Here is a 286,618-nt window from a genome sequence, read left to right as displayed (position 1 = left end):
GCCCGGCCCCCTTCTCCCCGCCCGCAACTTTCAGGGTGCTCCTCCGGCACCCATGGCAACGCGCACGTAGCCCTCCCCCACTGCTGGGGGAGCAGAATTAATTGCCGAATTAATTCTTTCCCCCAAACGGCGCGGAAGTACCTGCTCTCGGTGTCGCCTTTGACGGGGAGTGGCGGGTGCTGTGGCGCTTGAGGTGCGGGCCGCGGTGTGTTGGAGCGCTGAGCGGCGCGGAGGGACGGGCCAGGCCGGGTGTCGGTGGCACCTGGGTTCTTCTACCTGCCCTTAGGAGATGGGTGTCAGGTGGACTTCCATGGCGGGGGTGAAACGGTACTGCCCTGGTCTCCGCTATACGGAGCTAACACTGTAACGAGCGTGTGGTGTTTAGAGCGGCAAGCGAATGAGCCCTTTTGGTAAACAGTGGTTAGTTCCAGACTGTGCCAAAACTGCTTTATTTTTATTATTTTTTTATATAAAATTTATATTTATGTTAATTAAGTGATTAGTGTTAGACAATGCGAACAGTTCCAGAGACTTCGCCAACAGCATTGGTTCTGTATTCCTTTCAGGTTTCCAGAAATACCATGTGTGTCAAAGAGCCTGTGTAGAGAAAACAAGTGTAACTCATCTGATTTTTTGATACAGCATTTGATTTACAATGAAAGGCCTTTCAGGCAATTTCCTCTGGATCTCCATCCTTATACTTAAGAGCATACAACACTTTGTACCTGGCATTGTTTCTAAGGGTATCATAATTATAATACAAATATCCCAGCCTACAAAAGCAAATATTCAGAAATAAAATACCACTAATCCTCAGTGTTATCCCATCTTTGCGCAAATATGGGGAGTTTGTTATGTTTCTGAATTATATCTGCTATAGTGACATGTGGCAGCACAGTGCTCAGGGTGCTTTGGTACACACTGCGTGTGGAATTGCTCTAGATTCATGCCGGAGGCTGCTGGACTGTCCCAACTGCAAAAGGGAGTACAAATCTGGAGAACCATAGAGAAGCAGTCATGTTAACCTTGTTGCTTGCTTGCATGCACATAGCTACAGGAATCTGTGTGCCTTAACTGTGCAAGCTGCACCTAGGCTCGGATGGGCCTTTGACATTCTGATTTAAGTTAAAGCAGGAAAATAACTGCGTGTTAGAAGAATGACACTAAGACATGCCCCAGTCTCCTCTCTTATTCGTTTTATAGCTGCTAAGAGAGGAAAAGTAACTATGAAAACTCTTGCCTACTACAGAGAAAAAGGTAGTTGAGAAGATTACAAGTCAGTTTATGTCCCTTTATTTCTCTCCATGGCCATGTAGGAAATCTCACACACAGAATGATGGAAGCCATCCCTGACCAAAAGAACTTACAGGCTGATTAGATGAAGAGGCATGGGAGGCTGGATAAAGGCAGCTGAAGCTCTTTAGGTCAAGACCATTACTTATAGCGGTCTGGGTTTTTTCATTGAAGACCTTTAAGCTCCAATGAAGTGGTTGGTTGGCTATGTCAGTAGAGATGCCACTGCACAGTTAGATGTCATGCATACCATGTCAGCTTTCATAATGCCTGGGAGCTAATTCTTCATGTGGCTTTTTATCACCTCTTCTCTGGGGCTACAGCCTCCCTTCCACTCAGAGTGCCATGTGAACATCCTTGTTCTGTGTTTAACAAGAGTTGTGGTGCTGACATGAGTGTAGTTATCTGTATGAAGAATTTATCTAGCAATTATGACACTAGGAGGGATTGAAGAGATTTGTTGGGTTTTTTTCAGTATTCACTTACCACGTATTTATAATCTTCTTCTGATAAGTCTGATCAGGGCCATGGTTTCAGAGAGTCTTTCCTAGTGGTTGCATCTCTCCTCATAGCTGATGGAGGTTGCTTGTGATTTGTGCATTTACCACGTTTATTCTCTTACTTGCTCTTCATGTTGAAGACATTTTCAAAGCCATGACATTCTTGATCTGAAGAGTTACTGATATTAAGACATGCCATGCAAGTTTGTCTGGAATTGAGGTAAAATTGGGTCCGGAGATGAGGCTGTGATTCACAGATGTTCCATAGTGGTGTCTATAGGTTTTTTGCACAGAGACAGTGGAATTGAAACATAGTTACAGGTCCAGAGTTTCACATATGAGAGATTTTCATTAATTCTTTCAGGTCCTATGAACATCACATGGATCAAACCAAAGCACGTGGTTAGTTGCAGGAATGCAAGTATAATATTGCCTTTTTTGACATGCTTTTTTTGGCTGTTCAAATGTTATCTGTTTTAGACGTAACAGTGACTATAGAAACCCTGGAGCCATCCCTATGAGGAACTGAAAGCCAGAAAATAAAACCAAAAAAGTGAAGAGATCTTTTGTGAATCCCCTACACAGAAGAAGTCTGCTACCCATGAAAGCAGTTCTCAGCAGTTCTCAGATTGTGTCTCTCTTCCTGTGTACACAAATGAGGCAGATCAAAGTTCAAAGAGCACTAATCTCCTAATAATACAAGCTTCTGATTAGCATTTTTAATCATGCTAGTGATCACAGGATAGCCTCAAAATTGTTCTTAAATACTAAATTTCCAGAGCAGAATTCAAAAACACTTTTATTTCGGTATTGCCTGTGAAATGTGTCAGGTAACTGTGTAGGATGCGTCAAAGGGGAGTGGTGGCGCTGCAGAATTCAGCTCCAGTTTCGTCTTCCCCACCAGCTTGCAAGACCTGCATCTGGAGGATCTGTTGGAGTACATGCAAGGCATTTACATGGGGGTCGCTGCTGGGAATTATATCCCAACACTTTCTTCTGATTTGAGACATCCATGCTGTGCATGAAAGGGTGGTGATGCAATGTCAGAGGCAAAAAAAAAAAAAGCAAATTGCTTTCTGCATAAGGCAGCAGCATTACATTAATTTACATTCATTTTTTGAATCTGAAGTTATTGGTATCTCTTACTGCAACCAAAACAACTGTATCTAAATTCAATGGGTCTTTCCTTAACAGTCTTAAAAAAAAAAAAAAGAAAAAAAAAAACAAAAAAAAAAAAAAACAAACAAAAAAAAACAAAAAAAAAAAAAAAAAAACCAAAAAAAAAACATGACACATGGTTTTCTGAGTGATGCCTTCACAGTGAGCGGTCTGGTGACGCTCCACATACTCTGTTTTCATTATCATCATAAAATGTTTTCTGATTTAGTTCTAGGAATCCTCCTGAAAGAATTACATTTTAGAAATTAGAGGTATTTGGGAAATATCAAAACAAGGTGTAGAGGAAGAAAATATTAAACAATACTTGTCTTAAAACCAGACACAAGAAACAAGCCTTCTTTTGTATCACTATGCTTATCATTGTGATAATTTAACTTTTTTGTGTATCCCATGCTAAAATGTCTCACCAGGAGTAGCGACTAATGCTAGCTTCATGTAATTTGCTTGTTTTTCATCTCAAGCACAATTAGAATCTTGAACTGAGTAACAGCCAAAAGGCTTTGAATTAAGGAAGTGTCTCACAGGAGATCCATGAGAGCAGCTCATCTGAGAAGAAAATATTGACACTTCTGAGAGACAAAGGAGAAGTGTAATGTTTGGATTAATTCTCTATGGCAGCTCCTGAAAGGAACAGGAAAAGCAATAGCAGCACAGCAGGATAACTGGAAACTGAGACCCTGTTAGTTGGCCATAAGGACTGTTCCAGCACAGAAGAGCTGAGAGTGCATCAGCTAAGAAGCCCAGAGGATTAAGAGGTGATCCTTTGTGACTGTCACCCAACCAGACCTAGGAGCCTGGTCAAGTCCAGCTTTTCCAATGGATACACCCAGCATCCCAGTATCAGTCCTACTGTCTGCAAAGTCAAGAGATGGTATCAAAGAAAAGCCAACAATGTTGTCTCAGAAAAGACCAGAAAATCTCCCATGAGCCATAAAAGCTCAACTGAAAGGAAAGGGGTTGGCAAGGGAAGAGACTGGGATCCTGCTTGTGCTATTTGGCCAAAGGGGTTCATATGAGGGAGCCAGGGAAAGAGCCTTAGATTGGTGCTGTCCTGCTTGTCAAGAAGGGGGCAATGCTCTGCTTAGTTAGGATCTGGCCCCTGGGAAAGGGGCTGTCATAAATACTACTTGACAATATAAGTTTGCAGAAACCATGTCAATACTTAAGTGTTGAGCTGTAATTCAGGCCACCATATATCCTTAGGTATATACCTGAGTGGCTCTTTACGCATTGATGAAAGGCGCTTTGTGGAACCATACTTGAAATTTAGAAAGCAGATTCACTGTCAGCATCAGCATTGATGTTTTCATCAGAGTCTCTGAGATGTGTAAACTATGAACTTGGAGCAGTAGATTTACAGAGAAACTCCAACTCTAGGACCCATCAAAGGACTTATCCTTGTGCCAAGATCCTCAACGTCTTTCTGCTCATTTTCAGATTTTTATCTCCTATCCATTTGCCAGTTCTAGTGGACAGTTGCCAGCTGTGTTATCATATTGTATTTTTGTATGCTTCAAAGGCAGAAGTTTGCCTTAATACAGAGTTATTTTTGTAGTTTATCTCAGACCTTTGTTTTGCTTCCAACACTATAAATAACCCTGAACAGGAATTTAAATGCTAAGAAGTCAGTCTTGCACTGTAATATGGAACCACATCTTCCTTCAGCTTACCCTGCTCTCCCCTTGTGTTTTATATCTTGCAGTCTTTTTTCTGATTTCTCTTTGACAATCTTGGGTGATGCTGCTTTCTATTTCTGATGAGTATCTGTGATACACACCACATTCAACACCTAGCTAGCAGCCACACACTCGCCCAGACCCTACTTGGGAGTTTAACAATAGTCACTTAACAATAATGCGATTCTCCCACAGTATGCAGGAATGCTACAAGCAAGAGTTTCTCATATTCTCATGCCATAAACAACCTCACATAAGCCCAAGGAGGGGGTCAGCCTGCTACATATTGGGTTTTTGCTATACAGTAAGAATAAAATGTACCAACCAGATCTTGACTCTTGATGTGATCTACTTTAAGCCACAAGAAAATAAGATAATTTGACTCCTGATGTCCCACATGCGCTGTTAACACATTTTAATTTAGGTGCATTGGCTCTATTCGTTCTATAAGTCCACTAAAAGATCTTCTTGATGGACAGAATGGGAGACATCGTGTGTATCAGTAGGATTCAGTGTGTTGTTCTGCCCATAAGGTTTCAATCAATATCTACCTAAAAAAGGGAGTTTGTTAGAAAAACCTCAGTATTTGTTTCCTTGAATCAGTATTGTCTAAGCCCTCCAAATTCATAACAGCATCTATATTTAACACCCACTAGATTTCTCAGGGATATAGGCATCTGTTTAAATGCTTGCCAGATTTGAAGAACTCATGCACATGCATTAAGCCGCACTGAAATGGGGTTAAATTACAGGGTCTCTGTTGCACAGCATATCCTCCCCTACACACGTACCATTTATGTCTTTCTCAGTTTCTCAAGCTTGCTATTTCCACTGAATCCCAGTATCAACTGATTTTTCTGGGTTTACATTTTGCCAGAGATATTCTATTCTGCTCTGCCCTCACTGTCACTTTCTCTTCTGCTTACTTCTCTGCTTCCGCTATTCTTTGCGCTCCACATGACTTTGTTCCCCACTTCTTGATCTTCTAGGCCCAGTGTAAACGTTTCATTTGTTCCACTCTCTGTAAACAGAATTGCTTCCTCCTCTTCAAATCTCCCTTTAAATCTACACATGGGCTTGAGCTTAGTATTGACTCTAAGCCCTATTCCCAGAGGTTTGGGGATATTTGACTGTGCTTACCCATAACAGTGGGGAATGAGGTTAGCTGACATGACTCTGAACATGAGGGGTTCTGGCTGGTCAAGGCTCAGCAGGTTAACTGCAGCACTCTCTTCCATCACCATACAACAACCTTTGTTTGTTCTCCATAATCTTGTTCCTCTCCCAGATGAAGAAACTAAATTCAGTTCTGTAAAATGCTCTCCATCTGTTTTCTTCTGGAAAGTTTTTGTATGTCTGTGAAAGAAGTGAAATTCGAAACAGCTACTGAGGAGACATCTTCACACACCTCAATCAACCTCACTTCTGTTCAGCAGTCATACCTACTGGGATCTTTTTCTAAAACCCTTTGCTAGTCCCTCAGAATGAGAAGGATCATTAACTAAGCAAAAATTAATTCATTACAATGAGAAAGTTTTTCAACAGGCATGTGTTGTTAGCCCAAACCACAGGCTGCTGTGATCTTTTGAATACACAGGAGGAAACTGTAAAGAATTCTCATGCACAAAAAGCCTCAGATGATGTCAGTGCTTGAAAGCCTGAAGGCCAAACAGGTTTAGTGAAAGTCCTGTCGGGGTAGCAGAGGGAGATTCAACAGGGCAGCTCCTTTCCTTCATTAGATTAGTCCATCAAAATCATTAAGAAAAGAACAGGCATTCATCCTTTGTGACTGTGGAAAAAACCAAACTGCAGACTCCAAACACTATATAAACAAGTTCAGGAATGTATGTCCTGGCAACTGATGTCCTTGAAACAACAATATTGAAAAGGTGAGAACTATCTTTATTCAGAGACTTGTAGAACATATGCGTGAGGGAACCCAGAGAGGTCATCCTGTGCACTTCCTTTCTCTGAGGCAGTATTAGCTCTCCCTAATGTTGAGTGGGCTTGCTCTGAAACTTAATAACCATCTTGATGCTGAAATTGCTGTTTGACTGTCTATCAAAGTTTTTAAAATAAAATGATGGTGAATAATGTTAAGAAAATTTACACCTCCTACTTTGGCTGGCATCTTTTTTTAACACCGTCAGTGAGAGGATCTTCGAGAATTCTGGGAATTTTCCCCCTCATCTGACCACAGATTTTTCAAACCAAAAATTTGTTCTACTGAAAACCTATCATATTAAGCTAAAAGGAATCATAGCTATCAATCAGAGATGGGGAAGAATTGTCTTACCATTTATTTCTCTGAAGTTAGTAGAAATCGTGTTCATTTATTGAAAGTAGGAAGAAAGCAACCTTGGCCTAGGAAAATATATTCAGTGTATAAAATCATGTAAAATGATAGTCTAGAGGGAATGGAAATCGAGTGAGCAGGAAAAGTGCTCAATGGAGTGTTTTGTATGAGGAAGTCAGGTCATTTATTTCATTGCTGTTTCATGTTGTCTCCTGTGGAACGAATAAGAAAGGAGGGTTAATTGCTCCCCATTATGATCAGATAAAAGAGGGGAGAACAGATGGCTGTTTCAGAGCCCAGGTTCAGAACAGCAAAGAAAGAAGTGTTTTTCTAAGGAGGCATTTAAGGGAAGGAAGGGAAAGCTTTGGTACACAAGAGCAGGGAGATGGTTCTAAGCAAGTGGGCTAGGCACAGCCACCTCTGGGAGCTGTCAAAAGGTAACCTTAATCAAAGTGGACCAGAAAGGTGAGTGTAACAAGCTAAAATGAGAAAATGAGCACCACTACATCCACTTTGAACACCAGCTCATGTACTACGATTTTGAAAAGGGTCAGTGTAGCAAGAGTGAGAGACATCACTGTAGCTGCAGTACTTTAAGAAGAACATTCTCATAAAAGCTCCCTTTAAGTTTACAAAAACTGCCACTTCCACAGCAAAGCCTCCTCCAAACCCAGATAACTGATGTTCGTTACTGTTAACGAAAGGCCATGGTCAATGCAAACCTTGGTGTATTTTCAGGCACTGGCAGGAACACTTTCTATGGTTATTTCCGTGTTAACTTCCTAACAGACTTCACAGTAAAATACTAAGACAATTAGTAATTATTACCAATTTTAACAAGAAATGTTATCACTGGCAAATAATAAATACAGCACTCCTGCAGATGAACTTCTTTGCTATTCCTAACTCCTTGCAGAGGTTCGCAGCAGGCTACTTCGGCAAACCTTGGTCATAAGTACTCTCAGCTCCCTCTCAGCATCAGAATAGCCTGGGTTCAGCACAGCTCCTCTGAGCCGGCTGCTCTTTTCAGCTTGCAGTTGGAGAACAGCAAAGGTAATGCTACCCCACAGTCAAATTTAATAGCAGCTGTTGTGGGTGTCCCCTACCTGTCATGTCTGACTCACTCCACCATTTTTTGTTGTTTTTATTTAAATATTTAAACACTCAAATATTCCAGCAACTTTACATTTCACCTCCTCAGAAAGAAGTGATGTTTCAAAGGTGTTACCATGGAAACAATGGACTGAGGAGGCAGCTAAACATGAAAGAAAGTTGTCCAACAGTAAATCCAGAGACATGCTTTAGGGTAACTTAAAAAAAATGTATAATTAATTGGGCTGCTGCTGAGCATGTGTTTGTGCTTACTGCTTTCTTATAAGTGACAAGAGGCCACCCTTTTGCCTGTGACAAGAAAATCAGAATTTTCAGTACCTAAAGTCCTTTTTGACACAAAAGGTATGATGACCACCTTTGGAGTAGACCACCAGCATCAGTTATCAACCATGGCAGCCAACCGAAATGGCATTGTTAAGGGTCAGTGACACCAACTTCCTCAAACAAACCAATCCCTACTGACTGCAGTGGGCTGTGAGCCCTGGAGAGTTGTGATCCAAGACATTTGCAAAGTTTAATCAGAGTACAGGAGAAAGATTAGCATGAGTGGAAGTAAAAGTGCTGCTAGATGTGGCAAGCCCCTTCCAATTATGCAAATGAATACACAGAGCCATTCTGCTCAGAAGTGGGTATTAAATTATCCTTTTGGATAAATATAAAAGCATACCTTTGTCAGTCTGTCACCATATATCCTGAAATACCATAATTACCTCTCTCAAGCATCGGAAGGAACAGCTTGTGACTTTTGCCTGTGCTCACATCATAATATGATTTCCTGCAACTTTACATAGCCTTAGCTTTACTGAAGTATGTGTTGTTGTAGTGAAGGTAGCAAAGGAAAATCCAATGCTTCAACTATGTGTCAGGCAAGAAAAGTTCAAAATAAATCCCTTTAATGAAGATCATATTCACTTCATGCATTGTCAAATTGACCACAGAAACAATACATTTAAATATGCCATACCAAATATTCTGTTCAGAAGAGAGTCAGAAACAGAACATTAGAGACTTGAGCTTTAGTTGCTCTTTATAACTCTTTAGATAATGCTTAAAATCATAATACTTTCACCTGTGGGCAAAGGAATGGTCCTGAGTGATGTCTAAAACCTCTCCCTAATGTTGGAAATCATCTCGATTATTAAAAGAAGAATCATTCCTACCATCAGTGGCCACTAGAAAACTTCTGTCATTGTTGAGTGGCAGAGTGGGATACATCTTCAACAAACTGACAGCTCTGGTGTGACTGGTGAGCACCTGGCTTTGGTGCTGAGGGTAGCCGACAGTACCCACTCCACCACTGCCCTCCTCAGGAAGGGTGCCCAACACCTGCTCAAAGGGTCATGCTTGAGAACAACTCAGTTTTTTACTGACTCAGTTTCTCAGGAGTCCTTTTCCTTGGAACAATGTTTTTCTTCTTGGATCCACAAGAAGATGAAAGCGTTACAGGTGGAGCTTCTAGTTCAGAGACTTGACCATCTACTCTGCAGCTAAACAGCTACCACTGCATGTTAGAAGCACCTTGAGGAGACAGAGGGCAAGCCAGATCCTACAAGCCTGAAGCACTGATTTAACCATGCACTATTGAGAGTACCTTCCTCCTGGAGAGATGGGCAGAGAGTCCGATAGTAAATGATATCCATGCAGCATGCAGCTTACTATGAGGGAGCATGAGGGGACTGGTCTACTGAGGCTTGAGACACTGGTGGGTCCTTGCTACCAGCAAACACCAGGGAGCAGATTCTACCCATACCCAGCTGGCTTGGGAGCACATGGAAGAGAACAGCCAGGCCAATTCACAATTCAGCCAGTTCAGCATCGGGGCATCAGACACGTTATAATTGGTCATCACAAAATATAGTTAGTCCACAGCTTTTGATAAAAGATAGTTTATATAATTCTCTACACACACACACAAAAAAATTATATCAAGTCTCTTCGAATTAACATAACAGTACAGCTCAATAAATGTTTATCTGGAGCAAACTGATCTGCTGTCCATTTCACAATCATTTTAAAAAAGTACCAAGTTGCATTTAGCCCTGTGACTGATGAATCTCACAGAATTCATTATGCTGTTGGCATTGACTGTGCAAAGGAGAAGAAGAGATGGGCTGTGGTCTTATGCAATTTGTTTTCCTCACTGTTGGAAATCTATCATACTTTTCCTGCCCAAGTTATCAAGATGGTTGATAAGCTGGAAATAAATCAGATCATTGAGGTGAATGTTACATAGCAAGCTATTGTGTCACTGAACTGTATTTCCTATCTTAGCCTTCCAAACTCTACAAAACAAAGTAAATAAATAAATTAATTAATAAAGAACAAGTATTCTGGAAGATTTAACTAGCCTTAAAATTTGATTTTCAGCTTTAAAATTAACCCTAATTAATTAATTTTTAGTTCATCATTATCATCATAGAATCATAGAATAGTTAGGGTTGGAAAGGACTTTGAGATCATCTAGTTCCAACCCCCCTGCCATGGGCAGGGACACCTCACACTAAACCATGTCACCCAAGGCCTCATCCAACCTGGCCTTGAACACCGTCAAGGATGGAGCATTCACAACCTCCCTGGGCAACCCATTCCAGTGCCTCACCACCCTCACAGTAAAGAATTTCTTCCTTATATCCAACCTAAACTTCCCCTGTTTAAGTTTGAACCCGTTACCCCTTGTCCTGTCACTACAGTCCCTGATGAATAGTCCATCCCCAGCACCCTTGTAGGCCCCCTTCAGATACTGGAAGGCTGCTATGAGGTCTCCACGCAGCCTTCTCTTCTCCAGGCTGAACAGCCCCAACTTTCTCAGCCTGTCTCCATACGGGAGGTGCTCCAGTCCCCTGATCATCCTCGTGGCCCTCCTCTGGACTTGTTCCAACAGTTCCATGTCCTTTTCATGTTGAGGACACCAGAACTGCACACAATACTTCAAGTGAGGTCTCATGAGAGCAGAGTAGAGGGGCAGGATCACCTCCTTTGACCTGCTGGTCACGCTCCTCTTGATGCAGCCCAGGATACGGTTGGCTTTCTGGGCTGCGAGCGCACACTGAAGCCGGCTCATGTTCATTTTTTCATTGATCAACACCCCCAAGTCCTTCTCCGCAGGGCTGCTCTGAATCTCTTCTCTGCCCAACCTGTAGCTGTGCCTGGGATTGCTCTGACCCAGGTGTAGGACCTTGCACTTGGCATGGTTAAACTTCATCAGGTTGGCATCAGCCCACCTCACAAGCGTGTCAAGGTCCCTCTGGATGGCATCCCTTCCCTTCGGTGTATCAACCGAACCACACAGCTTGGTGTCATCGGCAAACTTGCTGAGGGTGCACTCAATCCCACTGTCCATGTCACCGACAAAGATGTTGAACAAGACTGGTCTGAACACCGATCCCTGAGGGACACCACTCGTTACCGGTCTCCAGCCGGACATCGAGCCATTGACCACAATTCTTTGCGTGCGGCCATCCAGCCAGTTCTTTATCCACCGAGTGGTCCACCCATCAAATTGATGTCTCTCCAATTTAGAGGCAAGGATGTTGTGTGGGACAGTGTCAAACGCTTTGCACAAGTCCAGGTAGATGACGTCAACTGCTCTGCCCCTGTCCATCAGTTTCGTAGCCCCATCATAGAAGGCCACCAAATTGGTCAGGCAGGATTTCCCCTTAGTGAAGCCTTGCTGGCTGTCACCAAGCACCTCCTTGTTTTTCATGTGCCTTAGCATGCCTTCCAGGAGAATCTGCTCCAAGAGTTTGCCAGGCACAGAGGTGAGACTGACTGTTCTGTAATTCCCTGGGTCATCCATTTTCCCCTTCTTGAAAATGGGGGTTATATTTCCCTTTTTGCAGTTGTTGGGAACTTCACCTGACTGCCATGAGTTTTCAAATATGATGGCCAGTGGCTTAGCAGCTTCATTTGCCAGCTCCTTCTCGACCCGTGGATGGATTTCGTCAGGTCCCATGGACTTGTGCACGTTCATGTTTTTAAGATGGTCTCGAACCAGATCCTCTCCTACAGTGGGCCTAGGGTCCTCATCCCCACAGTCCCTGCGTTCACATTCCAAGACTTGGGTGGTGTGGTCAGAGCCTTTGCCAGTGAAGACTGAGGCAAAGAAGTCATTAAGAACCTCAGCCTTCTCCAAATCCAGGGTAGCCAGTTCTCTCGATATCTTCCAGAGGGGGCCTACATTGTCCCTAGTCTGTCTTTTATTTGCTACGTACCTATAGAATCCCTTCCTGCTATCCTTAACATCCCTAGCCAAGTTCAATTCTAACTGGGCCTTAGCTTTCCTAACCTGGTCCCTAGCTTCCAGGACAACTTCCCTATATTCTTGCCAGGACACCTGTCCCTGCTTCCACCTTCTATAAGCCTGTTTTTCCTTTGAAGTTTCCTCAGCAGCTCCTTATCCATCCACGGAGGTCTCCTGGCCCTCTTGCTGCACTTCCTTCTAGTTGGGATGCAACACTCCTGAGCTTGGAGCAGGTGATCCTTGAATAACAACCAAGAGTCTTGGGCCCCCCTGCCCTCTAGGGCTGTATCCCATGAAACCTTACTAAGCAGGCTCCTGAAGAGGCCAAAGTCTGCTCTCTTGAAGTCCAGGGCAGGGAGCTTGCTGCACGCTCTTCTCACTGTCCTGAGGATCTTGAATTCGACCATCTCGTGGTTGCTGCAACCAAGGCTGCCCTGGATCGTCACATTTCCAACCAGCCCTTCCCTGTTGGTGAGCACGAGGTCAAGCATGCACCTCTCCTTGTTGGCTCCTCTATTACTTGCAGAAGGAAGTTGTCTTCCACACAATTGAGGAACCTCCTGGATTCCTTGTGCTGGGCCGTACCATCGTTCCAACAGATGTCAGGGTGGTTGAAGTCTCCCATGAGAACAAGGGCCTGTGAGCGTGAGGCTGTTCCTATCTGCCTATAGAGCACTTCATCCACAGATTTCTCTTGATCAGGCGGTCTGTAACAGATCCCCACAATAATGTCCCCCATCGCTGCTCTCCCTTTACCCTTGACCCACAAACTCTCTGTCAACTGCTCACCCGTCCCCAGACAGAGTTCCATACTCTCCAGCCTATCCCTAACATAAATAGCAACTCCCCCTCCCCGCCTGCCAGGCCTGTCTTTTCTATAGAGCCTGTAACCTTCCATTCCAACACTCCAGTCATAGGAGCCATCCCACCATGTTTCTGTGATGCCTACTATATCATACTCCCGCAGTCGTGCACACATCTCTAATTCCTCTTGTTTGTTTCCCATGCTACGGGCCTTTGTATAGAGGCGTCTGAGCCGAGCTCCAAATGAAGTCGGCTCATTGGCTGGAGCGGCTGGAATATCTCTGCATCGCTCCGAGCATTTATTGGTGCTGGCAACTGACTGGGTGTGTTGGGATGAAGCAATGCCCCCCTCCCCCAACACATCTCGTTTAAAGAAACCTTGACCAGCCTGGCAAGCCTCCTACCAAAACCACTCTTCCTCTTCTTTATCAGATCAGCTCTACCAGCCCCCAGTAGACCTGGCCTACCAACTTGGGTCCTGTATTCAAAACACCCAAACCCCTGACTATGGCACCACCCTTTTAACCATTTATTAACCTGGCCAATCCTCCTAGCTATTTTAAGGTCCTCCCCTGTATCCTGGAGAATTGATGAAAAGACAATCTGAGCTCCAGAGCCCCTAACCACCTCTCCCAGGGCTCTGTAGTCCTTCTTTATGTTCTCAAGCCTGCTGCTATCAACATCACTAGCACCCACATGGATCACCAGAAGTGGGTAATAGTCCGTGGGTCTCACTAGAGCAGGCAGCCTCTCTGCAACATCCCTGATCCGTGCCCCAGGTAGGCAACACACCTCCCTCGAGACCGGGTCAGGCCGACAGATGAGTGCCTCTGTCCCTTTCAAAGTAGAGTCCCCTACCACTATGACCCGCCTCTTTTTCCTGGCAGCACCAGTAGTGATCTTCTTTACCGGCGCACCAGCCGGTTGTTTCTGGTGCAAGTACCCTTCCTTCTTAGCCCCCTGCAGGACAGCAAAGAGGTTCTGGGTGGGGACAACAGCTTTAGGAGGAAGCCCCTTGCTTTTAATTGTCCCCTTCCTCTTTTTTTTGTTGTTTTTTGTTGTTACTATTTCCCAGCTTCCTGGGTTGACAGCCTCCTCCATTCCTCCATGAGCTTCAGGGGACGCATCATGGCTTGACTTCGCGAACAAAGATTTGGGAAGGGCTTTAGCCACGCTTACTACAAGTGCGCTAATGACTAAAAAGGCCAATGTGGGATAGGCAAATCTGGTTGCAAAAAGCACAGTGAAAGGTCTCCTTGGGTGGTATAGGCGGGGCACGATTCTTTTAACTAGCCTTAAAATTTGATTTCAGCTTTAAAATTAACCCTAATTAATTAATTTTTAGTTATATGTGAAGCAAAACCACAAAATCTCCACAGGCTTAGCTGTGACTTTGCTGTGAAAATCGAGTGAAAGGGCACAGCTTTGGCTTTGTTGGTTTTGTCCCCCCAGAACAGAAGCTTCCAGAGAGAGGCTGCCTCCTGCTTTCCTTCTGCTCAGTGCTTGGCACAGCTACCCCTTCATGTACTGCGGCTGCGGTAACTACCATGGCAGATGTCCTGTCATGCCACTTGCTTGAGGTGGGAATGCAGCAACCCCCAGTCTTTGGAATTTGCACCACTGTGCAGTTTGTGGCAGATAGGAAGCAAGCAAGCACATACACTGCTACTCTTTCTTGAATGTTTATGTCAAATGCCCTTCCTGAACGAAGACCCATTTCATCTCTTGTCTGAAAAATCTCTTCACCCTTCTCTTTTCTGTGTCTCTCTCTGAGTTGCTGCTCACTGACTCCAGTGGACCCTGGACCATGTCTAAGAGAAGAAAAATCTTTTAGCTCATTGTCAAGCCGATCATCCAGAAAAAAACCACTTAAACTCACTAACAGAATAATAATTATGCCGAGGCTCTGATACTTTTTTTCCCTTGTTTCAACAGGCAGATGAACCAATTAATGTGAATTGACTTATGTGAAACCCAGACTGGGTTTTGCTGTCACTGACACAGTGCTCCTGGCTCAAAGCTTTGTGGAGGGGATTACACCGAGTTACTTGTGACCAACAGACTGAGCATTGGTACGCTCACCAGTGAGTTTCAAATGCCAGCTTACTACAGGTAAATATCCTAGCTCCTATTTTTTCTTACTTACAGGCTGTTAAAAAAGCAGTAAGAAGAAAATCATTACTACATAATCCAAAACACTGAAAAACTTTTCTTTGCCTTGGTAAAATATCTGGCTAGTATGAATGCTTACGACTTTTCTGGTGAACTCAAAGGTGCTAAAGCATCATGAGACTTTTAAAAATCTAGTGCTATTTAGCAAGTAAAACATTTTACAGTCTCAGACTTTACTGAGAAGCAGGCTTAGAGGGCAGGGAGATAAAATGTTTTAGCTCTAGCTCAACTGTACTTTTGAACTTCTCAGTCATATCTGTTTTGCTACCTGAGGAATTTTAAAGAAGTGAAATCAAATGTCTGTCTGATTTTAGGTGATGTGCAATATTTATTCTGAAGGCTCATGCATCTTCTTTCAATCTTGAATTATTTACAACATGCACACACTCTCATGTCTCAAGAGATCACTCTATAACTCCATCAAGTAAAATGAAAGTAATTTGCACATTGTAAATATATATATGTGTGTGTGTGTGCATGTGGAGGCTTAGTAAGAAACAGTATCAATTGACCATCCATCCATGCTAAGGACTGAAAAATGTAGTTTATTAAAAATAGGGAGAGATTTTGCAGGTGGAAACAAATAAAAAATCCAGCTAGTCCACGATGTATTTTGAGCACCAGTTAGTACTGGAGGTTGCAAAAGAAGATTGATGAAATCGATTTTCATCACGAAGGATTGCTCTTAATGCCAGATAGCTGGAGATTAGTTTATGTCCTGAAACTTGGAGGAGTTTGATCCTTCATTACGGTTTTTTTTTGTTCCTTTAGGATAACAAAGGTATGAACATCTTATTTCCAACATCTTATTTCATTTTGCTGGCCTAGGCCAGCTGTACAAAAAAAAAAAAAAAACAACCAAAAAAACAACCAAACAGTAGCCTTAAGCAGATGCATGAGTTTCTGCCTCAGTATCAGTTCTCTGCTTCTCCAAAAGTGACTTTACAGTAGGAATTCCAGTAGGAATTAGAAAAAAAATGTCCTAAAAAAGATACAAAGAGAACAAAAGCTGTATTCTGCAGAATACACATGAGAGTCAGAGTAGCTGACAAGGCTGATACTTTCTGTTGGTCCATATCATCACATACAGAGATCCACATACCATAAAAAGATCTCATAAACCAGCAAAACACTGAAACTCTTAATGGTTCCCAATCCAATATTACAATTTTTTTGAAGAACATAAAAACTGAGAATTCGTCAGTTCATCTACTGTTCCAGCTCTCAGAATCTGAATGCTACTCATGTTGTTCAATGCACCAGTAGTTGTGATCAGGACCCTGACAAGGTTATGAGTAAAATAGGGCACAGAACCTGAACCAGCACCTAGAGAAGTCAATAGGATTTTTTTTTCTTAAAAAGAATCAGATCTTTTCCTTACACCATAGCAAGACATAGCAAAGAGATAATAATGCAGAAAAGAATAAGAGTAATAAATGAATCATGTTCTATCATCATTATTCAATGATTCGTCATAGTAATTCCACGAAGAATAGCTGCTTTGTATCAATTTGGAAACTGCTGTCTGCAGAGAAGCTGAAAGAGATGAAAGGAAAAACTCAGTAAACCACAGTTGATGATAACAACTGTGATGGATCCAGGCTTCTGAAATAACCATCTGATTAGATAAACTTGTACACAGGGCAGCATAAAAAATCAAAGATAATTTGCCTCACCAAGTCTTCCCAGTGCTCTGTTTGAGCATTTTTGAGGCTTGTATAACAAGTCTATTTCAGGGAAGTGGAAATTAAGGAAAACTTTTGTAGAGTCCTGGCAACACATTTCTGGGTAATAATGCAGTATTAAAATTTGATTTTTTATTTGGAGAAAGCCCAGCAAAACCAATAGAGTGTGTGTGTAAAGAAGCTGCAGAGTTTCATTCCCTTTGCATATCTGAGAAATTCCCTAAATAAAGAGGTTTTCCATATCTGCAGAAAAAGATACTGCTTATTTATACAATAGATTTCCCTATGCACAACTGAAATGCTGTTTTGTATTTTATCTAACAAAGCAAAAGTTTAATAAAGGTAATATTTCAGAAATAAAGAAATAGAAATCACATTGAGATAAGCTTAGCTACAAATACAGAGCCCAAAACAGCTGCTACAGAGCTTACATGATTGGGATAGAAAGTCATATAATCCTGGCAAAGTTAGAGGGAAAAATGTTCTTTAAATCTAACAGTGGTATCACTGCAGCCACCATTGAGAATGACTTACAAAATGGATTGCATGTTTTCATGCAAAAAGAGAGTAACAAAGAACTAACTAGGGCACTTACAACACAACTGTGTGTGTTAGAAGAAGCCTCAAAGGAAAGGTAACAATTCCCCTGAAAACTGGACCTCATTTATAGATATGCTGCTAATTAACTTAGCAACTACAATGTATGAGTGGAACACGACTTTCCAAGTCACATCTATATAAACAGTAAGGCAGTAGAAAATCCATTTTGCATGCACATCAGTTTCTGTTACATTTCTCCATTCCAGCAGGAATTATTAAAAGAACAGAAAGAGAAAGATATATTTTAAGACCCCTAGAAAATCATCAGTATGCACCAATGTGCTCAGTAGTGCAGAAAAACATGTAACAATCCTCTAATTACCATGGCACACCACGCAAGTTAACCTTTTGTATTCACATGCTGACTACCAGGCAGTAGGTGATACGTGTTTGTCTACGTAGGTCCATGGAAATGTGAGTTGTATGATTACAAAGTGAGAACAGTGTACCATCTGTCTATCTAATACTATCCATGTGGCAAGCACATCACTATTTTAAGCCTCGAACTCCTCAGTACCAAGAAGGCAGAAGACAAGTGGTGCCATCATATCGTAGTTATATTTATGGTGTGTACATTTTGCCTGGGAGTGAAAATCCAAAACTAGTAGACAAAAATATTCGGAGAGTTATCACCATACTGGTGCTTTGGACTTTTCACTACACCAGATGATACTTCATTATCCCAGAAAGAGCTAAATTGTTACCTAAAACTGGCATATTTGCAAAATGCAAAATGCAGAAGAATTCTTGTCTGTCTCTCTGAAGATTGAGTTAAGGAAGGCACATCAGTAAGAAGACCAGCCCAGTGGCTAAATGTCACATGTATAAGAACCCAGGCAAATACCCAAATCAGCTGGCACCAAACCATATGCTGGGTTGCTAAGAGCAGCCAGTGCCCAGAGGTAGCAAAGGAACATCTCCACGCACTGTAGTCAGGCATGGTAGTTACTAGAATGTAAATGGCAAAACTAAACATGAAGATCATGTCTATGAAACAAGTTATATATGAAAGGAGTTAATAAATTCATGTAGAAATCATTCCATGAATGTGTATCAGGAGGCACATTCTGTATCCACATATATGTGTATCTGATATGAAAAAAGTGATGAGTTAACTAAGCTCTGACTTCCCTTAGCAACAGAGAATATTTTCCTCTCAGTTTAGAGCAGTAGCTCGTTCATGCTTTATTACCATACAGTTTTCCAAAGAAGTTACTTATTGCAAGAGTGCATCTCCAGGAACTGCAGCAGATCCCTTGTGCCTAGCCCTGACTCTGCAGTTCTGATTTGAGTGCTCCCTCCAAGGCTGTTTGGCCTGTGTCTTTTCTAAGAGCTGATATACAAATTTCAAGACAGTTAATATCTCACCACCATGTTGCATCATCATGTTTTTGCCTTGTGTTTGTAGTGACTGTACATATTAATGTCCCCCATGAAATTTAAGTCTGTCCTTTACCCCAAACCAGTTAGATCCTTACATGACCTCACAGTTCACAGAGTGCTTTAGTTTATTAATTGGCAAGTGTCTCTCTCCAGGCTTTGCAAGCTGGACTAGTGCTGGTACTGCAGTCCCAGCTACGGCATCAGCCACTGTGCCAGGTTTCTTTTACCAAGAACTATTCAAAATGCTCCTTATTGCAGCTTATTGCCAATTTTCTTTGCTTTTCGTGGCACTTTTTAAAGATCTGAGCAGTTTTATCTGCCTGTTCAGCTTTGCCGATTCTTGAGTCAACATCATTGCTTTGGAAATGGGGGGTATTTTTGCTGCTTAACCTTTTGCAGTCAAAACCACCTTGATATTTTGCCAGATATCCATACCCTATCTCGTTAGGTGTGTGCTGTCTTTGCTCATCTTGCTCCAGTAAAGTACTTTTCTTATTTTCCAGGTACTATTGTACCAATGTACCTAGAAAATTGATAGCTCGTTTTCCAAGTTTCAATGTTTGAATGATTCAGAGGGATACTTGGAAGAATAATCTGGGTGTGAAGAGTCAGTTGGATTTGTACAGATATTGTATTCACCTCGCTGGCTCACTGGTATTTCACAGGAAAGTGGAGTCTGTATTGTTTGCTGTCGTGGTTTAAGCCCAGCCTGTCACTCAGAAACCACGCAGCTGTTTGCTCACTCTCCCCTCTTCCTCCCCCCCACTCCCGGAGGGATGGCGAGGAGAATCAAAAGAATGGAACTTCCACGGGTTGAGATTAGAACAGTCCAGTAACTAAGGTATAACACAAATCACTGCTGCTGCCACCAATAATAATAATGATAAAGAGAATAACAAGGGAAGAGAATACAACTGCTCACCACCCGCCGACCGATACCCAGCCCGACCCAAGCAGTGATCTACCCCTTCCGGGTAACTGCCCCCAGTTTATATAGTGGGCATGATGTGCTGTGGTATGGAATACCTCTTTGGTTAGTTTGGGTCAGGTGTCCTGTCTCTGCTTCCTCCCGGCTTCCCCTCCTCCCTGGCAGAACATGAGACTCAGAAAGTCCTTGGTCAGAGTAAACATTACTGAGCAGCAACTAAAACCATCGGTGTTATCAGCTCTGTTCCCAGGCTGAAAGTCAAAACCACAGCACTGCACCAGCTACTAAGAAGGAGAAAAAATGACTGCTACTGCTGAACCCAGGACATTTGCATAGTTTATTTTCTGTTACTGTCTTTTCATACAAGAAGGCTGCTTTAGATAAGAAAACAGTTGTCAGTCCGTCCCCCTGTCAATCCCTTTCTTGTAATGTAGAACAACATTGCAGATCCAGTAGCATTCACCATTTTGGGTTCCTTGTGGCAACACTAAAGTGCTTTAAACTGCTCCCTGTCCATAGATTTATGAGTCTAAGTTCTAACATGGAAATACAGGCTATTGTATTTTATTGCAGGATACCCTCCATCATGTCAAGGGTACTTTTGCTCTGTTAGCAATGCCTAACTTGATGTCTACAGCTCCTTGCTGAGTTGAGAAAATTTTTCTGAGCATTCCTAATAGATAGCTTTTACTTGACTTTGGTGTGAAAGCTACCCATCCTCTCTGTGGTCCAATATCTGTCTCACTCTGTTCTCTTCATTACATGACTCATTTTTTCTGGGTGACCATTTCTCCTCTTGATCTTAAAGAAGCTGTTTACTCTCTTTTGATGTTGCACTACTTTTGCTTATGTATCACTGCCTGCCCTTTGCTGTCAAGACTAGTCAGACATTTGAAAAGTATTTACCTTCCATCACCATATACATATCAAATCTCACATTTGGAGTTGCTGGTTTTTTATTGTTCATTTTATTTATTTGGAAACCCTGCAACAGTTACTGCACAAGACCCAATATACAAGATATTTTCCACTAGCATTTGACACTGTCCATCACAGAATCATGTTTTCTTTTATATTCAGATTGTTTTCTCTGCTTTTACATTTGAACAAATATTGGTGTATTTTTCTTGTTTTTTTCATAAGCAAACTAATTACCTCAGTCTCTTCACTGCGTATGTTCTGCATTTGCAGATGAATGTGTTCACATGTAGATGCCTATGGCTCTTAGTAAAGTTAATGTGAACTCCCTGAACAGTCTTAGTCAAGCACATTTCTCTTGTCCCTATCGTTTCTAACACATTCACCTTTTTAGAAGTGATAATCCGGGAGCTGACTGTTTTGTGATATGTTGGTCTTTGTTTCTCCAGATCTTTTCTCACAAAGAAACCTTTTATTTATGCCATCCTTTGAAAGATTAAATGTTTTTTAAAGTCATTTTACAGTTTGTCTTGGTTCAATGCTCCTGCTAACATATGTAGCAGTTTTTGCCAATTGCAGCTGATGGTGTGGCTGAGCTTACTCTGATTTACATTCTATCTACTTACTAGTGCTACTAAACTGATCCTCCCTTAAGTCCAGCCCTACAAGGGTGGAAAATGTACAGTGTTGCTGTAAGCAGGTTTATTTGGTTTGGGGTTTTTTTCCTGCTTTTCCTTTGTGCTGTTCAATATTAAGAAAGACAGACATCCCAGGCCATGCAACAAGCTCATCCTTTCTCCAATTATTCTGTCAATTCATCTCACACTTCATGAAAGTAGGATTCCTGAACTCTGAGGTATAACCATTCAACAGCTTCTCCTATATGGAATATGTTGCTGTCCTATTGACAACCATAGGTCAGTGCACTGCTCAGCTCTATACTTCCTGCATGACCTTTGACGAGTCACTCATCCTGTGTGTATCAAGATGACTAAATATTTAACTGTGGTATTTATGCCTGAAGGGACTGCTTCACAGTGATACAGATGCACAGGGACCATCATGAAATCAAGAAAGTTTGCAGCAAAGGATTCACCAGTATTTTGCCCCTCAAGCTGAATCAGATCTGTTACAGGACAGAAAAAAATCCCATTGCTTCCCTTCTTTCTTCTCAAGGCTATGTAGAGATCAAGCCAGTTTTGCTCTCTATTATGTTAAAGATATTTTCAAAATAGCTTTTAATAAAACTTCCACCAGGCTTAGATGCAGTCCCTGTGGGGAAATATGTAAGAATCCTCCACACAGGTGAGATTCCATGGGCCCATTGTGTGCCCTTACCTGACTGAAGATGCTAACAGAAACATTGCAGTCCTTTCCCTCCTCTTCAGTAAAACCACTTTCTTCTTTAACTGTAACCACTGTGAAGCAATTATATAAAAAGAACCTCTTTGCAAACAAGGAATGGGCGCCCGTCTTAGCCAGATCAATGAAGAATGACCAAGAGACATGTTGCTGCAAAGTTCTGATCCAGAATGCAGGTCTATACCTGAACTGCCCTCCTAAAACACAATGAAGAGGATGCTCATAGGGTCACTTATAGGCTCGAGTACCAGACAGTATTTGTGGGATGAGACTGTTTGCGCTGTAGCAGGCTTATTTTTATGTGAAAGTCTGATTGGCCACATTCAAGGCATTTTCCCTTGCTGCTATGCATTTTCGGGGTTTATCCTTGTGCAACACACAGAGAACTTGAGTAAAACCATGCACTAATTTGCCTTTCTAGTCATTTCAAGTACCAGCAGGGATAAACAATGTACAAGAATTTCCCAAGTAACCAAATGAACAAGGAGCTCACTTTTCCCTGGCAGCTTTACGTATCTTTATGCTAACTTAAATCTAATAATCAAACTTAGAGTTTAGGGACTTTAATGGCAATTATGGCAATCTCAGAAGAATCACAGCCTGATGGGATGAGGAATAGCTCATACCCACTCAGCCAAATAATCCTGACCCATATGGAAAGTCATTTCATCAACCAGCCAAGTATAACTCAGCAGAAATTACAGTTATTTTTTTTTTCTTGGAATGAAAAGCAAGACTGTTTTATATAATATTTTTTCAAATGTGCAAGAGAGGACAAAAGAAACTGAAAGTGTGGTAGCTTTTGGTGATATCTAGCTTGTATGTCACATTTCTTCTAAGCTGTGTAGCAAACACGACCCCATCTGAAAATGATGTCAATGCTGTTAACCAGCCCTTTACTTCTCTATCCTATTACTCTTAATTTTCCTGAATTTAATCAGGATTTGTGCTCTAATTCACACTCCCATCCAATCTGATTTACCATTTAGGAGTTAAAGTACATCCAAGTCCATGTCCAAGGACTTTGGCTCTTATTAGAGAGATAAAGCTACCACCCAAATGGAAGTTCAAGTTAACAACAGAAGTGCCTTGCACAGATGAAGGGCGCATGACACTTGTTTGCTCAGTGACACACAATGACACTAACTGTCGTGGTTTAAGCCCAGCCGGCAACCCAGAACCACACAGCCACTCGCTCACTCTCCCCTCTTCCTCCCCCCCCCCCCCGGAGGGATAGAGAGGAGAGTCAAAAGAATGGAACTCCCACGGGTTGAGATTAGAACAGTCCAGTAACTAAGGTATAACACAAATCACTACTGCTGCCACCAATAATAATAATGATGATAAAGGAAATAACAAGGGAAGAGAATACAACCGCTCACACTCACCGATACCCAGCCCGACCCAAGCAGTGATCTACTCCTTCCGGGTAACTGCCCCCAGTTTATATAGTGGGCATGACATGCTGTGGTATGGAATACCTCTGTGGTTAGTTTGGGTCAGGTGTCCTGTCTCTGCTTCCTCCCGGCTTCCCCTCCTCCCTGGCAGAGCATGAGACTCAGAAAGTCCTTGGTCAGAGTAAACATTACTGAGCAGCAACTAAAACCATCGGTGTTACCAGCACTGTTCCCAGGCTGAAAGTCAAAACCACAGCACTGCACCAGCTACTAAGAAGGAGAAAAATGACCGCTACTGCTGAACCCAGAATATTAACGTTGCTTAAAATGCTGGCATTAAATCTGGGTGTTTGGCTCAAGGATCATATGAGTCATGACACAGTTAAACAGGAGTTTTTAGAAAGAAGAACAAGACTCAGGTGGTAGGTTCACAGGGCTCCACCAGAACTGCAGAATGATGAGACATTGGACTGTACAGATGCCCACCAAGAAGCCAGATGGGTGCACCAGGGAGATACTGCACATGGACCATAAGGCCACTATTAGAACAAGAGCCACAAAACAAAGAGCATGTCACCTTTTGTGAGAGATTTATATTATGTGGCTCTCTGTAATGGTAATTTGCTACTGACGATAGCTTTTTCTTATGTTTCAGACAGTTGTTTCACTGAAACCATCAGCAGTAAAGAATCTTTGTCCTTCATTAACTTCTCATGCAAGCATTAAGTAGCCCACAGATTCTGGTAATAATGGGCTTATGAAAATGATGTCTGAATGTACCAGTAACCTTTGCAGTGAGCTGTGCCATCCATCAACAAATCCAGAAAAGTAGCTGCGGAAGGAATATACTCCTGGATAGTTTCTACCAAGATCCCTTCTTCTCCTTCACAGGACAGTTGGAAAAGGTATTGAGGAGGCCTGTTTTCATCTTTTCCTTCAGTTGCTTTTAATTGCTATGAAATGTAGTTATGTCTCTACAGTCAGACTCTGACTGTATAGTGCATATTGTTATGCAGTTCTTTTGAAACAGTATCAAGTACCAAAAGTGCACTGCCCACTCCTGCTTCTTTCTGTTACTGCTATTGCTCTGTGGTAATACTGTGCTGAAGCCCATGTGTTAGGCAGTATTAAACACTGACCATCAGAGCTTCATGCCCCTAGGAGTTAGTACAAGACATCTGGTGAGATACACCCAGGGAGGGAAGTAGGGGAACCAAGGAATCAGCACTAGTTGGTATGACAGCACAAATTCTAGCAGATGAGCTGTTGCAGCTCCTAGACTCATGATTTATGGCGCTGGTCCTGAAAAGATGCTCTATGTGCCTGGATCACTGCGTCTACAAGGTGACCACTGAAGCTGCTGAAGCTCTGTGCGGGCACTGTGATCTTCTCACAAGAAGAACCTTTCCTTTGAATGCACAAAAATGCAAAAAATCTCCCCAGTCTCCCCATGACCATTAAATGGCATATTGTGTGTCATGTAGCTGAAAGAGATATTTCCTTGGAGTGGGGTGGGGGAGTGCTAAGAGTGTTTATTTTCTGTGACCACACACTTGGATAGGTGTTTTTACTCACAGTGCCTGTTTTCCAGCAGCCCCCAGGCCTCAAGCCATCCCTCCTGTAGTCAGAAAACCTGCCAGCATGCAGGTTCTAGAAAGAGGAGTCCAGCAGAGTGTTCAGCAAACTAATCCTCCCCACCCACGGGTATCATTTATGTTACAGTGGCTGTTAGATGCCATAAACTTGGAAGAATACCACCTTATGCTCTGAACTGTGGATTTACGTGTGATGCTTTATGCCAGCTCCCCTATTTCTAAAACTCTCATCAGATCACAAGTTAAAAATACTTGAAGTACCACAGCCTGTCTAATCATCTGCATGAGAGGCAAATTCTCTGTTAGCACCATGCAACAATGAAATCTGCAGTGTCCTTATTTTAGTGTGCTTCCTGGTTCCCTGTGATACAGACACTAATGAACTGTAACCTGGGAAACCACTGAAAGTCTGTTGGCTTAATGCATATGAGAAGCTTGGCTAAATTAAGTTGTCTTTTGGAAAGGAAACTGAAGAAATCTTCATCCCCCACAACCTCATGGTCTTCAGACTGTTCCTTTGGACTAGCAAAGTTTCTTGAAAATTGTGGAGCTAGTTTTAGTCTTTTTATCTATCTGCAGTGAAACAAGAAGTGTCTGGAAGTGGAAGAATCTCTAGTTCCCAAAAATCTTGTGAAAAATGTGAAGAACGTATTTGCAAGGTTGGGTTAAATAATATTTTGCACCTTGAGAACAGGATCACACAGTGGTTTCTAAGCACTGCACGTGTATCAGTTAAACCTCATACCATCCAGTTAACACTACCCTTACCTTATACAGGTAGCTGAATGACAGGGAGTGCAGAGGAGGGTAGGACTCGCACCATGAACTGAACTTGGACTAAAACCAAAAGCCCCCAACCTTTCCTTCTGGCCTTGTGTCCATTAAAATGCTGACCTCCTTCTGTAGCACTTCAGTAGCAGTTCTCCACAAACACTTCTGCCCACTAAGTCCTCTCCCACCTTGGTCCTACTCAACACAGATGCTTTCTGTGGGCAAACTTGCAAGGAAGCAGCTCTGTTTTGAGCAGACCTTGTCCCTGATCTCTCTCTTTTTCCACTGGCTCATTCCAGCAGTCAGCTGGAGAAGAAAGGGATAACAGGTGCTGGTGGTGACAGAAAAGTGCAAGGGCTTCCCTGTGATAACTCCCACAAAGCATCTGCTGCCTACTGTGGCTGGCCGAGCTCATGCTCTTAGGACAGCGCCTCCTCATGGCATGAAAAAAGGCCTCACCAGCTGCCTGTTCCTGCTAAAATACTCCCAGCAGAACTTGGTGTGCCAGGAAAGATGGACATTTAGACATTTAGATGTCTGCATCCTACTGGATTGTATCTTATTCTTAGATGGAAACTTGGGGTTGGAGGCAGAAATTGCCTTTTTGTTCTGTGTTTGCAGAGTACCGACCACACCGAGAACCGATTCCATCATTTGTCACAAGGGAAGCAAGTGGCAGCACTGACAACAGAGCAGTGGCATCCTGCTTCGCATCTTGCTGTTCATCACTCACTATTCATTTCAGTACCTCTGTGATTCTTCACCTACACGCATGCAGCCAGTGGAACAGTAGGAGTTGTCACCATCAAGAAGTCTCCTTTGACTTTTAAGAGTCTTTCTGCCAGCCAAATAGTTGTAAGCTCTTAATATACAAGAAGGTTTCACTTGAACTTAGCTGCCACAATCCAATTTGCTCGATTTCAGTAAGGTTTAAATTGCTGTTCCTGCTCTTTCTACACTAACAGCCTCGGAACAGTATGTTAAGATGATGTGGACAACGTGTCTGAGAGAGATTTTCAATTGGACGTGTTAAAATCTTCCCTTTTTGCCTCTAAAAATGTCCCAGCAAGGGAAAATTACTAGTTGCAGACACGTGTTTCTGTCATATCTATCAGCAACCAAGCTAAGCTGATTTACAGCCTTGGACACTAACCATCACTCTACTTTCAGGTTGCTGAGGACTTGATATATAAGCATGCCAAAAGCTAGGATGCTCCCAGAATAGAATATGTTTTAGGATTCAGCATAGTTAAAGTGGAACATTAAGGTGAAAAAGCAAAAAGTTGAGCATATTTACAGTGGAGTGCAACAACACACTGCAAAGAAAGTAAGTCACCTAAATGTTACATAAGAGAAGATCTCTTGTATTTATTGAAGATGGGGGGGCAGAGGGAAAGACAGGACTGAGAGTTAAGCAGCTGTGTAGAGGATAGGAAAAAGAAGTGCATTTTTCCCCAGCTTGAAAGCTATGTTACAGGTGTTCAATGGCTGCCCAAACCGTAACAGGCTTTCTGTGTAATGGATGCTTCCCTTTGATGTTTCTTCAGAGCAACTAGTCTAGGGCACTGACCACCATAAACCTCTTAAATTTCAAGTGCTATTTTTATGGCCTCTTTATGATTGGAGTAACCTCAACTTAAGGGATTACAGGGGTTACTTCATGTCTTTGTAGCCAAATGCATTCTGGTAAAGATCAGATTGATCTGAAGTCAACTGTTATCTTTAGCTTTGATTGTTAATCATTCCCAAGACCTTTGTTCTTTGATTGAACACTGGGGAATCTTAAATGCAGGGTATGTTAATTAGTACCTGGCTTATCAGCAAGATGTGCATTATCAAATACAAGAAATATATCCCTGATATTGTTAGGAAAATTACCTGAAAGTAAATTTAAAATAATAGTATTCATCTGATGATTCCCACAATGTTTTCTGGTTTGGCTTTACTGTTTGCAGTTGGTTTATAGTGGAGGTATTTAAAAAGGAAGCAAGTAGGGTGCTCTATTTCAGAAGGGATGAATGTTCTCTAAGTAAAAGAATTCACAGCCTAGATTGAAGCATTTAGACAAACTAAAGTCAAATGAACAGGTTAATAATATATTTGCCAGGTTATTCAGTATCAGTCTATAGTAGAAATGATGCAGACAGATGCTGCTTTCATAGAAAATAGCATGTCACAGCTGATCATTAGCAAACATCAGAAAACACAGTAGTAATTGGTTACTCTTGTACTAAAGCTCTACACAGCTTTGCAATGAAAAATACGATTATGCATTGTACCTTGAAGAGAACTGTCTAAGTGCCATGTCATGAGATCTTTAATAGTGTTATTAACTACTTAGTGCCTGTGTACAGCTCTGCCCAATGTCAGACTGTCTCACAGTACCCTGATGTACCTGGGCCTGCCCAGTTATCAGCTGTCTGAGATTCACCTTTTCCTGAATTGCTTCACCCTTTTACTTCTGAAGAAGAAGGATGCAAGATCCCCATTGCTGTTCGTATGCTGCCCAAGCCCAGCTGTGTGTCCAGAGGAAGTCGTGGGTGGCAAAGGATGAGCATGATTAGGTAACGTCATCTGGTACCCAGAAAAGCTCATATTAGTCTGACATATCTATTTTTAGGTGTTCTTCTTCCTGTGGGTGCTTCCTTCAGTCAAAAAGGTCTCCGGTAATATTTTCCTTTAATACTCTTCTGTTCAAAGTATGCGGTCTGGGAAAAGATCTACACCAAGAAATTGTTCTGATATATTAAGTTACCTAAAGCAAAAATGTTCAATATTAAATTTGAATCATATGATAAGTTCATCCTCTGCCTTCACAGTCTGTTACAGGGAAAGATCACACAATCACAGAATGTTTGAGGTTGAAAAGACTTCTGGAAGTCATCTGGTCCAACCCACTGACCAAGCAGGGCCACCTAGAGCCAGTTGCTCAGGAACGTGTCCGAATGGCTTTTGAGTATCTCCAAGGATAGAGATTCCACAAACTCTCTGGTCACCATCACCATCAAAAAAGTGTTTCCTGATGTTCAGAGAGAACTTCCTGTGTTTTGGTTTGTGCCCATTGCTTCTGGTCCTGTCACTAGACACCACTGAAAAGAGCCTGGCTCCATTCTCTGTAGGTATCTACATACACTGATAAGACCTGCTGTTCCTAAGCCTTTTCTTCTCCAGACTAAACAGTCCCAGCTCTCACAGTCTTTCCTTGTAGGAAATGTGCTCCAATCCGTTAATCACCTTAATGCCCATTGCTGGACTCTCCAGTGTTTCCATATCTCTCTTGTACTGGGGAGCCCAGATCTGGACACAGCACTCCAGGTGTGGCCTTACCAGTACTGAGTAGAGGGGAAGGGTCACCACCCTGGACCTGATGGCAATGCTTTGCCTAATGCAGCACAGGATACCATTCGCTCTTCTTTGCTGGTTCCTGTTCAACTTGGTGTCTACCAGGACCCCCAGATGCTTATCTTCCAAGCTGCTCTTCAGGTAGGTGTCCCCCAGCTAGTGCCTTGGAACTTCGCACTTCCCCTTGTTGAACTTGAGGTTCCTATAAGCCTATTTCTCCAGCCTGTCAAGGTTTCTCTGGATGACAGCATATCAGCCACTCTTCCCAGTTTTGCTGAGAGTATATTCTGCCCCATCAGCCAGATCATTAATGAAGAATTAAATGGGATTGGAGCCAATAGTGACCCCTCGGGTAAATCACTAATTACTGGTGGTTTACCAGTAATTAGTAAATTGCAGAGTACCAACCACACTGGGAACTTAGTCCATCATTTCTGAGTTTTTGGCATTAAGGTGATGAATAACAGTGAAAATTTCAGTAACAGAATTGTCACAGGAGGAGCAAATGGCAGCACTGACGACAGAGCAGTGGCATCCTACCTTCCTGTCTTGCTGTTCGTCACTCACTATAACTTTGTTCCACTGATGACCACTCTCTGGGCCTAGCCATTTAGCCAATTTTCAATCCACTTCACTGTTTCATTCATTTCAACATTCAGCCCATTCTTCATCAGATTTCTATGTGGATCTTCTGGGAGACAGTGCCAACAACTGAAGTCAAAGTAGACAATATCACTGCCTCAACAATCATCTACCAAGACAGTCATTTAATCATAAAGGGTTATCAGGTTGCTCAAACATGACTTCTCTTGGTGAAGCCATGCTGACTGCTCCTGATCACATTCCATCAGCAACTTGTCAAATCTTACCCAAGCTCAATTCAATTTTCTTTCAAAAGCATTGGTAAAACCCCTTCCTTCACTAAGTATAGCTGGATCAGGCCCTTTACTAAAGACATTTAATTTTCTTTCATTCAGTTATGTTGTTAAATCTTCTGTGCCATTGCTCTGTTCCCCACAAGACCCCTGTGAGTTATTCTAGTCTCAATGGCAAATATCCAGTGAGAAAATTTCTAAGCTGCCTTTCATTTACTTAAGAGACTGTATCTTTGGTCAGTAAGTATTTTAGGCAGTTTTATCACCCAAGAGATGGAAGGGTTCTAGCCTTACAGTTAAATATGTAATTAGGCAACTCTTAAAACTTGATTACCTCCAATTCACCTGGGGAGTAATGAATAGTTCTTAACTAAGAAGGGTTTTGAAGTCCATAGCATTAAGACCAAGAGGTTGGAATAGGATCTATACAACCTATACCTTCAATGGGATTGAATTCTGTGGGTTATTTATATACTTTTTTTGAAAGAGGAGCTCTACGTAATGAACAAAAAATCTCATTTTACAAGGCCCTTGTTTCTTGTGTGGGTCTGAGATCTGTGTGATGGAAACATACACAGGTCATGATAAGCTTTTCTGAAATTCCTGCTGGTAACAGAAGCAGATGGGACTTCTACCTCACTGCCAAAGCAATCCGCAGACTGCATTAACATTCACTTTCTGAGAGCTAGCCCTATTGGCAGCTCACCACATGGAGATTATTAGATCAGATAAGTCTAGGTGAGTGTAAACTCTTAACAGTTTACTTCTGATAAATGGACTTAGTCTGTCCTTGACCTAACTACAGCTGTTACCGTGGTAGATACTACTGCCACTCCGCTTTGTGGTTTTATCTTGCTGCTCATCCCTTCAATAATATCTAGATGTCTTACAAAATACGCAAACGCTAACAAAGGCCTGAGTGGATTTAAAACTCCCACTGACAGCATTCAAAATACTTCTCTGACGTTGCAGTTTTGGCTGCTTACTGCTCAAGAACCAAAATCATTTATTGCTTTTGAGTACAAGCTCCATAGATCATTATAATCATTCTCAACTGTCCCAGCAAGACCATGTGAGAATACACAATAAGGACATTTTCTATCAGGTTTTTGTGGGATTTTGTCACTTAAAAACTATTAAAATAGAGCCTTTTAACCAAAGATATCTGAGGCCTGATAGTGTTCTAATTTAAAAGAGGCCAAAATAAAAGTTTTCTTCTTGTCTTTTGACTCATAGCTGAGGTCAGTCCGATTTGAGACCTGAAGAAGTCTTGAGGATGTTTTTCTGTAGGGAATTCTGAGGCCATGCAATAAAAATGCTTATTTTTACATGTTTTTTTAACCTATGTAACCATAATGTATACACTGGTGCAATATTTGCATTGGCTATGGCAAAGAGTGCCCCTCTTTGCAGTGCTGCCAGGGTGTCCTGCATGACTGGCTCATTTGAATTGTGGCTAGAGCAGGTGATGGTTTTCTGATGCTTCAGCCTTTGTTTTGCATTTATTTTGCTCTTCCTTCTTTTTCTACCCTGCTCCTCTTTGCAGGTTTGTGCATATCAAAAATAGGCAATGGGAGAGAAGAGGCAGAACCAGTCAGCAAAGGCTATTTCCCATCTCGAAGCTAATGCTAATGCAAGTGCCAGTCATTGCCTTCTTGCCTGGTATTGCAGATCAGCTGCACAATTTGAACAGTTAATTAACCTGTTGAACTGTGTTCTACCTTGCTACCAGCAGCCTCCTCTGGAGGAGCAATGTCTTGTCCTAACTGGTCTGCAAAAAGGTAAAGTTTGGTGCCTCGAACATAAGTTAAACCAGAATTGGAGATAACTGGAGCTTTCTGTTTTAAAGAATTGGAGGAATTCCAGAAATGTGGCCCTGGTATGTGAAAGCCCCAGGAAGTAAATGACCTGAGGGCATGCACCAACTTACTGCCTGGTTTTGGACTGGGCAGTGGTAAGTAAAAATAAATAAATAAATAAACTGTAATGTTCCACACTGGTTACCAAGAGCTGTGTAAGTTCTGCTAGATTAGAAGTGAATAAAATTCCCCTTGCCTGCTATTTACCCTCACCTCCAGGAAAGTCTCCAAGGTGTAATTATTCAGGCCTTTCTTGTGTGAGCTGAATAGACTAAAGCTGCTCTCACTCCCAGAGTGGGAAAAGCATGCAGATACCTGCAGCGTTGTGAGGTAGGCCCTGTACTGCCCAGAGACCGAACAGGGGCAGGGACAAGTGAAGCTGAGAAACATAGCATAGAGCAATGCCAGCAAGCACGGGCAGAGAGTCACAGAGAGTTGGTTAACAGCTTTTCATTTAGTCAAAGCAATTCCTTTGCTGCTTATTAAATTGATTAGAATTGATTGCTTTTTAACAAAGTTATTGCCTTGATCTTAGGCTCAATACAAAGGAAATAAAATAGGGAAAGTTATTATGAGATAAAATGAAACACTGGAGCTCAATAAAAATGCAAAGGCTTCTTTTCTCCTAGTGCTTGCTTGGTTTACACATAGACAGTTCATTGAGATTCAATGAGATAGCCACTGTGCCTATTTACATAATGAATTTTAATCATCCTAGCTCTTCTCTATCCAGGTCCTCAAGCTGCGTTTACAAGGTGGCACTGAAGAGCAGAGAGTAAGGTTTCCTCTGTTGCAAGCGGTATGAGAACCGATTCCCCACACCTCAATTCAAAACCCTTTAGCTCTACTTGGGTAGATAGGACTCCAGCACAGCCATACGCCCATGTGGACTTCCTCTGCCTCTTATCAACCAAATCCTCCCTATTGCTAGCCATATCAGAGTTCTTCACCACAGGTTCCCCATCTGTGCTTAGGGGTAAAAGCATTTCCTTGTGTGGTGAGAATTAAATCACTTACACCTAAAAGTAGAATTTAAGAGCTCCTGCTTAAATCAGAACAAGATTTAATACAAATGATGTTTTTAACATGGAAATAAAATTAGGGAAAATTTTATGTATACATACATAATTAGGGTTAGAATGTGGACAGCGTTGTCACAGGCTTCAGATTTTAAAAGAAATTCCAATTTCTAAAGGATTCACCCTGCCATTTGATGCACAGAGTCATAGAATCACAGAAAAGTTAGGGTTGGAAAGGACCTTAAGATCATCTAAGGACAGGGATGCTTCACCCTAGACCATGTCACCCAACGCTTTGTCCAGCCTGGCCTTAAACACTGCCAGAGATGGAGCATTTACCACTTCTTTGAGCAACCTGTTCCAGTGCCTTACCACCATAATTACTGTTACAGCCTGAGGAGCAGTAAACATCATCCACAAGCTTCATGTGGATGTGCCAAAGAAATTTTCCATCAACTGACACATGCAGACCAAAAATAGAAGTTCTCAACCAAGCGAGAGATGGAGAAGATGGAAGATAAATATTACTAGCATATGAATCAAATCCGTGTTTCCAATAGGCAGCTGTAATTCTAACTCTGTATCAACCAAAGATGTAGTGGGTCAAAGTTACCTTCAAGCAAGATACAGCCCAACAAACTAGATATAAACAAAGTATTTCAGCTGTGAAGTTTCACCCTCAGCTTACACCTGCCTTTCAAGATAATTCAACTTTAAGGAAAAAAAGTATTTACCAAGTTAATGTCACAGAGATTTTGTGTTTTTCCCAAATTAGAAGAGAACAGAACACAAGTTTGATCAGAGTCAGACAAAAGGGCATGATGACCCCAGAACAGGAACATATGCATCAGGAAAGTTTAGGGTGTAGGAAATACGACTGGATTCTTTGGAAAAAAATAGCTGCATTGCTCAACTGCACATTCCCAGAGAGAGGGACTCAAGCCGTACACAAAACCTGAGAATGAAGATTTTAGTCATAGATTACTGCTGAAAGCAGAGATGGACCAACTGCTTGTGCTCATCTGTCAGTCACCAAGTAATGTTGTTTGCACTGGTTTTCACCCAATCTCTCAGGGTTTTATGTGCAAAGAGCCATTACTGCTGAAAGAACAGAAAACTTGTACTTCATAATATACTTTATGGCTGTTGTTAGTATTTGAGTAATTGATGATTTCTAAAAAGACAACTTCAAAAATTAATCTGAAGAGGCTCTAAGTAGCACCTGGGACTCTGGCTATTAGCTGCTTTACTGTCCAGCTCTTCATGACTGTCCTGGGTTCAGGAGAGGGCTCAGGAGGGAACTCTGAGAATGTTCTTATGTCTCCGCAAAAGTTTGTCTCAAATTTGTTTAGCTCAGAGGCTTGAGTCTCCAAACTGCCCCTGTGTAATGTGCAGACTTAAAGGATACAGCACACTAATGTTTCACCTTTCTAGAGACCTATTTTTAAAAGTAGGATCAATCACAAAGAAGACAAATTTGAGACTTTGACTTGAGGGCTAAATCCAAAGGGGAACTGAACTAAAACCAGAGAGACCTCACAGTCCTGGGCAGGGTGTTTGGGGCTCCCCAGGTAATGTCATGGAGCAGAAGAAAGTGGGACTGGCTTCACCGGAAATGTTCGTACATTTCCTTCAGTGACTTGTCCACATAAAACACTTGGTCAGCACAGTAGCCAGCATCAACCTGCCAAGTTCAGTGCACCACTTTCTCTTCTCTACCATCTCTGGTCCAGCCAACATTTAATCTTTTTTAAAAAATCACAACTTTAATGGGCAAGACAGAAAGCCAGAGTAGTACATAGCCAACAGGGCAGGGTGGTAAGAATTTGACCATTTTTCTGCAGAGGAGGGCTCAACTTAACTCCTCCACTCTGGACTCTTTCCCTCACCCTGAGTGACATGGAGGAGTTCCTCTCTGCTACTTCTTCCTTGTCACACTTTTCCTTTGCTCTGGCTTGGGTCCTCCCTGAGCTGCAGTGGTTGGCATCTGCTATGCCACCATGGAGCACATCCTCCCCACCTTCTCTGACCTTAGTGTCACCTTTGCTGTTTCTAACTTTTTTGCTCCTCCTCTCTGTGGCATTTTCTTCCTTTCTTAAATACACCTTCCCAGAGTGCCACCAGCTTGGCTGACAGGCTCAGCTGCGTCCTGCTGTGAGTCCATTGTGGAGTTGGCTGGCACCAACTGTGTCCAGCATAGGGTAACCCCAGCCTCTGCTCAGAGACCACACCTGCATCCCCACACCACACTCTCTAGTATCAAACCCTTGACATCTACAAACCAAGTGCAGCACCAGAATGAGCCCCTAAGCAGCACCATACAGGCTGCTATGAAGAAAAATAACTCCATTCCAGCCAAACACAGTCTGTCACATAACCAAAACAGTTTTCCTCTTTGGTCCTAACAAAAGAAACTTTTGAAGGTATCTGCAGAACATCTTAGTAACAGCTGCAAATACCTATGGAGGTTAGAAACCCCAAAGGTTAGGAAGGAATTGGCAGGGAGAGGGAGCAGAGATGAACCCCACTCTTGCAGATCCAGAACTGGGCACCAAAATTCAGCTTCAGTCCTTTCTGGATCTTGATCTGACATCACTCTGTAGATGGAGTGCTTAGTCATTAATGGATGTTATATACAATATAACCAATAAAGCGCGAGGCAGTGGTATTTGCCAGCCCTGCAAAGGTTAGGGCAGAGGTTCTTGCAGGTAAGACTCAAAAATGGTGGCAGAACTGAGGGGGGAAAGTGAGTTCTGCTCAGCTTCATCTGGTTGGAAGGGAACCAGAGTACCCACCTAACTCCTCAGGGCCTCTGCACTGGCAGGCTGCACTGCTGGAGTGGGAGGCTTTGGTACGATGTTTGAGCTACCTATGGACTGTGTCTGTGTTAGATGCACAATCCTGATGTCCTATGGAAACTTCTGCTTGTTACAGTCCTTTCTGGCTTCTTTCTGGGAGCTTAGAAAGCTTTGTAGTTATTAGTAAAACAACTTCCCTAGAGAGGAAGGATGAGAATGTGCAAAAGTCTAACTAAAAATGAAATGTAATTCTTCTTTGAAAGTCATTACTTTCTGTGCTCCTGGAGGATGCATTTCTGAAAAGAAGATAATTTTCTAAATTGTCTTAAAGGCTTACAAATAATTTGCTCAGTTTCAGGTTTTATTATAGTCCTGAGGTTCAGTCGGAAGCTGTTAAAATATTTGAGCAATGCTGATTAAACATTTGATTGAATTTAGTGGAATTCAGGTTCTAAATGAAAGTCATGTAAACATTACTCTTACTCAGCTTTCATGAAACAAGCAAAATAAGGACATTGGCTTTTGCTTTCACATTATGAACCGTATTCAAAGGGAATGAACTGCTGTTCTCTAGAGACAACCAAGAGAGTAAGACCCATCCAAAGGGTGATTTGCTGAGTCTATCACTTGCTGTGTGGAAACTCTTCTAGAGCCAACTAACAGGTAATACTCAGCACATAAATGCAGCTGTGATTGAGGCTGCCTTGTATGGCCCTTTCCAACCTGGGTCCCTTTAGAGGATGGCCACATGCCAGGTGAAGGAAAGGACAATTAGGCCATTATAAAACAAGGACAAAGAAAAGGCTTGCTCAGCATGTGGGCAAACAACCATACCCCTAAGTTGTCATTTAGCTCTTCTCATCGGTGGATCTTTTCTGCAATCTTGATCACCCACTCTCCTATTTTGCAGGCAAGGAAGTGGAGTTACAAAGGTTAAATTAGTTGCAGAAGGACCTTCACACTGCACAGTATTGCAATAGCAAAGCCAGGAGAACAGTGTCCCTAATTTCCAGGTGTTAGAGCCTAAGGCTGGTGGCTTACTCCTGAAAATTTCAAACTTATGCCTCATGGTGAGCCTTATGAAATGCAGCCACTGGGTTTTGGTACAGGCTGTGATCTACAGATGTCATGTCTGGTTTATTTGCAAGACCTGTCACCTGAGATTTGCTGTTAGCTCCCCACGTTGGAGACATATACTCCCAACTCCTGCCAGTATTATCAGGTATACCAGAGCTTGGTGCATGAGCCTCTGACTTCAATAGCTGGTTTCAAAATATTGCAAGTCTGATGCACTACATTATTATTTCTCCTCTGCTTTCATATCTAGGTTCTAAAAATAACAACAGAAAACAGTAACCACTTGTTGCTAGTCACTAACCATCAGTGCTAGAGCTCAGGGAAGTGTCAAATGTGCAGAAGTAAGTCCCCATTGGGCACAACCTCTGCTGCATTAAACTCTAGTACCAAGTAGCCCGGGGGGGGGGGGGGGGGGAGGGGCAGGGAGGAAAGACACGACAGATGGGGTTGAAAGCCAAGACAGGCTCTCGGGCTGTCAACTTTCTCAGAAGTCCCAGCATAAAGGGAAGAGTCATTCACCCAAGTGTAATTGTCTACCCGATTTCAGGGTGTGCTTCCCTTCACTAAAGATCTTTCATATACATAGAATAGGACATACTGTGACTTTTGCCCTAAGCTATGAGATGAAGACCTGGACAACTAGCACAGATAAATCCCAACAGGCAGTAGCTGTTTCAACCTTCCCTTCAGGGTTTCCTTTATCACTTTCTGACTGCACCATCAGCTTGCATTCCAAATTCCAAAGCATTACTCTTGGCCTGAAGAAGAGCCCTTTTGGCAGTGCCTCTGTGCTGCAGATGGCTCTTCCATATTTGTTGTAAACACCAGGAGCTCCCTCAAACTCCAGGTCTTACAGTAAGCACCCCCATCTTTCCCCACAGAGGTACTTGGCTCCAAACTTCCAGGCTCTCTGCCTATATCTATACTGCTGAATAATAATAGGACTAAGACTGAGGCCAAGTGACCCACAGTGGGTCACATCCACACTGCATAAACTTGACCCTGCATGTTCTCTGGGGCCATGTAATGCTTTGTGCTCTTAAGACATTACTAGGACAAGGGCATGGTGTTTATATCAAAATGCCTGAAATCATGAGACTTAAACACATGATGTGATTTCAGGACAGTGATAATTTTATAGCAAGTGCATGTGAAATCCATGTCATGCAGCATGGCATAGGGGCATACAGGAGTGTCTGAGGAAGCAAAGCTTGCTGGAGTGTGTCAGCGGACTGAGGAGAGAGTCAGACACTGCACAGTGTCTTCCATCCTGCCTGTGGGGGATGGTATCTGTGTGGCTAAGAGAAGATGTTGCTCCAGACTGCCAACTGGCATAGTCCAGCCACAGCAGGGAGTAACCTGCCAACTGTTATGGTCAGTTACTGTCCAGTGCTTAAGCTCACTACCGGATGTTGTTTTGTTTAGCTATATGGACACAGAGTCCTATACCCAAACCCAGAAAAAAAAGGGCTGTGTCTCAGCAAGAAAGAGACTAGCCCTAGAAGTGCAGATAACCTTGCTACCCCAAGAGCCCAAATCTCGTGGATATTTTTGCCCTTACATTCTCCCTTCCTCAATTTCCTACTAGCAAAAAGTTGATAATAGCAAATCAGGGATGGGGCAATCAATTCACTGCAGTCCACAGAGCCTGTCCAGAAAACACTGGTTCTGCTTTCAGAGGGGACTCAAAGAGCACACAGGAAATACTGCTGCAAACTCCACTGCAAGGGCACATGAGACTGGATCCTGTCTCTGTGATGCTATTATAAACTACAGATGCACAAAGGGCATGAGGCAGTAACCTGGATTCATCCCACCACACTTCAGGCATGTAACTGGAGTCAAACTAGTTACAACTTGAGTCGAACAAGTTCCAAGCATAGTCACCCCCGACTTCTACTGCTAATGGAAAGAAATGAAAGAAGTTAGTAAGATCCACCTAAAACCTCAATTAAGTTAGTTATCTGCAGTGGAGAAGGATGAACCTGGAAGTGAAGTGTTGATTTTGCAATTGAAATTATCTTCTCAGGTTGTTTTTCTAAGAAGGGTGGTAGCTGAATGATGCAGAGCCAGCAGCATGCTGAACACAAATGTGCCAGTGTATATGGCCCTATGAAGGGAACTGGCAGCAGAGAGGCTATTTTAAAAAACTAAAGAAATAGATTAGATTTTTTCCAGGCAAAATGTAAAAGGCAATCAAAGAAAAGCAAGTGAAAGTTTCTTACACAATCCCATTTTCCATAACCTGAAAAACTACTAGGAATTGCAGAAAAGGAAGACATTTACAAAAACCAGAGCTGACCCTGGGAGGAAAAAAAAAGAAAAAAAAGTTACTGAATAACATTGGCAAAAAAAGTCTCAAGCCATCCTGTACTGAAGAAGAGGCCCACCTCAAAGCAGAGCTAAGTAGGTTGCTCTGTTGCAGGTTGTCACAGATTTCTTCACCTGGTGTCACTTATACAAAGACCAAAAGAGAGTATTGGTATTAACAGTGAATAATATATATGGACGTTCCCTGTCATCTTCTTTTTGATACTGTTCTTACAAAAAGGCTTCTGGAAAACAACAGAAATCTTTTCAGAGGCCGTCTCCACTGAAGTGGGGCATCAAGCAGCTACCAGTTGTGAGAACCACCAGTGAGGCAGAGCAGCGTTTTGGGTGCAATGACTTTTTAGGTTTTTCTTTTTCTCCAAATGCTCTAAACAGATTTGTGATGGAATAAAAAACTATTTACAACAAGATGATGAGGGAAGAATAATAAAAAACCTTTAATTATCATAATAATAATTTGTTGGGAAAAATACCAAGTTACTCAGTTTGTTTCAGAATATATGGAAATGTCTTCAGGGTGCCTGTTAAAGGATCTGCTTATCTATTCAAAGATTAGCTGCAGAAAAATATCCTTGTTTGAGATCAGTAGTGCAAGACCTTCATCACCAATGACATCACAACTCAACAAGGGCAGGATTGTGTTTCTAGACACCATAAGCTAAATATGCCCTTTTTGCTGTTAGTCATATATTGGGTGAAAATACAAACATTAATATAAATTCCTCACTAAAGAAAGAAGCTGACCTCATGGCTCTCTTACTGACTAGATCCTGGCTATCAAAACAGTACCTGTGCACAACTCCAGGAGCAAAAAGAAGCCGTAATCCTGTTCCAAGAAGCAGGTACACATTGTCACTGCAAAGAGAAATCTCCAGGTAGTGTTGAAACTGTGTGCTGTTAATGCCATGCGTACATGCCTTATAGGCAGAGAGTGCTTGGAGAAGGGCTCTGGGGAGATCTAACCAGCATAAGAGTGCTGCTGGGAGCGATCATAAGCCAGGCCAAGTCAGAGCAGCACTGAGGCTACTTTCATGCTTGCTAGGAGAACATCAACACCCTGGGAATCATAGAAGCTGTGCTCTTTATGCATGTTAGATTAATCTACTGAGTACAACTCGGCTTGATGCCCGGGCCTTAGGTTTTCATCCTCCTAGGCAGCCTGCTTTCTTACCTTTAGAGACACAGCACTTGCAGTTCTAGCTATATACAGCACAGGAGGGATGCTTTGGTAACGCACAAAGCTGCCACATACCAGGAACTACCAAGACAAAAATACTCGATGACAAACCAGCAACCTTCAGAAATGCTGGAGGAAGGTCATTTGCAGCATGACTGCAGCCTGTGTTCAGTCTGATTCCAGGCCTCAGACCAGCTGCAGTTCTGGGTACAAAGACTGAGGCTGGCCAGAAATTTTATTTCAGAACTATTTTTCAGCAGGCAGTATGCAATTTATATGAAAGATTTGTGTGACCTGAAAGAAAACCAGAGTGTGCTGCGGCAAAATAACTCCTCAGTAAAACTCTTAACAAAAGTAATAATTTTTCTTTGGAAAGCTAAACTATAGATGAACTTGGCTAAGTGAAAAACTGACAGTTTCCTGGAGTTCAGTCACTGTAAAGGAAAAATACCCACTGAATTTTATCAATTTTATTTTCTAGTAGCATTTCCCATGGAGGGAAAAGAAATTCTCACCATATCTTAGTTGGCATTCATGTACCCAGCAGTCTTCTGGTCCTGTTCTCCCCACTGTAGCCCCTCTTTCTCTTCTCTTTTCACATCTAAGATTGCCATGTAGACCTGCAGCAAGAGACTTAAGCGGGGGCTTTCCTCTGAGAAGCCATGTGTGACCAAAAGTAATACTGAAAACAGCAATAAAAATGAAGAAAAGTACTTAATTTGGTCCATATTTGTTACATAGTCCTTCTCTGTTATCAACAGTCACACTGCGAAACTTTCCTAGGCTATGTATCTATTTGCATCTAGAAACATTGCAGTTCCCCAGGTTCCTGCTGCATACATGTAACTGCCATTTCTGGAATTACCATTTTCAGGATCTGTGAAGGCATTCTGGCACAGCTTCATCTCTCAAAAGTGTAAGTACAGGGAACTACAAGTTTTTTTCAAGGATTCAAACAGCAAAAGCTAGTTGAAATAGGAAGGATTTAAAGATCTCCAGCAGTTTAAAATATGCAAAAACTTTAAAAGTGCCAACAGGGCTAAATATTTTTAAGATGACAAAACACACGTAGAGCATCTTAAATAGTTTGGAAAACTACAATGAATTTGGAAGAGCAATGTAATAAAATACATGTCCCTTTTAACAATGTTTCTGTGGATGAACAAGCTTATGAATGAATGATAGCTTATGAAACATCACACAAATCTCATGATTTTTCAAGTGGTCAGTAGCATCTGCAGTATCACATCCTGACTGAGGTCAGGTCCCCAGGGGCATGCCCCTCCTTGCTCTTTCCTCAGTAAAGCATCTACCATCTAATACCAAACTAAAAGAAAAAGTGAATGCTTTCTCAGTGGCAAGGAAAAATATTTTCTCATGCCATGGATCTTGAAAAATCAAACTGAATCAAGCCTACAAAGCCAAGACCCCTCCCTCAGGAGCAGGGTAAGAGACACGCAGGGGTAAAGCCTGTTCTTGCTGCAAGCAGTACGAGTTAGATCTATGGCATTGGAGACTACCCCCTGACAGTGACATTGAGAAGAGATAAAGCTCTAGAACATAGCATCAGAGCAGTAACACTTGGTATCAGTTTCCCCCACAGAATTCCTTATGCAAGGTCCAAGACAAAGCTTAGCCTTTGTGGTGGTTTAAGCCCAGGCCATAAATTTAGAACCACGCAGTCTACTTTCCCCCCCCACCTTTCTTCCTTCCGCTTCTCGAGGGATGGGGAGAAGAATTGAAAGAATGCAACTCCCACGAGTTGAGATAAGAACAGTCCAGTAACTAAGGTATAACACAAATCACTACTGCTACCACCAATAACAGTAATGATAAGACAAATAATAAGGGAAGAGGATACAACACCTCACCGACCAATACCTTGTCCCCACCCAGCAGTGCTCTAGCCCTTCTGGGAACTCTCAGTTCTACATCCTGGGCATGACGTGCGGTGGTATGGAATACCTCTTTGGCTAGTTTGGGTCAGGTGTCCTGTCTCTGCTTCCTTCCGGCTTCCCCTCCTCCCTGGCAGAGCATGAGACTCACAAAGTCCTTGGTCAGAGTAAACATTCTGATCAGCAACTGAAAACATTGGCTTTATCAGTATTATCCCCAGGCCAAAAGTCAAAACACAGCACTGCACCACCAGCTACTAAGAAGGAGAAAAAGTGACTGCTGCTGCTGAACCCAGGACAGCCTTGAACATATTAATAATCCTTTTTTCAAGAAGATTTTATCATCCTGATTTTCCAAATTCTGCTGGTTCTTTTTCAATTGTGTTTTTCTCTATCAAGGAGTGAATGAAGCAAAAAACAAGAAATTAATTTTCTGTTACTTAAGAGAGAACTATGTCTTTAAATGTGCTTTCATTTAATTCTAATACAAAGCACTACTAGAATAATTACCTAGCTTAGTATTGGGAAGGTGCTGCATCAGATAGCAACATGTTAGTAAATCCACACAATAAAATCAGTGGGATGAATCTCAGCAGTTCCCAGTGGCAGAATGTCAAATGGAAACAAGCCAGCAAAGATCAAAGCACATTTAGGGTGATGAGGTTTTAGTTAAAGGATGTTGAGGCTCTGTGATGATGTGCCCTGAAAAGGTTTGTGCAGCCACTCAGAACATACCTGAAAAAGATACATAGCAAGCAGGTACTAGCAGAGGCTTTGGGGCACTAAAGTAAATTTCCTTTAAATGATCATGTGAGAATCAGAAGATCATCCTGTGACTTGTAACTGCACCACCCATCACCGAAAAACAGTGGAAAATAATTCAGAGCAACAAAAATCTGACTGAATCTGTATGTTTGAAAGTAATTGCTCACATGTCAGAGGGGACACACACAGAGGACAGGCTTGGAATAGCAGAGGTGAAAAACCAAAACTGCAAATTACTTTTTAGCCCCTAGACTACGACCTTCTCAGTTACCAACATTATTGATAAATATTTTGACAGCTCTACAGTCTGATAGATTTCAAAGGGGAGATAGCAAGCCCCTATGATTAAATCAGCCAGAGCTCACAAACAAGGCAGCAGTCAGCAAGTCATGCTAAAAGAAGCTTACCAACCAACTTCTGCACTTTGTGACAGCCATGGCAGAGCTGAGAAATTCAAGTGACTGATTTCACAGGCACAAGAGGAGAGGTCCCTGGGGAGGTTTTTATTGGGAACACTGCTCTAACCCTTTTTTCCTTTCTCTCTTTTTCTAGTGGAGGCAAAAGACGGAAAGAAGTAAAAAAAAAAAAACAACTCAAGCAGCTATAACCGACTCCATAGTGGAGGCTGGTGATGAGAACCTGCCGACAGCAAAGTGTTTGAAGACATCTATTGAAACGGAGAGGAGGAGGCTAACAGAAAAGTAAAAGGAAGTTTGAGGTGTGAAAATTTGCATGTCTGTGTATTTATACAGATGATATTAGTGAGATCTAAAAAGAAAGAGCGAAAGCTGGAAATTCCTGCACACTGTTCAGAATATCGCACGTTCCCAAACATCATTCTGTGTGTGAGGTTTTGACACCTTTACCATCTCCAGCAGGCAAGCAGTGTGCCATAAGTATTGGAAACTGCTAAAGACCTTGTCAACTAAGAGCAAATGACAGCTGGTTTTTTTATTAAACATTATGTAAAACACTAACACATAGGCCTGCCATGTTAAATCCTCCCTCGGGGTATTTGGCCTCACATGTGTAAGCTTAAAGCAGCTTTTGCTGGAAGCAAATGAAGCTGCAAATCTATCCTACAACTACGTCCGAAAGCTAAAATACTAATAAGGTTCTAGCAGATGCTGCAAACAGCTATAGCAATCATCTGGCTGCTTGGTCCCTCTTCCATTCAGGATATGTTTTGGATGTTATGAATTTATGCAATTGGGAAAAGGTATCAGGAAAAGCTCAGGGGACTTGCCTGCAGCAGGGCAAGTTTTCTGAAGGAAGAGTACTGCTGCACTAGTGATACAGCAAGAGGGGTGGTATTGGGATGCCTCCCATCACTCACAGGTCTGGAGCTAGCAGAGGGGGAAGAGGAAAAGGGGTAGTGATCTCAGGCACTCAGGTAGTGAAAATGGCACTAGCAGACTCACTGCAGTAGAGGTGAAGAAGGTAGGAGGAATATCATAGCTCATTCCTCAGAGTAGAAGGACATTACAGAGAGGTTAAAGCCAGACATCAAGGGAAGGAACAGCAACAGAGTTCCCACACATTCACAAGGAAACTGTGATCTCAGTCACCTATGGAGGTGTTGGGGGAAAGGGCACAGGCCCCTTCTGGGAAACACCCATGAATGGTCAGGACAACCTGCCCCAGGCAACTTACCAGAAGTCTGCAGGATCTCCAGGCATTTGTTTGATAAGAAAGGGGGGGTCTTACCCCTATTCCTTATTTGCCACAACAGAGTTTATGCAGGGCCACAAACAGCAGCAACAGAGGTAGAACAGAATCTCACTCTCTCCCTTCAAAATCCCCATCTTAAGCCATAACAGTAAGAGTAGTAACATGTATTTTTCATCAACAGCTCTCAAAACATTTTATGGAAGGAAAATAACCACCTATTCTCAGTTCACAGAACCAGGCATGAATTGGTAACAGACTTTCCTAAAGCCAGAGGAGAAATGAGGGAACTGTAGGAGGGCTGTGCTTGGGAACTGCCAGGTCTCCTTCCTCTTCAATCAGTGAAGAGGCTAGGACTCAAGAAAAGACGCCTGCTCTTCCACTTGTTTTCATGCCAGTTTGCTTATCAGAAATGACCAAATGTGGCAAAAGCAAAGCCAAACTAAGTACATATTGGATTTGATATCAAGGATACAACTTTTGCAGAGAACTTATACTACCACTTTGCTGAGAAAATATTTGAATGGAGTGGAACCAATTGGCAATTGTCATGTGTTATTTGCAAGTGAATACACCAGATCTTTTACTGCACTGAGAAAACAAATAATCAGGCCCCCAAATTCATGTACTTTCCCTTTAGAAAGAGCCACATTGTGTTGTTACATCAGCAATTGAAATATGACAGGGTGCTTGTGTTTATACTCAGAGAAGTCATATACAGATTCCATCTGTTCAACATTTGGAGCAAATTTGCAGTGATTATTCAGGCTGAAAATTGCTTTGGAGCTTTGTCTGCTGTTGCTTCATTTGAAATAAATCACCGATGTGGTGCCTCACTTCTGAACACACATGCAAGTCAAAGCGAGAAGACAGCAGCAGAACTTTGGCTGTTCTGACTTGCAAGACATTCAGGTGTTGTTGACAGTTGCAGGGTGGTTTTTGCATAGGCTTTGGAGAAACCCAAGGAGAGCTGAAGCTGCTGCTGAATTAATTTTCTGGAGCTTTGTCTCTGCAAACTAAGACTCATTCCTCTTCAGGCAAAGTCCATCCCATACCATGGGCTCTGAGACAGAACCATCAGTAGCGAATGACACACCACAGAGTTGCAGCTACTTTGCTGTAAGTGGCTTCCCCATAGTCTGATAGAGGTATTAGTTAAATGGAGGCACAAATAATTGCCAGCCATTCCAGCTCACCCACTCCAGACTTACATCCAAGCTCTGAAGTAGCAACCTCTCTCGGAACAGGACACAGCCAAGACTCTAGACTCAACCATAATAAAGAGAATTAAGAAACTTCGGAGTTTGCTCCAGCTTTGCTGATTGGGCTCTAAATCAGAGCAATAGAGAGATGAAATCCAGACTCAGCCCTTGATATGGCCAAAGAGGAAACCACAAAGCAGAAAAATTAATTTCAGTCATTCAAATGCGGTTGAATATACTCAGCTGCAACTTCAGGGAGAAATTAGAGAGGAAGAATTTAGCTGATTGGATTTTGAGCCAGAAACGACTCCTATTAAAGTGCCAGATGTTCAACAGTAGTCACAAATAAGAAGGGTTAAGCCCTACATCACCATTATCCAATCCTTCAAAATCCTTGACTGATGGGAGGCTTTTTATGTGAAGGTAGGCTATTCTTCCAATGTTCTGCCTAGCTTGAGAGATCAAGTGGAGTAAAGCAAGATGACTAGCTACCCCAGCTAACAAATTAGTAGGATGAGAGAGTGAAAGCATGTGTTCCTCTGAGAATGAGGCTAACTATGTGGGTGGCAAAGAGATGGGAATTGGGTTGGAGGGAGTCAGTATGCATTACCAGCCCCTGATCCGCTGCAAAACTTGTTGACAATGGTACTGCAGCCAGGCAGCTTTGGAAGATAAACAGCTTGGCTGGTGGAAAAACCTGTTCTCTGACCACCCACGCTATGGAAACCAGCAAGCAGTTGGCTTTGGATGGATAAAAGGTTATTTCTATGGATAAAACACACTCAACAATTAAGGGTAAAGTGGCACAGTTAGGCATCGACTGAGCCTTAGCTAACACCCAGTGACTGTAGCATGACTTGTGAGACACTGACACCATGACACCATCTGTTTATGATTTATGCTGAACAGACTGCATATAGAAACAGATGGGAGGTGTCAGCTTTGATCAGAATTGTTATGCTGGTGATTCCACAGCACATTATATAGCTGGGTGCCTTGCTTTCCCACATACTTCTATAAAGAGGAAGGTGTTTGTATTCACAGGAGCTCCATATTATTCAGGGAATTATTCTTGCCGAATCCCCACTGGACAGAATCCTAAGGTTATGCATGCAGCTGAGACAGATCTTTATTATTGTAACAGATATGTTCAAGAAAGACACTTTGTCAAGTCCAGTGTTCCTAAAATAAGGTCCCAAAGTGTCTTTTTTTGGCTAGCTCTCAAGATCAAATCGGAAGCTCGCTGAGACTGTTCAAGTTTGTGATGAAGTGAATCTCAGGCAGCACTATCCTTCAGCGCTGCCATGCTTGTTATTTCAAGTCTCAACATTAGAAGGTTTCCCTTATGCTTTCATGACTTAGTGTAATTGTAAAAATTAGTTTTAAGTTTTCATGACTGTGGAAAAAGCTCATAAATATAATTCAGAATAACAGAAATGCCTGTTGGAAGGGGCCCCTGGACAGCTTTTGTCTAATCTCTCACTTGAAGGAGGATCACTTCCAACAGTGGAACAGGTCAGCTTTATCTAGCTGGGGTTTGAAAGCCTCCAAATTTGGAGATTGCACAACCTCCTTAAACAGTATGTTCAAAAGCCAAAATGCAGATTTAAAGAACCCAAACCATGTATTTGCCAAGCCCAGTTTATGATTTTTAACACAAATACCTGGCATGAATACCTTCAATAAGAGAGTTTTCTAGTGTAGATAACAGACCACAAGGCCAATTTTCTGTGTTATCACTGCCTAGGGACTTTCGTTAGGCCACACAGTTATTAGGAGACTCAAGTCAACAAATACTAGATTAAAATTGCCAAACAGAATGCTACGTATGTAGACAAAAAAAAACTAAACTAATTCAAAACTTGAGTATCATTTCTGTAGGAGTACAGAGGCGTTCTAGTATTTACAGTTATTAAACAGGAAAGCCACTGTATCATGGTTTAAACTCAGTCAGCCATAAATCAGCCATGCAGTCTCTCTCTCACTCCCCTCCTCTTCCTCCTCTCCGCTCCCGGAGGGTTGGGGAGGAGAATCGAAAGAATGTAACCCCCACAGGTTGAGATAAGAACAGTCCAGTAACTAAGGTATAACACAAATCACTGCTGCTGCCACCAGTAATAATAATGATGATAAAGGAAATAACAAGGGAAGAGAATAGAACTGCTCACCACCCACCAACTGACACCCAGCTCGACCCGAGCAGTGATCTACCCCTTCCGGGTAACTGCCCCCAGTTTATATAGTGGGCATGACGTGCTGTGGTCTGGAATACCTCTTTGGCTAGTTTGGGTCAGGTGTCCTGTCTCTGCTTCCTCCCGGCTTCCCCTCCTCCCTGGCAGAGCACGAGACTCAGAAAGTCCTTGGTCAGGGTAAACACTACTGAGCAGTAACTAAAACCATCGGTATTATCAGCGCTGTTCCCAGGCTGAAAGTCAAAACCACAGCACTGCAACAGCTACTAAGAAGGAGAAAAAATGACTGCTACTGCTGAACCCAGGACACACTGTTATGAGAGACTTTCAGTCAGTCCTCAGAAAACTAACAGGCTTTTTTTATCTGATTATCCAGAGGTATACTCCAAGCAGCAAGTACATGCAAAACTAATCTCACATAAACAGTTAGTTATGTCCTGAAATGAAAGGGACATAAAACTGCTGAAGAAACCACACCCATGGGCAGTACGGTGCAATGGTCTGCCATTGCTTTCCCAGTTTCTGAGTAGGATTTAAATGGGTGAAAGTAAGGTACAAATGTCGCCAAGTGATGCAGGGCAGAACAGGAGCCCCCATATCTGCTCACACACACTTAGAACCCGGGGGTAGTCCTACCACAACCAGTGGCCCTGAGTTTAGGTAAAACGAGCACAAGAGTGGGATAAGGCTTCTAACTCCCACTGATAACCGAGAAGGTAAAAAGCCTGTGGCTAGCAATGTCTTAAAAGCTACTGACCTTTTTGCCTGTCAGTGTAAATCAGCTTTCATGACTGCTAAGGGACTCAAGCTTGTTTATATCAGCAGGATGCTGGGGCCCACTATATGTTTAAGGATCAACAGATGTGCCATACCCTCACAGTACAGGTTAGTAAAATGACACAGGTATGGATCATGTAGCATGGAAAAATCTGGCCACCTTTCCCAAGAAGCAAGGGAATCCTGTGGTGCTAATCCAGGACACAGGCCTCAGGACCACCAGCATGTAGTTGCAGGTCATTACTGTTACTGAGAAAGCAAGCACCCGTGTTGTTGATCAGCCACGTGGCACCCGCCAGGTTCAAGAATAAAAAGCAGCAGATGGCACAGCAAGAGTCGTTATAGAAACCAAACAAAAAACTTGTCTACTTTTCCCTAAAACTAATAAGGTTTCCTGAAACTCCTGCAGTAACAAAATGGAGCATTGTACCACCCCACATCTTTCCTGGATGCTGCGCCTCAGGGCTGTGCTGCAGGGGTGGCACCTGCACTGCTGGGACCTATAGACACAGAGGCCACATGTCAGCCATTGCACCTACTGGTGCACCAGCAGCTATGGGGACCACTTGGTTTAGATTTAGGGATTGTTTATATTTACTACACAAACAAGAAAGTGTGTATTAAGCAGCCACAAGGTTTAGGCTAAAAGAGTTTTTTCACAAATTTCGCTTGGCCCTAGAGAAAAAAACCAAACAAAACAACACTGTAATTCCCAACACTAATTCCCAACACTACTGCTTCCAGTACTGAGGCAGAATCTGCGCTGCCGCACCTACCTGGTGTTATCAGAACTGATCCTGAAAACTCACCTGCCAGAGCAGTCACATTAACTTGCCAGGGCAAGATCCAATTTTGCACAGTAAAGATGCAGAGCCCAGGCTGGCCTGAAGGGTTGTAGTACAGTAGGGGTACGGGGGCTGGTGGGGAGGACACTTGTTAAAACTGGCTAGGAGCTGCTTCCTCAGTAGTCAGCATAATGAATGGTTTGCAACTAGGGAGAGAGCCATGGAAAGCAGCTGCTGGCAGAGAAAGTTTCCCCATGTGTTTAGGGCAGAGGAGAGAGACTGTGGCCTCTGGGCAGGTGCCTTCCCTTTCTGCTGCTTCTGTGCTTGGTGCTGCTGCCAGATTGCTTCCCCTCTGCTCACCGGGCAGACACAGCACATTCCCCAGACACCTAACAAGGATGGTCAGCATTAGATTGTGAGAACTTTTCCCAGCCTCATCTGCACCTGTCAGCCATCTTGCTGCCAGGTCAGCAGAGCAGGAACCCACCAATGAAGGGTTTCAGACTCGGCCAAATGTCCGAGGAGAGAGGAAATGTTTTTGTATCTTAACTTTCCCTTAAAATAATGTGCACGATCTGTTCTGGGAACACCCACCCAGTGAAAATCCCTCCGGAGGCTGCCTGCCAAAGCCTGTGAAAATCCCTTCTGGGAGCCGTGTCCGCTATTTCAGACACAGCCTGTTCATAGGAACATAAATCTGCTGTCCTCACTGATAAAGATTATTGGAGCTGGATTTAATGTGCCTAGGCACATCTTCCTTACCTTGGCTCAGACAACCACCTGCTACTTCACGTGCATTTGTTGCTCAGTACAGATCTCTTAATAGAGTCACCCATCCTGTTGACAGCAGCTGCAGAGGGCTGCACACTTACCTTTTCCCCACTAGCACAGTCCATGCATGTAACTGATGCTAGGGAACAAGCCATTGCTCTCTGCTCTGCCTGAGTATTTGGGGTTGTCTCCAGTTGCACCATTATTCCAACAGGTATCACATCTAGGACAGAGAATACCTGACGTTTGGGCAAGAAAGTAACAGAGTATGGCTGAACTCCCTAGAAACATAATAGAGATATTACTTATGGAAACTTAACAACATCAGTAGAAAGTTACATGAACATCTGTAAAATTTACAAGAGAGTGGGTTTCTTTTGCTGCAACCCCTGGAAGTCTGTAAGTCTGGAAGTTCATATCAGCGACAGTGTATAGACAGTCCTCTATTTCATTACGGGGTCAAAGCTATTGGAGGAGATTTCTGAATTCTATAGCACAACTCTCTCCATTACTGTAATTCCTATAGTAAAGAAAGGAGGCAGGGGGAGTAGAAATAAAGCCCGTATTTTAGCACTTCGGCTGGCAACTGGTTGAACTGTTTAAAACCAAAGGAATCCCCACATTTTTGGGGATGTCAGAACATTGGCATACACAGATCTCTAAGATTTGGCATAAAGACGACACTGTTTTCATCCATACTCAAAGCATACTGCATACTGCCAGGCACTCCAGCACACTGCCATTCCAGCATCCTGCCATTCCAGCATCTTGCTGGCACCAACTCCACCTGCTGGAAAGAACCTAACGCCCCAGCTGAACCCAAGCTTTCTGGATGCAATTGCTGTATTACAGAGCTTGACTCTGCTAACATCCTCGGTGAGTTCTCCATATTACCCCTCAGAATCAAGGAGTTCCTGGTGCTTCAAGGATTCATATTTCATATTCTCCACAATTAACTGATCAGAAGTCAATCCTTGCTCTAACACAATGGTTTAACTCTGTGTTCTTTATAATTCACCCCTTTATCTGTGTATCAGAATAATAAAATGTATGTCCCAATTAGAAAGTTTATCCTATGCTCTCATTTTTTTTTTTAGATAATTTTAGAAACAGAGTTCATTCACACTGATTTAGTTTATCTAGTTTGATATGAAGTAAATGAAATAATCACAATGAATGATTATTTGTATCTCAGCCAAGGCTCCTGGAACACATTGCAAGCATTAGGCATAATAATTCATGTTCACAATTCTCTACTAAGGGGTGACCAGATACCCACATCATCATGCATACAAGTACTCAGCAGAGAGGATTTCACATGGTTGGTCCAGTTCTGAATTCACTATTTATCAGGTTCAGAGCTCTGAGTTAAGCAAGCCTTCACAAGATATTCAGCTTCAATTTGAAATTCTACCTAGTGGGGAAACTACCCTGTCAACTCCTATTGCACTCAACCGTTAATTATCTTCACTGGTAACAGTTTGCATCTTACCTCTAGTGTGATTTCATTTCCCAGAAATGATGGGTTATTATCATCCTTTGGCTGCCAAGCAAAGCACACTCTATTAGTAGAAGTGTCACAATGTGGATGTTTATCAGCTGAATAAATTATCACTTAACCTTCCCTTTCAGCTGGCCATATTTTTATCACTCTTGTATTCCTATTTTCCAACCGATAAAGAAGAAAAAGGGCTGAATTCTAAACAAAGCAATAGCAGAGTCAAGGATGCCTTGCAGGACCTTGATATCCAAAACCTCTGTGCCTGACGCTACTTTTCTTCTAATAAAAACCTGACATTTCTCTCCCAATACTATTTAATAGAACACAACAACCCCGTACACATGGAAATTCCGAGCACACAAAGTGCAAGGTGGTAGAAGACACAGCTAGGAAACTGCTCACTCAGATGACCCAATACAAAGATATCTCGTGAATCAAAGGGTAAGAAATAGTCATTATTACTTTTACTGCATATTATGGTCAAATCAAAATTACTTATTTGCAGAACCAATTCTTTGATTCATCTAATCTGAGAATCAGCAGTTATATCAGGGTACTTTAAATCACCCAGTGTCCCAAATTCAGAATTTTCTAGATGTCCTAAAACATTTGCTGAAATCAAAGATATTTAGTCAGTGGAAGTATCTGGAAAATACCCAATTTCACTTTTTGTCTGAGCTTTTGAAAATAAACTAAATGAACACTCACTGCTCACACATAAAACCATGCACAGGGAGGTTTGTGTAATATTCAGTTGCTTGGTTCACGAAATTGCTAAATTGCTGGCATTTTTCACAATAATTTGGTGGTTTGATTTTCCCAGTATGCTTTAGTGTAATAGACACATTAAACTCATACTTTCTGAAGATAACATCCAAACACCTTCATCAGCATTCTTTACGATTCAAAGTTTTTCTCATGGCTATATACCACTGCAGTAGCAATAATGGTCTAACATTACCAGAGGCAAGATTTGTCAGTGAAAGGAGAATCTTTTCTTAGAAAAAAAATATGTATTTATGAAAAAAATCTGGATTTTCAGAAGATATCACTTTATCTGGAGTACAGATACTAGAGTATCTGCTGCAGGTCTGCTGCTCAGCATACATGTTTCCATCATGGATTACAAAACTGTTTTTCTCCTTTTATAGCAGCATTTGTTCTGATGCAACTGCTCTGAAAAGTATTTTCTTATTGGCCACTCCAATACTGCCTCGTATGTACGTAAAAATCCTAACATCCTGTGGCACTGATCATTTTTTCCCCTTAACGTTTTTTTACCTCACAATCATTCACCCTCCCTGCAATTCTCACCTAGTGACTTCCTTTTACAACACCAGCACCAGCTCCTCCCTGTGAAAGAGGCCAAGATCTTGAGCACAATGAGCCATACTTCATGCCCGTGGAGATTTTGCCATCTTATTCACACCTTACCTAGTAAAATCAGCCTGCAGCACTGATGTCACACTGTCCACTGTGTGTGAGGACACACAAACAGGAATTCACAGAAAAGACTTTAAAGTACTTATTTTTGCACCAGAATATCAGATCCAATTCTTTCATAAAGATAACTTAAAAAAGGACTACAAAAAGTTATGTTTATCAATGTTACCTGCTAGTTAAGTAGGAAAGGTCTGTGTAATTTGTCCAATAGCTGATTTTTGCCAAGCAATGCGCTCAGTGAGATTTAAGTTAGTTTATTTATGGAACTATCAGGAAATATCCACTCAGTTCAAGAAGTCCTTAAAAATCCCTCAAACAATAAAGAATAGAAAGCAGCAAATCTTCCCCCCCCCCCCCCCCCCCCATTTTTCAGACGTAACCTACGTGATAATAAGCTTCCATTAAACATTAATAAAACAAAGGTTACGTAATTCACTATCCAGCAAGTACTAAGCAGGATAAAACCAGATACTAATGATGGTTTGTTTGGGATTAATGCTAAGCGTTGGATTAGTTGAGGGCTTCTTGCTATCTGTATTTCCCATCTCTGAATAAAACCTCTAACTGCAAAAGAGTAGTGCCACCTTTAGATGAAAAGTAGTAGAAGATCTCTCAAAGGGACCCGTTCCCTACCCACAGTTTTATTATTAGATAATTTATCACGCTTGCTGAAAGCTTAGTAAGATTTAATCAGAAAATACCTTTTCCTTCTCCCTCTCACCTTTTCTCCTTTTGCCTTTTGTTCAATTTTTAAGCAATAAAGGGAGAAAGACTCCTTCCCTCTTCTCAGTGTTTGCATTCAGTGTTTGCATTACTCCATCTCTTCAGAGCTTATCTTCAGATATGTATCAAAAAGTATCTTATTAATCATCATGATATTTGATTAAGGCTCATTTGTGAGCTATTTCCACAAAATTGTTAAGCATTGAGGGGAAAATTAAAAAAAAAAAAAATCTAAAACAAAAAAATGAAGCTTCTAACCTAAGTTTAGGTAAAGGTTTACCTAATTTTTTTGAGTCTTTTTTTGGTACTTTACCCACTATCCTTATTTTACCTTGCTTTAGATAGCAAAAAATGTCAGACCTGCAGCACCTAATTGATCTTACAAGGAAAGACTGCTTCATTTTGAGAGGTGGTATTCAAATGTGGCATGCCAGGTCTGGCTGGAATGGAGTTCACGTTCTTCAGAGTGGAGCATACCCCGTGTTATTTTGGGTATGGCTAAACCAGCACTGGTAACACACCAATGGTTTTGGCTGCTGCTGAACAGTGCTTGCACAGTACCTGCACAGCATCAAATCTTTGGTTTGTCACCCGATGGGCCAGCTGTGAGCAACGATTTTGGGAGGTGACACAGCCAGGACAGCTGACCCAAACCAGCCAAAGGGGTATTCCATACTGTATGACATCATGCTGAGTGATGGCAGGGGATGGAACACCTTCCAAGGAAGCCATTGCTCACAGACTGGCTGGGCGTTGGCCTGACCATGAGAGATGACAAGTGCACCTCTGCAGCACTTCCCTGCCCTACCCTCTTTCCTTCACTTTTAAGCCATCCAGCCTTGATCCAGGCATTTTCTTGCCTTTGTTTTTCCCATTCCTTCCCCACCCCACTGGGGAGGCAGTGAGCAAGCAGCTGTGTGGGTGCTTAACTGATGGCCAGGGTCAACCTACCACACCAGGATGTGCAAAACCAGTCTCCAAACTAGGCACACGGAAGCACGCAGTGTCTTATTTCTTCAGGCAAAGCAGGATAGCATTACTGTCAGTCAATTCTACATTCATGTTTGGTATTAGCAAAGAGTTAAGACTGAAAGCTAAAAATCCCAGAGAGAAACAAATGATACCATTTGCTAATTGGCATTGGTTTTCCATCTCTGTGTGGGTTTTATAATTACAGGGAAGCTTCACTTTATTTCAAGTGCTCTGCTTCTATTTCTAACAGTAGCACTTTCCAGTTTTTATTGGATGATTCCCCAGAGACCTTGCACTAGGGAAAAAAATAAATGTGCTCAACAAAACACTTTGTATGTTCAGGCACACTTCTACAGCAAAACGAAACAGATGCCATTTAATCTACTGCACACAGAGGTGAGAACTTGATAAAGACAGTTTGGAGCTAGTCCAATCGAAAGAAGGGACTTTTCTTGATGATTTCCCAATGCAACCAATTAAGTCCACTCCCTGCACACTGCATGGCCTTGTTTTTTCAAATTTCTATGATTTCTTTTTTCTAACAACTTCCCTTATCCCCTTGGAGGTGAACAGACAAGTGTTCGGTTTCTGCTGAGGAAGTGTTTTGACATCAATGCCCCTGTGTGGCCATCCTAGTTTTAAAGCATCAGAGAAGTTTGGCCAGCTGACTTTTTCTACTCTCTACAAGTATCTCCTAACACTTCAAAGAAAATTCAGGCTCACCTGTAAAAAGATTGTTTCACACATCAACAACTACTTGAATTGGTGTTATTATCCTGCTTTCCACTCTGCTCTTGTGAGACCCCACTTGGAGTATTGTGTGCAGTTCTGGTGTCCTCAACATAAAAAGGACATGGAACTGTTGGAGCAAGTCCAGAGGAGGGCCACAAGGATGATCAGGGGACTGGAGCACCTCCTGTATGAAGAGAGGCTGAGAAAGTTGGGGCTGTTCAGCCTGGAGAAGAGAAGGCTGCGTGGAGACCTCATAGCAGCCTTCCAGTATGTGAAGGGGGCCTATAAGGATGCTGGGGAGGGACTCTACAGGACAAGGGGTAACGGGTTAAAACTTAAACAGGGGAAGTTTAGATTGGCTATAAGGAGGAAGTTTTTTACTGTAAGGGTGATGAGGCACTGGAATGGGTTGCCCAAAGAAGCGATAAATGCCCCATCCCTGGCGGTGTTCAAGGCCAGGTTGGATAGAGCCTTGGGCGACATGGTCTAAGGCGAGGCATCCCTGCCCTTGTCAGGGGGGTTGGAACTAGATGACCTTAAGGTCCTTTTCAACCCAAACCATTCTATGATTAACATATGAGTCGCCACCACCTGATAATTTATTGAGGAAAGGGCTCACATTCCCAGTTTTTACAACTGTTCTTCATCTTGTCTACATGTTTGGCTCTAGCCATAAGTTGCAGTGAGATGTCTGCTTTGTCAGAAGCTGTCCCTTAGAACTTACTTATCAAACCTAATTTTAATTCCCTCCAGTGACAGGAGGAATCGGGTACAACAGTTAATACTCAAACCTCACTGTAACTCATCTACCACTGGGTCCCCAGTGAATGATTTGCTACATAGCCACTGTATTGAGGTTTGATAACTTGCTTCATCAGAATGAATATCTGATTTTAAAGTCTTGTGGAAAGAAAAGTAAGTGAAGAAATAGAGAAAACAGTCCATTTACAATCTAAAAAAAATCCCAGCAAAAATGCTTGTATCCCATTACTGGTAATCAGTTTGGCCAGGCTAATTTTCATCATCTAGTATTTTTTCTGTGAACATTATAAGCAGTTATATTTATGCTGCACGATCAAATCGCTGATTTATGAAGGCCATTTACAAAGGCCATAGCTACACAATTCAACATACCCTAAAAAATTCAGAGTTTCTCTATATGCCCTACCCTAATGTATGAGTGACTGTAACTCATGCTTGGAGTAACATGTAACTCGGAGTCCAAGTCAGGTAAATATTAGGGCAGTGTATGTCAGAAGAGTCCTGGAAGCCCCGATATGCTAGTAAGATTTAAAGAGTAGCTTGGAATCACATCTTGTATAACAGCATCTCTTACTCATGTGAAAGTCAGCCAAAGAAGTAAATTGTATATGCAACTGTTCTAGTAACTTATTTTCCCCATTTCTATCCAAGCAAATTCAGAACATATCCCAGAAGGAACTTTGGAGCTGCAAGCATGTCCATGGACACTTAATAAAATGAAAGAAAACCAAAAATAGATAAAAACCACCAAATCAAACAGAAAATGCTGCTCTTTCCTCAGTCCAGACCCTGTTTCTTGGCCTTTCTGGCACTTAGAGTCACCTTTACACATTCACAAATCCAGGCCATATAAGCCCTGATTATACCCCAAGATAAAAATGAAGTTGAACAGCTCCAGACTGTGAAAGCTAGATTAAACCCTTTGACATGTACTGTCCTGCCAACATAAACTGCAGCAGCAAGCAGGCCCTTTCTGCCAATACAACCTATTTTAATCACAAATCCACTACAAGCCTGCAGCACCTGCCCAGCCTGCTTACATTAAAGCTGACATTCACTCATAGATGTTGCTCATACCCATCTTTAGCGTCATAGTGACACAGATTGCGTGACTGACAGCTGACCACATTCACAGCGTCATGGACCATTACTAGTTGTTAACCTTAATGATTGCAGCCAACTACTCTTAAAAGCAGTTGCCTTGCACCCAAGTCAGAATTTTAATGCAGAACACAACTCAGAGGTTGGAATACAAATCCAAAAAGGTGGATAAACATTGGACTAGAGGATCCAGCCCTGGCCTCCCAAACTGACTAGTTTAAAAAATCAGCTGCAGCAACAGAGAAGAACATTTGCAGATTCTCATCAGGTAATTCATAGGATCATAGAACAGTTTGTGTTGGAAAGGACCTTCAAAGCTCATCTAGTCCAACCCCCTGCAATGAGCTGGGACATCTTCAACTAGACCAGGCTGTCCGGAACCACATCGTGCCTGGCCTTCAGTGTCTCCAGGGATGGCACATCCACCACCTCTCTGGGCAACCTGTGCCAGTATTTTACCACCCTCATTGTTAAGAATTTTTTCCTCTTACCCAGCCCAAATCTCCCCTCCTTTAGTTTAAACCATTACTCCGTATCACAACAGGTCCTGCTAAGAATTCTCTCCCCATCTTTCTTATAGGCCCCTTTTAAGAACTGAAAGGCTGCAGTAAGGTCTCCCCAGTCTTCTCCAGGCTGAACAACCCCAGCTGTGTCTACCATTCCTCATAGCAGAGGTGCTCCATCCCCCTAATAATTTTTGTGGCCCTCCTCTGGACCCTTTCCAACAGGTCTATATCTTAACTCACAACCAATAGGCAATACGCTACTAGACTTACAATACTTCAAGCCTAAGCATACATGGTACCAAAATGATAAGCTTATGATATCACAGTATCTAAATTTGTGTTACTTTGCCCAAGAAGTCTGACAACCTACCCGCTAGCTAAGATGCCAGTACAGGCAGAAATTAGTCACCTGACAGTGGGCCTTATCTCTCTTTTCTCTTCCTGAAGAGGTGGGATTCTTCCCTTTCTTCAGCAAAATGCTAGAATGGATGTGGCTGCTGCGAGAAAAGGTAAAGGAGGAGTTTTGTTCAGACCAGAGATGGGGTAGAAGGAGGGTTTCTGTCACAGCCAGCAGCAGTCTCTCTGGGACAGGCTCTAGCTTTCCAGCAGCCAGATTAACATTTCCCACCCCATGCTGACATACTCTTCTCCCCTATTTACCAACCCAGGAAACCATTAGGCCTTTGTCCAACAGGTTTACTAGCAGCACAACCGAAAGGGTACAATAATACTGAAGAGATGCATCAGTATCACAAAAGATACAAAAGATGCTTAGCTAAATGTATTCCTATGTTTAGCAGTGTGGTAGGCAATGCCATTCTAAAAACTCAGTAGGACATACTATAATACAAATTTAGGCACACAGAGATGCAAGTGGACCCCTTATGCCTGCGGCTAAGTTGAAACAAAAAGGTCTTTTATTTGTAACTATCAGAAATCATTATCTCCCAAAATTTCAGCACTGGCAACCTTCAGTGCCTTGTTCTAACCGCTTACCCCAGCCAGGACCTCTCCATGTGCCTCCTCCAGAGCACGCGATGCACCACAGCACTCAGCTTGACAAGAGCAAAGAGAGAGTCACGACTGATACGGTAAAGATGTTTGTTTCACATATGGCTGCAGCTCACACGTCGTGTGTGTCTGTTCTTAAATGACAGGTTTATCTGCTGCTTTGATGCTAGCTGGCTCATGCCTGCCTAGCCATACTGCAAGCAACATGACTAACCCAAAAGCAGTATGGTTCCAAAAGATTCCACAGCCCATGTGATTTACTTATCTTGTGGAAAAACATACACTACATAAGCCTTTTAAAAGTGTCCATAGCAAATGGGATGTTTGATGAGGTCTGTAGCATTGCTAATCGTCCACTAATGGCTGAGGATTTCCATTAGTTTAAGCATATATACCAAAACTGGACTGCTATTACTATGCAAATTGTTTTATTCAGATGCCTTTATAGCTGCTTTTGTTTCAAAGACCTGCAGAACTCGCTAAGGAACTCATGCTTTAAAAATATACATACTGAAAATAAATTAGCATTTTCTGCGGGAGGTTTCAAGTATCTGCACAAAGGAAAGCTAAAAAAGAAAAAAAAAAAAAAATCCTTTTAAGTGGGGTATCAGAAGTGAGGCTTTTTAAGTTACTTGAAGATTCGAATGGAGGAGTTTGTTCAGACACAGAGTGCTATTTCAAATACAAAAGTATCATCGGTTCCAATTATATACTTTCCCAAAAAGAGACCTTACTTTGGGCACAGAGACACATACATCCTGCTTTTCCAAAGAAGCTTCTTTATGAACACACTGAGCAGCACCATCAAAGCCCTGCTTTGGCCCTCAAAGCTGAAGACTCAGGCCGCTGCTGTAATACAACACAAGCCTCAAGGATGCAAGGACAGGCTTTGCATTAGGATGCTCCAAGTACCCAAAACTGGGAGATGAACAGGGCATGCAAAGACATAACACCCAGCCATGGCATATGTTGGGTTTGTATGACAAAGGTGTCCTGGGTTCAGCAGTAGCCGTCATTTTTCCTCCTTCTTAGTAGCTGTTGCAGTGCTGTGTTTTTGACTTTCAGCCTAGGAACGGAGCTGATAACACCGATGTTTAGACTGATCAAGGACTTTGTGAGTCTCATGCTCTGCCAGGGAGGAGGAGAAGCCGGGAGGAAGCGGGGACAGGACACCTGACCCAAACTAGCCAAAGAGGTATTCCATACCACAGCACGTCATGCCCAGGAGGTAGAACGGAGAGTTCCGGGAAGGGCTGGATCACTGTGGGGTGGGGGTGAGGTACCGGTTGGTGAGCGGTTGTATTCTCTTCCTTGTTATTTCCTTTATCATTATTACTATTAGTGGTAGCAGTAGTGATTTGTGTTATACCTTAGTTATTAAACTGTTCTTATCTCAACCCGTGGGAGTTGCATTCTTTTGATTCTCCTCCCCGTCCCTCCAGGAGTGGAGGGAAGAAAGGTGTGTGGGGGGAAGTAGACTGCGTGGTTCTGATTTATGGCCTGGGCTTACACCACGACAGTTCTTTTTGCGCCCAACGTGGGGCTCGAAGGGTTGAGATAACGACAGAACTGACCGAGGCACAATGCTGATTTATTGGCTCTCAAAGTTGTTTCTCTTGATGTCACAGTTTCAGTATGCTGTAGCTTACTTAGAGCTGGTATTTGCTGTGTTAGTGTTTATTAAGTGTGGGCCTTGGGCTAAGGTTCTTGTTTCATTGTACTTTATGGTAATGGCTTGTAATACGGGGGGGCCCCGGCAGCAGGGTGGGATGGACCTGGCCGTGGACTTGTACCTGGCCGTCCCGCTGCTCTTCACCGTCCTGGCCCTCATCCTCGCGTCTGTCTTTGTGAGGCTGCAGGGAGCTGAGGGGGAGCGGCCCCGGGAGCCGGCGGCGGCCGAAGCAGCCCGGGAGGGCGGCCCCGGGGGCCAAGCGGCGGCGGGAGCGGGGCCGGAGGCCGGGAAGGAGGCGGCTGCCGAGGAGGGGAAGGAGGCGGCTGCCGAGCAGCGGGAGGAGGCGGCGGAGGAGCCGAGCCCCACAGCCGAGCCCCACAGCCGAGCCCAGCCCCGCGGCGGCCGAGAGCATTCCCCAGCAGCCGTCCGCCGAGCCCTGCGAGCCTGATCCCCAGGAGGATGCAGGAGACCCCGCAGCATTTCCCAGCAAGGCAGAGGAGGAAGATCCGGACTCAGAAAAACAGAAGCTGGTGGTGAGAGAGCCGGCAAGCATAGCAGCATCATTTGAGAGTTTTGAAGGTTTTGAATGGCCTTTGGGTACCCTTGGGACCTGCCTGCTGATTGTGATGGGGATCACCATGTTGGCACACACACAAAGTGTGTTTTACCCACGACCATTTTGTCTGATCCCGAGAGTTAAGCAGAGTCAGGTTTGGGTCTTCTCTGGGTTAAGACAATACAGGGGGACCGAGAGGTTTTCCCCAAGGCTGGACAGTCATGAGTGTCACGGTGTGTGGGACAGTATGGGTGAGTATCTAATCCACTGGGCCCCTTCAGTGCTTTGGAAGCGTCGGAGATGGAAGGCAGCTGTGTGGAGTCCCCAACAACAAGTTGCAGAGACTGCTGCAGGGGAGGGTGAATTATTTTGAGCCTGATGGGCCCATGACACTTCCGGCCATCAGGGCAGAGATGCAGCATAGAGATGGACTCATGATCGAGGGGTGGACTTTGCAATGGGCCTCTCCTGCTCTGAAAGACTGTTACAAGAGATGGAGCCCACCATCATGGACTGAATGGACTCAGCAGCTTTATAGGGATTGGTCCGTGCACTAAGATAAGAGTGCACTGAGATGAAAGTGATGGTATATTGAAAATGTGGGATCAGAGCATGACGTGAATGGTATGGAATAAGGGGTGGATACTGTCCTGGGTTCAGCAGTAGCCGTCATTTTTCCTCCTTCTTAGTAGCTGTTGCAGCACTGTGTTTTTGACTTTCGGCCTGGGAACGGAGCTGATAACACAGATGTTTAGACTGACCAAGGACTTTGTGAGTCTCATGCTCTGCCAGGGAGGAGGAGAAGCCGGGAGGAAGCGGGGACAGGACACCTGACCCAAACTAGCCAAAGAGGTATTCCATACCACAGCACGTCATGCCCAGGATGTAGAACGGAGAGTTCCGGGAAGGGCTGGATCACTGCGGGGTGGGGGTGAGGTACCGGTTGGTGAGCGGTTGTATTCTCTTCGCTTGTTATTTCCTTTATCATTATTACTATTAGTGGTAGCAGTAGTGATTTGTGTTATACCTTAGTTATTAAACTGTTCTTATCTCAACCCGTGGGAGTTGCCTTCTTTTGATTCTCCTCCCCGTCCCTCCAGGAGCGGAGGGAAGAAAGGTGTGTGGGGGGAAGTAGACTGCGTGGTTCTGATTTATGGCCTGGGCTTAAACCACGACAAAAGGATTGGTCTTCATTAACACTGGCCACACGAGTTTTCTTCTGGCCAACTGCAGAGTTGGTATTACACCTGCCCCTGCCCGCCCCTTCCTTTGGGTTGTTTTTTAGATCAAGATGACTTGCACTTGCAGTCATTTACAGTGGGATTTCTTTCAAACACAGTGTCCTGGGTTCAGCAGTAGCAGTCAGTTTTTCTCCTTCTTAGTAGCTGTTGCAGCACTGTGTTTTTGACTTTTGGCCTGGGAAGAGCTGATAACACTGATGTTTAGACTGACCAAGGACTTTGTGAGTCTCATGCTCTGCCAGGGAGGAGGAGGGGCCGGGAGGAAGCAGGGACAGGACACCTGACCCAAACTAGCCAAAGAGGTATTCCATACCACAGCACGTCATGCCCGGGGATGTAACTGGGAGCTACCCGGAAGGGCACGTCCTCTTTTCGGTCGGGCTCTTTTCCGGCGAGCGGTATCATATTCTCTTCTCTTGTTATTTCTCTTATCATTATTATTATTGGTGGCAGCAGCAGTGATTTGTGTTATACCTTAGTTACTGGACTGTTTTTATCTCAACCCGTGGGAGTTACATTCTTTCGATTCTCCTCCCCATCCCTCTGGGGAGTGGGGGGGGAAGTAGACTGCGTGGTTCTAATTTACAGCCGGGGCTTAAACCACGACACACAGGAAAAGCACAGAGGAGGTGTTTGCACTCAAATTCTTCAGTTACTTTCATTTGACTGTAGCAAGAGAACGTACAAGAATCTCTGCAGAAATTCAAGTATGCTGCTTTAACATACTTCCTCTACTAAAAAAATAATCCAACAAAGAACCTAAACCCAAAACATTTACACCTACTGTATCCACAAATGAACAGAGAGTCCGAAAGGGAAGAAATGCACAAAACACGGGAGAACTGGTTCGGAAGCCCAGTCAATACCAACGGAAGATCTCAAGTTCTCATGTTCTGAATCACATCCTCCAGTTTCCATATGCAGCATGGGAACTCCAGGCTTCTACTCACCTAAATGACATACCTGGTGTTAGCAGAAGATTAACTGCTTTTCTACCAACACGCTTTAGCAGATCAAAGAGTGGAGTACTTCCACAGATCCAGTTTAGAAATGAGAAAAATTCCCTGTTCTTAAGGAGATAATACTCCACTTTAGTGTAACTACAAACATAAACCACAAATAAGGTGAAGCTGAGGATACAGAAAGTAATTCTTGGGCATATTCTACGGAAGTATAATTGGACAGCCAAGGAGGAATCTGCCTGCCTTCACCACTTCCATCTTTTCTCCCTTGTCTTCCTTGAAGCATATAATTTCATCAGCATAGACAGACATCCAATGAGACTAGACATTAGAAGTGCCTTGCTAGCTAAATCTCAGCTGCTTGCATAGAGCCATTAGGTAGTTGCCAATTCCAGGGCTACAAATCTGCTAGACAATGAAAAAGAGACCTTGGAGTCAAAGCCAAGCAGTGGACTTGAGTTTTCAAAATAACGCTGTACTTCAGCAGTTCTCATCAGTCACATGAGGAAAGTCAAAGCCCTGTGCAACAAAGCAGTGTTCTGCCTTGCTGAAAGAAGAGATTTTATACTTGTGCTTACAGACTTTCAAAGTGCAATACTGTTCAAAAACTTCCACGCATCTGCCCTTTTATAGCCACAATCCATAGAAGCGTGGCAGAGCATCTGCAATAAGATATCAAGGCTTGCAGAAGTACATCTTTAAGAAATTAGTATTGTTTTAAACACGATTTTAGAAAGCTCAAGGAATAAAAAGGTCAATGTCATAATGAAAACACACTGAATACTAGGAAGACCTTGCAACTTTTAGAAGCCCAACTATAAAAACTCCCTTCAATTCTGGATTTCATAGAATTACATTGCATATGACTGAACTATCTTATGAATTATTAAGCATCATAATGATATGATCAACACAATGAAACAAAAACCTTATTCTAGCTTCTCTCACCATGAGACTCAAAACAAATTTAGATTTGTAACTCTGGTGCCCCTAACCCTGTTCTTAGTCATTATCTAAACTATACATCAAGTCATTCAAACCACCCATCAGAAAACATTTCATAAACCACCTGTAGACCTGCATATCCTGCTGAGTGATCCATGAGTAAGTGTAACTCTCTCTGATGCTATTCATAATTCTAACCGAATTTTATCCTGTAGAAAAACATACTGTCCTTCTTGTACAGGCACCAAAAGATCTGCAAGTAAAACTCTCCAGTTCACCTTCCAAATCTTAAACTATACGCTTAATTCTACAGGCAGCAGTTCACAAGACTCTTGAGTAAAGCAGAACACATCTAAAGCTCTTTCTTCACGCATACTTTATTTCCAAACCAAGAATGCCACGGCAGATATCCTTCCCCACTCTCAAGGGGATGATTAGTTTCTTTAGGCAGCTCAACTTCCAAGAAGACATATAACCCCCTCCCCCCCCCAGTTAGAGGGTTCCATTAGAACAATTTCAGAACTGTTAGAGCACATGTTCAGACAAGCAAAAGAAAATTCCACTCACAGATGAAAAAAATAACTCCATAATTTGGAAGCTATTTCTTTCTTACAAAACAATTAGCTCAATAGTCCTTCATATGTATGAGTAAAATTACCAGAAGCATGAAGCACTCAAACTCTGACTCTTAGGTATACAAGCTCATATATACAGCTCATGCAATGCAGCCTCTAGTAGCTGGTTTTGAGATCTTCCACACATACATTAGAAAAAATAAGCTTCAATGTCATATTAAAAAAGTGTAAATCACACATTCCTGTACATCAGCTTAAAGGCACTCATTTGTACATATAAATAGCAGCAAGGCTAGCAGTCAAATATTCAATCTTTCCCACATGTTCCTTGAACACAAAGCCAATGACTTCTTTCACTATATATTTTAATACCTCAATTACCAGTGCAGTCTTAATTTTCATCCAAAGCTGTTTTTTTTTACAGCAAGCTGTCAGCTATGACATAGAACTTGTGAGCATGCGAAATTAAGACCATGCATCTTGACTGACCAAAGGCAATGCACAATATTGCAAGAAATGAAGTCATTAATATATGATGGCACGGCTTTATGGCTTTTTCATAATAATTAAGTTAAAATAGTCAGAACAGGCTACACAGAATGATGATTGCAGGATGATGCCGTCACGCAGGTATCTTAGAGCTGTTCTGTTTGGAAGGTGTGGACACCTCTGGAAGCAAAATCAGAACTATGAAAAGTCACTACTGAATGTATATGATAAACACAATGTTAACTATTCAAGTCATCAGCGCACAGAAACACAAAAGCTGGGCTGAAGAACTGTTGCCATCGACTCCATGAGAAAGCAGATTAGGATCACAGCTTGCAATACCAGTGTGGTTTTTGACTGCAACAGAGAAACTAAATTTAGACCCAGTTACATAAAAAAAAAAAAAAAAAAAAAAAAAAAAATACACTAATAGCCTTAACACTTTTAATCAGCATAAGAGGCTTAGAGATGCACAAATGATTTAGTCTGTTGACTAGTTTTATACTGCTTTTGCAATATTGTGCATTAATAAAATCAGGGAGATTATGAAAGAAATGCTGAAGCATAATAAAATTACATAAAACATGAAAAGCAGAGTGACTTCAAACTTTAACGCTAATAGAAATTTTAGCAGAATACATCCAGAAGGTAGTTCTTCTATAGACTCCTGCAGCATGGGGGCTAACCTACCCAGGAAACGCAGCACAAGTACCTGGTAGATTCAGAAAACAGATTGGACTCTCTATAAATGTAGCGTTAATGCATCTGATCCTACAAAGGGCAAAAAATTAAAACATTTGCTATCTTCATACTGTTACAAATCACTGACCCGTGGCTAGCGCAACAGCACAGAGCAATCTGGCAAGCTTTCAAATGCCAAGTCTGGCGTGCTGATGGGCAATATGCTCTGCCAGCTGTGCAACTCCTTCAGGAGCTGCAAAATGGCAAAAAATAATTCCCTGATGATAGCTCAACATTATGGCCTGCAGAGCACCTGCCACTAATTTATGAAGTATTGGTCACATCATGCTCAAGGGTTTTTCTCCACAGGGGCTAAACAAGTTCCCAGAATACAACAGAAGACACAACAATATTGTCCTAATATATATAATTACTTGGATAAGCTACAACTGCTGCCCCAGGCACGTAAAATTGCACAATAGGTGGCAATATTATCATACACCCATCACTCTTTGCTGTTTAAACTACACCAGGAAAACATTTTCAGGTTCACATTTTGAAGCATAAGCAACAGGCCAGTTAGGAAAAAAAAAAAAAAAGTTACATTTAGCTAACTTGAACTTCATTGCACAATAGCATCACAAAGTATTCCTCAAAAGCATGTTTCTGTCACCATACACTAGCTAATACAGAAATGAAACAGCTGACAGCCCTACTCACTTTTAGCGATGATCAAGCTCTATTTTTTATTGTCAAGGATCTTTCAAAATCCTCAAAATCCCGTACAATTTTTCTATGTAATTTAGAGTGTTGCTACTGATAAAGACCTATTACCTATCCCCTTCAGAACTGTTTCTAAGAAATGCTGGTAGTTAACAGCTAAAAACAAGGGTACCATAAAACTTATCCAGATGGATCTAAAAAGGGAAAAAACCCCAACCAAACCAAAAAACCCAGTTAACTTTGCAGCAATTACTGTAAAATATAAGCTCAGGCAAGTATTACCACTGATACCTGGCCAATCACTGCTGAAGCCAGTTGTTCTTTCTACAAAAACGTAAAAATCTGGGGAGAAAGCAGTAGTTTCTCCATATTAGAATAACTGCAATGATTTTACATAAAACTGCAACCTTAAACAAACCCCAGTACAATGTTAGCTTTCAACTTCTAAGCTATTAATCTTTTTTTCTTTGCAGGAACTAATTCTCAGTGATCTAAGCTGCCTCACTCTAGATTAGAGTTCTTGTTCCAATTTACATAGCTGTAAAGCAGTCTAGAAAATGACTGTGCTTTGTGTCACAACATTATGGTTTACAACTGGCGAGACAACTAAAACAGACTCCTTGCAGAAAAGGCAACAGTTAAATGACAATTCTAAGAATGCACTGATGAAGCCACCAGCTTGAGAAACTGATCACTCCCAAGTATTGCTGCTTAAGAGTTCTGTTCCTAAGAGTTTGTTCTTCATAATTGCCACCTAAATATTCCTATAAACTGATTAAGCATAAACAAAGTAAACCAATCTGGTTTTATCTAAGAAAATCCTGTAACACACTGGAAGTGGAACAGTAGTTACTTAGCTGCAGAATTTCTGACATTGTTACTTGTTATTAATTGTACTTTATTGTCTACACCTTAAATACTAGCAAGGGCACCGCAGTTACTACCACATGACGAACTCTTTCCATTGGATTTCCAAACTTTTCCAAAGTCAATTTTACAAAAGCTGGTATCAACCTTGGGCTGAGATGGATAAAAGGTTTGAGGTTTGTGTTTTTTTCTTTTTAACCAAAATCACCATCATTGTGAATTTCTTTAGAACCATTTGTCAAAAATACTTTCTAGAGAAGTTTTTAGCACTTCAGAAAAGCTAAACTGAAAATAAAAAATATTTACACAACTGAAATTGTGTACTTGCTCGTTATCAAAACTGGAGAATACCAGATTAGAAACTATACTTTTTGGCAGATGCTTAACTCATTATCATTCAGCTGCTGAACCACAGATCCAGCCTGCACCAACTAAGAGGCTTATGCAACAACAGGCAGGTTATTACCGCTTAAAGCTCGTAATACCAAACTTGCTTCTTCATAACATTTTGAGTTTCTATGGATACTTCGTTACCTGAAAAACTGCCACATGCGTTACTAAAGTTCTACAAAAAAAAAAAAAAAAAAAAAAACCACACAAAACCCCAAAAACAAAATAAAAAAAAAACAAACCCAAAACCAAACAAAACAAACAAAAAAAAAAACCACAACAACCAGTCTTTTTTATTTACTTCCTATCACAGTGGTAATATATATCAAGAAGAGTAAAATGTAAGGTGCACTGCGCAGAACAATTTAGTTCTCCCATATTTTAGTATCTCCCATACTTACTCAACCTCCATGCTCTCACTACACATAAGAAAACATACTTGTCAGCTAATACATTTTTAATTACTACTTCTGTATTCCTCTTCTAGAATGGTGAGCAAGAATTAGTGAGCTGAAAGGAGTGATCAGTTCACTTACCAGTGAACTGCAACCACTCCTTAGAATTTCTCTGTCAGAAACAGTAAGACACCTTTTAGGACAAGAAATCAAGAATTTTACTAGTGTAAATAATTTAGAAACCCTAAAACAACGTGCTCTTTCATCCCTGATTAATACTGGTCAAGTAGTAACAGTTCACTAATAGTTCACAATATACACTGCTTATCATGCAGTGAGGATGCAATTTTAGACCATTTAAAATACCCAGTGAAATATTTGTCCTGCTGGCAAACATCCTGGAAGATGATTTTCTGTAAAAGATTGTGTTATTGTAATGAAAGCTTTCAACTCTACAGGAAGAAAAAAAAAAAGTACATTTTTTTTTTTTATGATGGATACCGCTCACATAAACTTTGGCTATCTACTCTATTCTGTACTTGCAGGAAACAAGTCACGCTATGGACTCTCATTTACAAAATAAATCCTAGTGATGCGAATTGTGATCTTTGCGTCATACCCCTGTTCCAATCAGAGTATCAGAGAAGACTTAAGACTATTTAAAGCATTTTTAAAAATAAATTTCACCAGGCAGTTTTAAAGACTGTTTGATCTAGATTCATTAACCCATTTTGAACTACCTCAGTTCCTTATATAGTTTTCAGATCAAGACCTAAAATTGTTTACTAGATACTTCATCAGATTTGAATGCAGTATATTCCCCAGCACCCTTTTTAAAACTATGAAAATATCTGTCAAAGCTATCAAACAGAATATTGTGCCATGTTCAGATCCTGACAGTAAGATTTCTTTTGCTAAAGTCTCAAAAATTTTAGTTGTTTAAGGGTTTTCCCCAGACAACACACTCCCTTCTCCAAACCAAAACATTAATACATGTCATATGCCTTACCAATGAAATATGTACTATATAAGTGTTTTAGGGTACAAACATCCATAACAATTATTGGGGGGTGGGGTGGTGGTGGTGAGTGTCTGTGTTGGTAGGTTATCTTTTTGCTTGTTTATTCCAGATTAATAGTGTCTGACTGCAATTAACAGCAAGTACATACACAGGAGAACTCCTATATTTCCAAGGAAATTCTACCACCAAACATATCTGAAATGCTTTTATGAAACTGCTTCAGTCTCTGACTGAATGCAGGGCATACCACCTTTCCCTTATTTTGAAAAGTGGATCTGGTTAAGTCTAAACACTGCTCAGGGAAGGAGAAGACGACAGATTTTCAGCTCCAGTACATACTGGCAAAGTAAAATGATTAAAAATCAGACTGTTGCCCACAAAGCCATTTACCTTCAGGTTAAAGCTATGTTTAGACAACAGGAACAGCTTAACAATCCTAGAATTTTTTCTTTTATTATTAAAGAGTTCTGCCTCTACATTCCCTTAATCTTTTGGAATACAACTTCAAATTCTACTATATATGCACAGGAAGAAGAAAATACAGAGAGCTAGGATTTACCCACAACTACTTGAAGAAGCCAAGTTTCTGCCTTTCCAGTCTCTTTACATACCTCTGGCTCTTAGTTGTGGAATCCAAATTATCCAAGGCCCTTGGACTGAAATACTTTTGAACAGTCAAAGTAAGTACCAAAACCAGTTTTTTTTTTTAACTTGAAGTTAATATTCTTGGCCTCAAAAGCAATACAGCAGAGAGTAAAAAGTGATACACTGTATCAAATTTTTAGTGCTAGTGAAGAAATGGGAGAAGTCAGAAAATACAGCTTACAGTCCATGGCAGCATTAACATTTTGTGGAGGTAAGGGGAAATGAATCTTTCATTTTAGATACAAACAAGAATCAGATTAGAAACTCTGACAATTACAGAGAAGTTCAATTATTGTTTAAAGTTAATCACAGTTAAGGAAAAAAAAATAAAATAGAACAATAATAATCTGAGAGCTAACAGAGGACTGCAAAATTTATGAGAATGTCCCTCAGTTCCACAAGTAATGAATACATAGCCAAGGAGCACACCTGCCCCACAGTACAGATGGAGCATGTCATGTGTTTACTACAGACATACTGTATTTCCCTTCACCCCTCTCACCACCAGAATTGTCCACAAAAAAAAAAAAAAAAAAAAAAAAAAAAAAAATCAGCTTTCCCTAGTCCCAGTCCTCAGATGACTAAAAACCCTTGAGTATCAGCTTTCTAGGTCTGATTTCAAGCTACGGTTACACTGAATAGCCTGAAAAAGCACAGTTAGCTGGTTTGCTCATACCAAGGCTTGAGCCTCTTCCATAGTGATGGCACTAATTCAGGGTTCTCCTCTAACAGAACACAGGAGTTTAGTGAACAGTAACCTAAACTTTTGTTTAACTGCGCAGAATTTGAATCAATAGGTTAAAAAACCAAAACTGATAGAGAGATTTATGATCAGATTGTCCTTGTCTTCATCCTTTAAGAACAGCACTATTTTCAGTTTGATTTCCTAAGGGATTTTTTTTCTTTATTAGTATATTACATGCAGGCATGTGTGATCTCTGACCACACTAAGCCCTCAAGTCCTAAGGCCAAAATCATCATGTACACAGAAACTCACTTTATGAAAGTTCATTAGTATCAGCAACAATACAACAGTATTAACCAACAAGCGCCCAGTATCATATAAATTTAGATAGCATTGCTACAAACCAGCTACAAACCCAGAGCATTTCTATGAAGTTGTGGCTGTCAATAAAAGAGAAAATAAATAAAAATTAAAAAAAACAAAAAAGCAAAGCAGCACATTGAAGCCATTCAGTCATTCCTAGCCAAGTTTTGCTTTGTGTAACAAAATACATTGTCACTAAGTATTCAATTTTCAAGGTTTCTACATTTTTAGCATATAGTTCTAGCAAGTGCTTGTTTTGTTTTTAACACGGTCTTCAGTTTAAAGTTACTATTTTAAACAAAATAGTCTGTAGATCAGATAGAAAACTATTTCTCAACAATAAATTGAAAAGTAAGTCATCTTTTCACTGACAGCCCACAGGGCTATCTTGCCACTTTTTAAAAAGTGTTTTATTTAAACATACACACAGAAAGTACGTATTACATTGCTGTTGTATGTAAAAACAAACAAGCAACTCCCCGCCGCCAAAGCCAGTGGTTCACATGTGGACAGGGAAAAGAAGTATTAAATAAACTCTCAAGAGGCCATTTGTTTGAGTAAGTTAATTTCTGAGAAATTAAGGCGCCCAAAACTGTGCTCATTTTCACCTAAAAAGGTCAATTCCCAGCATCAGCAGCTACAGTAAGTCCCACTGTTAACTAGAACGAAAAATGGCATAACACATGCAAGTAGAATGAAACATGGCACAAAACCATTAAACACATCACATGAGTCAGATTTCAAGATAAAGGATCTTCCTGAACTTGGCTCACGGCACTCTGAACAAACAGCACTGCATGGATAAAGGCTTTAGGCTTTGGAAGGATTAAAATCAGAACTCAAAAAGATTTTCCAGTTGGCATAATTTTGCAAAAGCTTGAAGTTGCAAATTCTGTACACTTGCACAGAAGTTACACTGAAGCACACAATTATTGGATTCTAAACTGCCTGACAGTATTATCCAGTCATCTTAGAGTACCTTTCCAAAGTAAATTTTTTGATATAGAATATGAAATGCTGTTCTGGAACAAATCAGTAAGACACAGCAGATGCAAGACCAAGATGCAGCCAGATTAACACTGGGGGAAACTTAGACAAGTCTAGCTTTAAATGGCTATTAAAAATGTACTTTAGCTAACCTTCATTTAAACAAACAAAAACCAACCAAACCAAACAAACCACACTTGACTGTCCTGATAAATCAGAGTTATTTATAAAACCAAACCAAACAAAAGAAAACCAAACCAAAACCCCAACTATGTAAGAACCAAAAAGAACAAAAGCAAAGCAACTCATGGTTCCCCATCTAATGTTATTTTAGAATAGAAGCATAACTTTGTTCTATTTTGTATTCTTTGAAAGAGAATCTATGAAACCAAGACATGTTCTGACAATTTGAACCTTTCCTAAGAAGGATAATCAAACTCATTTATAATGTGTTATGTGGGAGACAGCAACAGCTTGAAAGTCGACAACATGAAATGTACCAACAGATTTATGAAGAAGACAAGTAGCAATTATTTACATGTTCAGGGTAGTTAATTATTCTTTAGGAATTAGGTTTCACCTGTATAAATTAGAAAGCTACAAAAAGTCAAAATTGAGAGAAGTCCTCACTGTCTTTAAAAGTTCAAATAAAACCATCTTTGCAGCACTTTCCTTAGACAATAGCGTATTGCTCGTATAAAAGGTCTCTTATCCTATAGAAGTCCTGACAGAGACAGCCTTCCAATCCAATGCGCCCCGTTTCAGTCTGAAACAAAAGATTTTTCAATTTATTACTTTTAAAATTAAGTTTTTCATTAGTGTAATTTAGAATATTATTTACCAAAGAATTTAACACACAGAACACCTACCCTGCGAACAGCCACGAGGTTGTTGCACACAAGCACTCCTCCTACAAATTCAGCTTGAATACCTTCTCGCAAGAGAACTTGCTTGAAGTCAGACAGCCTTGGCTCATTCATAAACACAGACTGATGTCCAAGAACCTTTAAATAACACACACATAATTAATACTTCTGCTACCAAATACCTCCTATTTTTCCCCCAAGATCTCCTTATCATAGTGTTGGCAGCAGCGTGGCCAGGACTATAAATGAGAAGATAGGTTCTGTTTCTGTTCACCTGCAACAAGACATTTCCAGGATAGAAAAGACTCAGAAGTTATCCGTCAAGTAAAAGGAAAAAAAAAAAAAAGTTTATTTCTCTGTTCACATATTGAAGACAAATGGAAAACTGTCACTGAAGATCCCTCTCCCAAGCCATGTTATGCCAGGGACAGAGCTGCATTAAGCTGTACTGTTTATCAGTACACACTTCTATGATAGTTGTCATGAATCTGAACAGACTTTAGAGTTGTCTCCTCATTTATCTAGCTCCTATAACAAACTACACTTTGGACTGTGCAAGAGTATTTTAATAAGCAATTTTGGGATTAGAAGGCATTGTAATCATTAAATGGAAAGCTAAAAATTGTATTTACTCACATGCAAAGTACTTTAAGAGCAAAGATAAATTTATAGAAGTCTCAAATCACTACTAAAAGAGACATATGAATTTCAGAAGATCTGTATCTTAAGTACATGAAGTATTTTCCATAGCATTCACAAAACAATGAAATCTGGGAGTGACTAAACACCAACTAGTTTCCAAATCTGCAAGTACTAACTACAAATATGAAACATGTTAATCAAAAATCTTTATCCTCATAAATAGATGGTACTGGGCAGTGTTACTGGAAGCAAGAGATCATCCTCACCTACAAGCATAAAATATGAACAAAGAACAGTACCAGGTTTAAAGAGAAAACCAAACATGAAAATTCAGTTTTAGTTAGGCTTTCATTTGAATAAGATCACAGCATCAACCTCTAAGCACTAGAAAAAACCAAATACAGAGCTCTTGAAAAAAGAAGCCCAAATCAGAGTAATTTCTGTACCTCATGGGGTGGCAGAGGTTCCAAAGTAGGAATGATCTCGCTCTCCTCACACATCTCCTTGTCATCATCACCAAAGAGGCTTTTCATGGCCTTCTGTTGTGCAATGACACTAGAGTCTGAAGAAGGCATATCCACTTGCATCTCTAACTCTTCATCTTCCCTCAGCTCCCCCTCTTCCAAAATAACTCCAGTATCCACTTTTGAAACCCGCATGTCCAGAACACCATCTATCCAAGCCAACTCGGCATCCTTGGCTTTACAGAACTGAAGAGAGCTGACAAGAGAATCTTTTAACCTGACCTGTTTTGCACAAAATTAGAAGTGCTATTAGTTCGATGGAAAACACAGAATTCTTATTTCAAGCTTTAAAACAAACAAACAAACAAAAAAGGCAGTCTTCCTTCTACTGTCTCTCCACATAGGTTTGACTCACACTCTTTTGGGGCAGGAAAGGAAGGAAGGAAGGAACTGGTATCAGCAAGGCAAGACAGTCTAGACTTGCAGAATATAATTTGTATAACCCTCATGTTGTTACTCAAAAGCAGTGAATATCAGTATCTTTAAAGAACCTATGCAACTGCAAACTTGAGTTAAAGGTAAAGCAAGAGCAATCAATTCCTTTTAAAACATCAGAAACTTTTTTTGTAGCCAAGAAGTTCCTCAGTTGGCTGTAGTAAATTTAAGGAAAGTTTCCATAAATACATTTAAGGTTACTGAACAGCAGTTCCAAATTTCAACCCTCCAAAAAGGCAACTAATACTTTATAGTAAGAAGGGATGTCGTAAATGTCAGATTCTAAAGTGACCAAAACGCTACCTTACCCTGAGTACTGTGGTGCATTCCAGGACTTTAATCCATCAAAGCCCTACTCTGAAAGACTGTTATCCACATGACATTGTGCATGATTCCCATAGCAGAATGAAGCTGTATCCAGGATACTATAACTACCCATTTGCAGCACAGTCCAATCAAAAGACACTGGGATTCTGATGCCCCAACTTGTATCTATTATTTTCTAATTCAACATCTCAAGTGCACTTCATTTGTTTAGAAAGCTTCAAACAGAAAAACAAACTAAAGCTAGTAGTTACAAAACTAACAAATTCCACTACCTTACCTGGTAAATGTGAGTTTCGCTGGTTGCATCTACAGTTTCATGTAGTTTTGGCATATAAACTTTAATATCTTTTCCACCAAAAGCTCTGCAACATTCTGCAAGGTCCTGACTGGCCTCAGGTGGTCCATGGACAATGACAAGTTGTCTTGGTTTCATTTGGTTAATAATTTTTTTAATTGAGTCGCCATCTGAACGTCCTTCATAGTCAATATATGTAACTCTGGCTCTAATTTGAATTAAAAAGCCCAAGAACAACATTTTTTAGTTTAAAAGATTTAACCTTCGAGTGCTCCAAAATGCTTCATTTAAAAATAGAAGATACATTGAAATTATTCTACATCAGCAAAAGCTGCCAGTACAAGGTATATGATCAATCAGTATGTACGTGCATTTAACATTATAAATTCTCAAAATTCACTCACACAGTTATCCAAAAAATGAGATAAGCTTATTTGAGTAAGTTCTTACTTAAAAACAGATAAATGAACATTTGAGTATCTATGCTAACATACTATTCTTCCTCTTTCACTTGTCTCCATCACACAGGGAACAAACTGCATTTCTTAAGAGTGGGGAACCATAAAATCCTGTACCACGCCCCAGGAAAGACTAGTAAAAAACTAATTTAGCTTGGGGGACGAGGGGTGGAGGCACACCAAAACAGAAACAATAAAACAAACCAAAGGGCAAGCCCTTTCCCACTTTCTAAATTCCAAACTAGCCTTTTACCCAATTTGCACCATACCCATACCGCCATTCCAGCAGAACTGACAAGAACAAAACCACTCACTTGATTTCCATTGATTCTGTTGCAGAAATACATTTGGTAGGAACATCTGATAAATCCTGGTCCATAGGCTCTTCTCCATTTGTCAAACCAGATTCTAATTTGCTTTTTTCTTCTTCTGTTGCTTGAAGTTCTGGAACTAGAAAATCTTCAGGTCTAAAGAAAGAAAGGCGTTTTGCTTTTAACAGTCTCACAGCAAAACCAAAGCACTACATGATGTAAAAAACAAATAACGCTGACTGTTACTACTGAGATGTTTTATAATTTTTATAACCAACAACTGCCTTCAGTATTTCTGTATTTGAGCAGAGATCATTTGGAAAATACCACTTTCCTATCTTAAACAACCCTGACATCTTGGGAAATCCTGCAAAACTGAGGTTTTCTAGCAAGTATTCCTTACACAAAAAGAACAAAAATCACTAGATTTTTCTAGGATTAACAATATTCTTTCCCATTATTATAAATCTATCAAAATTATGTGTAATTTAAAGCAGAAAATAGTCAAGTTAAAAAACAAAACAAAACAAAACCTTCTATCTCAAGATTAAAAAAAAACCAAACTAAAAACAGGAGTGGAAACACTTCCAAAGAGGTGTGAATACAGGCCAAGGATCAAGACTCTGCAGCTTCAAACCGATCATGAGCTTCCTGTGAGACTTAGTGCAAACTGTTCTAACTGTGGTTGAAAGAGCATGCAACAGTGGTGGAAAAGAGACAAAACTGTCATTTTTATTACTTTTATTTCTGAAGTATTATGAAGCTGCTACATGTCAGTATGCATTCCCACCACATACTTGATAATCTCGCCATATTCATCCCATTTAATTCTTTCTTCAGGGGCTGGAAACATTGGATAAGACTTCTTTGCCTGCTTGAAGAAGCTTCCTTTACGGCTACCTTCACCTTTCATCATCAAATCATGTTTGGTCTTATGTACAGTTGGCTGATCAATATCCTCTTCAGCATCACTCTCATCACTGGAATCGATATCTGCCCTGAAATGACATTCCAAAAAAGCTGGCATTTTTTTCATTCAGGTTTAATGTTACATAAACACTCAACTGGAAAATAACAGTTGACATAAACACTAACCAAGGACAAGAGCAGTTTCTGTATCTGAAAAAGAGCTCACAGTCAAAGGGAAATGAAACAGGTCTATCATAACACTAGAGATTGAAGATAACTACTCCCAAATCATTTGTGCCTTTAGACAAGTCTATCAAAACTATGTTTTTCATTTATCCCTGTGAACGGTTGAACAGCGGAATGTTCACACAGAAATCTCAGCTCTGACCCTAACAGCAAATACAAGAACAGCCAGCATACTTACTCTTTAGACTGTTCTAACTTCTTAGCTGCTTCTTTCTTTAGTTTCTCCTTTTCTAGGTATTCTTCAAGTTCTTTTCCTTCCAACTTGACACGTTTCCTCAACTGAATAGGATTAAAATTAATATTATTGTGAGGAGCTGACATGACTTTAATACACTTCCTACACACTGCTGACAAGAACATTCATATTTAAGTACCAAGGGCAAGTACAACTTGCATGTTACATACAACACAAGATTATGCAAATGCGTGACACCTTGACATGGCAAAATCATGACAATGTTACCTATTAGTAGATTCTACTTTAACAGAAAAGCATTTCAAAAAGCATTGAAATAAAAAATTTATAAAAATTTTTTAAAACTTACAAAATTTTTTAAAAACATCTTCAGGAAATCTCTCTCCAACAAGGGAATGCAAATACTCCCAGATAAGCAGTGTTTACCTTTTGTGTCACTAACAACATAGAATCATAGGTTGGAAAGGACCTCAAATATCACCTAGTTCCAAACCCCTGCCATGGGCAGGGATACCTTCCACTAGAGCTGGTTGCTCAAAGACCCATCCAACCTGACCTTGAACACTTCCAGGGATGGGGCAGCCACAACTTTTCTGGGCAACCTGTGCCAGGGCACCACAGTAAAAAACTTCTTCCTAGTATCTAATCTAAATCTACCCTCATCAAACCAGAAGAACCTGGCAAAGTCATCCTAGCAGGCAAAATAATAATAAATTTTATTTCTTGCTTTCTGAAAATAAAATTAGAATACAGGCCACTTTGAATAATGCTGAATTCTAGTAACAGTCTAATACTGTAATTCAATGCTTCCAATCCAATCTAAAACTAAACTAAACTGCATCATGAGGATTGAAATTATCATGGTGATCACAAGGGACTCACATTAACAATGTTTACACCAACTGAAGTAGACACAGGTATAAAATTACTGAAAATAATAATTTTAAAGCAAGAATAACAATTAAGTGTGTCCTAACTTATCTTTCCAGTTCAGGAGGATATATTATAATTTGACTTGATTCTTCCCTCATCCAAAACCAGAGTAGGAACTGGAATATAAAAATAGTCAGAGACATTTTTCCCCCCATTATTTATTTTTTTTTTTTCCCCTGGAAAAGTAATAAGCCAGAAATTCTGCTGGACTAAGACATCCCCCATTAAAGTTAATGCTGCTAGCATGATCTAAAGCAAGCTGAGGATCTGACCTCTTTTTTCAACAAGTGGCCAGATCCTGCCAGGGTAGAGGAGCTGGTATATGTGCAACTTCATGGTGCAGTAGCAACCATAGAAAGGCTACAGGTTGCAAATCTGACTATAAAACTGATTCTTATTCTGGAGAGAGCAGCCAGAGAGCTGCAGGCTGGTGATTACATGGGGTGCAGAAGCCCATGTGGGTTTATGGCTGGACTCAGTCTTGGAGGTCTTTTCCAACCTAACTGATCTACGATTTTCTGCCAAGAATAACCCATCGTATATTGTGATCTGTATGTCAATTGCAAGCAGAATTTCATCTATCATAACAAAACCAGAGTGTTTTCTGAAGATAAATATTTAAAAGCAATTTCATGCTCATCTCTATGAAGTATCAGTTTCACCACACCACCAAAAAGCATTTTGCTATTTTTAGTATGAGACCTATTTTTATCCAAGTCTATCCACAATCAGTTAAGCATGCAACATACTGATTTCAGATTTCCCTCTGCTACTATAAGTGTTTTCAGTAGGTCAAAAAGGAAACTAAGTTCAGCTTTACCCAAATTCCCTCAGATGGCCCACAATAAAATTCACTGGGATATACAGATGCCACTTACCTCAATATCAATAACTTTCTCAGAAGGATTATCAATTAGGAATCGTGCTAATGTTCCAGGTGTAGTGCGGTAAGTTAAAATTATAGAGTTTTTGGAGTCCTGGCACCACTGAATGAAAAGATCTCTAGAAAACCCACACTCTAAGTCAGGCTGACTGGCAAGAACAACTTTTGGACTCGGCACTCGTGCCAGATCAGACAGACTATGACATAAGGAGAGATGGCGGAACTGAAAAGGATTGTTTCTCTTGTCTTCAAAGCACCTCATCAACTTGTCACTCATCCATTCAACCTAAAAGAGGTATTAAGATAAAGTTATTTATAAGAATACAAATCCTACAATAAGGTACAAACCTGATAAGAAGTACAGGATGCAATATGCACTTGAAATATGCCTCTCAGCAAGTGTAGAAATAATACTGAGCATAAACAACACAGAAGCAAGTACTTTAAGTCCTCTTCTTAAAGTTATAAACTATGCTAATTATTGTGATAAAACCAAAAATGAGTATCAAGAAACATGCTCATAGCCATGACTGTACTCCCTGTTACTTGATTGAAAGATCTGAGACACAAACATGCACTATAAAAAGAGGATAACATCCAGTATTTATTCATTCTTTACTGTTAAAAAATGTTTTTGCATACATGTTCCATTACCCTCATCATAAATGCATTTTAAAATCAGAACAAACCTGTGATTTAGAAAACTCCACTACATTGTAGCTGACGTTATTCAGAAGTGCTAGGGAGTAGACTCCTAATCCTGCATCCTTCGTTCTCCAGATCTGATCAAGGAGTTGAGCAAGCTCCAGAACCCTGCCTGCTGTATCCACCGCTATTAACACATTTCCATCACCTCGCAATGTCTCCAAAACATTAGCTAAGAAGAATTAAAAAAAAAAAAACCAACAAAAGCCTACTTATACTTTGAACCAAAGTTAGAATGTTTGTAGCTTGTTTTTTGTTTGTTATATCCACCAGCAATCATAATCAAAGCATGACAAACACAGAATTAAATTAATATTCAAAAGAGATGCAAAGCCACATTTCTACCAACATTAAAGGGAACTGGAGTTTTCTTGGTAGCTCTAAAGATCTCACTCTCTTGATGCTACCTTTCATTTTTCACTAAAAAAAAAAAAAATTAAAAAAAAATGGCAAGCAAAAATAACACCACCCCCCAAAACCAAACCAAACAAAAAAAAACCCCAAACAAAACCAAGAGTAAAACAATGTTTAAAATAAGAAAGTGCTGATAAAGGAGATACTGGGTGAAATACACTGTTTTCAAGTATGCTTTGTTGTTTTCAGAAAAATATTTAACCCAAAGGATCAATACAATCAGAAAAGAGCAATTCAGAATTTGTTACATTTTAATAAAGGTTATTAGTTGGATGCTGAAGAATTTCTCATAGAAAAACAACTGACAGTAGCTAACAAATCACATTACTGATGTTTTCAAGCCCAAACAGAATACATACTCAGTAGCTGTTCATCCCTTTGCTTCCTCCTGGGTTGTACATAAGTAGCATTAAATGAATCTGTAATAAGCAATGAAGGCCTGCTCAGCATTTCCAAGGAACATCCATTCAGATGGCTGTGGAAAAAAATGCAAAATCTCACTTTACTGCATTTCTATTTTATAAAGAAAAAAAAAAAAAAAAAAGAGGCAGCTAGCTTCCAGATACCTGCATGTACAGAAATCAAACCCCTCAGGAGCTGAATGTTTCCTGCTTTAATCTTACAAATAAATAATATTGAGTGGAATAAAGAAACCCAGAGTTAATGCTTATTTCAAACTGATTAACCTGAAAACAAGTGAAATTAGTGCTCTCATTAGAGCTGGAAAGGCACTGCTACTTCCATACCTGCTTATTACACACTAAATGATGTATATCTAAAGCAACTTTTAATACATATTGCTGTGTTATACTTACATCTCCCTCTTGTGGTTGAAATCAACTGCATAAACGATTTCTTCCTCTCCATCCTTGACAATCTTCCAGATTGTGCCTCCTATCATGTGTCCAGCTGGCAGTGGCGTGATTGACAAACCATGTCCTTTGCCTACAGAAGTTTTCAATATCTTAGATACATGTATTAACATCTATTACTCTGAGTAAGTGAGTAATTCTGAACAACGGCAGGCCAAAATTATTACTGGTGGAAAAAGTCAAATGAAGTATGAAAAAAAAGCATTAACATCTGTCCTTCCCATCTAGCCAGTAACTTCAAATTTTTTTGCAGTATACTTCTATTCAGCCTCCAGAAAAAGAAACTAAAGTGAAGATCACTTCTTTCCTGCACTAATACTGAGAGGCACTGAGAGCTGCTCTACAGACCTAAACAACAGCAAATTACGTAAAAAAAGTATCACATGAAAGCAGGTACTCTGGTGCAAAACAGACCCCTCTCTAGGGCAACACAAGATGCTTACTGCATCACTGGCTGCCTGAGTACTTACAAAACCACATACATATTACACAAACTGGGAAGTTTTTCAGAATGACAAATACGCAAATCAAATGGGGAAAAGTGTTCAAGTGCTTCAGCCAGGGATAATCAATCTTTTCAGTACCTGATGCCTTTCTCAATGCATTCCTGCTCTTTGATGTTGCTGCTAACCTGTATTGTTGCCAGAGTAGAATGAGACCACTTGTGACAATTACTCACTACCTTCACTGCATGCCACCAACTTGAACAGAAGTGCACAGCTTTAATAATAATTAAAACATACATTATCTTCTTATATGCATCCACCGCGTCTTTTCAAATCATTTACATTAAATATGAAAAAGAAGAGTTTTTAAGAAACACCCTAGAAAAAGTTGTTCACTAAAATTACTTTTAAGATGTGAAAGTTGGCAGCACAAACATAGCCTTGCTACACATATCTTGAAAAGGGTCAGCAGCCTTTCAAGGATGACATCCTGTTTCTGTTTTCCAAACTACAGGGCAAGTATTTTGGCAAGCAGCATTCAGGAACTAGGAGATACTGCACCTGAGACTAGCTGCTGGTGGTTAGCTTGTATGTGTCTGTTCAAGAATAGGGTTTCCAATTCATTCTGATCTTTGACTTAAAGAGTGAGTGAGAAGCTGCTGATCCTCTGGATGTCACAGTTCCCATCAATAAGCTACGCTGAATATCATAGAGAGCCAGTGAAGACCTCCTAAGCCATCCACATGGTGTAACTGAATGTCTGCAAACTATTTATTCTCAAGAAAGCCTTCCTTTGTGATACTAGTTATTGAAGAGTTCCGAGCTGTCTACCACTAGGCATGAGTATACGTTTTTGAGAGACAATAGCAGGAAAAGTTACAAAAACATACAAGTAAAAACATGTCTAAATATGCTTTGGCATGACCTCCTCCTCACTAAGTGGAAATTCTACCCATTTCCACATACAATTATAGAGGAAAATGCTCAGCTGATATAGACTGATATAGGGCTACTGATATCAGTCCTGCAAAATGCACTACATGTCAAAGCTTGCTCCCTTTTTCAATTAAATGTGTATATATATATACACACACACATACTTTAATTCTTAGTGAAAGATAACAGTCATTAAAAGTCATTTAGTGAAACCTGGGCGACAACTTTACCTTTCAAGTTCACAATCTGAGAAAACTTCAGCTGTTGTATCTTATCAAAGGCTGCATCTACATCATCCAATGTAAAGAGTGTGAAATCTTCGGTGTTATGGCGGGACTAAAACAAATAAGTATGGAAAATTCAAGAATCTGAGCACTCTACCATATAGATGTTGTGTACAAAAGTATAAATTTAAACATACCTGGTAGAGATCATACATGAACATTTGTCCCATTTTATATACAGGAATAGTTGCATAAATGGCACAATTCAACCCCATTTTTCCAACTGCATATGGAAGTGCTCCAAGGTGTAGAGGGTCAGGATGAGAAAGAAGAACAGCATCAACCTGGTGTACATGTCTACAAAAAGAGGACAACAGAAGTTGGTGAAAACAGTTCTGTATGGTGTTATATACTCCCTACTACGGCTATTTTGAGAATACATACACAGCCTGAAGGCCAAACAAGAAAACTTAAATCCTTCCAAGTTCAGAATGAAGTTTTTAAAATCACCATTTAAAAGTTACAGATATTTCCAAATGTTCAAGTACTAGAACTGCAAGCGAATACTGAAAACATGATTTCAAGGTCTGGAAGACATACATTTCACATCAAATTCCTGATTAGAAAGACCTTAATATATACTTGGACACCAGAAAGTGCATTAACTGATGGGTCAAAAATATTACCAGTGCAGACATGCTACGAATTGTTTATACACTTAAAACCCGAAACAGACTACAACTTCTTGTCTGATGAGAAAAACCCACGGGACCAAAGACACAACAATACTTAAATTGATAAGGATAAAATCAAAACATATTTCTTTAACAACATACAAGTCAAAAACATAATTTAGGAAAAAGGACACATAAATCTGGGGAGGGAGTATTACTTTAAAAATAGAGTATTTTTTCCTTGAAAAGTGTTGCACAAAATAAAAATCAGGCTAGAAGTTTACTACCTAGCATAATTGAAAATCTTAAGGGCATAAAACAAGTGAAAATACAAGTAGGGCTGAAAGCTTTTCATTCCCTCACATTGTAACTGGGGCACACACATTCTTCTCCATGGCTTTTACTAAAAAAGGGATTTTATCTAATTGTTTCACAGATAAGACCTGAAAAAATGTACAAATTATCCTAAGTACACAATAATTCTTAGTAAGACTTCAAAGACTACAAGTGTGTTAATGCTAGAAAATACATGACTAAGCTTAGCTTCTTTCAGGAATTGCCATGGTTCATGTAATCAATGCTTGCATTAAAGCTCCTTGTTACAAACCTGTAGAAGGCTCAGTATTAAAGCCTAGATAGGTATTTTTCTTTGCAAGGCTGGGATAATTTATAGAAGCTGTTTTACTGACTGACAGTTTATTCAACTTCTTTGAAACAAAAAGAGAGTTGAACCACTTTGTATTGAGCCTATGTATTTTAAGGAGTCTTTCATTTAAAACTTAGTGAACCATTCTAAATTAGTTTAGAGCCAAGGTCAGTCTCCCATAAACTCTGTTCTGTGTCATGTTTAGGGAAAAAAAAACCCAAACAAAACCCCACAAACATCCAAGCCAAATACAGACTCATAAGAAAAAACCAAATATGTTTTTACTGTAAATATTTCAGCAGCATAATTCCCTTCATATAAACCATAACTCTAACAAAGAACAAATCCAAAACAACTTTGGATTTTACACCACCACACACATACCATTGCATGGTATTTCAGACAGAGACCTATCAAAAAAAGAGTGCATTAACTGAACTACTTACTTTTTCAGAGAATCAATAATATCCATAGAAAAGTTTTCATCCCAGCCACAGTCCAAAAGAAAACGAAATTCATCTACTTGCAACAGATAGCAAAGGGCAGATTCCTCTTGCACCCCTGAAAGTGTAGTCAACTTGATAATCGATGTCATCTTCCTCTCCCAAGTGTTTAATCTCCAACAGAACTAATCTGAATGGAGGAAGAAAATGTTTCATTGCCTAAGCCAAAGCAAAAGCCTATTTATACCTAACTTCATTTCTATGAACACTCAGGGTAACACCTACTGGATATGAATTAAGCCTCAGATATTAACTTGATCCTTGTAGGTGTTTGGTTATTACAAAGAGGATATTTTTGCTACTGTAATGAAAAGAATCACTCGGAACAGCGCAGTTAGCAGCAGCAGCAGCTCCCCGCCGAGGGCCGGATAGGAGCGCACGGACACGGCGCATCCAAGGCTGTGTACCCTCAAGCCCAGCGACTGTCGCAGGGGGTGTCCAGCCCGAGGTGGAATCCAGCACGGGGCGTGCCGGGGGCTCCACACGGCGGCTCCAGCGCCCCGCCGCCGAGACAGCGGCCTAACCCTGACGAAGTGAGCCTCGCCGGCCGGGCCCAACATTAAGGAAGCAAGCTCTGCGCCCACTCCGCTCCCCAGAAGAAGAGGAAAAGGAGGACAAGCGCGAGCTCGGTGAGGACAAAGCCGAGCGCTTCACACCTCAGCCCCGAGCAGAGACTGCCTCCCCGTAGTGGGGAGCAGATCGTTTCTCACCGAGCCCCGGGCCCGCCCGCAGCGCTGCCCGCCGAGCAGCCACTCCCGCCGCCGCCACCCGCCGCCCTCCCTCAGGCCCACCGGCACACCCAGCCACCGCTTCCGCCCGACGCAACAGCCTCCATCACCTCGCGGTAGGCGTGGAGAAGGAGGAGGAAAGGTGGAAGGGCAATGGAAGGCACCACCGCGAGGCTTCCCGGGAGGGGTGAGTTCTCCTCCCCCTCTCCCTGCGCAGCCGGTGGGCTGTCCCGGCCTGCTCGCACCGCCTGGTGCCAGTTGCCCTTGGTGTGGCCGCTGCGCGGGGCCTAGCGGCAGCGACGAACGGTAACGGAGGGGCCCGCAGGGGGGCGGGAGCCGCTGATGGGCAGTTTCCGTGGTCCCGGCGTCAGCCTCGCCCTGTGCCGTGTCCCTTCGGCCGGAGCACAGGGCGAGGGGGCCGGGCCGCAGAGACCTTCAGCCCCGTGGTGTTACGGCGTCTTGTCCCTGCGGGCACGGGCGTGCGGAGAACGGTGTGGTCCCCAGGCAGGCTAGGAGCAGCGGAGCTGGGAGGTGGGCAGGGTCCTCTGCTGGGTCACTACCGTGAGCGCCGACCCCAGCCGCCATGGCGACCACCTGCGGTTTGAGATGTGCGAGCAACGGCGTCGGTTCTGTCAGTCCTCTGTAGCTAGTATGTGGCTTTGAGCTCGCCCCTGACTTCCGTGGTGTCTCTTAAAACTTACAAGAAAGGCCGCTAATCTTAGCTTTGCTTAGGTTGTAAAAGCTCGTTGTATTTTAGAAATGCCTTTTCTTCCTTACCTGTCCATTCCCCACTGAACGTACAGCTTAACTGCAGCCTTTTTACAGGTAATAAAGTGTCTGTCTACAGGAGTTTAGGTAGAAAACGCATTTGTTAGAGTTGCTTTAATGGATAAATTACTCTAGAACATTTAAATAGAACTATTTCACCAGGGATATCTTAAAAGACGTTTTGTGTTTCTGTCACATTTTAGGTTAAAACTCTCTTCTCCAGGGCCATAAGTTAGGATTCTTTCTAAGAAAACTAAGGATTTGAGAATAGCATGTGTCTCATAGTAAGTGAGATTAAAGATGCCAGGTATGCAACACTTTCCATGTACAGATTTATCAGTAACCCTCCTCTCTTATGCTTTTCTCTCTAGCAGCCATGGTGAATTTCGCCCAAGCTCTGCGTGATCACTGGGTTCACATTCTTGTTCCCTTAGGATTTGTGGTTGGATGCTATTTGGATAGACTGAATGATGAAAAACTGTCAACCTTCAGAAACAAGAGCTTATTATATAGAAGGTCTGCTTTACGTTATTTGCAAAATGCTTCTCTGCCCTTCTTGAGAGTCTTAAGTATGAGAAAAACCCATCAGTGTCAAAATGTTAAAGGGAAGAAAGCCCTAAAAATTTCAGCAAGCATTCATGAAGGGTTTAAATTACTAATGCCCCCTGAAAATTGGGGCTTTAGGAGCCATCTTAGTAATGAAAGAAAGGATCACTAAGTACTTGTGTAAATCTGTCATTTGAAAATAATAACCAAGTTTTTGAAAATTAACACATTTATGTCATCAGCTGCTGTATCTTCACTGAAGGATGTGATTATAGACACTGATGAGTTTGGGCTTGCTGGCTGACCTCTGGGGAAGAATTTAGATAATTTAATGCATTGCCTCAGCTCTGTCACTTGTAATTCTGTATTAGACTGTAGCATTAACAAAACAACATGAACTAAAAGAATGTTATTATCAGTTTGCGGGTGGATTTTTTTGTTTTTTAACTCTGGTATCATCTAATTTAGCTAGACCAGAGTCATAAAAAAAGTCATAAACTTACTTTCGTAGTTAGTTGAGGAAGTAAGTTTATCACATTATCCACCCCACGGCACTTTTCTTACTGCACTTACTGGTGAAATGAGGCTGGTATTTCAGCTGCTGGCAAAAATCCCCTCTTTCACACCCTAGTTCTCTTCCCACTAAAGTAATGAATTTTTGTATTTAAAAGAAGTAGATTTTTTTCCTTTTGGATCCCATTATATAGAAAGTCTGTTAGCATCTTAGAATTCAGCAGTGTCAAGCTTCCATTTAAATGAATGGGAGTTAAGAGGACTCAGTCCCTTGAAGCTTTGGAAAGAAAAGAGGAAGTGTATCAGTATTGAACAATTTCTAACTGACAACAGTTGCAAGGAAAGTTAAATTCATACATCACTCTCAAAATTGTAGAATAATCACATCTATTAGTAAATGTTCTACAAAAACTATCCTAATTTTAGTCTCTTTCCCTTGTTTTTTTCTTTCCTCACAGAGAGTTGAAGCCTGGTGAAGAAACTACATGGAAATAAAGGCTGCAGATGAAATGGAAAACATTTTTTTTTTTTTATTCATCATCTTATCTTACTCGTTGAAAGCATAGGGTTACGGTTTTTGCCTTGGGAGAATATGTAAAGCTGCGAAAGACAACTGCAGTTCAGCTGTGCTAGCTTAATTTTACATCTGACCTTTGGAAGATGATTTAATTACATGAGTAGTATGTGTCCAGGGGTTCTCTTAGTCCATAAGTGTTGAGAAACATTTATCCTCAGAAGTCGTGTTCTGGAGGGGAAAGGAAGAATTACATAATAAACAAAAACTATGCAAAAATCATTCATGTTGCAGTGTGGTTGGAGAATTTATGTATTTATAGCTCATTTGTGAACTAGCCTTCAGAAAAACACTTAACAGAAACCCAGGATGTGGTCGTCAGTGGTTTGGCGTTTCTTTAGCTGGATCTGAGCAAGTTTGTTTTCAGATTTCCTCGGCAGGCTTGTTTGGAATGCCAGCCAGTGGGATGCGGCGTTGCGAGCGCGTGTCGGCAGAGGGAGATGGAAGGGACGGAAAGGCTAGCTGTTACCGCTGAACTCGGTGGCGGGAGGAGCCCGGGCATTGTGGTGCTCAGGCATTAACGCTTATAACGTGAACTCGACGTACCTGTTTAACACCCCGGAGGCACGGATCAGCCCGCTGGCCTCCTTGCCGACAGGGGGAGCCAGCACGGGCGCGAGCCTCACGCAAGCAGCCTAGCCCAGCAGGGGCCTGCGCGGATTGGCTGCGCGGGTGGGCGAGCAAGAGAAGGTTGGATTGGTTGGGGGAGGCTTCACGTGAGGCGGAGGCTGTGGCCGTTGACAGTAAACATGGAGTCGATCTTCCACGAGAGGGTGAGTGAGGGTTTATGGTAGGGTTGTGCGTCTTGGGGGGGGCCGGGGCACTCGGCCGCTGTAGGGGGTGTTATGCCACCGGTTGGCCTTCCGGGACGGGAGTGTCTTCTCTGAGGAGCTGCTCGGGGCGTCGGCTGGGTCTCCCGTCCCTGCGATAGCCCAGGGGCAGCTCTCGGTCCGACGGCGTACGCCTCGCCTGTGTCGTACCCCTTCCTGGTATTCTTCCGGGAGCAGGATGAGGCAGCGGCTCAGTTTCCTCTGTCTCGGGGAAGAGCCGAGCTCTTCTCGGTGCCTGTGGCCTGGCCCAGCTTGGCTCTACGAGGCCTGCCGTCTCCGCGGGCAAAGGAAGTGCATTTAGTGAAGATCAAAGAGGGTCAGGACTGAGCCCCAGCGCTCCCTCTTGCATGGTGACTGATTTTCTTAGGCTTTTAAAAATAGAAGAATATGGGAAGGTACAGGCTACAGCTGCTTATATTGCTTGTGAGAGAACTCGCTTGACTTAGAAATGAGCATGAGGGTGAGCAGCGGCAGGCAGGGCTGTTTCTGTGCTCTCGGGCACAGCCCTTCACCTATGCTGGCTTGGTTGGGCTTGTGTAACGAGCAGGGAAAGGGAGAGCTGTTAAGGAAGTCCTAATTAATGCACTGTGCTTTTGTGTGCTGAACAGCGTTTCCTGTTTTGGACGACAAATGCTTCTATGAACTGCTGTGATTTATCCAGTTTCCCAAATATGAGCTATTTATGCTTTAATGCTATTCAGTTATAATTGTCTTTTTTTCTACTTTCCCAGTGTCTCTGTACCTTTATTGTCTTAAGGTTAATGTTAGTTTTTATACAGTACTCTCACATATTGCTTGGTTTCCTTAAAGCAAGATACCAGTATAACTTAAAAAAACCCACAAAACTGCTCTGAAATCTGTGGAGCGTGAGAAGTGTTCTTTCAAACTAGGTTTCTATTGCAAAACTTGGCAGTCACTGTGGTGTTAAAGAGCAGCTGCCCATAGGATGAGTGTTGGATTTCAACCATTATGATCTCTGCTACAGTGACCTTGAGTTCTAGTCTAGATTTGAAAATAAGTTCAAAACAAGTGTACCTTTTCCTTACCTGACCTAGCTTATTGCATAATGAAGTGATAACTTGTTTTAATGACTAAGTTGCTTTCTAATTTAATAAGAAAACTGCTGAAATAGAAGTCACAGAGCACAATACATTTGAAGTCACAAGCCGATTGTTGTTTGTAGTTGCTACAGGTTTTGGGATGTGGGAGGGGGGCAGCCTTGCATTGCACCTTGGTAAGTCAGCTACACAGTTAAAAAGTTAAACCTGAATGCCTGTTTTAAATTGGAGTACCAACTACTTTATCTTGTTATCATTATTAGTCTACAAAAAATTTAACTGAAATTCTGTGTCTTTTCTTAAGGGGTATTTCCCCCCATCAAGCGATGTCAAAATATTTAAAGTGCTGTATGTGCACACATATGTCCTTACACTTCAATCTGCACACCTTGGATGTTACAATAAAAAGGCATGAAAAATATGGTATTTATAAAGGAAATTTATTAAAACAAAGACCTAAGCAATGGGGCACTTTTAACAAGGGAATGACAGTTGCAGAAAGCAAGACTTAAGGATGAGGCTTAAGGGACCACTAACTTAGAAGTTGGTCATTTCTTTGATATTAATGTTTGAAAACACTGAAAGTAGCGCAGCAGTTTATATCCAGTTAGAATTAAAGGAGGACATTTCAGATTATGGGAAGATGAAGTATTGTCTGCATTAAAAAAAAAAACAAACCAACCAAACCTGAAGTTAATGTCTGTTAAGAACTAGATCAGTTTTCTCTTCTGCGTTTTGCACTTACTATGTACACATTTTGCATATGAAAATTAATGTTTATTACTGTCATGGTTTAAGCCCCGGCTGTAAATCAGAACCACGCAGTCTACTTCCCCCCCCCCAACTCCACAGAGGGATGGGGAGGAGAATCGAAAGAATGTAACTCCCACGGGTTGAGATAAAAACAGTCCAGTAACTCAGGTATAACACAAATCACTACTGCTGCCACCAATAATAATAATGATAAGAGAAATAACAAGGGAAGAGGATATGATACCGCTCGCCGGAAAAGAGCCCGACCAAAAAGAGGACGTGCCCTTCCGGGTAGCTCCCAGTTACATCCCCGGGCATGACGTGCTGTGGTATGGAATACCTCTTTGGCTAGTTTGGGTCAGGTGTCCTGTCCCTGCTTCCTCCCGGCCCCTCCTCCTCCCTGGCAGAGCATGAGACTCACAAAGTCCTTGGTCAGTCTAAACATCAGTGTTATCAGCTTTGTTTCCAGGCCAAAAGTCAAAAACACAGTGCTGCAACAGCTACTAAGAAGGAGAAAAACTGACTGCTACCGCTGAACCCAGGACAATTACTTTAAGATAAAATTGTACAAACACAGAAAGTAAAAAACACTTTCAGTAAAATTAAGATTGAAGACTGTAATACAACTAATTTTCAAAGGTATTTTAATATCTTTTTGTTTCTGAATGAGTTTCATATAATTCTGGTGGAGAAACCTGTGATTCTTGAACAGGTTCTTCTGTTACAGTTTTATCAAATGACCAGCAGCAGGGATGTGATATCAAGGGGATGGGAGCTGCTGTTAAGTCTTGAGATCCTTGCTGAGGGAAGGACATGAGCTGGAGGACGTATCTGGATTCTGTTGCAGTTGGGCTGTACAGCCTGTCTAGCCTTCATAACTCATTGCTCAATTAAGTGATGAAGTCCTAGAAAGTTTCTATGATCTGCGGTAGAGGGAACTTTCAGTGTTCCTGCTGTAAGGGAAATCACGGGAGGTTTGTACATATGATTTGTATGAGGTAATCATGGAAGTTCGAAGTCTGTTTCTCCAAGCCATGCTTTTGTACTCTTAGTTTCTGTGGGTTTGGTGGGAGGGAGGGGTGTTACTTATTTTAGTTAGAATCATAGAATAGTTAGAGTTGGAAAGGACCTTAAGATCATCTAGTTCCAGCCTCCCTGCCATGGGCAGGGACACCTCACACTAAACCAGGTCACCCAAGGCCTCATCCAACCTGGCCTTGAACACCGCCAAGGATGGAGCATTCACAACCTCCCTGGGCAACCCATTCCCGTGCCTCACCACTCTCTCAGTAAAGAATTTCTTCCTTATATCCAATCTAAACTTCCCCTGTTTAAGTTTGAATCCGTTACCCCTTGTCCTGTCACTACAGTCCCTGATGAATTGCCCCTCCCCAGCATCCTTGTAGGCCCCCTTCAGATACTGGAAGGCTGCTATGAGGTCTCCACGCAGCCTTCTCTTCTCCAGGCTGAACAGCCCCAACTTTCTCAGCCTATCTTCATATGGGAGGGTGCTCCAGTCCCCTGATCATCCTTGTGGCCCTCCTCTGGACTTGTTCCAACAGTTCCATGTCCTTTTTATGTTGAGGACACCAGAACTGCACACAATACTCCAAGTGAGGTTTCCCGAGAGCAGAGTAGAGAGGCAGGATCACCTCCTTCAACCTGCTGGTCACACTCCTTTTGATGCAGCCCAGGATATGGTTGGCTTTCTGGGCTGCAAGCGCACACTGCAGCCGGCTCATGTTCATTTTTTCATTGACCAACACCCCCAAGTCCTTCTCTGCAGGGCTGCTCTGAATCTTTTCTCTGCCCAACCTGTAGCTGTGCCTGGGATTGCTCCGACCCAGGTGTAGGACCTTGCACTTCTCATGGTTAAACTTCATAAGGTTGGCATTAGCCCACCTCACAAGCGTGTCAAGGTCCCTCTGGATGGCATCCCTTCCCTCCAGGGTATCAACTGAACCACACAGCTTGGTGTAATCAGCAAACTTGCTGAGGGTGCACTCAATCCCACTGTCCATGTCACTGACAAAGATGTTGAACAAGACTGGTCCCAACACCGATCCCTGAGGGACACCACTCGTTACCGGTGTCCAGCCGGACATCGAGCCATTGACCACAATTCTTTGCGTGCGGCCATCCAGATGGTTCTTTATCCACCGAGTGGTCCACCCATCAAATTGATGTCTCTCCAATTTAGAGACAAGGATGTCATGTGGGACAGTGTCAAACGCTTTGCACAAATCCAGGTAGATGACGCCAACTGCTCTGCCCCTGTCCATCAGTTTCATAGCCCCATCGTAGAAGGCCACCAAATTGGTCAGGCAGGATTTCCCCTTAGTGAAGCCTTGCTGGCTGTCACCAAGCACCTCCTTGTTTTTCATGTGCCTTAGCATGCCTTCCAGGAGAATGTGCTCCAAGATTTTGCCAGGCACAGAGGTGAGACTGACTGGTCTGTAATTCCCTGGGTCATCCATTTCCCCTTCTTGAAAATGGGGGTTATATTTCCCTTTTTGCAGTTGTCAGGAACTTCACCTGACTGCCATGATTTTTCAACTATGATGGCCAGTGGCTTAGCAACTTCATTCGCCAGCTCCTTCAGGACCCGCGGATGGATTTCATCAGGTCCCATGGACTTGTGTACATTTAGGTTTTTAAGATGGTCTCGAACCAGATCCTCTCCTACAGTGGGCCTAGGGTCTTCATTCTCAAGTTGAGGGGCTTTAGTTTTGTTTTTAATAGTGCATACACACTGGAGTTATTAGTGTAAATAAAAATGAGGACTGATTAAAATGAAAGAGGATTAAAAAACTGATGTTAATCTTGTCTGTTACTTGTAGTTTAGTTACTTTACTATTCTTTTAGTCAACTTACTAATTTTTAATTTGGGTTGACTACTATTATCTTAAATGTGCTGAATATGTAACAAAATATCTGAAGTGTTTTCCATTCAAATGGTTTATCAAGAAAAATATGTCCATGGTTTAATATGCTGAATTTTTATTTTTTTTTCTTGTCACCTCATCATTGTCATCAAGATTTTAGAACCAGTAGTATTAGCCTCTGTTACCTAATTTCTATTCATAAATTTCATGTGGAAAAGGAGCTTTACTGCAACTCCAGCTCCTGATCACTTTCTTGGCAATAAATTGGTTCTAACTTGAACTGGAAATAAATTCTGTAGATATATAATTTTTAATCCATCCAAAGTCCTAAAGGTCTGCTTTTCTTTTCCCACATGTGGAAAGCAGATTGCTAGTAGCCACACTTGGTAGGGAAGAAAAACTTTTAAGAGTGCAAGAGATATTTTTTTTTATAGAGAAGTAAAAATCTAAACTGTTTGATTTTCCTGTGGTTGTGACTTGGAAGAGGACAGAATCCGTTGTACTGATAGTTGCAGTCTTTGTGTGATTTGGTCAGGTGACTGGCAATTTTTAGTGTTTTAAAAAATAACATTTTGACATTTAATTTATTTCCTTTGAGGAAATGAACTAGTATGCATGTTGGTTTGTTCCATCAAATTGATGGGAGGGTTGTATTCTATAGCTTGCAGTGTAATACATCCAAAGAATGTATGGCATTCTGGGTGAGTGGCAAGGTCAGGATGCCTGAATTAAATAGTTGAGTCATTTTACAGAGTGAAACATTAATGTGATTTTTTTGTTGTCTTCGTTTTTTTCTCTTCCAATTTAGCAAGAAGGCTCATTGTGTGCTCAGCACTGTCTGAATAATTTGCTACAAGGGGAATATTTTAGTCCTGTTGAGTTATCCTCTATTGCACAGCAGTTGGATGAGGAAGAAAGAATGAGAATGGCAGAAGGAGGAGTGTCTAGTGAAGAATATAGAACATTTTTACAGGTAAAATAATCTTAATTTGAGGTTACTTGATATTTGCCTGAAATTTAATATTTTGTACCACAGACCCACTATTCTTGCATAGCTAGAAAAGGTTAATTGCCTAGTGCTGAAACTTCTCAATTTTGTAGGTCTTTTCATTCACACATCTTAAATTTGGCATTCTCAAGTGTTACTAGTACAGCTTTACAAAACTTCTCCAAAAAGCTACATTATCTTCATCTTACAGGTAGAGGGATCAAGCATCATGAGGAGGAGGATCAGCAATTTGCCATTTTTGGGGTTATTTTTTTGTAAGCTAGTGTCAGAGGTAGGAGCAGAAGTTTCCCATGCCTGCCTGCCCTTTAAGCATTGAGCATTTCTAATTTAAAAGTTTGGGGATTTAAATTTTTTGGTTACTTAGGTATTGTAATTAGCCTTACATACTAGGGCATACGGAGTTGTTTCTTTAAGTATGTGTAGTTATATTTATTTTCAAAACTTATTTCTGATCTTTTATGCTTACACCATTTTTCCCTTCTCTCCCTCCCAACCTCATACTAAGCAGCAGCCTTCTGTAAATATGGATGATAGCGGATTCTTCTCAATTCAAGTAAGCATGGCTTTATACTGGCAGAATTTTTCTATTTATGCAATGTCTTATGTAATTTAAATAGCATTGAGCTTTTTATCTAGTTTGCAGTTTATAAGCTTAATGGAATTAAGTACTGGACTTCTAAATCTTCAGAGGGTTTTCCACTAAGTGACTTGCAGTTCTTCAGTTCATAGGCCCTTAAACACATGTTAGGAGCATGGACATCCTGAATTGTGAAATGACACCTGCTGGCAATAAGCTTGATTCTAAGTTAATTCTTACAGGTACTTCATGTGTAGATGTAGATCTTGGCTCCCATAGACTGCTGGTGAAAAAGCAGACTTCAGATTGTTTTCTCAAATGTAGACCGTAAAGCCCTTGGCAATGGTTTCAGGGTTATCACAGCAAATGGAAAAAGCTGCAATGTCTACATGTCAGTTTTTATAACACACACAAAACAACAACAAAAGTTATTGAACACCAAATTGGGGATTGTATCTAGATGGAGGTGAGGATGGCGACATGGTTTAGTGTGAGGTATCCCTGCCCATAACAGGGAGGTTGGGACTATATGATGTTGAGGTCCTTTCCAACCCTAACCTAAATGATTCTATGATGCTTTGCTCCTTTGACCACCTCCCGAGCTTGGAGCGGTGATTCTCAGTGTTCCAGAATCCCTCAAGAGCCTCTGTTTGTTTTGGTTGGTTGGTTTGTTTGTTTTGGGGTTTTTTTGGGTTTTTTTTGGTTTTCTTTTTTTAATGGCAGGGCAGTTGTTCTAATCAGTGAAAAGCTATTAATGGTTTGGGATTTCTTGTATTCCTTCATTGTGCTTTGTCAATATTGAAGCTGGAAAAAAAAAGCTTCCTTACACTCTACTTTTTTTTGCCCTGTCACTGCTCTGCTCACTTGCTGCGCAGTTGCCTGGCTGAAAGGACAGTGAATGTTAATTTAAATTTCTTACAGCATCATTTCAGTTAGTGCTGAAGAGTTACTGTAATAGAGATGTGCTAATGCAGCTGGCTGATCCTGTGACAGTCCAGTGGTGAAAAATTTCCAATAGTTACTGTGCAGAAGGACGATACTGTATTGGGGGAATGGGGATGGCAGAGCACATTGAGAGCGGAGAGATAACAACTGTCTGAGAAGTTTACTTTGAGTTACAGCTTTGTCTGGGGGAATAAGCTTGTTAATACAACTCAGTTAAATCCTAGTAGTTTTCTTACTTCCTCTTAGATGTGGCATGCATGTTACATTTGCATGTAGATCCATGACAGTTGTGTTTTGAATAATGTGATTTCTAGGTTTCCTAGCAGTGTTCTGAAATCCTGGGTTTTATGAAACTAGTAAGTTTGTTTATAGCAGTTAAGACGGTTGTATTGCTTAAATTAAGATTTGACTGGTTTGATTCATGAAAAGTGCTGTTTTTTGACAGGTTATAAGCAATGCCTTGAAAGTTTGGGGTTTAGAACTAGTCCTCTTCAACAGCCCAGAGTATCAGAGGCTTGGGATCGACCCTATGTAAGACTTTTTTTTCTTAGCACCCTGCTTTTATTTTACAGAAAAATAATACTCTTAATTTGTGACTTAAATCTTTCTTTAAAATTACTGTTTCAAGCTCTGTTGCATTCTGATGGTTTTCTTATCCCCTGTGTCTTTAAATTTTTCTATTTGGGGGTATATATGAGTATCTGTCCTGTCTGCCTTTATGATGTCTCAGTACCTGTGGCATCATAGATATATGGAGATTTCAGTAATGCTGACAACTTTCTAAATGTTACAAAAGTAGTATGAGTATGGTTGTATTACTGAAATTTTATTATGTAAGTTTAAATTAGTGGTAGCAAAGAACTTGAACATTAATATGCACTCCAATAATAGAGTATTTAATTTTATCTATGCCTTTTGTTTTTCTTTTTACAGAAATGAAAAATCATTTATTTGTAATTATAAGGAACACTGGTTTACAGTTCGAAAGTTAGGAAAACAGGTGACATTGTCTCTTTTTACTTAAAAATTGACTTCAGAATGGGGGTGGAAAAGTGGTTGTAACTAGACCATGTGTTGGCCTTTTGCAAGCTTTGGCTGCAGTTTAATAGTATCCTATATTAAAAAAAAAAAAAAAAAAAAAATAAAAGAGTAAATGTTAAATGTTTGTAATATCACAAAAATACCAGGGAACTTTTTATGAATATTAGCCTGGAGAAATACCCTAGGATCAATTTCTTAGTGAACCTGTCCTCTAGGGAGCTGCAGTTCTTGTAGAGTCTGTGTGACATCTTTAGCTGTTTTCTTTTCTGCATGAAAAGAGAGTGAGAGGACGAAGGTTAGCATCCATATAGAATGCAGACTAATTTTAATGCATAAATTTATTGACATTGTGAAAATAATTTTTCTCATTTAAATGGACAGTAGGCATAAGGAAAAGTTCAAATTTCAAAGGTATTAATATTTATGATTGCTAGTGTTTAAGAGTATCCATCAGGATAAGGTTGGGGAAAGTAGAATCCCAACTTTCTGCTATTTTAGAAAACTTTCAGAAACAGTTGTTTTATAAGCAGGAAGTAGTTACTAAAGGTAAGGGGTGGCCATACAAGTATATGGTACATACATATAATAACTCAAGTCACATCCATATCCATTGTAACACCAATGCAGTTTTTTATTTCAGTAGCCAATCAGTGTTCTGGATCACACTGCATAAGTTTTATATGACATAAGCTGGTTTGGTGTTTTCAGGTTTGTTTTTTTTGGTTTTGGTTTTGTTTTTTCTTTTTTTTTTTCCCCCATAGAAAATGTTCATGAAATTACTTTTATGTTCTACAATAATGGACAGGAGTCTCTTCATGCGTTTGGTTCAGTTTGCATGTGGTGGCTGCCTATCTTGTCATCCAGATTAAAAACCCCAACAAAAACAACAAAAAAAACCCCACCAAGCAAAAACCAAAAAACAACCCAAAACCAAACAAAAACCCAAACAAACAAAAAACAAACAAACAAGAAAAAAACAAACCAGAAAACAACAAACTAAACAAAACCCAACTGTGAGTAAACACATTAAACTCTGCTGTTCTGCTTCAATTTGAAAGTATGGGTAATGTTTGCAGGTCATTTTTGTGTATTTAATATCAAAAAGGCTGAATGGTCTCTTGAAAGTATGGGAATGTTATTTTATTATATATGCAACCATGTTGGGTGGAATTTTGTGTGATAGTATTCTAGCCCAAAATGTTCTAAGTTGGAGGGGTAATGTCTTCTGTTTGTACATGCAGCTTGTAACCACATGAAAACAATGCTAGGTATGTGTTACCTAGAGAGGAATGAAAACAAATAGATTTGATGTCCTTGTCTTCTGTTACAGTTAAAGCAACAGCAGTTTATCAAACCTTCCTCCTCCATGTTTCCTTTTAAAAGTTTGTCTGTAATCTGTCCATCACATTTGTTTATGTAACTTTATTGCCCATTCCTACATTGTTGGTTATGTTACCTTTTTGCAGTGGCAAAGGGTGTTTTTAACAAATTCAGTGACTGAATGACAGACTGGCAGATAGACATTTCTGTTCCAGGTGAACTATAGTATGGGCCCAACTGCAAGTGTGTAACTGCAATATGGAAGTTTGGATAGATAAATGCATTTTTGTGAGAATGGAGATAGGATTCTTCTACTATCTGAAATGATGCTTCCTGATTAAAATGGGTAGTATTGAATGAGTATGGTATAAAAAAGGTTCTTGAGATTAATTGCAATATATATGGGGTTTTAAAGATAGAATATTTTGACATCCATATTGTATATATTTTCTCTGTAGAAGAAGTGTTATTAATGACTACTTGTCATCTTCAGGGAACTATAAATAATCTGTGTATATTTATGTCATATTATAACATTATGCTCTAAATTTTAGTTATTTTTTCTTTTTAAATTAAAAAATTATCTCAGAAGTAAGCAGTAGTTTTCAGCTTCACCAGCTATTAAAGGCAGAATGTTTAATAAAGGTATTTTATGTAAAGAATTCAACTTCTGTTTCCTGTATCTATTAATTTCTTAAGATACAGTGTTAGCTCATGAAGGTTTTCTTCCCTCATTAGTCTCTGAACAGACTTAAAACTCTGATTAAGCAGAATTTTAGATGCTGCCTAAAATAACTCTTCTACAATTATATTTTGACTTGCCTGTTTGCTTGGTACCAGTGTTCGGTAATGGGAGAGAGCATGCAGTAATTTCCTCACTTCATACCTCCTGTTAGCTGAAGAGTATTTGAAGGGTAACCTTTAGCATTAGAGGTATTGTGCTTCAAGACTTTTAATTTGGTAATTTACTAGATTTATTCAGATATTCCATCGTAGGAAATGACCACAATGTACAGAAATGGGTTACCGAGTAATCTTTATGCTAATTTGTTCTCTCAAACCTTTTTTTTCTTAATTACAGTGGTTTAACTTGAACTCTCTCTTGATGGGTCCAGAACTAATATCAGATACATATCTTGCACTTTTCTTGGCTCAATTACAACAGGAAGGTAATAGTAACTTGCAGATGTTAAATCTCATTAATTAAAAGTAGGTAATAATAATTAAGTAATTAGAACTTATGTATTCAGTTAATTATCCTTAGTTTTATGATTGAAATAGTGAAATAACCCAAGTCCTTTATAATGAAAGGTAGAGCCCTACATTGTAATAAATTGCACATTATTGTGTTCCATATAGCGTGCATTTTAGAGTGTTTTTGCATACACCTTAATGCTGTAGACTTACAATTTATTTTCCTCAGGTTATTCCATATTTGTAGTAAAAGGTGACCTGCCAGACTGTGAGGCTGATCAGCTATTGCAGATGATTCGGGTACAGCAGATACAGCGACCAAAACTAATTGGCGAAGAGACAGCACAATCAAGAGATCAGAGGTAAGGTAAACAGAGATTTCATTTTAATAATGTTAAAGTATGATTGATTTCCATGATTAATGTCTCCATGGAGACAACCTCCTTAAGAAGTAATTAGAAGTACTTTTAGTGCAATATGCTTACTACTGTTGCATAAAGTCGGTGAATACAAATGGTGTATTTTTAAGTGGACAAAAATTACCTGAATAAGAATTCGATCTTTCCATGTGTACAAGTGTTATATAGTGCAGATTTTTAACTTAATGATTACAGTATTTTTCCAATTATTGTAAAATGGGTAAGCAAATCTTACCAAACTATGGATAATGGTAATCAATCTATAATTAAGACTGCTTAGTGCATTCTGTCATAAGTAGAAAAGAACAAGAAACACATACCTGAATTTCACATCGTATAAGTCATACAGCATTCCCTTTTGGAATAATTTCACTGTAAATGTTGTAGTGCTGCTCTGTTGTGAAAGGTACTGATAGTATGAAACATCCTTGAAAGCATATAAAGTGCTACTTCTGCAATAATTTTATCACATTTTCATAGTGAATGAATTGCAATAAGCCAGTTGCTTAAGGCTTTTTGGAGGAATGCGTTCATTATGATTTCTTCCACTTCGTAAAGGTAAACTGGTGTTGTAAATTGATGGAATAAAACCAAATGACTTGGCGGTAACATAAAAAGTGTGTATAGTTTAGAGAGGACCTTTTGCTCTAGTGTGGTCATCAGAGCTTCCCGAGAAAGAGACCACATGCACTGTTTTCTTGTTGTATAAGTAGCAATTGTTTTAAATAACATGTATTACTGCTTTTTGTAGGCTTATTGTCTTTGAAGTTTTTCCCATTAAACATGTACATGGGTTTAGATTTTCAGTATTTATTTTTTTACAGCTGCAAGCTCTTCTTGCAGCCCCTTTGTGCTGCTTCACTTTTCATTTAGAAATGAAAATACTTGTTTATAGAACAGGTTTTCACAATAGAAACATTTTTTCCCAAAGTTTAAAAAAAAAAAAAAGTCAAATTAGTAGAAAATACTGACTTTAAATTTCACAGTAAGTTACTATTTCTGCCTGAATTCTGCCATAAATATATCAATTTCACAGGCTACCCAGAAGTGATATGGACCAAGCAATAGATGTTAACCATCCTTTTGATGGAACAGGCATGCTAGATGAAGATGAAGAGAATTTTCAGAAAGCCCTGGCTTTAAGTAGGCAGGAAATGGATATGGAAGATGAAGAGGCTGATCTTCGCAGAGCCATTCAACTCAGCATGCAAGGTGCAGTGCTCATCTAAATTTCTCTTACAGTGTTCATGTTGCTTATGCTTTAGGCAGCTACTGAAATTGGTTTCAGTCAGCCACTTCTTCCAGCATGCATCAAGCTCTCTGAAAAGACTGGCTTTGAGGCATGGAAGGACAGTTCAGAATTCCCTGTAGCTATCTTCTTTCTGCTTTTGAGAAGTTGAAACTTGCATGTTAGCATTGATCATTAGGAAGCAAGAACAAATTGGCAAAGGGTGGCAGGAAGGAAGGGAAGCAGGCCTAATGAGGAGATAATATCAAGTGAAGTTAGCCTAGGCACTTATTTCTCCAATAAGTATATTTCTTCCTCTGAAGTTTGAAGACATTTTCTGAAGCTATATTTCATTTACTAACTCCATTTTACAGTAATTAGTAGGATATTGTATGTTCTGATTTTAGGTAGTCGTCGAAGTGAGAGCTCAGGCTCATCACCACAGAATGTTCTTCAGTTGCCTCACACCAGTCAGACAGACTCCCTTTCTTCAGAAGAACTGCGAAGGAGAAGACAAGCGTATTTTGAAAAGTAAAGTAGTTGATACAAAACTATATCTGGAAGTACATGTCCTATTTTCCAGTGCTTTTGGCGTGTGGATGAGTTTCTCACTGAGACCCAACTTTTCTCTCTTAACGTGTTTTCTTAACAGTACCTGAATTTTGCTGTTCCCAGGTGAAGAAAAGAAACTTGTAAATAATAAGAGTTCTGTTGGTAGTGCAACATCAGTCTTGTGGGGGATGGAAAAAAATATACATGTTGGGTTGGAAAGGACCTCAAGATCATCTAATTCCAGCCTCCCTGCCAAGGGCAGGGATGCCTCACAGTAGACCATGTTGCCCAAGGCTCTGTCCAACCTGGCCTTGAAAACTGCCATGGATGGAGCATTTATCACTTATTTGGGCAATTTGTTCCAGTACCTCACCACCCTCACAGTAAAGAACTTCTTCCCTATATCTAACCTGAACTTCCTCTGTTAAAGTTTAAACCCATTACTTCTTGTCGTGTTGCTACAGTCCCCGATGAAGAGTCCCTCTTCAGCTTCCTTGTAGGCCCTGTTCACATATATTGTACATGAAATCCTGTAAATTTCTGTAATTATTTTTCTGAAGAAAAGCTTGCTTTCTCAAAGACTGCTTCTGGTAATGTTGCCTCTAATGTGCATCACATGAAAGTGTTCTAGATGATATTTTATGTTGCTGTTCTGGAATACCTTCTTAATACATATAATCATCGAATCAGCTAGGTTGGAAAAGACATTTAAGATCATCAATTCCAACCATTACCCCGAGACTGCCAAGTCCGCTACTAAACCATGTCATTGAGGGCCTCATCTACACATTTTTGAACACTTCCACAGATGGTGATCGTGGCACAAGTGCAGGACTGGGTGTTTTGCCTTGTTGAACTTCATACCACTGGCTTCAGTCCGTTGATCCAGCCTGTCCAGATCCCTCTGCAGAGCCTTCCTATCCTTGGTGTTGTCCACAAATTTACTGAGGGTGCACTCAATCCCCTCATCCTCACTGGCCCTAATACTGAGTCCTGACGGACGCCTTTATTGACCAGTCGCCAGCTAGATGTGATACCATTTACCACCACTCTTTGAGCTCTGCCATCCAGCCAGTTTCTAGTCCAGCAAAGAATACACCTATCCAGGCCATAAGCAGCCAGTTTCTCCAGGAGAACACTGTGGGAAGTAGTGTCAAAGGCTTTAGGTCCAAATAGACAATGTCCACAGCCTTTCCCTCATCAACCAGGCAGGCCACCTTATTGCAGAAGGAGATCAGGTTGGTCAGGCAGGACCTGCCCTTCATGAGTCTATGCTGATCCCCCTGTTTTCCTGCACCTGCTTTGTGATTTGACTTAAGATCATCTTCTCCATGACACTGATGACACTCCCTGGCACTGATGTCAGGCTGAGAGGCCTGTAGTTCCCAGTGTCATCCTTCCTGCCCATTTTGTAGAGGGGTGTTGCATTGGCCAACTTCCAATCCTCAGGGACCTGCCCATCTATCAGGACTGCTGACAGATGATGGAGAGTGGTTTAGCAAGCTCCTCTGCCAGTTCCTTCAGTACTCTTGGGTTTAACCAATCCAGCCCCATACACCTGTTTATGTCTAAGCAGAGCAGGAGGTCACTAACCATTTCTTCCTGAATTATGGGGACTTCAGTCAGCTCCCCATCTGTGCCATCCAACTTGGGGAACTGAGTACCCTGAGGATACATCGTTGGGGTATTGTACCTTTTCGTTATCTCTGTCTCCTAGTGATGAAGGAAATAGAAATGCTATGGATGGAAGGAGTTAGACTTTGCATGAGAAGGTAAGAATGCAGAACATTAATATTCTAGGAAAACAGTAATGTGGCTTGGCCACATAATGCTGGGGTGGTATGATGTCTGAGGGGTAGCAGTGTGAAACAATTGAGATACTAGGTGCAGGGCTGTTAATGTACCAAACAGCTTCCACTTCTCACTCTTGGCCTTCTTTACAATGAATTAGACTTGATACAGGTCTCATACTGATGTTAATCTTATTCTGTTATAAATTTATCACACTTTCAGGCAACAGCAGCAAGATCGGGGCCAAAACCTACAGAATAAGCCAACTCTAAGCTCAAGCACTCTGAAAGCTGACCCAGGTATTGTTTTTTAAGCTTATTTTCAACAGTAAAATATTGTCTTCCTGCTTTTGTGCTCTGTTTCTAACTTTCCTTGACTGCCTACTTCCTCACTCTGGCAGCCATTCAGATGATGGATCAGAGCCATTACTCTTTTTGGCAATGAAGGATCACTTTCTTGAAAAGGCTGTTCGGCTTTGAGTGTCAATATCCTGTTTCAGACTGAAGAGCATTACTATTAGACCATCTTAGTTCTGGCTTTTTGTTGTTTGTGTTTAGCTTGAGCATTAAAAATTGTAATCTTTGATGGGATTTATGCCAATAATTTGTTTTCTAAAGTACTTTTAAAGTTGTATGATAATGTAATAAACTTGGAGTAATATCTGACAAAATTACTGGAGCCAGTTTTCAGTAGAATGTAAGTATGTAGGCCTTACTAATGTCAAGTATTGGTGATCCAAAATTAATATGTATTACTTGTTACAAACTGACTGTTGTGGATGGAAAGCGAAGTGAAAAATGTTCAATGATTTTAAAATACAAAGCCAGTTTTGGGGGTGGGGTGGAAACAGGTGGGGTGGACAAAGGGAACAATGGTAGCATTTAACTACAGTTGAGAATCAGCTCTGTGCATTTATTACAACTTACATGCATTTATTTTCTTTAGGAGGTGATATGAGTGAAGAAGACATGCTTCAGGCAGCTATGAATATGTCTCTGGAATCCGTTAGAAACAACTTGAATACAGAAGAGGAGAAATGAATTAACTATTTTTTTCCCTCTTATTGTCAAAACTTAAGTCTCCATTATAATTTTTCTGTGTGGATGTTGCACAAGCAGGGTTCATTTTAGAGTTCTGGAAGCAGGAATGAAAGGCGGACTGGAAGTCAGTGTGGAGGGAATCTGCAATTACAAAAAAGATTGCACTAATTTACAAAACTTTAGCACTCCTACTACAGAACCTTTGTTCACAAGAGTATTAAAATTACTTAAGCGGTTCACATGAACCAAGTTAGACTTGTGTAGCAGAAGGAACTTGCATTTAAAAAGCAAGTTTAAATTGTATTGAAAAATTTTAAAGGAAATAAAGAACGTACTGAAAGTTGGCATCAACTGATTTCCTTCAGTATCAATGGAAGAACAGATACAAGTAATAAATTGTACTCATAAATGACGAATTTCTTTGTAAGGAATCCCTTAAAATGGGAAAAAGAATTCTGTTTATCTTAGATAATTTGTTTTGTGATTGTTTATTGTGAATGACTTAATGTCAACTTTTCGATCCTGCTGTCCACTTTCGAAATGACCCATTTTTTAGGAGAGACATAGAATCATAGAATAGTTTGGGTTGGAAGGGACCTTCAAAAGTCATCTAGTCCAACCCTCCTGCAATGAGCTGGGACATCTTCAACTAGATCAGGATGCCAAGAAGCACATCGTGCCTGGCCTTCAGTGTCTCCAGGGATGGCACATCCACCACCTCTCTGGGCAACCTGTGCCAGTCTTTTACCACCCTCATTGTAAAGAAATTTTCCCTCGTACCGAGTCTGAATCTCCCCTCCTTTAGTTTAAACCATTACTCCTCATTGCAACATGTCCTGCTAAGAATTCTCTCCCCATCTTTCTTATAGGCCCCTTTTAAGTACTGAAAGGCTGCAGTAAGGTCTCCCCAGTCTTCTCCAGGCTGAACAACCCCAATTCTCTTAGCTGTTCCTCGTAGCAAAGATGCTCCATCCCTCTGATCGCTTTTGTGTCCCTTCTCTGGACCCTCTCTAACAGGTCCATGTCTTTCCTGTACTGAGGACTTCAAAGCTGGACACAGCACTCCAGGTGGGATCTCACCAGGGCAGAGTGGAGAGGCAGAATCACCTCCCTTGACCTGCGGGCCATGCTCCTTTGAATGAAGCCCAAGATATGATTGGCCTGGGCTACAAGTGCATATTGCTGTCTCATATAGAATCATAGAATAGTTAGGGTTGGAAAGGACCTTAAGATCATCTAGTTCCAACCCCCCTGCCATGGGCAGGGACACCTCACACTAAACCATGCCACCCAAGGCTTCGTCCAACCTGGCCTTGAACACTGCCAGGGATAGAGCATTCACAAGCTCCCTGGGTAACCCATTCCAGTGCCTCACCACCCTTACAGTAAAGAATTTCTTCCTTATATCCAATCTAATCTTCTTATATCCAATCTTTAATCCACCAGGACCCCTAAGTCCTGGATAACTCCCAGTCCAAGTCCGGGGGTACTCTCAGTCCCTTATCCCCCAGGCTGTACTGATACCAGGGGTTGTCCTGATCTAGGTGTAGGACCCTGCACTTGGCCCCATTGAACCTCATGAGGTTTGCACAGGCCCACCTCTCGAGCCTGTCCAAGTCCCTCTGAATAGCTTCCCCTCCCTCAGGTGTGTCAGCTGTACGTCAGCTGTGTCAGCTTTGTGTCATCTGCAGACTTGATGATGATGCATTAAATCCCACAGTCTGTGTGGCTGATGAAGATTCTAGAGTACTGGTCCCCGTACAGACCCCTGAGAACATGAATTTTGCAATTCAAGAGATAATCATCAGTGTGTTGTTGATAATGATGTTACTCCTGAATCAGTGAGCTCTGACCTTCTAACGCTTTCTGGTTTTACTTTGAATTCCAACTCTAAAATTTTCAGATCCATGATTAAAGTAGAATTTTTGCATTGCCCTATTATCTTTTGGCAGATACACTTGACACCTTTGGTTTGTTGTGGTTTTGGTGTGGTTTTTTTTTTGTTTGTTTGTGTTGGTTTTTTTTTAATTGTTGTTTTTTAATTTGTTTTTGTTTTCTTAGGCTCTTTCCAGTTATGCCACTGTCTTTACTACAAAAGTAGCATATAATCAGTTGGGTTAAACAGGTTTTATTTTCTACCTCTTCTAGAGTCTTTTTTTCCTCTTCAAGTTCAATCTTTCTGGTCTTTCAGTAGGGAAGAGCTGTAACTGAGTCTAGGAGAAAGGAGAAGGGCATTTATGTGCCATGAAGTCAGTGCCACACAAATAAGGTGCATTCTTGCAGTCTGAAATGATCCCTGTGCAAATCACTCATTTAAGAATGAATATTTGTATCTGTGTGGATGTTCTTTCTGAAATGCTTTTCATGAGTGTCTGTCAGAATGTTGCAGCCTTTTCAGGAATGGCCTTTATTTGTGCACCTTACAATTTTTTATCATGCTGTTTCTGATCCTGAGAAAAACTGGGGAGCAAAGTATGTGAGTAGCTTAAGCTATTGGTTGTAAGACAGTTGCTTTGATATCCAGGATGAATGTGTAAGAAGGTGACCAAACTGACTTTCAACTTCAGTGCAACAATTGACATATGTTACGTTTTCCTAAATGGTGCTTGAAACACAAATTCTGTTTACATATAAATTAAATGGAAGTATGCTGTAGATAGAGTATGTAAGCTGTAGTCCACATAATGCATTGTTAGCACAGGCATTCTGAGAATCTTTTGAAGATAACCCTAAATTTCTTTATCAAAATATTCTAAAGTTAGATCATTGCACAATAGTAACATTTAATTAAAATTAGTATGAAATGAATGGTATCTAGATGGAAATACACATTCAGCATCAAGTAGTACTGTACATGAAAGGGCTTTTACCTCTCAGTAAAGATTTGTTTACAACATTGGTTTCTTGATATCTTACGATATTATGTTCTACATAATTGGACCTAATTCTGTTTTTCTTAGCTGTGTGCTGAATTTCCACCAATGTCACCAGAACCACTGTGTGTGTTAGACAGTATGGATTTTGGCATGCAACAGCGCTACTTTTTAAAAGCTTATTTTAAATTTTGTCTTTTTTAAAATAACCCTGTCATGCACATTATAATTAATAGCTGTAATCTCAAATTAATATAGCTAAACAATGGCTTTAAAAGTCCATGTGTGCATATGCCATTTTGAAATGCTGTGTATGTTTTTCAGGATGAAAATTTCTGCTTTCAGTTTAAAATTTATATGAAACTGAAAACACGAAAGAAGTCTGTAAAGCACTGAATTGTTTCCTTGCTTGTCTGTAAATCCACAGCTTTAATTTCCTGTCTTTTGTTGTGCCATGAACTGATTCTGAAATAAGACTCTCAGTTTTATAAATAGGTATAGGCTGGCAATTTGATACCAGTACTTGGAACCTGGACCTTTTATTCCCTATTATATAAAAATATATTATTTCTATAGCTATATAGTGTGGCAGCCCTATATTAAAAATATAAGAAAAAAAAAAGCCCCTTGAATTGCATTAACTGTAACCTGTGACAATTACATGTTTTTTATAATCACTAAAGCATGGAGGTTTGCATTTGAACTTTCATGCGACTTTGTAAATTACTTTATCACCCAAGTGTTTTAATATGCAAGGAATATAAACAGTGCCTGAAAAGCACATCTTTGTCAATCATTACAGGGCTAACCATACTCCTTTCTGTGCAGAAACACTGTCACTCTGCAAATACCAATATAATTTTCAGAGGTATGTCAAGTTTCATGAAGTAGGTGTATCAGCCTACTCAAGTAGCTAGAGGTAGTAATTTAAGCTACGTATGTTAATTGCACCAAAGGAAAAGACTAATACTAATTGGTTACAGTATACATTTTATAACAGATCTAAAGTTCCAAATGTGTGGACCCGCCAAGAAGCTGTCAATAAAAAGCCAGTCTCATTTTTTGGTGTGCATTCTTTTGGTGATAAACAGTTCTGAACATGGCTGAACTATGCTCATAAAGCATTTACTAATATAGAGCCTATTCCTACTGTTATCTGTTCTGTCAAGCTGAAGTGTTTTTCACATGTTGTAGCTTTAGGCCAAAGTCCATTGTAAAGGAGCAGAAACTGATTTTTTTTTTTTTTTTTTTTTTTTATTACAGTATGATATATGAGGGAATTTTAGACTTCTTTCAGCCAACACATTTTTATTGTCTTCCTCACAGTGAGCAGTCTATGTGACTGCTCTGTAATTCATGTTTTCCTGCCTATAGACATTAAAGGGGTAGGCAAAATGAGTGATACTTATATTAAATTTCTTCCAAAATTACTTGTGTAAGTATAAGCTGTAAACTGTTTTCATGGTCTTGTAATGAGGACTGGAGGAAAAAGTGTTGTAGAATCATAGAATAGTTAGGGTTGGAAAGGACCTCAAGATCATCTAGTTCCAACCCCCCTGCCGTGGGCAGGGACACATCACACTAAACCATGTCACCCAAGGCTCTGTCGAACCTGGCCTTGAACACCACTAGGGATGGAGCATAAATGCATTCATTTGTAATGCAGTGATGCTTGAATGCAGTTCTTATTAGGCACAGCAGGTATAAATATGAGTTATTTAAAAGTTCTAGTTTTTCTGGTCTTGAAACTAATCTGATACAATACTGGCGTACTCTCTTAACATTCGGGCTCCTTGTGCCCTTTAAATAACTTCAGAAAGTTTAAATGTAATTTTCAGATAAGGTACTATTTTTCATACTTAATTACTTTGCAGACTATTTAAAAATAACCAATACAAAGTTAAATTTCCAATGTGTTTTAATGTTGGACTATTATTACTATTACAAATCTGTAAAATGGTGGGGAGTTTAAAATGTCTTCTGCACATCTAGTTAAAGAATTATATTTCTCTATCTCAAGACTAATATTATTATTTGCAACCTGCTTTATTACAAAACTGACAATTAGGCTTTTAAAAATTACTAACAACATGTTACAGTTCTAAAATGTCTGTGAAATTTCCTAGAATTTACTGTTTCAAATATTGATAAAACATACAAATTGTGGCCTTTTTATTGGGGAATGGGACTGGAGAACTCTAGTTACTCAGACTTACAAAGGCATATGATTGTACAACTCATTTTACCAGGGCATACTTTTAACAGAATCTAAAAAAAACAATTCAAGGGAAAAAAATTTGAACTGGAAACTTAAAGGGGTTCGATATAAAATTGTGTTTCTCACTGAGTAAGCCATTACTGTCTTGACTAAACCAAACTTAACGCCTGGGAAATCTTCATACTTATTTATAAATAATTTAAAAAAACCCAAACAAACAAACAAAACCCTACATACAGGTAATAGATATAAATGATATAAACTCATTTCCCACATAATTAGTTGTTCAAGTAGGAACAACACTTAATATATACAAACTGGTCCCATTCAAATACTTGATTCTTTACTTCAAATTAGTAACTTCTGTGTGTTGTATCGAGGTTCGCATCTGAAAAGCATGAGCTCTTTTGCGATAAACTCTTTTAACCTGCATACACACATTTTGCCTTATTTGTATTTCGGACAGGGAGGGAATGCTTCAGTATTTAGCCTGCCATAGTCACCTCCTTCCTCAACTGCAGTTCTTCACAATTTTGAAGTACATGTGACTTTTCAAATGCTTTTACCAAGTCAAAATGTTTTTACTTTATTTTCTTGGTCAAGAAAAGCAAATAATTGTTACTACACTTAGAGGATTTTTTTTTTTTCCTCTTAACATCCCCTTCCCCCCATTTATAGCCACTGTGTGAATTCAGGAGAGGAAACTTGTAAAAGGGTTTGGACAGAAAGGGATGTAATACTTAAATGCCACTGAGCAAAAAAAGGATAAAACCCTTGATATTGTCTTCAAAGCATGCAAGCACTGATAAAACTATTTTTTGCTACATGAATTTCTACATGTACAAAACAGTGTAGAGTTACGATTTTGTAAGAGAATATTTTATTTTTCATCTCTTGCCTAACGGCTGTGTACTTTAGAAATCATTTTCAGTAACAAATTTTTCATCTTGAGACTCTGCTTTCAGTATCATGTCTTCAGCTCTGGATTCCTAAACAATTTTTGTCTCTATTTTGTGTATATAAAGCATATAACACTGAGAAGATTAAAAAAGGTAAAGCTGAAATGCTTTGTCATTGTTTTGACTGGAAAATGGCAGTGCTGTCTGATATTTTGAAAATGCTTTCGAAATAGGCATGAATATATATGGTTGTATTTGATATCACTTTTTTAAATAAATATGATTATAGCTTCTAACATTTCTCTCTTGACCCCAGTATTTATGTATGTGCTTTCCCTTATGTGTGAATTGGGCACAGAACCATCAAACATTAAAACTGCATCTTTGCTATCAATGGGGCTTGCACCAGATGTTGTATACACACATGAGCAGTGAGGCAATTTTCTGTTGCTCATAACTGACATCATCTCTGATATCCCTTGATCTGCTGATACTCCAGAATTTATGTAAAGACACTCTTGTGAGGAAGAGAGTTGGTGCCGATTATAGTTATCCTACGTCTTTACAAATTGTATGTTTTCTAGTTTAAAATAAGTTAGCATTTCCTGTTTTGCTACCACAATACACATTCTTTTTGTGACACAACGCACCGATTTTGTAGCTTTGTCAATCCACAGACTAGACTGCATGATCTCTGTGTACCTTTATCAACAGTGATGAAGCCAGTTCGCTAAAAAAGAATTGCAATGCTAAATAGTTGGATTTTAGTTTTTCAAGAGTACTAATTAAAAAAAGTAGGGAAAAAATGCTTTCTGTGCTACTTTATTAACTTCTTGCCTTACTTGACATTATAAAATGAACCACAATATGAGACATTTTTATAATTTCTAAATATTTTCAAAAGGCTGGAGAAGATCCCTGATCTTACTTGAAAACGTTAAGTTTCCCATATAAATGAATTAACCAAACACTATTGGAAAACATGACTTGTCTTTTATCTCCTATGGACCCATACGGTTTTTGTTAAGCCATGGTGTTTGAAGCATTGTAAACCTTTTCTCTCCATTAAACCCAATGTTTGAAATTAACAAAATCATTGAAGATGCACATTTACGTTCTGTGCTATATCACAGCACTAATACTTGCTGTAATTGTGGTGCATGGATTTTTGTTTTGGGTTTTGGAAGGGTTTGATTGGATTGTTTTTTGTTTTGGTTTTGTTGGGGCTTTTTTGGAGCTAGGAATGGATTTGAAGTAGTGTATGATTTTAGCATGGATAATTTTAAGGGCAGTAAATACACTATCTAACATTTGGCAACGTATAAACCTGATGGAAAAACTTTTCACAGAGAAAGCAATCTTATCAAACTTGACAGCTATTTGTTACTTTTAACTTCCAAACTCTTGGTCCACATAATGTACTCAATCTGAGAGCTGCCTCTTGAGTGACAGTTGGCAGTGAAGCTAAAAAGGCAATCCAGTATTGCAGGCCAGCTATGGATCCTTCACTAAAGCTCTGCAAGATGCAGTTCGGGAAGTAACAAGCACTTTTTTCCATAGTGGCCTGATAATGATTGTCAGCTTGTAACTCCTGAGCATGCGGCTTGTACCTACTGCATTCTCAGCTGCTCTCTAGAGACTTCGCCTGTGAAATGGTCTTTCTTCTCAGCTTCATTTTGCCATTGGTGTGGTCTTCCATTATTAATGTTTTAATGTAGTTATTAATTTGAAACTTAGCAATGAGCTAGCTGCCCTGTATCTTCTTTTCAGTATTGGCAAATTTTTGTATCAGTATTGATTTTACTGTTTTAATACTGCATTTTCTGTAACAATGCAGTACTCGTTGTAGTCCCTGTAATTTCAAAGATGTCATATGATCAAAACCAACAGGAATTTTGAATCAAACCAATATTGGGATTGTGGCTGGAAGTCCAACCAAACATCCATTGGCTCTACATGCAAAGTAGCGGAGGCCTGGTATCTCAGGAACTTGCCTAAAACACATATTCAAACATGTCTCTACTCTTGTAGCAGCTGAGTATTGTATTTTGTTGATATACCTGACCCAAGTATGTGTACATTAGGGTTCGTGTTAGTCACAGCGCGCTGAAAGCCGAGCTCCAAGCTCTGCAGACGTGTCCTTCTACAGAACAGACCGGCACAGAGCCCTGCGGTAGCTCCACGTCCCCCCAGCCTCACTTTTACACAGACTAGGATTGACTGATTTACTACGCGCAAGAGTAGCGCCGGCCGTGCTTGTTGGAAGGGTGAGTCCAGCAGCATAAGCTCGAACTCAACCACATGGCTCTGATTTTGACCCTCCGAAAGCAAACACGCTCCAACACCAAGCACCCTCAGCCTCAGCAAAATCATCACAGCTACTCCACCTCTATCCCGGCATCCTCAGCTACCGCGCACGCGTCATTGCCGCCGCGCGGGCGCTCTAGCTGGCTGCGGTCGCTATCGATGGTATTCTGGTGGAGGTGTCATGGCTGCCGCCGAGGTGGCAGAAGCAGGAGCTGCCGGGACGAGCCGCTGAGTCGGCTAGTGTCGGGAGGATGCGTGCGGCGCTGGCGGAGGAGTCACTGAGACCGCTTTGCTGAGTTGGCAGGAGGAGCCTTGACGCTCCCTAGCGAAACGAAGGGAGCAGGAGGAGGTGATCGCCCCTGTACCCGCGGGAGCCAGCTGCCAGCTGTGCGGGCCGCCTGCCCGGCGCGGGGCTAACTCTGAGCGGCGGTGATGGCGTCGTGGCTGGGCGGGCTGGGCTCGGGTCTGGGTCAGTCTCTGGGGCAGGTGGGAGGCAGCCTGTCTTCGCTCACCGGCCAGATCTCCAGCTTCACCAAGGACATTCTGCTGGAGGGCGCGGAGGAGGTGGGCGGTAAGTGTGGCTGAGGCGCTGGTCGGGGAGCAGCGGGGCGGGGGGTATCCGTGTCTGTGTGTGGTTGCCGGGCGGGCCCTGTTAAGTGTGTACTCGCTAGGACAGGCCCGGTTTCGGGAGAGAGCTTTTGCCCCGGCCGCCGGTTTGCCCAGGGGTCGGCAGTGGCGAGGCCTGCACTGCTTGCACCTGCTGGCCGGCCGGGAGCTAACTGAGCTGTCCCGGTACGCGGCTTGGTACCTTTCGGGAGAGCTGCTGGCTTTGCTGGCCTGTTTTCGTTCTTAGTCAGCTCCTGTTGATCTCAGGATCTGGAGAATAGACAAACATATTCCCAGCCTATAATAGCAGAGATTAACCTTGTCTAGGTTTATTATGCGGAAGTTTCTGTCTTGCTTGAAGCCTTATGTTGATCAGTAATGAAAGCACACAATACTCTTAATTCCATTCTGTTTGCTCAGCTTATCTAAACCCCCATCTGATTAGCTTTTGGTGTGGTTTCATAAAACTGCAGAGGAGTTTTTACACTGGTATGACCTAAGCCTGACGTGTCACGTAAGCAAAGGTTCAGCCTTTATGATGTTCTTGTTGTTTGTATTTCAGCTGGGAACAGAGAAACCTGTCAAGTTGTACCATTCTCTTGCAGCCAAGTAGAACATTGCTATGGTTTAATAGGGACAAGAAGCTAGGATGATACATGTTTAAAACAGGAAGCTGAAACAAAATAACTGAGACATTGGAGTAAGATTTGAGTAAAGTAGCAGTAAACTTATTCTAGACTGTAGTTTTCATATTTTTAATAAACCTTTTTTGTTACAAGTTGTTGAATAAAACTTTTGATTTTTATACAAGCAATTGTGTAACATGGTAATAAGTATCAATAGGTTAATGCCACTAGTATTGTTTACCATCTTGAAACTATAACTTACTGAAAAAAAATCACTATTCTTAAAGCAAGTGTTAAGAACAGCAACCGCAAAGAACAGCTAGGATTTCTGAATACTCATCTTAAATGTGAAATTAAACAATTCTATTCTGTTTGCAATTTCGAACAAATTTAGATATAAGGAAGAAGTTCTTTAGTGTGAGGGTGGTGAGGCACTGGAACAGGTTGCCCAAAGAAGTGAATGCTCCATGTCTGGCAGTGTTCAAGGACAGGTTGGATAGAGCCTTGGGTGACATGGTTTAGTGTGAGCTGTCCCTGCCCATGGCAGGGGAGCTGGAACTAGATGATCTTGAGGTTCTTTCCATCCCTAACCATTCTATGATTCACAACTATGAAGCATAGCCTAAGTATTGTATCAGTCTTGTTGGCAAGCTGATGCTACTGGTCTCATTGATGGGGTTTTTTGGTATGCAGGTGAAATGATATGAAGAGAGATATTTGTTTGGATAACTGCAAGGTTATCTTTTTTCCACTTTTCTGAAATACTTGCTTAGAATTGTTTTAAACTTCAAAATCCCATATTAATTTAGTTTGGAACTTATTCTGTGCTGCTGAACTGTTTAGTCATCTAGTGTGTTTGGTTTGCCCTTTTAAAAGAGAAATTGAGATTCTGATTCACACATTTGTGCTTTAGTTTGTGTAAGAGATGTGCTGATGTTCATTAGTTACTTCCAGGTGTACTTGACTGCTAGATACTGCTGTAAATGACTTCTGTTTCCTAAAAATTTCATAGTACATTTTTATGGGTTACTAGCCCTGAGGGTGTAAAAATCTAGTAGCATCTAAGTACTCTTCCTTGAAGATCTTTACATATTGTGTGGCCTAGAGAGCACTTCATGCTGTTCCTTACATTCCTGGTTTTAATTTTCTAATGTTTCCTAATTTTTAATATTATCCCTTACATCCACTGCTCTGACTGCCGTCTGAACTGATGATAGTGTTTGTGGGTTATAGACTTTTAACATCTTCCGTTTATCAGTTTTCATGGGGAGATTGTTGCTTCTGCAGCACTTGAGCTGCATCAGTTTTAAATAGCACATAGGAAATTATGAAATACTGTATTTACTTGAAAATTATATTTATTTCAAATAACTTAAACTTGTTTTATAGTCAATCAAGGATGATTTATGTCTAAGAAAAGGAAATGTGGTATTTCTAGGCATTGAAAGTTGTGCATGGGAGAAGTAAACATAGCCTGTTTGAGGAGGGTTGATCATTAAAGGGAGAGTGTCCCAGGACAGAATTATGTGGTTTTTGAGTTAGATACACTGATATGATAGAAAGTGTCACCTCTATAAATGAAAGTGAGTCCTATGGGGGGTTTGTGCCTTCATGAGGGAGGCAGGGATGGTGTTTTGTTGTATGGGTTATTTTGTGGGTTTTCTTAGGTTTGGGATTGGGTATTGGGGATTTTTTGTTTTTCTTTGTTTTGTTTTGTTTTCTGAAAATTTAGTTACTGTTGTGTCTGCTTTGTGGAACTAATTCTTGTTTTGAAACTTCACGTGAGAATACTGAGAAATACACAACTGTCACATCAGGGGCAAAGTCCTATGTGAAAAACAGTTCAGTGACGTAAAATAGTCTTGGAAGGCGAACGCAGGGACTGTAAGAATGAACACCCTAGGCCCACTGTAGGAGAGGATCTGGTTCAAGACCATCTTAAAAACCTAAACATACACAAGTCCATGGGACCTGATGAAATCCATCCACGGGTCCTGAAGGAGCTGGCGAATGAAGTTGCTAAGCCACTGGCCATCATATTTGAAAACTCATGGCAGTCAGGTGAAGTTCCTGACGACTGCAAAAAGGGAAATATAACCCCCATTTTCAAGAAGGGGAAAATGGATGACCCAGGGAATTACAGACCAGTCAGTCTCACCTCTGTGCCTGGCAAAATCGTGGAGCAGATTCTCCTGGAAGGCATGCTAAGGCACATGAAAAACAAGGAGGTGCTTGGTGACAACCCTTCACTAAGGGGAAATCCTGCCTGACCAATTTGGTGGCCTTCTATGATGGGGCTACGGAACTGATGGACAGGGGTAGAGCAGTTGGCGTCATCTACCTGGATTTGTGCAAAGCGTTTGACACTGTCCCACATGACATCCTTGTCTCTAAATTGGAGAGACATCAATTTGATGGGTGGACCACTCGGTGGATAAAGAACTGGCTGGATGGCCGCACGCACACAATTGTGGTCAATGGCTCGATGTCCGGCTGGAGACTGGTAACGAGTGGTGTCCCTCAGAGATCGGTGTTCAGACCAGTCTTGTTCAACATCTTTGTTGGTGACATGGACAGTGGGATTGAGTGCGCCCTCAGCAAGTTTGCCAATGACACCAAGCTGTGTGGTTCGGTTGATACGCCGGAGGAAAGGGATGCCATCCAGAGGGACCTTGACACGCTTGTGAGGTGGGCTGATGCCAACCTTATGAAGTTTAACCATGAGAAGTGCAAGGTTCTACACCTGGGTCAGAGCAATCCCAGGCACAGCTACAGGTTGTGCAGAGAAGAGATTCAGAGCAGCCCTGCAGAGAAGGACTTGGGGGTGTTGGTCGATGAAAAAATGAACATGAGCCGGCTGCAGTGTGCGCTCGCAGCCCAGAAAGCCAACCGTATCCTGGGCTGCATCAAAAGGAGTGTGGCCAGCAGGTTGAAGGAGGTGATCCTGCCTCTCTACTCTGCTCTCGTGAGATCTCACTTGGAGTATTGTGTACAGTTCTGGTGTCCTCAACATAAAAAGGGCATGGAACTGTTGGAACAAGTCCAGAGGAGGCCCATGAGGATGATCAGGGAACTGGAGCACCCTCCCATATGAAGATAGGCTGAGAAAGTTGGGGCTGTTCAGCCTGGAGAAGAGAAGGCTGTGTGGAGACCTCATAGCAGCCTTTCAGTATCTGAAGGGGGCCTACAAGGATGCTGGGGATGGACTATTCATCAGGGACTGTAGTGACAGCACAAGGGGTAACGGGTTCAAACTGAAACAGGGGAAGTTTAGATTGGATATAAGGAAGAAATTCTTTACTGAGAGGGTGGTGAGGCACGGGAATGGGTTGCCCAGGGAGGTTGTGAATGCTCCATCCTTGGTAGTGTTCAAGGCCAGGTTGGATGAGGCCTTGGGTGGCATGGTTTAGTGTGGGATGTCCCTCCCCATGGCAGGGGGCTTGGAAGTAGATAATCTTAAGGTCCTTTCCAACCCTGACTATTCTATGATTCTATGATAGTCAAGGAAAGACTTTTCATTTCCCTTATTTTAAAGCTTAAATCTATACTTTTCTATTATCTTTGTGATCTGACTTAAAGTCTACATAAGAGAGAACTAAATTACACTCAAAAAGACTCGGGTTTGTGAAAAATAATTCTGACAATGTTCTGATAAGAGCAGCTTTTGATATTTACTTAGGAATGAAAATCAAAGCAGTGTAAAGTAAGACACTTGTTAATAACTGTGGTCTTAATTGATGTCTATTTAACTGACTAAAAGTAGCTTAATAAAAATGAAAATTTTCACTTTCTTTCAGATGCAGCAACAGAACTCCATGTGTCCAATTCTAGACTCAGAGAAATAGAAAGTATTAATGCAGCACAAAAGCTTGAAGTAAGAAATTTTGGAACACTACTGTAATTAAAAACAATAAATAACATTTGTTTCTTGTAAAGTTCAAATATAGCACTGAATGTGCTTGTCTAGGTAAATCTAGAAAAGAAGAGTGTCAGTGTTAGAAAGTGGCTTTTTATTTACTTTTTTGGGGGGAGACATCACAGTTGGGGGCACATTTGTTTATTGGAGTATGTGTGTGGTGCATATTTTCATTTTTCACTAAGTGCTGCATCCTGCAACTGTTCCTCCTTACCACATGGGCTTGGGCTGCAGCAATAGTCTTGGCTCTGAAAAGCTTGTAAATGTGACAGTCTTAAGTTTCCATAAATTTTGGCATTTTGTAGATGATCACATATAAAATCAGATCTTGAATGTCTGGTTATGCTGGACAGCATGTCTCCTGCAGCAGGCAGAAGACAGAGCGTATGTGCTCCCTGATGCAGTTCTATGCCTGTGTTGCCTTACTGTATGTTGGTTTTGACATAACTGTGGATGCATGTGCTCTCCCAAAAGTGCTTAAAAATCCCATGTGCCCTTGAGGAAAGTGACTTAGTGTACTTTTACAAATGACTTGTTGGTTTACAGCCATAAATAAAGTCATAAGACTAACAACTTCCATGTATGTCCTCAGCCCTCAAGAGTATTGAGAAGTTAAGGTAGTATTTTGGAGAAGTAACTGTTCCTGCTTGTCCTTTTTTAGATTCTTGCCATCTGCTCTTGAAGAGTGTCAGGGAGAGGATACTGGATTGTGTGGATATTAGCTCTGATTTGTGTTCTGTGGCTGTTCTTAAATTCTGCTGATGGGTCATGCTAAGATGTAATTCAGCCTTGAATTTTTCTTCTTGCGTTTACTAAAAACCTTTTTCTGAAATGCTGTATGAAAATGGAAAGCTTGGACATGTATGTGATTTTGGACTACACTTGGAAGTTACTGTTGTTTGTGTGGTTTGAGTAAAATAACATAAGAAATGTGTATAATTTGATTTCTTTACTGTCCAGCAGATTTATGCTTTTCTTATTCTGTAAGAACTGTTTCAGAATTTACCAACATTAATTTCTCTTCTTTGCTAGAATGAGAGACTGAAAAAAGTTTGTAGTGATTTAGAAGAAAAGCATGAAGCAGCAGAACTTCAAATAAAGCAGCTGTCTATAGAGTACCGAAATCAGCTTCAACAGAAAGAGGTAGGATACAGAGTGAAATATTTGAGTAAATATGCCAAATAAACTTTCATATTATGCTGTTTTATCTCTTTGTTGTGATATCTGTGCTCTTTCAGTGGAAGTATTGTTCACAGTTTCAGTTTCTTGGTTTGTTAATGTAGACACTGGGAGACTTAAGACATATTATTGACTTATGTAATGTAAGCAGAGCTGCCAGGAGAAAGTTGAGATGAGAATGCTCCAGGAATGTCATGCATATATCAATTTCTGGGTTTTTTTCTGTGAGAAAGAACACTTTAACTGCTTTGTATTTCTGATTCAGTTATCTTTAAGGAAGGCAACACGAGCAAATTCTTACTTGAAGCGGTTATATTGTCTGTAAATACCATAATTATTTATCTTAATGTATACAATTTCATGATCTGATAAGTGTCCCTTTGTGATGGAAACATCAGCTTTATAGTCTATTATGTAACATGAGATTTCATAGCCTTTTAAATGAAGACAGTTGCCAGTATGCCTAGAATTACACAAAAGAAGTTTTATTTCTGCTCTATTTATAAATGCATGTGGGAACTAGAGGAAGAAGAATTTTGAGATGTATAGAATTCTGCATGTTAAATACAGTAGCAGAGTTGTTATGAGAAAATTGCGTGCAGCTAATTTCAGTTTTTTGTAAATAAGTAAATTTTCAATACATTAAGTGTAAAAGAAATCAAATGTAATATAAATGTGGGAGCATCATATATTGCTTAATTTTCATATTTGAATATCCTCGTTAATTTTTTTTTTTTTTCCAGCCTGACTCTTGCTATAGTTACTTAAATACCTTGGCTGCTGGAAAAAAAAATCATCATTTTTACTGAAACGTCACTTAACTGAAAACTATTAAAACTTTTAGTATGTATCCATGTGGGAGATACTTTGTAAGCATCAGCTAAGACTGCTTTTCTCCATTAGCAGAGAGTTTGGGGTTTTTTTTTCCTTTTTGCTTTACTGGAAGCAATCAGTTATTTGTGCTGGGGACAAGTTGTCTGGTTGGTTCACATTTCATAAGATTACAAGAGGCAGAGTGTTTATTGTTGTTCTTCCTGAAACAATACATTTTATTCTGTATTTTCAGGTGGAAATCAGCCATCTAAAAGCTAGACAGAATGCGCTGCAGGACCAGCTGCAGAAAGTACAGACGGCTGCTCAGTCAGCACAGTCAGGAGCTGGTGTTTTACCACCAGCCACTACATCAGCTTCATATGTTCCAGTGGTCAGACATTCCTCAGGTTTTGAAGGATATGACATGGATTTTGGAGATATAATCTGGTCACAGCAAGAAATAAACAGATTGTCCAACGAAGTTTCTAGGCTTGAGTCTGAGGTTGACCACTGGAAGCAGATTGCACTGGTGGGTATTTCCTCTCTGACTCTCCACTCCAAACCAGTGTTTTCATTGAATTTGGTGGTTTTGGAATGGGTCTTCTGAAAGTTCATGCTGTACAATTTCTAGAAGAAACATGATTTGGTGGAAAAGCTGAAATTTAATTATGTTTTCATCATTTTCATGCTGTCACAATGGCTAACATTCAGTTAATCCATTGACTAACTTCCAAATGTTTCATGATGCTTTTATGCATAATTTGTCAAGTTAGGGAAAGGGCTTTATAAACAGTTGTCTGTGCTACTTCAGGGTTTAATTTCTGTGCAGTCTTTCAGAAAATAATTTTCTTCTTCCTGGCTCTGATACTACCTATTTATTGACAGTACAATACTGTGATAGTTAAATATTTGCATACTGGTTTTACTTACTCTTCTCTCAGTCCTTGTTATGTCAGTTGTAATTCATGATCTGCTGAGACAAGAAATAATAGTCTGTCAAGCTATTGTTGATAAGTCATTATTTTTCAAGCTATAGCCTGATTTCAGAGGTATACTTTTTGCACTTAGAAATATGCAAGTAAAATTAAGAAACCCTGTTGTATTATTATGTGCAATAACACCCACTACCACAAACTTTTACATATTTCCATATAATAATAATAATAAAAAAAAATCAGTGGAAAATAAAAGTCTTTCAATTAAAATGTCTCTTTTTAATCAAACTTACTGTAAATTTTAATTTTTCTTCACATTCCCTTTATTTTTCTACTTCGAGTATCAATAGAGGAAACACATGAAAAATACACCTATTTATCACAATTTCACATGGATATGTGATTTTTCTTTTCTCAGTCTTCCAAAGTGCAAGGGACAAATGATGCTGAACAAAGTGAAATATGCAAACTGCAAAATATTGTTAAGGTAATATGACAACTTTGACAAGCTAGTCTTCTCTTACACTTTATTCTTGATGGTTTTGCATATGATCACATGACTTATGAATACAATTAAAATGTTTACAACACGCGCACTTAAATTTTCTCAATTAAAAACGTATGTGGGCTTGTAATATCACAGTAACATTTCTGTCAGCAGTACAATATTTAAAAAGTTATTCTGAGAAAGGGTATTTATGTGAACTTGTTGAATGTAGTACATAAGCTTGAAAGAATTACGTTGGTATTTATGAGGGCAAATCACTTTCGAAAGCTGATGACTGACTTATGAGACTGAATTTTAGATACACAAAATAATTTCTTCTCCTTTCTCAGAAACATCTTACTTTTTCTCATTGAAGATGCAGAATATGCATTTGCCTGTCATCCTTAAAATTTGCTAGAAATGTGTCCTACTGTATCTGCTTCCTGTGAAAAAGTTGTAATGTCTCTAGTTTAGTATTTGCTGTTGTGTGGAGCATGCTGTTGTGTGGAGCATGCTGTTGTGTGGAGCATGCTGTTGTGTGGAGCATGCTGTTGTGTGGAGCATGCTGTTGTGTGGAGCATGCTGTTGTGTGGAGCATGCTGTTGTGTGGAGCATGCTGTTGTGTGGAGCATGCTGTTGTGTGGAGCATGCTGTTGTGTGGAGCATGCTGTTGTGTAAATGTATTTCTAAAAGGAATGTCTTTTGTTGGTTTGGGGTTTTTTTGAACATGTTAAAAGACAAGAAATGTGACTTCTGTGAGGAATCCTTTAATAAATCTTTACTTTTACTAAGGAAAATGTTTTAATTTCTTTTTTTTTTTTTCTTTTTTAAGCTTCTGTTCTGTATTTTACCGTTCTGTTTTTCTAATTATACTTTTAGGAGCTCAAACGGAATTTAAGTCAAGAAATAGATGAACATCAACATGAACTTTCAGTGTTGCAGGATGCACACAAGCAAAAGCTAGTAGAGATAACTCGTCGACACCGAGAAGAGCTGAGTGAATATGAAGAGCGAATTGAAGAACTTGAGAATCAGTTACAGCAAGGTCTTTCTTACCACATGCTTTCTTTTTTAATGTACAGTGAATTTTGGTTAAAGCATAAAATATGTATGTAATGGTGTAATAGATATCAAATACATGATGTTTAGGAATTTGATTTTCAACTTGATTTCATCTTGATGTTTAAGGCGTGTGTCCTAGTATCTTCTATTCACTGTTGCTGGCTTGAACACTGGAATGCTGCCATTTCATCTTCTGATGTATACCAGTTTAGAGGGTCATTTTCTATACATATCAAATTATGTGCTCCAAATCCTACACTTCCTGGTTTGGGTTTTTTTTTTTTAACCTTACACTGAATGTATATGTGGACAAGATAGACAAAATTGAAATAAGAAAATCTTAGCACAGGAGTAATTTTGATGAGAAGTACTATGTGCCAATTCAGTTACTTGACAAAAGTTCAAGATTGACATAAGGACCACACTTCAGTCTGCGGCATGACTAGATTGTAGAAGAAGCTTAGTAGTTCTCACAAGATGCTTTTTGTTGTCTTGTAGGTTATTTCATATTCCATAAAAATAGTTATGTCAGATTTCCTTTAGAGGCTTCCTTGCATAAATATGTAAGATTTGCCTGGAAACAACTGTTTTATTATGTGTTAAAACTTGGACTTCTAAAGAGTATATGTTCTCCTTTTGGAAAGAGAGATCCATTTCCTTCTTGGAAAGAAGGGGAATATTTTCACAGCCTCTTAATGCCTAAAGTAGTACTGATAGAGAATTTATTTCTTAAAATCAGGTGCCTGTTGAGATGTAGTCTGTCTTTTACTGTATGTACATACACCAGCAGGACTAATTTAATGAAGTTAAAGAGAGGAGTCTCGTATCTTTTGCATTACAAGTCATCTGTAAAATAAATACTGCTCACAGCTTTTGAAGATTTAAGAGTATTTAATTTTTTCTTTTTTATTATTTTGTTGGTCTGTTTGACATCATTATACAAACTGGGGCAGGAGGAAATGTTTGAGCTTGCGCTGAAGTGAATTCAAAAGCAGTGTACTTTCATTTAGCTTTTTTTTTCCCGTAATTTCTGATTACGCCTTTTTATACTCCAACGTTTCTAGAAGTTATGTTGTGATAATATGGTAGATGTCTGAAAACATCAATTCTGCAAAATGAGATTTTTTTAAGTAAAAAACTCTGTGCATCATTTAGCAAATGATATACTAATATGTAGCAAATAGTTCTCTATAACAACAATTGAACAAACCTTTGAAATTTAATTAAAATATTAACAGAGATTTTGCATCAGGCTGAATTAGATGGGGTTTAATTAAATTATTCTTAGAAAATTAAAGGATTCCAAATTGCAGTATACTAGATTGTGTCATCTCCCCAGCAGAGGCATGGGGGTGAAGTATATTTTAATTAAATGGCAAAACATACACTGTTCACAACACTTTAAGTTTTAAAATTATTTTAGTAATAAATACTACACAAGGATGTGTAAGTATTTGAAAAGCTGCGTATCAAGCCAGTAGTATGTATAGCCCTGCTTCAAATCTTAATTCTATTTATGTAAGCTTTCTGTTGCTGATGATTATCAAGTCTTTGGTTTAGATATCTCCCTCTGTCAGGAGAAGGGGTAGAAGAAGAGACTCTTAAGCAAAAGATCTGCAGTGCTGCTGCTTTTGGTTAATAGTTAAAATTGCTATCAATCTTCTTTGCTTTTTAGATGATGTGAGCACTGATGCCATGGGTGGCCCTAAAATTAGTGAACAGAAAAAAAATGCTCGGAGTTTAGAAGGAGGGAAAACAGAAGAGTTGGAGGAGGTTGTAAAGGACCAAGAGGATGAAATAAGAAAATTAAATCACAAATTGTCTTCTGCCAAAGAAGAAAACAAAATTCTTCTGAAAGAGCAAGAATTGGCAAAAGTAGAAAAGATCCAAATAATGCAAGAATATGAAAATCTTAAGTCTGAATTTAGCAAGCTTCAAAGTGCTGTTGCAGAGCAAGATGCCCTCCTGAAAGAACAGGACAAGAAGCTCCAATCAAAAACATCGTTACCAGAGGATATTGTCAGACTACAGCAAGCACTGTTAGGTACTAATATGATGATTATTTTATTTTTTAATTTAATTATTTTTAGTAAGCCTTCACAGGTTTTCACTTTTAAAGCTCAGATTTTACTTTAAGAATTTGGAACTTAGTATGAGAATATATATCTTTTGAAAGTTGCTGCTTGAGAAAAGGGTTTTCCATTGAGATAAGGCTAAGCTGAAAAGAAGACATAACTGGAACTAGCATGATTGATTATCATAGGGCTTTCTGATTAGGTAAGTAACAACAAGAAGTTTCTTGCTTAAATTCTAAAAGTACAATTTTGGTAAAGACAATCTTGCTGATATCTTCTCCCTAAAGTAACATGGAAACTTCTCTGTTTAACAAGTGTGCCTGTATGTAGAAAATCTTTTAATATTGCATAATTGATACAATGTAGTGCCTAAGTCCTCCAAATGTGGACTCAGTAGAAAAAGTAATGCTCTGCTTCGTGGTGGTGGTTGATGGTGCATTTCAATCTACAGCACTGATGATTATCATCTCAAAATACTGTGAAACTATTCTCTTCTGAGCAGCAGAGTGTTGCTGGGGCAAGGTGGGAGAATTGTTTTTGTTGTTATTTGGAAAGTGGTAAAATTCTGGTTTGGTTTTTTTTTCCTTTATAGAAGCAGAAAATGAAATATCAAGACTTTCAGTTTTAAATCAGGTAAAGCAATTTCTAAATTAAGCCAACAAAGTTTGTGTAAATAGTAACTGATGGAAAACATGTTCTGGTGCTATACATTTTTTTGGAGCATTTACACTTCTACATTAATAACCTTGTAATCAAGGAATAATTGTAGATTAATTCTGGAATTACATGTGGAATTGATAGAAAAGACACATTTTGACTTGTGAAACTCCATAGTTTCTCTGTTAAAGAAAACTAGATTTCTACCTATCCATTGCTACTTAGGCTGCTGTAATATAAATTTTGAAAGTATTAATAATATATTCTGTAAAATCTGTCACTTTTCACCTGTTTGGCCCATTCCAGTTTTGATACTATCAGCTTTAAAAAGCTGTTGTCAGCTATAAAATACTTCTCTCCTTACATGTAGTACTCTAATAGTAGTACGTTCCATCCTACTGATCAAGTTAAGCAGTGGAACATAAAGTTTCTCTGGAACACACCTTTAGAGTTTGGCAAGGTTGACTTAGTCTTTCATAAACTCAGGCTTGACAGATATGGCTTAGTTTACTTTGTATCCAGTAGTATTTCTCAACTGGGGTCTTCTGTGTTTTGCATCTGTTGAAGAGTTCCCATGGCATTTTTCATAAGCATGTTATTCAGGTGTCCTTTATTAAAACTTCCTGTCTCACTATGCAGCATGCTACATGTTTAGAGTATCTCTTGGATGTATAATAATTTATCCCAGCTGTGGATCCGTGCCTCGGGGGGTGGATATAACTTTGCTTGCCAGATGGTGGCTTTTTGTGCAGAAGCTCGTAAATTACAGCCCTAAACTTAGTGATGAGAAAATAAATGTCTGTGTGTGAATGGTAGAGACAAATACTTCCTGATGAAGAATTTTTAAGTGGCATAATATTAATGTAGGCCTGAAGATTCTAACAAAAAAGGGCGTATTTTAATTGTTGAAGGGGGGAAAATAAACCATTTCAGGTCTGAAGAGGCTGTAAGTTTCACCAAGATAAAGTCTAATATTTAGATTTTTTTTTAACTTAAGGAAGGACTTGAGAAGGAACTGACAAGTTCACAACAGAAAAATAAGAATACTCTTTCTGCATATGCTGAGGATCAGAATTCAGAATTAAGTCAGTTAAGACAAGATTTGGAAAGGAAAGAACATGAATTAAATGAAAGTATTGCTGAAAGAGAAACATTAATAGTGGAGCTGGAAGAACTAGACAAGCAGAATCAAGAAGCTACTCAGGTAATAAACACTGCAACTATTTATTAAACTGCTAAAATATTTAGATTTGTGCACTTGATCTTTCAAGTTGATCTTTGAACGTAGGTAACAGGGAAATAGAAGTTATCCTCTGAGGCTTAAAAAGAATATTGGGACCATCTTAGTGCAAAATTCTAAAATGCAAGAAACCCACTTATAATGGATGAAGAAATAACGTGTGTCAGCCGTGCATAACTGATGTCATTTCCTGAACTCCAGTTAAATATTACTTAATTATTTACTCCACAAGACTTTTGACAGATCTTATCCTGCTAATATTTAGACCTCCATCTTATGACAGTATTCATGAGGTTTTCTTTTTTTTAACTTTTTCTTTGTATTATTTTTAATTATATTGAATAATTAAGTTGCTTTATTACAGGTTCTTTTGAATACGAGCATGTGTGGGGCAGAAAAGGTCACTGACTATAATCAAAATGGAATGATAACCTTTTTTTCACTCTTCTGATATATTGGGCCTGTAAACATCCAGTTGCAAGCCATGTGTTTTCAGTACTGGTTTACTTTATGGAATTAAACATTAAATTTTTTCCTATGAAATGAATCCCAGCAAATGTAAGCATGAATAAGAAATTGAAAATAGAATATACAAATAGGCATTCTCTTCTGTAATTTGTTATTTTAAATTTAGTGCTGCCCTGGTTTTAAGGAATGGGTATATGCTGTGTACCCATTCCAACTGTCCTGGCAAATTCTGATGGTTCTTTTTCTTAGATAACTCTCTTTTTGTTCCTTGATTTAAGTAGTTAGGGTTTTTATTCTCAATGAAGTGTAATCTATTCCTATTTGATTATTTAATATGTGTTTCTAATTAAGTTAGCATTGACTAGTTGATCGTACTTGCCACTTGTCCTTGGCAACTAGGAAACAGTTTTGCTTCCTCTCAGGTGTGGAGTTTTGGTGTGGTTTTTTTTGTTTGTGGTTTGTTGTTTTTTTTTTTTTCTTTTAGTGTTCAGAGAATAAAAATGCATATATGGTTCAGCTGATTCTCCTTTCCTAATAAGTTCTTGTCTATGTACATTTCAGCATGTGATTATACTGAAAGAGCAGCTGTCAAAGCACCAGATGGAAACTGATGGTATCATCAACCACCTTAAATTTGACTTAGAATTTGAAAGAAATAAATTATCAGAATTAGAAATGGAGAAGATGGAAACTATTAAGGAGTTAGATATTCAGAAAGAAAAACTAAGCCAATGTTCATATGCACTTAATGATTTGCATATAAGTAAGCAGCAGCTTCAAGATAATATTAAAGATCTTCAGCAACAATTAAGGAAAGCCCAGGACTGTAATTTTCATCACAAAAAAGAGGTCGGAGAATTGCAGCAGAGACTAAAAGAAAGAGAGGAGGAACTTTCTGTATCCTTGAGCAAGTTAACAGAAAAAAGTAATCAGGAATCTAACTACACTTGTCAAGATCTGATTCTGAAAGAAAGAGAAGTAGAAATTGCAAAACTACAGAATGACATTTCAGAAAATAAACAACTGAATGAAGAATTAAAGAAATCTCTGTCAGATCTCAGAGCAGAAAACGGAAAGCTGATGGCAGACACTGAAGAACTGAAACAGGAGTTAAGTAGTGCCATTTCTGAGAAAAATAAAGTTTATTTGGAAAAAGACACTGTTGTGGAGGCTTTGAAAATGGAAAAAAGACAGTTGGAGAGTGAATTAAACCAGGCAGAGAAGAGGCTTTTGGAACAAGCACGTAAGTATAAGCAGACTATTGAGGAATTATCACAAGCACGGAGTATGGATACCAGTGCCTTGCAGCTTGAACATGAGCGCCTAGTTAAATGCAATCAAAAGAAAGACTTTAAGATCGATGAACTTAAAAGGATCATTGAGCAGATGGAAATTGACCATCAAGAAACAAAAGAAATGTTGACTACTAGCTTAGGAGGACAAAAGCAGTTGACAGAACTCATTAAAGAAAAGGAGATATTTATTGAAAAATTTAAAAATCAAGCCCTACAAATGAAGCAGGAACTTGAGGAATATATGAAAGTTTCAAAAAAGCAGGATGTCTTAAAACACAACTTGGAGGAAAAAGACAGAAGTCTTGCAGTCATGAAGGAGGAAAATAACCATTTGAAAGAAGAACTTGAACGCCTTAAGGATCAGCAAAGCAGATCTGTGCCTGTGGTTGAGCCTAAAACTTTAGATATTATTATTGAACTTGAAAGTGAGGTAACACAGTTAAAAGTAATAAAGAATAATCTTGAAGAAGAAATAGAAGTTCTCAAAAAAACAATAGAAGATCAGAACCAAACAACAGTGCAACTTCAGGAGTCTTTGCAGGAGCAAAGAAAGGAAATAGATGAGTCTAAATTTCAGTGTGAGCAAATGAATGTCACACACGAAAGACTTTCTTTAGAGAAAGATGAGGAAATTAAAAATTTACAGAAAACAATTGAACAAATTAGAACTCAGTTGCACAAAGAGAGACAAATTATTCAGACTGATTCCTCTGATCTGTTTCAGGAAACCAAAGTTCAGACTCTTAATGGAGAAAATGGAAATGAAAAGCATGACTTATCTAAAGCTGAAATTGAAAGACTGGTAAAAGGTATCAAAGAAAGGGAGATGGAGATTAAGCTTCTTAATGAAAAGAATGTTTCTCTAAGTCAACAAATTGATCAGTTGTCTAAGGATGAAGTTGGCAAACTTACTCGTATCATCCAAGAGAAAGATTTAGAAATACAAGCTCTCAATGCTAGAGTTTCCTCATCTTCCTCTAGGCAGGATGTTCTTTGTCTTCAGCAGCAGCTGCAAGCTTATGTTCTGGAAAGAGAACAAGTGCTAGCAGTTCTAAGTGAAAAGACAAGAGAAAACAGCCAGTTAAAAACAGAGTATCGTAATATCATGGATATGGTTGCTGCTAAAGAAGCAGCTTTGGTAAGGTTGCAAGAGGAGAATAAAAAATTATCTGATAGATCTGAAAACAGCAGTCAAGACATGTCTAGAGAAACTATTCAGAATTTATCCCGTATCATTCGAGAAAAAGATATTGAAATAGATGCTCTAAGTCAAAAATGTCAAACCTTATTGACTGTCTTGCAGACATCCAGTACAGGTACTGATAACGGATCAGGAGGTGTTAACAGTAACCAATTTGAGGAACTTCTACAAGAACGTGATAAATTAAAACAGCAAGTAAAGAAGATGGAGGAGTGGAAGCAACAAGTAATAACCACAGTTCAGAACATGCAGCATGAGTCAGCTCATCTCCAAGAAGAGTTACACAAGCTTCAAGCACAAATTTCGGTTGAAAGTGATAGTAATTCGAAGTTGCAGGTGGATTATAATGGCTTGATTCAGAGTTACGAACAGAATGAGAAAAAGCTGAAAAGTTTTAGTCAGGAATTAGCACAAGTTCAGCACAGCATAGGACAGCTTTATAACACCAAGGATCTTCTCCTGAGTAAACTTGATTTGGTAACACCATCTGTGACAGTGGCTTCCCCTGTTTCACAGCTTTCAGGCGTACAGCACAGTGCTCCAAAACTACTCAGTGATGAGGCTAAACTTCTTCAAAATGAGTTGGAACAACTGAAAAAGAAGTTGCAAGAGAAAGATTCAGCTATTAGAACTCTTCAGGAAAACAATCAACGACTATCAGATTCTATGGCTACAGCATCAGAGATCGAAAGAAAGAATCAAGAGGGAACTGAGTCAGAGATGAGGCAGATCAAAGAAAAACATGATGTCTTACAGAAATCACTTAGGGAAAAAGACATATTAATTAAATCTAAAAGTGACCAGTTACTTTCTGTCAGTGAGAATCTTAGTAATAAAGAGAATGAAAATGAGCTTTTGAAGCAAGCTGTGACCAATCTTAAAGAAAGAAATTTGATTTTGGAAATGGATATTAGAAAGCTGAAAGAAGAAAATGAAAAAATAGTTACACGGTCTAGGGAAAAAGAAACAGAATTCCGAGCACTTCAGGAGACTAATATGCAATTTTCAATGATGCTGAAAGAGAAAGAGTTTGAGTCTCACTCAATGAAGGAAAAAGCTCTTGCTTTTGAGAAGCTGCTGAAAGAAAAAGAACAGGTATGTGCATTCATATTTATGAATGTCTTTCAAAATTAGTGACATGGTAATGCATTTTTGTGTATATGTAGTCATCAAGTACTTGCCTGAAATCTGTTTGTGACTCCCTACTGCATTACACTACAACAAAAATCCTACCCCTGCAAAGTTAAGACATTGAAAGTCAGCAGATGAGTGATTTACAATGTTATCTGTTAATTGTGCAGCCATAACCAACTTTTATTTCATTTACTTGGTAATTGCTTATTTACTGAGCAGCTGCTTAATATTATGCTTTGGCCCTGTTCATGAAGTGCCCTATATTATTTTTACTATATGGTGCTCAAACTTCTTCAGAGTTGGCCAGCAGAACTAATTTTCCAATGTGCTTTCCTCTAGTGTTTGTTATTTCAATGTAGTTGCTTCACAACATCCCTTTGAGGTGAATGGACTTCTGTATCTTGCTTTTATGGCTACAGAAACTCCAGTGCAAAAAAAAAAGGTGAAATATCGGATAAGCTAAGTTAGTGGTTTCTTCTATATGATTTGACAAATGGAAATATTGACACTTTTTTCAAAATGTGTATTCAGAGAAAAGTTGTAGTAGCTTGTAAATTACCTTGTACGTAATTTGAAGAAGAATTGCTTTTAAAAGAGGCAAGAATTATGTGGCATCATTGATACACAGGTCAGCAGCATGTTGTATGATTTACTGCTGCTGGAGTTAACAAGTAATTTGTCAATTGCCATTTCTTTTTGAGAAATAGATATTAAGTACAGTGCCAAAGTCTTTCTGTAGTTTAACAAACACTTGACAGCAGAACTCCAGGATGTAGATGCTCTGAGAGTGAGTATGTCTTGGTGGGAGACTTTTCTGGTAATTAATTCCAAACAGATGATTTTTTTTTTTTTTTTTTTTGTTTCCTCTGTACTGCTCAGGTCTCCTTTCTAATCCTCTAGATGATTCTGATTGCTGCTCTTCAGTCTTCTCTTACAGTTGCCCCCCTCCATGCATTCTGTTCTTAGTATCCCTCTGTCTTTTAGCATACCTTCCCATTCTCTGAAGTTACGAGCATTGCCCATTATCAGAGAGTGGTATTTATGCAAACCGTCGCTAAGAAACTTGGCATTAGTTTTCCCCCCACTATGATTAAAAATATAATTACTGCAATTTAAATTATAATTAATATCATTATTGTTATATTTTTAAAATATAATTAAAATTAATAGAATGGTTTTGGCTGAAAGGAACCTTAATGATCATCTAGTTCCAACCCCCCTGCCGTGGGCAGGGACGCCTTCTACTAGACCAGGCTGCTCAAACCCCTGTCCAGCCTGTCCTTGTACACCGCCAGGTATGAGGCAGCCATAATTTCTCTGGGCAAACCTGTTCCAGTGCCTCACCACACTCACATCTCTAAAACCTTTTCAAATTGCCAACTAAATCTGCAGTGTAATGGGTTTGGAAAGCAAAATATGAATTACATTTAACAATACATGTCTTTTCAAATTTGTCATTTTTAAGCCTCAACTTAGACCTAATATGAGTTGAAAACTAGGATTTTATGTTTTTTGTGAGAAGTTTGACTTAGGACAGATGTTTAGCTCTGTTTGCTCATAGTAGGTGTTTTCCTATCCTGTTCTAAAGAAATACTATGGAATTACAATACGAAGTTTATTGTCTCAAAGTACAGTGATGTTGTGACAAGTGGCTTTGAATTACCATTGGGAATTTTAACATTCATCAGTCTTTCCATGTAAAGCATACTAATACTTTACAAATTAACACTCTTACTATTTTGTTGGTTTATTTTTTTGTTTGTATTGGGGGTTTTGTGTGTTTTGTTTGTGGTGTTTGGTTTTTTTTTAGATTCTTACTCCTAGAAATCTGTATTGTCTGGCTAGGTTCTCTGTGTTGCATGTCTTTTGGCCTGCAGAGTTTCACTCAGTGGTGGTTTAGGCTTTCAGTTTCACAAGCATGTTACATTTGTCTGGATGTTTTTCTTGCACAAATCAGAGAAGTTCCTGTTACACACTTTGTGATCACCATGGAGAACTAGAAAATATAGTATTAAAACAGTTTTGTATTTTATGTGTGCGTGTCTGAAGATAACATTAAAAGAGAACGTCTGCCTGCAGGTTTATGGTTCTAGGGCAAAAAGAATTTTACTGTACTCAGCTTGATTAATAAAACAGATAATTGAAGCTAATAAATATTAGTGATGAAAACAAATATCTGTATACTTTTATCCAGCATATTCAATATGCATTCAAAACAACACAAGACAAAAGGTAAAGAGCATGGTGACAAGTTTTCAATAACTGAAAATGTGTTCATGTGTACATGTCAATTCTGTGTAACTGACATACTTCCAGTTCTTTATATGTCTATGTGAAGTTGTAAACTGCATGTGAGAGCATTATTCGTTTAAATTTGACATCAGAAAACATGCTGGACATTGTTGTGGTTCATTGAAAGCTAATCTTTGGGAGTGAGGTAACCCTATAGTTTATTTTTTTAAGATTTCTTTATGTGTTAAGTTGTGTTAAGTACAGTCAAGTTGACCTGCCTAGGCTGATACTTTACATGTGCATGGCCTAATAAATGGGTATCACAACTAACAGATTTCAAACACCAGAGGGAAAAGTGAAGTTTTCAAGTATACAAGTGGCTGAAACACTATGTACATAATACATATCTCATCTAAAGATAGTTAGGTATCTGTTTATTTGCAGCAGTCAATTAAGACAATGCTTCTGTATAGTGTCTTTTAATGAGAACTTTGTCTTGTAATATGTGAGTGAAATAACTTCAAAATAATATTTTCCCGGAATGTTGTTTTGTGTTGTAGGGCCATGGGCGTCTTGTCCTTTTCCTTGTTAGATCAGTATTGTCTTTAAGCTCTTTTGGGCAAAGACTGTATCTCCTTTGGTAAAACTGTTTGCTGTGCTTGAAATGCATGTTTGTGTCTTCAACAGGGCAAGACAGGAGAATTGAATCAACTGTTAAATGAAGTTAAATCAATGCAGGAAAAGGCTGTTACTTTTCAGCAAGAAAGAGACCAAGTCATGGTAGCACTCAAGCAGAAGCAAATGGAGAGCAGTGCCTTGCAGAGTGAGGTACACCACCAAATAATTTGCAGTTACAAGAAAAAAAAGAAAAAATATTTTCTGTATTATTTTTGATAACAATCACTTGTAAAAATAATTTAAAATCTATATACATGCAGTGTGCTTCCATGGACATGTTTTAAGTTTGCTTAAACTACTGTTATGAAAGGTGATAGTACGAACAACTTAAGGTATGTTGTACACAGTTACAGCATTTGCGTGAGAAAGAGCAGCGCCTAAATCAGGAGCTGGAGAGGTTACGCAATCACCTTTTAGAGATGGAAGACTCCTACACGCGAGAAGCTTTAGCTGCGGAAGACAGAGAGGTCAAGCTAAGAAAGAAAGTTTTGACTTTGGAAGAAAAACTTGTGTCCTCATCTACTGCAGTGGAGAATGCCAGGTAGTCTTTTGATTTGTACAGCAGTAGCATTAGCTGTAGATACCACAGTTAGCTAGACTGGTACTTGATGGCTGTATTTTACAGAATAACCATTCTATAGCATGCTAAGTACTTGAGAAAACAAAAAGATAAGAACTTTCATTACTCTAAATCAGAAAGGTGATATGAAATCTACTTGATTGCTGTTGAGAATTTAAGGAAGTACTTGTCCTTTTAGTAGCAACTGTTGAAATCTCACATGTATGACTGTGCTTAGAACTGCAATTTCCTCAACCCATCAATCTAGTCATCTGTTAAAGAAGATGGACTTCTGTTTCAAGTTAAGGCTTCATTCAGTTTGAACTAGTTTTATTTTGTGCATTTCAGTGCGCAGATATGACTGTCATGGTTTGTGAATTGCTTTTGAGACAAGTACACATACTTTATACCTAATACTGTGGAAAGTATATACTGCTGTAAGATTTTTTTCTTTTTAGCCTGTGTAAAGTAAGATGCATTAAAGTTCTCACAGGTAAAACCTGGAAGGCTAGAGCCAGTTGTGATTATGGCAAATAAGTAAAACACCAGAATTTTCAGCCAGAACAATGAAAACCCAAGTATTAAAATTAATGAATGCTTATCTTGACTGTTTTAATACTGTTTTATTTAAAGGAATGTTGGTTACTTCAGGCGCCAGAATGCTTTTTTGATCTTGTCAAAATGAACAGGTTTTTTAATCAAAAAGTAGAAAAAAAAAAGTATGTATGTAGCTAAAGTCTTCATGTACTGAAGATGGATTCCACTCTTAACATTCTCAGTAAAGAGATTCTGAGTTGAGCAGAATTTGTTGTGAAAAAATGTGGAGAAATGGAAGAGTTGGGAGAAGGTTGTGTAAAAACTGTTCATCAGAATGTTTCTTAATTCTTCATCAGACTCGTCAAATAACTTTTAAGAAAAATAGCCTATGTGCCACCTGATAGGTACTCTTTCAAAAGACTGGCATAGGATTAAGTCAGGTTCATAGTACTTTTACATAAGAGGAAGGGAAATGGAGCATTCAGTGGTCAGTATGGAGCAAGATATACTGAGTTCTTGAAGACTGGCTTTAAAAGTAAGAATTGGTAGAAAGACCTATTGATTCACCTGGAAATTGAAGCAGATAATTGGCAAGATATGGAGGGGCTTTTTTGTGTAAGATGAGATAATGTTACAATAATGAATAACAAGGAGCAGATTTTCCTTTTTCTAATGCACTTCAAACAAAAATGGGGGGAGGGGTTATTGTAAAAAATTTTATTATCAGACTTATTTAAAATCTTTTGTTGGTGGGATTTTTTGTTTGGTTGGTTTGATTTTGGGGTGGTTTTTTCATTTTGTTGGTTTTTTTTTTTAAAAAAAGAGGGACTAGCGAACAAAAATTGCCTTCATTTTTATAAATTGAGCTGAAAAATTAAAGGTAGGGTATTTTTGCTGGGATTTAATTTTCTCTGTGATTACTTCTGTTGTCTTAATAAATAATATATTTTATTTTCATGAAGTCATCAAGCTAGTCTGCAAGTTGAATCTTTGCAAGAGCAATTAAACCTGGTTTCCAAGCAGAGAGATGAAACTATGCTACAGCTCACCATCTCACAAGACCAAGTGAAGCAGTATGCATTGTCACTAGCCAACCTGCAGATGGTACTAGAGCAATTCCAACAGGGTGAGTTTTGTCAAGAAATAGCGAAGATTGCAGCAAGTATTTTTTCAACTGGCATAGTTACCATATTGTGGTGCTTTTTAAATATCAGTTACCTGGTTTCCTTTTTGATAGCTTGAATTTCAGAATCTGATGTCTGTTAAAAAAAACTATAAGGAAACAATTCTGGCCCTGTGAAAACTGATGGTCAATGTCCCATTTAAGAAATTTGAATTCCACCTCTACGTCATGAAGGCCAGATTTGATAATTCTGAGGTTTTTGCAGTCATGTCTCTCAGAGTTACATGCTGTGAATTAAGATTTTCTTGTTTGGCTTTGTATTTTTAACTCTTTAGAAGAAAAAGCTATGTATTCAGCAGAGCTGGAGAAACACAAAAAACAGGCTGAAGAATGGAGGAAAAAAGCTGAAAACTTAGAAGAAAAAGTTGTATCACTACAGGTGGGCTGAATAATGAAATTGAACTGTATGAAACTGAATGCTAATTCTTGAATGAATTTTTTAACTGCTGTGTTGAGTGTAACTGTCTAAGAATGCATTAAGTTACGTAATTATTCTCTCTTCCTTGGAAGAGAGGGGGGCACTAAAAGGTTAGCTAAGTAGCATTCCTCTGCTGACTGTCAGTTTTCTGGGGGTATTTACAACCCAGTTATTCTAAAGAACAAATGATGTAAGTCTCTGCATCTGTTATGTTTGATCTATGTTGTATTAGCATAATTGTGGTAATGAACTCCCTTGCTTCTCTTTTTGCCTCTTTCCTGCCCTCTGTTCAGGAAAATTTAGGAGAGGCTAATGCTGCACTGGATGCAGCATCAAGGCTTACTGAGCAGCTTGACATCAAAGAGGAGGAGATTGAAGAACTTAAGAAAGAAGGTAACTACTTCTTTTACATTCCAATCAGCTCGGGAGACAATATAGTATTCCTAGAAACTTACTGAAATTCATCTCCTATGAGGAAAAGAGTAATTCTGTGCCATCTTCAGAGGTTTTCACTGTTTATAAAGCAAAGTTGAAGAAGTACGCTTACCTTCTGTTAGGGACCTTTCTCAAACAAAAGTCCTATATAGCTGTGGGGTTTTTTGTTTCTCTCCTCCACCCCCAGTACCAAGGCTCTTAATATAGCAATTAAAAAAATGTCATTTTAATATGTGTGTGTAGTACCAAATGTTGTCAGACTTTCCCAAGTAACTAACTACCCTATTTGATGTAGACACGGGAATACAATCAGGTAGAGAGAAAGGATGTGCTGTTGGCAAGAGATGTAGAGGGAGCAGTTCTTGCACAGATGTGAGACTGTCTGAAGAGATTGTGTGGAAGATGTTGGACATATCTTTAGATTGTATTTTTAGCTCTCTTTTAAAATAGACTTCCTGATTTCTGATATTTTGAAAGATACCTTCCACATTACTCTCAACTTAAGTACTCTAATATTTGGTGAATGTCATTACTTTGGGTTTGAAAGCAAAACTTGGCTAGATGGTGGAGTTTGCCAGAAGAAAGAGTTTTGAAGAGTATTTATAGTGAGGGTGGTCAAAATGTTGGACTAGGTTACCCAGAGACATGGAGTGTCTGTCCAGAAAGATACTCAAAACCCAACTGGCCATAGTCTAGTACAGGCTGCTGTAGATCATAGAATCATAGAATAGTTAGGGTTGGAAAGGACCTTAAGATCATCTAGTTCCAACCCCCCTGCCATGGGCAGGGACACCCCACACTAAACCAGGTCACCCAAGGCCTCATCCAACCTGGCCTTGAACACCACCAAGGATGGAGCATTCACAACCTCCCTGGGCAACCCATTCCCGTGCCTCACCACTCTCTCAGTAAAGAATTTCTTCCTTATATCCAATCTAAACTTCCCCTGTTTAAGTTTGAATCCGTTACTCCTTGTCCTGTCACTACAGTCCCTGATGAATTGCCCCTCCCCAGCATCCTTGTAGGCCCCCTTCAGATACTGGAAGGCTGCTATGAGGTCTCCACGCAGCCTTCTCTTCTCCAGGCTGAACAGCCCCAACTTTCTCAGTCTGTCTCCATACGGGAGGTGCTCCAGTCCCCTTATCATCCTCGTGGCCCTCCTCTGGACTTGTTCCTTCTTGATCCTTCTTGAGCAGAGGGTTTTGGACTATAGGATCTAGAGGTCCCTTTCAACATAAATTTATTTGATTTTGTGTTTCTGTGAATATTTTGGAGTATGGTTTTGTGTTTGGGTTTTTTCATGTTGAGCATTAAAACTATAGGAAAGCCTAAAAAGACACAATAATCTTTTGCTAAAAAACAGTGCCACTTCAGTGTATTTCTCTTTTATAGCCTTCCACTATTTAGTGTAATCAAATGGTAAAAATGGAGGGTAGCTTCTATACAGCGTATTTGACTATCAAACATCAGTAAGGTTTATAAACTGAGACACTCACTTTGAAGTGACAAAATAGTTATATGAGTAACATAAGGTCAACTTTTTTTCCCACTACGGCATTAATTTTAGTTTTCATGAGAAAAGTGTCATAACATTAGCCAAAGTAGGATTTAGAACTAATAATAGTTCTTCTGGATTTCTGTACTTACATCTTAGCCCTGACATGTAATTTTGTCTGCAGTGTTCCATTAAACCAAGAGGGAAAGTTAACTTCTCTTTGTCTAGTTCTATGACAGTTCTGCTATAGGTGAATTTATTAACAGTACTGACTGCTGAGGGAATATTAGGCTTTTTTTCTTTTTTTGTTATTGCTTTTCATGTACCTTTTCCTTCTCTGTTTTTCCCAAATGAGCTCTACTTTGTCTTTTACCCTGTATTGTGTGGGTCACCATGTTTTGCTATTACTGCAGCATCCTCTGCTATGGTCAGACTTTCACTGAGCACATGGGATAGGTCTAAAACCAGAGGAAAACTTGTGGTTGGTCCCCAAAGCATCTCTAAAAAAGGAGTTTGAACTGCAGAGGTTTGCTTATTCTGTATGGTTACTTAACAGATTTTACCTTCTGGGCTTTTTCCCCCGTGTCTGGGGAATTTTGAGTGGATGACTTTAATTCATGTTTGCTGGGGCAAGACCTGGAACATATCTCTGCTGGATGCAGTGGTAACTCTTGCTTTGAACATACAGAACTAATAATTGCTTTTTATTTTTAAATTATGATTTATCTTACTCTTGAAATAAATAATATTGTTTTAAGCATACTTGCTTATGATCATGTGGTTGGCGTGTAAAGTCATTTGGAAGTCTTCACAATTGGAGCACAAACTATTAAAAAGTTACGACTTCTGTACTATATAGTTGAATAAATAATTTAAGTACTTAAAATTAGTTGTGTCTAAGTACAATTTGGCATCCAAATAGGAATGCTTCCTGAGTTCACATATTAATTTTACAAGCTAAATTAAATTTCAAGCTGCTACATGAATGTACAGCTGAACACATTTGGTTTTAAATTGATGTATCTGTATCTTTCTGCCTTGCCACAGACATTCACAGAAAAAATTTTCAAGCACTGTGGATGGAAATTAACTTTTGCATAGGCAAATCTAACACTCTCAATTGGGAAGCTCTTTATTACTGGTTAATTTTGATTGCAAACCTTTGCGTATGAAAGCAGGAAGGATTTGAACTTTAAGGGGAAATGGAATCTCAGTATTTTATCAAGCTATGTTGTATTGGCAAGCGATTTACTTGTTAAAAAAAATTGACAGGGGATGGTTGCATAAAGGAAACAGCACTTTAATGTTGTAGAATAAATCATAATTTTTATTGAGGAAAAAAAATACCACTCCATTTTCTCTATTTACACAAGAAAACATATAATGGCTTATTGAAAATTGTCCAAACACATTCCCAGACACAGTTTTGTTGGCCAAATCTTTTGAAGGATTTCTTTATGGATTTTTTTGGCAGGAGAAGTTATTTTAATGGAAAAGTATAAGATGTACCAGATGCAGTTTTCTGGATTGCCATAAATGGTTAACAAATTATTGGAGGCTGTTGTAAATGTCTGGTTTACAGCAGTCCATACTGAATTTTGGCTCAGGTCTTTTTTGTTACTCAGTCTTTTCACATACACCAAGTAAGCGTTTGAGTCCTTTTCAACTCTAAGACTCTATTTTAGAAGGAAATATTCCATTTAAAAAATATGTTTAATGATGAAGTTGCATAGCCACTGTGGATGGAATATAGCTATGTAGCTGTCCTTAAAAGTTAGTCCTCTTTGACATGAAATCTTCTTTGCCAGGAAAAAATAGAAAAATAGAAGACAGCAGTGACATTTCATCTAAATTATTGATGTTTGTTCTAAAATTTATCATGTGAATAAAAATTGAAAAGTAAACTTGTGATTGTCTTGCTTTGTAGAGCAGCAATAGCAACAGCATAAGATTTACTTGAAACTTATTTTCAGATTTTGGTTTTTGTATCTGTCTGAGACATTAGTAGTTTAATTTTTTCAAGTCACTTTTACTCTGTGGAGACCCAAAGAAGAACTAAACTTCCATATACGCTCCTACAACTGTTAACATTCCATAATTATATCGCAAATGTTTTTTGTGGTCCTATTTAACCACATTTACAAAGTAGCATAATTTTAAGTAACTTGAAACCTTGAAAACATGGATTAATTCTCCTGTGTCTCACCCTGGTGTTTTGAAAGAGGGGAATGCTGAAGGGCAGTCATATTATTGGAGTGGATTTCAGTGCATATGGATGTAGTTGTTACAATATATGTTGTTGTATAATATATATATTTGTTTGGTTTTTAACTTGTTTTGAATAAGGAGCTTAATCCTTATGTTCCTTGAATAAGAATTTCCCCAGCATGATACTAGTTTATTCTACTCTGTACTCTCTAAAATCTGTATTTGTGAAGTAAAATGTCTGTATAAAGATGTGGAGTACTCCTTTTCACAGCCCAGCTCTTTCATGTAGATACATGAAAACTCTGTGCAAGTTCTAATGGAGTTACTGGTGTTAGTTGAGGACCATGTTGCGTCAGCATAGTTGTGGCATGCATTTATTAAAATAGAAAGTCATGTGGAAGCTAAAGTTTTTCATGTATCCCAGATGATTTGAAGGGTATAGAACTTCATGAAAGTCACTTTTCTTACAAAGATATTGAGGCTTTTTGGAAATTAACTACAAAATATATACAAGAAAAGTGTATCTTTTTGTGGGTTTTGTTTTGTTCTTTAGATGAGGCACTTCTGATTGGCATGAGCTCAAAAAGTGCTCAAATGGTATGGAAATTTGATTGGCACATTTTGACAACTTGCCAGCATACTGAATCATGATTATGCCTTTCTTGCCAGCATACTGAATCATGAAGCACAGCACTGGTTCTAGGATGCATTAGTGCGTCCCAGCATGCTGTTTCAAGAGCTTACATCAGTTATCAGGAGCAGGAAAGGTCCTAACAGAAGAGAACCACAAGTAACTGATGTTGCCCTGCTAGCTGGTAATTCTCCTGGGAGACTGGAGAACTCCTTATTACTTCAAGGTTCTAGCAACTTGATAGGGAAGCATGCAGATTTAGGAAATATTTGAGGTTAAGTACTGAAGTCAGAAGACCTGGTGCAAACATGCAGTTTGGTCAGATGATGAGAAAGGTTGCCAGCACAGCACTATAGACCTTGATCAAGAGTTTCTTTCTGGTTCTGTAGTATCTAGGTGGAATAGAGCAGTTCATCACACTTTCTGCTATTGATCTATTTTCTGTGTATTCCTGTACTTGAACATTGAGTATTGTTCTGAAAATTTTTGCTTATGATTTCAAATAATGATCACTTAAGTTGACATTTTTTTTGAAAAATAAGCTAATTTTGTTGGTTTGGTTTTTGGTTGGTTTTTCAAAGCAGCATCATTATTAGTAAGTTTTGCAACAAAGTTTAAATTTTTGTTTATTTGCTGTGCCATTTTATAGGTGAGATCAGAAGAGAAATGTTAGAAGATGTACAAAATAAACTAATGAATCTTATGAACAGCACAGAAGGAAAAGTAGACAAGTAAGTCTTTAATGAAAGATTTGGTATACACTTTTGGTTTTCATTTCTCACAATGTACAGATATGTTACTAACACAGATGCAAGAACAGTGCAGTGCTGTGCTTCTGTGTCTGACCTTGTAATTACACTTTGATTATTTTGACATTTTTCAATTGCTTGGTGGTTGTAAATAGTAATTTTGATTAGTAAAATAGCAGTGTAAATTTTGGTTACTGATGTGTTCCTTAAGTTGAAGTGCGCTTCAATAGCATGAGCTCTGCAAATGGAAATTAAAGTTCTTGATAAACATCTGTTATAATGTTTAAGGTGTGAACAGCAAGCCCCTTCATGTAGCTAGCAATACCTGGATGTTGTGTAAATCTCTCTTCTTTAGTAATTTTTTTTACCCTTCTCTTTACCAATTAGAACTGAAATGAGGGAACTTGGTTTCCCTGTCCTCTTCATTTACATCTTGATCTGGGACTACACATAAATATCTTTTTAAATGCTCTCCTGAACCAAGATCTTAGAATAAACTCTTTCTCTGTTTGTAGTACTTAACATCGAGATTAGTGCATGTACAATGTAGTTTCATCGTTTTGCATACAGTATTTCTAGTACTGTCCAAATTGACATCTACTATATAAGAAATGTTGCAACTTGTAGGGAAGAGAAGTGAGTTGCCCTTCTGGTTCCTTGTATTAGATTTGTTTATTTGGATTATTGTAAGTTAGGCAAGAGTATGAGAAATAAATGCATCAGTATTACAGTATCAACTGTTATGTAAGAGTAGACTGTATAACAAGCTTCCTTTGTTCTGCAGGCTCCTGATGAGAAATCTCTTTGTTGGACATTTTCATACTCCAAAAAATAAGCGTCCTGAAGTGCTAAGGTTAATGGGCAGTATCTTGGGAATAAAAAGGGAAGAACTTGATCAGGTAATGCTTTGCAGAAAAGTAGACTTCCTTTTTTATGTGCAGTATCTTTACCTGAAAATAGAATGACTTGCTGCTAAACTAAATGCCCCTGCACATCTTGTGGGGAAAGTGTGGGGGTTTTTATGTAGGACATGCTGATTTTAATGGAATCTTATGATAACATTATTTTAGTAGAAGGGATCTGATTTTGCTGACGAATGCAAACGCAGAAGGAAAGGGATTTAACTTTGTGCTGTTGTGTATAATAGCTGGAATATGTCTGTTACGGAAAAGTAAGCCAGTTTTATACGTACCAATAGGTATTGTGAAAAATGTGGGGCTTATATGTATAAATAAAAAGCCATGGTTTTAGATTGTCAGTCTTTGGGAGGCAGAGAAGAAAGTTTTAACAGCAATTAAAGTATTTATCTGTAGGATTCCCGCATAGTCATGGTGAATAAATATAATGAGCACAGTGTTGCAGTTTCCTTTACCTGCTGCTTTATTTTTGGTTTCCAAATTATTATTTTTTATTTTTCTTTTAATACTTTCTAGTTATTATCTGAAGACCAAAGAGGAGTTACAAGATGGGTCACTGGCTGGCTTGGTGGAGGAGCTGGGTCAAAGAGTGTCCCTAGTACACCTTTGAGGCCAACTCATCAAAACATTTTTAATAGTGTAAGAATTAATTGTGCATTCTCTGTGCTTGAGTGGAAAAAATGGGGCAGTTGTATATTAATGTTGATGTTTGGTTCATCAGTCTATTGAGTTACTGATGCTACTGTATCTTGCATTATTTGCTTTGTACAATTGCTTTGGCATAAGGGTTTGGGGTTTTATGTTTTGGGTTTGTTTGGGGTGTTGTTTGGGGTTTTTTTCTCACTAAGTAAATAAATAGGCATAGAATCATAGAATCATAGAATAATTAGGGTTGGAAAGGACCTTAAGATCATGTAGTTCCAACCCCCTGCCATGAGCAGGGACACCTCACACTAAACCATGCCACCCAAGGCCTCATCCAACCTGGCCTTGAACACTACCAAGGATGGAGCACTCACAACCTCCCTGGGCAACCCATTCCAGTGCCTCACCACCCTCACAGTAAAGAATTTCTTCCTTATATCCAATCTAAACTTCCCCTGTTTAAGTTTTAACCCATTACCCCTTGTCCTGTCACTACGGTCCCTGATGAGTAGTCCCTCCCCAGCATCCTTGTAGGCCCCCTTCAGATACTAGAAGGCTGCTATGAGGTCTCCACACAGCCTTCTCTTCTCCAGGCTGAACAACCCCAACTTTCTCAGCCTGTCTTCATATGGGAGGTGCTCCACTCCTCTGATCATCCTCGTGGCCCTCCTCTGGACTTGTTCCAACAGTTCCATGTCTTTTTTTATGTTGAGGACACCAGAACTGCACACAATACTCCAAGTGAGGTCTCCCGAGAGCAGAGTAGAGAGGCAGGATCACCTCCTTCAACCTGCTGGTCACGCTCCTTTTGATGCAGCCCAGGATACGGTTGGCTTTCTGGGCTGCCAGTGCACACTGCCGGCTCATGTTCATTTTTTCATTGACCAACACCCCCAAGTCCTTCTCTGCAGGGCTGCTCTGAATCTCTTCTCTGCCCAACCTGTAGCTATGCCTGGGATTGCTCCAACCCAGGTGTAGGACCTTGCATTTGGCATGGTTAAACTTCATAAGGTTGGCATCAGCCCACCTCACAAGTGTGTCGAGGTCCCTCTGGATGGCATCCCTTCCCTCCGGTGTATCAACCAAACCACACAGCTTGGTGTCATTGGCAAACTTGCTGAGGGCGCACTCAATCCCACTGTCCATGTCACCGACAAAGATGTTGAACAAGACTGGTCCCAACACCTATCTCTGAGGGACACCACTCATTACCGGTCTCCAGCCGGACATTGAGCCATTGACCACAACCCTTTGCATGCGACCATTCAGCCAGTTCTTTATCCACCAAGTGGTCCACCCATCAAATTGATGTCTCTCCAACTTAGAGACAAGGATGTCGTGTGGGACAGTGTCGAATGCTTTGCACAAGTCCAGGTAGATGACGTCAACTGCTCTGCCCCTGTCCATCAGTTTCGTAGCCCCGTCATAGAAGGCCACCAAATTGGTCAGGCAGGATTTCCCCTTAGTGAAGCCATGCTGGCTGTCACCAAGCACCTCCTTGTTTTTCATGTGCCTTAGCATGCCTTCCAGGAGAATGTGCTCCAAGATTTTGCCATGCACAGAGGTGAGACTGACTGGTCTGTAATTCCCTGGGTCATCCATTTTCCCCTTCTTGAAAATGGGGGTTATATTTCCCTTTTTCCAGTTGTCGGGAACTTCACCTGACTGCCATGATTTTTCAAATATGATGGCCAGTGGCTTAGCAACTTCATTCGCCAGCTCCTTCAGGACCCATGGATGGATTTCATCAAGTCCCATGGACTTGTGTACATTTAGGTTTTTAAGATGGTCTTGAACCAGATCCTCTCCTACAGTGGGCCTAGGGTGTTCATTCTCACAGTCCCTGCGTCCGCCTTCCAAGACTTGAGTGGTGCAGGCAGAGCCTTTGCCAGTGAAGACCGAGGCAAAGAAGTCATTAAGAACCTCAGCCTTCTCCAAATCCTGGGTAGCCAGTTCTCCTGATAGCTTCCGGAGGGGGCCTATGTTTTCCCTAGTCTGTCTTTTATTTGCTACGTACCTATAGAATCCCTTCCTGCTATCTTTAACATCCCTAGCCAAGTTCAATCCTAACTGGGCCTTAGCTTTCCTGACCTGGTCCCTAGCTTCCCAGCCAACATCCCTGTATTCTTCCCAGGCCACCTGTCCTTACTTACACCTTTTATAAGCCTCTTTTTATCTTCAAAGTTTCCTCAGCAGCTCCTTATCCATCCAAGGAGGTCTCCTGGCCCTCCTGCTGCACTTCCTTCTAGTTGGGATGCAACACTCCTGAGCTTAGAGCAGGTGATCCTTGAATAACAACCAAGAGTCTTGGGCCCCCCTGCCCTCTAGGGCTGTATCCCATGAACCTTACTAAGCAGGTTCCTGAAGAGGCCAAAGTCTGCTCTCCTGAAGTCCAGGGCAGTGAGCTTGCTGCACGCTCTTCTCACTGTCCCGAGAATCTCAAATTCGACCATCTCATGGTCGCTGCAACCAAGGCTGCTCTGGAGCGTCACATTTCCAACCAGCCCTTCCCTGTTGGTGAGCACAAGGTCAAGCATGGCACCTCTCCTTGTTGGCTCCTCTATTACTTGCAGAAGGAAGTTGTCTTCCACAGTCGAGCATTGATGACAACTGTACAATATTAAGTGTTGGGCTAATACAGAAATCCAGTTACTGTTCCATTGGTTCCTGGGATCACTGACTTCTTACAGTATGGACTTTATCTTGCAAACTGATAGTGCTGGAGGTTAAATATATGTGGGAGTCTGGAATTTTCTAATACTCAGACAGCCATGACATCATATTTTGATGACTCTGTTTCCATGTGTGCTTGAAATTTCATTTGAAAAGTTTTCTTAGCTGCTGCAGCTAGTCCCTCTTACATACCGCTTATAAAGTTGGTATTTTAAGCTTTCAGATACTGTAAAGCAACAGTTCTCATAGCGTGATCTGTGGGAGCAGTTTGTCTTTTGAACTTTCAGTTTTGCAGACTGGTAAATAATGCACTCAAGGATAGAACACTGAGGGACTGGGCTTTTTGGATGAACCTTAGATATTTTTCTTGATGAGCTAGAAAAGCATGTTGAGAATGTAGTCCTGTAAAATATCATAAAAAGTGTAGGGATTGGTTTTCAACCACTAAAATAATATAGGCACTTAAGCCACCAGAAGATTGTGGTCTGATTAACTACAGATGAAAAAGAGGAAAATAAATGCTTTATTAAGCAAAAACTTTTTGTTGTGATGCTACTGATGCCTCAGTCATTTCTTTATTCAAGACTTTTTGCCAAATAAAGAAAATAATGGGTTTTAAGAGAAAAGTTGCAAATTTATGTTTCTGGAGGAGTGATTTGATGAGCATGATCACAGGAAATAAATACCGTGATATCAGTCATTAGCAGCATGGGATGCTTTAAATCCGTAATGAAGCTATGGTGGAAGTATATGTGTTATCTTTAGAATCTTATCAATTTCACAAAAATACTACTTCCTGAGATCACTAAACCCTGTGTATTTTGTAAATAAATTTCATTGTCAATCAGTAAGGACTACTTAGTACCACATACTTAGTACTAAGTACCCACACAAAATTTTTGGGAGGCTGATGCTTTCTTGGTGTGTGTATGTTTGTGGTTTTAACTTACAGACTTTTCAACAGAGCTTCGGTAAAATGTACTAACTGGTAGTCTCTTGTAGTCTTTTTCAGAATTGTTTGTGAAATTCCTCGAAACAGAATCTTGCCCAAGCCTTCCTCCACCAAAGCTCTCTGTTCATGATATGAAACCTTTAGGAGCAGCAGGAACTGGTAAAACTATCAGTACTCCATCCAACATTCAAATGCAAGGTAACATTTGAAGGAAAACTTGATTTCTTGCACAGAACATAAATAACTAAAGGTAGAATTTTCAGGGGCATTTCAGTGATTCTGTGCTTGCTCTTGTGATCTAGGAATTTGATTTCTCCTTTCCCCCCAGCTCCCTGCCTGCAGTTTCATACTTCTATTTTTTTTTTCCTTCCCCCACCCCTTCTTCCCACTGCTTCTGTACCCCACTTCCTGAAATCTCAATACAGAAGATCATAGGGATCAAATTCCCTTTGATATGGAGAGGCTTTAACAGCACCTGTTAGAGCCAAACAGATGCTGTGCAGACAACTCCATATGGTGTATCACTGAACCCACTTCTCATTTTTGGCATCCCTGTTTATCAGCTTGGGTCTTACTGAGTGACGAATGCAAGTAATAGCAACCTGATAATGCCTGTCTGTTAGATAGAATCTGGTTCCTCAGGGAGGATGGACATAAAATCAATTAAGTATATGGCCTGATTTAAAATCTCTGTAAGCTATGTATGAGTGTTAACTTTGACTTTTTCCTATGGCAAAGAAGAATTATTCTTATATTATGCTTGTTGAAATGAATGCATTTTTGTCTAAGAAATGCAAGAACTAAAAAATTTTTTATGTGCATATAAGACTTGACTTTAATGCAGTCCTGCTGATTTGCAGAAACTTGTTTTGATTCAAAGTTTTACCAGTGAATTGAAAAAAACCCCACCAACCCACAACCCCAAACCCCTGTAAGTTATATTACTCTACAGAGAGATAAGCTAAAAAGCCACTTAGAATTTGTATAAAATAACTGTATGTTACAAAGTATTAATATTTAATTCATAATGTGAATTAGATACTTACATTATGAATTATTATTTGCCACACTCAAAGAGTTGTGGTCAATGGCTTGATGTCCAGCTGGACACCAGTAACAAGTGGTGTCCCTCAGAGATAGGTGTTGGGACCAGTCTTGTTCAACATCTTTATCGGTGACATGAACAGTGGGATTGAGTGCGCCCTCAGCAAGTTTGCCAATGACACCAAGCTGTGTGGTTCGGTTGATATGCTGGAGGGAAGGGATGCCATCCAGAGGGACCTTGACACGCTTGTGAGGTGGGCTGATGCCAACCTTATGAAGTTTAACCATGCCAAGTGCAAGGTTCTACACCTGGGTCGGAGCAATCCCAGGCACAGCTACAGGTTGGGCAGAGAGGAGATTCAGAGCAGCCCTGCGGAGAAAGACTTGGGGGTGTTGGTCGATGAAAAAATGAACATGAGCCGGCTTCAGTGTGCGCTCGCAGCCCAGAAAGCCAACCGTATCCTGGGCTGCATCAAAAGGAGTGTGACCAGCAGGTCGAAGGAGGTGATCCTGCCTCTCTACTCTGCTCTCGGGAGACCTCACTTGGAGTATTGTGTGCAGTTCTGGTGTCCTCAACATAAAAAAGACATGGAACTGTTGGAACAAGTCCAGAGGAGGGCCACGAGGATGATAAGGGGACTGGAGCACCTCCCGTGTGAAGATAGGCTGAGAAAGTTGGGGTTGTTCAGCCTGGAGAAGAGAAGGCTGTGTGGAGACCTCATAGCAGCCTTCCAGTATCTGAAGGGGGCCTACAAGGATGCTGGGGAGGGACTACTCATCAGGGACCGTAGTGACAGGACAAGGGGTAATGGGTTAAAACTTAAACAGGGGAAGTTTAGATTGGATATAAGGAAGAAATTCTTTACTGTGAGGGTGGTGAGGCACTGGAATGGGTTGCCCAGGGAGGTTGTGAGTGCTCCATCCCTGGCAGTGTTCAAGGCCAGGTTGGATGAGGCCTTGGGTGGCATGGTTTAGTGTGAGGTGTCCCTGCTCATGGCAGGGGGGTTGGAACTAGATGATCTTAAGGTCCTTTCCAACCCTAACTATTCTATGATTCTGTTCTATGATTCTATTCTATGATTCTATTCTATTTATGAATTAGTATTTCAGTGTGAAATACTAATTCATCTCTGAAAGCAGTATGTATTTATTTTCTTAATAAACCTAAATTAAGTTCAATTTACTTTTTACTCTTTTTTCCTTATACTATATCAGTAATGCAATAGATAAAGTACCTGGTTTACTTTGCGAAAGAAAAAAAAAAAAAAAGAAAAAAGCCAGTTTGCTTGTCTGGAAGAACTAAATTCATGGTTCCTTTTGTCCATACAGGAGCTAAATTCCTGGGTGTTTTAAGCTTTTGTTTCTAGAAATAAACCATATGGTAGCAGTTTTTAAGTGCTGGACACAAATGTCAGTAGAGTATACACACAGAAATGCAGTCAGTCTTGTAACTCGTGGCCTGAAGTGTAGACGTAGGAATTTTTCAGTAGAAGAAGCAGTGGCAGATGAGATCCAAGACAAGAGAGAATAGAGAGAATGAAGGTCCTTGAGAGTGCTTACAGTCTATGGCAAGAAGATAGGATTTTCATGTTGCAAAAGTAATAGGTAGTTTTAGAGCTTGTTTGTGAAGAAATCCTGTAAAAGTGGGTATAGTTATGAATGCTTTCTAACAAAGTGTTTTAATTGTTGGGTTTCATTTTTGTATTTCAGATTCTGCAGTCTCGGTTATGGGCAGAAGACCAGACACAAATCCATTTTTAGCACCTCGATCTGCAGCAGTGCCTCTGATAACACCTGCCAGCAGTTCTGGACATCTGCTTATGAAACCTATTTCTGATGCACTGCCCACTTTCACACCACTGCCAGTGTCCCCTGATGCCAGTGCTGGTGCTGTACTAAAAGACCTTCTGAAACAGTAGATAATCTTGTACCAATATGATGATACTAGCACTTTAAGGAAAATGAGAACACTATGATGTATATAATTTACCACAATGAGGCCTTCTGTAAAAAGTCACATACTTGTTTGCAATTGTACCTATCTTTTTTTTTAAATACAAACTAACCAGTGTTTTGGAAATTCTAATGGTGGCATGAATAGCTGCCTTCTTTATAGCAGGAGTTCATTTAGGGTGAGGGTTAAATGTTAAAATGAGAAAAAAAAATCCATCTTGTTGCTAGATTGTCAGAAGGCAAGTAGAAGGACATTTAAACCTTAATTATACTCTGAGTTGTTTCAGTTATGCATAGACAGCTTTAACTCTTTGGTGTTGAGTTTCGTTTTTCCATTAAAATGATCTGCCACTGGCAGTGGCCTTCAGGACCAGAATTAAAAAAAAAAAAAAAAGTCTTCAGCCAAAATGAATCTTATTTGAAGTGTTCAATTACTGACACAAACTCCAAAGATTAAGTCATTGGGCATATGGGAGTGCGATTATTGAGCAGCTGCAGTCTTCCCCCATGCAACTTATGATATTTATTTAATGTACACTAGGACATGTATTTCTTATTTACAGGATTGGTCACATTTGGGGGCAGTTTGCGACATCTTAATCTCTTTTTGCACAACTATTTCATTTCTCGTCCCCTTTCCCCCACCCTAGACAAATGGCTGCTTTCAGCAGTCAAACCCATCAACACCAAGGAGTTAACTGTGGAAGTGACTGCTTCATTTTCTAGAGGTGTCCATGTGATGAAGAGTGGGTAATGTAGCAAAAGATAGGTTCACATATATAAAGACATTGTACTGTAATAATCTGAGATGTATATTTGAAAGACTTTTTATCTTGCAGGATTTTGTAAATCCAAATATAGGCTTAAAGCTTGAACACATGTATAGAATTTTAAAGGGAAGAAGATGCTTACTTATCTCAAATGTGTAAATAGGTCTTTGTAAGACCAAGACCAAAGTAAATTATTCTGTAAATTTGGTGTGATCACTTGTACACTCTGTTTGGCAATTAAAGAATGAAGTTGCATACTAAAGGATAAAAGTCATCTTCAAAGTGAATCTGAAATACAATATCTTCCATTTAAAATGTGTAATTTCTAAATCTTTTTATATGTCATTCCTTGTTCAGTCAGTGTTAAGGTAACTGTTGTGCACGTTCTATATTAGAACTGTCAAACTTCTCATTTTCACTAAGATTCTGGATTAAATAGGAGTAAGAGTTATATTTAAATAAAACCAATTACTGAAACTTGTACAGAATCAACCAAAATAATGCAGAAAGTCTTTGCATTTATGTAGAGGTCAAGTAGTGATTTTCTTTTGCTGCCTTGAAATCTAGCAGAGATTTTTAATTACTGTTTTTACCTTAAGAACTGCTTGAGTTGCTTTTCTTCTGCATGTCAAGTGTTTCATGGAAGGCTACATGAAACTGGAAGTGGATTGACCATATTGAATTTTTATTTGAAAGTTTTTACTCCATTGTAGACAGTTTGGCAGTTAAATTTCTGAAAGGATAGCAGCTGCACATGGTATACCAAAGTAAGTTCTGAATTATGTAATAAATGTAATGCGGATTTGAAATTACCTTGCCTGAGAACATTCCAGTTTGGTACTTCAGATGTACCTCATCATTTAAACTGGAATGATATAGATACTTTTTTTTTTCCTGTAACAAATACAAAGAAAACTGAAATCTGATGGCTTTTGTGCAGTCTCTCTTGTCTTGTAATCATGTCTATTTAAAGATATATGTATATAACAGCTTCAGAATAAAATCACCTTTTGGTGAGCCAAAGCAGAAGGAAATGTTTAGTTTTTAAGAACTATGTGACATACAGTATGAATTACAAATGGACTCATGTTGCTCACTATCCTCTGAATGTACTTACTGAGCAGATCTTTATTGTGCAAATTTTTTCTTTAGTTGCAGAGGATTCAATATGTACGAGTTTTTCTTCCAGGAAGCTCTAGAAATGCCAATAAATGAAACTTAGACCTTTTTTTTTTTTTTTTTTTTCCTGCTGTACATCAGCTCTGTTGATACAGTAAGCTATGAGTTTGAGGAGGGAAATCTAAAACCAAGAAAGGTACTGAAGAACTTCAGTTACTCATTAAGCTATTTCCTTAAGTCCTAGGAGGTCTGTTGAACTATGGGGAAAATTCCCATGGCTTAAGAGATTTCTGTTCTAGGGATGCTTATGTTACAACTCAATTGCTGGGTCTTGTTGCTTTGTTAGAAATCAAATGTGCTCTGTGTTCCAGGCAGTACTTTTGCATTGAAAAGTATAGAACAACTTCGGTGCCTCATTTGTCCTTAGTCTGTGTCACAGATTATTCTTAACTTTCAAGGTTTGTTTTTATTGAAAGATTAGCAGATGTATTTTTTCCTCTGATTTTTCTTATGTGTTTACTTTGTGCTTGATAACCGTTTCATATGTATTTACCTTGCCAGTTTTCCCACATGTAAGTATGTGACTTATGTAGGCTATCCTGTTAATTGTGTGGGTCTTTCACACAGAGTATGTGTGTGGGGAAATTCTCTCTGGAATTTGAGCAGGTGCAATAGTTGAAAATCTTTGTTCTTCGGTTGACTTAATTTTTCTCTTTCACCTTGCTTTTTGCAGGGGAAAAAGAGTATGGTCCTCCTAGTTTTGGTCTAACAAGCTGTCAGTTATCTTCAGGGATAAGGTAACAGAATTCTAGTAAGGAATTAATTTTGCAAACTTGATATAAAGGGAAAAAATAAGGATTAGGATTTTCTGTACTCCTCTTTAGACTCTTTTGTATATTGCTGTTCTTTGCTCATCCTGCATTCTATCCAAAGAGAAGGAAGTAACTGGTTAATCCTTCCAGTTTTTACTGTAGGAGAATGCACAATTTCTGTGTGTTGTTTCTATTTTTTGAGTGTTTTAACTTAAACTCTCTGCATTAAACCAGTTAGTTACAGCCATATAATTTGCCACATTATAGTGACCAGTGTAGAAAAAGTTTTTTTAACTAAATATTAGTTCCCAGCCTGCATTTTGTCATTGCTTCTTACTCATTTTCCTGACCCATTTTTCATAAGTAGTTACCACTAAAGCAGGCTACCTGGAACATATATAGCAGTGACGATTGATAAAGTGAAAGAGACGGAGTGGAAGATGCTTGCCTCTTAAGAATATAACATTATCACATGCATCATGAAAGCTTCACAATTTTAATCCTTGATGTCATCTTGTTGCCAGTTTTGATTACTGGCATGTAATCTAAAAGATCAAGAATAACTTTCTCAACTTGTTTAATGAGACATGCTTTTAACCTTGATATTGCATCCTCCAGAAAGTTCCGGTTTGGGAGTAGATTTTACCAGAATAAAATTAAATGTTTTTTGAAGAAAAAATATTTATTTAATATGGAGAGACGTTGTTATACCATGGAAATAACAAAAATAACTTTCATGCATTCTTTCAGAGAGGTCTTCAGTTTATCTAGACATCCAAACCAAACTAGTGGTTGTGTTGATATGCTTTTGTCAATGTTTTAAAAGACATCTGGTAGTGGTAGCAGTAGGGCTTAAGGAATTAAAAACATTGCATGCACTTGTTTTATTTTTGCTCTTCGTTTCCCCGTTCCAGTAAATTTAATAGTTTGTTGTCTTCAGTAGGTGTCTTTCAAGTGTAAAGTTTGTAATTAGGTTTCTTAAAAATAATATATAAGAACTACCAGCCTGTGTTTTTTGTTGTGTTGCGCCATCATATACTGCTGAATTCATTCGCAGGCCTGCAAAGCTTTCATGTGGAAACCAGTCTTCAATAAAAAAAATAGAGGACTACACAACTGCTAGCATTCTGTTTAAAGGAAAAAATAATTTGTACACGGCATGTTGTTCACAGCAGTAGCAACACTGACTCTTAGACAGTTGTATTCATGTCAAGCTTACAGAAGCTGAGAAGTACCTGAAAGCATCACCTGTTGTAACTTAAAGGCATTTTGTAGTAAGTAGTCTTAAAGCATATTATCAGCGGGAGTGTGCAAGAAATGTGCCTATTTGCAGGTGGTGATACATCTGTTGAAAGGCCAATTTGGACAAATTTATTCCAAATTGGAGTTCAGCCATGCTGCAAAAAGTCAAACCATTTTGCCAAATGGAAAAAATTGTATCAAGTGATTAAAGGCTTATTTTCTTTGTTGTAGATAACAATTGGAAGATAACTTGGGTTTCTTCGTACATAAAATGGGGCATTTCTCGTGCAGTAAGTGCCTGTATCAAGTAATTTGATGTTGGTTTGTGCCTTCTTACTGAGCTTGCGGCATTGCTGGTTAAAACTAATTTCTTTTAAAATGTTCACAGATGTTGTACATCATCCTTGAGCACTGATAGTGAATTAATCTTTCTCTACTCTTGTGTTAAGATACCAATTAAACAGCTTCTCATAGATCAGATTTTAAAATCAGTATTGCTTGCGCTCAAGTTTCTGTCAATCTGTGACAAACTGCCTTTGAAAAGGTTGACCTTTCTTGGTCTGTGATGAGTCAGCCAATAAATACTACAGTAGCACCAAAAACATTTCACAGGCCCCTTAAGCAGACTGAAAACACCCAATTTTCTCTATTTGTAGCCATTTTGATTTAAGTTCTTTTACACCTTGGATTGTTTTGGAGGGGTTTTTTTTGGATTGTTCTTGTTGAGAACCATACTCAGACATTTTCTGCCTTGAGGAAATGAGATGCAGCCCCTTGCTACTGGTAGGTCCAGCTACATGGAATGTTCCACCCAGAAAGAAAATGCCACTTTTTTTAAAGCCTGCTTCTGCAACTCTGTTTGACTCCTATTACCACAGAAATGTACACTATTGAATGTACACTATCTAAGAGTACCTTCTTGCAAATGTTGTAGTGCCACAGCTGGGATGGCTCTTGTGGCTACAGAAGCTGAGCTTCTGTGTTACTGGATTCCCTAACTAGTGATAAGAATGTAGTTGTGGAGTTCAAAGCTAAACACAGAGTGAAATCTTGAACTGCTAAAAAAGAGATACAGATTCACATGAAAAGTTCAAGGTAATGAAAAAAAAAAAAAAGAGGGATGGGATATGCCAGATGACTCTCTGTTGCCATATTTCTGTCATCATTTATTAGGTGGACTAGAAAAATGCAGCAGTCAAGAAAACCATGAAACTAGTAGCATGGTCCCAGAAGACTTGGTTTTGAGTGAAGTGAGAAAAAATCTGATAAATTTAATACATGTACCTCTTGATCAAATTTAACATTGATTACCTTGACAAATTCAAAACCATTCATTATGCTTATAAGATGAAATAATAATTCCTATTTTAAAGATGCGGTATCTGTTGGTAGGGATTGGAGCTTTGCCACATCTAAAAAAAAGGTCAAACTCAACATCATCTCAAGCTTGAAGGAACTTTGCTGAATGCGCAAATGGGGGAACTTCACAGCTAAGGCTGGTCAGCCACACACCAACTCAGCTGAGACCCAGAAACTGAGAGCAGCCAAGATAATTGCCTTTTCAGCGACAGTTTCTGGTCACCAGTGATAGCAGCTGCAGAAAGCTCTGTAGCAGTGTTCTGTTTTGCTGGAATTTTGCCCTAAATCAATAAACTAGTAGTAGCCATTGCTGTAGCAAAGCCACTTCGTATCTAATGTTTGTTGATGGAATAATTAATAGGGATCAGGGGAAAGAAGCATGTAATACACTCAAAATGGTGCATGTTTTATCTTTTGGCAGCTTTCTGCAAAAGCTATTCTATCAGGCAAACAAAGTTGGATGATTGGTCTTGACCTAGTAAAGGCAGACAGGTGGTAGCTCCTGATTCTCTGGAACAGGAAGCACTGCTAAACATAACCTGCTGAGAACAGGAAGTCAAGAGTTATAATGCTTCAAATTGAAGTTTTGTGAAGTAGGGAGTAGGCAGCTAAGCACATGCTAAGGTTTTGAGAATTTGACCTTTTGATGCTGCCCAGAGAGGCAGAAGCCCATGTTAGGTTTGGCAGAGACAACTGCATTTACACAACTGGAGATAACCTGATTTACACAACTTCGGTACCCTGAATCCATGTGGTTCCTGAGCATAAGTAGAGTATTATCAATAAAAATATATTTAGCCTAAGCAACAAAGTGGCCACTGGATGTAAATAGTGCAACAGTAAGGCGTACTAGCAGTTTTGAGCAAGTAAGGTGAGTTGAATAAATATATTAGTTTCTAGTTGGGAACGTGTAAACAATGAGAGCTGCAAAGTTATTTTGCAGGAGAATAAGTAGTGACCATGGGAGTGATCCTGAGCACTTTCAGGTGTGGGTGTCTGAGATACTGTATTTAGAAAGGGAAATAAAAGATCGAGTGTTCAGCTAGCCATGGGGGGAGCTGAACGAGATGAAATGTTGGTTGTAAAATTAACCTTTATGTACAAATGTTTCACTTGTCTCCTGCAGCAGTTTTCTTTACTGTTATAAGGTATTAAAGTACTTGGGCAATACTTTGGTTGTAATAAAAGTGTGTTTTCAGAATTGCAAGCAAATCACTGAGTTGATTCTGGTTCATTCATATGTTTTGGTTTATCTGCCATACCGTGGATCCAACACTAAATTTTACCAGGAGTAAAAAATATAGTAAAGAAAGTGGCTTGAATGGTGAACTGGAGCAGTGAAAAGTAGTTATCAAAACTGAAACTTTCTCTGGAAATAGAATTGGAAAATATTTACACTGCATTTTGCTCTGTATTCCCAAGTAGTGGATGCCAGTAATAATGAAGGCAAACAGAAGACTGCCTTATTTTTGACAATGGGAGCAGGAACACGTGTTTAACAGTTTTCAGCTAGCTTAGAGGAGGCTTATTATGAAACTACAAAAATTTGAGGAGTACAGGATTCTAAAGAAAACTAATGACTCATAACAAGGTTTGCCAGATCTGTCTGGACCCAAACCCAGACTGAATAGCACATTGTCTGCAGAGTATTCAGGATTGAGGACCTGCAGAGAGGCATCTGCAAGTAAAGGTCTTATAGATAGTACGTCTGTCTTTGCTGGACTCTTGACAGATTGACGGCTATGGTGCGCTGCCCAGAACCTGCATACTTGGACTGGTGATTCAGAGACCCCTCAGCACTCTTGTTGTGATGTTCTTCTGAACTCAGTAAGTGGTTCCAGCTTCCTTGTACTGCTACTTTTAATAGGCAGTCTGAAGCCTGCGCTGCCCTGGTCAAATATGGTTAGTAAATCTAGTTCATGGAAGAAAACATTTTCATTAGAAACTACAATGGAACAGGGAAACATCAGAAGTCATTGCAATTGATCAAAACCTGAAGGGCCTACCTTTCACTGCTGGAGATATAAACAAAACCCTAGTGAGAGGCCAGACTGAAACTGAATTATGCTTGTAACTCACTGGAAGAAGGTTACGTGTACTCTGCCATAGTGATGTGTTGTCTTTGTGCTTGACGCTTGAATGCTCCAGTTGCCCAGGGTTCTGATGCAGCAACAAGAGCTGCCAAAAATAGTGCAGAAGAGAGGAGATGGGCTGAGAAGTTCCATTTCAGTAAGCAGTTGGACTTACCTTCTTGAGTCCTTCCCTTTTTCTCCCCTCTCCCTGGTCTTCTGACGGTATCCCAGCAGACATCCTAACAGTATGTTCCAGTGCCAAGACCTCTTGGGAGTCTTCCACATGTAACTTGGCTTCAGTGCCCATTCCATGGTCCCTTTCTTGGGCTACCAAGGGTGGCTACAAAGCCTGTAGGTTAAATTCTACACTTGGAAAGAAATTACAACTATTTTACCCAAATTCCTAAGTTTTTGCTGGGAAACGTTCATGTTTGCTATTTACAGGTGCCAGTTAGGAGTTGGCTGGGCCCAGTTTCAGTTGCATGGAGTAACAGAGTAAATGTAAAAATAAATCCATATGCCATGAATCAGAGCTAGTTTCCTGAGATACACCGTAGTTAAAGATGTCTCCAAGAAAATCTAGGCTTGGAAGATCGACACTGTCTCCTGTGCTGTGCTACTGATTTGCCTCATATCCTGGATTTATTGTTCTCTGTTTTGTTATACGGAAACCTATTAAATACAGTGTCTTATTTGATACCTTCTGTTCTAGCACGAAGGCGATTTTGTGAGATGTTACACTTAGGATAAATAATGCATCTGTCAAATACCTTCACATTTAATTCAGTTACAACACTTAATTTCTAAATGTCAAGTGAGTTCTGATGAATTATTACTCTTCATTTTCTTGATTTCTTCTACAGCCTGTTCTGCTGGCACTGCAATTTGAGGCAGATCCTCTCAAGTATGAGGTTTTTATTTTTTTACTTTTTTTTTTTTTTATCCTGGTATGAGAACCTGTTGGAGTTTCTTGAGCAAATGCAGATAAAGAAGAAATCATTTAACTTTCTACTGTGATTTTATCTTTTCTAAGCACTATTTTTATACCCTGCTCATCTGTTGGCTTTGCATACTGTTTGGCAGTTTTCCTGCTCTTGGTGTTGTTATTAGCTTTTATGCCTCTTACAATTTGTTTCTCAAATTTTCTTGGCCTGCTTTTCTGTTTTTTACATTTCATCTGTCAGAGTTTTTGTTCCTTTGTATTTTCGTCACCTGGAACAACTTAAGCTTCTTGAATTTTGCTCTGAAACAGTGGACAAAATGGGACTGATTGCTTCATCAGGCTTCAGCTATGGGCTCTGTTAGCAGTACGAGTGCCTTTGTTGGGGGAAGGGTCCAGTTCCACTGTCTTTGCATGGCTGCTTAAGGTTCTGTTCCCCTCCCCAGCACCTGAACTGGAGTCCTGGGAACAGGCAAGCTACTGCTGCAAGGGGAGCCCCTGATACTGCTCAGCTTCTTCAGCTGTGACAAGCAGTGCATGTCAAAGCAAAGGCAAGCTGATTAAATGAAAAGAAAGAAAGAAACCTTTTGCAAGACTTTTGTAAGCACTGCAGTGTGTGTACAGCAAATAGCAAACAGGAGTACATCCCCCGCTCAGTGGCATAGATACCTATAGCATTCTGAATTGCTTCCTTATGGCCGTCCTCATTGCTGCAGAGCAGTGAATGCTGAGTCTGAAAACAAGTAAACAACACACTCTGTTTTTATCACCTGCTTTCATAGCCAATTTATTTCCAAACAGCATGGTTAACTTACAAAACTGCCAAAATAAACAGGTAAATTGTGAAACAGTGTAATCCCTGCTATGGGAATAAGTAAATTAAGTGCAGTAGTTTTTAAATTGAAAAAAAATTTATAAATGTCTTCTAAGGTTAGGAAAACAGTTAAGTACAAAACAGGCAAAATTATCCCTCTCCTCATAAAGAAAACTTCTGTCACTCATATATTTGTCTAACATGTAACTCTAGAAATCATAAAATAAAGAGCCAAAAACGTGGGCATCTGTGCTGATTGTGTCACTGGAGGAAGAAACTGGAAGTCTTTTCTTATATGTGCACCTATACCAGTGAGACATGTTGAAAAAGGGAATGTTTTCCACCACTTGGAAAGAGAGAAGCTCTGGAAGGAGAGGGCTGATGTCAAATATTTTTCTACTCTGGATTTGTCAGCAGGATTCTGGCAGTTGCCCCTAGAAAAATAGCACACACGTTTGTGAACATTCAAACATCCCCACTGAGAGATGGCATTTCCACAGACTTGTTTGGGTTTGCTTGGAACCTGAAGTGTTTTAATGGAAAATGCAGAATGGGCTCGATGCTATGGAGGGTAATCTGCTCTGGATAAAAACAAAGTGAATTGCCTGAGCAGACTAAAGAAATATTTAACAAAAGAGAGAGAGAGGGTGCTCAACTAAATCTGAAGGGGGCACAAAAAACCCCACCCAAAATGTAAATTCCACGTGATGAAAATAAAGCACCTGGGAGAGAAGCAAGCACAGGTGAAGCTACACACATGTCCCAGCAGACACGAAATGCTGCCATGTTAACTTGGAAGGCTGAGCTACTGTCTTCAGTCAGCTGCTGTAATATGTAGCCTGATGGTGTTGTGCATACAGTGTGGTGCAGTGGTGTATGAGATAGTAAAGAACTTGAGAAACTGCAAAAGGCGCTGCATTCTTGAGGCATTTAAACATAAAATAAATTGGTCTTGAGTATTTCTAAGGGAGGCTTTAGTACATACTTCTAACTGTCTGGTCATAATTTGAGACCAGTGGTTTACGTATTCCAGGCACTTGTGAAGATGGTGAAATAAACCTTAGTCTTGGTCCAGAAGTATTAAGAGTTTTAGATCTTTCTTTATGGAAGTTCATTATTAGCTGAAACTGGCCATGAAGGATATATGTTTGTTATTGAAAGGGGCTGGTAAACATCTTGTCATGAGATTAAAGAGCATTGTTTTCAACCACACCGTCTGGATCATTTGACAAAAAATGCAGAGAAGACTTCAGTCTAGCTTATGTACATGTCAATCTTATAAAATAAACAAAAACAAACTAAAGGAGTTTTCTACTTTTAGGCACAATGTGAATTGCAGTTACTAGATCTATGCTCGAGGATGAGATTCAACAGGGAAAAAAGAAGTTAGAAGTATGAACAGTGGCTGGGGCATCATGTTCTTGGATACAACTGCCCAAGGGGAAGGTGTGAGTTCTCGAGATCTTTTGTCTTTAGGTACAGGATGGTGTTCCATATGCTTTTTACAGGAAAACAGGTTTAAAAGCTTAAATGCCAGTCATTTAAGGATCAAAAAATCAAGATGAATGTTGTATACTGATGCAAATTAATAGTAATAGGAAGGGTCTTGCTGAGTTGTTGCGTGCAGCAAAAATGCTGTGAACGATTCTGTATTTTTCATGGAAAACTTACAAAAAGATTTAGTTTGCTTGCTTTCCTTGTTTTTGTTGGGGAAAACCAAAACAAAACCAAGTAAACAAAAAACCAGAACTGAACCATACTGAAGCATTTTTCCAAGAACATTACTCCTTTGTTTTTTGCCTCAGGTGAACTTCCTAGACTCTCCATGAAAATACTACAGCCAAGCCAGGTGATCATGAACATCAAACTTGATCCTTCTGCAGGTAGTACACCTGAACAGTTTTGTCTTACAGCAGATGTAGTTCATTTGGCATAAATTTAAGCTGTTTGGTTTTCACTACTAGCTAGATTCTCCTATTCCTTATGTAATAGGATGATTAATATGTTTTCAAAGCAATAAAGTGATATTAGTCCATTTTTGGTGTTGTTATATTTCAGAATGGATCCAGTAGTGCCTGGCTTTCCACTGATAACTTTTTCCTAAAAGAAATTATGCTGTTAGGAGCCAGTACCAGAGTGAGCACAGACCTGCAAGATAGTAACATCTGTAAGATGTAGAGTTGGATAAAGTGAAATACAAACTTTCAATTATGTGGCTCACCTGACAGGGAACTCTGAGACCATCTGCTACAACATCACAAGGGCTCTCTGCTTATGGTTCTTGGGAAGCAGTGTTATCATCAGCAGTATTGTCATCTCAAAGGAATGCATGCTGCAGGCACATGGGCGACATCCCTGTACAGGAGGTAAGGAAGGGATGCTGTGTTGGCCCTTTTTTCTATGGACATCTCACACAGGTGATGTATGCCTCAACTGTACCATGTTGAGGCAACTGAGCCCCAAGAGACAGTAGCACAGCAGGAACTGTTCACTTTCTCCTCCCTAGAACAGTAGTGTGAGCTGCAGATCAACACACCATCTCAGAGGCTCTGCGTTCCCAGTACATTTTAGTTAGCCCTTGTGATGTTTCTACCATTACGTATTATGTTAATTTTTCCTGTTAATTCTTGCTTGTGTTGTGTTTGGCTAGGAAAGGAAAATATGTGTGGGACTGCGCTTTTGATTTCTGGTCTGAGCCATCTGGAACAGGTTAGTATAGCATTGATATTATCAGATAGCACTTGTAATTCAGACAGTAACTGAAGCAGGCCTCAGCTAATAATGTTATGTAGTCCATCTTTGAAAAAGGAGAGGGAACCCTCTGCAAACCCCAATAGTTTGAAGTTCAGTTTCTTTCCCAGGAGCTGGAAGAAACAAGCCCTACACTTTTTGAGGCAGAATTAGGGTTTGAGACCAAGTTTCCCATGTGCTTAGTGCTATTCATGTGGCGGTAGGGTAAGATGTGTGTTTTGAATTGCTGCGTGTCTCGTGTTATACCAGCATGTGACAATACAAAAGCTTGCTAATTTGTCAGTCTCTAGGATCACTTAGACCGATTTCCACAAGCAAAAGCCAACTTTCTCATGGAGCTTAGGTACTATCAAAATGCAATCATTCCAGTAAATACCCAGCAGTTTTGCTCTAAGTGCTTTGCTCTAAGTCGACCAGTTTTGCTAGTAGAAAATTTGGTTCTATAAGGTTTGATAGGAGCAGAATGGATGTTTTAAGCATCTAAAGTTTGGACATATATGGCCTTAAGTTGTCAGTTATTGCCAAATTCCTTTAATGATTTCAAGTTTGTATGGTTGTGTAAAAGATGCCTAAGACTTGTCACTCAAAAAGACTTTGGGCTTGTACCCCTACTGCCATACAGATCTATGTGATTTCACTCTGCTCCCACAGTTTGACAGTGTCCTTGAGAATGTTCAGAAAGGGTGAACTTTAAAAAATGACAAGAACATCTAAGAAAGTGTTTGACAACGTAGCTCTGGAGAATTATATCAGAATTAAAAAAAAACAGAGATGAAGTGTCGTGGAAGTTAGTATATGAGGACTTGGTTTTGTGATACAGTTGCTTTGTTCAGGAGTGCTGAGTGTCATTAACTCTTACTGAGTCCCCTGACCTATATACAGCTTTTGTTTTAGCATTCAGAAGCCATTGGATTATGTTCTCTGATGCTGAGGGTCCCTTTTAACCCAGCACTGTGCATTATCTGCAGGAGCATGGCGCAATTCATACACTCAGTTCTATCATCCAGGGAGGGTAGAGTTAAGGTTACATGACATAGTTTATGTGCCTGTTATGATTATGTATTGCACAATTTTTTGAAATCCAAGTCTTAAACATAATTAAAGGCATAGTTTCAACCCTAGCTATGCACAAAGCAAATGGTTAAGAACATAGTTTCTTTTACCCCTTTTATACGGGGGACTGTTCCGCACCTCCTCATGAAGACAAAGAAAATGTCAAGGTAATCTAAATGAAGTAATGGATTTTATAAGATGGGGGGTAGGGGGGGGATATTTGAGACCACCAAAGCAAGACTGCTGCTAGATGTGAAGTTTATCCACCATTTTAAGCATAAATGGTGAAGGTGTCAGAACATGGTGCTGAAAGATATATTGAATTGTCCATGTTTATATAGGGTGAACAAAAGGGGGTTTAATGTACTACAAACTTCTTCCTTTATGCAACTCTTCCTGTCAAAGAGAGTTGTGAGAAGGGTGTGGCTGTATCTCATTACTTTGTGGCTGATGGTATTTGCAGAAAGGTGCTGCAGAAAGGTGCTACAGAAATTCGACTTAGCCATAACATCAAATCTTTTTATTTAGGAACAAAACCAGTCACCACACTGTAAACTAGCCCAAGCTGTGGTTTGGTACACTTCTTGTACTCTGTCTTTTTATTCACCCCAGCTGTCAGATGGAGACAGGAAAAATCAAAACATTTGTATAGTATTCTTTCTTAAGGGAGCCCCTTAGGTGGTCAGGTCTGGATTCAGCTCCTGATTCCAGTGCTGGAACACCGCTGCCAGTTGGCTGATGAATCAGAAATCTTTAGTCTGAGGCAATTCTTTGGGAGCAAACTGGTACTGCATTCTTGCAGTGTTTCTGGCATGTGTACAATGATTTTTCTATGCGATGGTGAGAAAAGTTCAATGGATCAACAAGTGAAGTATCAACAAGCATGCACAACAAGCTCTTCATCTACACAAATGGATGCTCAGAGCATGTGTTTTGCTGTAAAGCTCTTTCCTATAGTTTCAGCTGATCTTCACACACCTAATATACAGCAAGCCCTGCTACTTTTCGGCTTGTTAGCTCTCCAGATCGCTGAGTGTATTGAGAAACACTGGAGTTATGGGGTAATGAGAACACTGTCTGTTAGCCTTTTGCCATGATGAAAATTTGCACAGTCTTTGCTATGTATTTCTTGCTTACTTTTCCTCTCACAACATGCCCAGTGAGCTTCTTCAGAAGTCCCTTGTGTGAGTTTTTGTTAAGCTCTGGGGAAGTCTATTTAAAATTGATTTTTATTCATCTGCAAATGTATTGGTTCTCTTTGGATAATTCTAGGAGGGTGTTTAATTTTCCATGCGATATAGGTGATGCAAGGAAGCCACTGAGAGACAAACTTTCAGAAATGGCACTGAGTGTCTGATGTTGTCATTTGGAAAAGTAGTTTGGACAGTTACAAGCAGTTAACGAGATACAGAGCTGTTGCACTTCCCATTAGCACCAATATCACTCAGCAACCCTGGAGCAGCTCAGTCTTTGTATCTTAACCTGGGTATCCATGCTTACAGGCCAATTTTATGAATATCTGTTGTAACAACTCTGTTTCTGAATCTGCTATAGAGAGGGATGACAGATTTTTATCTTGTTAGGCATCTCGCATTCGTTAGGAATAAAGGGTTTCCTCAAATGGAAAACTCAACAGAATTTTGAAGTAGTCATTTAATGACTGTGTCTGTATTCAGTTTCAGTGTTCATCTTTGGATCTAGCATAGACCTTGCAGCATATGATTGCTTATCTCTCACATCTCATAAATGTTCTGCTTGACATGTTAAAGGTCTGCTTGTGGCAACATTGCAAAGCACCTGAAAAAGTACTTTATTTCCTTCCTCTGCAGTTTTAACTGGAGATCTGCAAGGTTTGTCTTTCCTGAGAAATACTTCATTTTACAAGCTGCTCGCTTAAGCATAGGGTCAGCGTTTGCAGACAAACCATTTGTTTTCCTTTGAACTTTTAATTTGTTTATTCCTGTTTTCAGATAATCCCCAAGCAATATAGTTCCTGTAGCTGCAAGTGTCATGAATTCAAGTTATTCACCTCCCAGAGGGTCAGACCTTTCATCAGTATGCCATTGGCACGAAGCAGCGAGTGTTGCATATTCATTGTCCGAGACACCGGCTAGAGGGCCTCCAAAAAGCCTTTTTTTTTTTGTTCTCAAAGCAAGGAAAACAATCCCTTCCCTTCTCCAGTCCCTTGATAAGGGTTTCTGTCCAATAACGGTGCTCTCTGCTCTGAGGCACATTTAACTGTGAAGTTTGCAGCGGGAGAGGCTTTCCTTCAAGCTGTTAGTGTTTTATCCTGGCAGGATTCTCGAGGTTGTTGTGAAGAGTCTAGCCAGTTGGTGAGCTTTGTAATCTAAACCAGCTGTCCCAGGCTGAGGCCCCCATTTGCATTGTTTAACATACTTAGAAAATGAAGTGTTCATTTTTAACATTCCTCCTCCAATTGGTTTAATGCTGAATTACAGAAGAGAACTAAGCAAAACCAGGTGCTTTCTCTGTATTCTCTCCAGTGTCTGAGGAGGTACAGACGGCTCCCGATCTTCTCCATTACTTGCTATTTCATTCTTTGGACTATAAATGACTGACGAACTGAAGTGCTAGCAGAGGGTAATGTTTGGAAAAACTTTTTAGTTATTCATCAGCACAGACTCTGGTTTTTTCCACCTTTCTCTAACGGTTTTGGACATGCAAGGATTAAAAAGGTAAGTGGTATGCATGCAACTTCTTTACTTACTGAAGGGAAACCTACTTGTGAAAAATAGCTGTGGCAGGGATTCGGTATGCCAATCCACTTGCTAAAGCCATTTGCAAAGAGACTGGATCACAGTGGTCAGAGGTGGGGAAAGACGATCTGTCTGTTATTAAATCTGTGCTGTTTCTGACAAGTTTCTTCATAATCTGTGCTTATACCCTGCACTTTAGGAACCCCGGCATCTGTGGGAGTGCTGAATTGCGGCAACAAATGATCCCACTGGCTACAGTGATTGATTTGAAGCTAATTAGTTACTATTGCAGAACTTAATTACTAGTTTAAAATATTTTGCCTGCTGGGCAAGCTACTGCGACCAGCTGCATATAGTGTTGATAGGTTGTGCTGTGCATGTCTTAATAATTCTTGAGGGGATTTGAGATCTAAAGTAATGAGCAAATTGAGATGATGGTTGGAGGCAGAACACATATGAGGCAGTGAGTTCACCCCCCATCAAGAAGAAAGAATATATTATCTTGTAGCAATGGTAAGACTGTCTAGAAATGTATAAGTTTTGTCTGACCAGTTTTATAGGGGATTTTGTTAGTGTGCACTGCTCTGTAATAGTGTAGAGCATAGCTCAGTTGCTAGGTGTTAAGATTCAGCTAAAACCTGTTTTGTTTCCTTTTAGTGCTGTTCTTGCTATATGCAAAGTGAGTACACAGTCTTTGTAATGGTGCATGCTTTAAAATATCTTCAAAAAGATTTGAGGAATCAGTACATGAAGTGCAATCCTAAATGGGTAAAGTTGTACTTCGAATGCTTTCCATCTGACTCCAAGGAAAAGTCTGTGCAGAATTTGCCTTTCCTTGTCACTCAAAAGCTGCCAGCAAGCACAATCTGTCTTCGTAGCACTACAGACAACCATTTTAGGGTTTATGTTTACTTTTCAGAGCTTGTGCCTGTCTTATCATTTAAAACAAATTTGTTCAAATGTGTCGGTCACTGCTTGTGTGTGGTTTTGTCTGATGCATTTATAGGTCTTGTTCAAGAGCTCAGTTTGCACTGGAAATCAGAGACAGCTCTAAAAGAGAAAGTTGGCAGCTTGCTTGGGTAGCAGAACTAAGGCTACCTAAAATATCCCTTGCTTCCTGTGCTGGTTTTGTATTGTTTATATTTGTATGGGAACGTATTGTATACAATTGCCATTCAGAACTAGAATCCAAGATAAGCAAGATGTGAACCTAAAAAGAAGAAGTTTTGTATGAGGCAGTGGCAAAACACTGAAATCCATAGTACGAAGAAAATATAATTTCTTATTATCCTTTCATGGGTTTCAGTCTCTTGGTAAATACTTGGGGGTGAGAGCTTAGTTGACCAGAATTTTTATGCTCCAGGTACAAAGTTCCAAAAATAGCCTCAGAGCTCTGTTAAAAAGAGATCCTCTTCTTTCAGTTGCAGTGAAGAGACCCAGTAGGTCTCACTAGATGCTAAGATGATATAACTGTGGAAGGCTTCCCTGAAGATAGCAACTTCTAGCAGCTGATGACCTGGCACAGTCTGTCTGCTTACAGAGCAATGTATTGCTCAAGATTGAGTAAAGGGACAGAATCTGGCCCTAAGAAAATGGATTAATCTCAGATATAGTCTCCTGGGGATGAAATGCGGTTTAGCGGTTAGAGCAACTGGCTTGGATTCAGGACCTCCTGCATGACATGTCTGCAGCCTTGCCAATGCGTTGCACTGTGAGCTTAGGCAGGACCTGTGCTCTGGTTTACCCATCTGTACAATGTGCATAATGTGCAAGAAAAGCTTTTATATTCTCAAAAGAAAGGTGTCAGAGAGGGGTAAAAATGCTTATTGAATATTGCACACTTGTTCATTGAACAGTTGCTGCATGGGGTGTCATAAAAATATAGGTTAGTTAATAGACATGTACAATCTGATTTTGATCCTAGTTGCACAAAACCATAGTATATTAGTAACTCTGAGATCTGAGTGTGGCCCACAGTTATATTACTCCTCTTTTGAGGCCAAATTTATGTTAGCAAAATGCTGTGGAATATACAGAAATGTCACTAGAAATTAACTCGGCCACGTGTATTTAATTCTATATAATGAGCCTGGATATTAGAAGGTTTTCAGCCTATTTTCTATGCGCATTACAGGATACTGACTGCTTTCACACTGGCCATCTGCCTTTCAAGACCTGGAAAAGCACAGGTGAGAGGTGTACACAGACATCTATGTACTGTTTCGTACTGAAGTGCTGTATGGCATGAGACTTAACTGGCTAGCAGGTGAATAGGAAGCTTTGTGGTCTGGGGTTTACATGAAAAGGAAGCTGTGTGGTCTAAGGGTTTAGAGGGAGAACTTGGAGCCAGCGGTATTCTGGAGTTGAACATGGACTGAGCTTATTGACTCAACATTGCCAGCTCATCAAGATATCCCTGTAGAAACCTGGAACTCACTGAAAACCTGATTCTGCCTCTTACCTGAATGCTTCTGGAAAAGGAAATGAGAAAAGCCATCCCATGAGACCAGGGACAGCTCAGTTCTGTGGTGGGAACATCCACTCTTGGAAAACTTATTCATATGAATAGGCATTTTCAGGATCTTGTTCTAAAACTGTTTACTTTTGGACGGTGATCCTGAGTGACTGTATCCTAGTTTTCATTTTAATTTATGCCTGATACCATTTTTGTTCAAGAGGCAGGGCTTTTGAGGGGGGATGGAAGTAAAGCAGTCCAGTTCCTGAAATAGCAGAAGCATTAGTTCTTTGTGTTCTTGGGTTCCATGTGGACTTTAAATCAGGAAAAAGGGTTCCCAAAGGCATGTTAAGTTTGGATTCCTAGTTGATAATCCAGAAATACTCAGCGTCAAGAGCTGTGTTTCTAAATACCTTTGCCAAAAGTCTCTGAAATGTAGTTGGTTTTTCTTCTATTACATTGAAAATTTCCTGCACATGACATGCTTATTGATACTTTTGTGAACATTGGATCTGTATGGGAAATGCTTTTTATGCCCCTGGAGAATTTTTGAGATGTCTTTAAGGGTTTGTTTTTATAATTTGAAAAACGTTGTTTCCATTGTGATTTTTATAAAAACATCCTGTACCGTAAATTGATTTTTGAAGTCTAAGCAGAAAGCAACTTGAAACCAAAATTACATCAACGACTTCTTTCTGAAGATACTGAAACTGGTCATTTTGACAGTATTGGATTCTTTTCAAGAATAAAGTTCTAGAAAGTTGTTGAAACCAGTTCTACAGCAGTTTCAGTGCTTCTGAATCATTACTTACTGTCCGAGAGAAAACAGTTGTGTTAAAAAGTATCTTAACTTTTCCTGCTAACCTAGGTGTAGTATATGTGCCACAGCACAGAAAAGAGAACAAAAGGTAGATTACGTACATTCTTTCAAACATGAGGCTGATTATACATTCTCCCATCAGAATATCTTGGCTTTCCACAACATGATATCAAAACATTTCAGAATGCCAAAATAAATGAGGACTGAATCCCTTCATACTTGTTTGACACTTCTAACGGTGGGTTTGTGTATTCATATGTGCAAGTGGCAGGTGCACTCCAAGCCAGTACCATGTGTTTCACTTCGTGTTCCCTCCCTAGTTCCTGCAATGGCCTGCTTCCACTGACTTATCCCTCTAACCCCTTGTCTCCCACCTACAACTTTTCCAAACATGAACCAAGTACTTTACTCTTCCACTGATTTCTTCCACAAAGTCTAAAACTAAGTGGTTTTATCATTTAGCAGCTACAGAAAAAGGAAGAATCTTGAACACACTCCATCCCCTGGTCACTTCAGTGGTTCCTGGTTTTTGGATATCTCATGCTTACATTCTTTAATATAATCTATTAACTGTCAGGTTCCTGTGCTTGTGTCAACTGCTTGGCTGGTTGCTGTGTAGCTGGAGACACCGTCAAAACCTAGGGAGAGCAGGGAATCGTTTTAATGGGCTTTGATACAATCTTCACTAGTTCTGATTGGTTTAGAAATGCTGATGGTCATTGATGAGGTGCTGAATACTCAAGGTTTCAGCCCTGATAAAGACCAGTGCCACAGGATAGAAAGGAGCAAAGCTTCCAGTAACCTTGCGTGCCTAGAACACGTGTCATCTAAAGATTCATCCTCTCAAAATCAAAAGGCTTGGTGTAAACGAAAAGCCTTAGTTTTATTTTCTTATTTTGTTAGAACTGTTAAAGGGCTGGCATATGTTCTGAGACCTCAGGTTCATGCCTTGCTGGTTGTCCTTTGGGGAAGGGACTTCATTTTGGTGTACTGTAAAGTGCTGGACAGTTGTGCTAAACGTAATAATCCAGATGAGCATTTGATTCTGCAACTCTTTCGTTTTACAGTCACTGAATATCCTTTGTTTTCTCATTTTAGCAACAATGCACTAATGGGTTTGACCTGGACCGTGCCTCTGGGCAATGCTTAGGTAGGCCTTTAATTAAATCAATACATTTAAACGGAATTCAGAAGTCCTGAATTTACTGAGTTTACATTGTGCTGCTGCTAGTATATTTTAGTTGAAAGTTCTTGCTGTGTGACAAATATGTGTTTGTGTATCTGTATATATAAATATATATATGTATATATAAAAATATGTATGTGTTTACATAGCACAAGTATATAGCAACATTGTTGAGATTCTAATCGGCTGTCAGTGATTCTCAAATAACAGTGCTGCATTTTGGTGAGAGCTCACTCTAGCTGCCCAGTGACAAGGGTCATTCACTCTCTTCTTTCTCCTTCAGATTCAGTATTTCCTGGCTTTGTTGGAAGCCTCCACTTGGTGGCTCAGAGAGTCTACCACTTCTCAGCACTGAAACTCCAAGTAAATTGTTGAGGCAATATAGGGAAACACACACTTTGACCTATAGCATCTTTTTATCAATGGCATTCAGTTTCCAGGGCAGCATCTTCTGCATGCATTGAAGTCACTCATGCAGTAAGGAAAAAAACCAGAAGAAGACTGCTTGCCCTGTCATAGCAGCCTACTGCTTCTGTGCCCCAAGAACCAGGCAAATGCTCAGTTTGGCTAAACCATTTCTATCTTTCTAAATTTAATTCAGCAGTGATCTCAATCATAGCAAGAAAGAGGTCTGAACTGTGTCGCCAGATCTGAACATCCCTAACTTCTCCTGTGGGAGGGAGCTCAGGAGTTCCAAATCAGAATCCAAGTTTCACAGCTGGGCAAACCAAACCACCAGTGTTTGAAATCCTGATCTGCATGTTGTGGTTTGGACAGACCCTTTAGCAGAAACAGGCAGTAGCATGCTGTAGTCATGTGTAAATCAGTGCTTAAACTGAACATATACAGATTAACAAAGCAGGCTTTCCTCTTTCCTTCTCCCCTCTACCAATGAAGTAAAGCAAGTAGAATATAGGCTATGTTGAATATATGGGATGTTTCCTGGTTTGGTATGATCTGACTTCAAACTGAGGCTCCACAAGGAAGGATTAGCTTTTCCATTCAAAGACAGTATCAATTTTTTTAGCAAAGTCTTGAGAAAAATCTTAACTATTTTTTGATAGGTCCTATGAAGAAGCAATCACTCATTTCACTTTTGCAATTTCATTCCAGATATTGATGAATGTCGAACTATTCCTGAGGCCTGCAGAGGAGATATGGTGTGTGTCAACCAGAATGGTGGCTATTTATGTGTACCCCGAACAAACCCAGTGTATCGATCACCATATCTGAACCCTTATTCAAATATTTATCCACCGCCCCCAGCACCAGGCCCTGTTCCTAACTACCCTACTGTTACAAGACCTCTGATCTGTCGATTTGGTTACCAGTTGGATGAAAACAATCAGTGTGCTGGTAAGAAGTGGAAACCTTTGTTCTATACTTTTACTTATATTAAAGCTTGTCTGACATTGAGGAAACAATTGTCCTTTAGTAATTGAATCACTCAAGCCCAGTGTTTTGAAGTTCAGCTATACTTTTTTTAAAGGATGTGAGCTGTACGTTTCATATAGTCATTACTTGATGCAAGCCAAGATAAGATTTTATTATTTAATCAGTCTTATTATTTAATCAGGAAACCAAATTTCATGAGAGAAGTAATGTTTTTATGAGATAAACAGCCAATTGATGGCAGGGGATTTATCAGTGCATCAAAGGCATGTCTTTTATTCTTATGATTCTGTCCTTGAGAGAGAAGGTGGCTGTCCATTTAAAGTGTTAGATGGGGCTGAGTAAACTTTGGTTCAGTTGTTGGCCATATGTGACAGTTCAGATGTCTGGACCTCAGTCTTCCTCCTTTAAATGGCATAAATAAGAGTGGTTTCCTCTCATGCTTTGCGTTCTTTGCTGAGACGATAAGCCCCTTGGAGCACATATGTTTCTTATCTAGAGGGTGGTACACAACCGTTAGCACTACCGTTGCCTTAATGACTGTAGACTTCAGCTGAGACTGGAACTCCCTGTTGGAGGCACTGCATCAAACAACACAAGGGAAACAGATCACTGCCCCAGCGGAGCACTGACTTTGTCTTAGCACGTTCATGTTCCCCATTCTCGAATAAAAAAACCAAACAAGCCTATGAAAAATTTCTTGTGTTGGTAGTTTTTCTACTTTTGCATCTTTTGCTGGATTCTAATTCCACTTACTCCATTTTATACTGTGTTTAACTTAAATATAAGCTACTTCTGTGTTACTCAGATTTAAGGAAGATTTAGATTATATCCCTTTGGTTTGCTTCATTTGATAATGTCATGTTATGAAGGAAAAGAGAGAAATTTTCTTAACCAAACAAAATAAATTCCACTGGCCAAAATGTTTATTTTGATGCCAAATCTGAAATCAAGAGCTCAGGATCAGTGATCACTGATGGCTGCTCAGGGTAAGTGTGAGACATAGCCCACAGATCCACCACAAGGTGAACCTATAACTATAACCACAACTCACTTCTGTGTCTCAGTTGTCCTAATGGTAAAGGTTTTTCATCTGTTATCTCATGTAGCTAATTGTCTGAAGGCTTTTATCAAAATCTGTTTTGAAACAGGACTGGTCTTTGACAATAAAAATAGCCCAAAACACAGAAAATACGAGCTTTCAATAGAGAACGTTGCCCGTCTTTAGACCCAGAATCGCATTTAACTCAGAACACTTCTTTATTGAATGCTGCTGCAGAGCAACACAAGAGCTAAAACTGACTTGTCTTTTGGGCTGATTCTGCCCTATTGTCTGAAATTTCTGGCAGGACTTGGTTTTCAGATGATGTACTTTGTTTGCTTCCTAGTGAGGAGACCATGATTCTTCATGGGAGCTGTAAGAGTCTAGATTTAAATTCACAGACTTCAGGGCACATTTTTCTGTATTTGAATCATTGCCTTCATTACATTTCAAGGCAGGAAAAAAGTATTTTCTAACCAGTAGTAATACCTACTGGAAAAAACAACAAACCAACAAACAAGCTAAAATAAAACAAACAAAAAACCGCAAACCAATCTGTTTGGGGTTTTTTTATGAGGAGTTTTGAAGTCCTATGATAACTGGTGGGTTTGCTGTTAAAATAAGCATGTATACTATTCAGTCATTTGAAAATTTAAGTAGTCCTTCTCATCTTAGCAAATTGGTCAATCTCACTTAAGTATCTACTGGTTTATAGATTTCTAGGAGTGTTTTCATTTTGTTAATTTTGATGTAGATGAAACAGGAAATGAGGCAGTTAGTGGAAAAGAAGTGCTGAAATCAAAGTGGAAATGAAACCCCTCTGTTGTGTCTGGCATGTCGCATGCAAGCCGTGATAATCAAAACAGGTGGATTTTGGGAACTTTGACAGTGGACCTGCCAGCCTGCAAAGGAATATATGTTCCTATGCATGCTGGCAGAAATGTGATGTCTAATGCCTTCTTCAGTCAGGGCTGTTCACTTCTGTCACTTTAACTTTCAAATATGGGAATTTAATTGTAAGGGAAAGTCTGGTGAATAGTTAGCGAGAATAGATGGGAAAAGATAGGCTGCCGTTTGAGAGCTCCAGTTAGCTGGGAGCAGTTTTAGAAAGTCTGCATCAGTTTGAATTTGGGCAGATGATGGATCATATTTGTGTTAAAGAAAGAAAAACAAAACCTAAAGAAAACAAGACCTGTCATTAAGATTAGACTTAATTTTTCATTGAGTGAAATCCTCAAGAGACATGTCTTGGTGCAGGATTTATGTATCTGTGTGCACTAGGATGGAAAGTGTGGACATGAAGGGAGGTATCTCACTGCAGTGGTGATAGAAAGGCCTGATCCCCTGTTTCCAGAGCTTCTGGTGCAGTTAACAGAGTGTTGTGCTCTTTTGTTCTTGAAGTCCTGGAGATAAGACAGCAGGGAACCTTGACAGGATCCTCAGGAGTAACCAAACTTTTGCCCAGGTAGTTCAAGAAAGTCTGAATCACATGAATTATGGGTCTACCCTATCATAAGCTGATTATAAACATTGTTCATGTTAATGATATTTCAGCTGCCCTGTGCTTCCCCGCTTGTCAGAATTCACAAGCTCTTAGGATATGAAGCACTTTGAGGGTTAATTTGTGGTGGAATGGTTGAAAAGTGTGAACTGGAAGCTATTTTGCCAAGTAGCTGAGCCACTATATAACTTACAGGTTTGTTATGTGGTGTTCTGGCACCTGCCTTCCAGCACCTTCTTTCCAAATAAAATCAGTCACAGGTATTTCCATCAGAGATGATGAGACTTTTTGCTATAGACTTCAGGGGAAGCAAAGTTATTCTAATGCCAATGTTTCTGAGAAATCTCCAGTTTTTAACAGAGCACACATTTTTGTCTAGTCAGATATGGGGTTATAGGTCTGGGCTACATCTCCTATTGCTAGGCCAACAGAAATCTTTACTTTTTCTTCGAATTCCAGTCAAAACAGCTTATTAAACACAGGAACCTTCCCTGAGAGATTTGCAGCCTCAGCTCTGAAGAGCTGAGCTTGTTCAAGAGACTTCCAAAGTGAAACAGGATTCAAAGTTAATCTGAAAGCTGTGAGATTTAACAGGCTCTTTTCCTTCTTTTTTTTTTTTTTTTTTTTTTTTGGTGTGTGTGCATGTGTTTTGTTTCTTTTTTTTGTTTTGTTTTCTTTTGTTTTTATCCCCCCTTTGTTAGAGGTAGGAAGGCTGTGAGAGGGTTGCTCTGTCCCAGCCTGTCATCTGCCCTGCCTGCAAAGGCTCCGCATTCCCTGGCTCTTAGAGAAATGCGCATCCCTGGTGGTTCACATAACATTCCCCCTCTTGGGCTGATATTTCCAACATGGCAAAAAAAAAAAAGACATTTAAGGCATTCTTCTCCCTTTCAAGCTTTTTTGCCTCATCCTTTCTGCCCTGGAAGGTTTGCCATCATGTTCACCACCCTTTTAACTCCAGATCTTGTCCCGTGTGAAAACAAAACCTTTCCTGGCACAAGTGACACCTGTCAGTGAGAATTTTGCCCATTCCAGTGTCCTCTGCATGGTGCAGAAGTAGCTGTAGTCATTTGTTGCTAGAGGAATATTTTAATTATTACTTTTTAAATCTTCTGTGGGTTTAATTCCTGCTACAAGCCATTTTTACCTCCGGAGTTGCTGAATGCTTTATATTTTGTATGTATAAATGTATTGTGTTTTCAACAGCATAGGTTGGGAATGATTTATAACACAATTAACACTGGAATAAAAAGACCGTATACAGGAAAAGGCAAAGAACATCTAGCACAAGAGCCCTGCTTGAACTGTTTGTCTTCTAACACTGCGTCTCTATAAATACAGAATGGTTAGTCATAATAATGACTTTTTGTTCAAGGAACTCAGTCTAGTAACTGTTGGCAGGATTAAACTGGAGCGAGGGCCCATGTTCTTGCATTATACATTCGTAAGCTGAGAGCTCTTTCCAATTTCCCTTCACTCCACCTTGCTGTTTCCTGTTTTACAATGATTTTTAAAACATGCCTCAAACACAGATCCTTCTGGGCATTGTGGAAAGAACTGTAATGGGTGGGTTCCTATTTTCACTTTCTCTCCTATTAATGCACGTGCACAACGGGGGGAGTTGATGGAGGTGGGGAGGCATCTAAGAGAGTTGAATGGACGGACTGGAGAAAGCAGGCTGCAGTCTTCCCTCAGACTACTGCAGAGAAGTAGATGTTAGGAAAGATGCAAGCATAAGGCAAGATGAGTATGACCTAGAGACAGAAGGAAGGGAGGAGGCCAGAGGAGTTAATTACAAAAAAAAAAAAGAAAAAAAAGAAAAAGAAAGAAAGAAAAGGCATCATTATTTTTAAAAAAAAAGCTGAAAGGAAGAAGCACGAAACCAGAGGGAAATGGAAAGATGCTTTTTCCAAGAGAGAATTGTTCTTCAAGGCCTCATCTGTGGGGCAGTTGCCTCATCTGTGGAGCAGTCATTGCTTCAGCTTTCCTCACTTCCCGAAGACTGCCAGGACCTCCTACATTCCCCACCTACAGGTCCCCATTCCTACATTCATGGAGCAAAACTCCTTCCTTCAAAATGTTACCTTTGCACAGATGGGTTTTAGATCATTATCATTTATATTGCAAGCATACCTAAAACTCACATCCAAGCGTGCAATTATACTGACCTGCCCTATGCACAACCTCATTAAGAACAGCCTATGCCTAGATGAGTTTTCAAGCAAAATGAAAGAACCAGATGTGTGTTTGTTGGGAGAGGAGAGGGAAATGAAGATACAGGGAACTGAAAGGAGGTGCTCCGGTCCTGTGGCAGGCCCATGGCTGTGCTGGGGGTAGAGCATGGAATTCCTTATCCGATAGCTTAGCTACTAAGCCAGGTTGCCTCCTAACAGTGACTTTTCTAGTGACCTCTCTGGGCACATAGAAACAGGAGAAAGAAAAAGAGTGAAATGCAGCAGGGAGATTATACCCTGGAAGAGGCTGTGTAAAGCAGAAGCAAATGTAATCCATTCCTACTATTGCCTTTTTAAACCAGCTCTGTGTCCTTTTGGTCTGTGTTACAATCTCTTCTGCTATTCCAGAGGGCCAGTTCCTGAAGGCTATGCATAGTCCATGTTAGGGCAGCACTGCCATCATGTCCAAATTAACTAGGAAAAACAAAAAAAGATTGCATGAGAATAGGTTCTGAAAGGGGTTGAGTGCAGTGTCCTGAAAGGATATATAATGGATAACAACTCCTGTTTAAATTAAGGGCCATGACATGTAGCCTTTATTTATAAGATGGTTTTCCTTTCAGGTTTTGTATGGGGAAATATAAATTCAGACCTCATGCTGCCATAGCAACAGGAAAGTTGCTTCTGAAGCATTTCAAGAAGAAGCTGTAGTTGGTGGCTAAGGCTTGGGTTGGAGGATTTTGCAGTCAGCTCTTGACTTTGTAATAGATAGATGTGCTGGGTATTTTGGCTCTTCAGGTCTTTCTGTGTAAACTGAAATAGTAATTAATTCTCAGGATAGTACCAAGTGTAATTTCATGAGTAGGTGATAGGTGCTGAGATAAATCCCTGACAAGAATCATGTAAAAATATATAAACAGGAGAAAAAAGGCCCAGTTTAATAAGCCTACAACAGTGAAGCTTGAAGTGAGGCATGTGGAACTTATTTACTTTCCTAGTGCACTAAACTGATTGGAAAGTACTGGGCACTTTTGTCTGTGGTTCTCCATAGATCAGAGGAGAGGGGTAGTCACAGAATTTAATCAGTATCTCCCATCTACTTCAGGAATACTTGTGTTACAAAAGCTTTAAATGATTATTTGATCCTAAAGTTTTTCAGTCACCATCTACTTATACTGTTCTCATTTCCTGTTTTAGCACAGTTCTAGATGGTTGACCCTTGGTTATCTAACATAATGAGACTAGACAAGTCAGATAAAAGAAATACATGAAAAATACAAACTATGTACATTAAGAGAGAAGACCATATGCCAGGGGACTAATGGAAGAAGGATCATTATCATCATAGGGTACAGACATATTTAACATAGCCCTGTCCCATTGAATAAACCCACATTGTAGAGCTCCAGACAAATATAACTCCTCTGGGTCCAGCCTCAGTGCTTCTGATCTGATGGCCTTATCTATTCACAAGCCTTCATGAAGGTAATCATTAGTTGACCATAAAATATTAATGGGTAAAACCGTACATTTGAAAATATTCAGAGTTCCTTACTCCCTCAGGAAACCATTGCACAGCACGGAGGATGGGCCAGGCCTGAGGAAAGGCAAGATTCAGTCTCTACAGTAGGGTTCATCAGTAGGGTCATTCCTACAGAAATTTGACCATCGATAAACGTATTTCCCCTAGCAGAATTTACCAAGCAAAATGAGGGTGGAAATGCTGCTTTACACTGAAGTGAATCCATTTGTGGAAGGGGAGTTGGCTTGATAGGAAAGGTTGCTGTATGTATCTGTCTGTAGCAAGGTAAACTGAGCCTTCTGTGGCTTGGATTATTCCTTCTTCCATTCCTTGCTAAGTGCACTGTGGGAGGAGTATGGTCTGGTGGTTAAAGCACAGGCAATGCTTTGCTTATTTGTGAAGTTTCTACTGCTCACAAAGGCATGAGTAAAATCGAACCAAGAAATACAACATGCAAGCCAAGAAGGCTGGCATGTTATTAAGAAAACTGGCATATCTGTAGTGGAATGAAAATTAGCAGGCTCCTGGGTATAGCAAAGTGTAAGTTCAAGTCCATCATTCTGCATGTCAGTGCCTTTCAAACATCACTGACTGACTATATTTATGTATGATGATGTGAAATGGGAAAATAAAATGAACAGAACTAGAGTATAGCCAAAACCAAACTTGACTGAAAAACAGTCATCCTGGGTAGTTAGCTACATAGTCAATTGGATACCAGAATCTCTTAGACCTCGCATTATGGACCCCATTGATTTTAGTGAAGATTTTAGGATCGGAGAGCAGAAGTTCTTGCAGTGAATTTATTAGGTTTAAATTAATCTGTCTTGAGCCTAAGGCACTGAGCATAAGTAGCTTATGGCCAGGGAGATTGTTACTGTATTTTCCTCCTGCTCATCTCCTGATACCCTGATAAGAATTTCCTAGACATTGTTAGGGACAAATAGGCAGCTGCTCAGAAGATCCCCTTACAATTAAAACCTGTGGCCACCTGGGGGATGTTTGATTATACTTTCAACTTTAGCTTGAGCTAAACTGATTCTGTCTGGAAATGTCTTCACTTGCTTATTAGTGGTTATTAAAAGTTTTCCGGTTTCTTCTGTATTGAGGCTGGGAGCCAGGAGGGAAGCAGAGTGGAATATGGAGGGGAACAACTGAAAGAGAATATGTCATGTTACAAAGCACAACTGATTTGTATGCAGAGATCGGGCATAATCAAAGAAAAGACAACATCCATGTCTTGCTAGATGTGCAGGCCACCTCCAGACAAAGGAAGGTTAAAATCTGTCTGGACTGTGAACTCTCTATTTCATGATGTGTTTCAGTTTTCCCTCTTTCATGCAGTTGTGTGACACTTTGGTATACAAGGTGGCAAGAAGCCAGGAATCCCATCTCCCTTGTGTTTTGTAGACTGCAGAGGGAAAGGGTATGCAAGTGAAAAATTGATACTCTAGGTTTTGGTTGGTTTAATGACCTCAGTTAAGCTCGGTCTCTGAATTGGAGGTTATTGGGTGCTGGGCTCTGAGCCAGATAATACACAGACTTCAGCTGTCACCAAGAGCTAGCTGTCAGAAGGTTATATCTGACTCACTTCAGAGAAGCAGTAATCATGCCCAGCTTGCCATATCTGCAGGCATGTGCTGGCCAGGACAGGACTCTCACCCCTGCTGTTAATCTTAGAATGATTCCTTAGACTCACTGCTAACAGCAGTTTGACATGTGGGGCTTTGTGGCCGCCTTGCCTTTATTATGTCTTACTTCCAGGGATTTCAGCAGTGCCAGATCAGTTAAAGCCACTATGTACCTATTAGCTCTGTCTGCTCTGGAGCGGATTTTGTGAGCTTTCCTTTGTGGGATAGCTGTCATGCAAGGCAGTCCTGCCAACTAGACAGTTACTGGGCTTGAAAGAAAATTAAGTCACTTAATGGCGCTGGAAGATTGACTGACTTCATGAGCGCCCTTCTCCAACATACTGGCTCTGTGGCTTCTTCTCTCATTTTCCTATGGATGTCTGTTTCTGTTGTGGATGACAGTCCATGTGTAGCTTTCTTCTGGGACCCTCAGGGACTCTGGTTGCACGAGTGACACCTTGTCTACCTCCCTGGGGCATAACGCAGAGTTCAGTATGTGGTAGATAGAGTGTTTCACTTTACCTGAAAGGCTTATTTATTTTCAATGCCCTTCATAGCACCAGAACTCTGCTTGGGCCTGTGTTACCGTTTGCATGTATTTGCAGCACTCAACAGTGCCTAGAGATGGCAGTGTTCTCAATGACTTTAAAGTCACCGGTTTTCTTGGTCTCTCCCTTATATTTTTTGGGTCAGCTTTGTTTCTTTTCACTTGGTTCCAGCCTGAAATTTGCCATGGCTATATGTCACAATCAAGATGCTAAGCCAAAATATATAGAAAATATGAATTGGCTGCTTTGCCAATATAAATCAGCCAGATGGTCCGTAGGTTTTGCCAGACTCTATAGGCAGAGGTAATGTGCTGGCATTGCTCCTTTGTCTTGTCCCTGAGACACTGGATCCATGATGGAGCTGCCACGCAGAAATAGAAGAGCTGCCTGAAGTTGTGTGGTGTTTACCATGCTCTGGTGCCTCCATCTGCCAATTGACTGGCTTCCCATTTTAGTATTTCAATGAAATGAGAGAATTTTTTCAAAGAAAATAAAGCTACCAGAAGATGAATGGGAGTTATACATCACCAGCCCAACTGAACACAGTAAAGCCTTTTATGACAGTGCAGTGTATCAGGTTATACAAGAATACAGTAGGCATGTTGCAGTGGAGGAATAGGAGAAAATATATCATCAGGAGCATTTAAAAACTGCCTGAAACAATTGTTAACAAGAAAGAGCCTTGCACAAGTTTGGGGTGAGATAAATGTTATCAAGATCTTTAAGTTGCTATAGTTTCAAGTCCTTTGATGTATTTCCAGCTTCCACTGTGCACAGAGGCACAAAAGAAAACTGTTTGCTTTATCTAATGCTGCAGAGAAAAGTTCATAGCACGGTTAAGAGCTGCCACCCATTAAATAACAGTTATTGTCACTATGGTGGAGCAATGCAAAGCTGAGATAGCTTAAATGGGTAGCCAGACATCCGCTTTCTGAAAGAGAAATCTCAGAGTAGTGCAGAGTCAGTTTGCCAGACTACCACTTCTTGCTTCTGGAGCAGGAATTGGCCCAGGGGGAGGACATGTGGTCTGAAAACTATAGCATGCTTCTAATTTTCAGCTATTGTAAACCCCTGTGGGGAATCCCAAACTAGGCATAGGCTGAAGCAGCCTTGGATCATACTCATATATTTCAATGGTAGACTATAGCAATGTATACAACACTTGTTGCCAGCAAAGCACTAAGCACTGCATCTGGAGCTTTAATTCAGAAGCAGACTGAAATTATGTTAATCAAAAGTGGAGCTGATGAAATAGCAGGCTGATGGAATAGCCCAGGACTGTGCACTGACAGCTATCATTTGGTTTCATGTAGTCATCCCAAAATCATGTAGCATGCCAGCTTTAAAAATGGAGGTATTCTTCCCCACTAAATCAGTGCTATTTGAAGATACGGTTTTGTAAAACCTGTATTATGTTATTCAGGTAGTGAATTGCATTTTGGGACAAAATTCTCAGTGAAATCAGTTATTTTATCCCTTATTTTTGGTTTGCAACATGACATTTGGTTCATTGACATTTTCAAGGGGTTTCACTAGATATAGTTGAAAAGTGGTGTAAGAGAATAAGACTTTTTTTACAGGGTTTCAAATAAGACTTCCAACACTGCCTATGATCTTCATTGAAAAAAGTGAAAATTTTATCTTCATATTCCACAGGTAATTTTGCAAACCTGAGTGTAGATTTGAGCCCAGAGTGCTGTGGCATAGATGTGTCCTACAAAGACTGGAGGACACCTCTAAATGCAATCAGCAGCTGGCAGTTTGCAGTATATCCATTAATGGCCCAACAGGCTATGGGCATTCTGAAGCTGATAAGGGATGTGTTCTGCTACAAGATACAAAATACCATCTGGAACAAGTCCAGAGGAGGGCCACGAGGATGATCAGGGGACTGGAGCACCTCCCGTATGAAGATAGGCTGAGATAGTTGGGGCTGTTCAGGCTGGAGAAGAGAAGGCTGCGTGGAGACCTCATAGCAGCCTTCCAGTATCTGAAGGAGGCCTACAAGGATGCTGAGGAGGGGCTATTCATCAGGGACTGTAGTGACAGGACAGGGGTAACGGATTCAAACTTAAACAGGGGAAGTTTAGATTGGATATAAGGAAGAAATTCTTTACTGAGAGGGTGGTGAGGCACTGGGATGGGTTGCCAAGGGAGGTTGTGAATGCTCCATCCTTGGCGGTGTTCAAGGCCAGGTTGGATGAGGCCTTGGGTGACCTGGTTTAGTGTGGGGTGTCCCTGCCCATGGCAGGGGGGTTGGAACTAGATGATCTCAAGGTCCTTTCCAACCCTAAATATTCTATGATTCTATGATTCTATGTTCTTCTCCACCCAAATGTTGAGCTGACATCTAGAAGCTTGGGACATGAAACCGTCTCGGAAACACTTGATCCATCTGTGGTTCATTCCCTCTGACCTGGGGAGGACAGGAAATGCAGAATCAATCATTTTCTGCAGTATGTGATTAGAGATGATTAGAAAGACTACAAATGGTAAAATGCTAGTCATGCTAAGGATTTGCAAGGCATGCTTCTGTGCTGGAGATTGTGCCTTCTAAACCATGCCTGCTCTCTTGCTTGACTGAATATGACCAGAGCCCTAGTAATAGAGGCTAATAAAGGAAAGTACTATGATAAAGGAAAAATGTAATTTAGTTTTTCACTACAGCATGCCCACATGATGGAAAATTCACTGGGATGTGCCTTCTGGACATTAAGAGCAGGAGTTTGCTCCAGGAATAGCCACAGACGTGAAATATTCCTGCTGGTTGGGAACATCACCATTTTTGTTTATTTCTCTATGATTTTTTTTTTTTTAATTACCTAAACAGATTTTTTTCCAGGCCAGGCGACTTGGAATTGAACCATTTGTCTTAGGAATGCTCAATGTGAGCATGTGTCTTTCTGAGCTTTCATGGATACTGTGAGAGGTGGTGGAACTGCCTGTGATATTGGTGGTATGACTGGCCACATGTTCAGCCTTTAGTGCTAGTCAGCAATTCCTGAATTCTGGTGCAAAGAAGCTAGACTTAACTTGAAGCTTTGGGGACAAAAACATGCAGACCTACATGTGTGAGTAGGGCAGTCCTGGTTCTAGCTGTGTTTCTACATCATCCTGTGAAATAGTTCTCCCATCTCAAGAGTTTCTAGTAAATTAAGCTGAGATTCACAAAATATTTCCACTGTGATGAACTGCACTTGTACAAGGTTTACAATTAATATCTATGTGCAAGTGTTCTAAATATTTTCTCTTAGCTACCTCCAGGAGGGAGTTCAGTATGCAGCAGATTCCCAGATTCCTGTTGCCTTCACAGGCACTCAATTCTTCCAGTCATACTCGTTTCCTGGTATAGAAAAACATGGGCATCCTGAGGAGGGTATCCAGGACAGGTCAACTATGGTGGTTACAGGGTGGGAGCAGATAACGTACAAGGACAGGTTGAGAGAAGTAGGTTTTCTCTGTCTTAAGAGGTAAGGCTGGTGAGGGAATTGTATTGCTTTCTGTCTTCAGCTCTCTGAGTATGTAGAGAAGTAAAAGCCAGATTCATCTCAGAAGGGCATGTGAACAGGAATGAACTAAAGTTGCAACATGAGAAATTGTTGTTAGATATAAGAAAAAATGCTATCACTGTGAAGGTGGTCAAACACAGAATCATAGACTAGTTAGGGTTGGAAAGGACCTTAAGATCATCCAGTTCCAACCCCCCTGCCATGGGCAGGGACACCTCATACTAAACCATGTCACCCAAGGCTCTGTCCAACCTGGCCTTGAACACAGCCAGGGATGGAGCATTCACAGCTTCCTTGGGCAACCCATTCCAGTGCCTCACCCCCCTCACAGTAAAGAATTTCTTCCTTAGATCCAATCTAAACTTCCCCTGTTTAAGTTCGAATCCGTAAACATTGGAACAGAGGTTCATAAAGATTGTGGCTAAAGGTTGTATCCTTGGAGGAATTCAAACCTCAGCTGGAGAAGGCCCTGAGCAACCTGACTGGATAGCCCTGCTTTGAGCAGAGGCTTGGGCCAGATGACTTCCAGATGTCAGCTCCAACATGCCTTGTGCAATGGTACTGAGACCTCAGTCCCTGAAGTGCAGGAGCCTGTGTCTGACACTGGTTCTAGCCTTTAATTAAACTTTTAATTTATTTAATTTATTTAGACTCCCATAAAATGGAAGTGATATTCTCTTTGTCACAGAAATTTTGAGGTTTAGCATTGATTTTAGTGTTGTAAGATCTTTGGATGGAAGCTGATATAGTGAAGTAGAAACAATGATCAGAAGTGAAGGATTTTATTCCCAGCTTTGCAGTGAAGTGAATCTTGAGTTTCACAGAGTGCAGGTTCAGTCAAGACCATCCAGATCAACACATCTGTTTTACCCCAGGATCAGTACAGGGGAAGAAGATCTGCCCTTATCTTGATTGATTTATTTATTGATGAGCAGGAGCCAGAAGCCCTGCCCAGAAGTTAGGTAACTTGTATTAGAAATTTGTTGTATAAGGCTGAAAGTACCTTGTCCTGCCTGGGAGTTTCATAACCATCAAGAACCTGCCATGGTCCTGCTCAAAACTGGTAGTTCTCGAGGCTAAACAAAATACAACTTTCTGCCCTAAAAGACTCAGCATATCTGCTCTGAGGGCTTGTTATCTCAGGAGTTCACAAATCTTGAAAGTTTCTGTCTTAATTTATGCATAAAAGGTAACTGAATGTGGTTGAAAGCAGAGTGGGGGGGAAGCCCTTTGAGATTAAACACCTCTTTTTCCAGGGAGACATGGACTGAGAGTAGGAAGAACAGGAGAATTGCCAGTAGACATCCACATCACATGCCAATTGGAATAAAGCAAACCTCCCATATCCACACAGTTTTCATTTATCCAGGAAGATTTGCAACCCAGTTGGCCGGCGGCAATTTTTGGAACATTGCAAGCAAATGTGGCTCAGTCATTATAAAACAGTGAATGCCAAATCTGAGTTAAAGCCAGTTATTTGAGCAGCAATTATAGGCATTTTCCAATGATCACCACCACAGAAATAAATAAATAGATGGCTTGCTATGTATACACTCAAAGGGGAATGTTGCCCAACATGCATAGCTCTTTGCTATTAACAGTAATGAGGACACAGCTGTCTGAGCCTGAAAGCCAGTATTTGCAGAGTATAATTCTAGAAGATTTTTCTTCTCCACTGGCTTTGGTCCACTACCCATTCTTTGCTTACAAAAAAGCCCAAAAGGCCCTAACATTTATACAAGAATTACATTGGCTTTGTGGTGCTTTTGAGATTGTTATAAAGCATGCTGACACATGGACTGATTTGAAACTCAGATGACATATGAAAAACAATTCTCTCCCCTGATAAGCTCCCCAATGCCTTTAGTGCCAAGCATAACACTGTCTTCGTATTCAATCACGACAGCTCCTAGAGCAGCTGGCAAGGGCTGGTGCCATGGGCAGAGATCTGAAGTTCTCCCTTCCTAAGGACTTCTAAATCACACTGAGTAAAGAACTTGTGGCTGCACTCGGGCAGACCAGTAATGAGTGTGTTCAGTCATATGTAACTGGTCAACTCTACATAACCCCTAAAGCAAATAGAAAACTGCTCCATTGTCCAGGCATGTCTTGCATGTTGGTGCTGCCAGGGTCTTATCCCTGGTTCTATATCAGCTGGGTTCATGGATTAAGGTCTTAGATTCCTGGAGGAAGACAAAGCACTGTAGCCTCCACTGCATGTGTGTTTGACTCGTGCAGTTCAAGTGACATGAGGCAGTATACAGCCATAGCACCGTCAGTAGAGTAGCCTTCTTGCACGCTCAAGCCAAGCTTTGAAATCCAATGTATTCCTGAATGAGATGCTGATGGTAATTGCTGAAGCTTTGTGAGTGATTAATGGTGAATCACATATTGCTATTCTAGTTCCCCATAATCGAGTTACCTTTTTTCATGCATGGAGTCCTTTCTCTTTCATGTATATTACAGATTTCAAGGTATCCTGTTACAGTGACTAGAGCATCTGCAACGAATACTCTCTAGGGGTATGTACATATGGCACACCTAGGATGTCTCTTGTATTTTCAGGTCTCCAATACTTCACTCCCACATTTGTTTGCACAACATGCTTGAGCAATGGTTAAAGCTTTTGTTATGTCGTATATCCAAAGTGGCATTTTAACAGAAGAAGCAGCCCTTCCAATAACAGTTTCTATTATATCCTGCAGGTGGATATTTGCATCCCTTTATTTTCATTGCGGCTTTAATTTCTGGATCCATTTGGATTGATTTCTTCTGTGTATTAAAAGTAGTGCTGTTCTTCTCTTTACTAGTTATTGTGGTCTATTGAGAGTCTCAGACCTTGTTAGCCTGCCAAAACACTTGGAAAAGGAGCTCTTAATGACTCAGTTAAAATGTACGGTCAAGAAGTTCACTTATTAGAGGAAATGTAAACTGACCACCAATTGGCTAAACCAGCTGGCTGGACTATTTGTGCTAGTGATTTCTCAAAGCTCCCTGGGGAGCGAAAGTGGGAATAGCAGTTCTCTTTTACTTCCCTCATGCTCTGTACCCTAACAGAAAAGACTTTGAAAGAATTTGCTGGAGAAGAAGCCAATAGGATTTCAGAAACATGTTTAAAAGCTTTATAAATAGTGATTTAAACTGCAAAATTTTTAATATATTCCTTCTTACAGGGTCTTTTTAACATAGCCCATAGAATTGCAGAGAAAATATATAATTCAGCCATAGAAAATTCATGTTTTCAATGTTAATAGTTCTACTTTTAATAGTTTCTACTGTGAAATTTTATACACCTTCTCTAGAGACTTCTCTAGAGACTGTTTCATATCATGAAGCAGGGGGAGGACTGTAAGGACCTTTTGCTAGAAGTATGTTTTAATTTCTTAGTGTGCATTTCCTGGCTCTGATTGCACATCTTTTTCATTTACGTTGGCTTACATAACCTCCCAGCATCTGGGAGTATTCTCAGTGCTCACTGGCTGCTCTCACCACCCTGCCAGCAGATCTCAGTGTCACATATGATCACACAGAACTGATAATCTAGAGAAAAGGGTAGTACAACAGTAATTCTCCTTTTATTCAGCTGAAAAATATGTTTCCTGTTGATGCAGATGAAACCATGTTGAGCAGCAACTGCTTGGTACCTTCTAATTCATCAGATTCAGTGTCATCAGTAGAATTCTAACACATCTCTACCCTACTCCACCAGGGTACTTGGGTCACTCTTGTTCTGCTATACCACAGGTACTTGGAATAGCGTCAGTGAGATGGGGAAATAACTGAGATTCCCAAATCACATGCACTGACCATGGATTTCATAAGTTGTGCAACAGCAAATCATGAATCCAGAGTGTACAGTTATGCTCCAGTCCATGGAGTTCCCATGTTTAAGCAAAGCCCTTAACTGAAATCAGTAGTTTGTCGTCTTTCTGATATCAGAATTAACAAGCAGACTGTACGTTTGTGCAAAAGCTTTCATGGGACACCAGGAACAGTCTGCACAGCCACATGTGATCTTGTACCAACAGGAAGGAGCGGGAATTGGTAGGAATGAGGAGCTGTGGTCATGCAGATGATGCCAGGCGTACAAACCATGCACAGGTCTGTTCTGAGCAGAAGAGGAAGAGGCTGCTGTCCGTTTTGTTCCCTTACTACGCACTTACCTGCCTGGCTGTCCTATGAATCTCAATCAAAAAAGCAGGACTAGGACTGTGCTGAAAGAGTAAAGTCCTTTCACAGTTTAGCTGTTGTTTATCATCATCTTTGAGTAATACTCAAAGTGTGCTAGCTAAGGAACAGCTCAGATAGCTGGCAGGAGATCTAGAACCTGTGACACATGTTGAGCAATATTCATACCAGGCAGAAGGAGCAAGATTGATGCCTCACACTATTTAGTATCCACTTCCAGGGTGACCATCTGTATGAAAAAACACTTTAATCCTTATCTAGCCATCAACCAATAACAATGTATATGAGATGCAGATACAAAATGAATTCAGCAACAAACAGCCAGTCCTCAGACACTGAAATATGCAATTAAACAGGTGTTTAGGGAGTTGGTCTTGGATTGTGTCCAAACTCAGCAGGGTCAGTTGTCCTTGGAAAAAAACACTGACCCACACTGCAGTAGTTTGAATTTGGCTTCAGTCTTCACTTTAGGAATGTGGCATTGTTATTTCTCCCCTTTTCTTATCAAATGTAATTATCTTGAGAAAAAAAAAGTTTTGAGAAAACATGTGATTTCACTGAGTAAAAATCTACTACTGAGGAAATTATTTTTCAGTGTCCAAATAAGGAGTGGGGGAGAAGTTTGGAGAAAGTGCTCTGTTCCAAGTAATCTTGGAACTGACACCATGTTACTGAGCTCGGATGTTTAGTCCTGGCCTGCAATTATTCCTATAAAAAATAGACATCCAATCTTTGTATAATTGTAAAGTGGAGCCCTGAGGGTTATAAATGACTGAACGAGCTTCACTGTTTGAGCAGATTTTGGAGCAAGCTTGCAGCCTTGAGCCTCTCTGCAAGAACTTTGCATCTTGAGAGTGGGGTGAGCTCCTGGGGTTGCGATGATATGACAGCAGGACTAAAATACAGACAGGTTAAAATAGAGAAGTAGGGCCCCCAAATCACCCCCACCATCTAGCAGAAGGGGGAAGAAGACTTTCCATGGCAAACGTTTTTTGATCTGCAAGACTCGCGCTGTCACAACTGTCAAATTAATCTTCAGCCTTACTGTGTTGAACCCCGTGGTGCTAATTGCTCTCAAATAATCATGATGGTAAAAATATACCCACTTTTGTCAATGGTTGATCCAAAGAAGGAAATGCAGCCATACCTGCTACTGTGACCCACAGAAATTTGTGGCATGATTATCAGAATTCATTACTTAAGAAAGGAAGTCATGCATACTAAATATGTTCCAAAAAGAACAAAATGTAACAGTCCATCTGCGAAACAGTGCACATTGCCAAAATCATATCGTCTTGGAAATCTGCTGTCCACATTGGCTTTCTCCTTGAATACAGAGTCCAAGCAAAGTTTGTCTTCTAATCACCAAAATCTCCAAGAGTTTGGTTCTAGCTCAGAGATGATAACTCCACATCTTTCCATGATAGCTCTCTGCTAGGGGCATTAGCACCTTCCCAGCCAGCAGGGACAGGAGCTGTCATGAAGGGAGTGGAATGGTCACGGCACCCTAAGCATGGACCACACTTGTGAAAGAATAAGCATAGTCGCAGATCCCACAACTTTCAACACCAGTGGATGGACTTCAGAAGGCAGCAGTCTCCCTTGTTCCTGAAGTGGCAGGTGCAAATCACCTCCTCGAGATGGAGCTTCTTTGGTAATCTTTCCACATGCATTTACTCTGTCATGTGGTATGTAACCATAAATACCAAAATGAAGCTCATCACTATATTTATTTAACTTTTGGTTTTCTTTTGAAAGTAGCTTTTTGTCAAGAAAGTCTCTTCCTTTAGGACTCTGATATTGTCTCTGAACTGATCTTAAGGCCTTGGTTTCCTTCTGTGTTTAATTCAGGAAGTCCTGTTTATGCACAAAGTCCTGTTTTTCTAAGCACAAGAAAGGTAAAGAGTGCCTTTGCTTACAGTATTTGAACCTCACCTTCCAGTGGGCATCTCCTTCCAGTTCCTAAGCACCTCTGCTGCTTCTCCTCTTGTCTGCTGGCTTTCTTCTGTGGCTTTCCACCTCTTAAAGTCACTTAGCTTGCCAAACAATCACCACTTCTCTTAACCTGCAGTTTAGTCCTCTCTGGGCTCTTTAATTCAACAGATTGTCTGTGGATCTTGGATTCTTGAAGATTCTTGAAGAACCTGGATTCTTCATCTTTATCTTGCTTCATGCTTTATGAAGATGCAGTCGTTCTGTGTGTCCTGAAAGAAGGGTGGTTGGCATGCCCAACATCTTTAGGCTGATGACTGAACATATTCTAGCATAACAAAGTTAGCAACATTTTCTAAATTTTCCGCATATTTCTGCAGTTACTGCAAACATTAGAGGTACAATATATCTTTCACTAAAAATCAAATCTGTTGATAAAAGTGCAAACAAGAAAGTGAAAAATTGCACATATGTACATTTACATCTTTACAAAAGAGAAAGCATTTGGCAGAAATTTACAAAATCCTATCCCCATTTTCAGTAGTTTCACTGGCCAAGAGACATCTCCCAGTGGCTTCAAGACACCATTTAGACCCTATAATCCTTATTTTTTATGACAGAGGCCATAGAACCATGCCCAGCAACTGGCGTTTCAAGCACACAGTTTTTTGCTATAGAGTATTTCAAAGAAGAAATACCATTCAGGTATAAGGCCCTAAAGTAGCGGAACATCTACTATGGGCTTTATTACTTGTTTTTCAGATGCTTGATCAGTAGTACTATTAGAGTTTGTGCCTTATTTTAATTTTGAATTTGTTTGAATTTGTCTTCTAAACTCTGAATTTCATCTCATTGTCTTTTGCTAGCTTCAATGACCATCTCCAGCTAAAAACGTTGTTTTCATAAAGATATTTATAGATCACAGGCAAATATACCTTGAACATTTTCTTAGGTAGATTATTAAATGGAGCATTGTCTTGCTCTGAGACAAACTTCTGTGTCTTGGAATTACTTTTTGCAGATTTTCTGATCTCTTTGCAATATCACTTTTTGAAGTGTTGACACCAGAAATGTATTTCAGTGATTATTTTACTAATACAATATACAGTGGTAAGAACAATTTCCAGTGTCTGCTCAGTGTTCTCACATTTATGCTTGTCCTTTCAGCAACATTTTGTCAGGAAAAGTTCATGTTCAAGTGATGATCTTTAATGCCTCCAGAGTTATTTTAATGACCAGCATTTTTTACTTTTGATATCAGACCTTGCATTTGTCTGCCTTGAAATGCACTTTCAAATGTGCCCACCATGCTTAGAAAATTGCTTTCATGTAAGAGTTGTGTTAGCTTTTCACTTCTTGCCTCTACCAGCTTGTGATCCTCTGCATTTTATGACAAATGTGGAAAACAGTGGACCAAAACAAGATCCTCAGGATCCTGTAGGCACTCACAGCATGGTTCCACATTTATGATTCTCTCCTGAGATTTCTGGTCTCCTCATTTTAGCCTCTTTCTTTTGAGCAGTATTGAACATGTCTGGTCTTGATTCAGTGGATTACTATTCTGTTTATGCTGTGTTTTCTTGCAATATTATTGCTACAGATGAAAGTGGCCTCAGTTCTACTGTCTTTGTGAACTTGAGTCAGTATAAATGATCACTAAGTCTTCTGGTAGGAATTAGCCTCCCTGGTGAGATATGCTGTTGAGCTGCAGTTTGGCATCTAGGTTTTCTTTCCGACTATATTAACATGCTGCCCCATTTTTATGTATGCATGGCTCTTAATTTTTCCAATTATTATTACAAATTAAATAAGTTAATTAAATAAATGAATAAATGAAATTAATTAATTAATTAAATTAATAAAATACATGAATTAAAATTTCATTCATTGTTCCATGGTGTGGCTAAATTCTAAAGAATCCATGAAGGTTACTGCTAGCTTTTACAGAGCCAGTAATTTGCTTGCTAAACACAATTAGTTCATTTATTTATTTTGACATTGTAAATGATATCTATCCAGTCACCAGGCATGCTGCCATCCATTAAAAATACAATCTGTACCAATAAAAACAAAGCATCAGCACATCACATCCCACAAAAGGCAGCCAGTCAGCCAGAAACATAAAAACCCCACTTTCTCCACCCTTCCAATCCCCAGATGAAACCTCATTGCCCCAGCCACCTCACCTCTGTCGAAATGTCAAGTAAACAGATCACACCCCAGGGTTGCTACACCAAACCACCACAGCCATAAATTTTTAAGGCAGATGCGCTGAACTAAGAGAGAGGGATGTGGTTAATTTTGGTGTATTCATGCTCAGGCTCTTGCAGCAAGGGCTTCCTGACAAATGTACATGGAAATACCACCTACCTATTCTCTCATTCAGCCAGTAAACCAATGATCTTTAAAACTGATGACTTCAACCATGAGGCTCTGCATTCATTCTAGGTGGCATTTCTTAGGAGGCAGAGAGCAGAGGTCTGGATGCTGTGTGTTGCATCTCAGCATTCCTTTGAGAAGTAACAAAGAGAATTGTTCCCACTTCAGGTAAAGTTTTAATTTCAGGCTGGACTTCTGCTTGAACTTCTGCCCTTGGAACTAGCTGTGGGAGCAGTAATGTGAGTGCAGCAACTGGAAGGAGGGATGACTGAATGTAGATGACTGCTGATTTGACAGCACACAGCATAATCAAGAGCCAAGACATCCAGGGCCAGCACTGGCCATGGACTCTTTGGCAAGAGAAGTTTTAAACAATGATCCATCCTGCCCTGTCTTGATTCTCTAGTGTGGTTTAAGTGCTGAACAGCAGCGCTCTCAAAGTCAGGAACCTCTAAAGAGTCACTCAGAGTCACTTGGGAAAATTTGGACTCGCGCAAAATGATTAGATATGATGATCTTAAACATCCTCTTAGTTTCGTATGTAATTTCACAGCAACAGTCCCAGTTCTGTCTATAGAGGTAAGAAGTGTGGTAGCTAGATAACATTTTCAATTTGCCACTGACAGTGTCAATAATTCTCTTTCTGTTTCAGTAACCTCTGGAAACTAAGATTTGATGCACCATTAAGGTAAACCATTAACATTGGGAGTAGCATGGAGTTTAGCTGAAAGAGCCTTTGATGTCGCTGAGGTCTCCTAGTAGAACAAAATGATTTCAGAATGATCACTAATCTTTACTTTAGATCTCAATAGCCAATGTAGAGGCTGCACAAAATTCCTGAAAAAGGCACATTTTTAAGTGATCATATAATAAGGGCTACATGAAATACTACAAGTCAGAAATAGCTGTGACCTGTTCTTGCTTCTGTATTGTTGAGTGATTTCAGGCTAGTCCTTTAATTCCTTAGCCTTGAATTTCCTTGTTAAAATCCAGGGACACTGACACTTACCAGCAAGTGGGACGTTGCAGGGTTTTGTAGTACAGTTTGATTTGTATGAGGATTGGAAGGCTTCAAATAAAAATTGATTAATTGTGAACTCTCTCTTTATAGAAGAAGACAGGTCCTGCCATAAATAGTTTTAGATGCTAAACAGTGAAGTAGGCTTGACTACCAAAAGAGATTCTGTTATCCTCATTTTTCGAATAGGAAGCAGGGAGGTGGAAGATGAAGAGCAAGTGTGAGTTCCCACAGAGTAAATTCTCAGCACATAAGATAGTGGTCACTGCTGCTGTGCTGGTTCTTTGTCCTGCATAGTAACTACCAGATCCTTCAGTCTGTTTTCACTGAGCACACATCTACTTTATAATTGTGTCCTAGTTGACCTCATGGCTATTCTCCTTGTAGCCACATACTGAGTAATCTAGCCAAATCACAGAAGAGGTATTCAATAAAGCTAGCTGTTAGCAAACTCTAGACTCGCTCTTGGGATGCAGGTAATGTTTTCTAAGGATCTTGGCTATAAAAGGTACTAAAAGCAGGTTCAGTATAATGAACTCATCAGTGATGGATGACATCATGTAACGCTTTCATGGTACTGATGTTAAAATCACCAAATATCACAACCTATTTGCACCCTGAACGGGGAGCAGTGAGGTTTCTAGGTTTTCTTGCTAGCTTGCTTTGGTTTAGTAACTATTCTACTCTCCAGCTTGTTAGACTTTACTTTGGGGGCTGACATCTCGTTGTGGTATCTCTTTCTATGGTGAAGACTCCAACTCCACTTATGCTGGGTCAGAGACACTATTCCATGCTTCAGAAAACTGCATCTCAGGGACTGCTTTGCCACATGTTCTAATCCTTGTATTGAGTAGTCCTTACTTTTTTTTTTTTATTACCTAAATTTTTCTTATCTGCTTTGAACATACAAAACTGATGACAATTTAGTATCAAGTACATTTAGCATCACAGTCTTACACTAGTATTGTGTGTGACCCCTCCATCACAGGGGCAGAGGCAGTACAAATGAACTTTGAAGTGATATTACCAGAGCATTATCACACCTAAGATCAAATGGGACAGAAATAAGCTGTGCAATCACAATAAGAAATTATTTACATATTATTAACTAGCTGTCAGGTTGTTTCCACTTGCAATTTTCCACTCAACCAAAAATGCCCTGACAGTGTTTTGATATAGTTTCTATGCTGGCACTTAAGTATAGTGAATCCATTATAGGCAATCTCTCTAAGTTTTATAGCTAGTTTTCTCCCCAGTGGAAATAATCTGGTTTTTGTTTTTTTCCTTTCCCTGCCAAATATCTAGCTTTGACTCTATCAGCTACACCAGATTTACTGTATTCTGCACTGTGTAAATGAGCTGGGCAATGTTCCCTCTGTCTCCCAGTTCTGATACTCTTCAGGATGATACCTAATGGTTAACCAACTCTTGTACCAATATATTTTCTGGTTGCATTGGCTGAGTCTATCAGAGTTTAATGGGACATCATGGTAAGGGGCAATCTTAGAGAAAGACAGAGACTGGTAATGTAGAACTCAATGTGTGCATTCAGGCCCAAACAAAAAGATTTGATACTACCAGTAAAGCTGTTTGTACCTGTTGGTTGCATTGAGCTTCATTAATGAAGTCAGTGAAGTATTGTTCACTGTAAAGTGTGGGGAGTCAAGGTGTTCTACATAGAGAACTTCAGGTTGATCAGGTTTTCTAGGGACAGCAGAAACCCTTCAGGTAGCCCTATTGTAAGAAATTTTGCATTCAAATTGAAATACAAGGATGCTGGGGAGGGGCTATTCATCAGGGACTGTAGTGACAGGACAAGGGGTAACGGGTTCAAACTTTAGCAGGGGAAGTTTAGATTGGATATAAGGAAGAAATTCTTTACTGTGAGGGTGGTGAGGCACTGGAATGGGTTGCCCAGGGAGGTTGTGAATGCTCCATCCTTGGCGGTGTTCAAGGCCAGGTTGGATGAGGCCTTGGGTGACCTGGTTTAGTGTGGGGTGTCCCTGCCCATGGCAGGGGGGTTGGAACTAGATGATCTTAAGGTCCTTTCCAACCCTAACTATTCTATGATTCTATGATTCTATGATTCTATGATATGTCTCTAATACTACTACAAAAGCTGAAGACTGGGAGTAAGCAGAGAAATCTGATTGGTAGATAGCAAAGGAAAGATGATCTATGTCTTACTTTTCTGGAGTGATTTCACTGCTGCTCATGCAACTGCTACAAAGACAGCTCAGGAACAAAGCTGATCCCATAGCCAGCCATTACTTTTGATGAAGGATGCGTGTTGTACCCCTGTAAGAAAGATACACCACAGAGCAGTAGAGGATCTATAGTCTTCAAACGTCATTGCTACTATATGTGGTGGTAAGACCCTGACCTTCATGCTGTCTCCACTATGCTTCATGTGTTAATATTATTGGAAGCATGGAGCATGAAAAATTAAAACCTCCTTTTTAAGCTTGAAGTAGGTTAGAAACAGCAGAATTGGCCAGATCCCAAGGTCCAACTCCTAAAACAATAAGCAAACATAACAAATAGAAAGGTTTTTCATCTAGGAGAAAGTAATGTCATTTTTATTAAATTTATAGTTAGATAAAATCTGTGTTCAAATACTACCAATTATGTTATATGCTGTGTGAAGGGAGGATATGGAATTTTTAGCCCAGTTGCAGAATAGCTGAACTGAACAACATATCTATATAACTACATAGTCTAGACTTGTTATCTTACCCATTTTCCACTTCCCCCACTGTTTTGCCAACCTTCATCTGGCCAATAAATACATGGGAACCAATTTCTGACAGAGTTAATTACATCTAATTGTCCCAGTCTTGTTATCTTACCAGCTTTGACTCACCATAAATTGTTCTGGTACAGATGTTGGCAAGATAAGAACTCTCTCCATATATATAATATATATGTATTTATTTATATATCTGAACATGTTAGATATGCTGCTGTGGTGGATTGGCTCAGTTATTTTAAGACTGCTGGGAATTTAGAGCTGCCTGGCTGTACTAGGTGCCTCAGGACAGATGCTGAGAGGCAATTCCTGCCCTCTGCTGCCTACTCCAGCCCAGCACGTTTGTGCGATACTTTCAGTTGTGATCCAGCAAAGTCTGGGTTAATAAGAATGGGAGGGAGTGGTGGTGTGTGGTGACAGGGTGGTCAAGGGAGCAGCACAGTACTTCAGCAAAGGCCAGTGCACAGTATGCTGGAATAAAAAATAGTTTAGGTATCAATAAATAAAACATAGAAACCTGAGTTGGCTGGAAAAGCGACAAAATTTATCTTTTGATATTTCCATTTCTGACATCTAGAGGCAAACCTGATGCCAGAAACATCAGGGAAGAGACTGAGCAACGAGGGATTCGAATTGAACTTCTGACTCTGAAAGGCATTTTTAATCAGTCAGGTTCCAGGGTCCTGGCTTATATAAATGTAGGAATGCTATTCACCTCCCCTGCAAAAGAAACAAGAAAAGGAAAGAAAAAAAAAAACAAAAGCCCACAACAAACCACCCTGAGGCATTGTAATAAAACCCAAATACGTTACAAATATTAAAGATGGTTAAAAAAAATTAAAAAGAAAAGAGTTTTATTGTCAGGAAATTGATTCCAGGGAAGTGCGTTTTGTTTTTTTTTTTTTTTTTCTCAGGTGAAGGTTGATTTTGGTTGAACCTTCTGTCAGAAAAATTACAGTGAGATAATCTGCACTGGTAAGGGCAGGAAATAATTGTTTTTATATGTCTGAGTTGTGTTTGTACATCTCTCGAATTCACATTCATATCTAACTCCACAGTGGGGTTATATAGCCCTTTTAGCAGCCTTTCCCTAGGGCTGAACACTGCCATGCAGCATGGAAATCTCAGTCCAGTGACAAAGTTCGGTGTGGAAGTAATAAAAAGCTCAAGGTAATGAGATCCCTCTCTTGAGGAGCTCTGAGAAACACTGAGTCATCTGCAAGAGGGAGAGATCTGGTGAGCAGTCTAAGTTCTCACCTCCCTCAGATATTTATTACTATGAGTTTTATTTCGGGTCATGGTCGTTCTTTCTGCTCCACCACACTTTGGTTCCTTGCATGGAGCCAGTGTACACATTGTGAGTGCAAGCCCTTTTACAGTGTGCACAGTCTTTTGCTGTTGCCATTTCTAACATTTTCTTGCTGTATTTCTTTGTTGCAGATGTGGATGAATGTGCTTCAGACTCTCACCAATGTAACCCCACCCAGATCTGCATAAATACTGAGGGGGGCTATACCTGTTCCTGCACTGAAGGCTACTGGCTGTTAGAAGGCCAGTGTTTAGGTAAAAACCTCATGTGATATGCTATTTGAGCATCTGTGCATGTGTACCTATGAATAGCTGAAATAATGGCACTGAGCATCTTTGTCAAGTACATGGTTAAACCTTCTGCTATGTGGAAACTGTCTTTCATCTTTGTAAGTGCCAATGGTATGCTTGGCAGAGGCTCCCTTGTGGAACAAAAATGTAGATGTAAATGCCATATGACTAGCATCCATGTAACATGCGGGATTTTCATATTCCCAGTCTGAAAGATTCCCTTTCATATAAGATCATTCACAAGCATGTACACAAAAAGATTTATTCTTCAACAGACCTGTCCTTTCCACGTTGTGACAATGCGGACCCGTAGGAATCAGTATCTGATATCAAGAAACAGACCAGTAAATCCCTAGATTCAACCAACCAAATCTTTTGCTTTTGGGTGAGAAATACCTCTGAGCTGGGTGCTGTTTGGTATCTTCCAACCAGTTTTATTTCAATTTTATTATTTTCCTTGCAGCAATGTCCTGTTCATACTTTTAGCTCAGATCTGTTAAAAAAAAGCCATCCCTCAACAGCAGCACAGGAAAACCTTCCAGCTCCCCTTTCCTCCAGCCCGTTCCCCTCCCTTGACGTGCCCATGTGATGATGAAATAGATGTTAATTTTTGGTACACAGATAGGACCTAGGAGATAGGATACGATATTTTTTAGTAATGTTTCCTGATTAATGTATCTTTCCCCATGGCACAGGCTGTTTGCCTGCCAGCTCTGTGGAGCTGGACTGTCCTGCCACAACGCCTCCGCTGGAAGGAGAACGGGCTTTCCCTGCCCATTCATCCCTGGATCCTCTCCAGTTATTTTCCATCTTTCTTCTCCCAAGTACCAATTCCAGTGAAGGACTGACTCACGACTGCTTTCCCAACTACTGCAAACAGCTGCTGTGCTGCATCTGGCAGGAACAGAGCAGAGCCTCATCCAAGCCAGGGTCTGTGCAGCCATAGCCACTTTGGGGAGTCACTGTGTTGTAGTTCTCCTGGGATATGAAATCTCCAAGTCCCTTGCTTCTTAATCTCTGATTATTCTTCTCTTGGGGAAGAAAGGCTTGTTCCAGGAGTTGCGCAGGTGTATGTGATGGGGTGGAAATGAGGGAGGGCAGGGAGCGGGATCCTGCTTTGCATCACCGGTTTTGTTACCCATTTGGTTCTCCCAGTTACAGCCCAAACAAAATTCAGGATTTAGACATGGATTTAAAGTACTTTACTGCTTGATGGATGTACCAGAGAACTGAACTGGCTGTATTGCTGAATTGATTTGGGTATCTGCTTAAGCTATTTAAAATAAGCAATAATATCTTGGTGCTGCCCACTTTAAACAATCATGTGAGATTATTACAAGACAATGCAAAGATCTAAAAGCAAATTGTGTTTACAGTAGCTATGTTTTTCCCTAAGTGTCAGAAAATTCTCAGTTTTCCATGCTTTCCACAGCCTTTGGAGAAGTGACTTTTGCTGGAGTAAAGCAATAGGAGACCATTTACTGTAATCAGAGGTTTTAGAGACAGGCTTTTTTGGTGCACTGTTAGTAAATCACAGTTATGAAAAAATACACTTCTATCAGTTGTAATTATCCTGGAATCTACAGCAGTATCCATACAACCCACCCACAAAAGCAGATGTGTAAAAGTCCTTATCCTCAAAATATAGCATTCTTGAGATAACAATCCTGCAAAAGCCAAAGTATGTATTTAGTGTAATGCATTGTATTAATGAAATGAGATATTAATTTACTTAAAACCCCATGTTACTTTTTTCAGGGTTTAGGCCAAGCTTCTGCTGGTCTACATACCATACCTGACCCTGGCCTTTAGGTTATCTTGCTGTCTGACTGGAGATAATACACTTGTTTTTCTACAGCACAAACTTGACTTCAAAGCTTTGAGAGTAACCATGAAAAAAATCTCCATAAATCAAAAGCCAATTGATACCAAAGGAAATGTAAAGCTTTGGAAAGGTCAGCTACTTCAGGTGTTTCATTCCAATTCTTAGTCCAGAGGCTAAATTCTTCTAGCATTTATGATCATACATATCTTACACCATTTTCTTGTGCTTTTAAGTATTAGTTCCATGTATTGCTAATGCTGCAATTCAGCCCAAACTGCTATTTTGGCATTAAATGTACTGTTTACGTTTTAGAGGCTGTAACTTATCTGTTAAAAATGAATATAAAATATGAATGTGACTATTAAAAAAAAAGCCTAAAAAAATATCCTCTCTAAAAAAAAAGTATTTAGTAACAAGTACTGCTTTCCTAGTGAGTAGCTTTGGTATTTGTAGAGGTAAAAAAGGTTTCTGTCTTGCTTCTGACAAAACTTTGCTGCAATGTTGGCTGTGCTTGTGCTGATAGCCTGTGCCAGCTATCAGGTATGCTTCAAGGTGGCTGCTTAAGGGGACTGATTCTTGGCTTCTGTGTGGTATCTCATTAAGATGAAGATTACAGCAATGACAGTTCATGGGACATACTGATAGATGTAAGCTGTGGATAAAACCACATTACTACATTCTTCTGGGTTGAGACATATTTTAACTGACTCTGGGTCTGAACACCTGAAAGTTTGGCTGTTATATCCCTAACCAGTATGCTGGGTTATTTCTGTGTTATTGGTACTGTTGACTCGGTGTATTTGCTGCTTTGTACCTGCATGTGAAAATGCAGGCAACTCTACTTTTCATCTTTCTCATCTACAGATATAGATGAATGTCGCTACGGCTACTGCCAGCAGCTGTGTGCCAATGTACCCGGTTCTTACTCCTGTACGTGCAACCCGGGCTTTACCCTTAACGATGATGGAAGATCATGCCAAGGTATGGTGAATGACTGAAATCTTTGGTCCCAACCCAGCAGCTCCCTTAAAACTTGCTTATGTTTTAGAATAAAACTAACCTTCCTAACACTGTTTGGAAAATGTTAATGTTTGTTAGCCTGAGATATTTCTGTAGTTTCACAATACCTCAGAGGGGTACAGGTGCAACATGACTAGTATATGGAGAGAAATACACACAGAGACCCAAACCCCCTAAAATCTAGAGTTAGTTGATTCACTGAAGTTACCAAGAGTTTAAGCACTGATTTCATATCTAAAATCTGAGGCTATGTGACCCACCTGAGACAGGGAAAATCTGTCAGATCAGTAAATTAGATCTGAGGCTTCCAAGTTCCAGACTTGGGTCCTGAGCATTGGACCATCTTTTGCTGTGATATGCTACCTCAACTAAAGTCATAGAATCTATCACAGAATCATAGAATCAACTAGGTTGGAAAAGACCTTTTAAGATCATCACGTCCAGCCTCTACCCCAGGACTGACCACTAAACCATGTCACTGAGGGCCTCATCTAAATGGGTTTTGAACACTTCCATGGATGGTGATTCCACCACTTCCATGTTCCAATGCCTGACCACTCTTTTGGTGAAGAAATTTTTCTTAATACCCAATCTAAATCTCCCCTGATGCAGCTTGAGGCTGTTACCTCTTGACCAATCACTCGTTACTTGGGGGAAGAGATTAGCAACTTCCTGGCTCCATCCTCCTGTCAGGTAGTTGTAGAGTGATAGGGCCCTCCCTGAGTCTTCTCTTCACCAGATTAAACAACCTCAGTTCTCTCAGCCACTCCTCATAAGCCATGTCCTCTAGGTCCTTCACCAGTTTCATTTGCCTTCTCTGGAAGTCAACACAACTTCTTCATAAAGCCTGTCCCTAGCTAAGCAAGGGGCATCTTCCCACATGTGGTGGGAAATGGTCTCTGCTAATGATGACCAGAAGCTGCTCATGTCCTAAAATGAGAAAAAAAAGAAAAGGTTTTGTGTTAGTCCTAAGATTCCTTGAGGACCATTCCTTATTGCATTATCTTCCTCAGAAATATCCTGCTGCATTTTTTCTCAGGTCTGTTATGACAAATCAGTTCAATGGCTTTAAAATTGAAGGATGAAGGCAGAAGCGTTTGTAATAAATATTTCATCTGCATCTTCCATGTTTTTTTTTATTGGAGACATTCCCAAAATGCCTCATTTCCACACATGTTGTGTTTCCAACATGCTATTTCCAGGCATCAGCCTGAATTCTAATAAACAATGCTGACTTGGTTGTATTTTTTCAGAACAAATCATGCTGACTGTACAGCTAATCTCTTTGAAGTTTTTACAGTAACGAGTTAAAAATAGAGTTCGAGGTGAAATTAGTGATACATTGGGCATTGGTTTTCCGTAGATGTGAACGAATGTACAAGTGAAAACCCTTGCACTCAGACCTGCGTCAATACCTATGGCTCTTTTCTTTGCCGCTGTGAACCTGGCTACGAACTGGAAGCTGATGGAGTTAACTGCAGTGGTAACTATCTTTAGTTATTTATTGTTTTGGTTTCTTTAATTCTGTTAAGTTTTCTTTTTCCAGTGTACTGTTTTGTGTATGCTTTTTCACCTTGGTCCATGGTTAGCACCAGGACTGCTGCAACTCTTATGATCGTTCTAGTTAAAGCACACATCAAATACCCAGAAAAGCACAACAAAGGAGGGCTGCAAAAGATTTCAAAGAAATAAGCTACATATTAAAAAGCTCCAAGATAACAGCAAGACATAAGAAAATGCTTTGTCATGCTGAACAGGAAAATTTCTTACAGCAAGTAAAGGGACAGTCTTAGAACATTCTTCCATGATTTATATATAAAAAATATATTTTTTTTTTAATAAAAAAATATATTAAATAAATATAAACCACTTTTATATAATAACTTTATATAAACCACTTTTCCATTTGTCTGTTGCATTCCTCTTGCTCTCATGACTGCACACTTCCACCTGAAACCTCCCTCAGAAGTTCTGTATGGCTCTGGCTATGCTTCAGAAACAGTATCTGTTTTCTCAGTACAGCTATTGCTAATCCATTCATCACATAGCAGAAGAAACTGTGCTCATGTCACTGTACTTTTCCTTCCTTGTTTTTGTTTTTAGTGCCTTATTTTAGTTGAAGGCAAAACTTATTTCTTCATTTAATGTTCCCACAGCCTGATAAAATTAGGGAATTCAGCCAATATTTCTTTGGAAGTAAAACACACTGGAAAATACTTGTTTTCTTAATTTACAGTAAACAGATGTAACATGCCATTTCTGAGAGAGAAGGACATGTAATATGCAGTATGTGTGTAGATTAGTGTTTCCAAAGTGGTTTTTCCCTGCAAGCATCCTTATTATAAGGGAAAGAACCAAGAGTTAAACCTCTATAGGGTCTTCTAAATTTAGCATTTAGAGCTGCAACACCTAAGTTTTCTGGTTTCTAATGGAGTTTCTCCTTCTAAGTTAGACTCCTGCATCTTTTTATGTGCTCCTGAGCTAGCTGGGGACCTGAACGAGTGAAGATCAATGCAATGACACATAAACACTGCCAGTGCAAAATGCTAACAGAAGAGGTGATGCTTGAGTCTCATTCATGTCTGAGAGTTAAGATAGAAAAAGGGACTTTCTACCACCCAGATTTAGAGCAGAAAACCTTTTCTTGACAATTCTGTGCAAGAAGACGCTTGTCAAAGAAGGTCAAATTTTTCTGGATGAGCTTCTTTCACTTCACAAGCAATCACTAGACATTGCTGATGTTCACAGAGGGAATGGCTGGTTAGGAGAACACTCCTATGAGGCATCTTGGATCCACATGTACTTCAACAGCAGCTGGATTACTCCACGGCAGCTAGGTTAGCTTGAAGATGGGAGGTGTACCTGCCCAGTTGAAGGGGAGAGGCAGAGATTTCAACCTGGCTTTCCCAACATTGGCATTATTTTCTAGTCACAGGGATCTTGCATGTGCATTAGATGTGCTCTGAAATGCCTACCATCTTGTCCTTTGCAGGTAGTCAGCAGAATGCCAGAAGTGTTTAGGGACAGTAAAGGTGTGTCTGCCCTGTGTGGGCTCAGTAGCAGAAATGTGGGACCCTTGGGGCTTTAAGTCCCTCCAGCACCTCCAGCTGAGCCCAGGTTATATGAATTCAATGTGCTGGAGGTATGGGCTTGAACACCTGGAGGGCGTGGGTGATATCTCTGTCCCTGTATGGAGTCAGCCCTCAGTCCATGTTTTGTTAGGAAGGTGGGTTTTTATCAGCAAATTCGCTGGGCCAAGTCACACAATAACAGGACTATGTAGGTGTAGAATTCCTTTCATCTGTCTTTTGATAATGTGGCTATAGTCATAAAGCCACTTTAACATATTTGGACTTCAAATACTTTCCAATCCATCTGCACAAAACACTGAAAGTGGATAAATGGACTGAGCCTGATTTAGAAGAAAGGGAAATTCATTCTGAAGAGTAAAAGTGATTTGCCTGGGAGAGTCAACATGTCAGAGCTGGGAATAAGAACTTGGGAGTTCCTGGCTGGGGCTTTGGCCTTTGTTTCTTTCTTCCCCTGAACAGGGAAATAAGGAAATGATTAACTGCAGCCTCCCTCAGTCTAGTGCCTTTGCATGTGTTTTCCTCTCAGTCAGCCATGCCTCCGTGTGCAGCTCTGAAGTTCCTATTTCTCACTTAAGCACAGTTCTGCAGACTAAAATGACTGATCAATTAATGAGTGCAAGGGGAAAAGAGCACAATTTCTGCTTTGAATCAGAGATTTGACAGACTGCTTAGCTTCCTGGGTATCTGGGAGATGGCTGGGCCTTCCAGTAGGTCTGGCCCAAGCAGGGATGAGCTCTGTAGTCTTGCTGGAATGCCTTGGAAGTAACTGGCTAGAGGCTAAGAAATATAAAACAGCCGGGGCTGGCTGCAGGACTTCTGCTGGGACCCATATGTGGCCCTGGGAAAGGGAAGTTTGCTCTCCAGAAAAAAAAAGGGGGGAAAGAAAGCAAAGAAAATCATTGCCAAGTCTCTCCTTTCAAATTACAGTTGCAGCTTTGTTGTTGGAGTGGCTCTATCTCTGACGTAAAACAGAACTGAAAACTTGGCCAACTGCTGACAGGTATTCGAAAACAAAAATAAATAAATAAAATGCATTGTGTTCAGCAGCAGTTTTGATTTCCTGAGGCAAAAAGTGTTTAACCATGAACTTGTTGTATAGCATTTTGCTAGGCTGCTCCAAAGCTCTAGGGAGCTGGAGGGTGCCAACCTCCTGCTGGGGTGATGGACACCTAGTCTGGATGGCCCACCTTCCTTTGACTATAAAGCCAAAGACACTAAATTTTGTTTTACCACTGCAGACATGGATGAATGCAGCTTCTCAGAGTTCCTCTGCCAGCACGAATGTGTGAATGGGCCTGGTTCTTACTACTGTATCTGTCCTTCGGGCTATAACTTGCTTGATGATAACAGAAGCTGCCAAGGTAAGAACATTCCTGCACTGATTAAAACCCAAGGGGACCAGAAAATAGTCCTGTGTCTGGAAAGGTTTTCAAGAATTGAGATGCTTTGTCTTGGCACTGCACAGTGAAATACTCGTAGGGGCCAATTATGTAATTCTGGTAAGAATGTCATCACGTGAATAGTGCCGCTGAGGTGAATTGGTGTGTTGGTGTAAGACTTTACTGACTAGGAAACAGCTACATGGGAAAGCCCTCAGATGCATTCCTCTCTGCTGCACGTCTGTCTTTAGTTTTCCCATTCTCTAAGGTCAGAGAGCTTGAGCAGCCAATTTCTTTTCTATTTTTGCAGCGGTCAGCATATGGGAGCACTCCAGCAGCAGAAATGAATGGAGTAAAAACTGATCTTAAAACAGGGGCCAGTTAACAAAAGGCCACTTTTCATGGTGCAAGAGTGTTAGGAATTTTGGGGCAACTCCTTAAGATGGAAACTGGCTTGTAAGAGTGGTGTCTTGCGCGTATTTTGCTGATTTACCCTTTCTCTTGTTTCTGGTGTTTTAGATATCAATGAATGTGAAACCAGAAACTTCACCTGCACTCCGCAGCAGACATGTTTCAATATCCCAGGAGAATACAAATGTTTAGACCCAGTACGATGTGAGGATCCTTATATCCAGATTAATGAGAAGTGAGTAACGTACCCACAGCCACAAAAGCAAATTCTATCTGTGTGAAGTGTATCTAGAGTGAACCAAACAGGCTGCATTTTCATAACACAGCCATGAAATGTGTCTAGAAAACTATGCATACATGCTGTTGCTGCATTTACCATTGCTAAGCTTTGTAAATATAATTGTAGTTCCTTACCAGATCACCAGGTGGGATATGATATGATATGATATGATATGATATGATATGATAGGATATGATACTCAGATGTGTGGGAAGTTAGACTGGAATAATACTTACGAGGGAGTAGAGAAAACAGCAAAGTTTGTAATGTAATAAGAGACATTTACTTATATTACTAACTGACTTCATATATGCTCAAATGCAGCCTGTTTATTAGTATGAATATTTCCTTTAAATACGAACTAGCTTACGTCTGGGAAATAATTTAAAACATTAGTTATAGCAGAATACAGGTAGTTTCCTCGTGCTTAAAGGTTAGAGATGCTGAAAAGTCCAGACTGATTTGCCTTGTGCAGAAATCTAGTATGTCTGGGTAGGCTGTTAGCACTGTTACTGTCTAAATTTGGAATTATTTGAGCAAGCAAAAAATAAACCCCACATTTCTAAAAACTGCCTGTTTCTTTTACATTTTTGTAGATGCTTTTCTGGGGCTCAAAATATTTCAGCTACAGGCAGATGTCCGTATATTGCAGCCCATAGTATTTCGCCCATAGTATTTCACCCATAGTATTTGGGGGTTGGAACTAGATGATCTTAAGGTCCTTTCCAACCCTAACTATTCTATGATTCTATGATTTGAACTGGATTTTTGAACATTTGAAATCTCTGTATACAGGTTGCTGGGTTGGATGGGGCCTTAAGTAACGTGGTCTAGTGGCAGGTGTCCCTGCCTGTGGCAGAGGGGTTGGAACTAGGTGATCTTTAAGGTCCTTCCCAACTAAAAAAACATTCTATATTCTGCGATCTTATGATCTAAATTCCCCAGAGCCCAACTATAGAGTCCTCACAGATCAGCTTGCATTAGAACTCTTGATCTCTGAGCTTTGTATTTCGTGGCTTTGGCTGGTGCCTGGATGTGACAGCATTTAATTTGGGGCATCTGTCTAGAAGTGGTCAGTATAAAAGCCATGTGAATTCCTTGCATCTGTGTTTTCTGTGGAAGAAATTGGGTGTTTGTAATGCCAGGAGCCTTTTTATGGTGGTCATGCCAGATGAACTACCTTAAACTGGTGTCAGTAGTGGAGGTAATAGAAGAAATAAGCAAAAAGACACAACTCTCTTCCAGTAAATTCCCCAGCATGGCCTTTATAAAGTGACATCCTGCCTCACAACGTTACTAGAGTTCTCTGAAGAAATCAGCAACATGTGGCTAGGGCACGTGGGCTGATGCAGTCTCCTTGGTTTCTGAGAACCTCACCTAATCTAATGGAAATTAAGCAGCCATAAGGAAGAGAGAAGTCCCTGGCATAGAAGAATAAGAAGTTGAAAGAGAAAAAGTAAATACAGTGTTAAATTGTCAACTTTCACAGTGAAGTTCTGCAGGGGTTTGAGCTGGACCTACTTTGTGAAACATTCATAAGCAAGGATAAATCATAAGATGGGCAAAGTCTGCAGGACTATCTGAGGACAGTAGAGAAAAGTGGAGGTCAAAAAAGAAATGCAGAAGGAACCTTAATGACTGTGCAATAACAGTAGCAGATGAAATTCAGTGTAGATGAATGTAAAGTAAAAAGACAACCCCAAATTAGATATAAAGTGCTGATCCGATCATAATCCGTCCAAACTGATATTTGAGGGTTGTTATAAATATTTCTATGATCTGCAATACTTACCTAATGATCTGAAAAGCAATCTGAATTTGAGCTGTTAATAGGTAGATAACGTCCTTAGAGCACATGCCATTGTGTACCCATATCTTCAAGACTGTGCAGTTCCTTCCCTTCCTCTCAAAAGAAATATAACTGGACAAAGGTTCATAAAGAGCAGTGAGTGTGATCAGAAGTATGAAATAGCTTCCTTGTTAAGACTCTTCAGCCATGAACAGGGTCAAATATGAAACCCTGAGTTGTGTGAGGAGGATGAGCAGGGGTTGACTGGCTGCCCTCCTTTCAATAGAAGAGCTGGAAGCCTCAAAGCCAGCAAGGGGCAGTGCAGAGGTGAAGGGGGGCTGTGGAGCTCCTGGCTGCAGATGGCAAACATTCGTGTGGGTATAAGCGGAAGCTGGACAAGCTGACGAATAAGAAAGAGAATGTTGTCTCTAAGGAGACAAAGGATGCCAAGATGTTTTGGCCTAGAAGACAAGAAAAAGAAGGCAGGGATATAGGTGGGTCAGAATAGCAACACAGAGAATACAAAAAGTGAGAAAATTCATTACACGTTTCACTGATTCTTGTTTAGCTGCTCAACAACATTATTTGTTTATTTATTTAAGCAGCTGTATTTGCATTAAAGAATCAAATATTACAGCAGTTTGTAACCTCTGATGACAATCCTATCTCTAACAATTAGCCGCTGCATGTGTCCAGCTGAAAACGCCGGTTGCAGAGATCAGCCATTCACCATCTTGTACAGAGTGATGGATATGGTGTCCGGGCGGTCTGTGCCTTCTGACATTTTTCAGATGCAAGCAACAACTCGCTACCCTGGAGCCTATTACATCTTTCAAATCAAATCAGGGAATGAGGGCAGGGAGTTCTACATGCGGGTAAGTCTGGTGCTCACTGAGAAGCTGAGTATCCTGATAGCAGAACTTACTTTTAATGAATATCATTTAAAGATTGAGTATGAAGCATTTTTACATGTAGACATGCAAAGCAGTGAGCTGATCTGCAGAGGCTTCTGGCTCTTCCAGGAACGTAACTGACTCAAAGCAAACACACTTTTTTTATGAGACATTAGGTTCAGGAAAATCCAGGGCTTTACCCATGTCTAAGAATAGCTCAGGGCTCCCATGCTCAAGAGAAACTATGTGCCAAACCTTTTATATTTGATGGACAATCAGTAATTGTTGCTGAGTCAATGTTTCTTGTTTGCTGTATTAAACTCTTCATTGAAATTGGGAAAAAATGAAAATCACAGAGTAAAAAAACAACCAACCAACCAAACGAAGAAACCCAACCAAACAAAAAACCCCCACCAAACCCCAGCCTTTATCTCAGTAACTGATTTTCTGGGTTCTTTTCTTTCATATGTTATGTATTTTTTTTCACTGAGAATATACATTTTATGTATTCATTGTTAGAGGATTGTTACTTTTTTCTTTCATCTGAATTTTCCTCAGAAGACATCTCTGTTCTCCAGTCATTTTTACTGCACCTCTGATGTGTAGGGACGATGGGAAGCATCTGTACAGAATGAGGCAGAAGCACCAGGGATGGTGACATTCAAAAGGTTGATTTTTAACTCTAGGCAAAACCTGGCTTTGGTACTCACATTGAGTAATATTCAGCAGCTATTGATGGTTCCAGTTGCCCACTGAAATCAGTAGTGTGACAGATTCCAATTTCTCACAAGAGCCTCAGATTCTCACTGTAAAAAAAGGAAGATGTTTCAAAATACTGGAATGACAAGTGGTCCCAGAACAATCATTTACATCTCACAAGAGCTTTCCTGTTGCAAAGCCATTACTGATGCTATCAACCTTTCCCCTTCATCTGAGTTGACCCACCAGATGCTAAGGCTCCAGCGATCAGCATCAGTGCTCAAGTTGCTTGTTTTCCTTTCTTTATTTATCACACCGCCGTTTGTCACCTAAGCCGCTCCGTTCGCACAAGCTACCCCTTCCGTGGCAGCAACTTCATTCTCCGATCAGGTCGTAGCCAGCAGGTGGTGCCCAGTCGTTGCTTCGTTACTTCGGAAAGAGGAAAAGGCGGGGCAAGGGCAAAGGCCCGGGGGCTGAGGCATCAGGGGCCGTCCAGCTCCTCACAGCTTTGTTGAGCTTCTTTGATCAGAGATAACACAATCTGCGCAGTTTAGTGATAAAACAGGTACCTCTTTGTGTACATAAGTTTCTGCTAGAAAAATAAAACAAAATGCACTTGGTCTTAACATCAGAAGCTCTGATTCTTAAATGTTCATAATCCACTGTTCTGGCCAAATATTTCAAAGGTCTGCTTCCACTTACTACAGACAGATTTTTCTGAACTGCCTTCACATATTTAAAGCTCTCTTCAGAGGGTAAGGTTTTGTGATGTTAATATATGCAATTATATAGCAAACCCTGATCCTGTTCACATAGGAACATCTGTTCTTTGAGATCTGTTAACATAACCCCTTCTTGGTGTTCACTGCTTCAAAATAATAATGTTCTTTACATCAAACAAAAGAGTATCTTCCCTCCTCCCTCTACCCACCCCCCCCCAAAAAAAAAAAAAAAAAAAAAAAGGTGTCATTACATGTTTATACCCTAAATCCATGTTTTCATCTTTTTCCTTTTGGACAATACCAAATTTCTATGTTCTATAGCTCCTTTTGTGTTCAGGGCTCTCAAAGGCTCTACAAACTGTGGAAGGTGATGGTTCATACAAAACACTGAAATGGAGCCAAGTGTTGAAGTCAAGCTATCTCTCCCCTGAATTGCAGTGGCTTCAAACAATGCAACAGAAACCATTTATTTTGGTTGCTTGAAGACTGTAGTGAGGCAATAGCAAATAATAGGCAATCTTACCTGCTTTCTCTTGTTTTGTGCACAGCAAACGGGACCAATCAGTGCTACTCTGGTGATGACTCGCCCTGTGAAGGGGCCCCGTACTATTGAGTTGGACTTGGAAATGATCACTGTTAACACCGTCATCAACTTCAGAGGAAGCTCTGTCATCCGGCTGAGGATATACGTATCACAATACTCCTTCTAAACCCTGAGTTCGTGCTCTGAAAACATTAAAATGAGAGGCGGTTCTTCCTCTGCAGAGCTCTCCTCAGAAGCCAGTACGTATAGCAGCTCCAAACCAAATCAGTACTTCTGCAGACCCATGACCTATGCCTCTCTGAGGAGTGAGGCCTCTTCATGCACAGCCCCTACCAGGCTGCAGACATCTGAAGATGTATTGTCAGCAGATCCCATATGATTCTCTATTGGTCATACATTTTAAGGAGTCTTTTTTTCACTGTAAACACTTCTAGGATATGAGTCTTATGTTTCAAAGATTGTGAACCTTTGTAGCTCCAAGGCTGCTTGGCAAAAAGCACCAAAGAAACTGAGGAAAAAGATGGCTTTTGCAATCTTGCCTTTTATTATTATTATTATTATTATTATTATTATAAATGGAAAGCAGACAAACAAGCAGAAAAAAGAAACAAAAAGTCACTTATAGAAACAAGGGATCTCAGAAGTGCTAACTTACATTCCCAATTACCGCTGGAATTATCAGGCACTTCGTCACAATTCACCCTGCATTTGTCCTAGTTTCTCCTGTTTTTTCTTTTATTCCATTTTATAATTAAAACTCATTGTAAATTCATTCCCAAATACATGTTTTACTATGTAATCTTCTACTTTCTAGCAAAGTGTCACATGCTTGGGTTCCTTCCTGTATTAAATCTTTCTATATATAACAGAGTTCATAGAAATCTATCACTGGATGGTATGTTTTACAATATTTAGGATGCTATGCTTATTTTCACCCAGGCTCTTTAATACAGGCCTCCACTGCCAGAATAGTGTCCAGAATCTTTAGAGCAGATAAACCCCAGAGCTTTATTTTCCTGTTTTCCTGAGTTTGGTAGTTGCAGACAGTTTGTAATGGTTATAAGGTAGCGATACTAACTCTGTAGTTGAGGTTACAACTAATCTCCTGTTCAAAGACCACTCAGGTCAGGTTGTCCAAATTCCTTCAGAAAAAATTAATTGTTATGTTCATGTGCAGTCTCCCTCCTGCATTCCTAACACTGGGGAGAATAAGCTGAAAAGGACTTGGACCAGTCTTACCGTTCATGTGTCTGCCGCAAAGCAGACCCCACTATACAAGTACCCAGACCTCAAATGAAGGGATCCCACAGTTTCCGTAGGCAATGTCTTCTCAGGTATAACTGCTGTAACCAATAGAAAATTTCTCCTAAAGTCTAATCTGAATCTCTGCTGTTGTAACTTAAATCCATTGCTTTTTAGCCTACTTCCAGTAGAAACAGAGAACAGTTTATCTTCCCCTTCGCCACAGTTTTTAACGTGTCTAAAGGCTGTTGTCATGTCTCCCCTCAGACCATTTCTCTCTAGTCTAAACAAAACCAATTCTTTTGGTCTTTCCTCATACATCACATTTTCTGGACCTTTGATCATTCGTGTTGCTCTCATCTGGATTCTCTCCAGTTGGTTCACATCTTTCTTGAAGCGCAGTGCCCAAAACTGTGAAAAGTATTCCAGCTGAGGCCTCACAGTGCTAAGCTAAATCTATATATATGTTCAGGAGTTTGAAAAAAAACTAAATAAATATTGTATAGTTTGGAGATATAATGCTCATCTTGTTGAAGCCACTGGGAGTTTGGTCTTTTCTTTTAGTAGGGATGAGGGTTCATATGCCTGGTTCTTAAATTTCTCTGAAACAAGCTCTTCTGTTTTTCCCCTTGCTACTTTTCTTCTTATTTGCCCTCTAGCATTGCCATGGCAGGAAAGATAAACTTTGCTTTGTCTTTCTGGGAGCTGGAATTGCATAATGCTACTTGGTAAAAGAAGTTTATGAAGATTATAATGCAAGCAGGCAGGAGCAGAGTGGAAGCATTATGTGAGGTCTTCGTTAAAGTGGAGTATTAAATTGGAGAATACAGGCTCAGAGAGTTATCACAACACAGACTGCATTACACAATCAGAAAACTGACTCTTGTTCCTAATAAACTTTGTGAGTTAGTCTGGAGCTGGTTTTCCCTAGCTTTACCAGATACTCTACTCTTTTGACTTGTACTCAGTTTGAAGGGAGCCCTGATGCAATGGCTGACAACAATGGAACACTGAGTTGAGTGTGCTTTAGCAGCTTCCATTTCTTCATGGTTTAAAATTGTCTCCACGCTGCCACAATGTCTTGGGATCTTACAGAGCTTACAGGTCTGTACGCAGGCTGTCCTTTATTGTAAAAACAAAAGGGCTGGAGATGGACTTCAAGATTTAGCAGGCCAAACTGAGGGCAGCAAGCCAATGAGTTTTGTGAGTAGCCAGCTTGGAGGAGATAAATGTAGAGGAAATGTGGACAGAAATATCAGAAACAAGAATGTGTTTCTTGAGTGTATCATGGCTCATCATATACCACAGTCTTGGAGAGGAAAGTAGAGACGAGCAGGAAAGATGAATGTTAGTTTATAACTGTGAGGCTAACCAAAAGTACTCATGTGTCCCAGATGATGGAAGTGAGACATGGGAAACAAGCAGGCTCTGGTAGCCCAGAGAGGGAGGCAAGGGGCAGGCAGGGTCTCTTACATTAAAGATGTAAAACTCTTAACATGCTGAAAGTTTTCCCAGCACGTAAAAGCCCCATTTTCTCCCTGTTGTGCCCCTATGTTAAGGTTTCTTCGTGCCCAGTTGGGGAGCCCTCTTTTTCCTGGCATCACATCACCGCCTGGAGATGAAGCACACCCTGTTAGGCATCAGACAATTTCTCACTTCTGGGCTGTTCTCCCATGGCCTCCACATACCAGCCTGATTTAACCCTAATTTAGAAACATCAAACCCCAGAGGAATTCCATAACAAAACACTTTGTTAAGAGATTAAAGCTTGAACACTTGGTTTTAGCAGCGTCCAGCAAGTACTCATAAAACTTTACACTTTCTATATAAACATTCTACGCCTTAAAAAAAAAGTGAAAAGTCTGGAAACAAAGGAATTCAGCCACTTCTGAAATGCCATAACATCTTTCATCACTCACTATCACTCCAGACAACTTTAACTTTCCCAAATATATGCCAATCTCAAAATAATAAATTACTAGCAGTTTATAACGTCTAAACTCTCCATTTCCTAGTCTGGGGTCTGTTTCCAATAGACCATCGCAGACTTCTATAGTACAGCAATTCTCACCAAATTAAAAAAAGAAAAGAAAATAGGGATATGCATGTCAGGTTTATACAGCATGAAATCTAAAAATGCAAACTTGCAACTCCTGTATACATTCATGTCCTCATTTGAGGCCAGGCCTCCATAAAAGTAGACAGAATTCCAGGTCCAGAAAATGATTATTTATTCTAACCTATTGCAGAGGATTTTCTGACACAAATGGTTTTAACATATAGTTAATAGACAATATTCTGGCCGGCACAAGATGAGGGCATTGACCGCGATCTGGATACGTGTGGCTTCCCTCCAGCTCTGCTCTTACACGCTCCTCGCTCGGGGTGGCGGAGCCATGCCCTGGCTGAGCTGAGATTGCACAGCTCTGTGCCTCTCCTCCCTGTTGGCTGTCATGTCTGTTTAAACAAAGGTCCTCAGAAGAAAGACTGGCTCTCACTATGTGTGCAGCACCTATTGCCAATGCAATAATTGGAATAAAAGTAAACAAAAGCAGAAATGGCAGTCATTCAGTCATTTTGATACAGATCACAGTGATTGGAAAGGAGAATCTATTCTGATAAATGAACCAAGTGATTCATGCTAGTCAGGTTAGACGCCAGAAGGAGAATAATGGCAAGAGATGAATGATCCAGTGCTGTAGAGCTGAATGGGTCCTATTATCTGGTCTGTTTGACTTCCAGATATTTTTAGGGGTTTAAGATGTTTTGACACAGACAAAAAAATATTGCTTCACCTGGGAGTTTGCTGGATCCCACAGGGTAGCTTGTCAACTTGTGTTTCTCTGACAACAACAACTTTGTTGAGAATAATGAAGCTTCTTTGAATTCCTGGTCACCCACCATTACCAAATGTAGTGGTCATTCAAGTTCTCCAATTTGTCTTAATCAGAGAATATGCTACTGAATCCCTTCCATAGCATGTAGCTGTATTAGATCCAATTAAAATTTCATAGAACAAAGATGTTAAAATAAATAATAAATAAATAAATGTATGTTCAAACCTGACAGGCACTATTGTTAAAATAAATCTCTATCCTGGATGGACAAACCCCTCACCCTTTGCATGACTCTGCTGCTCTTTAACAGAAAGATCAGAAGTATCCTTAGGGTCTTTTCTATGTGTGTGTAAACAACTGTTCATATTATGTGTATGCAATGAGAATTTACATAAGCTAAAACTAGTCATGGTAGTGTGTGTGGCTCTGCATTTGGAAGTCAAAGAGTTGCAAGATAACACAGAACAAGCAAATTCTATTTCCTCATCTGATATGAGTGCAACTGTCACATTTTATTGTTTTAAGTCTTTGAACCGATTCTGAATAGCTCAACCTCAAAGCAGGTGCCAGTCATGAATACTGAGGCTGACGGGTCAGTGCTGTAGGATCCAGAGGTATTTGTGTGGGGATGTCTCTGATCCTGCAGAGGATCTCCTTACCTGTTTCAGTGCAGACTGCATCTGATGTTTATAAGTGTGTGTATCAGAAGTGAAAACCTCACCTACTCCAGCTCTTAGTTCAGACTTCTGAGATCCCCCTAGTGGTTTCCTTTGGCCAAACTGACCCCCCTGTGTAACTCTGCTAATGTTGATGAATTCACAAGAGGGAGAGTTTTGGTGCAAGGCAGATGTACTTTTACACCAGCAGGTGAATAATGATGCAGTAATCTTTATGAAAGAATTGAGGAATGTAGTTCTGTAGCAAAGGGATCTTCAGGAAACACTTCAGCAAACAAAAGTTCCTGAAATGTCCAATCTCTTTCAATTCCCTCCTGTATCCCAGAAGTGACTCATTCTCCCTTTTGAGTTTGTCCCGGACAAGTGATCTCATTATGATCATGCACTGCAAGCACACGCTGAGTGAGCTTCACTTCTCTGGCACTATGTGTAATATTTTTAACTTTTTGGAGACATTTTCACACTTTTTGGAGAGATGGAGGCTATGTGCCTCTTCTAAGCTCTGACTGACCTCAGCTGCTTTTCCTATAGCCAAAGCAGTTCCGTTATCTCCCTGCCAGGTTCCTCTGCACCCATCATCTGTACAACAAGCTCTTCAGATGTTTCACTGGAAACGAAGGCGCTGCTTTTGACCCACTTGCTACTTTTGAAGCCCCCTCCCTCTGCAATGATGGTAGGCACCCTCACAGCAAAGTATTAGGTCTGAATGGCTGAAGGGATTGCCCAGCCTGCTGGCATGGTCTGACTTCATGAAGAGGGTGAAAAACAAACATAACCCCCCAGATCTGAAGGCGATAGATGCTCTTTTAGTTCCTGATGAATCACTTTTCTCCTGAAATTGCATCTGTATCGTGCTGGCTTGATAGTTTCAAGGCTTTTTAAGAAGCCTGACATGGACAAGCTTATGCAATACATCCTTGGGCTCTAGACACCTTGGATGAGGTTTTCCCAGTTTGCAAACAGAGTATTTGGCCCAATCAGAGAGTGCAATGTCACCGCTATGCTGAAGTCAGTGATCGCTTACCACGTTACATTGGGTCTGGATTTAGCCCAGGTTCTTTTTGGTCTTGAATCTCAGTGTCAGTGGTGTAAATGTAAGCAGATATGTATTATTTTTACAGTAGAGCTGAAAGATTGTTTCCAGTAAATAAACAGTAGTACGATTGCTATATCTCTTTCTCTGTGGGCACTGTCTTTGGGTACTTCATGATTTCCTGAGACATCTTTGACACTTCAAACTTTCCTCTGATATTTCAAGCCATTCATTGATGTGCTTCCATGAATGATTCCTCACCCCTGTTCTTCAAAGGCCAACCCAGGCTTTTGCCTCCATATATTGTTAAAACATCAAACTATACCCAAGCCTTTGCAGAGTCATGGCCCATGTAATGTTCATAGGAATTGTTCCTCTCTGTAAGCTGTTAAGGGATTATGTTGACTTCCTTGAGATTCTGAAGTGTTCAAAGTAATGCATGTGTTTTTCAATACTGGGACCTAAGTCTGGAGGTTGCTCATCAACAACTTGCTACAAATGTTCTGTGTTACACATGTGAAATCATAGCTGCAAAGGTTAGTTTTGACAAAATCCTCAAAACATACAGCATTTCTTGGCTGCCTACACAAAATGCAAACACAATTTAGAAGTCCAGCACCAGACTTCTCCTGTATTCATAAGAAATTGCTGGATTTAAGAAATATTTTGGTCAGTAACCTAATTTTGTAGATTATATAAAATCCAAACAAAGATTTGTTATTCAAATCAGTATCTCCAAGGGAATCTGAATCTAGTTCATCATTTAAAAATACTGCTTTAGACTCTGACACCTGATGCCATTCAGGTAGGCGAAGGGTACAGAAAAACTGGCCCCTTCTAAAACAACAGCAGTTACTCTACAGAGACCCCAAGGCTCCTGCAGGGATCAGAAACACCTCTCAGTCCAAGTCTGCACCCCATAGCAGTGAGAAAGGCACTAAACTCGTAAAGACATGTCCTCAGCTGAAGGATAGATATCTTCATTTACTTTTTCATGATGTCAAGTGGAGTTTCACTTCATAAGGCGTATAAAATCTGTCATTGTGTTTATACATTTATGGAAAATTCAAAATTACTGGACTGAGCTGTTGCCTACCACATGCATACTACCTGGAGCAAGATCTAACCTATCCCTCTGCCATTCCCCAGAGTTGTGCTCACTTAGTTACCCAGTCTGATTTGGTGTGAGTCACCATGTGTGACAGCATTTGGCTCACATCACTGTGAAGTCATTCCCATAGATGAAAAAAAGAATCATTGAGGGATAAAATTGCAGTTGAACCAGAAAGTTAATTAAAAAAGAGCTTGCTCATTAGTTAACATTCAGTGCTTTGGTTATGATGTCATTGATAGGGACAAAAATAATCAACTAGAAAACCAAAATATTAAAAAAGATGTTATCTCCTTAGAAAGATAAGTACTCCTATAGCCTGTAAGTAGCTCTGGAATGAAGATATCCCACACAACATCTAGAAAAGGAAGAATTCACTCCTTGGCCTCCAGCATCCCTGTCTCCCATTGGCAGCGTTAAACACAGTTGATCCTTACCAGGATTCAGCCACAAATGGCTGGCTGATGGATGACCTGAGAAGGGACAGAGGCAAGGGAAGCACAAACCAATACAATGTAAAAGTTCCAAGGAAGGCTCTCATTGTACGGGATCTCTGAGCTGTACAAAATGTTTTAGCTTTGCTGAGGCTTTTGAAAGACAGAAAAGTGCTAGCAGTCACTTCAATAAAAAAAAGGAGGGCAGCATTCATGTGTTTGAATGCAGCATTAGCGTTCAATAAAATCACACTGCCCTGCCCAGCCTGTCACCCAATGAGATGCACTGGACACAGGAAGCCTGTAAGTACAATTTAAGGTATAGGACATATACAGCCACCTTATACCAACAGTTTCTTCTGCACTCAGTGTAGATGCAGGGAGAAGAACTTGCTGCCCAGCTCAACAGATGCTCCATAGAACTTCTGCTTTTGCTTAAGCAGTAATTTCCCAAAGTCTCACTTGCAGGCTGTACAGATTAATAAACATGTTGTATTTTGTATCTATCTTCATTCTTTTTGGAAGAGGAATACTGTAATTTAAAATGAATGGTTTCAATGTCCCTCGTCCTGCCCCCTTAACCAATAAGCATTACTTCATTTGTAGCAGAAAATGAGCTTTTAATTCTTGTATTGTTTTACAACTTGTGAACAATTTACATTGAATATGCCAGTAGGGACTATTTTAAAGCTTTTTTTTAAATAAAAAATACATTGCTAACAAAAATCATAATTGAATTCTAGTTTATTTTGATCATTGCCTGGTTTAATGGTAATCATATAGCATCACTACAAGCATTCATGTCAGAATCATATAACCTCTTCGCAAAACAAGCTGAATGAGGATCGGTGATACTAGTATATCTATTGGTCATGAACACTAGTAACATGCATACAGTGGCAGAGAAAACTTAAAAGCAAAATACAATGAATTCCCAGGAAGCTAATTTTCTTTGACAGTTTTTGTTGTAAACTTGCTCATACTTGGAGGTGCGTGTATGTATTTTACCTTCATTTCCTTCTGCGTTTATATATGATAAGGCTCAAATTAACATTTTGTGTAATACTACTTTATCCATATCGGAGCTTGACATACCTGAGGTATTTATTTCCCCTGCAACTCCACTGAAGGTTTGTAGCAGGTCATTGGTTTTGACAGTGGGAATGGCTCCCTTGCCTCATTCCCCCAAGCACCAGCCATGCTTTGCCCAGCATGTGTTCAGACTAGGGTGTATGGGAGGGTTTATAAGCTGCATGCTGCAGCCTTGGAGGCATTCCTGGAGGATCTTAGGAGATGAGCTCTCCTCCCAGCATGATGTGGTGCCACTCTCCTCTCCCAGTTGCCCTGGATCTTAGAGGTACAACATGGACCAGTAAAGGCAGGGGTTTGTACATGGAACATGAGGCTATGGGCAGAATTTGGCTTACTTCTGCAGAATAAACTTGTCTCCTTAACAAGTAGTGTTAATACAAAATAGACTGAACTGGTTTCCTCACGCATAAATCATTAACTAGCAGCTAGTTCTCACTCCCACCTGCACTACATAGCTTGCGATTTTAGTACAAGAAAGGCTTTTCCACCTGTACCATACTCAATGACCCATGCCTAATGGCGTTTGGCTGTTGTTGGTTGGTTCTGTGGCTGAAGGTGGAATGTTCTTATTTCAGTGAACTGCAAGGGCAGCCAAGCCTGGGTGCTGGTTTGCTTTATGGGATTGAATGAACTTAAGTCACACCGTTGCTCTCTCACATTCCATCACTCAAATAACTCACTGCAGAAGTGAGGTAGGTAATACGCCATTCACTGGGTTTGTGATGATTTACAAGCCACTCAGAAAGCCGATAAAGATCTTTATAGCTGTTTCGGACTCAAAGGAACTGCTGCTGCTCATTTACAGTATCACAAAGGCACGTCAGTTCCTTCCACTACACTGCAAATGCATTAATCCTGAATCACACACTCGAGAAAAATGACACTGAAACGGGCACACATGCAAACCAGAGGAGGAGAGGCCACGTGCAGGAATGCTGGGCCTCAAAGTTTCAGGAGAAGCAAACAACTGTCTAGAACTGCTTCAAAAACTGAGAAAACAGGTCTGTGGTCCATGATCAAGGGCTTTTGGTTCTTCAGTCTCCATCGGGGTGCTTTGGTACAACTGGCCTGAAGCCACCAAATGGCTGAGCTTTCCACTCAATTTGGTGGAGAATAAACACTTTAGGAAACAAAATTGCTAGATTTAGCTGTTGGCATACAGCTCAAGTAGCCTCATCTGAGGTTTCCAGACCTGAGCCACTGCATCCTTCTTTCTCTAGCTACTAGCAGTCCACTTTTCAGGTTGCTCTTATTATGCATGCTGTCATGTTTGTCTTAGATGGGGTTGCACATGGGACTGGAGACTGTGACCCTCCTTCCCTTTTGTTGCTCTTTTCACATTGTAAGACCAATCTGCTCTGACAGGATCTTCCCAGCCCAGAGTCCGTGTTCAGCAAGAGCTCTGCAGATAAGGCAACAGTATCTCCAGAGCTGACTCACAAGCGTGGAGGTCGCACTTTCTCTTCTGCCAGTGCTGTCCAGCCAGCTGGTTAAGGTCACTGCTGCTGGAGAGATGGGGTTTGGCTGGGCTGTGAAACTGATATCCTGCAGATATTTAGCCTCCTACTGCACTTCCTTAAGGGTGAGCTATGAATCTTGTTTCCTTGAGAAGTCCCACGGGCTGTATTCTGTGTATCAGAACTCCTGCCTCCCTCTCCGCCCTCTGTTTTTGGTGGCACCAGTTACTCATTGGGCCTGCAGGTGTTGCTGAATGCTCTTAAACTGTCCTCAGTGTCAGCCTGCACATAGCCACATAAGTGATGGAAAAAATGAACCCTTCATGTTTTTTCCAAGAAGTGGGAAATGCTTTCTCACACCAGTGACTTATTAGGACAGCATGCATGAACTTAGCTCTTTCACACTGATGCAAGGCTTCATAGTCTGTGGCACTGATCATAAGGACTGTCCTGAATGGCAGGTAATTGCTGATCTTCAATGGCACTCTGCATTTCCATTTTTTCTCTTTCTAGACAGTTTTATTTCTCCCTTCCTGGGCTTTTGCACAGTTCAAACACCATACCAATACAGAATGATCACCAAGGCCCCCTAAAATCCAGTACAGAAAAACAGTCTCTGTCTGCCTGCTAATGAAAATCCTTGTTAATTATGGGATAGCCACATCAGCAAGGGAGCAGCCACAGCACTGGCTGAGAAATGTTCAGTTAGTTTTTCTAAGATCTTGAAGAACTAGTTCAATAAATCCTTGCTTGCTTGAATGAGTGCACCTTCCATCTCCCACCACATTTTTCATTATGTCACTTGGATACACATGCACGTGGTTTTAACATGAAGTTAATCCCCAAGCTGCAGTGCAATGATTAACCCTTCACCCTTGAATTCCTTGCTACCACATGATCTAGTTCTTACGGACCTAAGAGTTAAAGCAATAATGACAGCTGAAAACACTTGAGGTGAGTGGATATTTGCTCACCATGGAAGGCCAGCTTTCATCATACATATATAAACTTTTCTGGCTTGGGGAGTACAGGTAAATAACATGGCAAAGCTGCTGTGTCATGCAAAAAAATACTTGTACCTACAGTTATTACTGCTGACTCAGGATTCTTGAAAATAATCTGCCAAGAAAATACAGTTGAGAATAAATATCCTGCAGTGTACGGCTTTTAAACTTTCTGTTCAAGTACAGGTTTGTGACACCTGCACCATTCAGCTCGAGTGAATCAAGTTGTACAATCAAGTTGTACCAAGACAGTAACCCACTTCAGTCTGTTCAGCAGAGCAGTCTCCGAAGGGTTGCATGTTCTCTCCTCTCTAGATACTTATGTGTATAACCAAACATGAGTTAAATATGCATAATGCTGCTGGCAGTCCTGCAAAGTGAAGGCTGGGAGGGAGGGCAGCAGGTTGGCATTGCCTTATTTTATGTACCTTGAGAGTGCTGTATATTCGTGTGTTTGCCAGGGAACAGAGCCAACACCATGCAGCTGGGTTAAAGAGTTAAATTTAGGCTAGCAACCTCCGAATCTAGTTTTGCTGTTTTTTAAATGGCTTTAAATACCAAGCCAGACTGGCCTGTTTTTGCCTCCTTGCCTTTCCCCGAGGGATGTGCCCAAAGATCCAGCTGAAGGGTCAGCATGTTCCCTTGTTTTGAACTGAGCAATTTCAGATGGAAAAACAGCATTCCAGCTTCTATCGGCAACAGGTCACTGGGCTGTATAGATGTTCTTCCTGGCTCCCTCATTTTCACAGGGATGGCAGGCCTTAAAGTGTTGTGATTTCTGGGGTGGCTTTCTGCCCTCACCCCCTTTAAGCAAGGTAAATGAAGTTTGCTTTCATCTGAAAATAGAAGAAGAAAAAACAGAGGTTTACAACGGGAAACAATAAACTACTTTTGTGCTTCACAAGTTGGGCCTGTTTCTTGACTTGGTCCCTTTCAGGAAGGACTTTATGTGTGTTGCCCTTGTTCTGTGCATGGTGACACCTGGCTGGCCTCTGTGTCCCAGGGAGAGGAACATCTGCTCATCCTTGGGCAGGCTTGTGTCTTTTGTTGGGAGAGAGTCCAGCTCTAAGGCCATAAGCAGACCCCAGAGAGACAATGGTGTTAAAACACAGGGCAGGGCAGCAGCACCAGATCCTGTGGTCCCATCAAAGCAGGGGTAAGAAAAGGGCTAGGCAGGAATTTGGACATGTCTTGTCCCTGGGTCAGCTGCCTACTCGGCCTGTTGTTTGGGCAGGCAGGCACCCAGGCCCTGGGGAGACTGGGAGGACCTGGAGAGCTGCCCCTCATCATTAATTCCACGTTGAAAGAGGCATTTCTGGGCAATGTCACAAGCAAGTGAGACTGGAACAGTGTTTGGGGAGACACTCAGAGGCATCCCAGGAGGTGGCACCATCCCAGCACAGTGGGAGAGCACCTTCTGGGGTGACTGGGCTTCACAAACAGCGCAGGGAGCATCCCCCAGGTATTGGGAAAGGGCTTCTCCTATGAGATTTTTACTGGCCTGGGCAAGAGAGGGAAGAGAGACATAAACTGTAGGAGTGATGGTCTCCAGCTCCCCACAGCTCTGATGTCCTGCCCATCCCTATCCCATCCCCATACTCACAGAGATCTCTGATGCCTGAGGCTGGGGCTGCCCGGCTGCCCTGCTACCTGGCTGGGGGTGAATGGGGGTGCATAGGGGTGACCTGGCTTCCCCCTCAGGCCTTGGCTTCCCCACCTACCAAGGCTCCCTATCAATTACCTCCTCAATCCCTTCATACAGCAGTGGCATAGTAAAAATACACATGTGCATTTAAGTGCCTACATTTGGACCTGTGTTTCCAGCCCATTTCGAACTGCAGTGCCTAAACCACACAGATTTCCACTGCTAGCTGGTCACAGCTATCATTCTTTCATGTGTTTTTTAATCAGATGAGCTGAAATAATTCTGTGAGATTTACTATGTCTCTGACTTGTAAAATACAATGATTTCTTACTAGGTTACACTAATATTTCATAATTCATTCTTAATACTATTCTTCAATAAAGGCCTGTGCAAACAATCTATCCCACAGGAGGAAATTCTGCTAGATCCCAGCAGCCAAATACATTTGCTTCAAATACAGGAGTTCATGACCTTTGACGTTTGTTAATGTGACACCATGGAAATTATTTATAATAAATATTACTTCAGAGGTGCTCCATGGGGACTTTTTCAGTGATACAACAGCCTTTCCTGAAACAGGTCTTTCCTGTTTTGTTTGGGGGTTTTGGTGGTTTTAGGGGTGGGGTTGTGTGTTTGTTCTTTTTTTTTTGGGGGTGGGGGGTTTGTTGGTTGTGGGGTTTGGTTCCTCCCCCCCCCCCCCCCAATGAAGGTTTGGGAACACTTTGAAATCCAGTTATTGAACTGAGTTCAACTACTGCACTGAGAGGTAGACAGAAACGCAAAGATATCTTAGATTTCAAATCTTTCCTGAAATCAACAACAGGTAACGTTCTTCCTTTCTTTTTTATCCTTTACCCAGAAAATGCAGTTTTCAAACAGCAAACTGTATCCAGACAAACACTAAACATATTGGCTTAAAGCACCAAATCAAACAGGAAAATACTGGAATTGTTTGGATCCAAATGACAGATTCAATATGCCAAGTGATTTTTGCCTGGAGTGTGCTCATTTTAAAGCAAGGATAGCACATCTACCCCCAATTTTGCAGGTATGAAAGCTCTAGAAAATATATGAAGGTGTCAGGATGCTGATAACATTTAATCTTATTATCTTTTTCAGAAGGTGTGACAATGTCCTCACAAACCTTTGCTGGTCATTAAGAGCAGCTGTCTCTTAATGAAGCCAGGCAAGAAGAGGATGCAACTGGAAAACACTTTCAAGGAGCATGTCTTGGCTCTATTTCATCCTTTGTAAACAGTATGTGAAGGTTTATAATGTCTCTGGAGTTTACTGGATTCATCATCTTGGATTCCTAGACAGTAGCAGCAGCAAGAAATGCAGCCTGAGGATGAAGCTGAACCATTTGCTCCTGCATAAATACGCACCCACAGTCACTTCTGTTTGCCAGCCCAGGCTGAAGCTGATGGCCTGAAAAGTCCACTCCCAATTCAGCACAGAACCCATGTGCCTCAGTGGCTGTCTACCCAGGAACCTCAACTTGCCGTGGGCTAGTCTGGGGCTAGCAAACTAGCCAGGTTGAAGCTTGAAGACTGCTGTGTAGTTCAGAAGCAATTGCTGCAGCCCACACAGATACGGGATTGGCTGTGGAGAGACAGAACCAAAGTCTTCTGGTGCATGAAGGATGAGCCTTCCTTGGATTTATTATCAGAATGTATTAATGATGTGTTTCTGCACAAAGAAAATCTGCCTTATAGCATAAGGCGAGGCAACAAGCCAGCAGATATCTTTTCAAATTCACAGTACATCAAATCTAGATGAGGTAAGGAGAGGGTCTAATTTGGACAACAAAGCGTCTCCATGCAATTGCTCCTCTAGGCATTGTAGCAACGTTTCCGAAAGATGTTGTGCAACAAAGTTGTTCTCAGCGCTTTGGGAGGAGGCAACTGGCTGCAGCTGCAGATGGAGGACAGAATTACAGTGGTTATGTCAGGAGAGCATGACGTTAAACATGCATTTGAAAAAAAGGAGAAAACAAAAAATAACAGTCACAGATTGAATTACAGCAGCTTTCTATAATGAAGTGTGTGGACCCCACCCAGCATCTGTGGCAGAAGAGGGAAGGTGTCTGCTTAACTCAAAGGTTATGATGGGAATGGAAAAAGCCAGGCTCCAGCGGAGAGTAGCACAGGAAGGATGAGGAAACAGTTTCATGTTTCTCCCAGTAAAACCTCAGGGGATAAAGATTACTGCTGCAAAAACTTTAATGGTTGTAAAAGCCTCTGGCTGCAGAAGTTGTTTATAACAAAGGTGTATTAACCACTTAGAGACTTCAGCTGAAAAGGACTCTGCTATTTCACTTACATCTAAGTTGCAAATTCCTTTTTTCTCTTGCAAAAAGACCTCTATATCAGAAAACTTAATTTAGTAGCTACACATGGAATTTGGCTGTAAGATGTTGTATGCTGTGTGCTGGACTTGTCCTGATAACGCCCTGCTTTTAGGTCCTAACAGCTGAGCTCATCACTTGGCTATTGCAGTATACACTGGATTTTAGCTCTGACGGTAAGTACATCACTTCATGTTAGTTTCTGAAAACTAAAGTATTTCACAGGTAGTAATGTTAGATGCTTACTTGCTCTGAAGGATTCCAGAGCTGGGGAAGCTATTTGCAAGTGACTGCTTAATTGCAGTTTTGCAAACTAGGCAAGAACTACTAAGCAATGATGTTTTCTACTTTCTTGCTTGAAAGATTTCAGCATGCTCTCTGCAAACATGATTCAGCCTCTCTGAGCTGCTAGATCTTTTAACATCAGGGTTGGCATGACTCAATATAAGTGCATAAGTGCTGGGATCAGGGTTCTGATGCAAATGATTGTGAGGGAGAATTCAGGCTTGATTGATGCAAAGCTGCAGCCTCTGTCAGCATTCCTGCCTAAAACTTTGTTCACTGGAGTATTTGCACAAAGTGAAGAAAAGGGTCTTAGTCCGTTTGAAAGCTTTTGTAGATAAAAAGGATTACTCAAGAACATTTGTATCTATATTTATACATGGGGGGTTTATTGTGTCATTATTTTACTTCCTAAAGCTTTGAGACCCAAGGACAATAACATGCACTCCTGCTTGTAGCTACTTTCTATAGCCTCCTCTTCTGGCTACTCTTCTTTCGCTGAGAAAAACACTGGGAAGTGTAAACATAAATAGCATAAACAACCTCAGCAGCAAGTGAAAAAGTGTGCTGTGCAGAGGTTCAAAACAGATGAGACAAGACCTTGCTGGGGGATACGAGAGGTGAAGCATAGCCCAGACTAATAAATTCTCCTCTATTGGCTCTGCATGGGCCTACTCAAGTGCCTCAGCCCTGCATTTCTGGAGCTCAGTGCTGTGGTTTGGCACAGCCAGCCAAAAACCAGGCCAGTTTATTAGCTTGGTCTTAGTACTGAGGGTGCCCTGGGCGGAGGCAGCATGAGGAGGCAAGAGCAGCTGCAGAGCACCAGAACTAAAGAGGATGAGTGGCTGTAGTGACAGTCTGGTGCGGACACAGAGAGAGGACAAGAGCAGGCATCAGTGAGGCATGGGAACATCACCAGGTTTCTCAAGTGAGATTCAGTTCCAGAAAGATTACAAATGCTAGAGCACAATCTGGGGCACTCTATGCTGCCAAGAGGCTGGCAGGGAAGGAAGATGGTATTTGCAGCTGACAGAGAGGTCTAGGAAGCAAAGAACAGTGGTAAATTAATTTCATTCAGACTAGATTTGCTTGGGACAAAAATCTGCTGGATGGTGGAGGTTTGTTTCTCATCTCAGCTAAAAAAAATCGCAGCACAGTAACAGAATCATAACCATAAGATCATTTAGTTCCAACTTCCCTGCCATAGGCAGGAACTCCTCCCACTAGACCAAGTTGCTCAACCAGGCCTTGTCCAACCTGGCCTTGAACACTGCTAGGGATGGAGCATTCACAGCTTCCTTGGATAACCTGTTCCTGTGCTTCACCACCATCACAGTGAAGAATTTCTCCCTTATGTCTAACCTGAGCTTCTCCTGTTTAAGTTTGATATTTAATGTTCTCCCCCTCCATACCAGATCAAGTTAGTCATACCCCTTACCATGCACAGCTGTATTTTGCCCTTACTGAAACGAACTCCCCAGTTTTCAAGTGGCTGAAAGCAGAATGGAAGGTGTGTTCCAAACCATTAAAAGAGCCTCAGTGATGTGAGAAAAGTCCCCCTCAAATTACAGAAGGCAGTCTTGTCTTGAGAAAGAAGGAAGTTAGCCTTACAAACTGCTTTTTCCTTTAACTGCCTTGTCAAAAATACCATTTTTAATGTCCTTTCCTTCATCGGAGAGGCAACCTGCAGTTCCAAAGGCTGGTTGCTACTGCACTTGCTGGCTCCAGTACCTGGAGAGCCACCCAGGCAGGACTAGAAGTCACTCAAGAGCCTGAAAAACCCTTGAGTGTGAAAATGCCACTGTAACCTGATAGCAGCAAGCTGCATACAGGGACCTTGTTGGCAGTTAAACAACGTACTTCTGTGAACAGTGAAGATAAAGATGTTCAATCACATAAATTAATTCAGTAAGACTCCCTGAAATGCGTGCTTAATGTGCATATCAGGAGGACTCAGATAATTTTGGAAGCATACCAGGTTACTGGCATTTCTTTAGAATAGTGACCACACACAATCTCATGAGCTCCATTAGCAGGAATCAGAGCCACTTTGCTATGTGATACACCAGCACTGTGTGGCTGGCTCTGTGCAGAGATGAACAGAGATGCTTTGTTAGCTCAAATATTACGAGTTGGTGCTTTTGGCAAAGCGTCTCCCCTTACAGTGGCTCTGGAGCTCAAAGTAGCTGTGTTACACTGCATGATGACAACCATGAGATTTTTAGTTAGCAGCAGGTCCATGGTGCTATTACATTTAAAATGAAAAATACTGTAATCGAAAACCTGCAGTCTTGGTGGATGGGGAATCCACCAATATCTCACTCATATTTGCCTCCTGGGGTATTTTAACACTTCTTTATCAGAAACCGGAATCGAGGAGGGGACGGGAAAGGGACCGGAGACCACCTTGAGTCTTACAAAACTTTGCTTCCTGCAAGGAAATTTCTGAGCCAGAATTTCCTGATGAAGTTTCTGAATCAATCCACCACGTATGATCCATAAATTACCCCTACAGAAGATGCACTCTGTGGCAGAGGCTTTCTCTCACCTGTCTATGTAAAACCTAACTTGACAGGGATCCATATTCCAGCTGAACATGCCATTTACTAAGACCATTGTAAAAAATTAAAAATTCACTTTTGCTCTCTAAAATATAGGCCTGGTGTTGCTCCTAGCAAAGCAAGGGGCAGCGTTGGCACTGGCTTTGCCGCTGTAACAGTCTAGCAAGCCACGAGGAAAAGTTACTGGCAGCTATGTGGAAATAAATCTGCCCCTGTATGTAGATTTGGTGAGGTGGGTGAGTCCCAAGTCGACGGGGAAGTTGTCCCTCGGGATAGGGATGGGTGAGTAAACGCTGCGGACCCACACCTAAGGGGCTATGCTGGCAAAGAGCCCGGCAGTGCCCGGGTGCGAGGGGCAGGCGAAGGCCGGCAGCCGGCGGGCGGGAGGAGAGGCCTGGGAGGGAAAGGCGGCGAGTGGACGGGCAGGAGCCGCGGGGCAGGGCGCAGCTCCGGGGCAGGGCAGGGCAGTGCCGTGCCGCGCCGCGCCGCAGGAGCGGCGGGCAGGAGGCGGCAGGCAGCAGCCACAACCGGGCGCAGGAGGGGCTGGGCGCCCTCCCAGCAGGTACCGGGCCCGGGGAGCTGGGCCGGGTGGGAGCGGGGAGTGAGGGCCGGAGCCCCCGCCGGGGCCCGTGGCCGCGCTGCCCGCCGCCGGCTGTCTGAAGGGAAGGGGGCGGTGGAGAACGACGCAGGCAGCGGCGAGGCGGCAGGTGCAGGCAGGGACTGCCGGGGAGGCCGAGCACGGGTCCGAGCCAGCCGGAGAGCTGCCCCAGCGGCCATGGGCAGCCCGAAGCCCCGCGGTGGTGGCTGCCGGCGGAGTCAGGAGCCAGGCGAACCGCCCCGAGGTGTTCCCTGCGTCCGGGCCCTCCTCTGACCACCGCGGCGGGTGGTGGAGATGGCAGCTTGCTTTCCCTGCCTGGTCCTCAATGGAACTGTAAAGTTGGGCTTTATATTTCCAGCAGAACCATAGCCGATCTCCATCAGGCTCTGTAACTCGTGGCACACCCCGATATAGCCGTGTGGGACATCGGTGAGAGTAAATGGGAACACTGCAGCCGGGAAGACTGGCTTGGGCTGTCTTGCTGAAGTTACTCTTCCATATGTATCACCGACATGATTGAACATATCGTAACTGCCTTGTGTATTAATACTTAGGGTATTTAAACATGAGTATACAATGATACTACTGCGATTTGTAAATTATTACTTTCTCATTGTGCTCTTGAGAAACTAAAGACGGCACCTGAAAAACAAAAGTTAATGATCTTTTTACAAAGCCTGATGTATTTCCCCCAAGGCATACTGATAGGTATATTGAATGGGACGGTGTGTTTTTAAAGTCAGAATTCTTTAAGGATGTCAGCGTGTTGATCTACGTGGCTTTCCTAAGTAGGCTAAAACTGGGCAGACAATTCAACTTGCAGAACATGAGTTGCAAAAGGCAGTGTTTGTTATGGGCAGTTTGTGTTACAGGTGATGTGCACACCAGGATACAGTATCAGGGCTTTGGAGTGGAGACCTTTCAGTGCCTGCAGTTAGTTTACTTATGGCTGTATGAGTGTTAATTTTACAGTGTGCTTCTACGATTTGTCTGAGGACTGTTGTTTCTATCAAGTGACAGACCTTGAGAAATGGAGGGAGGTAAAAAAATAGGCACTATATCGAACTACTGCAGAATTAAATCTTCATAGGAATCAGGTCTGAGATTAAATTGTACTTAAAACAGCTTTAAACTGGTATTGCTATAAGAAAATGTCCTTTTAAAATCCTGCTATTCTGTGTGAATTAACAGCTAAGCATTTTCATAGACAAGAAACAACTAATTAGGTTATTTCCTTTCCTATGAACACTTCAGGTAATTAGAGGTGTGGTTTACCAAACCTGAGAAGGAAGTTGTGAATATAGTTAGACAGAGTTTCCCTTCTGTACTGGATGAAATTAGTATCATTAAATACTTTATATTTACTGAAGTTATAGCCTGCTGTATCCAAGAGCACTGTTAAAGCAGCAGTCATGCTCATAAGCAGTTTCAAACTGTCCTGTTCAAAAACCACTGTGTATTTTTTTTAATGCATACCATACAGCTGGATTCCTGGCTAGTTCAGATCACTCTGATTATTAAACAGCATCCTGAAATAAGTATCATCTTAAATTAAGCTGGTCTGGTAACTTTCTTTCAATGTGAAAACATGCCCAATGTCTCATGCGATGCACTTCACTAGATAAGAACAGAAAGGTTGATATGGCCATTCCTATAAGGTACACTTCCAGTCAGTGCCACTTTAATTGTGCAGGAAGAGAAAGATCTCAAGGAATGTATGCTGGGCCACAGCTGTGAAGTGCTTGGGATGATCCTGCGGACACCCTCATCTCCGAGCTATATCCTTGCAGTCCTAAGTCTCTAATCTGTGCAGGCTCAGGGTTTTTCCAGTAATACTCACTAAATGCTTTGAGATCTGCTGCTTGGTGTGCCTTTAGTTTTGACAGTGTTGATTAGTTAGCTGCCCAAGCTGTTCAGGGATCCAGAAGTGAGGTGTTCCTTGACAAGTTGCTCCTGAAGAGCCCAGGTGTCTTCAGATTACATATAGATGATCAGGACCACTTAAAAGACATGCAGGGGGCTATATTGACATGTTCCCTCCTTACCCCTTTCTTATTCTTGCTAGGCTTTGTCTAGAGGTGTTACCCAGATATGAAGAGCCAAGTTCTGAATTTGCATCTTTTATTTCTCAAGAGACTGTTAGAGCCATAAACCTGTGTGTTGTTCTGGGCTGGTGGTCTCTGGCTCCCTACTTATGAAACTTTTTCACCTTGCTTTCAATACAGAAATATTCATTAGGTGAGCTGTGGTCCTACAATTCAGTGGTTAGGGCACAAATCCAGGAGTGGAGAAGTTTGATTTCTGGTCTTTTTTTCCAGCTGTAAATTAAATATTAAAAGTATATTTGCAGACTACCTGTGGTCAAGCAATATTGGATTTCAAGAAAAATATATTTATTATTAAAGTGTCCCTTGATTCATGCAAATACCTATAAAAATCACACCTACTAAGAGCACTGCACTCCACAGAAGTTCCATCAAATCCACTGCCCTTTCATGCACTTAATTTAAGTGGTGGATCCCCTGGTGGTTTAGTTTCCTTATGCTATGGAAAGAGTGAATGTGGGCAGGATTGCTCAGTCAGTTATGTGTCTATAGCCTATTAATTTACCGTGTTGGAGAAAAAACTCAGACTCTGGTCTTTTTTTCTTTGTTCAAATCATTAGGCTCTGTCGTTTTACTTGTTTGGCCTGTCACTTGTGTTCTGTTTCATATCAGCTGGTTTGCTTTTCACTCAGCCTCTGTTTGTCATACTCGTAGGTGTTTTAGATTCAGATGTACATTACTCTAAATGCACTCCCCAGGGTTGTAGGTTGGCTGTGAAAAGGGCAGTCCAGCTCTGCCCCCTCCCCAATTTCCCCACAGCACACTGACCCCACTTTGTGCAGTCAACCACAGGGGGAGTTGGAAAAGTACTTAAAAAAAAAAAAAAGTTCATTTCTTTTGGTGATTTAGTTCTGGATCTAATTGATGAGCTGGGCCAACTCATCATGCAGCTGCATGTCTACTACATCAAACAGGAAGTGCCCCTCTTGGTAGCAGCCAGCCCTTTAGGCAAGTTCAGGACAGGAGGATGCAGCTGCTATTATGTGTGGTGGGCAGCCTTTGCCAGGAAGCCAGAATTTGGCTAGCTTAGGCCTACTGTGCTCCTGTGAATCCTATCCGCGTTGGCTTATGCCCTTTTGCCTTTGGTGGAAATGTTTGTTGAATTGATTTGCTTGATTAAAGTGTTATTTATTTCACTTGGTGAATTTTGTGTGATGCATATACTGACCTATTGCTCCCCTTTTTGGACTCTTATTTCATTTTATAAAAGAACGACTTTGTTTACTCTGAATTTCTGTCTCCCAAAACACCTTAAGTCTGCTAAATATTATCTTTCTAAGCTAAGTAGGACAACAGCCAATCTCTGTCAGCAGAGAACCAAAGATATTGTCCCTTGAAGGGGAAAGGCAAAGGGGGCTTTGACTTTAAGTAAGACAGGCTGAGTTTGGGTTAAGCCGTATTGTCATACTGGTTAGTAATGCTATTCAGGCTCCATCAGAAAGACTGCTTATGCAGAGAAAAATTATGTTAATAGCTTTTTTGTGGCTGGGATGAATCTTCAGACCCAAACTAAGAAACCTCATGTGGGAAGAGGTTCAAATCCTGGATCTGGTTTGAGCTCATCTCTGTTGCATCATATTTGTTACTCATGTTAATACATCAAACTGTGCAGGATTGGTGAGGACACTTCTCTTAAGCTTAGTACTAGTGTTTGTTTGCCTGTCATTGCAGCTAAAGTTTACATTAACTCAGTGCCAAAATAAAAATTATGTCAGCTATCTCATGCCTATCTTTCCTGTAAATTGTACACTGGTGATTTTGTTCTGAAGCCGTTTCTCAGTGGTCTAATATCCACACTTAAACTGGAAACAACAGATAATTAGGCCCTAGATGAAGGCCCTTGGTGTCTGGAGGCTCTTGTGGTCACTGTAAAGAGCTTTGGGTCTAGCCCAAAGAGCCAGTTCTGAAGATGCTGCTTTGGCAATTAAACTAGCTTTCAAGTCCAGAAAAGATACATAGAAGGACTATGATCCAGTGGCCTCAAAACCTATTCAGCATTTAGATTAATTTTGCACCTGTGCTTTGGAGCCTTGAACCTGGACTCTTGCTCAGTGTGCTCCAGCCTGGGCAGAGGGATGCCTGGCTCCCTGCCTAGGTCCCCTGGGCCCTCCAGCCTCATCGACAGAGCGCGCTTGTGTTATGTCAATGCACATGTGTAACACCTTGTCTTTGTCTGGAGCATGGAGAGCTAGAAGACTGCTTGGCTTTTGTGGGACAGCCTCATCACTGGAGCTGCAGGACGGTCCCTTACCCCTGAAGAATGAAACCTCTCGCTCCCACAGAACCCTCATGCCTCCAGTCTGAGGCGGCTGGATGTGGCCCTGTCCACCCTGCTTGTTGGAGCTGGGCCAGCCTGCCCAGCATCAAGTGGTTCATGTGACCAGAAAATAGTCCAGTCCTTGACCAGATCTTGGCAGGGGCTGTAGGGGCATATAAAGGGGGGCTAAGGGTGAGTTCTCTTTACAAAATTAAGGTATCCAGCCCACTGTGTTTGTACATCTTCCGATGAGGAAAGCACCTGCCATAGAGAGAGGGGAGGGTTAGTCAGAGAACGAGATTTAAAAGTAACTTGAGCTAGCAGTGCTGCTGTGGGTAGCAGTGAACTGTACAAAAAGCCAGTTGTGTGTCCTGTTTCCAAGAGATTCATAAAGCATTTAGAACTGATCTTCTAGGTGACAACAAAACAATCCCAAGATCAGTTTCATTTCATAGTAGAGTAAAATTCAAAACATTTTAATATTGTGTTGAGTTTTTGGTGTGGGGTTTCTCCCCCCACATGCCCCCAATTTACTTTTGCAAAATTGCATTGTCAGCTGCTAGATTGGAAACTCTCTGTCAGTCTCCCATTCAGGTTCTCTGTTTGCTCAGCACTGACTGGAGTAGCTAAAAAGTTTCCTTCATGAAACCTTGATTAAACACAGAACATCTCCATGAATCATCCTGGCTTTTGTTCAGTTTAGTGGTATGTGTACTTCCAGATCTTGTTTCACCAATATGAGAAATCTTGGGTCAAAAATCTTGTGTGAAGAGTGTTGATTTAAACTTAACAGGATAAAACCCCCATACAGTCATGGTATAGCTATTGTTTGCTTTGTTGTTAGGCAAATCTGTCCTGAGGGGAAAAAGGGAATGGTAAGTTCATGCTGTCAACTTCTGCTCTCAGGACCTCTGTCTTGTCAGAAGGGAGTGAAGCCTCACCACCATGCCCCATAGCTGTAGCAGCAGTTGGCCAATAATAAATACGATATTTGATGCTCCCATCAAATTGAGACAGGTCTGATTTCTGCTGGTTTCTCCCAATGTTGATGCAAAATTCTTCAAAAATACCTCTTTTCAGCAGTGCATGGTTTCCACTCTGCCTGGGCAACTGCCAACCCCTCCAGCCAGGCAGCTCTCTGAGAGGCACTGCTGGGGCTGTTAAAAGTGGTTGTGGGCCCCTGGTCTGGGTGGATTTAAAGCAAAAAATAATGCATTGTTACACCTTATAAAGATGGGATCCTCCTGGACTTTTAAAATATGTTTGGGCAGCTTCCTGAGCTCAGTGCACATGCTGTGCAGAGCCATACACCCAGTCTATTTTGGATTTGAATTAATTTAGATCAGTTCCCATTTCCATTTCAAGTCGTTTGTTTAATCTGTTTAATCTATTTCATATACAGGATGTCCTGCAGTCACCTGTTTCCTTTCTTAATCTCAGCCATAGTCCTATAGCCTTCATTTATACCAGTTGCTTATTTCCTTCCTCTCACCGCAGTGCTGTAACTGGTTATAGTGACAGTTCAGAGCAGAACTGCTGAACAGGGAATCCTCAGCCTGTGGAAACTCCATAATTTAAAAACTTTTGTTTTCGTCATGAAACAGGATAATAATTATCTGTAAAACAACTATAAATAATTAATGTAAAATAACGAATAAAAAACTGCTTCACCTAAACCAAAGCAGGAGGTGTGTGTGTGCATGTGTGTGTGTGTATATATGTATATATATATAAAAAGAAATATTCCATTTTGACTCTTGCAGGTCAACAGGGTTCCCTTAGAATTGTTTTAATGATAATGAAACTATTTTTCCATGCAAAACATTTGGGTTTTCTTCTTTTCTTCATATATATAGATGGAGCTATTTTTTGTTAGCTGACTGGATACTACATGTGTATCCATGCAATTTTTGTGTGGCTCCGTGGTCATAGCAGAGGTTGAGGAGCCCTAGATGCCATTCAGTGCTCTCTTTAAGTGTTTCATTGAGTTGATTTCCGAGGGCCATCTTTTCAAAGCTAGACACATTTAGCCATGTTAGGGAACTCCACTGCACAGGCAGATGCTCTTGCCTAAAATACCTTCTTTTTGGCTGTCCTGTTGAAAAATACATCCAGATGTTAACAGTTCTCTTTAGTATCGGGGCTTTAGAGGGACTGCTGACAGTTCTATTTTTGTGGCTTCCTGGCATTACTGCTGAAGGAGAGAAAACTGGATTAATACCTGACACAGAATACATAAAGAAAGTCTTAAGTTTTAAGTTAAGTAACCATTGGTGATAGTCATGATTTTTTCCTAATCTGCTTAGAGCAAAGGACTTATCTTATGTTGAATTCTTTCCATGTTCTCATCAAAAGCCAAGTTCTTTTTACAGAGATTTCAGTCTCTTAAATTTTCTTTTCTGGTGTCCTGACTTCAACTTTTGCTTTGCTGTTTTCCATCTGAGTCCAAAATGATCTGTAGTCCAACATAATGGATTTATTCATTTGTGCTTACTGCCCCAATACATACCATATTGTACATCCTTGTCCAAGTCAGTGAATTTATCTACAGCTCACAGGAACAGTGTTGTCAGTTCAGTAATTGGATGAATTGGTTACTTGCCTAATGCAGCATTAGGAAGAAACACTATCAACTTTTCAAGCCCAGAGCATAGGGGATTCAGCATATTAAAATCCCAAGCTTTAAGCTTTATCATGGGATAGATTTATAATGTTCCCTTCTTAATTCAAATATAAATCTTGCATGAGCAAATTGGCTCAGATTTATGAAAAGTGTTCTTTTGGCCCTTGTAAATGATGTTATTAATCTTCTGCATACTGGGGTAAGGTTGGATTAAGTCTGCATCTAAGGGCTGCAGGTGCAAGGCTGTAATGCTGAGCCAGAGTCAGGGTGTCCCTGGGGGCTGTGTCAGAAGGATGGCTTTGGACTGTGTACTTGTGCCAGGGCTTGTTCCCCTTCTCCAAGGGGTGCCTGGAAAGCAGAGGCGATTGTTCCTGTAGCACAATAGCTCAAGCACACACACCTGCTCAGCTTTATTTTTCTTCAGGAAGTAGGCAAAAGCAGTCAGTTGTTCACGATATACTCTGTTTCGTGGTCTGTGCCAGGGCTGCATCTGCAGATGTGCTGAAGGCCATTTGGCCACCTCCAGCCTGAAGCCCTGGGGAGAAACAGCTGCTGAGCTGAGGGAAACCACAGCTAGATTGCACAAGTGCTTTTACTGTAGGGTTCAGCTCAGGGCCTGCGTGAAGAGACACATATATTAGGTCATCTTCGTCTGAGCAGAGAAGCTTTGATCTACTTCGCTTACTGAAGAGAAATATAAGAGAAGTTTAGATCCTAATCTTTTAAGATCTGAATGAAGAAAAGAAATACTACCGGTAATTAACACTCTTAATATAGCAAAGGGACATAAAAACTGGGAAAAAAATCCCAAACAACTGCAAATAGAGTTAAAATATTAACAGTGAAGGTGATTAGCCATTGGAATATTTTCTGACATAAACCCCAAGAGTTTTCCTGCTTATGTTGCTCAGTGTAATGCAGGAGTAACTGGTTGAAATCCAGTGGTGTCAGTATCTGAGTAAGATGGGACAAAGGTGCAATAATGGGCCTTCTGCTCTTCAAAAGGAAGATTCTGCTTTAGCAAACTGTAAAGAATGAGAGGAGTTTGCAGGACAGAACCATGCTGGTTCGGACCAGTTGTCCATTCAGTTCAGTTTCCTGTCTCTGGGATCAGTGAGAGGGATTGGTAAAGCTTTCCCAGATGGGCTGTTGTGCCATCATTTACCAGTGTGAGAAGGTGCTTCCTGTGCCTAGGCAGTTAGTGGTTTGTTTGCATCATGGAGCATGACACTCTTCCCAGCAACTTTTTGCCATCTATTTCTGTTACTAGATTTAATTGTTTAACTACTTAAACAATGCCACTAGGCTCTTTGTGCCAGGAAAGCTGTGCAATGCTCCATCATAAAATACCCATCATCTGAACTAGGTTAATGATGCATAGTCTCCTTCTTTCGGTTTTAAATATGTAATTATATTTTTTCTGCATTTATTTGCTGCACTGGGAGAGCTTTGCATCTTTTCATTATGTTTCTGTCAAACTCTTTGTAAGCTGCCTCTTACAAGAATGCCTTTCTGATTTTGTCCTTCAAAAGCTTTCTCATAACTTGTCTTTTTTCTGTTGTGTTACTTCAGCAACTCTTTTGCAATCCACTACTGTCAGGGTGAAATCCCTTTCACCTTCCAGGCACAAAAAGGAAGGAAAGCCTCACATTTTCCTTCGTTTCCTTAGAAGGCAGAACTGGAATAATCTCTGTACTCAAATTCGAGAGCTTTTATGCTTTTCCATGAGTTACAAGCAGGGAAGGAAGGTGTATGTACACACGCACCCCCACTAGTTACTGCAGATATCACTATTGTGAGGTTCTTCTGGAACAGGCATAGGTAGGAATCTTTTATCATGCATCTGGTAGGCGACTGTTGGTACGACATTTCTTGTTCCCTTTTCTTTTCTACTACTGTCTAGGTTTATAATGAATAGCAACAAAAGCTTATGTCCTGTCTTTTCACATGCTCAGACACACTTGAAACGCCTGTCTTTCCTGTGTGGATGATGCAAGTCAGATCTCCTTACAGTCCACCCCAAAACAGAGCTTTTTTTTAAACCATGGGGTTTATTCCCATACAAAGACAGGCTGAGAAAATTGGGGCTGTTCAGCCTGGAGAAGAGAAGGTTGTGTGGAGGCCTTATAGCAACTCTCCAATATTTGAAGCGGACCTACAAGGATGCCAAAGAGGGACTCTTCATCAGAGACTGTAGTGATACGACAAGGGGCAATGGGTTTAAATTTGAACAGGGGAGATTTAGCTTGGATATAAGAAAGAAATTCTTCATGAGCGTGGTGAGGCACTGGAATAGGCTGCCTGAGGAAGTTGTGAATGTTCCATCCCTGGTAGTGTTCAAGGCCAGGTTGGACAGAGCCTTGAGCAACCTGGTCTACTAGAAGGTGCCCCTGCCCATGGCAAAGGGTTTGGAACTAGATGATCTTAAGATCCTTTCTAACACAAACCATTCTGTGATTTTATGATTCTATGCCTTTGGCAAGTGTATGCCTATGCATGGCACGATGTGTGCAGTTGGGTGCATGTGCTGTCCTTGCTGATATAGTAGCAAAGCACCTGGAGGCAAATTTCTCAAAACCATTGAAGCTGTTTACTCATGTTGACTGGTTCTGAGATGCAGTGGTCCCAGGCACCCCTCTTCAGACAAGGAGCTGTGCTCAGACTAGTGAGCAGCTCCCAGACACTCTCCCCCAGAAAAAAAACTCAAAACAGCTGGCCATGGGAGTTAAACCTTTTGCAGCATCTGCACTGTCAAAAGAGAATCCATCTGACCTGCAGCAGGAGCAGCTTTTCTTGTGCTATGTTCCTGTTAATCTTCTGAGACCTGCAGGGGTACTGTTATGCAATTTGAAGGATTTATATGTCTGGGATTGACTGCGTCTCCTGGATATGAAAGGCAGAAAGGCACAGAGGTAGCATAAATGTGTTGTTTGGCTGAGGTGTGTACTGGCAAGCTTGAGCTCACTTTCTTCACAGGGCAAGATCCTGGGATGCTGCAATGTATTGTGGCTCTGCTGGGGCTACTGTAGCTATGGACACTTATGTCATTCGAGGATCTATCCCAAATGCTGAATAACAACTTTTACACCTCTTGCTTTGCGATGACTTCCTGCTACTAGAAATTTTGCTGTGATGTGTTTCTGGAATGCAGATCTGAGAATATGTTTCATACATTTATTGCTGGCAATAAATCTCATCACGCTTGAAACCTCTGGTTTAGCTAACTTGCCCAGTTTGACATCAGCTATTTCACCTTTGTATCTGTTGCATAGTTTTAAATGTGTTACCTGATCAACTCCGGAGCACTGCTGTGTCTAGGTGCTGTAAAATACGCCAACAGGCTACAAACTTGTTGCAAAACACAGCTTTTTATCATAAGGCAGCAAAGACCTGAATTTTTTTTTCAGACTGCTTTCAGCTTTTAATATTTAATACTGTGATCATCCATTTTCTACCATGTTCCTTTTATTTAATGAGTTGCTGAAAATATTTACTTTCTTCTCCAAACAGCTCTGTCTTGTAATCATCCTGGAGGCGTTTGGAACTGAAGTCTTTGATACTTTGTTTATCTGATTTTAGCTCATTCAAAATTTCTATCTGAGAAATCTGGAAATCATTAAGATAATTTATGTTCTCCATCTAAACCCATTAAAATAGTAGTGATTGTTATTGTCTAGGCTCAGTGTATGTGTGTGGTTGGTTTTTTAATTTTGTTGTTTCCAGGATGTTCTAATAACTTGGCTCTTCTTCTGCCTTGGTGTGGAAGAACTATTGCTGAGTTACATTTGATTATCTTATTTTGGCTTGATACTGGGAAGAGAGAAATAAAAAAGCTTACTGAAATCAGTGGAAAAATACCAAGGAAGCCATAGAGTTTGAGACAGAGTGACAAGATCTGGGTTCAGTTCCCTCTTCCACTGCAAATGTTTTGATTTCTTGATCTCATTTATTTTGTCTGATAATCAGGGATAATTCTCCTTTTCTTCCTATTGTTTTCTCAGTCTAATATCTCCAAAATGGAGAATGTCTTTGATGTATGCATATTGCCTAACAAAAATTGACTTGAAAACTTAGAGATGGGACCAAGTAGTCCTAACTTCTTGTTAAGAAGAATGGTATTGTTGGAAAGTCAGTATTTGAAATTTGGTGATGCACCTAACAAATGTCTCTATAGTTCAGGTTTATTTGGTAAATTTCCAGGCAAATGCATGTTAGTACAACCTTTTAACAACTCTTAAATGATACACTAAGGATTTCTGGGTATCTAACACCCGCGAAAGTTTCTGGCATGTGGGAGAAGTGTAACCTTTGATGGAAATGTCAACCTCTGTCAAGATCATGAAATACTGGTTTAATTTTCTGCAAGATTTTTGTTCATTTTTGGTTAATTAAATGTGCAACAGAACCTGATAAATTTCTCTCTGTCCCACATGATTAAGATGAAACTTTTGCGTGCAGTGAAAGTTGTGTAACTAACCTTAAGTAACTTGGGAAACAAAGATATGAGAAAATAAATGAACTGGATCCAAGCTATCTAATTTATTGCCAGGACGGCTCTTCTGAACTAAACCAAAAAAAGCCCATATATATTTATCTCTGTAGCTTAATGAAGTACAGAGATACTGTATTGAGACCATCCATGTTGATTTCACAAAAAAAGCAAAGTGCTGAAAGTGGAATGAGGGAGCACTGCATGTTGGTGATCTATCCCTCTGCAAATGCAGTCTTTTTTTTGTAATGGGGTTCTGGTAGAAGTCTAGGAACAAAAGCACAAATTTTGTCACTTAAACCATTACATTTTCAAGCTTAAAATATTGTAAGCTTTTTTTTTTTTTTTTTTAAAAAAAAGCCCTTTCTTTCTAGGTAAGGCTCTCAACTCTTGATGGAAAGGCAACTGGTTGTGACAGACTATTTACACTTGTTTATTTGCTTACATTAATGGCTTCAGCTAAATAGTTCTGGGGGAAAAAAAATCACTACCACGAACTGAATCTTCTCTGATGCAGAAAAATTAATTTTTCCACTTTATGTAGGTGGAAAGTGGGGTGGTTACTGACATTTTGGTTTCTTTGCCAGCAGTAGTGAATAAATTCAATCTGGACATTTTGAGATAAAAGACTGTTTTGCCTGTGCAAACTGCCACTGAGGCTTAGATATCATTGTTTCAAAGCTTAGAGCAAATGAAGCAGCTGTTTCAGCCCAGTTTAAACATGGTGAACAAGAGTAAAGCATATTAACACCAGCTGTGTACTGATAACAGCTGGAAAGGAAAATCACTGCAAGGGAACCTTAAAGTAAACTTGTAGTTCTAGCAGGCTTAAGTATCATGAGCATGTCTGTGAGGGAAGAGCAGCAGTGAAAATTTTATCCTTAGAAACATGAAGAATTTAATGAGAAATTTGCTTGCCTCTTTTAGTGCCTCAGTATAGATGCAGAGCAGGTTCTGGAGTTGGTGGCATGGCCTCTGAAGATTTTTTGATGCAGATCTCATACTGTACTTACACGCGTAGGCAATTTTGAGATCAGAGCAAGTACCGAGTGATGGATTCTGTTCAGAGTTATTTTGTCTGGATAGAAACTAAGCTGTAATCTCTTCAGTAGTATTCCCATTTTCCAGAATAACATGTGCTATTCGTATTCGGGCTACTTCTGAGGTTTTTACATTCACTTCGATTTTGTTCATTTTGGTCTATTGAGCAAAAAGACCAGTATAAAACTAGAGGAAATAGTTAATGTCACTTAGTGGTAAAATCAGCAAAAACTATTCAGAGAAATTGTATTAAACCAAATATTCCCGTAGGTCCTTGTTGCAATAGAATAATGGTTTACCCAGGTTTAGGTGTAATGGGAATGCATTTTAAGAATTGCCTTCTAATCAGTCCTTTGTGATAGCTCAGAATTAAGAATAATTCTGAAACAGTTATGTAGTTATAATAATAGACCTTCATTATATTTCACATTAGTATTTTAAAGATACCAAGTTAATTCAAGACTTCCTCATGAAGCCACGTGCTCTCAGTGACTTTGCAAAACTCGTAAGGTAAAACATAACTAGCAGTGTGGAGGTATTGTAGGGTGCGAAAGAGCAGGTCAGTAAGGATACGTTGTGTTTGGTCAGTATTTGCAAAGCGATACATCTGTTGATAACTTTCAGTTGCTCCCTACCCATGGAAATAAATAATGTTAACACAAGAAAGCATGTTTTCAAAGTTAGATTAAGTGTCTGTAGCTTAATATGTCCACTTGGCATCCATCAGAATTTTGAAGGGCTTTTAATGAAAGAAAAGTTTTGGGGATGTTAGTGTTATTTCCACAGTATTTGTGTGGTTCCCTAGCTGTCTTTGAATAAACGTACAAAGAAAATGACGGCACTGTTCAAGCTGCAGGTGGGAATGATTCCTGTGCTGGAGCACAGAAGCTTTCAGCAATTTCTTGCCATTGAGATAACAGTAAATGTGTCCACTTGTCTATAATTGTCATCTTCTCTCTGTGGTTTCCCCCTTTCTCTTCTTGTCTTCTCCATCCCTTCAGCTAATATTCATGTGCTGCTTGGTGTCTTCTGACCTCCATGGAGTTGGAATCAAGTCTTGGGTATGTTCTACAAAGAACCTTGTGTACTTTAGGTACATGGAAAAGAACTAGACTTAGACAGCTGAAGTTTTGGACAGGAGGCAATGCAGCTGTCTGAGTCCCTCTGAAAAGAGAACATAAGGATATGAATAAAGACATTTAAATGAGGCCAGTTAGCATTGTCATAAAGTTCTTTTAATGTTAACCAGCTGTTATAGATTTGTTCTCATTCTTTAGCAGATTACATGTCTCTTATTGTGCTGGAAGTCAGCGCTCTCTATTTCTGTATGCATAGCAGACAATAATACAATAAACCAAGTCTTCAGATTCATGTGTATGCAATTATGAGAAAGCAGTAGTTCCTCAAAGAAGGCAATTTTGGCATAATTCATAACAAGTGTTTTTAAATGTGAAGAATGGAGCATGTTGAGTGAAAAATGTAAACGCGTATGGATGTATGTGCAAATAGTACATAAGTGAAAGAGGATAGGAGAAGCATGAACAAGGGGAATGGAATAAAAAGCACATCTTGCAAATGACTTGACAAGACCACATCCAAACAGTTGTAAAGCTGAATAAACTCCACAGCCCAGTGATACACAGAAATATGAGAAGAATTTTAGTGTTCCCTAAAGACAGGGACCTGAGTGGGTCACTGAAAGTACTTGGATGCTGTATGTTAAAATGATCTCTTTCCTGTGCTTTTACATAAAACATAATTTGTCTCGGTTAAGATCTGAGTAAATCTGATGGCTCTGATCCTTTTAGGACTGAAGTAACTTTCTCATTGACCCTGGGACTGTGTCCAATAAGCAGTCACATATTAAATAACTGGTAATATTGTATTTTGATTTCAATTATTCCCATCTGCCATGGTTTGGTTTATTGTGTTTTTCAGGTTTGATAGCTACACTGGATCTTTGATTGTGATCTCCTCTAAATTGCAACACTGAAAACAATGGCAACAGAATGTATAAAAGACTGCTGTAAATGGTGTTTCTGCATGGAAAAGGAAAAAAATTCTCGTGAGTTCTGACATAATGACATGAACTAAGGGTTTTGCTGTTCTGGCTTCATTAATTATGAGATTTCCCACTAGTAAAATGACTGTGTTACAACTGATAAGCTTGAATTCTTTTACGATATCCAAGATTCTTTCCATACCTCATTGGGAGATTGAACACATGCTTGTTAGCATTATGAACTGGAATTGGAACTGAAAAATAACACTTGTCTGAAGTCTGCTCCTTGCAGCCTAGAATGTTGTCCAAAAAAGCTAGCTTTTTACCCAAGGTTGTAATTGTTTTGTATCTCTCAAACTCTAAGAGTGAATGCTTCTTTTTTTTTTCATTTTTAAACTCTCTGTGGATTTGCAAACATCTTAGATGTTTGAAGAACTCTCCTATGATACAAGTGTAGCTCTTGTGAGAAATAACTTAAGAGCAAGGTAGCTATAAATATAGAAGCTTGGACAACAACGAATTTGGATCAGTGCAGGTGTCATGAGGGTGAGTATCTTTTCCAGGTGCTAGTCCCGAATACTAGTAAAACTGAACACTAGCAGTAAGGTATCAAGCACAGATCCTGTGAAATAAAAGAGTTCTTTTCATAGTATTGCTCAAAACTTAATACACATGTGGACTGTCTGTTTTTCTTGCGTTTTATTTTTAGCAGTTTCCATAGTGAAGGAATCTGAAGCAGCAGCCGCAAGCAAGCCAGCTATTGTAGAGAAGCCTCCATTGTCTTCCGTGTCAGTGAAGCGTCAAGTTGGCTGTTCAGAGGATTATCTGCTTTCTAAACTGCCCCTGGATGGTCAGGAGGTACCATTTGTGGTCCCTCCTTTCAAATTGGCCTATGTACAACCGAAGAACCTTCCTAGTATCTCATATGGAGGGATTCAAGGTAAAATATAAACAGCATTGCTGAAATAGTTGTTTAGCTTATGCTACTCCTTAGAAGTTGTCAAGTATCCCTACTGAAAACATGTTTGCAGAACTTTTCTAGAAGCGTGCTCCTGTTTCTTTTATCTCTGGACACCCAGAGAGGTTTTGGGAAGGATGTCTTCCCACTATGAGTCTCTGTGATTGCATGAATAAAACTGAAAGAGAGAATTGCACAGCAGTGCTCATACTCAAAAGGAAATAGAAGCTTTAACAGAGAGTTTATTGGAAGCAAGGACAGACCTAACACATCCCTAGTATACAGATGATTCAAGTAAAGAAGGAGGGTGGCCTGGCTTTCATATTTAATGAACTGATATGCTTTAACATACAAACTCATCTTCCTTTTCAAATTTTTGCTAATAGACAGCATATGCTACTACATGGCGGAATTTTTTTGCCTCTACTATTTCCTGTTCTATTTGTTGCTCTTTGGAAGGCCAAGGGTCATGGATCTCAGTGGTATAAGTTTGCACATGCTACTGTAATTCTTTGCTTCATGACAATCTTGTGCTTCAACCTCTACCAGTTAGTCCCATGCTCAGACTGCCAAAATTATGTACGTGCAATTTAGGCACAGTGGCATTTTAAAAGATTAGGAGCCTGGCCCAGTAACATGAGTTTCAGGTCATATGCTATTGCTAGGTTGTTGATCCTGCCAGGGGATGCCTAGAATTAGGTAAGGGAAAATTCTGGCACAGGGGCATACCTGAATGGTTGTTTTCTCTAGAGTTGCTTTGCTTCGAGGCTGTGATAAGCTTTCAGTCCCATGTGGTTGTATTTCTTTTCTGAAGGTTACCTTAGTAACTGAAAAAAAGTCAGCCACATGTTGCATAATAACCAGTGCAGTACTACCTAACTGCTTTGTGTTTGTGTGATTTTACTGCCACACTTCTCTGTTCTCTCTAGGTCCTTGCTGTTGCTTCTTTTCTCCTCCTGCAAGCCTATTGCCAAACTGCCTCCTCACCCATCCCTGCTGGTAACAATGGCACCAGAACCAGGCTAATCAATTTAGCAGAGCTTTTTGGTATAGATTGGCCATTCTGTACCTAATCTGGTTAGTGGGTTTTTTTGTGAGGTCTGCCTCACCAGACATGGACAGGCAACCTAATAGCTGGAGGTAGAACATGTGAGGCCTTCCTCATCTCTGAGCCTGACCTCTGTTAGCCTCCCTACTTTCCTGCTATTTCAGTAGCTGGTTCTTAAAAGAACCACCATACTTGGACAAGGTGCAGACATGCAGGACATGGTCCTGGTAATCCCCTTTCTAACTGGGTCTGGGCTCAGGCTCTGCCTTGCTTTGTCCAACCTTATCCTCAAGATAGAGTACAGAGAAGTTTATCAGGACTGGGAATTCTGCTTTATCATCTTTTCTGAAGGACCTGGTGAACAGAGTGGCCCTTAGGCTATAAACCTGGTAGATCTTCTAGCAAGATGACCTGACTGTTCATGATTGTCTCTCTTCAGCAAATATTTTAAATTCTTGAACAAATATTTGAAAAGTGGCTCTTATGTCAAGTAGGCAACTGCCATTCCTCTTTCTGAATATAAATACTTATTTTTTAAGCTTCATTAAAGTTCAGTTTAAAAATGCAAAGTTTACTTTTTAGGGAGTTTTACTAAATACATTGAAGTGTGCTGTCATTCCTTCTTCATATTAGCCAAAGTGTATTAAAAAAAAATTTATTTGGAGTATTTGCCTCTTAGGCCACTGTTAAATACCTGTAAAAGTCTAAGTTCTGCTCTCAGTTCCACTCCATTTTCTGTGCATGTCTGACCATTTTCCTGTAGTGAAACTGAACATGCTCAGTGTTAATTCTTGGAATCCCTTCTGAAAGCAATTAAGCTCTGGCAGCTTTCCTCTTCAGTGCTCACTGCAGCGCGTCTCATGCTGTCACAGAAGTAAGCTAGCAGGAAGAAGTATGCTCCTGGTCTGGAACACTGGCTTTTCTATCATCTGCTATGTAGCAGTTCTTTGTGGCCTCACTTCTAGCATTCATCCTGATTCACATCATACTCAAGCCCATTATACTTGAATTAATGCTTTATCATCTCTCATGTTCCATCTCACTGTTTTAGTTATTCTTTGTTACTTACTTTTACTAGCACTTGGTGGAAAGGATTTTACAGCAATAATAGTTTGCCTCTTATGGTGCCACACACTTCCAGAATTGAAGGCACTTTAGAATGAGGTAAAGAACTTTTTAACAGATGGGTTGAAGTCCAGGAAGGTGAAGTGAAGGAAGCAAATGCCAGAGCTTTGCAGAGTCCAGGTCACCCCATCCCTGTTCTCTACTGTACTGTTTGTTATATGCAGCTAATTTTTGCTCCAGACAGACAAAATGAAGGAGTAGAGCAGTGTTCTTTACTGTTCTGCTGACCAAGACGTGTACATTTTTTCCAAAATGATTATAAATAAAAGAAAGAAAAATAGGGCAGCTGTGCTGTAATGGGCTAAGTAAAGGGCTGTGATTCAAGCAGTCTCATATCTGTCTACTTGTGCCTCAGCCAACAATTCGAGTCATTTTGGACCAGTGATCTTACCACTGACAGACTTCCTATGGAAATTGGATGACAGGGAGACTGTAGTCACAGTTTGCATTATCTTTCCATACAAGTCCCTCCTGAAGGTTTGGGGGTCCGTTAGCTGAGTGGGAATGTACTGAGAGTAGTTAGCCAAATAAGTCAGAGGTTTTCTATACACATGGCCTTACTTTTGCTGTTGATTAGTATCTTGCTGTCTGGTTTTGGAGCCTTCTGTATTTTAACTAGTTAGGCATTTATTGTGGAACTCCAAGACAGGGTATGCATAGCTTTTTATGGCTAATTTAATTCCTGTGTTTGCATGCACGCTGTGGAAATCTGACATAATGTGTATGTGTGTTTTCTTTACTTTTACTTCTTTTTTTCCTTTTCCTGAAGTAGATAATATTGAAATATTTTGTCCTTTGCCCTGAAGGCAATCTGCCTGCTTTTTGAAGCCAGGCAGCATGTGTTATGTCTGGAACTCTTGCATTTGATGTTTACTTGTGCACTGCAGAATCTGCCAGAGCCTCATTTGGTGACCGGAAAGCAGAACTGCACGGCGTGTACCAGTGGCCCCACTATGACGTGTATAACCCATTCTATTTGGAGCAGCGGGTTTCGCCAGATCTGATTAGGCGCTTCCAAGCAAAATCAGATAATAGGAAATTATATGGATCAGGTGAGAAGGATTGCACCCTCATTTTTCTGTCTTTCTCTCCTTCCCAGGGTTTACTGGTAAGAGAAAAAAGCCATTAGTCTACAGAAGACGTGTTTGGTTATAGCAGTTCTCAAACTAGTCTGTATGCTATAGATGCTTCTTCGTTGGCGGATCAGTCTGTAGAGCCAGTTCTGCTTGATTTCCAGCTGTACTGTTATTTTCTGTCTTTTGAGGGCTTAACAAGGCTTGCATGCATCACACGAAGGTAGACAAATTGGCAAGGCAAGCTAGTGTAGCTGCCTGTGATCTCAAACAGGATGCAGTACTGCAGATTCCAGTTACCAATAATAGGACTGAGGGAGATGGAAAAAGGAAGTCAGGCAGTACGTTGAGTGGAGGAGTGCATGAGGAGTGCATATATATGGAGAGAAGAACAAGCACCAAAAAAAACATCCAGGAGTAGATTATAAGAACAGGTGCAAAATGGGGAGCGATGCTATATGCCAGCTTTTCTGTAGTTTGCATTTGAAGGTGCAAAAATGTCCCCACTTCTGATTGCAAGTGTTTAAGAATGGGGGAGGGCTGTGAGAGAGTAAAAGTTCAGCTAGAAAGTGTTTAGCTATCGAGGCAAAAGTTTACTTCTGTGCTATTGATTAGTATATGTATCCTATAATGAATACTGTTTAGATTAAAGTAAATGACTAAGTGTTGCTTGCTGTAAGTGACTGCTAAGGCAAACACATTCACAAAACTCATGCAGTCAAAGAAGTGTACACACCTCTATTGAATCAGAAGCTGGCAACAATGTGCATTTTAAAAGATGTTTTAGTTAGAATGGTACAGCATGCTTCTTTTACAGCTGGGGAAAATATCTCTGTGGCTTGTTTTAAAAATAATTCTGAATCACCATAGAGACTACGTGAGAAGACTACTCCATTTATTTTCTTTTTAAGAGAACAAAACACACATAGCATTTCAGCCTCCTTTAACACATATGGTTTTGCTAGGCTTTGTAAGCACCTGTGGTGGGAGCCAAATGGGTTTTATAAACTGTTTTGAATTTTTCCTTCAGTTCATCATCTCTTTTATGTTTTTCTTCAAGCTAAGTAAACGCTTCACTAGTTTTGTCTTAGTAAGCTTAAGTATAAGAAAGGTTGCTTAAGTGTGTCTAGAGTGCAGTTCTAAAAGGTCTTCTTCCTCCAGAGTTTTTTTAACAACTCCTTCAGAACCTACATGATTCTCTTCATGTGCATCTATAGACTATTTAAGCAAAACTCTAAGCCTGTTTTGTTGCAGCAAGTGCTATGATACTATTCTTGTGGGGTGGCTTAGAACAGAATGTGTTTATTTGGAAGGTGTGAAGTGAAATTCTTGAATTTTCATGTGAAGCCCTCCCCCCATTTCTTTGAAAACATTATAAGCAGCTTTACTAGATGCAGCAGATTGTATCGTCTTTAAAGCATTTTGGTGATATGTAACGTGTAGACTCAAGTGGATGTTTCCCAGTAAGCTGTGAAAGTCATGAGTACTGAATATGGAATGAGCTTCCATCACTGTAATAATTTTCAAGTTAACTAATAAGCTGGACTCTACTACTTGCTCCCATTATATCAAACAACATTTCTAGGCTTCATATGATACTATAGTGGTACTGCACACCAGACTTCATGAACAACTCAGCCCTTTTATGTCATGCACAGGAGAGAATTTGGAGCTTGTGCCAGCCATACAGACCTTCATTAAATTTTCTAAATTATTATGTTACTTTCCTTTTCCTCCTATGAGTTCTCAAAACTATCTTTATCTTCTGTTCTCTTTTTCTTCTTTGGGAAAAGAAAGATTTGTTCTTTATTGTCATATCTTACAAGTAGCATAATTGGTTTTTTTCTTTTGATAGCAATAGAAAGGGAAATAAATTTTCAGTAACAAGTGATGTAATTCTGTTAAGCTGTGATCAGTGAGTTGTAATGGAAGTCTTCTGAAATATTGTAACAATTCTGAAAAAGTAATGCAGCATTGCAAGAAAAAGCCATTCATTGCATCAGATAGTCCCACAAGTTAAACCATACTGCTTTCAGCATGGGTCAGTTTTGAAGCTGGGAGGATTTAAAAACCTCTTGAACATTACCGGAGTCAGCAAAGATTCCTGAAACAGTGGCACTAGTTCAGTTGTCATTTTCTACTGGTGCTACATATTATGCACAGGCAATGTGCTTTAGCTCTGTGTTGCTTCGAGGTCAAAAGAAAACCGATAGGCTCTGTTTAAACACCTCCAACTGCTGAGGAAACTATCCTTCTATAAAATAAAGATCTTGCTTTTTTGCTATAACAAGTACCTGTCATCTTAGAGTGAAGACTTGCTTTGCCTGAGATCTAGGAAGAGTGCAGATTATGGTGCTCTGATACTGCGATCAGTAAAGCCAGGGAGATGAGGACAAGTTTAGCAGGCAGCATGTTTTTGCACTGGGATGTTAACTGTGGAAAAATTTTTAAAAGGAGATGAGGCTAAGCCCCAGTTCTGGCTGACTATATTTAAAGACAAGGCTCTCTGTTTGGCTAAAGCATCTACAAAAACAGCCAGTTCTCTTGAGGAAATAATTTTGAGGCAGGCTTCCCATCCCACCAGTGCTACCAATGTGACCAAGTAAGTTCAAACTATTTCAAAGATGGAATTGATTAAGATATTTTAATGGCTTGTTCTGTCTTGAAAAGGGGAAGCAGGGAAAGGTGCTGACATCCTTCCTTAGATATTGTTTAGCTAGTTTTCAATCCTACCATAGGTCTACTTAAATGTTAAAAAAGCTTCTTAATTTTTTTTCCTAGCAACATTGCTTACATCATTTGTATTGTTCGCTTTGTCTTTTTAGTTAGTGATTTGAGGTCCAGTGCTTTGCCTGGATCATTTGATGTAAGTCGTTCAATGTTTGATCTCAGAAGCCCACCTCATCGCTTCATGAAGGTGAGTTCCCCTTGTAACTTAGGTTATACTGAAAACTCAGCTTACTTGGTGTATCCGTTCCTGTTGCATTGTGTTTTCAAAGTAAACACTGGGGACCATTGAACTATGCACTGGAAAGACTAGGGGAAAAGTTCAGTGTCTTGACCAACTTCAAGAGGCTCTTTCCTGATGTCTCCTCTGACTACTGGTGTTTTGGCCCAAAGGGCTGTTGAGAAACCTGAGTAGTCTGTTAGGCACGCCAAGACAGACAAGAGGTTATGGTTCTGAGCTGGCCGTATGTGTCCTGTCATTGTGTTAAAGTAGTAATTCCATGCTGCTGGATAAAGAGATCAGTAGGGAATGAGACAATTATTTGAAATTGGGTGTTGCTTGCTTTTTATCATGTCTGGTCTGATGGTAGAATCTCTCTGGGTTTTTACATCTGTTACCCTGAATGAAGTGACTTTATTTTGCCTCCAGAGATACGATTCATTATCCAGTGTACCCAGCAGTACTTCTTCCAGGAAGGATTCACAAGGCAGTAACAGGAGTCTGGGTAATGTTTAGTTTGCTTTCTTTGTAATGAAATAGTTCCCTTTGCACTTGAAACATTAAGTTGTCTCTGCTGTTGATGAGAGGGGGTGTTTGTTTTGGGTATGTTTTTTGTTTGAGGTTTGGTTTTTGGGGTTTTGGTGTTTTTTTTTTTTAGATGACTATGATTAGCAAGTCAGTTTGGAGACTACTTCACAATTCAAAATGTAGAGTTTTGGACTTGCACTTTCCTATCATCAGGAGATTGAGCAAATGAGCCTTTGAGGAGTTCTCAAATGCTTTTGAAAAAATCACCCCTGGATTTACTACCTCAGTGAAGTACAAAGCTGCAGATGTTCTGTTGGGATCAAATGCAGCACCTTGGTCACAGTTCTAGTCCTTTTTTATGTATCAGTGGTTTTCCGCGGGAAGTACCTGGAATCCAATTCCCATATTACACTGAGAATTAGGAAAGAATATTGCATGCAAACCTAGTATGCTTATTTATGAAAAAATCCTGAAGTGGAGATACTGCAAAATAAACCCTCAAAAATTAATCAAGTCCCCACGGAACTGACCCTGCTGGGGTCAGTTTTTCTCCTCAAAAAGAGGACTGGAGGGGCAATGACCCAGTTTCAGTTATGCCAGAGAAACACTGGATGTTAAATGGTTCTTCCGACTTCGAGAAAAGCACAATAGTAAAATGTTTATTAAACTGGAACTGAAATCTGAGAAAGATAAAAAGCAGACAAATTTATAACCTTAAGAGTGGAAGTGATTGATCTAAGGGAAGTGATAGATTATAAATGTGTCTCAAGCATATGCTTTTTTTCCCTTCTAAAAGTTTTTCAAGTACAACACAAGTTATAAAATTCAATATTGATAACTGAGGTAAACATGAAGGCTTTTAGCTATGCAGAAGGTCAGGCTACAGGACTTTATGAATATTTTGTCCTTAAAATGTAGGTGTTAAGGTATTTCACACTTATTTTGAGAGAAGTGTTCAAAGATAGGCAGTCCACCTACTAACAAGTTCCCTTATTCTTGGAATGAACTTCTAAAACACTGCATTACTTTCAAAACCACTAATTGGCTTTCTTCCATAGATACTATAACATTATCAGGTGATGAACGAGACTTTGGAAGACTGAATGTGAAGTTGTGTTATGTTTCTTCTGTAGAACAGATCTGGATCACAGTTTCACATGTAAGCAAATATAAATAACTTGATTGTTATTAACTCAAATATCTATTTTACTAAGTGATAATTCTCATTAAATTTGCCTCCCTGTTATATTAAGGAACACTTTTAGGAGAAAAAGGAAATTACTAAGTATTAATATAAAGTTCAGTCTAATGTAATATTGGGCTTCATTCAAAGTATCTTCCTCTCCTTCTCCCACCCACTTCCCCCCCCCCCCCCCCCCGTTGCAATCCCTGTTCTGCTGCAATAAGTAGTAAAAAGTACAAAAAGTTGAATCTAACTCTGTATGTTACTATACATATGTTCTGATTGTGGAGTGAGGAACTGTTCAGCATAGGTAAGAAAGATGAGCTGGTCATAGGCTGGTCCTGCTATGGAAATTTGGAGGCAGCTAATTGGAGCTATTTTGGAGGCAGCATTTAACAGATTTTAACAGTTCCTTCAGGGCAGGACCGTAACAACGTTTTGAGGACATGTAACTTCTTGTGGCTTTTTTGTTAGCTAATGTGATATTGTTTTGCTGGCTGTTTTATAATTTTCCAAGAACTATGAATAATTTTTAGGCAGTAGAAGTTTGAGTAGTCAGAAATCCTCATAACTACATCAAGTGATAAATAATACGTAAGGGATTTCATGATTTATCTGTTGTCAAATTGCCACATAGTGAAATCATTAAAATCTACTGAACAATTTTTTACCCTCTGGTTGTAAAAAATTAATTATTAAAAGATCTGAAGTGACGCAATCATTACATTGGCTCTGATTTACAGTCAGTATTACAGGAATTAAGCATAGTTCTAGAACAGTGTAGAAGACTCTCAGTTGTCTGAAGGCCAGAGTCTTACGTTGTCTAAAATGACTGTCTTTTTTAATATTACAGTGCAAAGACCTAAGCTGGCCTTCTAGCTGTGGGGAACATCCTCGTATCTATGTCAAGGGAATTCTCACACTGCCCAAACCAGTGCATTTCAAATCTTCTGCCAAGGAAGGGTGTATTGTAAGTAGAGGCAGGAAAAACACAATGAAATCTTTTCCCCAAAGAAATAAAAGTGAAATGTAAATGTGTTTGGTTTATGTTTTGTTTTTTTTTGTTTCTTGTTTTTGGGGGTTTTGTTTTGTTTTTTGTTTTTTTTTAATGGACCAAACATTCACTCCTATGCCATATTTGCTGTGGTAGTTGTCTAAGTTTGGATTATTTCTCCCCACCTCTCCCAGCCCCCCTTCTCAAAATCCTATTAAAAGCCTTGTTCCACTTCCTTCCCTTATATATCCTCTCTTGCATTGTACTGTTGCCCTCCTTCTCTCCCAAGTCAGCAGGACAGATATGCTCGTAGGGGACTGAACCATGGGCTGCTTGCCTTGGCAACTCAGTTGTTGGGGACTGGAGGAAGATTGGGCATACCTGTAGGTATTCACCCCAGTGAAGGTAGATGTAGTACTGCCTCTCATTAGGGCAGGAGATGACGTTCATATTTCCTTTCTACAGAAGGTAGTAAGAATTGGTTGCATGGGACAAGACTCCTGCTAGTGTCAGTAAGTGAATATTAAGGGGGTGGAAGGTAAAGCAACATAAAACTCCCATAATGTAAGTCAGAGGTAAAAGAAATAAAATCAGCAGGAGAGAGAGAGAAGCAAAGGGCCACAGAGGAATTTGCTTTGACAATGTGTATATGCTATTGTAAAGCTCCAGAAGAGATGGCCTCAACTCATTAAGGTAGTGAAAAATAATAGAGAGCTTTGTCCCTGCCAGGGTGTGACAGTGAGGTGGTGAGTCTGTGGGGACTTACCACTGCAAAAGCACACTTTCCATAGCAACCTAAAATGGTAGCTGGGAGCAGTGGCTATAGGACCAGGAAGCCTTAGTTTTTAGGGTTTGAGTTGAGTGTGACTCTTACGGTGGTGATGTTATCCCTCTGTTTTTCCTTCTAGGATATGGAATTTATGGAAACTTTTGTATTTGCTATTAAACTGCAAAGCCTGCAGGCTGTCCGATTGGTATTTAAAATCCAGACACAGACTCCCAGGAAAAAAACAATTGGAGAGTGCTCCTTGGCACTGCGGGAGCTCAGCTCGGAGGAATCAAGTCATTGGCTGGATATATCTCCTCCTTCCAAGGCACCTGTAAGTGCCAATGCTGCCAAAGTATGTTGCTGTGTCAACTAGAAAGAGTTGCTGGGAATGAAAGTAATTTAGTAGTAATTTAATGTTAATGCAATGGGGGGGTTGGGTAGTGTCTCTTTTTCTTTTCTTTTTATCCTTTTTTAGTTTTTTTTCTTCCCCTCATCCCTCCTCTCCCCCCGCCCTGTTCTTGGGGAAAGGCATTTTGATGGGGAAAAAATGCAGACTGTAGCTGTTCTGGTCATAAACTGCAGCTGTTTCTGGGAAAAGACTAGAGTAAGCTCTTCCACACCATGGCCTGCAGCTTGAGGGAGCAGTATTCTGGGGAAATGTTCAGCAATGTACATCAGGTAATTGCCTTTTCTGACCAAAAAAGCGTCAGAAGATCCTTAGGATTCACAGCAAGAGCTCAGAGCAAATGGAATCTGTTTTTGTTATGGAAGAAAAGTGCCAAGATCTTCAGTGGCTTGAAACTGTAGAGATAGCTATATATTTAATGTTCAGATTCCATGCTGTGAAGTAATAATTCAGGCAGTTCATTTCCATTAGCGTAATAAGAAGCAGGTGGCTTTCACAGCGGGATTTCCTTTCCCCCTACCCTCACTTTGTTTGTTTCTTCAACAGATTGTGTCTAGACATTTGTATTTGCAACAAATTAAACTTGAATTAGCAATTCAAAAGCAAATTTTATCTGTGTCTGAGTAATATGAATGATACTCTTGATTTCTAACGTTAAGTTACACTTGACATTTTTTAGTTCCAACAAGAATAACCATATTGCTTCAAAAGTCATAAGCTTAAGTGAAAGAGGAAGCTGTTTTAGAAACTGCTTCATCCCAGTGTAAATTCCTATATCACTTCACGGTTTCTCTCTCTCTGTTGGCTTTCTTCACCATTATTTCTAGGAGCCCTCCAGACACTGCTCGAATTCATCCCTGTACTACCCTATCAGGCAGCAAGTACTCTACTTGCCAATAGAGAGCCAAAGCTCAGTTGAGTAAGTGGCTTCCTCTCAGGGTTACACAGAAGTTTTGTGGCTGAGCTGCAAAGAGAATTTGGGTCTCTTCAATGAACTGGAACCTGACTTCACTGTTACTGACCTGTTGCTCTCTTACTTGATACATTTTGCTTCACTGCAGTCCATTAAAACTTGAAGTGAACTAGGACTAGCAAAATCCTTTTAAATGGAGGCTGTCAGAAAACCTGGGTCTCCATTGGCCTTCTGCTGTTCTTAAGTGCTCAGAGTACATGAGCATCTGACAGGAGAGTAATGAGGATGCCTCAAAGCACCTTTGCAACTAGAAAAAATACTATATATTATAAAATACAAAAATTCAGCCTGGAGCTCTCAATACAGTCAGAGCGCAGGGGGTGTGTATGTACCTAGGCATGTAAAGCCTAAGTACTTCCATAACATAGGAAACATCACAGCATGCAGTCACCCTTTTATATTCTTAACATTAAGTGGTGGGGTCTCGTATCTATAGAAAGCATTGCTTATATCTGCATGTTGCAAAATTCAGAAGTTTGGGAAAAGAACTCCAAAGGTTTTTTGCACTAGTGGAGCATAGCGGGTCTCTTACTTCCACACCCAGGTTTAGTAGAGCTACAATGGCATGTTTTGTTTTCCCTGTATGTGTCTGCACTTACCATTGAGGGATCTTTCCCAGGTGACTGTTTATCCAGTGTCTCTGGCTGCAGCCCACTAAGGTCATCTGTGTGCTGCATGTAAGCAGCCCGTCAGTGGAGCACATGTACTGCAGCTATGACAAGTGCAAGATACACTTACTATGCATCTGCAGCTTGTGCATACACCACATACTTTTATTTCTGTCCAGGAAATCCCAGATATAACTGTGGGAGCCCAGCATATGACAGAATTCCTGTGTTTCCTGAGTTTATAAGCAACTTAATCCAGATGTTATAGCAACATTCTTTTGCTTGTAGGTGTGCTGTGCAGAACTTCAAGTAGGAACTTGTTTTCAAGCAGTAAACAGGAGGATACAGTTACAGATTCTGGAAGCACAAAACCTTCCAGTTTCATCTACACCACTGTCTTTAAGTAAGTTACATCAGCTGTCTCATGCCTCCTGTCTAAAAGTATTTGTAACAGGTAAATTGCTGCTCAAATGGGTTGGCAATTCATAACATTCCTTACAAACCTCAGACTAACATACTGTGCAGTAGATTTCCATTGCCAAGGCTTGTTTCCACAGATGTCTTAGTTGATTACTTTTTGTTTAGTTTGAAGTTACGTGTTTATGTATTTTGGAAGGTTTGTATCCCAGTATTAATCCTGACATATAACAGCATTAGCTTGCACTTGCTGTTTGCATACTGTGTTAATCAATTCAATATTATTGAACATACTCTGTATGACTAATCAAGAAAGCTATTGCACAGCCCTTTTGGCCAGACTTTTGGGAATTTATTGCAATCTGAACCATACATGTATATCTTGTCATTTCCTTTTTGGGTGTGTTTGTGAGTAACCCTTTGTGTGCTATGCCTTTTTCCCCTCCCTTTTGTGCTAGATTTCTTTGTGAAAGTTGGAATGTTTACTACAGAAGGGATGATCTATAAGAAGAAGACTCGTCTTCTGAAGTCCACTAATGGCCAAGTGAAGTGGGGAGAAATGATGATTTTTCCAGTTAGCCAAGCTGAACAAGGAATTGGCTTTCTCATCAAGCTCTACAGCAGAAGCTCAGTGAGAAGAAAACACTTCCTAGGACAGGTTGGTTTCTGCTAACTGGCATGATATCCTTTAATTAAAATCCAGTTCCACAGGTTTCTTGGTATGAGTTTTAAAATACTTTAAATAAGGTGGCATATAGCAAAATAGTAAATGCTAATTCACTCCTGGATGTAACCCAAGAAATAATAGTACTGGGCTCTTAAACATGCCCTAACATCAGAATGGGAGTTGACACCTGATTTTTCTTTTAAGAAGAAATCCTTGAGTCATTTTTGTGTGGAGTACTACTATGTGGAAGATTCCTTCATACACACATACAATCTCCTCCTTGCCTCTAGGCTTTCTAAAGAAAACAAACCACACTATCAGGAGTTCCACAACCTATACTGTACTATTTTGGCTTACCATACCAATACACTTACAAACAGGTGTGTGTGAAAGGAATTATCAACAGCTACAATCAGATTGCCTTCCTGGGTAGAACAGTTCTGAAATCAGCACAATATTCTAAATGCATATGATCAAGTGATAGCATATGTGACCAAACATAAAACTATGTTTTAGTTGAGTGCTCTCTCTCCTCATCGCCTCTTTTAAACAGCTGGAACTTCAGTACTGTCTCTTTTGAAAGCATTTGTGTGGTTATATTTATTTAACCACCATAAAACTTGGTAGTCTGGTGTCTTCATTCTCTGTTCTCTTCCCCTTGTCGTTCTGTCGTGGTTTAAGCCCCGGCTGTAAATTAGAACCACGCAGTCTACTTCCCCCCCCACCCCCCAGAGGGATGGAGAGGAGAATCGAAAGAATGTAACTCCCACGGGTTGAGATAAAAACAGTCCAGTAACTAAGGTATAACACAAATCACTGCTGCTGCCACCAATAATAATAATGATAAGAGAAATAACAAGGGAAGAGAATACGATACCGCCCGCCGGAAAAGAGCCCTACCAAAAAGAGGACGTGCCCTTCCGGGTAGCTCCCAGTTACATCCCCCGGTATGACGTGCTGTGGTATGGAATACCTCTTTGGCTAGTTTGGGTCAGGTGTGCTGTCCCTGCTTCCTCCCAGCTTCTCCTCCTCCCTGGCAGAGCATGAGACTCACAAAGTCCTTGGTCAGTCTAAACATCGGTGTTATCAGCTCTGTTCCCAGGCCGAAAGTAAAAAACACAGTGCTGCAACAGCTACTAAGAAGGACTAAAAATGACTGCTACTGCTGAACCCAGGACACGTTCTAATTTACAATCATCTTGCCCCTTCGTTCTCTCCCACCCTACTCACTGCTTGTCAGGTCACACCTGGAATACTGTGTTCAGTTTTTATCTCCGCTGTACAAAAAAGATGTGGACAGGCTGGTGGGGGTCCAGAGAAGGGCCACAGGGATGATCAAAGGACTGGGAAGCTTGCTGTATGGGTAAAGAACTGCATTCATTCAGCCGAGAGACAAGAAGGCTCAGGGGAGCCTTATCACCATGTTCCAGTATTTAAATGGTGGCTGCAAAGAAGATGGAGACTCCCGTTTTACAAGGAGTCACATGGAAAAGACAAGGGGTAATGGGCACAAATTACTGCTGGGGAGATTCTGACTGGACACAAGAGGAAAATTTTTCACAGTAAAAACAATGAGCCACTGGAATAATCTCCCCAGGGAACTGGTGGATTCCCCAATGTTGGACACCTCTAAGATTTGGCTCGACAGGGTGCTGGGATATCTAGTCAATGTTGTGCTCTGCCTAGAAAGATTGGACCAGATGATCCCTGAGGTCCTTTCCAACCTGGTATTCCATGATTCTTTTTCTTCTTGGTATAGCAAGACATAGCTTTTCTTAATGCTCTGTGCTTTCCCTGACTCAGCTAGGTTTAGTAGCAGAATTTTAATGCATGGTTAAATGAATAATGTAGAATTGATTTTGAGACACCAACTATAATGTCCCTTGTCAGATGAAGGGCTGTGCTATCCTTAGGTACAGAAAGTGGTACTGTCCCATTCTGATGATGTTTCTTGTGCCTGTTGAAGACAATGCAGTTATAGGAGATGCTGATATGCTACAGAAGTGATGTGCCAGCAAGAGTTATGTGCAGTTCCACCATTTTATGAAGCCTCATGTCACATATGTTCCATCTTTTTGTGATTCCTGTTGGTGGAATTGGATTCGGAATAGGAAAAAAAAAAAAAAATAGAATTGTTCATCTTAGTTGTGCTACCTTGGAGCAAAAATAACCGGGTATGATTTTGCAGTCACTTAGCAATATATGAGGTCATCTCAATCTAATGAGTTACGTTTAATCACAGTTCTTATTTTTAGGGGGAGGAAATGAGCTACTTCTGCTCCTCAGAGGTTATTTGGAAAGGTTGTTTCAGCTCATGCAGGCAGACATTGCCACATAACACATGAAGACATAAAATATGGCTCAGGGAAAAATGTACTTTCAGCAATTGGCTGGATAGCTGGAAAAAGATGAATATAGCTGGATCTATTAATTTTGTTCTTCAGAGGGTGATGTTTAATTGGATGCTGTTCTAAGCAGACAATACTTAGATTAGCCTGCTTTTACAGGCATGTCTTAAATCATGAGCAAAATGTATATTGAATCTCTGTGGACATGTCTGTGGTATTCTGGAAGACATTATTCTCACTTCTTGAGGACACCATGCCTCAGCAGTGTAGGCTAAATGTGCTCCATAGTGAAGGTTTCTGAGAAGTCTTAAAAGGATTCATTCTTGGAAGACTTAAGGAAATAGAGTCCTGTAAATAATGATACCTACTTACATAAGCAGAATTCTTTTTGGCAATGAGACTGGTGATAATGTTCAGAGGAAAACGTCCTCCTTGTACCTCATTTCCTCATTTAATGGCCACTATCCATTAACTGAATACTGAGAAGGAATGGACTCTTATGCGTGACTATGTATGGTATGGGCATGCTAGTAACCTCTGTGGAATGCAGGTTTGGCCTTGTCTTTTGGAGTGTGCAATTTTAAATGCATATGAAAATGCTGGACAGCTAGCTGAGGATGCCAGATGGCTTGCAGCCAACTGGAGTTTGAAAGCATAGAGCCATCACTGGCCCGCATGAGCCCTTGACCCTAGCACGTGCATTTGTGTGGAGCAAGGAATGCTTGACTTAAAATATCTTATTAAGTACAGAAACATTAGTATGTAATGAGTTCTCTAAACTATTTTAGAGACTAAATTTAAACCCAGACTCCCTGTGTTCCCAGATGACAGCCAAAATATGTTAGTCGTAAGAGAACTGCATTTGTTGCTCTTACTCTTTGGTCGTAGTCTACATGTTGTATCTCATTCTACACTTCCATGGTATTTATTTGGAGCCAATGAATTCTGGGCCTCTATGTTATATCAGGTAAATTCAATTTTATTTTTCTTTTTGTTTCTTTCTGCAGATCTGGATAAGTTCTGATAGCAGTAACAGTGAAGCAGTAAAACAGTGGAGAGATACTATTGCTAACCCTGAAAAGGTTGTTGTTAAGTGGTACAGCATTAGTCCGTCTTGAAGACTGCAAATGAAACTCAGGACTGATTTTTCTACAAAGATATTTCTACAGTGTTTAAAATAGTATAAATAAAAAGAAAAAATATTGTCTATACAAGTTCTTTGGAAGTTCTCCGGAAGTTCTCCAATACATCAAACCTCCATGGTAACAGGAAAAATTCAGTTTCACCAAGAGGAATACTGGCTAAATATTATTAAGAGGAAAACTTAGGAACTGGAAAAGTGCTCATTCGATTTTAACAAACCCACATTGAAAAATATATTTTTGTCCCTTTCAGGCCCCATAAGAGCACAGGAATCCAGTCTTGGAAAGAAGCAGGTTGAATCAGCATCTTCTTCACTAGTCGCTGGTTCTAACCTCATCTGCAGTCTTGTCTTGGGCACACTCCAAAGTTTACAGGAATTGGTCCAGTCAGTGGCTTGATCCTATGTACCTCTAAGCCTCTCGGGCTGCACTCGTGCTGACACCTTTTGATCAGAGTAGTGTGTGCCTGAGCAAGTGGGAAGGCTGTGGCAGTAAAAGGCATAAAGGGAACTTTGCAATAAGACTTTTCGAGTCTCCATCTTTGATGAAGGGTTGTTCAGTTCCCTGACATGCCTGCAGCTTGTGTTTTCCCTCATCCTTCTCTCTAAACAGAGTGATTGAAAGAAAAGAGTTTCTCTGACTGTGATCTTTGCAAGTAGGGCCCTCTAAACTTGCTGTGTTTGGGTGAATTCTGGTTGGAATCAATGGAATAATACAAACAGGCAACCACCCTCCCTTGGATCAGGGCTAGTATTTTTAGATATGTTTCTTGTATAGAATTCTTACGTGTAAACCACTTCCTATCTAATCAACAATGTTCTAGCATTTGCTTACATTGCTAAAACCCAGACTACCATGTACCGAAGGAGTAAGCAAATATTTACTTACATAAGTGCTTTTTGATATTAATGAAAGTGAAGCACAGTATGGAACATAGACTTTGTTTAAAAGATGGGCTACCATGCAGAAATATTTGTTACATGTCTAGGATGGTGAAAAATTATGTGTGGGAGTATTTTTGTTACTTGTTTGTAGCAAGAAAAAATTACCATATTTTTATTGCAAATTATATTTTTACTGCAAGATCCTATGATTATTTTTTCTGTCAGTCCCCATATTTTCAGGGGCTTGTTCACAGTTATTTTTAAGGTGGGAAAATGCCATGTATATGATTGATCTATATACATCTAAAATCACAGACCTCTGCCCTACTTGAACTACAGGATTTGAAAAATATAGTCTATTAAATCTGCTGCTTACAGATTTACTGTTTGCTGTCTGGACTGTACAAATGCATACGTTTGTACAGACACTGAGTAATTTTAGCTTTTTTTATAACTTGAATCCCATTCAAGCATTTGACATGGACTACAGTGGCAGTAAGAGCACTTGCTGCTTGAAGGCAAAGAAACAGCGGGGAGCAGAGAAAATGCTGTAACAGGAAAGCACGTTGTATTTAAGTGAAGAGCTCAGAGCATCTTTATATTAACTTTATTGACTTTGAGTAAGGGTAAAGAAAAAATGGAATTTCTTTGATATTTCTCTTTTATCAGCTGATAATTAAAGCTTTTAAAACTTCAAGCATTTTTTGTTTTTAAATTTAATATTTTGGGCAAATGAAACCATTTTCCCAGGTTCTTACATATTCTGCTTTTGACCAGTTTTATAAACGAACTGGAAAAGTTCTGCATGTTACTCAGAGAGCAAACATCAGTTCTAGCTCTTACTGACACTCTTTGCAGAGTTGCCAGTAGGCCTAGAGGATCTTGACTGACAGCATTAACTTCTAGACAGTTTCAACACTTGGGATGAGCCTGGCCTGTTGGGTAAAATGAAAAAAAAGAAACTGGACTTGGCGGATATTCTTGGAGTATCTTTACTTGAATATGACAATCTTTTATTCATTGTGGCTGAAATGCAGTAAACAGAAGTGCAAACTGTTTCCTTATGCAGAATGCTGCTCTACTTGAAAGAGAAGACAGAGAATATCCCAGGACTTTGGAGGCTCTGATTCTACAGGGTGGTTCTACAGAAACTGCCAACTCAGTGGATACTATGTAAAATGGGCTTTTTGGGCTGCTTAAGGACGCCCAGCCCTTTAAAGGCCTAACTAGTAACATCTCACTTTTCCTATGTTAACATTTAATCTATGTGTTTATAATAAAAATTATGAAAAAATTTCCATCTTTTTTTCGCCAAAATTTTTTATATCCATGTTTACCAGCATCTCAAACTGAAGTTCAAGTCCTACATTTTTCCCTGAGAAAATCATAGAATCATAGAATAGTTAGGGCTGGAAAGGACCTTAAGATCATCTAGTTCCAGCCCCCCTGCCATGGGCAGGGACACCTCACACTAAACCACCAAACCCAAGGCTGTGTCCAACTGGGCCTTGAACACTGCCAGGGATGGAGCATTCACAACTTCTCCAGGCTGAACAGCCCCAGCTTTCTCAGCCTATCTTCATTTGGGAGGTGCTCCACTCCCCTGATCATCCTCGTGGCCCTCCTCTGGACTTGTTCCAACAGTTCCATGTCCTTTTTATGTTGAGGACACCAGAACTGCACACAATACTTCAAGTGAGGTCTCACGAGAGCAGAGTAGAGGGGCAGGATCACCTCCTTCGACCTGCTGGTCACGCTCCTTTTGATGCAGCCCAGGATACGGTTGGCTTTCTGGGCTGTGAGCTCACACTGCCGGCTCATGTTCATTTTCTCATCAACCAGCACCCCCAAGTCCTTCTCTGCAGGGCTGCTCTGAATCTCTTTCTCTGCCCAACCTGTAGCTGTGCTGGGATTGCCATGATCCAGGTGTAGGACCTTGCAGTTGGCATGGTTAAACTTCATAAGGTTGGCATCAGCCCACCTCACAAGCGTGTTGAGGTCCCTCTGGATGGCATCCCTTCCCTCCGGTGTATCAACCGAACCACACAGCTTGGTGTCATCAGCAAACTTGCTCAGGGTGCACTCAATCCCACTCTTCATGTCACCGACAAAGATTTTGAACAAGACTGGTCCTAACACCGATCCCTGAGGGACACCACTCATTACTGGTCTCCAGCCGGACATGGAACCATTGACCACAACTCTTTGCGTGCGGCCATCCAGCCAGTTCTTTATCCACCCAGTGGTCCACCCATCAAATTGATGTCTCTCCAATTTAGAGACAAGGATGTCGTGTGGGACCGTGTCAAACGCTTTGCACAAGTCCAGGTAGATGACATCAACTGCTCTGCCCCTGTCCATCAGTTCTGTAGCCCCATCATAGGCGGCCACCAAATTGGTCAGGCAGGATTTCCCCTTAGTGAAGCCATGCTGGCTGTCACCAAACACCTCCTTGTTTTTCATGTGCTTTAGCATGCCTTCCAGGAGAATCTGCTCCAAGAGTTTGCCAGGCACAGAAGTGAGACTGACTGGTCTGTAATTCCCCGGGTCATCCATTTTCCCCTTCTTGAAAATGGGGGTTATATTTCCCTTTTTGCAGTTGTCAGGAACTTCACCTGACTGCCATGATTTTTCAAATATGATGGCCAGTGGCTTAGCAACTTCATTTGCCAGCTCCTTCAGGACCCGTGGATGGATTTCATTAGGTCCCATGGACCTGCGATCCTTCAGATTTTTAAGATGGTCTCGAACCAGATCCTCTCCTACAGTGGGCTTAGGGTCTTCATTCTCACAGTCCCTGCATCTGCCTTCCAAGACTTGGGTGGTGCAGTCAGAGACTTTGCCAGTGAAGACCGAGGCAAAGAAGTCATTAAGAACCTCAGCCTTCTCCAAATCCTGGGTAGCCAGTTCTCCCGATATCTTCCGAAGGGGGCCTACGTTGTCTCTAGTCTGTCTTTTTTTTGCTACGTACCTACAGAATCCCTTCCTGTTATCCTTAACATCCCTAGCCAAGTTTAGCTCTAACTGGGCCTTAGCTTTCCTAACCTGGTCCCTAGCTTCCCAGACAACATCCCTGTATTCTTCCCAGGCCACCTGTCCTTACTTACACCTTTTATAAGCCTCTTTTTTACTTTGAATTTTCCTCAGCAGCTCCTTATCCATCCAAGGAGGTCTCCTGGCCCTCCTGCTGCACTTCCTTCTAGTTGGGATGCGACACTCCTGAGCTTGTAGTAGGTGATCCTTGAGTATCAACTAACAGTCTTGGGCCCCCCTGCCCTCTAGGGCTGTATCCCATGGAACCTTACTAAGCAGGTTCCTGAAGAGGCCAAAGTCTGCTCTCCTGAAGTCCAGGGCAGTGAGCTTGCTGCACGCTCTTCTCACTGTCCTGAGGATCTCAAATTCGACCATCTCATGGTCGCTGCAACCAAGGCTGCCCTGGATCGTCACATTTCTAACCAGCCCTTCCCTGTTGGTGAGCACAATGTTAAGCATGGCACCTCTCCTTGTCAGCTCCTCTATTACTTGCAGAAGGAAGTTGTCTTCCGAGGAACCTCCTGGATTGCTTCTGCCAAGTAAGGAACTGTAGCTCCTGTAGTGTTGCGTGCAGGGGAGTTGACTGCTAACACACTGAGGATATTTGTAAGGCCTTTCTTTGAAAGACACATATGGGTACCAGAGCACTCTGAAGAGAACAGTCTGAGGCACTGCTTCAGCCTGTGCTCATTCCAAGGCTTTGGAGTTTTCTGCATTTTTGTATGCATTCTTGTAAGAATTTAATGAATTCTTAATAGAATATTTGGCTAAAGACACTATGCTTTTTTTCCTACAAAATAGGAGCATGTAAGCTGCTTGTTCTTCAGACTTGTTCCTTAATTTGTCCAGAGCACTACACTGTTCTTGACAAAACTGACTACATTTCAAGTATAGAAAACAGAAAATGCTTAATTTGTCCCACCACACAAAATACGGCTCCGCTTGTTACTAGTCTCAGCTGACTCAACATACACTGCATTACTGAGAGCATGGCAGCAGAGCATTGGGATGTCTGTCTCTGTTCACTCTCCAGCCCTGTTTTACTTAGTGGGGTAGAGAGGGAAACAGGCAAGATGATGAAGAAAAGACACTTACATTGCAATGTTTTGGCTTTAACTGCTGTGTCCTACTTGTGTCCTAATTACTGCCTCCCAAGATCCTGGGAGGAAGCCAGTAATTCTCTTTCCTTTCACTATTGACGAACATCATCCAGGAATGGAGAGAGTCCTGTCCAGGCCAAGAACCAAAAGGTGCCCACTCATCACATCAGCATTTACCTTGCAAGTAAACCAAAGCTGTGCTTTGAACAATGCATCTTTGCCCAAAATAATAGCCTCATGGTAATGCCTTATTTGGTGCTTTGGAGGATACCTGCCAGGTAAAGGACTTGTCCAGAGGACTGCTTACAGTGGACTGGAAAACAAAACTATCTTGGAGGATAGGGGCTGCCATCACTGAATGTTAATCCAGTTAATCCCATTAATTATGTGGTTATTTGTATTGGAGGTGTTGCAGAGGATGTACAGGAGTGGAAGATGTCTGGAAGGAAACACTGGGGTGCATACACACCGACTCTTGAACAGAACTGTGAAAGATGGAAGATAATTTGTGGTGTAGTAGAATAAACCAGTTAGACAAACTTACTAGCTGTCACATAAAGCATTTTTCATTCATGCTTCACCAGGTCTAGAGCTTATCAGTGCGGTTGTTATGTCAGAGAACAGTCCTGAAGAAAAAATATGAGACAAGATACGTGCATGTTCCTACCAGCAGTCTGGGGGTACAGCTGACTTTACAATAGGATGTTTCAGCTGGTGTTTTAAGACATTCAAATTGAAACACCTTTCAATTTGAATGTCTTAAAACACCAGCTGAAAATCACCTGTGATGTCTTGCCTTTTAATTGCAGAATATTTTGCTTTACTGCTTAGCATCTACTTCGCTATAAATACACATGAGACTTTGGCTCCTCCAAATCAGCTCCTAGCTTATTTGAAGCTAAGGCAGTTCTCCAACAAAGGAAAATGATGCATCACTCGAAGACCAAGCCACAGTATAAATTAGCAAAGAACTTTATGTACTCCAGGATACATGCAAGAGGAAGGAAAAAAGTGTCTCAGAGCACTCTTCTAATGGTGACAGCTGTATGCTGTCCTTTTGGTGCATGTTCAGCCACTATTTTGATTGTTATATCTAAGTTTACTGTTACTGGAAATACTGTTATAAAAGCTGGTTTTGTCAGTTCACTTAATCTGTAGATGTAAGGCACACATGGTTTATAGTTGGATTTGCTGTTGCTTCTAGTTAATGACTCACTAAGCTTCCCAGCTTGTAACAGTTTTGATGAAAGCAGCAAAGGTTCAGAAGCTGCATGAGTTTTATTTCAATCAACTCCAAAATGAATGTAGGTGAACTGGAAGACCAGTTATGATCTTATATTAAATGTTATCCGTACAGAGGTCTGTGCCTGCCATAGACTAAACTTGATGAGATTTTCCAGAATGTGTGTATATAACTTCACTGGTAAATCAAACAATTCTATTTTATTTATTTTTGACTAATAGCATTCCATATGTAAACAAGGCCAACAAATTTATTTTTCAAGTCTTTACATCTCAATGGCACAGCATGGCATCTCTTTTAAGGAAGAAAAAAGTAAGATTCTACTTCAAAAGATGAGTGGATGTAAAAGTTTGTAAACCACATTATCATAGAACATTTCTTGGAAAATAATTGTATTAGAGTATCCAATCTTTTGTGATCACAACATAAATAGTGGCATATTGCTAAATCCATTAGACACCCCTAGTTTGTTCCTTTGTTGGCAGGACATTTGTTTAAAACAAAAGGTAATTTTAAGCATTCAATTAAGCACATATGCTCTTTGATTTAAAAACTGCTCGTTGCTTTTTGAGTTATGAGTTGATTTCACAGCTAAGACATAAAGGTGTCTAGAAATTGGGGGCAGGGTTGTCCCAGTTTTTACTTTCATTCTGCCAACATATGTATGACATGGGCGGGAGGCTGCATAGTTGTGGAAAGCTTGGCATAAATCATGCTGGATATGGTATACCCTCCTTGTTTTTCCAGCTTCCTTTGTAAAATTACATCACCATGTAAATACAGCCCTGTACATGATCTCATGCCTGGTGCATGGAGAAAGCCATCATTAAAATCAGCACCATGTTCCACAAACACTGCCCCAGCAGATTTAGATTTTTTCCCTAGTTGCATTGAGGGACAGGCGATCATCTCTCACAATCTACGGCAAAACTCCCTTTGTGTTCAACAGAAGCAACTTGTCTTCAAAGCTGTTTTAGTTATTTCAGCACTGTGATGGTACAGTTTTTCTAACAAAAGGTTACACACAGCTTATTTTTTAACATATATTTTTAAATACATAAAAATCTCTTCACAGTGATGTTTTTGTAGGAATTGAATTTCATTAAAAGTAGTTCTGCATGTCTTAAACGTAATGCAATTTTGCACATAGATTTCAGTGGCTTTGAAACAAATCCTCTGTGCTGATTTTCCCCTATATTTCTGACTGTGTAATTTTCTCTTTCCTTTTATTCTCCTGTAGACTGCTGCTCTTCTTCCCCAGCACAGGCAAGTCTAAATGATGTCTGCATTTTGCAATTAACTTTCTGCTTTTCTAGTAATGTTTCCCTTCTTTTTCGTCTAAAGTTGGGACCAGCATTATACATGTCCTCATTCTGGCGATTAAAGAACTAGCTACAAGCAGAATGCTTTCAGTCCTAGGGCTTGGATCACATCCGATGCTCTGCATTTTTACACACTACTTTTGCTCACAGCTTTGATGGTGCGGTTCTTTTGGAGCTCCCTTAGTTTCTGTGTTGTCTACCACCACTGAATACAACAATGGGGTGAATCTTAGGTATATCTGGTATCTTCACTTGCCTTTCTCCTCCTCCAAAAATTACTTTAGGGAATCATTTTGAGTGGTGAGAAGGAGCAAGCTGCTTGTGCTTCTGACCTTCGAGGACAAAGTGGTTGGTTGACTGCTGTTACCTGTGCTGTGAGACAAAGGAAGGCTTGAGGAAGAACTGTGAAAAGCTGCACCTCCAGGTGAGGGAGGCTTGTACCTCCTAAGGTACAATAAGATTAGGGAAATGCTTATTAGCCCAGGGACTGGAATCTCTGCCAGGTGCCCAAAGGGAGGGGTTGTCATATTGTACTTTTTATCCTTATCTTGCAAAATTCTGGAGCTATGCAGCAGCTAAAAAGGGAAATTTTCCATAGGAGAAATGGTATGGTTCACATATGAAGCAGAGCACTGACTGAAAGATCTTGGGAGTATTTGAAAAAAAACAAACAACCAAACAATAAACCAACCAGTCATGAGAATGTACTGTTAGTTTTAAATATAGCCAAGCTTTGTCACTTGTCATAGAAGTGAAGTGACTTCTTCGTCTCTGAAATATAGCAGAAGAAGAAAATGGAATGTACACCCAAAGGAGGGTGGAGTCTCCTCTGCATTGGTATTCGTTAGTCCTTTAAACACTGAGGTGGACCTAGACATGCTTATCAGCCCCTTTTCCTGCAGTAAGGACAGGTCAGGAGGGCAGTTGTTAAGGGCAGGTAGTGAGGGGGGTAAAATGAAAGCAGCACTTTTGTTTTGAAAAACATTGTTTTTCAAAGCAATGTAATGTGCCTGTAACTATTGACAAAGCTTTTATTTGATGTGACTTTAGGTAGATGATGACGCATTTAGGTATTTGCTTAGGTTCTTTCAGTACTTCCTTGACATGAGATTGAATTCATCCTCTTTGTATTTACATAATGCTTCATTCTGCTGTGTTCACTGACCTTTGATCTGTTGACCTAATTATGCCTGATTTCCTACGGATTCGTCCTTCACGGTTGCTTGACTTTGGTGGGCAAATAGAGATAGACCTTGAATCATTTTGCTGCACATCAGGTCATGATAAGAGTTTCTCTCCCAGATAGATTCTCTGATTTCTAATAAGCGGCAAGCTCATGACAGTTATTTCTTCACCTGGGAAACTGGGAGCTGGCTCTCCTCTGTCTACCTGTCTGTTGTTCGGTTTTATTGAAACCTTTGGAAACAGAACTATCTGTGACATCTCTATCATCAGTCAAGTTTGGCTGCAATGACTAATGGGCTCAAAAATTATTGTGGGCCTTGGAGAGGAGAGAAACTATGCTGCTTCTGGAGCCTAGGGCTCAGCTCTGTTTTCCTCTGTGCTGCCACAGGCCAGAGAAGCTTTCTAGATCATTGCTGATCACAATTCCAGCAATACCAGTTCCCAAGGCGCTGAGGTTGAAAAGCTCCATGTTCCACTGGCACAGCACTGACTCTGGCAGCTACAAACAGTCCTGAACCTTGGCATCAGGATCTGAGATTTCTAACCATTGCTTTTGGGTCTACCCTGTGACTTGTGCAGAGCATCAAAAACAAATTCACCAATGGAATCAGCTTAGTTTCAGGTAGTCTGACTTGCTTTTGGAGCACATAACTTCCAGTTGTGAGTCTGTGGATCTAGAATTACTGTACAAACATCCCCAAAGAACTGGATGTTTTCATGATGACTCAAATCAAAAGTTTTTGAGGTGTTTTATTTTTTGTAAAGCAGGACAGATAAACTCAAGGAATTCTGGAGGCAACTGTGACAATCAAATGTGCATTTGTGATTAACATAACTGGCTCAAACTGATAAGCCTGTGGGGGGGGAAAAAGTGGGTCAGAATACCCATAAAATAAAAGTAGGGAAAATTAGATAAAGGGCTGCAAAAATAAGGATTAATACACTCCCCTATTTTCAAAGGCAAGGAAGTAGAGTCTTAGTGATGTTAGGGGCACTTTAACTACGCTCTTGTGCTAAGGTGAAGTAGATCTTGGGAGCTGAAGAGGATCTCTGAGGCTCTACTCCTTTGCTGTGAGTTGTTAAGACTTCACTGTCTTTCCACATTATGCATTTTGAAGACCAACTGCAACCCTGCTGGTTACCATTCTCCAGTGCAGAAAAACTGCATAGTGTGTATAAATTGAAGCCTTAAGTGTGATGGATTCAGAAGTATACCACAATGGGATTTTTAGTATGAACTATGCACGTAATGCCAAAATTCAGAGAGAAGGAAATATAACATCAGTGTGTATTCAATATTCTCTGTCTAGCAGCACTGTTCCTTGCTGTGGGAGTAAAAATTCATACAACTACCCTTTTTGAAAAGTACAGCAGGTTCTATTTGAACTGAGTGGTATTTATGGCATACACTTGTTCTCAGCTACTTTAGTTCATCTGCACTTTGTTCCCTTTTCCTGCCTGCATTTCTCTTAGCTGCCTAAGTGACAAAGCATAATCAAACACTGTTTTGCTTCCTTTCATCAGCCCCTGGAAGGTCATCGGAATGACAAGGTTCTCCAGTGCTTCAGAAATGTACGTCAAATCTGTTTGCAAGTGTCCCTCTGTCTGAACAGATCAAAGCACTAGCCTGGTCTACAAAAGCAATGAGCATGTCAGCCATGCCAACTGCATCAACACTGCAGCAGAAATTTTTGCAGAACAAGCCATGAATCTGCTGTTCAGGTGCACATTCTCAGCTGGTGCAATGTAAACTGGACTGTGCATTGGAAAACCTGAGCCAGCTCATCTCAGCTGGGGTGTGGACACGCAAGCCACAAAAACTACAGTCTGCTAAATGGGAAGAAGATTGTGACTGTTGCTGTTCACCCCCCAGAAAGCTTCAGTAGAATGCACTGGGGTCTCGGAAGCAACTGTTCAGGACTGAAAATACACTTTCAGCAGCTCAGGTGAAAATGGGAAAGAAGAACCTTCATCTATAGTCTGGAGTGATGCAGAGTTAATCTCTGGCCTTCCATACGCTTGGAAGGCCATTATTTACTTTCTCAGTTTTAGTGTTTCCTGATTAAAGTACAGCTTCATTATCATAGAATCATAGAATATTAGGAATTGGAAGGGACCTCAAAAGATCATCTAGTCTAATCCCCCTGCCGGAGCAGGAACACCTAGATGAGGTTACGCAGGAAGGCGTCCAGGCGAGTTTTGAATGTCTCCAGAGAAGGAGACTCCACAACCCCCCTGGGCAGCCTGTTCCAGTGTTCCGTCACCCTCACTGAGAAGAAGTTTCTTCTCAAGTTTAAGTGGAACCTCTTGTGTTCCAGTTTGAGCCCACTACGCCTTGTCTTACCATTCATTGTTACCGAGAAGAGCCTGGCTCCATCCTCATGACACTCACCCTTTATATATTTATAAACGTTAATGAGGTCACCCCTCAGTCTCCTCTTCTCCAAACTATAGAGACCCAGCTCCCTCAGCCTTTCCTCATAAGGGAGATGGTCCACTCCCTTAATCATCTTTGTCGCCCTACGTTGGACTCTCTCCAGCAGTTCCCTGTCTTTCTTGAACTGAGGGGCCCAGAACTGGACACAATATTCCAGATGTGGCCTCACCAAGGCAGAGTAGAGGGGAAGGAGAACCTCTCTTGACCTCCTGACCACCCCCCTTCTAATACACCCCAGGATGCCATTGGCCTTCTTGGCCACAAGGGCACAGTGCTGGCTCATGGTCATCCTGCTGTCGACCAGGAGCCCCAGGTCCCTTTCCCCTACACTGCTCTCTAATAGGTTATTCCCCAACCTGTACTGGAACCTGAGGTTGTTCCTACCCAGATGTAACACTCTACACTTCCAGTTGTTATATTTCATCACATTTTTCACAGCCCAACTCTCCAGCCAGTCCAGGTCTCTCTGGATGGCAGCACAGCCTCCTGGCATGTCAACCACTCCTCCCAGCTTAGTGTCATCAGCAAACTTGTTGATAGTACACTCAATTCCCTCATCCAGGTCATTGATGAAGATATTGAATAATACTGGCCCCAGCACTGACCCTTGAGGCACTCCACTAGATACCGGCCTCCAACTAGACTCTGCCCCATTGACCACAACTCTCTGGCCTCTGTCCTTCAGCCAGTTTTCAGTCCACCTCACCACCCGGCCGTCCAGTCCACACTTCCTCAGTTTAGCTATGAGGATGCTGTGGGAGACTGTGTCAAATGCTTTACTGAAGTCAAGGTAGACCACATCCACTGCTCTGCCATAATCCAACCACCTTGTTATGTCTTCATAAAAGGCTATGAGGTTGGTCAAGCATGACTTCCCCTTGGTAAAGCCATGCTGACTGCCCCTAATGACCCTCGTATCCTTGATATGCCTTAAGATGGCACCAAGGATAAGGTGTTCCATCACTTTCCCCAGGGATGGAGGTGAGGCTGACCTGTCTATAGTTACCTGGGTCCTCCTTCTTGCCCTTTCTGAAGATTGGAGTGACATTTGCTTTCCTCCAGTCCTCAGGCACCTCTCCCGTTTCCCAAGACTTGGCAAAGATGATGGAGAGTGGTCTAGCAATGACTTCAGCCAGCTCCCTCAGTACCCGGGAGTACATCCCATCTGGACCCATGGATTTATGGATGTCCAGATTGCCTAATTGCTCCCTAACCCAGTCCTCATCAACTAAGGCAAACTCCTCCAATTTCCCAACTTCCTCTGGGTCCTCAGGGGTGTGGGGCTCCTCAGGACAGCCTCCAGCAGAGTAGACAGAGTCAAAGAAGGCATTCAGCAACTCTGCCTTCTCTGTATCTTCTGTCACCATGGCACCCACCCCATTCACCAGTGAGCCTACATTACCTCTGGTGTTCGTTTTATCTGCCATATATTTGAAAAAGCTCTTTCTGTTGTCCTTGACCCCTCTTGCCAGGTTTAATTCTAAGGAGGCCTTAGCTTTCCTAGTTGCCTCCCTACATCCTCTGACAACAGCCTTAAATTCAACTTATTATCAACATATATTCAACGTATTATCAACTAATAAGCCTTATCCATTTGTATCTGTTTTACTAAATAGGATTTCTCAATGTGACACCACAAACTCTACAGTTAATTTCTGATAAAACCACTGGACTTTGCAAAGTGGTGGCAGTCATCTAGTTCATAAAATCTCCTACAGAATTACTAAAACTATGACAGAATATATGTAATAGGTGATCCAAAATGCAAGCAGAGACAGTTAAAGAATAAATGCATGCAACACTAATGGAGAGGTCATAGGAAAAAAAACATGGCAATTCCCCATGCTGCAGCAAACAGCACAAGCTCAGCATTTTCATGAAGATACAAAACCTGCAGTCAATTGGGCAGCCACACAGGAGTTTGCTCATGCCAGTACCGCATGCGCAGATGAATACAGCCACATTGCTGCTACATGTAAATACTTCATGGGGAAAGGATCAGGGGGCCATGTTGTGACAGGTAAAGCACATGGTCCTCATAGAATCATAGAATAGTTAGGGCTGGAAAGGACCTTAAGATCATCTAGTTCCACCCCCCGTGCCATGGGCAGGGACACCTCACACTAAACCATGTCACCCAAGGCCTCATCCAACCTGGCCTTGAACACTGCCAGGGATGGAGCATTCACAACTTCCTTGGGCAACCCATTCCAGTGCCTCACCACCCTCTCAGTAAAGAATTTCTTCCTTATATCCAATCTAAACTTTCCCTGTTTAAGTTTCAACCCATTACCCCTTGTCCTATCACTACAGTCCCTAGTGAAGAGTCCCTCTCCAGCATCCTTGTAGGCCCCCTTCAAATACTGGAAGGCTGCTATGAGGTCTCCACGCAGCCTTCTCTTCTCCAGGCTGAACAGCCCCAACTTTCTCAGCCTATCTTCATACGGGAGGTGCTCCACTCCCCTGATCATCCTTGTGGCCCTCCTCTGGACTTGTTCCAACAGTTCCATGTCCTTTTTATGTTGAGGACACCAGAACTGCACACAATACTCCAAGTGAGGTCTCACGAGAGCAGAGCAGAGGGGCAGGATCACCTCCTTCGACCTGCTGGTCACGCTCCTCTTGATGCAGCCCAGGATATGGTTGGCTTTCTGGGCTGCGAGAGCACACACTGCTGGCTCATGTTCATTTTCTCATCAACCAGCACCCCCAAGTCCTTCTCTGCAGGGCTGCTCTGAATCTCTTTCTCTGCCCAACCTGTAGCTGTGCCTGGGATTGCCATGATCCAGGTGTAGGACCTTGCAGTTGGCATGGTTAAACTTCATAAGGTTGGCATCAGCCCACCTCACAAGTGTGTTGAGGTCCCTCTGGATGGCATCCCTTCCCTCCGGCATATCAACTGAACCACACAGCTTGGTGTCATCAGCAAACTTGCTGAGGGCTCACTCAATCCCACTGTTCATGTCACCGACAAAGATGTTGAACAAGACCGGTCCTAACACCGATCCCTGAGGGACACCACTCGTTACCGGTCTCCAGCCGGACATTGAGCCATTGACCACAATTCTGTGCGTGCGGCCATCCAGCCAGTTCTTTATCCACCCAGTGGTCCACCCATCAAATTGATGTCTCTCCAATTTAGAGACAAGGATGTCGTGTGGGACAGTGTCAAACGCTTTGCACAAGTCCAGGTAGATGACATCAACTGCTCTACCCCTGTCCATCAGTTCCGTAGCCCCATCATAGGCGGCCACCAAATTGGTCAGGCAGGATTTCCCCTTAGTGAAGCCATGCTGGCTGTCACCAAACACCTCCTTGTTTTTCATGTGCCTTAGCATGCCTTCCAGGAGAATCTGCTCCAAGAGTTTGCCAGGCACAGAGGTGAGACTGACCAGTCTGTAATTCCCTGGGTCATCCATTTTCCCCTTCTTGAAAATGGGGGTTATATTTCCCTTTTTCCAGTTGTCAGGAACTTCACCTGACTGACATGAGTTTTCAAATATTATGGCCAGTGGCTTAGCAACTTCATTTGCCAGCTCCTTCAGGACCCATGAATGGATTTCATCAGTTCCCATGGACTTCTGTACGTTCAGGTTCTTAAGATGGTCTTGAACCAGATCTCCTACAGTGGGCCCAAGGTCTTCATTCTCATGAAAGCACACGGGCTACTGACCGCTATTAAACCGTCACATAGTGAAAGCTGAGAAACTAACGGACTCTGTTTGTGTTGGAAAATGGCATAGAACTGCCTGGACGCATCAGTCAGAGACAGAGATGGCAAAGATTAAAAACCCTGATATTCTGGAGTTCTGCAACTTGTCGCTTGACATCATACGTGCATTTACATGCACACATACACACCGAGACACACACGCATACAGACTGGGAGGCAAAATGTCTTGGCAACAGCACTGTAAGAGGTGGTCCTGGTTTTGAGTGAGCTTGTTACTGTGAGTAGACATAAACCAGCCAAAAACGAAGGTGGCACTTTCTTCAGATCCCACATGGCTAAACTGCACATTCTGCCCAGGGAGCCAGATTTCATATCATCTCCCTTCTTTCTCTATAAGTATCAATCTGGCAGTCATTCAGTTCCATACACATAGTCCCTATGAACCTTTACAGAGTATTTCCATAGAACAGGCTGTCCACTGCTTTGACAGCACATCTTTTTGTTATATTTGTTGTATATGTAGAAAGAAGGTGCAAAATAACATGAACTGCAAAAGAGGCACAGCTCAGTATCATGTTTCTAAGGTCAGGTATGAAGACACTATAGACTCAGCCAACTATCAGACAAAAAGAAAGGCACATCTTGGTACCACCATCCCAGACACTGGGGTATGGTATAATAGCATTGATTCTTCATATTCCGTTCAATTTTGAGTGTTCATTCATGTCAGAGATAATATTCCAGGGTACTGAGGTTAATTGCTTAATTGCTGTTTATCCAAGCTGATTGCAGGCCTCCCAAATTACATTTACTTTAAAAACACTGAAACATTTCCTGATGTCTGTAATAAATTAGTCTGTTGTTGGAATTTACGGGAAGGAGGTAGTAAAGGCAAAACTGTAACACAGTAATTTCTGGAGGTTCATACTGAAAGCAGAAATTGGCACAGTACACATTTTCAGAGCTTGAAACTTGTATTTTGTGCTTCAGAATAAAGATATTTGAATTTCCAATACAGTGCTGTTGCAAGAACAGGAAATACCATCCTGAGAGTTTTGCACAGATGACACAGAGATATGCATTACTTCACTTGGTGCTGGGAAAGCCCCAGTTGGAAGATGGTGTTGTGCTGTTGTAACCATATTTCAAGACAGATACAGACAAAATGGAGAGAGTTCAGAGGAAATTATGAGATTAAGAACAAGAAAATCTGACCTGTAAGTAAGGAGCAAAGGTACTGAGTAGTTTAAGCTGGAAAAGAGAAAGCATGGAAATAAAATTATAATATACTAATAGGCAAAAGTCTGTTGAAAAGGAGGACAAAGAATGACTGTTCTCAATGCCTGCTAGAGATAAACTAAATGCTCACATCACCACAAATGAAAAGGAAGTTTCAGCTACAAAATATCTGCTTCAATCTTTTAGACTATGCAGCAAGTAGAATGTGCTCAAATACAACCCTTGTATCTTAAAAGTTTGATTATTGCTATAATGAACAAAAAGGTGTTTTTTCTTTAATTCTTTAATTTTTCTTTAATTCAAACTTTTCTTTAGTTTGCTGGCCTGCAGAAGAGTCTTTTAAAAACAGTTCATATCAGCAGTCCAAAAACTCTCTATGAGAAACTTTTAGTGAAATTAAAATAATACCTCTTTTCATCTGTTTTTTTAATCCTTTCATGAAAGTTTGGCAGTTCTCAGAATTAAAACTGACAAAAAGTTAATTTTGCAAAGGGAATGTGAAGTACTCACATCACTGATGACAAGGAAATAACCTTAAATAATTCACTCATTGGATAGATCTGTATTTCTGGTACAGTAATGGTTTACATGGTAAATATAAGGTTAGTATTACCATAAAACACAACTCTTAGCAAACATGACATCTCTACCTTTTTTTTAATGCATTAATTCCTTATTGTGTCTTCTATCCCATAAACATTGTTTTGTAAAAGCTTTCCATTACATCAGGTATAAGGAAAAAGCTAAAACAAAGGTTCATTGACTTCCTCATTCAGGGGCCTCATCACACATTCCTTGGGTGCCTTTCATTGCAAGGGGTGTGTTCAGTACACACAGGGTTCCTGGTTAGGCCACCAGCCAGAAATATGGGGCTAGAAAGTACTATTGAAAAGATCTAGCAAGTGCTGGGTTTTGATATCATTTTGGAAGCTCCCTTAGTGATTTTCATTGTCCAAGCCCACTTTCATCAGTTTAGTTGTTAACAATGACATTTAATGGAACTGGGTGAAGATACCTGCAATAAAATCATAGTGGTGTACAATTGGAGTGGAATTTGTTCCAGTTCTCTCTCCTGGAAACAAGCAGGACCATACTGAAATCTGTGAAAACGCTTTTTAATTTGTTTCTTTTCAAGTCTCATCCCATGGTACCATCCATTTCTTTTTGGTTTAGGAGTTGGAATGTGATATGTCTGTCTAAGGGAACAACAAGGGTTTAGTCAAAGTGAAGAGCTATGCTAATAACGTGGAACAAAACACTGGCAGCAAGAAAATATATTCTGTTCTTAGCTTAAAGCTGAATTTGCCTTAACTTGGTGAACTGGTGGCTGCTTTGAACTTGAATGTGTTTTGACTTATTAACATGTAAAAGGTAATAATTTAAAAAAAAACAAAAAAAAAACCAAAAAAACGAAACCAAGCCACATCCTATATTAATGGGATACATGCATGAAGTAAAGTTTAAGAAGGTAGCTTTTGCTTGGTCTTCTCTAATGTTACTGTAATGCACAGTTGGAAACTCAAGCAGCACTGCTGGAGACTTTTAAAATTGATTTGTTTACATTTCAGTCTCAGCCTATTCTCATTTATAGTATATACTGTATTTCCAGATGAAACTGATTAAGCACATTTGGAATTTCAAAGCCCTTCTGTGTTCACTCATATTTGTTAAGAGTTTGACGCACAAGCAGCTCTTTGCAGATTCCCGAACAAATCCAGGTATAACAGGACCGGGCCTACTATGACTTATGTTGATTTTCTGATTATGGTATTTTATTAAACTTAATTTACACACTGAAACCATTTTTTTTTCCTTTTACAGAATGTAAATGTGACATTGTGTGAATGGCATATAATCTTGACTCCTTTTGTAATATTGTGTGGTCTAATGCCAAGTTTTTGTTTAAAAAGGGTGTGAAAGGATTTTACCTACGAGAAAATGATGCTAAACATTAACTGTGACATCATTTGAGCACCTGCCTCATGAATACCCCAGACACTCTCACAGATGCAAAGCAGAACATAAATTAAATTTTTAAAAACCGGTTTCAGCAAGAATTCTGCCAAAAAATCCGTGCATCCTTTCTGTCTTTAGTTTCTAATTTAGTAAAAGTTTTGTTCTTTTTTCATGAACAAGGAATTTTTGGCTGATACTGAATACCTAACTACTATAAACTGTATGCTCTGGATAAAGGCCACATATGACAACCATAATTTGCCTTAATAAGCTTCTAATTAATTTCGTAAGCTTCATGCAGTTATCAATTTCCCATCTCCACTTGTTGTGCAGCGTTGCTAGGTGCTCTTACAACACCCTGTGATTCAACTCCGCTCAGCTGATCTTGTGAGTTTCCCTCTGGGCACAGAAACCTTTTTAAATGCGTAGGTTGTGTTACAGCAATAAAAACATCAGAACAGACATCATCAATGGAGACTTTCACGGATGAAAAGGAATATGCAGAAGATCTTGTTTATTTTCTAATTACTTAAAACTTCTGCCTTGGAATGAGTGTTTAAACAAAACACACAATAGCCATGAGTGGTTCGAAGAGAAGCACTGCAAGAAAAATGGTACAGAATTAAGTGACTTGAGTACTTACTGTCATGTTCTCTTCAGAAGCTGTTTTCTTTTGGAATAGAAAAAGCAAATTATTATTCTTCAGCTCCAGTGTTATTTGGTTGTTTTTTTTTTGGTTTTTTTTTTTTTTTGTAAAAGGCTTAGGTCTCAAGGAAAGGTCCAAGTGTGAAAAGCTCTGCCTTTCCATCCAGTCATTATTGCACAGATTTCCTCTAAGTGCTTCTTTGTGTATAGCAGAGAGAAAGAAGTTTTTTTTTAAACTGCACCCAAGCCTGTAAGTCTTTGGTTTTAAAATATTACATCCCATTCAAACAAAACAAAATAAAGAAGATTTTTAACGATGAAACTGATGGAACTGCAAATATACTATAGTGAGTGGGGTAGAAAGGACTTACTACATCTTGCCAAATTCAATTACAGGAGACATGGCTGAAGAGGTCAAAATACAGGACAAAACCACACTGTAACTGAATGTTTTTTGCATTTCACAGTAAATGAAAACTCCTGTAGTAGAACTGCCCCATTTGAAAACCTCCAGTGATTCTGGACCAAATGGTGGTCAAAATTACCTTTCAGCTGAGTAACTGCTGTAGGGAGGTGTTTGTCCTACTCTGCCAATGAGACTGAGGAAGGTGGTCCTTACACTCCATTCAAATTTTAAGAGCCATTTTAAGAGAGCACCTTTTCTATGGGCATAATGGCCCTTTGAGACCAGTGGAGTTACTTCTGAAAAGTAACTTTTAATGCTTTGCTATTCCTAAGGAAAATATATTTTCTATTATGAAATTACAGAATCATCATTAGTTTTATGTATTTTCTTGATGAAGTATTCGCTGCACCAGATACATTCCAAAAAGACAGAATATGAAAGAAGCAGAAGACCTGAGACTAAGCCATGCCCAAGTGAATATGCCGTAGTAGAAAGCTCATGTGTGCTTCTCTTCCTGTGTGAGTTTACACATTTGGTTTATGTGTATCTGTATCTATATAGAGGTACCCATAGAACGAACTGTAGAAGGACCACAAGACAGTTGTGTGCAGAGCAAGGCCCAGGGAAGAATAGAGAAGCCCAAAAGGTAGCAGGCAGCTGACACATGAGCAATACAGCTGAGCTTGGCTAGACGCTTGCGCTGCTTGGCAATACCAAGTATTTAATTATTCAGCATGCTCTGGCTGCTTTGAAACGCTCTGGAGTAAATCAAACCAAATACAACTTCTTTTCATAACTATCAAGTTAAAGCATGAGATGGCAGAGACCAAAGCATTTTTCATACTCAAAAAATATATTTTTGTGTCTTTAATGTGCTAGATTTTCATTAACCTTAATTGCTAGTTTCCTAGGTTTATCATGTTTAGTTTAGGAGTAGTAACAACATCACTCTAAAGTCATCTGGAAAAAATTGTCTGGATTTGGCTTTACATTATGAAATCCATTTTCAAGTAGTTTTGTCAGGGAATATAATTCCCAGCATTGGCTGAAACAGTTTTGGCGGAAAATTAGATCTTTATTAAATGCACATTTTGAAACAAAAAGCTTGCTTTCTGGGGAAAACCTTGTTTTCTTTTAAATTAACTGATTAAATATTCAGAACTGGTCTTTTCACCAAAATCTGAAAAGCTTCACTTTGGAAATACTCTCATCTCTTCCCATGGGAGTTGTAGCTCAAATGCCTCAATGCTCTCTCTAAGGAGACTGCAACTCCAAGGAAAGCACTTCAGGCAGTTGACATGACAGGAAACTGACAGACACACTCAGAAGCCAAACATGCACCCTCAGTTACAGCTTCAAGAACCCAGCAGGATGACATATTCTAAACTCAAGCTTTTGGAATTCTTGGGGAATAACTGGAAATGTGACTTCCTCTTGTGTTCCAAGATCCAACAGCTTTTCTGCAACATAAAATTTCGAAGAGCAGTGGAAAAAAATTACTATCAGCTTGTCTTCCTCCTTGCTTCTTAGAAGCCAGCATTATTCATGCATCTGAACATGTGAACTATACAAGGTTAGATGCTGCAGGTGTTTGGCACCTGGTAGTACTGGTCCCACTATCCTCCAGAACTGTCATCTGACAGTTAACTCATGTTATAACCAGTGTCTGTAAATTTGTTTGCATATACCAATTAGAATTTATATAACTCTTAATAATATTGTAAAAGAAAGTTCACCCACAAAATATCCATCACCATAGCTTAATAAACAGTCTTATCTTACATTAGGCTTCTACTCTTTCCCATTCAACATATGGTTTCACTTTGAAAGAGCAGACTTACAGTAAACTGTATCATCAGTAGGCTGATAAATGCTGTAATTCATAACAATACGTCTGTTTGAGGAAGATTTCCCATGCCTAGTGAGTGCTTAATGGCTTTCTAAAATACTTTATATACTTCGATGCCGAGTACTGTATACAGGAAAAGAAATTATGGTTCTTGCCCATCTCCCCAAGAATTTTAGCTTTTATTTTACACATATATGGTGGTGTTTAGGTCGTTAACAAAGATGCTAACTTCAAGATCCTTTGTACTTCTGAGGCAAACGGGATCTTAATTCTACTCACTGCCCTGGGGTTTGCTGCTCTCTTTTATGTTAGAAGCTCTCAGTAGCGTAACTTACATTTCACAGTGCAAGTGTGGTGGGATCACCAGGTCCCACACTGTGTGTCAGAAGATTTCTGAAAACCTGCTGGCGCAGATGAAGACTTGGTACTGCCTGTATGAAACATTTTGCTTGGAGGTCAGCTGAGGTGCAGAGATGACAGAAGTCCTTGAGGTTTTTGAAGAGTATTTCTTTTTACTCCCTCCAGTATATTTTATAGTAGTTCACAGATTATGTGCCAAATTCTACAGAATAAAAATTTGGAGATAGCTGAATAACTAAGTCTGTTTGGTACAGACTGATGACTGTTTATTTAAACTGCTTCTCTGTTTTTCACTTTGTAGTGCACAACGAAAAACCAGTCTCAAAGGATTGGGAATTTAATGAGACCCTGTAAAAAGATCACATGAATGAACAGGTTTCTGTGATCTCAGTAAATTCGAGTAACTTCGGGGGGATTTCTTACTCTAGGATCTTTTGTTTGTTTGATTTGGCCTTTTATGACTCCTTTGGCCACTGACAGATGGATTCCGGTTCCTCATTCCATATACACCCAAAATTCTCTCTTGAAGTTTAGCCAGAGGATCAGTCTTGTAACAGTAATTTCTTGCAGCAACAGTGTCTTCAGTTGACCAATACTTAAGTTTTCTCACAGTTCTTCTTTCCAGTTTAGTTGCAAACCTGTTTAATCTGTAACCTGTGCAAAGCTCTTGACTGTCGAAGTGAGGGACTTACAGTTTTACGCAGGTAGTCATCCTATCAGGACAGCTTAATAAAAAATTTAGGCAAGTAAAGTACTAATGCCCACATTTATATGCTGGAAATACGTTCTACACATCTTATAAATGCCAGGCTATATGCATGTTGCCTTTCAGGACTAAAATCATAGTCATGTAAGACTGTACCATGAGAAATGGAAGACAAACATTTTGGCCAGTGAATTGTAGCAGACGTCTGTAAGTAAGGCAGAAGCCTTCTCAACCAAGGTATAAGGAACACAGCCATTAAAGAATTCCTAAACATTCCCACAATGGGCAAATAGAAAGTGAAGTCATATTTGCACTCCTTGAATTTTCAGCTTTCAAGAGTTTCTATCAAAATTATTTTTTTTTTTTTTTTTTTTATTTTTTTTAGGCTTGGATTTCAACATCAGTTGTTCCCATGGTTATGCACAACACCATTCTCTAAACAAGCCTGGTTTAGAGAGCTTATTTCAAGTGTGTTTTGACAAAGTGGCTTTAGTTAATAGATGTAGGTTTGGATTGTTTTGGTTTGGTTTTGTCCTCTATTTGTGAATACTTCAGCAAATGTGCTGAGACTGTAACTTATTATGCGCACTACATCACCAACAATCATATTTGCCTTTTATTTTGTATTACCCAACTCTGTTTATTTGTTGTCTACAAGCACACTGAGTTGTCACCATCTCTTGTATGTTTGCAATGATTACTCCAAAGAGGCCTTGACTCAATTCTGAAGCTATTCAAAATTAACATGGAAGAAAAAAAAATTGCATTTTTTTATTTAAACTCCCAATCAGGACATATACATTCTGCCTGTAACGCCATTCAGCATCCATCTTAAATACTGAAGTGGAACTAATTAAAACTATTCCTGTCCTTAAGATATCTTTTTTTTGTTGTTAAGAGTGAATAATGACGTACCAGCTTTTCAATTCAGCGGCCAAACTAAACAAAGGGAAAATCATTTTGGTTTGGGTAGAACTGAAAACGTTTTAGTAACTCCAAAAGGGTTTCTTTGATTTCTTTCACCTGGAAAATCAAATTTCAAATGAAAATGTGATTTTAAAACCATGTTGTCCTCAGTTTTCAGCAACAACACACATTAATCTTTATTTTAAAGTCTTCAGAAAACTTCAAATTAAGTGGCATCTGACTTTAAACTTGTGATGTTCTGAAAAAATGGGTTTTCAAAAATCTGTTTGCTACAAGTAGTTTCCTACTCTGCTGTGAATATGGGTCAGTAAGTTCTGTGTTTCTTTAAAGGAATGTTGGATTCTAAGAGAGGAAAAGCCATTTGATTTTTCTCCTTGTGCCAACAGGAACTCCCTGCAGCTCTATTTATTGTCTTCTACTTTTAAATTCAGTTCTGGTTCTTTTGCCGGCTGTGCTGCATACCCTACCCCAGGCAGGCCTCCTGCCCGCGACGGCTCCGCTAGCATCCACAGCCGCTTTCCACACCCTCGGCCGCGGTGGCCTCTCAGGCACAGGCCGAGCAGCTGGGGCCACGCTACGCACGAAACTCGTACCAGCTATTGGCTCTGCCCGTTAACTGAACTGACTGCCTTCATCTGCATACTTTTGCGCCTTTAGAAGTAATTAACGGTCGTCAGTAATTAACGACCCTTGCTCCGCTACTGGTCGCTATTTCGCCCCCGCTCCACGGGTCCCTATAGGCCGTCCGCTTACAGCCGGCAGACAAGATGGCCCCTGTCCCACACCGACGGCTGCGGGCTGCGCTCTTCGCTCTTCTCTCTGCACCCCTCAGAAAATCATAGTCTTGATCTCTTCTGCCACACAGTGGCTACCGCGCAGAACTAGCCGAGAACCGTATAGCAGACCTCTGCTGAATTGGAAAATGTGAGACAGTTAACGCACACGCGTTCTGGTGAGTTGGAAGTGCAGCTAACTGCCCCCTTCCTCAGCTGCTGCTCCATCCGTGTGCTCGCACATCCGAGCTCCCACATGAATTCGTCTCAGATTTCTCCGAGGCTCTTCTTTACTCTGAGGGTGGTGTGGCACTGGAATAGGCTTCTCAAGGAACCTGTGAATGCTCCATCCCTGGCATTGTTCAAGACCAGGTTGGAGGGGGTTTGGAGCAGTTTGGTCTAGTGGAAGGTGTCCCTGCCCATGGCAGGAGGTTGCAACTAGATGAGCTTTAAAGTCCCTTACAACCTAAACCAGGCTACAATTTATAAGCTCCTCAGCTGTTGCTTCCTTGTTTCTGTTTTGGTTTGGTTTGGTGATACTTTTTTTCCGGGGGGAGGGGGAGGGTTGTTGTTTTGGTTGTTGTTGAGTTTGTTCTGCTGTTTGGTTTTTTTGGGGGGAGGCAGAGTGGAAATAAACAGTAATGAGTTGATTTATTCTAACAAACACCATTATTACATCGTAATATTGATGCTGTTCTGAGGTGGCAGGGCTGGGTATTGTCACCAAAACATGCAGTGCATCAGAACTGTTGAGCCCACCTCCACACTCACAGAGGTTGTGATCCCTGCAATCTGAGCTAATATCTTGCACTGGTGCTGAGCAGTGCTGGGCTGTGTGGGCATGCCAAGTTGCTTGTTAGCTCCAGCCTCTTTAAATGGGGAACTATGCTGAATTGTTCTGAACTAGGCTGAGGTTCTTAATGACTTCTTTGCCTCGGTCTTCACTGGCAAAGGCTCTGACTACATCACCCAAGTCTTGGAAGGTGGACACAGGGACTGTGAGAATGAAGACCTTGGGCCCACTGTAGGAGAGGATCTGGTTCGAGACCATCTTAAGAACCTGAACATACACAAGTCCATGGGACCTGATGAAATCCATCCATGGGTCCTGAAGGAGCTGGCGAATGAAGTTGCAAAGCCACTGGCCATCATATTTGCAAAAACATGGCGGTCAGGTGAAGTTCCCGACAACTGGAAAAAGGGAAATATAACCCCCATTTTCAAGAAGGGGAAAATGGATGACCCAGGGAATTACAGACCAGTCAGTCTCACCTCTGTGCCTGGCAAAATCTTGGAGCAGATTCTCCTGGAAGGCATGCTAAGGCACATGAAAAACAAGGAGGTGTTTGGTGACAGCCAGCATGGCTTCACTAAGGGGAAATCCTGCCTGACCAATTTGGTGGCCGCCTATGATGGGGCTACGGAGCTGATGGACAGGGGTAGAGCAGTTGATGTCATCTACCTGGACTTGTGCAAAGCGTTTGACACGGTCCCACACGACATCCTTGTCTCTAAATTGGAGAGACATCAATTTGATGGGTGGACCACTGGGTGGATAAAGAACTGGCTGGATGGCCGCACGCACAGAATTGTGGTCAATGGCTCGATGTCCGGCTGGAGACCGGTAACGAGTGGTGTCCCTCAGGGATAGGTGTTGGGATCGGTCTTGTTCAACATCTTTGTCAAGTGAAGGAACCTACTGCTTTCTTCGTTGTGGAGGGTAGGAATAGGCTGCTGGCAGGAAACCTCTTTTGATTCATGGTTCATAAAACTGGATTTATGGTGTTCACAGAGTCTTTGGTAAGGAGCACACTGAAACAACGAGCCATCTGTTGCATTTGTCTGATAATCTGGAAACACAAGTTTAACTGCAGTTCGGACACACCTCAGAATGAACAGAGATTGGGAAATGTTTCTCTTTACCAGCCCAGCTTACCTTCCTAAAAGAGATACACAGGAAGACTGCAGTAAGCAAGGTCAATTTTACTCCACTGCCCAAGAAGGTAGTGTAACTAGAGTCTTGCTTTCTGCCGCACTGCTTATACTACTTGACAGAATGAATTCTCAATCTTCCTTGAAGAGGGACTCCTTCCATTTCAGATTAAAAAAATATACTGTCGGGATACTTTTAACTTATACTGTTAAGAAAAGTTCGGTTTAAAAATATGGCTTGATTATGCCATTTCATTTGCTGAAAAAATTGAGTTTCCGTGTTACTTGAAAAAGGAAAATGATGGCTTAGCACTTTGAACAATTTACACACATGCATGCAAAACAGCTGGTTTCTGAGTTGGCTCCATCTTTCTAGGATTCAGGTTGACAAGAGAGACACTTTCAATCATTTTTATCCTTGCAATAAACAAGAAGAACCTACAAAACCTTCTCTTCAGGTATTACTCCCTGAGCAGATAATATTTTATATTACTGAAGAGTCTGATTCATTGTCCATGGAAACCAATGACAAGTCTTCCTTTGACTTACCAAGAGGTCACTGATGAGGGTGGGGCAGGAAGTAGTCCTCTCTTCTGCAAAAGTTTCAGCCAGATGCACACAAAAAGGCAACACCTCTCCAGAGAACTTAAAATCTAAGATAAAATATAATAGTAGTCTGCCATTTCCTGCTCTTCATAGTGAACAATTTGAGGGTTCATAAATTTCAAACACTTCAGTGCAAAAAAAAAAAAAAAAATCAAGTTTTAACATAACTGTGCCAGTGGAGTTCTCCAGGACGCTTTGAAAGTTTTTCTCTCCCCATCTAACAAATGACGTTCCAGAGTTACTTGAAAGACATGTATTAGCACTAGAATGAACTTTGGAAAAAGATTAGTTTTAAATGGATGCATTTAGCTAAGCGATTTCTGCGTTGCCTCTGCTCATTCTGGAGCTAAGTGTTTTTGAATAGAAATGTATCTCCTTAGCCTTTATTTTCTCATTTGGCTAAGTCTGCAGTGATCCTGTGTTCTATTTTGCAAACATAGAGATGTCGCAAACAATGAGATTTGC

The 286,618-nt window shown here is 40.5% G+C and overlaps 6 protein-coding genes across 16 annotated transcripts; 5 read left to right on the top strand and 1 right to left on the bottom strand.

Moving 5' to 3' along the window:
* Positions 1-65,073: 65,073 nt before the first annotated feature.
* CPSF2 (cleavage and polyadenylation specific factor 2) lies at positions 65,074-85,815 on the bottom strand. The gene is made up of 15 exons (XM_080619723.1): positions 85,677-85,815; positions 84,782-84,968; positions 83,213-83,372; positions 83,022-83,127; positions 81,353-81,482; positions 80,897-81,012; positions 80,108-80,295; positions 79,414-79,704; positions 77,585-77,685; positions 77,049-77,249; positions 76,255-76,407; positions 75,465-75,690; positions 74,348-74,647; positions 73,263-73,397; positions 65,074-73,159 (listed from the first exon to the last, which is right to left on the bottom strand). The coding sequence occupies exons 2-15, from the start codon at positions 84,928-84,930 to the stop codon at positions 73,067-73,069; spliced, it is 2,349 nt and encodes a 782-aa protein (XP_080475849.1). The 5' UTR covers positions 84,931-84,968; positions 85,677-85,815; the 3' UTR covers positions 65,074-73,066.
* NDUFB1 (NADH:ubiquinone oxidoreductase subunit B1) lies at positions 85,328-88,207 on the top strand. 7 transcript variants are annotated; one of them, XM_080619727.1, is made up of 3 exons: positions 85,328-85,753; positions 86,709-86,850; positions 87,852-88,207. In XM_080619727.1, exons 1-3 carry the CDS (start codon positions 85,720-85,722, stop codon positions 87,886-87,888), a joined length of 213 nt encoding a protein of 70 aa, XP_080475853.1. In that variant the 5' UTR covers positions 85,328-85,719; the 3' UTR covers positions 87,889-88,207. The 7 variants fall into 7 exon arrangements, with proteins under 7 accessions (XP_080475853.1, XP_080475852.1, XP_080475854.1 ...); XM_080619726.1 differs by having other exon boundaries at positions 85,330-85,753; positions 86,706-86,850; XM_080619728.1 differs by lacking the exon at positions 85,328-85,753 and adding an exon at positions 85,817-85,872 and having other exon boundaries at positions 86,706-86,850.
* Positions 88,208-88,611: 404 nt separating this feature from the next.
* ATXN3 (ataxin 3) lies at positions 88,612-108,540 on the top strand. Of its 3 annotated transcripts, XM_080617239.1 has the most exons (11): positions 88,612-88,740; positions 94,302-94,466; positions 95,011-95,055; positions 96,470-96,555; positions 96,958-97,024; positions 99,467-99,554; positions 99,809-99,941; positions 101,035-101,210; positions 101,634-101,757; positions 103,792-103,868; positions 104,515-108,540. In XM_080617239.1, exons 1-11 carry the CDS (start codon positions 88,717-88,719, stop codon positions 104,607-104,609), a joined length of 1,080 nt encoding a protein of 359 aa, XP_080473365.1. In that variant the 5' UTR covers positions 88,612-88,716; the 3' UTR covers positions 104,610-108,540. The 3 variants fall into 3 exon arrangements, with proteins under 3 accessions (XP_080473365.1, XP_080473366.1, XP_080473367.1); XM_080617240.1 differs by lacking the exons at positions 96,470-96,555; positions 96,958-97,024; XM_080617241.1 differs by lacking the exons at positions 88,612-88,740; positions 94,302-94,466; positions 95,011-95,055 and adding an exon at positions 95,073-96,380.
* A 4,556-nt stretch (positions 108,541-113,096) lies between these two features.
* TRIP11 (thyroid hormone receptor interactor 11) lies at positions 113,097-151,605 on the top strand. 3 transcript variants are annotated; one of them, XM_080617671.1, is made up of 20 exons: positions 113,097-113,477; positions 117,936-118,012; positions 119,087-119,197; positions 120,300-120,575; positions 121,400-121,468; positions 122,348-122,513; positions 124,206-124,574; positions 125,198-125,238; positions 126,260-126,466; positions 127,532-130,561; positions 133,520-133,660; positions 133,858-134,051; positions 135,569-135,732; positions 136,065-136,168; positions 136,501-136,600; positions 141,626-141,707; positions 142,510-142,624; positions 143,159-143,281; positions 146,963-147,110; positions 149,667-151,605. In XM_080617671.1, the coding sequence occupies exons 1-20, from the start codon at positions 113,339-113,341 to the stop codon at positions 149,873-149,875; spliced, it is 5,865 nt and encodes a 1,954-aa protein (XP_080473797.1). In that variant the 5' UTR covers positions 113,097-113,338; the 3' UTR covers positions 149,876-151,605. The 3 variants fall into 3 exon arrangements, with proteins under 3 accessions (XP_080473797.1, XP_080473798.1, XP_080473799.1); XM_080617672.1 differs by lacking the exon at positions 121,400-121,468; XM_080617673.1 differs by lacking the exon at positions 146,963-147,110 and having other exon boundaries at positions 149,667-149,855.
* Positions 151,606-165,461: 13,856 nt separating this feature from the next.
* FBLN5 (fibulin 5) lies at positions 165,462-210,020 on the top strand (the record flags this gene model as incomplete). Its single annotated transcript, XM_080617976.1, has 11 exons — positions 165,462-165,537; positions 167,693-167,747; positions 169,932-169,983; positions 171,133-171,375; positions 197,042-197,164; positions 199,890-200,006; positions 201,409-201,528; positions 204,376-204,498; positions 205,036-205,162; positions 207,676-207,871; positions 209,859-210,020. Exons 1-11 carry the CDS (start codon positions 165,521-165,523, stop codon positions 210,018-210,020), a joined length of 1,335 nt encoding a protein of 444 aa, XP_080474102.1. The 5' UTR covers positions 165,462-165,520.
* A 32,667-nt stretch (positions 210,021-242,687) lies between these two features.
* Positions 242,688-259,853, top strand: TC2N (tandem C2 domains, nuclear; the record flags this gene model as incomplete). Its single annotated transcript, XM_080619594.1, has 11 exons — positions 242,688-242,754; positions 243,401-243,631; positions 246,710-246,874; positions 249,721-249,812; positions 250,272-250,347; positions 251,429-251,529; positions 252,407-252,523; positions 253,456-253,647; positions 255,592-255,706; positions 256,179-256,378; positions 259,743-259,853. The coding sequence occupies 11 exons, from the start codon at positions 242,688-242,690 to the stop codon at positions 259,851-259,853; spliced, it is 1,467 nt and encodes a 488-aa protein (XP_080475720.1).
* Between the last annotated feature and the right edge of the window lie 26,765 nt (positions 259,854-286,618).

Source organism: Psittacula echo, assembly GCF_963264785.1.
Source record: "Psittacula echo genome assembly, chromosome: 5".
NCBI lineage: Eukaryota > Metazoa > Chordata > Aves > Psittaciformes > Psittacidae > Psittacula > Psittacula echo.
This window is presented reverse-complemented; position numbering and strand designations above follow the sequence as displayed.

What these genes read in the sequence shown, in the direction of transcription:
- ATXN3 (XM_080617239.1), top strand. Translation starts at nt 88,717, where the DNA reads ATGGAGTCGATCTTCCACGAGAGG. An exon ending in TTCGAAAGTTAGGAAAACAG is followed by an intron (nt 97,025 to 99,466) that starts GTGACATTGTCT and finishes TCTTAATTACAG; the next exon opens with TGGTTTAACTTGAACTCTCT. An exon ending in GCACAATCAAGAGATCAGAG is followed by an intron (nt 99,942 to 101,034) that starts GTAAGGTAAACA and finishes TCAATTTCACAG; the next exon opens with GCTACCCAGAAGTGATATGG.
- NDUFB1 (XM_080619724.1), top strand. Translation starts at nt 86,173, where the DNA reads ATGTGCGAGCAACGGCGTCGGTTCTGTCAGTCCTCTGTAGCTA. An exon ending in CTGTCAGTCCTCTGTAGCTA is followed by an intron (nt 86,216 to 86,705) that starts GTATGTGGCTTT and finishes TTTTCTCTCTAG; the next exon opens with CAGCCATGGTGAATTTCGCC. An exon ending in AAGAGCTTATTATATAGAAG is followed by an intron (nt 86,851 to 87,851) that starts GTCTGCTTTACG and finishes CTTTCCTCACAG; the next exon opens with AGAGTTGAAGCCTGGTGAAG.
- TRIP11 (XM_080617671.1), top strand. Translation starts at nt 113,339, where the DNA reads ATGGCGTCGTGGCTGGGCGGGCTGGGCTCGGGTCTGGGTCAGTCTCTG. An exon ending in ACTAGAGCAATTCCAACAGG is followed by an intron (nt 135,733 to 136,064) that starts GTGAGTTTTGTC and finishes TTAACTCTTTAG; the next exon opens with AAGAAAAAGCTATGTATTCA. An exon ending in TGAAGAACTTAAGAAAGAAG is followed by an intron (nt 136,601 to 141,625) that starts GTAACTACTTCT and finishes GCCATTTTATAG; the next exon opens with GTGAGATCAGAAGAGAAATG.
- CPSF2 (XM_080619723.1), bottom strand. Translation starts at nt 84,930, where the DNA reads ATGACATCGATTATCAAGTTGACTACACTTTCAGGGGTGCAAGAGGAA. An exon ending in AGAAAGTTATTGATATTGAG is followed by an intron (nt 77,686 to 79,413) that starts GTAAGTGGCATC and finishes AATCCTATTCAG; the next exon opens with TTGAGGAAACGTGTCAAGTT. An exon ending in GCGAAACTCACATTTACCAG is followed by an intron (nt 74,648 to 75,464) that starts GTAAGGTAGTGG and finishes TGTGCAAAACAG; the next exon opens with GTCAGGTTAAAAGATTCTCT.